The sequence below is a fragment of the Ahaetulla prasina genome, chromosome 6, assembly GCF_028640845.1.
Source record: "Ahaetulla prasina isolate Xishuangbanna chromosome 6, ASM2864084v1, whole genome shotgun sequence".
Lineage (NCBI taxonomy): Eukaryota > Metazoa > Chordata > Lepidosauria > Squamata > Colubridae > Ahaetulla > Ahaetulla prasina.
Window position 1 is genome coordinate 74,937,422 of NC_080544.1, and position 288,358 is coordinate 75,225,779.

Below are 288,358 nucleotides of genomic sequence, written 5' to 3' on the forward strand. Positions count from 1 at the left end.
TTGGATACAAAGACACACACAAGAGGAGAAATGGATGGAGTTTCATTTACCCTGGAAATGACTGCATAAATGAATAGATCCAGCATTTATCCTGAGCTCTATATGCAAATAATTCAACTGAAGATTAATTGATCTTCATCTTTTTCCTGATATTTTATTTTTGCCTTTTATATCTTCAATATAGTTGCCTCCATTCCAATTTTTTTGGTTGGTCTAGTTCAATAATACATACACAGGGCAAGAACAAAATAAGATTTACCTTATTACTTTGATAAATATATCAACTTTGTAATATGTATTAGAATTTACTTAAGTATCTATGTGTTTCTGATGAAATAAATGAAGAAATATTGTTTGCATTGACTATTTGCAGAAGATTGATCTGGTGTAAGAAAGACTACAGGGGTTAATATAACCTCCGTGCTGGAGGATATCAGCTTTTTTCCATCATATTATGCTTTTTAATTTCCCATAATAACCTGTGTTAATAGAAAACTGGACAAAGCACATTTGGATAAAACAAACTAAAGTAATTCTTATTTTCTTAAGCTATTATTCTGAGCATTAGTTCATAAGAACATTAGTTCAGAATATTATTACGCTTTGTTTTGTTTTGTTTACATTGCATGTACATTCCATATAGAAAACAATTATTTTGTAGAATAACACTAATGATAGGGAGCCTGTCATCAAATTAAATTAACATATAGATGCAGAATAGAACTGGATCCACCTCAAAAAGCTTTAGATGCAGTGCACAGAGACTTATAAATGTTTGTGAGCCCAACTTTCAATTTTGAACTTTTTTATATGATGAAAGAAAAACACTATTAAATACATGACACAGAAAATAATCACATTTATTATATTTTAAGTTTATTTAGATGTAAATGAAATCAGTATCACTTATTATTAAAATGCCACATTTTTTCAAAAGAAAACTTTAGGATAAGGGTGTTATCAAGAAATCTGATTCATATTAATATTTATGGACTAGTTCATTAACAATACTTTTTTTTTTTGCTGTACTACAATACTTCTTACTGCAGGTAAGAATTATATGGGTCTGTTTTTGAATTACAGGGGACAAAATCCTTTAACATAAGCAATTAAGGCACTATTTAAATGTATATGGAACATATATGGTGCTTTGGAAAACAATAAATCATGTAACTTGTGAATCTATAATCTAAAATTATTTAATTTCCTGCTCTTCTATATCTGCTATCAAAGCAAAGTACATAAGAACAAACAGTTATCAATCAACAAAAAGAACATGAAGAAATGGTTTGAACAAGAGAATTCAAGTAATTAAATGATAAAAGTAAAACAGCATTTATTTTCAGAAGACTACAAAAGAGTACAAGCCCAATGTATTTTCTTCTTTCTTATCAGTTTAGATGCAAAACAACATTTTATCTGTATTACCTAATTGTCTTTTCAGAAATTCATAAGAATGGAAAAAAATCTGTTGCTTGTTATAGATGCTCTATAGTATATATCATTTTTCTGATGAAGCCTCCAGATATGAGAAAAAATGAACAACGGATGTTTGAACTCCATTGCACATTTCCTCTCATGCATCTAAAAATATGTGCCAGAAATCAGTATGGTTGTTTCATTACGTATGTTGGAGGCAGGGGAAACAAGAGATTCTACCGTAATTCTTTTATATCCAAGATTAAGAGATTAATTTTTAAAAGAGAAGGTGCTAGTAAAGAATATGTTCTTTGTGGACTACAAAATTACCCATATGGAGTTTTGCCTTATTGTCAATAAAACCGCAAACCAGCTTTAGGCTTTAAACTGATGCAGATTTGATGCAAGAACCATTATTAGGAATGTCAAAATTGGAATCAAAAGGAAATAGCAGTGGATAGAGTCTGTGTGATCCAGAGGAATAGTGGTGGAAGGAAAAATAATTACTTTAATTATTATAAGATAAAAAGACAAGTACGTCTTAGAAACTCAAAATCAATCGTAATTTACAGACACTTAAAAAAGATTCTATTAAAGAGTAAACTTTAGATTTTATCACAATTGTAGTCTAGCTACAATTCAAAAGGACTTGGTTTGAATTTTCTATTCTGAAATAGTTGGAACAAATCACAGTTACCTGATTGCACAAATACTGAAAGCAGAAATATTAATAAATTGCATCCTGATTGCTTCTAGATATATTCCAAAATTTTATAAGAATGTGCAAAAGAGAGGCAGTCCTAATAAAAAAATTAAGGAATATGTATTGATGAAGTTTGAAGTTCAGAGGATATGATGTTAAACATCATTAACATAACATGTTAAAAACAAGAAAAAGGCAAGGAAACAATTGGCCCATTGCTGGGACAAAGTGGCAAGAAGGTGACAAGCAACAGGGAGAAAGCAGATCTACTTAACTCATATTTTGCATCTGTCTTTACACAAAAGGAAAAAACAATCCAACCTATCAAAAACAGCACCACAAAAAACAGATTAGGAACACAAGTTAAAATAGGGAAGAAAATGGTAAGTGAACACCTGTCTACCTAGATGAGTTCAAATCACCAGGACGGATGGATTACACCCCAAGGTTCTGAAGGAACTGGTAGACGAAATCTCAGAACCACTGAACTATATAATATATAAACTATATAATAACTATATAAAAACTATATAATATATAAATTATATTATATATAAACTATATAATAACTATATAATCTCAGAACCAAAAACTGTCTACTATTGACCTCACCCCATTCCTGAGAGTACTATAAGGGGCGTGCATAAGAGCACAATGGTGCCTACCGTTCCTGCCCTATTGTTCCCTTCATTATATCAAATTAATATAGTTGATGCATATTTTTTACTTATATATTTTCTTCAAGACATGTTGTTTTATCTATGACAATTGTTTGTGTATACTGTTGTGACAAAAAAGAAATATCTTTCAAAGATCCTGGAGCACAGAGGTGCTGCCAGAGGACTGGAAAAGAGCTGATGTAGTTCCCATCTTCAAAAAAGGGGGAAAAAAACAGATCCAGGAAACTACAGACCTATCAGCCTGACCTCAATACTGGGGAAGATTCTGGAAAAGATAATCAAGCAAGGAATCCCCGAACACCTAGAAGCAAACAAAGTAATAACCAAAAGCCAACATGGGTTTGTCAAAAACAGATCATGCCAGACTAATCTTATTGCATTCTTTGACAAAGTGACAAAATTAGTAGACCAGAGGAATGCTGTCGATATAATTTACTTGGACTTCAGTAAAGCATTTGATAAAGTAGACCATAACCTACACTAGATAAAGCAGCTTTAACCAAAAACTGTCTACTATTGATCTCACCTCATTCCTAAGAGGACTATAAGGGGTGTGCATAAGAGCACAAAAGTGCCTACCGTTCCTGTCCTATTGTTTCCTTTCATTATATCACATTAATATAGTTATTGCATACTTTTGCTCATATTTATGCTTATATGATATATTGTTGTTTTATGTTGATGCTTGTGTATACTGTTGTGACAAAATAAAATAAATAAATAAAAAAGTAGAAAAATGTGGGTTAGACAGCACCACCACCAGATGGATTCGTAACTGGCTGACCAACCGCACTCAACGTGTAGTCCTCAATGGAACTACATAGACATGGAGGGAAGTATGCAGTGGAGTACCCCAAGGCTCTGTTTTAGGCCCAGTACTCTTCAACATCTTCATCAATGACTTGGACAAGGGAATAGATGGGGACTCATCAAATTTGCAGATGACACCAAGCTGGCAGGAATAGCTAACACTCCAGAAGATAGGCTCAAGTTACAGAAGGATCTTGACAGACTTGAACATTGGGCACTATCTGACAAAATGAAATTCAACAATGAAAAAAGTAAGGTTCTACATTTAGGCAAAAAAAACAAAATGCACAGGTACCGGATATGTGGTACCTTGCTCAATAGTAGTACCTGTGAGAGGGATCTTGGAATCCTAGTGGACAACCATTTAGATATTAGCTAGCAGTGTCCAGCAGCTGCTAAAAAAGCCAACACAGTTCTGGGCTGCATAAACAGAGGGATAGAATCAAGATCACGTGAAGTGTTAGTGCCACTTTATAATGCCTTGGTAAGGCCACACTTGGAATACTGCATTCAGTTTTGGTTGCCGCGATGTAAAAAAAGATGTTGAGACTCTAGAAAGAGTGCAGAGAAGAGCAACAAAGATGATTAGGGGACTGGAGGCTAGAACATATGAAGAACGGTAGCAGGAACTGGGTATGTCACCACATGTTTACTGGACCCGTGTCCCTCCTGGTTGGTGCTGGCCGCACAGGATGTGACACGAGGCTGGCTCCAGGGGTTTACAAATGCTTCTTTGTTGGAGGGGGTCTTTCCGCCCACCTTGAAAGAGGCGGTGGTGAGGCCTCTCCTCAAGAAGCCTTCCCTGGACCCAGCTGCGTTAGGTAATTATCGTCCGGTCTCCAACCTTCGCTTCATGGTGAAGGTTGTAGAGAGTGGGGTGGCATGTCAGCTGCCTCAGTACCTGGAGGAAACCGTCTATCTAGACCCGTTCCAGTCCGGCTTCCGGCCCGGTTACAGCACTGAGACGGCTTTGGTTGCGTTGGTGGATGATCTCTGGAGGGACAGGGACAGGGGTTATTCCTCTGCCTTGGTCCTATTAGACCTCTCAGCGGCTTTTGATACCATCGACCATGGTATCCTGCTGCACCGGTTGGAGGGATTGGGAGTGGGAGGCACCGTTTATCGGTGGTTCTCCTCCTATCTCTCCGATCGGTCGCAGACGGTGTTGACGGGGGGGGGCAGAGGTCGGCCCCGAGACGCCTCACTTGTGGGGTGCCTCAGGGGTTGATTCTCTCGCCCCTCTTGTTCAACATCTATATGAAGCCGCTGGGTGAGATCATCAGTGGTTTCGGTGTGAGGTACCAGCTGTACGCTGACGACACCCAGCTGTACTTTTCCACACCGGACCACCCCAATGAAGCTATCGAGGTGTTGTCCCGGTGTCTGGAGGCCGTACGGGTCTGGATGGGGAGAAACAGGCTCAAGCTCAATCCCTCCAAGACGGAGTGGCTGTGGATGCCGACATCCCGGTACAGTCAGCTGCAGCTGCGGCTGACTGTTGGGGGCGAGTCATTGGCCCCAATGGAGAGGGTGCGCAATTTGGGCATTCTCCTGGATGGACGGCTGTCGTTTGAAGACCATTTGACGGCCGTCTCCAGGAGACGGCCGTCAAATGCCTCAGGGGTCGATTCTCTCGCCCCTCTTGTTCAACATCTATATGAAGCCGCTGGGTGAGATCATCAGTGGTTTCGGTGTGAGGTACCAGCTGTACGCTGACGACACCCAGCTGTACTTTTCCACACCGGACCACCCCAATGAAGCTATCGAGGTGTTGTCCCGGTGTCTGGAGGCCGTACGGGTCTGGATGGGAAGAAACAGGCTCAAGCTCAATCCCTCCAAGACGGAGTGGCTGTGGATGCCGGCATCCCGGTACAGTCAGCTGCAGCTGCGGCTGACTGTTGGGGGCGAGTCATTGGCCCCAATGGAGAGGGTGCGCAATTTGGGCATTCTCCTGGATGGACGGCTGTCGTTTGAAGACCATTTGACGGCCGTCTCCAGGAGACGGCCGTCAAATGCCTCAGGGGTCGATTCTCTCGCCCCTCTTGTTCAACATCTATATGAAGCCGCTGGGTGAGATCATCAGTGGTTTCGGTGTGAGGTACCAGCTGTACGCTGACGACACCCAGCTGTACTTTTCCACACCGGACCACCCCAATGAAGCTATCGAGGTGTTGTCCCGGTGTCTGGAGGCCGTACGGGTCTGGATGGGAAGAAACAGGCTCAAGCTCAATCCCTCCAAGACGGAGTGGCTGTGGATGCCGGCATCCCGGTACAGTCAGCTGCAGCTGCGGCTGACTGTTGGGGGCGAGTCATTGGCCCCAATGGAGAGGGTGCGCAATTTGGGCATTCTCCTGGATGGACGGCTGTCGTTTGAAGACCATTTGACGGCCGTCTCCAGGAGAGCTTTTTACCAGGTCCGCCTGGTCAGCCAGTTGCGCCCCTTTCTAGACCGGGATGCCTTGTGCACGGTCACTCATGCTCTCGTGACATCTCGGCTGGACTACTGCAATGCTCTCTACATGGGGCTCCCCTTGAGGAGCACCCGGAGACTCCAGGTAGTTCAGAACGCAGCTGCGCGAGTGATAGAGGGAGCCCCTTGTGGCTCCCATGTAACACCTCTCCTGCGCAGACTGCACTGGCTGCCTGTGGTTTTCCGGGTGCGCTTCAAGGTTTTGGTAATGATCTTCAAAGCGCTCCATGGCATAGGGCCGGGTTACTTATGGGACCGTCTGCTGCCACCAAATGCCTCCCATCGACCTGTGCGGTCTCACAGAGAGGGACTCCTCAGGGTGCCGTCGGCCAGGCAGTGCCGACTGGCGACGCCCAGGGGAAGGGCCTTTTCTGTGGGGGCTCCCACCCTCTGGAACGAGCTTCCCCCAGGACTTCGTCAACTTCCTGACCTTCGGACCTTCCGCCGCGATCTTAAGACACATCTATTCATTTGCGCAGGACTGGACTAGGGTTTTAAATTTAAATTTTTAAATGACTAAATTTTAGCTTTGGTTTTAAATTGGGTTTTACTATTTATATTTTATTTTAAATATTTGGCCTTTATAATAAGTTTTTTAGTTGAATGTTTTATTTTGTATATTTGTGTGTTTTTTATATGGCTGTACACCGCCCTGAGTCCTTAAGGAGATAGGGCGGTATAAAAATACGAATAAATAAAAAAAAATACGAATAAATAAATGTCTAGTTTAATAAAAAGAAGGACTAGTGAAGACATGATAGCAGTGTTCCAATATCTCAGGGGTTGCCACAAAGAAGAGGGAGTCGGGCTGTTCTCCAAAGCACCTGAGGGTAGAACAAGAAACAATGGGTGGAAACTGATCAAGGAAAGAAGCAGCTTAGAACTAAGGAGAAATTTCCTGACAGTTAGAACAATTAATAAGTGGAATGACTTGCCTGCAGAAGTTGTGAATGCTCCAATACTGGAAATTTTTAAGAAACTATTGGATAACCATCTGTCTGAGATGATGTAGGGTTTCCTGCCTGGGCAGGGGGTTGGACTAGAAGGCCTCCAAGGTCCCTTCCAATTCTGTTGTTGTTGTTGTTGTTGTTGTTGTTGTTGTTGTTGTTGTTGTTATAATTATTATATGAATACAATTCATAATTATAAAAATAACAAAGATATACTATGATTTCTTTTGGAAACTCATTTCTTTACCACTATCACTTCTCCCTCTCTTCTTTTTCTATTCTCCTCATTTAAAGGCTGATGAAAGGAAACACTGGTGTTAATCAATACTATAGTTACAAAAGAAATATCTAAGACAAGTGACTCTGATTTTTATTGAGGAAATCCTGAAATCCCACAGATATTGTCCAAAGGAAATCCATTTGTGGATATAAAAAAAATTGGTACTATGTCTTCTTTTCAATTGCTGTTGTTGGTTTTCTTTTTTAAAATACTAATATAATAAAAGAAAATTATAAAATCATAATAATCATTTCATAATTACTAGTTTGGATATTATTTAGGAAAAATCCAGCAGAAATTACATAAAGATGGGTTGTTAAAATCTATAAAACTACAGTTATCTAGCCCGGTGAAATATAACTGAAATATCTTCCTACATGTAATGAAATAATTTTAATTGTGGTTTGTCACATAGCCAGATATTCAGACTGGATTTGGGATTTTTGACTACCGATTGAGTCCTTTTCAGGGACCTGGGATAGGTAGATGTTCATGTTTGATGGTGTTAGAGATAACATTGTAGGATGTAAGCTGGTCTGAGTAAAAAAAACGGTGTTCAAATGGTACTTCAGTTGTTTTGGGATTTCACCCAAGGTACCGATTACTGTTGATGCTACCTTTGTTTATTTTTTCCGTAGTTGTTCCAATCCTATTTGCAAGTTTTTGTAGCTTGTTATCTTCTCCAGTTCTTTTTTTTCTTGTCTGCTGTCTATAGGCATTGCTACATCCACCAACCAAACATTTCTGTCTTTGTTATCAACAATTTTTAAGTCTGGGGTGTTGTGCAGCAAGTGCCTGTTTCAATTCTAAATGTTTCCCAAGGGGACTTTAGTTTCTTCATTTTCTATTTTGTGACCCCACCAGTTTTTGCAGACAAATGGTATTTCTTGCAGATCTTCCAGTGCACCTATTGTTATTACTTTGTCATGCAATTGTTTGTAGTGTGTGATTTTACAGCAGCTAACTAGTGGTCACTGTTTCTTCAGCTTCTTTGCAGAGATGTTACGATATAAAAAAGGAAACTGAGACTCCTGAAAGAGTCCAGAGAAGAGCAATAAGGATAATTAGGAGGCTGAAGCTAAAACGTATGAAGAATGGTTGCTGAAGTTGGCTTTGTCTAGTGAGAAGAAGCACTAAGGATGACATGATCACAGTTTTCCAATATTTGAGGGGCTGCCAGAAAGAAGAGGGGATCCTCCTAAACACCAGAAGGCAAGACAAGAAGCAATGGATGGAAACTAATCAAGGAGAGAAGCAACCTAGAAATTTCCTAACAAAACAATTAATCAGTGGAATTATTTGCTTCCAGAAGTTGTGGGTGTGCCAACACTTAAGGTTTTTAAGAAGAGATTGGACAACCATTTGTTAGAAATGATAGGGTTTCTACTTAAGTAGGTGATTGAACTAGAAGAGCCCCCAAGGTCCCTTCCTATTCTGTTATTCTGTCTGCTGCTATTCTCTGGATTCTGGACTTGTCTGCATTTTAAAGGCTTAGTCCTCCCTAAAGAAACAATATCTTTTTCTGAATTTTTCTAACTATGCAAATCCAGGAAAATACTTATTGGCATTATGAAGGTTTTACAAAGGAGGAAGCAGCAGGTTAAGGTGATCATAGTGGTCCCTCTTTATAGTTGAATGAATATATTTCTAGAACTGCAGGACTATCTTACAAGACAAGAAATGGCAGTTTGTTTCAGGAGTAGAGACAGATACATTAAGCACATAATCCCACACTTTGAAGCACCTTTCCTGCTTTGAACCTGAATAATTGCATATCTCTATGCAAACTCTTTGTTCTTTGCCTCCTGATACAAAAAGACTAATTCAGATGTCAACAAAGAACCAATATTACAATTCACTATTACAGATCAATATAATTTTTTTTTCTTTCCAAAATTGTTTTCATTCTTCTATAAAACAAAATTCTTGACTTCTGAAAATTCAAATAGTGGGAATATAACCAAAACGTATATATGTATCTTTAGCATAATGAATTTTCCAGAGTCATATTGCAATTTTATCTCAAAGGTAACAGTTGGATAAGATCAAAAGACATGAATTAATACACCATCTCCTGAATTGTATCTCCAAAAACAAGATGACTGTAAACAACCCTTATTAAGTATTCTTTAAGATATTCTATCTACGCAAAGCAAGTCATCGTTTTAATCTCATTTTAACATCTTAGGAAATGAAATTTCATATTGTTTATAGTGACCTGCCATCAGCTTCTCAGGACAGGACGGTCAAGTTTATTATTCCAGAATTTGTAAAAATAACTAAATCACTTTCATCAATTTATAATAAAAAAGGATTATTGGCTTAGGAGGTACAGTTACCCTCCCCTGTGGAACTTCAGAAGCAATAGTAGCATCTGGACTAAATAAACTAAATACCAAATGTTTTAGTTGAATAAATTGCCAAGAAGCACTATGTAAATCAAATATATTTTTCAATTTTACATAAGTTTTAAAAATGCTTTTTCAAAACCAATTTAATAAGAGGCCCAATTCACCTTCTATGTGTGTGTGTGAGAAAGAGAGAGCAAGAGAGAAAGGAGGCTGGGGAGTGCAGATGCTATTTTTTAAAATTGTGAATATCTCATAGTGGTCAAAAAGTAAAAATATATCCAATGTTGTCCACATTGGTTTTTCAGCATTGAAATGTATTCCAGCACAAACAGGGATCCCAAGAGCTGCCAAAAATTTTATGACCTCAAGGTGAGACCAAAGAACAGCTGAATTCTGAACTTTCTTATTTGCTTGTGGAAATGTATTCCTTCTGACAAATGTTTCCCACAGAATAAACCATTTAATTTTCATAATTTCTGCTGCCATCATCATCCTATTCATAATATTCTGGAAGATTGTCATAGGTTTTCTCACAAAATGATTGCAATGAGATAATTACATGTCACAAAGCATCTGTGCGATGTTCTCTCTGACCTAATCATGCTTTCTTCCTGCCATTCCAGCTGTTATTTTCCATTTTTGTGTGTGTAAATAGCCTTAATTCCAAAGAAAGCATTGGTCTGCAACCACTTATTGTTTTTAATTTTTAAGAAGCTTATAGAAGAAAAAAATGTGGAAAGTCAATTTGGATAAGAATTCCAAAAGATTCCAAGAGAATTAATTATGTATTTATTGATCACAAATATTGAGTACAAACAGATGTTTACCAAAAACAATATGATTTCCATCAATGAATACTTGTTTACAATCACCTGAACATATTTCTAATGTAGACTGGAATATAGTTTATAGATAGACATGGTCTCCTAGATTTCTCATTTATGGTATCTTTGTGCCATTACTTTTATCTACTTTACTAAAAATGATTAGAAGCAATATGCTTTAGGTTTCCATCTTCTTTAATTTACTTTTTTAAAAGAGCTACATTTACATATTCATAGAAATCTTTTGGCACTGGCTGTAAACAATGAATTATGTTCAGGACTGAAGCCAGAAATAAGATATGTCAGAGGTCTATTACCCATTCAATCGAGAATCAGTAAATTGCCCATGGGCATTGCCTTAAATGGGAAAGGGTAAAATAACTGAAACTGAGGCCCCAAATGTATCTGGAACTCAATCATATTGTTGATTTAGAATATACCAAGCATTTTTTGTAGTTGTCAGACTTAATTTAGCTTTTGCTGACATGAATGGACTGGCTTAAGATTTCAAGATAACAAAGGTTTTCTTTTCCCCAAATTTTTCACCTGCGTGCAGCAAGTAGTGTGATTTTTAGGATAACTAGCATAAACATTTGGATTTCTGTTAAACTGTACTACTATAAAGCTGATCCCTGGGCTGAAGGATCTTGTTTTTAGGCTTTAAGAGCTAATCCAGATCTAAGATAAGACCTTATGTGTTGATAATGTCATTGTTCTAGTCCAACAGAAAATGTTCCAACAAATGCTTTTATTTTGCATATCGTATTCTGCCTTTTTAACTCAGTAGATCACCTGGGCTGGGTTGAGACCCAGGAGACATATTACTCTAAGTTACTTCATGGACTTTGGCCTAATATCATTATTTTTTTAGTTGTATGTGACATAGACATTGTAGGATTCTGTGTCTTGTTAGACAATATTAGTTCTTTAGAAAAATGAGAGAAAGAGAGAGAGGGGGGGGGAGAGGGAGAGGGAGAGGGAGATATTCTGAAAATTGCTAGATGGACTAGATCGTCTGAAACTTTAATTTTCTAATTTTGAGCTACATTTATTTCTACAAAGAGGTATTTTCATTTTTTCTGTGTGACACATACTTGTACAAAATAGAATCTTGTTTAAAATCATGGGATGTCGCACAATTTCACTTTATATTTTATTATATAATAATAATAATTATATTTAATAGTTTTTGGGGAAACTGAGATAGGTATAAGAAGAGGCAACAATACAATAAGTAGGCTAATGTCATACAAGTGGGTATAATTTTCGTTTTTTCCTTTCTTTATTTCTAAAACATTTGAATGGGTTTATTTTTTAAAAAAAATAGCCTATTTCACAAGAAAGAAAAGTGCTGGAAGCCATAGTGCAAAATTTGTTAGTAAGAAGTAGAAGAATTCTAATTGGTAATAATTAAAAAGACTTGCAAAACTCTAAAACAGGGCTTAAAAAGATATCAAGTCCTAGTAGTAAGGTTGTCCACTTCTGTAATCTGTAGCTTCCAAATACCTTGAAATAATGGAATGTATTTTTAATGTTCTAATACTTACCAATTTTTTTTTATTTTGTCACAGCAGTATACACAAGCATTAATATAAAACAACAACACATCATATAAGCATATATATAAGCAAAAGTATGCAATAACTATATTAATTTGATATAATGAAAGAAAACAATAGGACAGGAACGGTTGGCACTTTTGTGCTCTTATGCACGCCCCTTATAGTCCTCTTAGGAATGGGGTCAATAGTAGACAGTTTTTGGTTAAAGTTTTTGGGATTTTGAGAAGAGATCACAGAGTCAGGTAGTGTGTTCCAAGCATTAACAACTCTGTTACAAAAGTCATATTTTCTGCAATCAAGATTGAAGCGGTTAACATTGTTTAAATCTGTTGTTTGCTCTTGTATTATTGTGATTGAAGCTGAAGTAGTCTTCAACAGGAAGGACATTACAATAGATGATTCTGTGTGTTAAACACAGGTCTTGTCGGAGTCAGCGGAGTTCTAAGTTTTCTAAACCCAGGATTTCAAGTCTGGTGGTATAAGGTATTTTGTTGTTTTCAGAGGAGCGGAGAACTCTTCTTGTAAAATATTTCTGGACGCGTTCAATTGTATTAATGTCAGAGATGTGGTATGGGTTCCAGACAGGTGAGCTGTATTCAAGAATAGGTCTAGCAAACGTTTTGTATGCTCTGGTTAGTAGTGTAGAGTTTTTGGAAAAGAAGCTACGCAAAATTAGGTTTACAACTCTTAGAGCCTTTTTTTGCTATGTAGTTGCAGTGGGCTTTGGCACTTAGATCATTTGATATGAAACTCCAAGGTCTTTAACATGGTGGGGGTCATCTGTAAGGTAATGTCCATCCAGCTTGTACTTAGTGTTTGGGTTCTTTTTTCCAATATGTAAGACTGAGCATTTGCTGGTTGAGATTTGGAGTTGCCAAGTATGGCAACTTTTGTGTATAATACAAATTGTGTATAATACAAATTGTGTATGTTCAAGCTGTTTTGGAAATTATGTCCATCATATTTTTAATTATCAGTTACATGGCAGGACAGTAACAGAATAGCATAATAATGCATGATTACCAATGATCTTATATTCCTATGTGTATAAGATGACATTGCCTTTTGTTACTGCAAATTCTGATGTTTGATTTTTCTTGCTTGAACAAGAAATCTTAATGAATTAAAGATTAATAGATTCTAATATATGTCTTAAATGATATTAGATTATGTTTTTTACTTAAAATGTTCAGAAGACTAAAATGCATATAAAGATTGACTGTATGTTCAATTCCATTAATCCACGTATAACTTTTTAAAAAGTAAAATATATATGACCACCAGCAGGACTAGACTTTAGGTTACTAAAGTTAATGGGCTGCCTATGGACCATGATCTTCACAGAATTATTGTTATTAGCACATGGCATTGCTATATTAGCCAGGAGACCACATCGTTAATGCAGAGTAGAAGTGTGGTTTCTAATTTACTAACTCTGTTGTGAGACATGCTCACACATTTCCAATTTGTCACAGGGGGACAAAGCTAGCTTCACACCAAAAAGACGAATGGCTTTTCCTGCAATGTCATTCAGGCATCACAACTGGGAAGGTTCAGAGCCAGCAGGAATCTGACTACCTGTACGAAGAACCAGCTTGTCTTCCCACCAAAGTGGCACCTATTTATCTACTCGCATAGAACATGCTTGAACATAGAAACTGCTAGAAGGGCAGAAAGTGATGGGAGCACACCTTTCCACGCAGTGCTAGAACTTGAACCATTAGAGCAAAGACCATCTCCAGCATCATTAAGCCACTACCATCACAGAAGGAAGTGGAAGATGAAAATCTGTCAATGAAACAGGATGAATATATATGATTTCTTGTTGATTCTTGACAGTAAACAACAATAATATATATAGAAGTGGAGGATAAATAGGATAACCACTTCCTTTTCTCTAAAAAGATAGGAAAGAAAAAAAACAAATAACCAGACCAAGCGTCAAGTTGGCCTTTCTTCAGTCTCATCTTTTTAGAGGAGGCAATTTAACAATTTTCCCAGACTTGTAATGATATAATATGGAATGGTTTGTTCCTCAATTATCTTTATATATTATTATTTATTATTATTTATTATATATATTATAATATTATTATTCTCAATATTCTTTATAATTATAATTATAATTATAATTCTTTATAATTATAATTAGAACTGCAGAAAAAAATAATTGCTACCAACCTGCCTTCCATTGAGGACCTGTATACTGCATGAATCAAGAAGAGGGCCGTGAAAATTTTCTCCTCTGCCTAGACTTTCAGACCGCCGCTCACCACCACAGGGAGACGGAACCAATGCGTTGGTTCCGTCCCAGGTGCCTGATGGACCCCGAGAGGTTCCTGACGGAGCTTGGGCCGTTCCCTGAGGATCTTGCCCACGGCACGACCGAAAAACTAGTTGCGGCCTGGGAACAGGCCGTGGCTGGGGCTTTGGACCGTGTCGTGCCTTTGCGGCCTCTGACCCAGCGCAGATCTCAATTGGCTCCTTGGTTCTCTGAGGAGCTGAGAGAGATGAAACGCCGGAGAAGACGCCTAGAGAGTATCTGGAGGTCAAGTTTTCCGAGGGGGATCGGACACTAGTTAGGTCTTTCTCGAAGACCTACCTAGTGGCACTGAGGGACGCGAAATGTTCCTACGTTTCCACCCTCATTGCGTCGGCAGATAACCGCCCGGCTGCCCTGTTTTGGGTGACTCGCTCTCTCCTACATCAGGAGGGGCGGGATGACCCCTTGCAGGGATGTGCCGAGGAGTTTAGTGGTTATCTATACGATAAAATCGCTCAGCTCCGGGATAGTTTGGACCAAAATTGTGATGATCCAGGTGAGATGACGGAGACGTGTCTTGTCGATGTTGTTTGGGATGAGTTTGATTCTGTGGCTCTCGAGGATGTGGAAAGGCTACTGAGGAGGTTACATGCCACCACATATTTACTGGACCCGTGTCCCTCCTGGCTGGTGCTGGCCACTCAGGAGGTGACATGAGGCTGGCTCCGGGGAATTATAAATGCTTCATTGTTGGAAGGGGTTTTCCCCACCGCCTTGAAAGAGGCGGTGGTGAGACCCCTCCTCAAGAAGCCTTCCCTGGACCCAGCTATTTTGGGAAATTATCGTCCAGTCTCCAACCTTCGCTTTGTGGCGAAGGTTATAGAGAGTGTGGTGGCATGGCAGCTTCCCCAGTACCTGGATGAAGCTGTCTGTCTAGACCCGTTCCAGTCCGGCTTCCAGTCCGGATATAGTACGGAGACAGCTTTGGTCGCGTTGGTGGATGACCTCTGGAGGGCCAGGATAGGGGTTGTTCCTCTGCCCTGGTCCTGTTAGATCTCTCAGCGGCTTTTGATACCATCAACCATTGTATCCTGCTGCACCGGTTGGAGAGTTTGGGAGTGGTAGCAACGTTTATCGGTGGTTCTCCTCCTATCTCTCTGACCGTTCGCAGACAGTGTTGGCAGGAGGGCAGAGATCGACCGCAAGGCGCCTTACTTGTGGGGTGCCTCAGGGGTCGATTCTCTTGCCTCTCCTGTTCAACATCTATATGAAGCCGTTGGGCGAGGTCATCAGTGGCTTTGGGATGAGTTACCAGCTGTACGCTGACGACACTCAGCTGTACTTTTCCACTCCGGGCCACTCCAACGAAGCTGTCGAAGTGCTATCCCGGTGCCTGGAAGCCTTACAGGTGTGGATGGGGAGAAACAGACTCAAGCTCAATCCCTCCAAGATGGAGTGGCTGTGGATGCCGGCACCCCGGTACAGTTAGCTGCAACCGCAGCTGACTGTTGGGGGCGAGTCATTGGCCCCAACAGAAAGGGTGCGCAACTTGGGCATTCTCCTGGATGGATGGCTGTCATTTGAAGACCATTTGGCGGCCATCTCCAGGAGAGCTTTTTACCAGGTCCGCCTGGTCAGCCAGTTGCGCCCCTTCCTTGACCGGGATGCCTTATGCACGGTCACTCACGCTCGTCACTTCTCGCCTGGATTATTGCAATGGGGCTACCCTTGAAGTGCACTCGGAGGCTTCAGTTAGTTCAGAATGCAGCTGCGTGGGTGATCGAGGGAGCCACACATTGCTCCCGTATAACACCGCTCCTGCGCAGTCTGCACTGGACTACCTGTGGTCTTTCGGGTGTGCTTCAAGGTGTTGGTTGCTACCTTTAAAGCGCTCCATGGCTTAGGGCCCGGGTACTTACGGGACCGCCTGCTGTTACCTTATGCCTCCCACCGACCCATACGCTCACACAGAGAGGGTCTTCTCAGGGTGCCGTCCGCCAAGCAATGTCGGCTGGCGGCCTCCAGGGGAAGGGCCTTCTCTGTTGGAGCACCTACCCTCTGGAACGAACTTCCCCCTGGTTTGCGTCAATTACCTGACCTTCGGACCTTTCGCCGTGAATTGAAAACGCACTTGTTTATCCAAGCAGGACTGGCTTAATTTTTTAAACCTTTGAATTTTAATAATTTTAATTGGGGTATTTTATGAATTTTATGGGTCAAATTTGACGGTTTTAAATTTTCGGCCATTTATAGAATATGTTATTTTAATTTTTGTTTTAATTTGTATATTGTACTGTTTTTTAATCTGGCTGTACACCGCCCTGAGTCCTTCGGGAGAAGGGCGGTATAAAAATCTAAATAATAAATAATAAATAAATAAATAAAATATTTGCAGATCCCTCGCATCCTGGACATAAACTGTTTCAACTCCTACCCTCAAAATGACGCTATAGAGCACTGCACACCAGAACAACTAGATACAAGAACAGTTTTTTCCCGAAGGCCATCACTCTGCTAAACAAATAATTCCATCAACACTGTCAGCCTATTTACTGAATCTGCACTACTATTAATCGTCTCATAGTTCCCATCACCAATCTCTTTCCACTTATGACTCTATGACTATAACTTGTTGCTGGCAATCCTTATGATTTATATTGATATATTGACCATCAATTGTGTTGTAAATGTTGTACCTTGATGAACGTATCTTTTCTTTTATGTACACTGAGAACATATGCACCAAGACAAATTCCTTGTGTGTCCAATCACACTTGGCCAATAAAATTCTATTCTATTCTATTCTATAATTGGGCCATTCCTTTTATGTGGAAATACTCAGCTGAGCTAACTCTCACCTGCAAACTAAGGTGGTGAAAGAGTTTATCATTTCTTAATTAATTAATTGAATTAGGACAATGTTTATTCAGACAAACTGTTTAATAAAATATTCTAGAGGGAAACACATATAATAATGAGAAATATATATTTGTAAATAACCAAGTTAAAGCTTACTATATTTAATATCATGAATCACAAGTGAGATTTGTACAGCAACTACTTTATTATTTTCAAATGCAAACTTTTGCATTTAGTTTGCTATTTTACAATTTTACAAACTAGGTATAAAAGATCATAAATAAATGACATAAGTTATGTGTACCTAACATTGATGGAGAGGGAAAAATTACAAATTAAAATAAAATAGAAAATCTATATTTCTATCTGAGATATTGTTCAAATCTGCAAACCCAAGCAATGCACTGTTAAGATTTCTTTTTCCCCCAGTATGAACTAAAGTATCATATGCCTCATACATTCTAATTTTTTTAAAACAGTCCTTGCATATTCCAACATATTTGCAGTGATACAAAAAATAAATGCACTCTCTTTTTTTTTTTTACTTCTTAATCTGTCTAATTAATATTCAGGATGCTTTCTTTCTGGTTATGAAAATGCATGTAAAAGAAAAATACTGCTTTGAAGTTCTGGTTACTGGCTAAAACCAGTTTTTTTGTTTTATACATAATATATTTATATATTTAATACACAAATCCATCACAAATTTAATACAGCAAGAAACCTGGACGAACATTAACCAGTGAGGTTGTAAGCAGATATTTCCTTAATGTATAGAGGTTTGCTGTGTTAAAATAGTCTTGTTGATGTCTCTTCTGTAACCAGGAAGAAATGAAGGCCAGTTCTATACAGTATTCTGGCTTTTACTGGGCAATGTGTATTGTTTAGTATATTTGATTGCAATTGTGTCCTGGCTTTGCAGTCCATGCAGCTCATGGCTCCTTAATAGTGTTTCATGCCTCTTTATTGCCAACAGCACAAGTACCTGAGCCCCAAAAATTGGTTTTAGACTTTGCATCCATGAATACAACAAAAATGGGAGAGAGGGTAGAGAGAACTGTAGGGATGGAAGGAGAAAAGGCAAAGATGTTTTGATAAAAAATCCCAAAAACGCTAGAAAATTTTAATGCAAAATTTACACATTCTTTTATTTTATTTTTTCTCGCTCAGTAATGTCGGTTTGACTATTCTGTTTCAACTTGCTGTAATGCACTGTATTTCAGCAGAGAAAACTATTCTGCAACCAGAAAACAGATCAAATACGTCAATGGCTGAGCTCAAAATATGGAATGGCAGTATAGTCTCCAGGTTGTCTCCATCCACCTGCTTCCAATATATATATATTCTCCATGGTCTGTCAACCTTTCTAGGGAGTACCAATTATTACTTTGACAAAGATTATTGTAGCAATGCAGAGAAAATACCCTGGTCACTTTTTTTCAAATTTTAAATGTGTTTTGATCATTTAAAATGTTTTCATATTATTCAGCTAGGTGGAAGGGAAATGAATCATTTGCTCCACAGTCAATTTATAAGCCCAGAAATTCTTGCAAATGGCACATGGGATAATTCATTTCTGTGAATGGATAAGGATTGCATATTTCTGTTCGTGTTCAACAAGTCTTTTCAATACTGTTTTTCCAGGAAAAGAAAAATAGTTCAGTTCAAAGCAACCTGCTGATGGGTGAAGACTTATAGTCTCTATCTACTTTTACCTTAAGGTATCACTGATTCAATAACAAACAGCCTTGGCAAGACTAATGTTTATCAATGCTGTTCTTTAGTCATTATGCAACTCATGATGGATCACTCCACAACCAAAGTGAAAGTGTCCCTGCTCTAGGCTAGAGAACTAATTTTTAAGGTTAGTGTGGCAGCTACATAATATATGTATAGATACAGAACTGGAACATTCAGGAGTATGTGTGTTTTCTCCCTACTGTTGCATAGCTCACCTACTGGCCCGGTAACTCAACAGCCCAGCCACAAACTGTCAAATTATCTTGAGATGCTATCTGCATATTCACAGGTGGCCCTGTGCAACAGGCAACAAACTTATTACATGTGCATGCATGCACGCACGTGCACACACACACACACACACACACACTCACACATTAAAGTCATACATATCCTCACACAATCTTGGAAGAAATAAGTTACTTTCCATTCTATTAAAAATATTGACATTTTAGCATTGGCACACTTTCCATAAAGTATGGACTATCATATGCAGTTTCAGCTTTTGTTAACCAAGTTCTGCACAGGGGTACATTGCCCTGGTGTCCTTATGGCTCTGACACTGACATTTGGAGAGACATGGCAACAACATGCAAGGGGGGAAAAAGACACAGCATGTAGGGGTGTGTGTATGTATGTATGTGTGTTTGTGTATGCGTGGTGCATGTGTATATATGTCTGTAGGGCTTTTATACAGTACATTCCTTGAGTGGAAATAAAAGAATTTTATCTGGATCTTATATTTGCTTTTTGTGGCTGACAAAACCTTTTCGAAAGGAAGAAATCCAAAGAGATACTCTTCAGGAAGTAAAAGCTGCTTATTCGCGGTCCATTTTCTCTACAGTCAGTGCTGAATAAACTGAGACAATTGAAGGTGCTTGTCTCTAGTCTGTTATTTTCCAGGGTTAAGATGATCACCAGAAAGGCCTGATTCCAAGAAAGCAGGGTCCATTTTGCCTATCAAAAGGAACAAACAAATTCCAAGTCAGAATGTGATATCTCCAATATTTTTAATATCAAAAGGAGAAATACAATGCATCTTTTAAGTTTATCATAGAAATACCCTACACTCGCTATTTTTCTATCTTCCAAATAGTTTTTCCTAAAACACAAGTTACAATAAATGTATGATTTCAGACACTGAAAACATTGAATGCTTTCAAATGGAAAAATTGAAAAATTATCTAATTAAAGGAAAACATAATGATCTTGGAAATAGTGCATTTTGATGTAGGAAAGTTTTATTAGAAAAAGAAGTAAAACCTTTAGTAGAAGCTGGACTCAGAGATTGAGCTAATGTTACCCAGACAGTCTTCAACTTATGACCAGTTGTTTTATGACTGTTCAAAGTTTTATGGCCATGGAACAGATGCCTTATGGCCATAAAATTCCCCCAGCTGCACTGCTGCCCTTCCAGTCACATGACTGCATGTTGAGGAGGCAGCTTCACAACTAGTCATGGTGTTCCAGGGTTATGTCATTACAATTCATGATGTTGTTCCAGAAAAAAAAATGATACAAATGACTGGGTTCACTTAACAAGAGCATAATTTGCTTAATGACTGCAGCATTAACTTAATGACCACCATGAAAAAGGCCAGAAAATTACTTCTGGTCACATGGGTGCCTTGACTTACAACTAAATTTCTGGTCTTAATTATGGTCATAAGCTGAGGACTACCTGTATAAATTGGATCCTGTCCTGTTTCATTAACAGAAATGTCTTCTAAATTCTCAACTGATGACATGAATACAATTAGAATCAGGACAGCAAGTTAATTAGACCAATAAGAAAATTTATATACATATCTTTTTTTCAAATAACATTTCAATAAGTTGTAATACATATATTCACAAATATTCACAAAGCATATTAAACAAGAAGTTTCAGGAATAAGTAAACTTAGGTGGATCATGTTCAAGCAATTTAAACACAGATTCTGAACATGGATATCAATACATGCCTAACACTGGAATCAAATTAATTACATAATAGGAAATAAAAGATCAAGATGTGCAATCCAATGTCATCCAGCACAGTTTCAAATGCAGACTTGGAACAAACAGTATACAGTATTTATTTGGTAGAATCCATGCACATTAGGATATCTATGCACAAACGATATGAAATATATAATTTGACTTTTTTAAAATTCATATTTGCTGATGATGTCTTGACACATTTGTCATCATTTGTCCCCTTGTCCCTCCCGACAAGTACCCTTGCACAACTATGGGTTACATTTAGAAAATTAAATAGATGTAAAATATATGGGTTAAACTTAAAAGTTAGAGCAATATTTGATATAGAAAATATGGAGTCAGTATGTAAGATTAATGTAAAGATTATAGTCAGACACTCACATGAAAGAAAGTATGGAAAGAGATAAAAGTTATTGTGAAAACCAAAAAGGAAAAATATTCCTAAAATGTGGAAAAAGCTCCACCTAATACATGGCTTCTTAGACAATGATAGCTATGGGTAAAAAAGCTTTCTGGACAATGAAAGCTCTGGGTTAAAAAAAAAACCCGTTGAATTCCTGTGGCATTTTTGGACATGAGGAGTGGAAATCACGCCGAATTCCTTCATTGGAGGGTCCCATAAGGGGCTAAAGTTACCCTGTAGGGATGACAAAGAGTAGAAGGGTGCCCTGCAGGTTGCAGAGAATGGCAGCTCTCCCGCTTGACCAGAGCTAATTTCCTTTAATCTGATGATGAAGAGGAGAGGCAGCCATTATGGCTACCATTAAACTGAGGCAGCTGAAGAAACAAAGAGTGATGCTGGAGCGGCGTGGATGAACAGTGATTGGAACCAGGTGAGGTGATTCTTCTTTTTTTAACCTAAAACCTACCCTTAAAAAAATAAATTCTGGAAAGTTTGTTTAAGCAGTGAACAATTACAGAGACAAAATCACAGACCCCAAAGAAAAGATTCTAAGAGGAGACTGCAAAACTTTTAAAAATCTTTAATTTTTATTGGCAATAAGGCATCTTAAAATGCTGGAATTACTTGTCTGAATTTTGATTATTTGCTTGAATAAATATCAATGGAACCTGTCAGATTTTGTGCAATGTTGAAAGTTAAGCTGAAGGTGCCAGCTACTAGTGAATGGAATAGACATTATACTCCTAAAACCCTGGGGAAAATACTGATAAGACAGAGGAGAAAGTGGAAATAAATAACACCTGAAGGACTGCCATGCTGTCTACTGCTCTATACTTATCTATTTCATGACTACTGGAACTGTAATGGTGAGAAAATGGAACATTTAAATAAAGTGACTTTCAAATATTAGAAATTATGATTGAACTTATAGAGTGAACTAAAGGAGACATTTGGAAATCTTCCTGGATTACCTAAAAAGAACTAATTGACTAACTGTAGGGCATAAAGAATTATAATTACTGTATTTCCTGAGAAGCAATGTCAGGATTGAGTAAATGGTTTCCAGATCGACTTTCTAAGGTCAAAAATAATTGAGACTCTGGGGTGGTGATAGGCCATTAACAGACTATGGAGCTATATTTGGTCTTATCAAAAGAAGACAAGATGTTTCAGCAGGGGGAAATAAGTGGGTTGCAAAAAGAAATGGTGTTCGTGTTTTGAAGCATTTATGATATGATAAGGAATCACAAGGAGATAAAGGATCTAATGAATATCATAGATGGGAAGTGTTCAACAAAATGTTCAACAAAGGATAATGAACAATGATAAAAAAATCCCAGGAAACAGAGGAGATAATAGAAATATCAGGAGAAACGATAGAACAGACAAATCAACAAATAAAACAAGATAAGGAGGGGCAATAAAGACTTATGAAACAATTCAGCGAAAATACATATTAAGAGACCAAAAATAGTACTGGATAAACAGAAAGTTATTCTTGAAAAGAAGATAGAGACTTGGGCAGACCCTCTTGAGGCTTGTTAGCAAAATATAGTAGAGATGGAAGAAATACTTAGGTTAAACAGAGATAAAGGGAGGAGTTTGGGAGGCAAGTCAAAAAACGAATAAGACTTGAAATATTAAAACGGGAAAGAGATGATGGATTGAGGAAATGTTTTTGTAACACAAGATTGGCTTTACTAGGAGCTAGAACAGAGGCAGAAACAAGAAATAGGGGGAATCTTATTATACATATTTTATATAATATATTAAGTAATAACTAGATGTAAAGATTAGATGTTGAAAGATGGTGACACTATGTATGTTTTAATGATATTGTTATTGTCATTAGAAGGGCTGACTAAAATGCTGAATAATTAAATAATGAAGGCCTATATTTTAACACAAATATGTATAATATAATTATGATTACATAAGTATGATTTAAGTAACAAATTATTAATACTACCTTTACAACTTGTATCCAAATGAATGATACCTAGATGCCTCACTATTCATGTATTGATATTGATGCATATTCAAAAAAAAATTTACAAAAAAAAGTTGATGACTTCCAGTATCAAGAAAGGATAAAGAAAACTATCTAAAATGAATGAGATACATTTAAGAGTAACAGATAAATCAAAACAAAAAGCTACTATACAAAGAAATAATGAATAAATAGAGTGGTCAGAATAAAAATGAAAGATGCAAATTCTCTCCAGAACTGTTTTATCTAAAATACTAAATAAGAGACTGAAAGGTTTGGAGTAGGTGATGGCAGAAATTAAAGTAAGAGACTGAAGTCTTAACAACTTGAGATGTGCTCCTAAAAACACTTTGTCAATTTAAAGTGAAGACTTAGAAAAGGTCATTATTGAAAATAAAACCTGGTAAATGAAAAATCTGAGTTATGTCAAAGACAAATATGTTGTTTTCTTTTCTATATTTCTTATGCTAAGAAAGACCAAGTTAGTGTTGATTAGTATTAGCTACTGAGCTTATAAATGATAGCAAAGTATTGACAGTAACAATACCAAATATTAAAGTATATCATCATGATAATTTACTTTATTTACAAAATGTGACATCATTTGCATAGTTTCAAATCATTATAGAAAATTGGCCCACTGTATGCAAAAGCCATTGCTTCCAGTTCTGCTATATCAAAGTTTTTCTCTCTTGGGCTTATGGATAGATAAAGATGAAGATGGTTTTGGAGAAATAGAGAGATCATGAAGGATAAGGTGATTTCTTTGACAACAAAGACCAAAATAGTTAAAGCAGTGGTTTTCCACTGGTAACACACGGCTCTGAAAAGAAGACAAATGGAGACAAAAGAGACACACACCTTCAGATTATGGATTGGAGATGACAACTAAAGTTTTGAAGAACAAATCAATGAATTCCTGACCAAATAAGACTTACTTTTCTACTAAGAAATGAATAGGGACATTATGTTAGATGGTGAGATACAAGAATGAAGAATAGGGACATTATGTTAGATGGTGAGATACAAGAATGAAGAATACTATGCTTGACAATAAAATAGAACAAGTAAGATGGTGGAATGTAGAAAAGAGACTACAGAAATTTTCGCTGAAACAGCTACTAAGCTGAAACAACAAATGTTTGTCCATACAGTCACCAGAAGTAGAACAAGTTGATTAAATTGATGGCCCTTGAGATACGATATTCTTCTTCTAGATCTCTATCTTGTCTCATATGGCATGCAAAAAGCCATTTTGAGCTAGTGAATCTATATAGTGTTATGAGAGAGAGAGAGAGAGAGAGAGAGAGAGAGAGAGAGAGAGAGAGAGAGAGAGAGAGAGAGAGCATGAAAGGAAGGTTTTATTAAGCTGTCACACTGTATTTTGACAGTATGCAAATTTAGCATCTATTCCCAACAACTTGATTTCAAAAACTCATTTAGGGGAAAAACTTGTGGTTAAAATCAACAGCTTGTTGTTACAACTGACAAGAATTGATGACAGTGATGTTGGAAATATGGCAGGTTTTACTTGCATAATTCACTAAATCCTCTGTCTTCCAAATAAATCTGGTGATTTCTAGCAGATCAAATTCCATTGTCATTTATAGCTTATTGTGAAACTATTGTCACAAATAGTAGAACTGTAGATCAGAGGGCAACCAAAATTTAATTTATTGAAAGTGATGTTGCTATTGTGAAAATAATAAGTTTAGTTGAAATGGTCTCCAAAGGAGATTTTTGCTTCATGATATTTGTTTTACCTCCACCAATTTATGTGGCTGTACATCCTCTGTTACAAATTACCTCATAATCTAAATTTATAGATGCAATTTCTACGCATGCTTATCTGGGAAAATGTCTCATTGAGCACTATAAGACCACAAGACATATATGTACATTTGTATTTTGTATATACAGCAGATGTGACACATGTATGTATATATTATTTTGTTTGTTTGTTTTTTCAGATTTGGGACTGCTTAACTCCAGAACAACTCAGGGTAGCAAAATAAATTAAAACAAAATAAAATGCCATCAAGATAAAGAAGACAACTGACTGGAAGAGAGAACGAAAGTATGAAACAGCAAAAAGAAAAAAAAAAAAGAAAATCAAAGGGCTTCAACCAGTCTAACTCAATAATTGCCTGGGGAAATAGCTATGTCTTTTGCAGTTTGCAGAAAATTAAAGTATGGAAGCACCATGAATCTCTGGGGAGAAAATCATTCCACAGTGCTGGAGCCATCACTGAGAAGCCATGCTTCTTAGGTTCCTTGGGATAACGGATTCATATTTTCATTCTTATCTAGGTAGCTTACAAAACCCAAAACCAATAAAAACTTTAAAAAACATAATATAACATAGATCACCTGGACTAAAACAAACATTACAATAAAAAGAAACCACAAGAGGAAGTCTCTAAACATATTCCCTTTTCTGGAATTCCAGGAGACCTGGAGCATGCCCATTCTGACTGACCCCACCAGATAGGTAAACACAAATAGAAACAAGTCACTCCTCAAGTAACCAGGTCCTGTGTTATGAAGGCTTTTATATGTTGAGGGGTCTTCGGTGCTCTATGAGCTTGCTTGTTTTCTTGCAAAGTTTTCATTACCAAAACTAGGTTACATCATCAGTGCTAGGTTTTATAAGTGATAAGCAACATTTTGAACTGCATCCAGAAACCAACTTGCAAACAGCACAGCTTATGAAGCAGTGGAGACATGTTCTCATATTTCATTGTTCATGCCATTATACTCTAGCAATGTAGCTCCATGTAGAACGTATTACAATAATTCAGTCAGGAGAGACCAAGGCATGAGTGTCTATCTGAAGGGTCAGATAGCTTTAATCATCCAGGAGATAGTGGGATCTAACAGGTGGCCAAGCTTACAGATTGGAGGATCTTATCCACTTCCTCAAGAGCTACAAACTCACTACAGACAATTGAACAAGCCATATGTCGGCCACATCATCTGGACCTGTCAAGTTGGTGTTCCACTCCAAATAATTCCAAGTGAGAAACAGCTAAATTATAGACAAACTTGGACTATTTAATACTTTCTCAGCTCCCAGTAATGTTAATATAAAGTTATCAACACTTTTTAATATTCATTTATCACATTCTTTTATATGCAAGTACTGAATTTTAAAATTTGAATTTATGATTTTTCTAGATTATTTTGGCACTGATAGCCCCAGGACATACTCCTCATTATTTGGTTCTACAATTCTGCAATAAATCATTTAAGATAAATTGACTGTATTGGTTAATTTAAAAAAGGAAAATTAATCATTTAAATGCTTTGCAGGTAGTCATTGTCTTAAGACTGGTTGTTTAACAACTTTTTGGAAATATGATAGTGTCAATTTATGATAGCTTTGGAAAGGGTGGCATATGGCCTAGAGCACTTCCAGCCTTTGTGCAGTGTTGCACTGCCCCACTAGTAGTCATGTGAATACATTTCGGGTGCTTGGCCACTGGCTCACTGTTATTACCAGCTGCATCATCTTGTGGTCACCTAACCATGATTTTCAACATTTTCTGCTGCTTTCCAGCATTATTTGCCAATGTATGTTTAGGATATGGATTCAAACTTATAACCATGTGATTCACTTTAGAAACATTCTAAAAATGTTTAACTTATACTTGATCAAGACAACTAAAATAGAAAAATATAGTTTTAGAGGATTGTGAGTATGTATGTGGACACGCACGCACACATAAACACACACATGCAAACAGCTCCAAATTTAAAGATTTGGATATGTATTTTACAATCTGTTTTTCCCCTGTAAATCTTTTACTTTACAGATGCTTAAGTTTCCATGTGAATCATCCCATGCTTTTTAACAAACAAATAAGCATAAAAGTGAGAATTCCAAGACTCAGTTTGCACAGTGACAATCATTACAAATATGTCAACAAATTATTAAGCGAAAATGGAGCCAGTTGGTGATATCACAATCTCCTATTAAGCACAGAAAAAAAGTATAATAAACATCCTTTATGATTTCCACTTCATAAATGCACTGTTTTATTATCATTAATGAAAATTGAAACAACAAGTAGTAGAATACTTCCACTAACCTTTTCAGTATTGCACTGTCAGTGGCCTCTTGAAGGATGGTTAGATGCAGATTTGGAAATCCATCATTAAGAACGGCTGACTAGTAAGATGATTTCTAGAACCATGACAGATATACTCAGTATAATGCAACAGCAACCAACATTTTTCTCTTGATAAAAGAAAATAAATAAATCCAGTAATCCATGAAGGTTGCTCCCTGTCTTAGATTGCAAGTGGATAAATCTTGAGAGGCACTGATCATCCAAATATTTTTCTTTAAGCTTTCTGTAGAGTACCATGGATGCCTAGAATATGCCAACATTTCCTGGTTCAGAAGATTCTTTGTTCCAGTAAAAGATGAAGGGAAAAAATGGTTTATCCACAGATCAAACACAATAATTGTAATCCCATGGCTGCTGGGGAGAACAACAGTATTTCCTTTGTTTAAGCACAGTATCTGGCAGGAAACACAGCTTCAGAACTTGAATGGATGTTTTATAGATACAAGTATATTACATAATGCTGATCCACATATAAGTATATTCCAGGAAACAATTTGTTCCAGGCTTGTTCTCAAATGACGACCTGTCATTATTGTAGGTTCCCTCCTTGCAACACTATTAGCAATCTTTATATATCAAACAGTGCTGCAAATCATTATTATTGTTATTTCAATGGCAAGGAGAAGAAGTAAAAAAGTGCAGTTCTTCAATTAAAGTGCATGGATGAGGTAAACTAATTTCAAGAGTTTAGAGTTTATTCAGTACTGTCTCAAACTGGAACCATTCTGCCGTGCATTTGTTGCATTTGGGTCCTCATTGCTTGGACGCTGTTCAAAATCTTATTCTGGTGTGCAATGGCAGTAATTCCGATTCTTGCCAGGTCACTACATGAATTTAAAAAAAAAGGAATGAGCCAAGAAATAAGATCTTTATGCCAAATATTTATCTATCATTATCAACAACAAATAAATAATAATAATAATGAAAATCAAGGTGAATTTATATACATTCTTAATTAAATGTCCTAATGTGTTGTATTTTGTCTGTTTTATTAAGGTCTATTATAACATAAAATAGAATGAAAATAAAAACCAAGGAAAAAAAGGGGGGGAATGCAGGTTTTTTAAAAAATTGTGGTTAACTTCCAACCTAATTACCTATAATTTCCAGCATGGTAAAATGTTAATATAGCTTAAACTTTTTACATTACCTATATAAAAAAACAGAAGCACTATCCCAATGGAATGTCTGAGTGCACTACAGAAAGTATTTTCAAATTATAACCATTTCAATATTCCGCTATTAAAGGCATACCAACATTCTAATGACTGATTAAATTTAATCTGATTAAATACAGTTTTACACTTTTTTTGTTAATACTGCTGAGTACTTACTCCTGGTTCATATGCACCACAGCCTCTAAGGTAGTATAGCTGGCAGCTGTGAAGTTATCCTTATATCGCTCCATTTTAATAGCCTGAAGCCAATCACCAACAGAAACTACACTTGAGAATTCAGGAGAACTTGGATCCAGCAAAGCAGTATTAGGCCTAGGACCAAATACAAACACATTGTTTTAATTAACAAGGAAAGCATCTAGGTTTTAAAACTTTTCAGTTATTTTGTATAATTAGTGGTACAAGATTTATGCATATTTTCTGGGGGGAATGGTTTTATTTTGGCTTGATGGAGAAGATTTTAATTTGTGAACAGTTGGAAGTATACACAATTCTTATTTTAAAAGCAATATTTAACACATTAAAAATAAATAGAAACTGATCCAGTTTCAAAGCTTTAAGAGGTTTTGATGCCTAATGGAGAACAGACACCCCCAATTCAGGGGTACAGAGAACAGCAGGCACTCTGCTAGAGAGAAGTTCCCTGAGGAAGGGCTCCAGCACAAGTCCAAAAGCTCAGAAGACAAAACTTCCGACCAAGATTGGATCCTGCAAAAAAACTTCATTAATAATACAAATGAGGTTCTAAGGATGATGGTGAATTGTGAATGAATTAAGTCCTCTCCCAGATAGCCCATATTAACCATAAAAAAAAAACACTTCACCACACACACAAATGTTGATTTTATACATATGAAACATCAGTGATGAAAAATAGAATAGAATAGAATAGAATTTCTAGTATGATTGGACACACAAGGAATTTGTCTTGGTGCATATGCTCTCAGTGTACATAAAAGAAAAGATACGTTCATCAAGGTACAACATCTACAACACAATTGATGGTCAATATATCAGTATAAATCATAAGGATTGCCAGCAACAAGTTATAGTCATACAGTCATAAGTGGAAAGATATTGGTGATGGGAACTATGAGACGATTAATACTAGTGCAGATTCAGTAAATAGTCTGACAGTGTTGATGGAATTATTTGTTTAGCAGAGTGATGGCCTTCGGGAAAAAACTGTTCTTGTGTCTAGTTGTTCTGGTGTGCAGTGCTCTATAGCGTCGTTTTGAGGGTAGGAGTTGAAACAGTTTATGTCCAGGATGCGAGGGATTTGTAAATATTTTCACGGCCCTCTTCTTGATTCGTGCAGTATACAGGTCCTCAATGGAAGGCAGGTTGGTAGCAATTATTTTTTCTGCAGTTCTAATTATCCTCTGAAGTCTGTGTTTTTCTTGTTGGGTTGCAGAACCAAACCAGACAGTTATAGAGGTGCAAATGACAGACTCAATAATTCCTCTGTAGAACTGAATCAGCAGCTCCTTGGGCAGTTTGAGCTTACTGAGTTGGCGCAGAAAGAACATTCTTTGTTGTCCTTTTTTAATGATGTTTTTGATGTTAGCTGTCCATTTTAGATCTTACGATATGGTAGAACCTAGAAATTTGAAGGTTTCTACTGTTGATACTGTGTTGTCAAGTATTGTGAGAAGTGGAAGTATGGAAGGGTTTCTCCTAAAGTCTACCACCATTTCTACGGTTTTGAGTGTGTTCAGTTCCAGATTGTTTTGGTTGCACCACAAGGCTAGTCGTATGAAATATGGCCTTTCATACAATCTGGAAGTGCAGAACTTAGAAAAAGCTTCCAGTAGGCCTCTTCCTGCCCATATATTTAAATCTTTCCATACAAAGCAGGTACAGCAAAGAATTAATCTATTTTAATCAATTTCTGACTAATATATATATGCACCATGCTAGCACTGAGCACTCATGGCTTCAATTTTTGCGTTATCAAATGCAACTTCTACTTTTTAACGTCAGGTAACTTTTTACAAAATATTTTAATTTGAAAAGACCATATAGTAATGGAAACTTTTACATCTTGTGTACCATTTTTAAATAAACCACAACAAATATTTATTATTATTAAAATAAATGAACGTTTAGTGCTTTTATTTGTTTCAAGCATGGATAATCAAAGATTGCAAGCATCTTGTATGAGAAAAATATTTCTTTTAATCTTTAACTTTGCCAATTCTTTTCTATAGCCTTAAAAGAACACTTCTTTGGTAATCTGCATTGTTCAAAGCTATACCTAAATATACACACCCATTCTTTTCAGGATATTTGATGCTGCTGCTAAAAGGAACTTCATAACAATAAGCATTCAAGATCATATTCTACATGACAGGAAAAGCTAAAATAATCTAAGATATATGCTTATCAGAAAATTGGAATCAAACATTGCTGGTAGAGATTAAACACCTGATAATATACAGGCCTTCCTTCTTAAATAATTAAATAGTGGCAGGTGAATATGCTTGCCATAGTACAGGTGCAGTTAGAACAAACTAGAAGAAACAAGAAGATAGCTACTTTTCTGAATGTAAAATGAGAATGATTTTTTTTTAAAAAAAACCTTTTCCTTAAACTTGTGAGCATTTAAATTTAATATTGTTCATCCCTCTACTCATTTAATGCACCTCATTGAACTAATTTAGGGGTGTGGAGTTTCCCTTGAGATAAAGATAAGTCACCTTCTGGAATATTTTCTTTTATTATCACTTTTTCTTTCTGGCTAGTCATGACATCTTGTTCCATGAGACACATGATTGCTTATGCTGTTTAAGGGGAATTCTCTGTCCCTTGTAATAAGAGGTATTAAAAATAATTAAAAATTTGCAAAGCATGAAAACATGTATTAAATTTCTATTAATCTTAGCTGAATGGAATTATTTATTCCCATGGCCGTGGCAATATTAATTTAATTAGAGTTACATAAAAAGTTGTATCACTATTACTTACATTAAAAACATGATATGAAAAATTGGAGATTTCCACCAAAATATTATATTAGCTATGGGTTGGGTCCAAAGTATCTAATATACAAATGGTGGTTTATGTTCTGAGGTGCTTCTAGGATAGGACTGTAAAATTTTGAAAATTTTAGGTGACACTAAAGAAAAAACGCTATGTCTTTCCTGCCATCTGATGGTTATCCAGATTGTGGTAGCCCAATTATGGTAGCCTATTTAGAGAAGGGAAAATAATTACATGTTTCAATCTAATTCTGAATTATACTGAGTCAGATCTCTATTTTAGCTGGGTATAGTCCACTCCTGTGATAGTCAACCTGGTCCCTACCGCCCACTAGTGGGCGTTCCAGCTTTCATGGTGGGCGGTAGGGGTTTTGTCCGATACTGAAGCACTTTCCTTTTTTTAATTTAATTGACTTTTTTTAAAAAAATTCATAGCATTATTTTTAAAAATTTCATTAGGTTTTCATAAAATTCCCCATGACAATTTAAATTTCTGAAAATATGCTATTAGCATCGCCTGTGCATAAGTTTAGTTCACGTTACATAAGTGAAACTAAATGACGCTATAGTGCGACCGCAAACAAAAGAGCCTCATCCCAGAATAGCTTGTGCATCTCCCCCCACACCACCCAGCTGTAACAGACAAGCAGAGCTGGTAGCCGCCGCCCCCAAACCCAATCCATGATGTGCAAGAGGCATGCGCAGATGACGATACATGGCGCATTACTGTGGAACTGGTGAACAGTTAGAAAATTTTACTACTAACAGAGATACAAAAGTGGACAATAGGTATAAAAAGGTTGACTACCCCTGGTCTACTCTATTCAGAATACTACTCATGATTTGAAATTAATGTTTTTCCCAGCCTTACTTGAAGAGCTATGCATAGGTTTGAGCTTGGAACAGCTGCATGAAAGAAGATCTCATGCTCTGCTATCAAAGTAAAAGTACGATTCATGAGTTGGGAACTGGAGGAGGTAGGGATTGTAGGGTTGGGAAAGCCTTCTGCCAACTTCCTTCTGTGAAATTCAACTTCATGTATGTTTCTAACACAAACCCCAACTTACAATGATACATGAATAGAGCAAATTGCAAATTATCCCAGCTGCATCCAAGGGAGCCTACTACTTTTTTTTGCTTGGCAGAAAGAAAAGGTCACCTATTCAAATTGCTCCATTAAAAAGTATTTAAATGAAAAATTAACAGCAGAATTCTAAATTTTAGTCTTCTAGAGTTATCAATTTTCATAGAAAAGCCTTCTCAGACAAGCCAGTTGCCCCCAATTTGGTTCCCATCAGATATGTTTGTGTGTAAGTTTCATTACCAGCAAGCCAGTTCAACCAAAAACTATGTTGGCTGAGGATGAGTTTGTAGTATTACATATCAGACTACTTGATGTTAGAAAAAGGTAAACAAATGCTTTTAATTGTAAGAATTGTCACCAATGACCATTTCTACTGATGGTTTTGGCTGGCTTCTTTTCACCCACTGCTTTGGACTCTTTTACATGACCTTCCCTTCAGCAGGGGTAAAATGTACTTAACTTCATTACCGGATTGGGAATGTGAGTGCGCGCATGCTCACAAGCGCCCCTTCTATGCATGCACAGAGGGTCAAAAACAGGACATGATGATGTCCCAGTGGGTGGGCGGAACCTCCTGCCGCTGGCCCTACTGCCTCACGTGACCCAGATAGATCCAGCCACATTTCACCACTGCCCTTCAGGCAAGTTGTTTAAGGTAACTGTGACTTTCATCTGGGATGTGTGAATAACTATGCATTCCATTCTGCTTTCTGTATTTTCCATTCCACTGAAAGTATTACAGATTATTCTGTGCATGCACGTTTGTGTTGGCTGCAACCAGGAACCTTTCTATACAGAGAATACACCCATCTATTAGATACTTTCTGGAATAATAATTTTTTTAAAAGTTCAGCTGGGCAAAGCAGCTACTTAGATTTACCTTGACATAATGATTAGAATGACTAGCACATATGTGCGAGGGGAACCTCTACCTTTATCTTTTAATGATTAGATTCCTGCCAGGACCTTGTATCCATGAAAGAACCATCGGAACAGGATCATAATTAAAATGCACATACAAAAGTTATTTTAGTACTGTGGAGATGTAAATGGTAAATATATAGAGTAAGGTTATTTTGGTAAGTATATCTACTATTAAGTATATCTTCTATTTTATAGTGGTAAAATATAAGTAGCCTAGTCAGAACTATGAAACATAATTCAGTTTAGCACAACTGTTGAGCTGAATTACAGTTGGCTGTCACTACCAATACTTTCCTTCATCTATTGCTGTTAGAAAAAAATACAACTGACCTGGAGTTTTCTGAGCCTGTCCTCTTCAAGCTATTGGGATTGCGGATGAGTTTGTCTAACATGTTGACAATCTGTCCAAATTTAGGTCTGTCACTACGTTCTTTCTGCCAGCAATCCAGCATCAACTGATGTAGAGCGATGGGGCAGTCCATTGGGGGCGGAAGCCGATAGCCTTCTTCAATGGCTTTAATAACCTAAGAAACATAGGATAACAATATTTTAGGAGACATTTTAATACAGAGAAGATAAAACAGAGCAAGTTTCATTCAGTTTTGGTATCAATCAAAAAATATCTTTATACTGTATAAAAAACCCCTCAATACATTTTTTATTTAGCCACTTGTAGTGTTAAAATAATGGAGAGTAATGTCATATGAAATGTACAGATACTAAACATAGGCCAAATACACACCTTAAAATTGCAATTAGAGGAAAAAGCATTAGATAATGGTATTATGCCAGAATACTTTTAAAAAGTTGTTTGATTGTAATAGAGATTTAACTGTTGTGTTCCATGCTGCCCAGAGTTACATATTTATAAAATGGGTGGCTATATAAATTTGGCAAGTAAGACAAATATTGTTTCAACTACCAAAAGGTAAAATAAAGGACATGTGTAACTACATTCTAGTTACCTTGGTATTGTTATTGGGGAAAATATCTATTAAACAATCTATTTGTGAAAATGTATACATCTTGATAGTATACCATACATCTTGATAGGATCTACCTATTAAGAATTCATATATGACTATTATTTCTGATTGTTATGGGGGAGGTTAGGATTTGATGAGAATTGCAGGAGTTAACTGAGTTTGGAGGGAAAATATTTAGCATATGCTTGTTTTATTTTTAACTATACCTTGTGTTTGTTCCGGGAAGTTGGGGGAGGGGAGGGGTTTTGAAGGGAGGAGAGGGGAAAGAGGGGAGGGGAAGGAAGCTTTTTGTAAAACTTTTTCAATAAAAAAAAGAAGTCATATATGACTTAATATGATCTAAACATGGCCATAACCATGAAAAAGAGGTGAACATAATTTAACTGGACTTGCATAAAATTCTAGTAAACAAAATAGTACAATGAGAATAAACTATACGACTATTAGGTCCAGAGATGACTGAAGCATTCTACTCAAGCGCTATTTGTACACCAAGGCAGGATGTCAAATGATGTATTTAGGACTCCGTTCTAGCCCCAATATCATTCAACATATTTATAAATGTCTTGGTAAAACTTAGAAAATATGATTGTCTGATTTATCATCCAATTTGTGGATGATATAAAAATTGGGGACCAGCATCAGGGTTCAGGAGGATATTGACAAGTTAGAATAATGAAAGTAACAAGATGATTTTCTGCAAGAAACAAATATAATATTTCATTTAGGCAAGAAAAATCAAAGAAATGATTGTAAGATGGGCAAGACCATACTGGACAGAATTACAGCATCAAGATCAAAAGAAGCCATTGTTCTTCTCTATTCAGTTATGGTTAGAATATAAAGAGAATAAGTGGTCCAATCATTTTAGGAAGGAGATTGATGAATGGAAGCATTTCTAGAGGTCAGTGTCCAAGATGATACGGGACTAGGAAAAAAAGTTATGAAACTCATTGGAATCATTTTTTATGTTTACCCCAGAAAGAATGTGCAATGCATGACAGCTATATTCAAATATCCGAAGGGCAGACATGTAGAATAGGGGGCAGAAGCACTCTAGAGGACAAAACATTAAACAATGGACTTAACTTACAAGGAAATTCATTATTTCTGGGTATCAGAAATAATTTCCAAATAGTCAGACTTTTCAACAATAGAACAATCCTGATGAAATGTGGACTTTTATTTGCTAAAATGTTGTATTAGAGGCTGGTGGCCATCTGCTTAGGATACCATAATTGAGAATTTGATGAGATACTCTCCAAAGTTTTTTTTTTAATCATCCTCATATTCTATGATTCTATCCTGTCATATAATTTTTCTTCTAAGTCTCTCCCGCCCCTTCGCCAAAAAGGCAATGGAAATGTATTTTATAGCTATTATAATTTTTCTGTATTAAACGTTTTGTTGCTCCAGGGATCATTGATCTTCTGGCTGCCAGTGAAACCCAGAAGAGATCAGCATATAACCATATAATTCCAGGAACCAGACTATAGTTCAGCTGTTGTATAATGGTTTGCATCAGTCTCACTGTTATTAACACCTGGCTCTTTTTAACTCACCCAAATCTGTATGTCATGAAGTGCAGGAGTGGTGTAATTGCTCACTACCCTGTACCCCAAAAGGCCAGCTGCAAATTATCCTATTGTGGAGTGTGTAATGTTATATGTGTGCAGTGATGAATTATGGCAATATGATCCATATTGGGATATGGATTGGGAGCGGGAGGCACCGTTTATCGGTGGTCCTCCTCCTACCTCTCTGACCAGTCGCAGACGGTGTTGACAGGGGGGCAGAGGTCGACCGCGAGGCACCTTACTTGTGGGTGCCGCAGGGGTCGATTCTCTCGCCTCTCCTGTTCAACATCTATATGAAGCCATTGGGTGAGATCATCAGTGGCTTCGGGGTGAGATATCAGCAGTACGCTGATGACACTCAGCTGTACTTTTCCACCCCGGGCCACCCCAACGAAGCTGTCAAAGTGCTGTCCCGGTGTTTGAAGGCCGTACAGGTCTGGATGGGGAGGAACAGGCTCAAGCTCAATCCCTCCAAGACGGAGGGGCTGTGGATGCCGGCACCCCAATATAGTCAGCTGCAGCCGCAGCTGGCTGTTGGGGGCGAGTTATTGGCCCCAAGGGAAAGGGTGCGCAACTTGGGTGTTCTCCTGGATGCACGGCTGTCATTTGAAGATCATCTGACGGCCGTCTCCAGGAGAGCTTTTCACCAGGTTCGCCTGGTTCGCCAGTTGCGCCCCTTCCTTGATCGGGATGCCTTATGCACGGTCACTCATGCTCTCGTTACCTCTCGCCTGGATTATTGCAATGCTCTCTACATGGGGCTCCCCTTGAGATGCACTCGGAGGCTTCAGTTGGTCCAGAACGCAGCTGCGTGGGTGATAGAGGGAGTTCCACGTAACTCCCATGTAACACCTCTCCTGCGCAGACTGCACTGGCTACCTGTTGCCTTCCGGGTGCATTTCAAGGTTTTGGTTACCACCTTTAAAGCGCTCCATGGCTAGGGACCTGGGTACCTACAGGACCGCCTGCTGTTACCTCATGCCTCCCACCGTCCCGTACGCTCTCACAGAGAGGGACTTCTCAGGGTGCCGTCAGCCAAACAATGTCGGCTGGCGGCCCCCAGGGGAAGATCCTTCTCTGTGGGGGCTCCTACTCTTTGGGATGGACTTCCCCTGGATTCGTCAAATACCTGACCTTGGACCTTTCGCGAATTGAAAACATATTTGTTTATTCGCGCGGGGCTAGCTTAAACGTTTTTAAACTGTTTAGCTTTTAAATTTTAAATTCTATTTATATTTTAAATTGGGGTTTTTTAGATTTTAATTATTTTAATTTTTCGGCCAATTGTGTAATAAGTGTCTTAATTCAATTTTTAATATTGTATATTGTGTATGTTTTTAGCCTGGCTGTACACTGCCCTGAGTCCTTCGGGAGAAGGGCGGTCTAGAAATTCAATAAACAAACAAACAAATAAATAAATAAATCTCAAACCAGTTTGCATAAAAATCACATAAATTCTTCCATACATGCATCTCATTATCATATTTGCCTATTTGGCAAAGCTACTGAGAATAAACTCATGCATAATCGAGACCCAGTTTCCAACTGCTGGGCATGCCTAGTTCACAATACTTCATGCCATCACAGCTGGCACTAATGGGCACTCTTGCTGGCAATCTTTACAGACTCAAGAAAGATTAATTGGCCACACACATTGATTCACACAACCATACAATTTGTTTCACATGAAGAGTAGTTCAGGCACCATGGCTAGCAATGTTGATTCATACTTCTACATGGCCACTAAACATTAAGAGAAACAGAGAAGAATGTTGTCTTCCAGGTTTCTAGAAACTCCACCCTATTCACGAAAATAAAATTAATAATTTCCCAAGTCTTATTTACATTCAAACAGAAAGAAAAAAGATGGATATTCTCTCATCCCCACTGTCACTAGTAAGCATTTTTTCCATCTAAGTGACAATTTGAATGCTGTGAGGATTTTTTAAATCTTTTTTTAATTCAATTTTTATTATGGTCATGGACCAGCACACAAAAATTTTATAATTTATTAAAATAAAACAAAACCATACAGAACTAAACACCAGGCATAATAATATATTACACTTTAGGGCGAAATCAATGGGTGACCAAAATTTGCCTAATTTTACAGACAAAACTTAGCTATATTAAGGGAAACTGAATCCTACTGATCCAACAATAGTTAACAATAGTAGTTTTTCATAGAAATGATCAGAGTTTCCACATATTTAATCAGATAAGTTTATAAGTCTGTGAGTCATAGACTTACAGGGGGCAATACAACAGGACATGAGCTGTGGTTTCGATGGCCCCTTGTCCAAAGGGACACAATTCTGGTAAAAGGCATCAGAACCGCGCTACTGTTCAATTAATCTTGACATTCTTTTAATTGGACAATATGAACAAAAGGGCAGCACTAAATCTATTTTTATTGTTGATAATTTGATAAGAATTTGTGTTATAAAATGCCTCTGATACATTTTTTCCACATTAAATGTTAGTGACTTTGTTTATTCTGAGTTAAAAGCACAGGATCATCTTGTTCCAATACTGTCTACTCTGAATAGGCCTACTTTCTTAATTCTGCTACTTAAAATCCCTTATCTTCAAAGTATGTGCATGATCTTATACAGTTGTTTTATATTTTATATTACTAAGATAAAATGTGTCCCTTTCTATAGTTCACTTTTGAAGGGTTTTAAAAAGTCATCTGACTAATGTGATAAAACACATTTGTAAACATCAGCAACTTTTAACTTCTATTAATGGGCGAACATCTTAAAATTAATGTACTTCCAATTGATGACCAAAGGGTTCTCTGTTTTATATCTCAGGAGTCAAGGAAGCAAGAAATGTTGAGCTGTTTATAAATCAATCTGATAATGCTTATTTTGTATATCAGTGTTTTCTTCCTTTTAAGATTGTTCTGTCATATTGCAGTTGCATTCAGTCTCATTTAGAAAAACAGTAATTTTATTAACTCCCACTTGGAATGAAGTATTCCAGATGATAAAAAGAACTTACAAAATGTACAAAGGGTCATTGACTAAAGCTCGTTTATTAATATACTACAAGGAGATATCTTCTGTTGTTATTCCTCAAACTTTTCACACAATAAATAATAATAAAAGCATCAATAAAATTGTCAGCTCAAAATAGTTTCAAAATATCAACGGAAAACCTGCTTTATAGATATAATAAAATATTTTCAAATGAAAAAAGTAATACAGAATCAGTATCAGCAATTTCGTCTCCACAGTTTGAAATGCTTTATAAATGGAAACATTTATTTTTTGAAGCAATGCATTCCTCCATTCTTATGGTAAAATTAAAATATGTAAATTGAGTATTTAACTGCCTATATGTGGAGGTCTGTATAATATGTTGCAAAATCTCAAGCAGCCAGATATTTCAAATTTTCTCACTTATTTCTCTGTCTTGTCAACATTTCTCCTTCCTGCACATTTGCTGTAAGGTGTGAGATATTTTTTAAAGGGTAGATGTATGGATGATTCCCTTCCTGACCAACAACAAAGAAGCAAAGCTCATGAGCAATCCTTTCAATCATTCCCTTGATATTTTGCAATTCTCTAATCAATTTCACAAACTTTGGAAAATTTTCTGGAAGTTAAGCACTTCCAGTTAATTTAACTTTTTTTCTGCTTTGGGTAATTTGTAAGAAACTTCTGTTGGTGGTATCCCACAAATAAAAATGGAAATGAATTAGGGTCATAGTCTTTTGATTGCCTTCATCCAATCCAAATTCAATCTTTACAGCAATTATTCTGATATGGATAGCCTTTCATGGCATGAGTCCAGGTTTCTTGCGGGAATATCTCATCCCGCTGAAATTGGCCCATCCCATTGTGCTGGCAGAGGAGTCAACCCGATTATTCTGGTCATTGGGGTCCAGAAGGATGGCCTTCTCTGCTGTTGCACCTGCCCTCTGGAACATCTTACCCTTCAGTATAAGGTTGGCTTCCTGACCTTCAACAGGAGCTTAAAAATCTGGTTCTTCTAGCTAGCTCAGGGCTCCAATGGCAGAACACTGCAGTAGGGTAGAGTGAAGGTGGCTGATTGATTAACAACAGATTCCACCCTCAACCCTATCCTGCCTTTGCTCCCCCCATCTTTAATTCTACCACAGCATTTGGACTGATTTAACTTCATGTTTTTAGAATATTTATATTTATTTTTCATGATTGTAAGTTGCCCAGAGTTACCTTGTGATAAGATGGGTAGCCAATAAATTTTATAAGTGAATGAATGAATGAATGAATGAATAGCAACTATCTGATCAAATATATCTTAGCAAAATTGTATTTATCCCAACATAAAATATGCTCCATTAACTTCAACTATAGACTGGTAAAAAAAACAATCTAGTGCTGTTTCTGGGATCCTAGAAGATTGCCCTATGGGCCACTTAAACTAAAAAAGAAAAATGTCCAAGTGATGTAACATGCTATCAACATCTCAACAGTTCCTAGTCTCTTACAGGACTTCTGGCACCTTTTTTTCCCATTTAGATCTATGCTAATCCCACCTTTCTAATTTTTCATAAACTGCTAAAACCTGGTTCTCTCTCTCTCTCCTTGAAAATAAAATATCACATTACACTGAATAAAATGATTGTGCTATAGTATCACTCATGTTCAATTCCAACTCCAATTTATCACAAAAAGTAGTTCCCATGAAGGTGACAGACACTTACATCTTGATTGGACATATCCCAATAAGGCCTCTCTCCATATGACATCACTTCCCACATGACAATTCCATAGCTCCAGACATCACTAGCCGATGTAAATTTACGATACGCAATTGCTTCTGGTGCAGTCCATCTGATAGGAATCTTACCACCCTACAAATGAATCAACAGAAGCATTTATACAACCGCAAATACTTAAGGTTTGTTTATTCATTTATACATGATTACAATTATATATAATGTTCATAATTACTTATATAAAGAAACAGGACATTAATGAAAAGATAACATTCCCTGTCTCCCCACAACTCCTCCAAAAGACATACTTTTTCTGTAAGCAAAGAAATTTGGAAGCAAGCAGACTTAAGCATGAAAAATTCAATCTCTTCATCAGAAAGAGAAGAAATAGTTTTCTCATCTTTGTTCTTACCTCAAATGGTATTTTAAGTATGAGTTAAGTATATAGGTGAGGAAGATAATATAGGTAGCTGTCAACTTATGATCACAACTGAGCCCAAAATGTCTGTTGCTAAATGAGACATTTGCTAAATTAATTTTGTCCCATTTTTCGACTTTTCTTGCCCCAGTTGTTAAGTGAATCACTGCAGTGGTTAAATTAATGACATGGTTGTTAAGTGAATCTTGCTTCCCCACTTTGCTTGTCAGATGGTCACAAAAGATAATCACATGATCCCAGGACATTGCAACCCTCATAAATTTGAATCAGTTGCTGAGTTTCTGAATTTTGATCACATGACATGGGGATACCGCAACAGAAAAATGGTGAAAAGTCACTTTTTTAGTGACACTATAACTTCAAACGGCTATCAGATCAGATGTTGTAAGTTGAGGACTACCTGCAAACATTTCAGTGGTTGGAGTGGGTTTTCAAGGGTCCTGGTAAGGAAAGGGAAGCCTAAAAGCTTATATTGGGCTTTTAATTATGATCAGGCCTTGCAGATTATAAGGCATATATTTGTTATTTAAACGACACAAACAGTTTTGTTTGCTCCTTTTAAGGAAAATTGTGATTTTATAGAATTCTACTTTTATACTGAGCTCTCTTTTTTATTTATGAAGAGAAGCAAAGATCAAGTGTTGCTGGCAGGGAATCAAAATCATAAAATGGTCTTATGCATTATATTGCAGTAGGGTTTGGGTTTTTGTTTTATTGTTTTGTTATTAGTATTGGTATTATATTACACCATGTATATATATTGTATATGTCTTTGTGTGGGTGTGTACACAAACAAAAATGTATTGATTTCTCTGCTTACAGCTACATTAACACACTGTGTGGTCCAGGCTCTCTGAACCTCAGTTATTTTCTTTCAGACATTTCATTACGAAACTAGGTAATATCACCAGAGCTAGAGTGTTAGTTGTTATCTAGTTTGATAATGAAAGGGCTTCAAGAAAAGCTCAGGGAGGATCAAGGATCCCACAGTTCAACCCTGAGCTACAAATATTCTTCTTTTATGTGTACATTAATTTGCTAAACTCACAAAATACAGTTTCATAAGATTAGCATTTTGTTCCTATCATTTAGATGGTTGCTAGCAGGAGCTCTGGTACTGTAATCTTTCTGGTCTTCTGTTCCTGCCAGGCTTGTTTTATATGAACTTGACTGAGAGACACATTTATCAAGCAACTCAATGGCCTGTTCACAGTCAACAAATCAATTCATGAATACCACTTTGGAATACTTCAGAACATGTATACTGTTCTGAAACCGAATAAAACATGTTGTCATTACAAGTCTAATGCGTGCCTTCTTATCACCAAATGTGGCAAGAATAATGGCTGAAAACAGTACCATTCTTATTACTTGCTTTAGCTTCTCTAGATTAAACATGACCATAAATAATTAAATAACATAAATTTTATTTGCTTAAAAAAAAAGACAGAATCATTTTTCTTTTTTAAAACCTCATCTGGTACAATCCAGGACATGTATTTTTATGAGTAGCATATTTTTATAATATTTTTCATTAAAATTTACAAATGCAAAAAGAAGAATATAAAAAATTAAAAGTAAAAAAAAATTAAAAAACTATTTCTTTTTTCTCCAAATAAGAACTTATGACATTATCAACTTATGACAGAAAATTTATGACATTCTCTGATATTTTAATAGCAATTTTACATTCCATAACTCATCTCTTATCAATGGATAAATTACACAATTTCATCATTCACTCTGAATCAGCAAAAGTCCATTAAGAGCTATAGGAATAACATATATACATGAACACACAAACACACACATGCACACACAATACATACATATATTAATCTTAATGAAATAAGTCTATTTATATTGTTTCTTAAATCTACTTTTAAAAGCTTGATCTTTAATCCGTCAAAATAATGTCCCATGGATATTCTCAATCATCTAGTCATGGTTGTCTCAAAGGTACACCTTTATTTTTTCTCAAAAGGCAACTGGACTTTCTTAGTTTTGGTTTTGGTTTTCCTTTGAAAACCTTTGCTTTTCATCCAAGAAACCCAAGAAAGTCCAGTTGCTTTTTGAGAGAAAAATAAAAAAGCACCATTTGGACATTGTCCCACAAGTTAATTTCTTATCATTTTCTCTTTGTCTCCTGTCAGAAACTCCTTCATTAGGAGTTTAAAATATCTCTGAATCCACAATAAGAAAGCTACCTAAGTCATTCTTCTGATTCATTATTTGTTTGTTCCCTTTTATTATTGTTTTATTATTATTAAAAGTTTAGTCAGTTTCATTTGTAAATCCAGGGTAGCATCATTTTGCATATCATTCTTGTAGGCTGGCATTTTTAGATCCGGTTTCAGATCCACATACAAATTAGCTCAATCTCTATTTTGTGCAGTAAAGTCTGTTTCTTTTCTGTAACCTCTTTTAAATCCAGTATTATAGTAGCAGATAAAGAGAACATTCTGAGCAGATTGTTCTCAAATATCCTTGAGTCTTTCATGATGAAATAATATTGCTCCATATATTTATATAAAATCTACAACAAGATTTCTTACAATTATTTTCAAAATTCTCTGATCTATTTTTGTAAAATTTTATAAACAACTCAATATTCTTTCACGTCCATATGGCCTCTGTTTATAACTTTCCAAAATCAACTAGCCACCCTTTTGCTGTTTATTCAAAAATAAGTTAAAAAATTAAATTATTTTTTATTTTTATTCTTTTACTGTCCTTATCTGTAAAAAATGTATTTAATCAAAGATAAAAGGAAATTCAGTTGTTATAATGTAAATTGGCCTTCTGAAGATTCTTAACATCCAAAAAATCATTAACATGCAACATGCTAAGGTGGTTAAGAAAGGAGTTATATGAACCTAGTATCCATTTAAAAGCATTGAACCATGGTTTAAGTGAGATGTCATTCTCCCAGCTTCCAGAGCTCTAAAACAGTCTTACAGTCTCTTAATGGGAAACTTCTGTATGGAGCATTGGGAGTAACCCAGCCCTTTCCTTATCTATAGAGGAATTCTGAGGAGCCAGTGAATTCACCTTTTCTGTCATGGCATCAGGTCTGTCCTCCACAGAGCTGACTCTGTCATTACTTCCCCATAAATTTGATTTTTATGATTAACACATTAAGTTGTATTATGACTGTTGTCAAAACCAAACCAAGTTTGTTTTATCTAACTTGCTTATAAATCCTGGGATGATTTTCATGATGCCTTATATATCTTGATGAAGGTATCTTTTCTTTTATGTACACTAAGAGCATATGCACCAAGACAAATTCCTTGTGTGTCCAATCACGCTTGGCCAATAAAAAATTCTATTCTATTCTATTCTATTCTATTCTATTCTATTCTATTCTATTCTATTCTATTCTATTCTATTCCTTGCCTTTTAAACAATAAGGAATTATGGCTATATGGGACTGTTATAATCAACACATGAAAAACTGGGATAATGGCCCAAAGCCAATTAAACCGCGGTCTATATTTATCACAAAGCAAGATACAATTGACAAAGAAACTCAGGTCACTATCTAATTTTAATCACAAACTCAAGAATTAAGCCACATGTTAAAATGATATGGGAAGTAAAATACAATGGTATTTCCTGTGCCTGCCACACAAGCAGATTAGAAGAAAACCATTGAAACACTATAAGAACTGAGGGTGAGGTCCTGGCTTAGCTTCTATCCCAAGAAAGTGATGGAAAACATGATTAAACTAGATTTACTGTATTTAAAGAAATTGTAAAAAAATACCTTGCTATCAGAAAGGTGACATTCTGTCTTACCAACCTTTAACATCACTTGCAATTTAAGAACATATGAACACAAGAAGATCTTTACTGGATCAGGTCAAGAGCATATCTAGTCCAATAATCTGTCAAGCACATCAGACAATGAATGGTGCATGAAGGGGATAATTCTCTTCCAGTGCTGCTCCTTAGCAATCTGTTTTTTTTTTAATTCTATAGTAGTTGAGACAAAAAGCCCCCCAATTTTCTAAGCTCTAAGAATGTGTTGTGTCCCTTTTAAAATAATCAAAATTGGTGACCATTTTATCTGATATTACAACTTTAACTATTTGTTGCAATGGCCCTGATTTTCCTCACATTTTTCTTCAGTTAATAAATGAGAGGGAAAAAATTGCTCTCTATATTTCCAAGCTATGTATGATTTTATAAATGTATAAATCATACATAAATGTATTTATGTATAATTTTATAAATCTATAAAAATTAGAGAGCCAGTTTGATCTAATGCTTAAGGCACCAAGTTAGAAACCAGATGACTGTGAATTCTAGTCCCGCTTTAAAGCATGAAAACCAACTGGGTGACTTTGGGCCAATCACTGTCTCTCAGCATAACCCAGGCCATTCCACAGGTTTGGCTGCAGAGAAGAAAGGGGTATTAGGTTCATTGGCTAGCTTGAACTATGTATAAAAATAATTTTAAAAAGGATATAAATTTAAAATATCCTTCCAGAACATTTTTGGAACATAGAAAACTTGTCACATTATGCTGTTACATAGTATTACTTTAATTACTTTAACTAGTCACCATACCAGTTCTTCTAGCCCATAGCCAGGTATTCTGCCTGCATCCTTCTCTCTCCTCTTTTGGTAAATGGGCAGATGTTTACACAAAGCATAGGATTACAGCAACCAATCCCTTTTATTTTTAGAAAATGTTCACAGGGTCTAGAATAATCCTTTAAAGTCTTTTTTTTTTGTTTAATTCACTTAAAATACATGTTATTGTGCTTGGGTATATTTATGTCTAAGTGGTATTTCATTTTAGTATCACCTGTACCAACTCCTGGAATTGAAAACATTCAATGACTGGTGATTGGAACTTCAGTGTTGGCAGCTGCTCATCAAAATGATGAGAAAGACACAAGCACATGAGCTGATTTCTTGCACTCATGGTATTTGATACTTTGGATGGTAGCCAAGTTATAGCTTTCTTTTTCATTTATTATGGTAATTAAAAAAATACTTTTTATCCCTACAACCCATATGGTTAGCTTGGCTTGTATCAGTGGCATTAAAAAAACCCTATAACAATTTGAAATTAATTGTGGTTACTCAACTGTGGTACTTATCCAAACTGTCCTGAATGGTGATATCAAAACAAGACAATGTACTGTGATGCAAATTATATATATATATTGCTGTTCCATTGGAAGGGAAAACACTTCACTATATTTGCATTGCTGAATTGCAAGGAAATTTTCAATCATTTTCTCCTGACCTTCTGTTTGAACACAGCTCTCTAGAAATCTGTCTTGGCTCAAAACGTCACTGCCCTTGTTAGTGGGAAATTACAGGGCTGGACAGCATTAAAATACTCAGAAGGCAGATTGCAATTTTCTCTCCCCTCCCCAGTCTTTTTAATGAACTGCATGTTCATTATAGGGGAAGTCTGAAAATTAAACAGCACAAACTAGATTTTTCTAACAATCTCTGTACTTGGAAAAACAGATGGAGAACTGCTGGCATTTAAAAGCAAAACATCTAACAAAATTATACTTCTTCATGATAAACCTTGCACCACCTTTTATCCTAATGTGTATAAGCTTCAAGGATGTTTATGATCACTAGGATACTGCTGTATAAGCTCTGATTTTTGCCTCATTAGACTTTTTATGCAGTCAACAAAAACTCATGAAGCCACTAAAGTGAGTATTGTTCCACCAGTTGTAAACATACTCATGTTTATGAAAATGTCACTGATTTCCATAAATAAGCAAACAGCACATGAAAACACAAGTTTTTTTTTCTTGACTTACTTACTATAGTTTGAATGCTGCTCAGCTCCAAATGGCTCTGGGCCACTTATATCAAGCAACACAACAATAAAACCAGTAAAATAGAAATATATTCAAAATAATATCAATCACTTCTTAATCATAAAATATGATAATTAAAATCATATAAACTACCAAAACCTATTTAACAGAAGCAGGTCATCTTCATTGTCTCTCAATATTTTCATTAAAGCTGTATTTTCTTCAAGATCCAAAAAACGAGGGATATTATATAAATATTGACCAGGAAAGGAGATTTACAGGTGTCTTTTCAACACATGACTTTAGATAATATCATATATTTTGCAAATATTCATCTAGTATCTTTATTGAGTTAGAAGACATATACAATAGATAGGCAGACAGACAGACAGACAGAGATGGGCAGACAGATTTTGACTTACCCTAGTCGTATAGGCTGCTTCAGGATCATCTTCTAGAACCCGGGACATACCAAAATCAGAAACTTTACAGACCAAGTTGCTGTTAACTAGTATATTTCGAGCAGCTAAATCTCGATGAACATAGCTCATGTCAGACAAATACTTCATTCCAGAACCAATTCCTCGGAGCATTCCTACCAACTGGATTACAGTAAATCTGCCATCATTCTTCTGAAGGGAAGGAATAAGGAAGATAAATAAAAAGAACATATTTGTGATCAATTCTCTTTCCAACTTTTGGGATTTTCCCTGAACCCACCATCAGCATTATTTTTTAAAAGTGAATAAAGACGAGTCTTTATGAGAAGTTGTGCTAATGTCTATACTGACTAAGTAAATTCAAGCAGACATTAGATAACAAATTGATTCTCCCTTAGCTCCCCTAAGCTACTTGAAGGAAAACATAAATATATCATACTAAACATGCTGACTTTGTTGATAACTCACTTAAAAAGTGAGATAATAAGGGTGAACAATTTCTAAAAATCCAGCAGCAAGTATTCAAACTTTACTGGTGAGAAAAGTAATATATTCTACATTTGAGGATTGTATTCCTCCTTGGGACCAAGACCTCCTGTTGCTCAGTTCTTAAGGGGTGATGCATCTTTTAAAAACTCTCATACTGTACTACATTACTTTCTTTCTTGCCATTGAACCCTATAATTAACTGGCAAAATATAATCCTGTGCTTTTTGCACTAGCTTCCTGGGATATGTGGAATGTTCCCATTTTAATTAACCAACAACAACGTGAGACTTTTAATAAGCATTTTAATCAAACCTGCTTCTGAGTAAACATGGATTATTTAGAGCTTATTTTATGGTTCACTTACCCTCCCAGCAAAAGAAATAGGGAAAAATGCCCTAATAAGCATCTCCAAACATAATTCTATTTCATCTTGAAACCCCAATAGATAAACAAAGATATTAAAGTGTTTCTCTCTTTAGGTTTTATTACATGCCAAGTACCTACCCTGAGAAAGGCATCCAAAGAACCATTCTCCATGTACTCTGTTATAATCATGACAGGTTTACCTAAAAGTTAGAGATAAAAAAAAAACAGAGTTCATAGATGCAGACAATTGGGTCAATGGATAGCCTTTTTTTTAAACTTTAAAAAAAAAATACGGAACAACTTCCAACCTATAGAATGAGCCAGAAAACAAATAATGTAAAAGTGTTAGTGAGTTTCAGCCAGAAAATTAGCACTTAAGCTAACTCACTGACAAGGTCTTTAACTACAGTACACATCATAATCTCCAGAGAGTATAAGAATCCATAATTGCTCACTAAAGAGAAATGGAGATGCAGTAATAGACCAAATAGGCCTATTTGCACTTGGAGTAATGTAAAGATAATTGCATCATTTGCTAGACAATTTGTATGTCTGTAGGCATTTGGCTGAAAAAAAAAAATCAAAGTTATGGTTTGAAAGATACAGCCTGTCAACTGTAAGCAAAGATCCAGGTGTGGCATTCAAGACTAATTTTCTATCTCTTTATTTAATTTATGATTTATTTTTAATATTTTAATCTTGCTTCATTCATTTGTTCTATCCTGAAAAGGCATGGCAAATTAGTCATCAGACTCTACTCAAGAAAAGACCAAATTTAATACAAAGCTGAAAACTAACATTGGGTTGTCCATAAGGGATGCCATGCTAACCATTATGTTTTGAATCCATTATTAACATAACAACAGAGTTGGAAGGGACCTTGGAGGCCTTCTAGTCCAACCCCCTGCCCAGGCAGGAAACCCTACACCATCTCAGTCAGATGGTTATCCAACTCCAGCCATTGGTGTATTTATTCATAGTCTATATAAACACTATTTAATTCTTAAAGTGTCTTTTATGCATATTCAGATTTTTTAGAATCATTTGAGGATCCAATTGTGCATACCTATTTTTTTTATAGGTCCATGCTTCTTTGTAGATAGACTTTCTGAAATTAAATGCATTGACCCAGGAGGTACACAAGTATGTTTTACTTTTTAAGACTAAATTTGATTTTAATATTCATGAATAGATCACAAAATGGGATATAATTCAGAGGAAGGAAGGGAGAGAGGGAGGGAGGGAGGGAGGGAAGAGGGAGGGAGGCGAACCCCGGTAGGATCTGCTGAAACATTTGTCTGAAAAAATTGGTACTGAAAAACATTTTCATACTGAAAAACTGCTATAATTATTTCTAGATTAGCATATATTTCACCCAGTATGTTATCTCAGCATGTTGCAATTCTACTATGGTTTCTCTTTAGAAATATTTTTATTAGAAAACAATATATTATAGAACATTAATAAGCTGAAGCTTTTTTATCATTTTCATTTTTAGTGAGGGACACCTGCCTTAATTCCAGTTTCTTTGACATGTGAACATTCACAGCCCTTCACACTTCAGCCATTGCCAAAACGTTCTATTCCTTGATCTTGTTCGAAATTTGTTTATAAGAAACGTTTTTGTATGAATTACAAATCAGGCATCTATGACCCTTAACTATCTTATTTGCACAAGCAATGACTTCTTTTTCACCCCATATGCAGAAATCAAAGACAGGCACATTAGTATGAATTTAGACATTCTGACTAGGAATTCAATTATTTAAAGACAAAGGCTAAGCAAAGTCATTTGTCTTTATGTGTGAACATTCACCTCTCCTCACATTCATCATTGAAAATTGAATCTATTTAGTGCCAGTCTAGGTATATCCGTGACACAGGCTCTTTGCAATATGTCTAAAGTCACCTAACAAATATATTTAAAGGAATTTTAATTAATTTTCTTCAATTAAAAAACATCTTATAAACTTAAAGAAGCATCATTACTTTTCATATGAATATATTAATTAATGGCTCTATTATACCTAAACAGAGGGTAGCTAATACAAGAATAAGGCTGGAGACAAGGATGACATTAAAATATTGCCCAATTATGTTGAGCTTTAATTTCTGCTTCAACATATGATATAACCTGGACATGGGTGGTCTAAAGGAACCCATATTCCTGGTACAGTTTGGTTTCTAGTCTGGCAGTAATTAACTGTCTAATGCAAAATTTGATGAACAACATTCTGAAATTTCAGAACAAGTATGCTCAAAACATAGCTGTCATAGGAGATTTATATATTCACAAAATAGCTACCACATTGGTCATAGCTAATCACATATTTTTCTTTCAAAAGGCAAACATTTCATTGAAACCTCTGTAATGCTTCAGTAACAAATTTCAAATTTGTTTGAATACAAATTTGATACTGATACAAAAAACATAGTAGGCATCAAAGCTAAAGTAGGTATCAAGGGAGGTATTTGAAAGCTCATTTGTGCCTCATAGTATTTTGTTACCTGCTGTATTAAACATGATGATAATCTACTAGTCCTAGATAACCATATAATATCCTTGTAGAATCTCATTTATTTTATTTATTTATTTTGTCACAACATCATATAAAAAGATTATATAGTATATAAACATATATATGAGTAAATGTTAGGAGGTATAAGCATATATATATATATATATAGGAAGAAGAAAAGAAAAACAATAGGACAGGAACGGTAGGCACGTTTGTGCGCTTATGCACGCCCCTTATGGTCCTCTTAGGAATGGGGTGAGGTCAATAGTAGAAAGTTTTTGGTTAAAGCTTTTAGGATTATGGGAAGAGACCACAGAGTCAGGTAAAGTATTCCAAGCACTGATGATTCTGTTACAGAAGTCATATTTTCTGCAATCTAGATTAAAGCGGTTAACATTAAGTTTAAATCTATTGGTTGCCCTTGTATTATTGCAATTAAAGCTGAAGTAGTCTTTGACAGGAAGGACATTACAATAGATGATTCTGTGAGTTAAACTTAGGTCTTGTCGAAGGCGACAGAGTTCCAAGTTTTCTAAGCCTAGGATTTCAAGTCTGGTGGGATAAGGTATTTTGTTGTTTTCAGAGGAATGGAGAACTCTTCTTGTAAAATATTTCTGGACACGTTCAATTGTATTGATGTCAGAGATGTGGTGAGGGTTCCAAACAGGTGAGCTGTATTCTAGAATTGGTCTAGCAAATGTTTTATATGCTCTGGTTAGTAGTGTGGTGTTTTTGGAAAAGAAGCTACGCAAAATTAGGTTTACAACTCTTAGAGCTTTTTTTGCTATGTAGTTGCAGTGGGCTTTGGCACTTAGATCATTTGACATGAAAACTCCAAGGTCTTTAACGGGATGGGGGTCGTCTGTAAGGTAATGTCCATCTAGTATGTACTTAGTTTTGAGTTCTTTTTCCTATATGTAAGACTGAGCATTTGCTGGTTGAAATTTGGTGCTGCCAATTTTTAGACCAAGCGGTTAGATGGTCAAGGTCGTTTTGAATGATAGAAGTGTTGTCTGTGGTGTTAAATAGTTTGACATCGTCAGCAAAGAGAACACAATTACTTGAGATATGGTCACAAAGATCATTAATGTATAGTATAAAGAGTGTTGGTCCAAGGGCGCTGCCTTGAGGAACGCCACTCTTGACAGGAACAGGATTTGATAAAGCATTGCCAATTTTGACCACTTGTTGTCTGTTAGACAGAAAAGCAGATATCCATTTGTGGAGGGGTCCTGAGATGCCATAGGATGTTAGTTTTAGGAGAAGTTTATCGTGTACTACTGAGTCAAAAGCTTTGCAGAAGTCTATGTAGATTGCATCTATTGATTTGCCTTGATCTAGATTTGAAGTCCATATGTTTTTGCAGTGGAGAAGTTGTAAGTTACATGATAACTTTTTCCTGAAACCAAATTGTTTGTTGGAGAGTAGGTTGTTAGTTTCTAAGTGTGAGGTAATGGATTGGTTGATGATAGATTCCATGACTTTGCAGGTGACGCAGCAAAGGGAGATCGGTCTGTAGTTTTCGACTAAGCTGGGGTCTCCTTTTTTGAAGATGGGGATGACTGTGGCTAGTGACCAAAGTTTGGGAAGAGAACTGGTAGTGAAAGCTTTATCAAAGATAATACTTAGGGGTTCAGCTATATTAATGGAAAGTTTTTTTAAGAAATATGCACATAGTCCATCGGGTCCAATAGAAAGCGATGGTTTTAAGTTGTGAAGAGCTTTACCAACGTTGTCTTCTGTGAAATCTATATGAGTTAAATCATCATAGCCATTGCTGGTTCGTTTGTGGAATGTTATCGGAGTTAACAAAAACTAAGCCAAAAAAAATGTTGAAGAAGTTTGCTTTGACTGTTTCATCATTGCATTCTTTGTTGTTAGAATCTTTTAGTGGTGGGATGGATCTTGAGTCTTTAAGTTTATTGTTGACAAAATTATAAAAGGCACGATTGGAATTTGTGCGTAGAAGGTTCTCTTCTTGCTTGGTGTGGTAATTTGTGCATTCAGTTTTTATTTGGTTGCATATGTTTCTGTAGCGGTTTTTGAAATTTGTAACATAGCCTTTTTTGTTTCTTTTCAGAGGATTTTTTTGATTGAAGCTTTTTTATTGATATGGATAGTTTGTTTTTCTTGGACATGGTAGTCATTCGTGGTACATATAATTTAATGACTCTATTGATTTCAAATAGGAAGACTCTATAGTGGTCATCAGCGGTTATGCAGGTTGCAAACAGATTTTGCCAGTTCAGAAATGAAAGATCATTGTTTATAAGGTCGTAATTGGCTTTTTTGAAGTTGTAGTTGGGAGTTCTGTTGTTATGATGATTTAAGTATGGACGTATATTGAGACGAAAATCAATCATGCAGGGGTCACTGTTTGAAAAAGGTTCTTTAATTTGTAGTCCATATATTGAGTTTGGATTGTTGCAGAAGATGAGGTCAAGGCAGTTGTTGAGTCTTGTATTGTTAGTTACAAGTTGTTCAAGACCTAGGTTTGTAACAGCGTTGTATAGTGTAGTATGGATTGGGTCAGTTGAACATTCATTAGTTGTCCAGTTAATGAGAGGAAGATTTAGGTCACCCAGGAAGATGAGAGGTTATGGGCAAGAGGTAGCCCATAGAGCAATGGAGAAATGGAGCCTGGTCTGCAGGCTTATGGTAAATATGGAACACTAGGTATAGCCAGAAGTTCTAGCTATACCATTTTGTTTTATAGGGTAGGAGGTGGGAAAGGGAAGAGAATTATGTTAAACTCAATACAAAAGTTATTGTTTATTTCCACTATAAACCAGGAAAATTGTTGATTGGCAGAATACTACTAAAATTCAGCAGCATGTTTCTTGGAGTCAACTCCCAATCCGAGAGAAGAAGTTTGAAATTGAAATTTAAAATTTCAATTTACCACTAATGATGCATCTATACTATCTTGTTCCTTCTCCTATCATTTAATTCCCACAAACATCAAAGACATTCAACAATCTATATATTATGTTATAATTTCAGGATTCATAAATGCACTATATATCAACCAACTCCTAATAATTCTATAGAGAAAATTGATATGAGTCTGTTTACTAAAACCTGGATATGTTTATAAAGGCTTACGCACTAAGAAACCAGGCTTCAAAATTCACTTGTTTTGGCCTACAACCTTCTGTTAGAAATTTTAAATCATTTTAATGCAGTGACAAGTATATTATGCAAATACTATCTAGTCATTTATAACTGTTACAGCTGTAACAGCTTGGAGGTTAAAAGCCTCAGTGGGGTTTCAGTATAAAGATTCCCCTGTTGATTGCCTGGTTTATTAAGGTGATATAAAAATCACTACAGCAAACATGCTGTGGACCAAGCAGAAATGTCTTCTTTAATGAAAAATAATTATTTAAAATTATTTAAATTGTTTATATCTTAATTGAAAATACTGTAGAAACTAAGAATCTGTTTCTCACAAACACCAGGAATTTGCTATGAAGAAATTTAAGAACTTATTCAAAATGCTGAAACTGTAAGCAATCTATCACTATATGTTTTTAAGTACATTTGAAACGTTTGAAGTAGGCAGACTTTATACAGAAGAATCAGCAAAGATATAAAGTAAAGATGATTTCAAAGACAATATCTTCAAAAATGTACTTACATATCTTGCTTAGAAAGCATAAATATTACAGCCTTAGAATCAGAAAATAAAAAGGGACCATTTTGGTCACGTACTTCCTGCTGAAGTCCAATCTAAAGAAAATTTCCAAAATTATAATTTTGGGGGCAGTCTAATACTCAATGTTGGAGGAATTTTAGAGTTTTGAAATCTTTCTCTTCATCATTATTGTTTACAGAATTATATTGATTTGCTGATGGAACTTTCTGCCTTTAAAACGTATCGGAAGGAGAAGAGAAGGTGATTCCATTGGCTGAATAGGAAATCCTGAGTTAAATTCAGAATTTACCTTGGTAACAGCAAGGAAACAACAACAAAAATTCTTCTTTAAGCTGTAGGCACATTTTTAATTGTTTTCCTTCCACTGATAATATACCATGCCACATCCAATCTATTTCTGACTAATCACCTAATTCTCAAGATTGGTTCTTGAGGGGATAAGATACTTAGAGATGACTACATTGTTTGTATTTCTCTATTTTCATTTTTTTTGTTGTTGAAATAAATTTAATTCAGTTGTGATCTTCACAATACTTTTATTTATTTATTTTAGCTTCATAGCCTATTTTAGCCTATGAAGGCAAGCTTCATAGATGCACTTTAATTCTGGCCCGAAAATTAGGATCGTAGGTTTGTACCTCATTTTTCCTGAGACCAGACTTCATTGATAAACTGAATGTTAACTGCCTTAAAAGCAAGAAATCAAGTGTTGTCTAATATGGGAAAAATGCATAAATGAAAGAAATCATCAAATGCATACATAATATGTCTCATGTTAAGGGAAAAGATTATTTTGTTTTGAGAAGTTTTTTGTCTTCACAGCAGAGTCTAAAATCTTTTTGAAAGTTTTCAACATTGCACTATGCTTCAACTTTTATTAAACACAAATACATACATACATATATACATACATACATACATACATTATTACTTTACTTTATTGTTATTGCACCTCGTACAATGAAATTAAATGCCATCTTCAGTGAAAAATAAAACACAAACACACATCCTTCACATTCTATCCAATTGAATTGAAAATCCCCGATATTGCATTAATATTGCACGATAGATGATACATATATACATACATACACATACAGAGAGGGGGAGAGATTATTTTCCTTCCTTCAGTACTACCAATTATGAGGAATATCACTTCCTCATAATTTTTAAAAATAATGGTTAATCGTTCACAATTTCTAAATCAAACAATCCTTCTACCATTTTACTCCTGTTCTTTTAAAAGTTGTGGTATTATGTTCCTTGTTAAATTATGCATAAGTTGCTTCAAGATAAGGTATCAGCTGCAATGATAAAACCATTTACTGCTGACAAGAAGATTAATGACTAGTCCTGCACTGATTTCGTATTATTAGCACTCAGTGGATCTATTCCATCTGTCATTTTACAGAAGGAAATGGGAGGGGGAGGGGGAAGGAACCTCTGCACTGATTTTATTTCATAGCAACTTTCAGTTTGCCCTGCTTAAGACATGGCTTAATTCATATTAGTGACAGATGATGGCCAACATACATTTAGTGACTACTCCTTCCAAGTGGATAATGTTGGGGTGATCAAATTGTCCCATTATGCTGGCCTCACTCAAAAAGTCCCTCCTTTGTTTGTCTGTGTAGCCAGCTTTCAGAGTTTTGATAGCCACACAGATCTCTCTCTTCCCTGGAACCTTGAGACGGCCACTGCAAACTTCACCAAATTCACCTGCAGAAAAAGAAGCACAATCAAAAGGAATCTGCCGAGACATATCCATTTTTTTAATGCAATTAAGACCTGACTACATTCCTTCCATTATGCACAGAGAAGCTTTTGTCTGGCTTAGGCTGCATGCAGTCCCAAAGTCCCTTTGCACTTCCAATTGTGCAGTTCCTGTAGATTTTACTTAGCATCATTTAAAAACATGGAGTACCATAAAAAATGGAAAATTTAATATCCAGTTGTATTTTTGACCTAGAACTACATATATTTACATCACTGTTATGTTTATTGCATTCTTTTTTCCTCCCCAAAAATTAAGAGCAATCTGTGGGCACACAAAGATTCTTCACCAAATGAGGATAATGTATAGTTTGGTTTATGGTATACCAACTTCGCTTTGATTTATTCTATTATTTGCTCATTTTCTTTATTTGGAAAAAAAATACTATAGAAGTTATATTCTATAATTTGTAAAAACAGAAATATGATGAACTTGTTCTAGTCATCTAAATTCATGTGTCAAAAACTTAAAAACTGGGTCTCCTCACAGACACTGTAAACTATTTTATTCAAATGTTTTTGAAAATTGCCTGAAGACTGACAATATAAAGATGGAACAGAATGTTTAAATTAAATAAAATAAAATAAACCAACAATTCAACACCCTAGTAAGTCTTCCACCATTATAAATTCAGTGCTAATATGATGTCTTGAGCTTACCGACACCTATGACTTTTTCAATCTTTATGCATGAGGCATCAATTTCTTTGGCAAATTCCCGCACAGCTTGATTGGGATCCTCATAGGTAAAGGGATCTACATAGGTTCTGACACCTAGAATGCAAATATGATTTTCTGAAAACTTAAGAATTATTATACAAGATAGATATATAGATAGGGAAGGAACATTGCTGCATGTCCACAGAGGATTATAAAAACTATGTAAAGAAAATATGCTCAAAAAACCTCATGAATACATTACACAGATAGATGGAATATATTAAAGTCAGATCCTATAACAAAGACTATACATTTGTGGGAGATGGCAAAATGTTTTCCTGAGTTCCAACAATAACTTTGAGTTTTCAGTAGCTAACATCAAGATTAGCAATGAATATGCACATCCTTAAATTTTCTGATTCTTCTGCCCATGTGGAAAGGACTCCAATGGGATTTAAAGAAAAGAATAATTCCTATAAGTTCTACATCTTAGAAATAATTTCATCTATTGATCATTTAAAAATCATATACCGTATATACTCGAGTATAAGCCGAGTTTTTCAGCACGTTTTTTGTGCTGAAAAACATCCCCTCGGCTTATACTCGAGTATATACGGCTTATACTCGAGGTTTTTTTTTTCACATTATACGGATGGTGCAAACTTGGCGGGCTTTTGCATTAGCGGGAAGCCCTGCCGGTGCAGTGAGAGGGCGGGCGGGGAGCCGCCAGCCTTCTCGGCTGAGGAGGAGGTTCCCCTGACCGGTAGCTGCCTCATTTCCCTCCCTCGGCTTATACTCGAGTCCCCAGTTTACCCCAGTTTTTTGGGGTAAAATTGGGGACCTCGGCTTATACTCGGATCGGCTTATATTCAAGTATATACGGTATATAAAAAGAAAAATTTTGCAGTAGCATGGGAAAAATAAAAGGTGAAGGATGACTTTCTATGTTCAAATACTATGCTAAATCATATTTGCTTAATTATATTTTGACAATCTTAAATGTCCTGAATTAACCTAATTCACTAGGCCATTAATAATAATAATAATAATAATAATAATAATAATAATAATAATAATAATAATAATAATAATAATAATAATAATAATAATAATTTAATTTGTATACCGCCCTTCTCCCGAAGGACTCAGGGCGGTTAACAGCCAAATAAAACAACAATCAAGACACGTACTATACAAATTAAAAGCAATAGCTAAAAAACTTATTTAAATTTGGCCCAACTATTAAAATACATTTCAAAACCCTAAAACACTAATAAAAATTAAAAGCCCATAAAATCAGCTAAAATTTTAAAATTTTAGGCCAGTCCTGTGCAAGAAAATAAATATGTCTTAAGTTCGCAGAGAAAGGTCCGGAGGTCCGGAAGCTGTCGAAGTCCTAGGGGAAGTTTGTTCCATAGGGTGGGAGCCCCCACAGAGAAGGCCTTTCCCCTGGGGGCCGTCAGCCGGCATTGCTTGGCCGATGGCACCCTAAGGAGTCCCTCTCTGTGAGAGCGCACGGGTCGGTGGGAGGCACACGGTGGCAGTAGGCAGTCCCATAAGTAACCCGGTCCTAAGCCATGGAGCGCTTTAAAGGTGGTAACCAACACCTTTAAATCATGATATAATATTTTTAATAGCTTGGGGTAAACAGTATGTTACAAAACAAGCCACATTATATCTGAAGGATGCAATGTGTAATTCCAGTTTATATATTCCAAGATTCAATTTTTTCTCAAATGAAATAGCAAGACTTATATACCACTTCACAGTGCTGTACAGCCCTCTCTAAGTGGTTTACGGAGTCAGCATATTGTCTCCAACAATTTGGGTCTTCATTTTACCGACCTCAGAAGGATGGAAGGCTGAGTCAACCTTGAGCCTGGTGAGATTTGAACTGCCACATTGCAGGCAGCCTGCAGGCAGCAGAAGTAGTCTGCAGTACTGCATTATAACCACTGCGCCACTGCAGCTCTTATACTTTACTTCTTTTAAGTATCATCTGAATACTATGTAACAGGGTGCAACTTTGATAGAGATCTGCATGCATGTACATTTTCTGCAGCAATTATAAGGTTACCCGTAATAGAAATACAAATACACAGTTTGAGTGAAAAAAGCTCCAAGTAAGGAAAACCAAGCAATAGAACTTGCAAAAAAAAGGTTTTTTTTGCTCCATATAGACTAACTTTAAGAATGCATGCAACAGAAGAAAATCAATCACTACTAATTTTTACCTTGATTTAAATGTTTCTCTTCATCTGCTTCTTGCTTAGCTTTACTGTATTTACTCCTTCTGTAGAAATGGGAGGGAAAGCATTAGAGATTAAAAGAATTATCTGATTAGAGAAATATCATGCAGAGAGATTTCTGAATTCCTGGGTCATTTTACAGTATATGCCAAAATTTATTCTGTCAATTATCACAGGTTTGGGATAATTTAAGGCCTACCTAAAGTAGACATTGCTATATAGTTTGCATTGTACTATTATTATCTACATCTATAGATACATATAATCAATGGATATTTGGAGAAAATGTTTTGCACCAGTACTTTGCTATAAAACAATATACTTCTGTGATCAGACTCATTTGTTTTGATTTCTGCTAATCAAAGAGTATGGTGGTACATCACACCTGCGAGCTGCATTTGTTGCCAGCTGGCTTATAAATATTATTCAAGGTGCTAATTATCACATATAAAATCCTTTGTGGCATAGTGCCTAGTTACTTAAGAACTGCTTATCTCCATATTCTACACATCCAACAAGCTATGGCAGACTGGACGCAGTTCAGGTCCTCTCAATTAAACAATGTCAAGTGTGCCTTTTTTGTTGCAACACTTGCCCTCTGTAATAGTACTGCTCCATAAGATGTTGGAAAACTGCTTATTCTCCCACACCATGAAATAGGATGGTGGTGACCCTTCTAATATTTGGTTTTGCTTGGCATACTTTTTAAGACAAATGAGCGGCGTGGTGGCCTGGTGGTGAAGATCCTCGCCTTCCACTTGGAAGGTTGAGAGTTCAATCCTAGGTAGCGGCAGATGTTTCCTAGGGTGCAAAGAAAAAATATCTGCTGCAAACTCTGCATGGAGTCAGGAAGGGCATCCGGACAGTAAATGCTCAGTTCCATCCAGTCATCCCCAATTCTACCCTGAATTAAGGATTATAGGGTCATAAAAGAAAGGGTTTGGGGTTTTTTACTTTTTAAGAGAAATCTTTGTTCTTTTACTTTATTATTCTGGCTTTTATCTATGTAATGTATCCAGAGTCACTGAGGGAAGCAGGATTTCCTAGCATTTTTTTTAAAAAAATTGTAAATAAGTATAGGGAAAGGCTGGAATTAATTATTACAGCCATAAAATTTGCAAATAGAAAAGCTGTTTTTGGCTGATATTTGGACAGTGTTTCAATGGCAACTACTAACATGTACTTGATTAAGCTTTTTATACTTTGCATAATGAAGCCTCAAGACTATTCATATTATTGTAATATGTGGTGTATCTTTAATCTTCAACTAAGATTAAACAATAAACAAAAACAGCAAAGACATAGAAATGTAACAGAATGTTTAAGGAAGGGATTTTCACACAGTTAGAAAGAAATAACCATGTGACCCTAACATACATCTCCATAAATTCCTAGGATCTCAGGATTCAATTCAGGAAATGTTCTTTAAATACAAGTCTCATTAGATATAATTCAAAACATTCTTATTCTGACATCATGGTGTTTTAGTCTTTTTCTTCTTTTTGCTCTTCTGGGAGCTATTAATATTTTCCCGCATCAGGGCATCCATAGTTATCCTAAGTAATAGTTTAGAATATACTGGATAAATCTGCAGACAACAATGAAAGTAACAATCACTTGTAGCCAATTATGATATTCTTTCAAAAGTGTTAAGCCAGCTAGTCAGCCATGGGACCTTGGAATTCCAGGACTTGCAATCTTCACACATTTCAAAGATATCAAAATGGATGAAGTTGATTAAACTACCGTATTTTAATTATAACTAAACAGATATTTTCAAAATAAAATACTAAAAAGATGCCACAGGAAGACACAAAGTAATACCAAATTTGACGTCTCTAAAAGTGACATTAACAAAAATCATTCATTAGGCTCTGAGGCTTTGGACTCCTGCATCATAACCATGCCAAATGTTCACCAGTACATGACATATTAAATATTATATCAACATTTCAGTCAGAATATTGACACAAACACATAGATTTCGGTTCAAATATGGGTGAGAAAAGTTTACCATGCAAACATATATAGCTTTATTATATATTTAATCATAGTAAACAAGCTGCTGACCCTATAATGATTGGAATAAATGTTTTTTATGCATTTATGAATGATACATTGTTCAGAGGAAATAAACCTCAAATACTTTTTATCTTCAATTAACAAGAACATCTAAAAAAACAAAACTCTAAAGAAGGGGGCAGGTAAAAGAAGGCAGGGACTACTTTTCAGTCTGTTAATTAAACCCTATTAAGGTCTAATAGAGGCTTCCTAACCCACTCTTTACTTAAATTCTATCTTTATCACCTGTTGAGCTTTTACCCAGAATTGGAGATTACTGGAGCTTTTTGTTTTGAAAAGATTCTTTCTTCTTTCTTTCTTTCTTTCTTTCTTTCTTTCTTTCTTTCTTTCTTTCTTTCTCCCTCCCTTTTACTTGTTTAATCATCAGGAGGGTCTGGAAAATGCTTAGGATGCCTGAGGAATGCTGGACACAAACTGACATTGGTAGACAGCTTACCTGAATGACAGCAAAGGAGGCTTTTGTCATATTCAGTTCTATAATTATAGGGATTTGGGTGACAGTGGTTAAATGGAAGGCGGGGTTCAGGAAGGGAATACAAGCACTGTGAAAAAACCCTAGGGGTCAGAGATCCAGGCAAGTCTACAGGTGGGATTTAGAGATAAAGAAAAGGTGGGTCTTAAAGCTGGCAGGCACAATACAGCACATGACAAAAAGTAAGTGCCAAGGGTATTAGCAGGTATTGTAGAGAAGCAGCATGTGATCCACATTCTTCTTTCCTAGTCAATGCATCAGTTTGCAATGTCAGCATTCACAAAGCAAATTGGAAACACAAAGACCAACAAAAAACTTTAAAAAGCTTGGATACTCTTGAATTAGAAGAGTGTGACCATACAGGTTTCCCCAAATTATCACTACAAGGCAACGGAACTCTTAGTTACTGAATCCTAAATTATTTAATTTAGTAATTATAATAAACAGCCTTCAGCAATACATCACTTAATAAGATAAAATAAAACACATGAAACTATTCCATTTCTTTTTTTAAAGCAAAACAATGAAAACCTCTTACTGAGCAGTCTTCCATTTCTTTTCTTTTAACCAGCTACCTTTTATTTACTTACTGAATAAGTAAACAATACTTATAAGTATTGTTCACTGAATAAGTGACAATACTTATATTGTCCCTGCCCTTCCAGGGACAATATAATACTGGTATAAGCCTTGGAATATAATATAAACATATAATAAAACCCCCAAACATATTACAAACCAAAAAATAGTGCAAACAAAAAACCTTATATCTAAATAAAATCAAATACAGAAGACAATCAATACAATTGATTCTGAAATTAACGAAACATAAATAAAATGCATGGTTTGAAATAGTTTGCTTTGGTGGAAACTGTTGACATCTTCTATTGTTTCTACTGAATCGCCATATATCATACCCTTTGACAAACAGCTAGTTCATTTTTCCTGCATAATATGTGACATTAGCACTGGTATCATGTCAGAAATGCAAAGCTTTACTGAAGAAACCTTGTAAGAGTGGGTACCTTTACATAAAAACACAACAGCTTTGCTCCATCAGATCAATGATGCATTTGAGAGAGCTAAATAAACAAAGAAGGTGATAGCCCACTGTGGATTCCCAGATGCTGGAAATTAAAGCATGATATCCAGTATTCAGGCAATATATGTATTCAGGCATTGATGGTTTTAATCCTATTATTTTCTAAAATCTCATTTTACAAATACCTAAATTTAAGGTCAGCACAATTTATTGTGGAAATAAATTCTATAATTTAAGTACAATAATTTAAGTGTGAATCTATTATACACAATTTTTCAAACCTACATGACATAGAGGTCCAGAATGTGCAAATATGAAGTAGGTAAACATTGATTACATCAGTGGTAAAATTCATTTTTTTTAACTACCGGTTCTGTGGGCTTGGCTGGGTGGGCATGGTGTGCCTTGGTGGGTGTGGCTTGGTGGGTGTGGCAGGGGAAGGATACTGCAAAATCTCCATTCCCACCCCACTCCTGGGGGAAGGATATTGCAAAATCTCCATTCCCACCCCACTCTGGGGCCAGCCAGAGGTGGTATTTGTCGGTTCTCCGAACTACTCAAAATTTCTGCTACCGGTTTTCCGAACTGCTCAAAATTTCCACTACCAGTTTTCCAAAACCTGTCAGTACCTGCTGCATTTCAGCCACAGATTACATACAGCAATCATCATCATCAACAACAACAATAACCTGTTTGTATAACACATAAGTATAATATAATTATAAACTAGTTCAACGACTAGCCTTGTGGTGCAACCAAAACAATCTGGAACTGAACACACTCAAAACCGTAGAAATGGTGGTAGACTTTAGGAAAAACCCTTCCATACTTCCACCTCTCACAATACTTGACAACACAGTATCAACAGTAGAAACCTTCAAATTTCTGGGTTCTATCATATCGCAAGATCTCAAATGGACAGCTAACATCAAAAACATCATTAAAAAAGGACAACAAAGAATGTTCTTTCTGCGCCAACTCAGTAAGCTCAAACTGCCCAAGGAGCTGCTGATCCAATTCTACAGAGGAATTATTGAGTCTGTCATTTGCACCTCTATAACTGTCTGGTTCGGTTCTGCAACCCAACAAGAAAAACACAGACTTCAGAGGATAATTAGAACTGCAGAAAAAATAATTGCTACCAACCTGCCTTCCATTGAGGACCTGTATACTGCACGAATCAAGAAGAGGGCCGTGAAAATATTTGCAGATCCCTCGCATCCTGGACATAAACTGTTTCAACTCCTACCCTCAAAACGACGCTATAGAGCACTGCACACCAGAACAACTAGACACAAGAACAGTTTTTTCCCGAAGGCCATCACTCTGCTAAACAAATAATTCCCTCAACACTGTCAGACTATTTACTGAATCTGCACTACTATTAATCGTTTCATAGTTCCCATCACCAATCTCTTTCCACTTATGACTGTATGACTATAACTTGTTGCTGGCAATCCTTATGATTTATATTGATATATTGATCATCAATTGTGTTGTAAATGTTGTACCTTGATGAATGTATCTTTTCTTTTATGTACACTGAGAGCATATGCACCAAGACAAATTCCTTGTGTGTCCAATCACACTTGGCCAATAAAAATTCTATTCTATTCTATTCTATTCTATTCTATTCTATTCTATTCTATTCTATTCTATTCTATTCTATTCTATTCTATATATAAAGTAACAAATAAGTAAGCTATTTATAAACTCTGAATACTTCATGTTTCAAAAGAGTTGACTTCTAGGTAATTTCTTCCTCCTGCAAATTATCAACACTTTCAAATATGGTATCACTGACAACCTATTAGGTGATGAATTCCATATGGCTAGCATATACAGAACCATATGGATCAAATCAAGCACATTTTGTGTCCAGAGTTGTCTACTGATGTCTTTGGAAAGCCATGAGCAGCACAAAAGTGTATCAACACACTTCAGTTCCTGGAACTTACAGACATGTTGTATTTGATAACTATCATGATCAATACTCATAAGTTCAGTTAAAAAAATGTTTTCTCTCACATTGTGTGTATTTATGCATGTAAGAAGACTGTAAGCAATTTAGCTTACAAGTACATTTGTATTAAAGCAACAAGAGAGTATAATGTATTAAATTTAGCTTCAGGAAATAATTGTTTTTGCTTCAACACAAAATGTGAAAGTCTTATGTAGAAACTCATTTGTCTTTAATAGTTTTTAACAGTGCTCGGCACAACTTTAAACATCTGTTACATACCATGATATTTGTGTTTCAGTTTCAGAGCCACATACGTCAATTTAATAGCCATTTGCATCTTGTATAATAAACTCACAAGCAGTTGGGCCAAGCATCCAAGCTTTTTATAAACCACTTATTTGTTTTTGTCAAATAAGGCAAAAAGTATACGTATCAAATCAGTTATCTGGTTTCAGCTTTATGCTGATATCAAAGAGAATCAATAGGAGGGCAAAGGGCTGACATTTCATTTTCTAAGAAGTGATCCAGTAAAGTCCAATTACTAGAGTATGTTTATCTGACTTCAGAGGTGGTAATTTAAATAAAATAAAAATGAAGAAGTGGGATAGGAATTATCTTAGAGAAACTCAACAGGGACAATTCTCTAAGGTGCTGACTTGTAATTAGAAATCCAAAGCATCTAAGTTTCAATCCTGTCTTAAATAATAAGGCAATCAATAAAAGCAAGGGAGAATTCAAGTCACCAGGCTCAGCAATACTGTTTTCTGTTGGAATAGCTTTTAATAAAGCTATCTCTCTGTGATGTATTTTCATAAATTATTTTTCTCTTATCAGCATGGAAGCTGGGGAAACAGCTAAACGCCTACTGAAATCTATTACAGTGATGACTAGTTCTCAGTTTTTATAACTGCATGGATTATATAACTGCTTTTGTTTTTTTTAAAAAAAAACGAATAGGAAGTATATAAGAATACATTATAAAGTATATGATCTTATTCACATAATCATGGAATATATCATCCAGTTTGGCTTCTTATTTTCAACTGAGTTTATAAGAAGACTAGAAGCAAATTATGACACTAAAAAGGGTTTTTAGTATCTTAGTGTTCCAATAGAAAATATTCAGAAATAAAGCTTGAGTCACAGAGCATATGGACCAGGAAATGCTATGTTAACTAGATCTGGATATTGACCTTTCTCAATACAGTATGAATAATATAGCCTTCTGTTTTATTTACTAACTCTGGGGCAACATTTTTTCCTTCCCAAGAAAAGAGATAACTGGTGCCAAGCACTAAAACTTAAAATTTGTCATCTTGAGCCAGAGTACTTTTATGGTCATTAGAATTGTAATACAATCCTAGGAATCCTTCAATAGCAAGGAGTCAAACATTCAATCTAGGAAAGTATTATATATGCATACTCTATTACTATTATTATTTTGAAGGATGGGGGAAGTGATGGATTTATCAATCCTTTTCATTGAAATGAAATAGGACATCTGTTGGAATTAATATCCTCTAATGAACAATGGAACATATGGGGCAGTGGAACAAGCTGCTATTGGAAATTACTTCTGCAGTATAGCATAGTAATCTTTAGGGGTATGCAAAATGTTTTGAATTTGGACCATTTCAAATTTAAAACAATTCATCTTGACTTCAAAATGTCCTACTTCAAAGAGAAACAGCTGTTTCAAGTGTGAAATAGGCTGTTTCCCTTAGAAGTGTTCTGAATTTGAAACATAATGTTTTACTTTCCTGAACATAGATGTTTCCTTCTTGAAACATTTTCACAATGGTTCAGAGCAGCCTATTCTGCATTGGAAAATAGTAGTTTTGCACTCGTAGCAGGGTGTTTCCAATTTAAACCAGAATGAATTTCAAGCACTCTGCACACCTCCAATTTTTATTTCTACAGTTTATGCATCATATATCACAGTTCTAAAACCTCAATTTTTTTTTTCTGTTCAGTGGACTACTGGGAAAAGGGCAGGAAAATCTTGCCAGAGGTAGAATAGCTTCGTAAGCACTTTTAAAACAAGGGCAAGAGCCACATAAAATTCAATAATAGGCTATCCAACCTTGTTTTAATCCTATCTAAATTCATATTTGATATCCATACATTAAATAACATAATATCAGCAGATTGGCACCAGGCTGTGAATTATTTGAAGTACCTTTACATTTTATTGGATTTTTTTAATATTTATGATTAATTTTTGCATGGATTCTTACAAACTACCAAATAATAGATTCACACATTTCTGTTCAGCCATGGAATGGGAAAAAAAGGAAGAAAAAAATAAAATCTGGTAATTTGAGAAATCACTTTGAGTATAATCTGAATAAAATGATATATACAGTAGATTGTCTAAATGATTCATTCTAATTCCTTGGTGCTAAAAGAATAAATGGTATACATTTCCTTATTAATATAACATACTATATTATTACTATTACAGTACTTGCCTTCATTTGGGAAGACAAGTGCAGAAAAAGAAACATATAATCAAATATATTCCCCGTATTTCCCTATAAAACAATTATCAATAATTATTTTTAAAAAATAATTTTAAAAAGAAAACCATGGAAGTTAGAATCAGCCATTGTTTGCCCCATTGTTTACAATCTTAAAAATTGTGAGATTCCCTCACTTTAGTAGATGTTCAATAGTATTAAAGAATCACATAAGGCTATATAGGTGTTTTTTTTTCCTTTTAGTATCAGGATTTCATTTTCTTGGAACTAAGATGAATGGGTTAAATGCTGGCAGTGGAGACTCTAAAGCAGTGATGGCTAACCTTTTCCAGACCGAGTGCCCAAAGCGTGAGCGAGCCCAAGCTCCCAAAATGTAATGTGCCCGCACCCCCTGCATGTGCCCCGCATGCACCCTACCCCTGCATAACCCTGCCCCCACGCATGTGCATGCACACACCATCCTTGCAGATGCCCCCCTCCCGTGCATGCACAGCAGAGACCCAAAGACCAGCTGGCTGGTGGGAGATGCATGTGCGGCAAAGCTGAACTGAGGAAACGGATTGTGTGCCATCAGAGAGGGCGCTGCGTGCCACCTCTGGCACAAGTGCCATAGGTTCACCATCACATCTTTAAAGCAACAGAAGCACTTTTTTTGTATACATCCAACTTTATTCTTTAAAAAACATAGAAAATTGACTGTGGTCCATCAAGTCTTCCCTTTGAGTTTTGGGGTTTTTTTTAATTTATGTGTTTATTTTTATTTTACTTTTTATTAATTAATCTTTGTTCTTCTACCTGTCTTCTTACTGCTTCCCTACCTCATTCTCTAACTTGCCTCCAGCCAGATTGCCTGGTAAGAAACAGATACATCTTTCCGGAGGTGGTTTTCTACTTTCCTCATCATTCTATTAACTTTCTTCTGTGCCATTTTTTTTGAAATTGTACTCCACATTTAGAGAAGACTTTGCCCCCAAAGTCCACTGCGTAACCCTGTTCTTTCTGTATCTATCTTTCTCTGTCCCTACAAATTTTCCATCAGTAGTTGAAACTAAACCAAGAGAATGATGAGGTCTTTCTTATTGCAAAAGAAAAAGAAACTACTTGTCTGCCAGCCCTAAACCCCTTTCACTTACTGATGGTAGTGAGTTCCAAATATACTGTGAATGTTTCAAAGAAATAATTGTTTATTTATCTAATATTTTCCTTTCTTGCTTTGCCCAAGAAGAAAGCAAGATAATTTATGCTCTGGGGAAAAAAAACCTTTTACCTGTGAAAGTATGAGTAAAAGCTTTCTTTCCCAGGACTTTTAATTTAACCTGGCTGGTATACCCACTATGGAATATATAATGGTCTTCTACTGTGTTCCTCACTGCTAACAACAGCTGATGCGGCCAAATGCAGAAGTGATTAAAAAATTTTTTTTAAAGGCATTCTTTTTTCCGGGTATAAGCTCAAATACAGGAGCTTGTTTCATTCCATCTCCCCAAACCCCTCCTCTGGTCTGGCACTCTTAGCACAGAACTCATCAACCCAGAATATCACATTCATTAAATTCTACATCAAATTACAGCCTCTCTTCAGATCTCATGTTGCTGGCTTGCATCTTAAAACCTCCCACCACCACCCCCATAGCTAGAATTGGTTTTGCACCCGAACAGCAAATAATTCTAGAACAATTACCATTATGTTACATGCTGTTACAGAACTGATGCTGAGAAGATCAAAGCAACAGGAGAAGTCTTGTGATGCAAATGCCATGTTTATGATGCTAATCGAAGAATTTAGCTTTGTTTCAAGGAGGCAAAAAGCTCCCACATGAAATAAAAGGGGAAAGAAGGGGAACTTAAACCCTTACCTCCTACTGATGACAAAGGCAGCAATGAGAATGACCACGAGGACAACACTGCCAGCCACTGAGACCAGAAGGACAGTGGGATTGGTGCCTTCCCCAATGATGGGAGAAGGAACTAGAAAAAAAGAACACCAATATTTGTTAAGATTCTGCAGTTATGTCACAGATAGGAATAGCACAGGATCAGACCGAAGTATATACAGTTTATGTGAAGATGAAGACAATTCATCATTGTCAGACTTTGTCCAGAATTATTCTGTCATTATTCTTTCAGTAGAGATATTCATTTGTAATTCTTTTCCAGGAAAGCTCTACTTAGTAAAAGACATTATGCTCCATAATGAATTTTGGGGAAACTCTTCAGTTTTTCCCTTCACTTTTACTCTTGAGAATATAAAGGCTGATTTAGTGTCTGTTGAGCTGTTTCCCTTTTTATTTAATTTAAAATGGACCAGATGCTTATTCCTTGACTGTGAGCAAGAGGAAGACTCAAACAGAACAAGATGTTTTCCACTGTCTTTAGTGACATAGAGCACTTCACATTCTCACATGCTCTGCTTGAGGGTTGTTAGCACTGAACAGCACAACCTGAAATGATTAAAAATTTTCCATGCAATGAACATTAAACATCTAATCTCTCCTGTTATTTCAAGAAACAACTATGTTTTTTTAACATTTGTCGAACAGACACACACATGCACAATATTGAAATTTCATTTCTCAAATGAATCAAAGAAGAGAAAAGAATAGCTAGATCTAAAACAGTCCCTCATGATATTGAACAAAGTTTTCCTCTTTGGCCAAGAAAGGCAGTAGAATGGCAGTTGGACTTGGTTGTCTGATTGTTGGACAATGAACTGGAATAGGAAGGAAGTGAAGATCCAAAGCTGTTAGCTACTGGCTCATCTAGGATGATTACTTCAGGGCAAAATGTTCTCTAGGATTCCATATATTCTCATTCCTAAATGTGTTATACACCAGAGAAACCCCAAGGTATATTGAGGCCTGAAGTCAAGAACAAGTTGACACCCTCATCTATCCAACATGTGTGCAAGTTAACTGGACTGACAATTCATAAATGACTCATTATTATTGTTTTAGGGAGCAGTACATGTGCACAGTATACCAAAAGACAGGAATGTTCAAAAGTTCTGTGTCAAACAAGTACAGAAGTATTTAGGGGGGAAACCCCAATTCTTACATTAATATATTATTGTCTATGGGGCCTGACTTTTAGTATACTTTGCAAATCTACCATTAGTCAATAAATTGAGTAGCAAAACTAATATATGTTTTCTCATTAAAATATTAATGACAGTTTGCCTGTAATGTAAAGATAACAATGAATGTAAGAGAGATTATGCTGTTATTTTATTTCTTCTCTTTTGCTTCTGGCATTCTAAATCTATGAACTCAAGTTTATACTTGTATTTGGAAGTCTCAAATACTGAAAACTTCCAAACACAAATGACTCAACATAATCCAAGGACCTACTTCTCTTTTCACAAAAAAGTAGATATGAGGATGTTGAAATTAAAGACCTATATTTCCATTTCTGGTAATGTTAGTAACATGCTTCTTTTTCTCTCTCTTTTTTCATCGCTGGAAAAGGTTTGTTGAATATGATGTAGACAGAGTAAAGGAGACAACATCCTTGCATTTCAGGTGCGCACAAAAGATCATGCTTCCAATTGGACTCTTGGTAAAAGCAATAAAAACAACAAAAACACATGAACACAGCATCTTTTTGTTTTCTTAGTCAAAGCTTGGTAATGAATTCCCAACCACCACCAACAAATCATTCATATTCAACTCAAGTGCATACAATATGCTTTTGAAATAGTGACAAGGGAAAACGCCTCTATTACCCCAGTGAGAGATCTATTGTTATTACCTGTGTTGGTTGTGAATTCAAACGGTCCACTGAAGTCTCCATATCCAGCTGCTGTCCTTGCTCGCACATGAAAGACATATGAAGTCAAAGGATTCAAGCCCTTGATATCAGTATTTCTGGTTGCTGTTTTCACAATGCGATAGCTACGCTCGTTTTGGTCCTAGCAAAGAGACAGAAAAATAAAAAGGAGGAGGGAAGTGACTAAGGATGTCCCCTGAAGGTCTTGGATCTTTGTATTTTACTTATTAGGAAATATAGTCAAATTTAGATAACGAATGTGACTTTTCTTTTACTGTTTCTATTATTAGCCTTAATGACATGAGTGTTATGGATTTTTATATTTTGTCAGAAGATTTTTCCTGCCTGAAAAAGCAAAGAGGATATCTATAATTGAAGCTCTGCTGAGAAAAAAGGCAAGAAATAATTTTTTGGTAAAACAACAAAGAAGTTGTCATCCTCCTCCTGATGAACTAACGATGTTTTATTTCTAGTAGTCTTTTCACACATTATCCCTTTTTCTTTGCAATTTAGAACTATAAGTCCTAAAATAACTGAAGGGATGGCTGCCAATCTTCTCCAACTTTATTCTACTTTTCTGCCTGGCAAATACCTCAAGAAAAAAAAATACTGTAATTTTGTTCCAGGGAAAATCTTCAAGTCATTTTTGATACAATTAGGAAAAGAAATAAAGAGATTATATTAAAAAAAATGAAAGAGAGAAACAAAAGGAAAAAGTAATTGTTCATTTTGCAGACAACCTTGAGAGGAAATAGATCTTTTTATAGTTCTGAAATGGAGGAGCAACAAATTATATTATAGAAATAACAATTCTGCGCAATTTAGAAGAGGTGAAGAATGTAATTTTCTTTTCCTTGTTTCCTATTAAAATTTATTAAACCCCCACTATCATTCTGGGAAAAAGCTATCAGCTCATACACAGTTCATTATTATTACTGTGTTATATACTTCATTATTACACATCTGTCTCTGTTGTAAGGCTAATGTTGCACTGTTTCTCTGTTCTATTGATTTTCATTACAAATAGTCTTATTAGGATCAGACAGTTCCTAGAAAAAGAAAAAATGCCAACACTATTACCCAGTAAAGAAAAAAGATATGCAAGTTGTTATTCAGTTCAACTCCATAAATATAAGGTAAGGTAAAGGTTCCCCTCGCACATACGTGCTAGTCGTTGCCGATTCTAGGGGGCAGTGCTCATCTCCGTTTCAAAGCTGAAGAGCCAGCGCTGTCCAAAGATGTCTCCGTGGTCATGTGGCCGGCATGACTTAACACCAAAGGCGCACGGAACGCTGTTACCTTCCCACCAAAGTTGGTCCCTATTTTTTCTACTTGCATTTTTACGTGCTTTCGAAACTGCTAGGTTGGCAGAAGCTGGGACAAGTAACGGGAGCCATATCCATAGATATACAAACTATCAAAACGGGTATGATTATAAACTATTTTTTTCTTAATAAAGTCCTTTTATGTGGTGATAACTGTGTGCTTATTTGGCTCAGGAATCAAACATTATGGTGAAATGGGATTTATCCATAATAAATAATGATACCTTTTCATAGTATTTGACTTCATATTCCAAGATGACTCCATTTGGCCTATCAGGTTCCAGCCAAGCCAATGCCACACTGTGTCTTGTTATTTCCTTAGCTTGGATCAAAGCAATTTGAGAAGGAGCTGCCAATAAAGAGAGATTGGGAAATGTCAGGCAATGTTGTCAGAAGAAGTCCAAGTATTAAATGATGTTGGAATATTTGTATTTTTTTAGCACACACATATATCTTGAACATATCAAATAATTCAACTCAGAACAGCTTTAGGCATATTGGCATGACCAGCAGATTATTAACATAATATTTCTGCATTAAATTATATTTTAAACCCCTGAGTTTTGATGTCTCCTCCTTTTTTGTTATGTCGATTTTATGGCTTTATGCCAATTCTGTTTTAATATAAGTATTTTAATGAAGTCTTTCAAACTATTCTGGCAAGGGAAAATAATGAAATATTGTTGAGTGACATCAGCAGTACAGTTTAATTGATTAATTATATCTGCTGATTACACCAGGAGACTGAAACTAGCAAAAGCATCTATGCTGTGATGAAGGATTAAGTGATATCAAACACACAATAAGATAATAGGTTGGTGAGATGGAGTTTATTTCCTCTAAATCAAGTATTATTTCAAATCATCTTTTTTTCCAGTGATTTCTGGATGTCCTTTTCACTGTTGCTCTATCTTCTGCCTAGAGAAATGGAGGAAATAACAGGAAAAACTAATGCCAAGAAAAACATTAGACCCTATAACTGACACTTGTGCATCCTCATGGAAGAGCAAATAGATAAGTAACATGTCATGAATTATGATATCATCATACAAATGGTGAAGATTATATATTTTTAATCATGATACATCTGATGCAGATTACATAATGTGTCATGCCACAAATGATGGCATTGTGGCTTTTACTCACAACAATTTTATATGACCTAAATGTTTCCCTTCCCTCAGATTAACTAGCCAGGTCTTCTAAATTTTTGCTGGGGCCCTTCTCACACTTTCTGCCATTGTCAGGCTAGTGGAATAATCAGAAATATGAAGAAAATGATATTATAGAATCCTTGTCTCCTTTTTGCCTAGACAAAAGGTTATGAAGTCAGTTTTCTCTTAAAAACGAATTTTTAAGCAACAATAAAACTGTATCCAATGTAGCGAAACAAGCTATTTTACTTGCTGTTTGAATTGGTTATATTGATTATATATCTTATGTGGCACTTGGGACAGAGATCATGGAGACAATATGGAGGTAGTCCAAGTACCATAAATTTGAAATGGTTTTAGAATCAAGAGGTATAGAAAACCTGTCTGTTATTAATCAAAAAGCTTTCCACATTATACATATACATTTTATTTTTATTTTTTTAGATTATTTCTGGTTTTATTCTAGCCTAATAAATAGAAGTACCAATTATAATGACCAACATTTCAAACACAGAACTAAAAGCCATTCGCATGTAACATCTATTATTTCCTTCATTCCCCACCCTAATACCATAAGCTGTCTGCTCTTCTGAGCATAAGAGCCAGTTTACTTCCAATTCAGCTGTGGATCAGCAGGAAACATACTCAATACATTTACCGGTATATTTAAAGTTAGCTTTCCAGAATTAGAACAGTGGATCTGTTTTCCACTGGCAAGGACTCTGCTTCCCAGTTCTTATGCTGTCCCATTTCCCTGCTAAGAAACAAAGCTGTTGTACTTCATACTAGCATGTTAAGGTGTCTTTCATTTGTCAGACAAGACAATGACTTGTTTCCAACAAACCAACAAAATGACAAACCTGGACATGGGTAAAGAGTAAGATGCTAGTCATTTCTTGTCCTTGCCTTTTGCTCAGCTGCATTTTCTCATGCAATATTATTAATACTTCAGGAATAGCAATGCTGAGGGCAATTGCAGTTTTAAAATGTGTCAATGGCTTGGCACTAGAAACAGGGACCATGTGGAAGTGTCCAAGACAATTTATTTCACCTTGACGTTTTTTTGTCTCATTTTCATCCCTTTTCCAAAAGACAATAGATTTCTTAACAATTTAACCAGTATTATAAAATTGATTAAATTCTAAGCTTTCTTTTAAATTATATATTTAAATGCAATACGGAATACTAAGATAAAACAAACAATGGAGTAAATAAGAAAGAAATGTATCAATAGAAGCTTCTGAAGGTCTCCTTTATGGTATCATTGGTGCCTGAACTTCAGATGTTTAAAAGGCCAGGGGACAATGCTGTTTCCCTTAACTATGACAGAAACAGATTCGTAGTCCTACTGGACGAATGGGCTTTCAGAAGATTTATGATTCAAGCTGCCCGGTCCTTATTTTTCTGTTACTGTGTGGTCATGTCTCTAGCCAGCTGTTATCAAGTCCTGCCACAACTGACACAGCTTTGATACAAATGGTGGTGGTCTCCAGGGAAGAACAGATATTTTTTTTTATCTTATCAGCAAAAGCTGTGCTGTAAACCCAGAGATTAGTCAGCTTTCCAAATTGAATATATTTCTTCCTTTGTCCCTAAAAAAACACCTAGAAATATGCAGGTGCTTATTTTTGAAACAAACAAAACAAAACAAAACCAGCAATCAACAACCATCTGAACATTTATTAAAACCTTTCAATAGAAATTATAATATAAATACCCCATAAAATGGGAAAGAAAGAAAGAAAGAAAGAAAGAAAGAAAGAAAGAAAGAAAGAAAGAGAAAAATATATAAATATAATTACATTTGTCTCTTATTTTATGCTATTCTATATAATTTGTAAATCTCAAGGAACACTTTAAATATATGTCACAAGGAATAACAATAAAAATTGGACATGTAAACTTCAGAATTACTTGACATATCAGACAGACCTGATGGGAGAAAAACTAAGCAGCAGGCACTCTGTCAGGAAGACTGTTTTCTGATCTACATTTTGACAGTTTGGCATCTCTGTTAAAAATTATTCTGGAGCTTTGCTTCTGCATCCTTCAGCACATCTGCCAATCTGTCTGTTTGTTCCTTACCCTGTAACTTATGTGCATGAAAATATACTGAGTGACAGAAACAGGAGTGGCAGGATCCATTAAAATGGATTACATCAAGTTATTTACATGAAGTAACCAGTACCAACAAATAGAATTACACTAATCTGATAACCCAATTGTGACCCTGATACAAGGACAAACTTTTTTTGCAGTGTTTTTGAATTTATTTACAAATATCAACACTCAATGAAGTAAATCTACCATCCTCTTCAAACAAGAAGCGATTAGTGACACTCCAGCCATAAAATCACATTTTCCAGTTAATCAGTATCTCTTGAAGACCAGTTGTATTACTCTTTCATATAGAATCATTCAACGACTGATCCCAATCTCTGAGTGAATTTCAGTTTTCTTTCCCTCATCTCCATATAGTCACAGATATTTTAGTACGATGACTGTGAAGTGATATCCCAAAATATTTGGGCTGAAAGAGTTTTCTCCTGGTATGATTCAGTATATTGCAACTGCAGCCAATGTGATTTTACAATTATTGGAATTATGGGTTACTAAACACACACAAAAAATGCCAGGATGTGGAAGACTTATCCAAAGGTTCATTTCTGCAGTAAAAGTACTGTGCTGTTCATAAGCAAACACTGACCACAAAAACTCACTCTGCTTATTTAAACTTGTAATGTCCTCCCAGACAAAAAAATAAACCAGGTGTTCATTTCATTCTTTAATTTTTGTCTCACTTTCAAATATTTTAGCCCATCTTTTCTGAGGAGCACTTGGCCCAAACCTCTAGCTACCATCTACTACTACTACTACTAATAATAATAATATTTTAATTTGTATACCGCCCTTCTCCCGAAGGACTCAGGGCGGTGAACAGGCAGATAAAATATAAATACACACAATAATTAAAAACATCCCTTAAAAAACTAATTTAAATGCCCAAAATGTTAAAAAAACGTACTCCCCCGTAAAATCACAAAATTTTAAAAACCCATCCAATAAAAATAAAAATCAGGCTAGTCCAGCCATACGAAATAAATAAGTTTTAAGTTCGCGGCGAAAGGTCCTAAGGTCAGGTAATTGTCGAAGTCCGAGGGGAAGTTCGTTCCACAGGGTCGGAGCTCCCACAGAGAAGGCCCTCCCCCTGGGGGCCGTCAGTCGACACTGTTTGGCTGACGGCACCCTGAGGAGTCCCTCTCTGTGGGAGCGTACCGGACGATGGGAGATAGAAGCCGGCAGTAGACGGTCCTGTAGATAGCCCGGTCCTAAGCCATGGAGCGCTTTAAAGGTGGTAACCAATACCTTGAAGCGCACCCGGAAAACAACAGGTAGCCAGTGCAGTCTGCGCAGGACTAAAAGTCTACTAAAAGTCACTTTAGAAGTATATCTTTTATGTGCAACTGAAATATTTCAATTTAGTCTTCTTTTCCTTAGTCTTTCTATATTAGTAAAAAATAAAAATATGAAGTGCTGTAAAATGTCAGGCACTGATAGTACTACGAGCTGTGGTGGCGCAGTGGTTAGAGTGCAGTACTGCAGGCTACTTCTGCTGACTGCCGGCTGACTGCAATTTGGCAGTTCAAATCTCACCAGGCTCAAGGTTGACTTAACCTTCCATCCTTCTGAGGTGGGTAAAATGAGGACCCAAATTGCTGGGAGCAATATGCTGACTCTATAACCATTTAGACAGGGCTGTAAAGTTTATATATAAGTCTAAATGCTATTGCTATTGCAATACCACTTTTAGTAGCATATCCTACATGTCTGCACTTGCACCTGCCCACACTCATGTCATGCTGATTGCCTCTGCTGTGTTGAAGTGCTTATCTGTGTATCACAGTACCACCTTGCTCAGTTGCACTAGTGCCATGCCATACTGTACATAATGCTTCTTTCATGCCCTTACCCATCTGACAACCTGCTTGTGAGGAACCTAAAAAAAAACTTGTCCTGATCTGAATTTCCTACAAGTCCACACTGACTTTGCTTGCTGGAAACCAGCAGGAAGCAAGCTGTGATCATATGACATCCTTGCTTAATGATTACAATCCTCACTTAATGATGGCAATGGGGACTGTGGGGATTGCCATTTTGATACTGTAAGATACCAGAAACAGTTTTACAGCAGAAGAGGTCTGTCATTCAATCTATCAATCTCTGGCAAAAGGATTCGGTATCAGGTATGAGGAATATTCCCTTCTGATGGTTAAACCACATATAACTTTAAAATGAAAAAAATAAATAAAAATAGAACAGAAAACAGAAACATCTTTTTGTTTTAATTTAAAGACACCATATCACCATGGAAGAAACCAGTATGCTCTTTTACTTTTTTGAATTACACTTTTCCTAGCCTGAAAAACTGTCTAGAATACCATCTATCCTCTTACCATTGTGATTATAGCTCAGAAAGCTTTTAAGATAGAAGAAGGTTTGATTGTTCCTATCCCAGCTAGAAAATCTTTCATGACGGGAGTGGTCTTCATGCCTAATGGAAAAAACATAAAATGCTAAACCAGCTCTTCCTTCCTTCCATGAACTTTTATCGGAGGTCTACAGATCTGAAAAAGACCGCATGTTAATTTCTCTAATGCGTCTTCTTTTCCTCTATATGAAAAGGAAGGCCACTAAAGATGTGGGAATTACAATTCTTTTTCAAGTTTCTCCAGTCTTAGTAAGACCAGTCCCTGATCTTCTGAAGAGTTTTTGGTGGCTTTATTCAACAAATAAGTTAGGTTCTTTAGACGACTGTGATGTAAATTTTAAAAGGAAACCTGCCTAAAATTCCAATGGGAATTAATTTTCCTAACCATAAATTTAGAGGGACAGATGCTTGTGAATTCCAACTGCATCCAGTATTGATGGGTGTTATCAATACAGTGATGACAGAGGTAAGCATAAATTACAATGAAAATATTATATCATATGACAGCAGTAACTATTACACTATTTATGCTGTACACCACAATGCATATTAATGGAGAAATGAAGAAAGGTTTGAAATGATGGCTTGCTTTCCTTCATCATTTAAAATGTAACCAGGAAAATGAACAGTTAGCTAAGATTATATATTTTTATGGATGTATTATTGCATGTAGAGACAATATTTTATCCAGCATATTATTCTCACAGAAGATGTTCTATTTGGTGAACGTAGTTCAATTATATATGAAAGAAATTGGCAAAATATTAAGTTTAACTTTCAGCAAGTCCTCAGGAATTCATATCCTCTTTTCTACACTCTCAAATATCTTTCTCTACTGCATGATGTGAATTGAGCAATTTTAGTTTGTTTTGTTCTTCAACCCCCATCATTAAATACCCTGCTTGTGTCTCTCTTATTTCAGTTCTTTGCTTGCAAAAATAGAAAGAAAGAGAGGGGGGAAACAGAGGGAGAAGGAGGGAGTGAGGGAGAAAGAGAGAGGGGGAACAATTAAGCTGCATAAAAACACATTTTGGCCTATAACTGCTAAATTAATAAAACTCCAGTCTTTACCAACAAAAAGAGATCAGATGACTTTTTAAAAATGAATCCGGCTATGGGGCCGGATAGCTCAAGCTGGTAATAGCCTGTTATTAAGAACACCGAAGCCTGCAATTATTGCAGGTTCGAGCCCGGCCCAAGGTTGACTCAGCCTTCCATCCTTTATAAGGTAGGTAAAATGAGGACCCAGATTGTTGGGGGGGGCAATAAGTTGACTTTGTAAAAATATACAAATAGAATGAGACTATTGCCTTATACACTGTAAGCCGCCCTGAGTCTTCGGAGAAGGGCGGGGTATAAATGTAAACAAAAAAAAAAAAATCTATCAGAGTAGAAAAAAAGAGCAAATTAACCAAATGATGAGTAAAACCTGTTTGTTTAAATATATATATATTATTATCATGATGTTGTTGAGTAACAATGCACAGGAACCTTTTTTTTTTACCCAAGATATCTTTTTAGGAACACATGGGATATTTATGCATCTTTTTTACACAGTCCTATAGGATATCTGGCTAATTAATGCTGCCCAATTATGGACAGATACATTCAGTAAAATGTTTATTTTCATACACATTCATTAGGTGATGTATCCAGAAATTTATATATAACTATAAAGCAAAAAAGTCCAGGTTACAGGACCTCTACTACACTATACGTTGTGGGGTGCACAATTTCATATCAGTTTTGACTACTAGAGTGGTGATTACAAGGACTTGTGTCCATGTAGCTTTTCATGGAAACACTTTTCAGAAATGATTTGCCACTGTCTTCTTCTTAGGCCAAAGTCACACAGTTGGCTTCATGCCTAAGGCAGGACTTGAATTCACATTTTGTGGTTTCCAGCTCAGTGCCTTTAACCACCACACCAAACTGGCTCTCATCTACTTTGCATACAACATTATATTCAAATATTTTATTTTACTTAATGCCTAGTTATGGCTTCAGTTTTAAGAGGTACTCAATCCCACTTGATGCTTTCAACAAATTGCCAAGGATCAAAATTAAGTGCTTGAAAGTATAATAATACTATTATTTACCCTATGAGAGAGATGCTGAAAACCTTCTTTATTAATGATTGTTTTAAAACCATCTAAACATTATAAAAGGATAAATACTCCCTTCTGGGATGCTTAAGGAAATGAGATTAATTCATTCATATTAGTGCAACATTCTGGTATGTGAAATGAAACAAACAAAATATTAAAAAGTTATGATATTTGTGTAGTTACTTACCAAGCACATCTAATTTATATTTAAAGTAACCAAAATATCTTCACAATACCCAAGGCATATCACAACTTTTGAGCACCCCTAATGTTTGGAAATTGAAAGATGAAAAATTTGACATGTCCTAAATTGTGTATATGTGTTACAAACACTATATTAATTTCTTTGAAAAACACTGCTGTACAATATGGTGGTGTTTCTTTCATAGTCAGAAAATCTCCATAATGCAGAGAGAACTCTTCTTGATTAAAATTACCAGATCTATTTAAATAGAGATGTGGGTAAGTACTTATCATGTGAACAAACTTTCTGGAAAGTAACCAAATATGATGTTAGATGGTTCAAATTTTCCTTCTCCCATTTCTCCCCCACCCCTTAATTTAATTGGCTTACCTTGAGATCAAGAATAAATAAAATAGCTCCTGTCCTCAGATTTTCAATTTTGAATCACACAATGAAAAAAGAAAATATGAAAGCAAGTGAACCAAGATGCTACTTTACATAAATTATTAAGCCTTATTATGAGCAGTTTAAATGGATTTGGGGAAGTGGCGAAATCTTAGATTTGTATTGACACAGAAGATTCTATTCCCTAGACTAGCTCTGTATTCCTAGCGACGGAATTCGGGCCTATTAGTTTGGGTTAGTAAAATTGCTTATTTCAAGAATAGAGGAATAAAGGTGGGAAAAAGAGAGATGACAGAGAAGAATGATGTGGAGCAATCTGTGTTGCTTTGTACTCCCTGAAGGAAATATACATTAAACATAAAATAGATATGAATGGCTTTTCCAAATATGTTAGAGGCTGGTATTATCAACATGATACGGAAGATCTGTTCTTGGCATATTCTGATGAGAAGTGTCATGTCTCAGATTAATGGCAACATTCCAGCAAGTGTTTCTAACCAATGGCTCATTTTTCCATCATGGCTGTCATCACAGTGCATAGGCCAATAGCTATATGGATAGGAAATGCAGTGGAAAGAATGGTCTAGAGCGATAGTTTCATGTGCAAATACTGTGCTCATGGGAACATCACACAGAATTTCAGATCCTAGATAAGAACATTCATACCAGTTTCCTATGCAGTATACAGCAATAATTGGCCAAATTACACATGTTATGATATGCATGTCTGATTTTGTCAATTTTAGCTTAATAGTGATAGCTGAGGAGAACCTCAAAGGATACCAGCTCTGGCTGAGAAGGCATTATACCTGACTGTGTTCCTTATCCAAACCTATGATCCACTGAAACAGGTGGAAGATGCTGATCTCACAGGAATGTGCATGATGTGGATAACATATGCTATTTATGTAATTTTACCACCTCATCACAGGGCAAGCAGCAGCTTTAGTTCTTGTTATTGGTTTGTAAATCTGTAATTTGTTTCCCAGAAATAAGCAAAGGAAGATACGTACCAAAGAACAAAACCAATTGGAGTCAAAAGGTTAAACACATTGTGTCCAAGTACTGCTGCAATTACAGTCTTCGCAAACTTTGGTTCTAAAGTGCCAACTTATAATGTACTATTTTTCTTATAACAGACAGAATGTCTAATGAATAGAAAGAACTACTTGAGAAATTCTGTAATTTCAGACATTACACACCAAGCTTTGGTTCTATAAAGTTCAACTATATTAAACTCTAAAACATTGTTATTAGGATAGTGCAGTACTTCAGACTTGATCCCAAAAACCTGTTTTAGAGTATGTTAGGGATGAACATACTTACATTTAGGGATGTTAGGGATGAATGTAGCATCTTTCTGCAACTCCTGAAAGCAGCTGCTTTGAAGAGGTGTAGACAGATAGTACATTTGTAGTGCTTTATGCTCCAAAGATGTGCCAAATTAATGAGATACGAAGCTCATTTCAAGGCATGCTGTTTTTTATGTAAATCTCTTTGAGTTAACCGCTTCCAAACAGTTGATATATAAGGTCTTCACCACCTCAGAAAATAGATCTTGCATAATTTTAGAATTATAAGGACCACAGATGTTACATCCCCACTATAAAACTGTGAAGCAAGGAAGGATAAGACAGGGATCCTGTGGTGCAAATGAAGTGAGACATCTGTTTAGTCTGAGGACTAGTCTGCTTGCTTGTTTGCTATGAAAGACAGTTGGCACATTCTTAGAAAGATAACAATTGTTGCCAACAGAAACATGATAGGAAGCAATGTGTATGTTTCCTGTATGTATGAATGCCAGTTTTAAACAAACAAGAAAACAAGCCTCTTTATAAAATGCATAAAAAGCTGTCAAAACACTACAGCTGCTTTAGAAATAAAACAAAATAAAGAAACATTTCCAAATTCTTGAATGACAGAACTTCAGATGACATGGGTGAATGAGGTTAACCTTGTGAAATATTTGAAGAAATGCTCTGAGCGATTTATTCAATTCGGAATCAGTCCATAGGGAAGCCATAGGAACCTAAAATTTGAGGTAGTATTTGTTGTACTAAGTTTGGTATCAATACATCAATGACAATTACTACAGTTAACATTAGTACAAAAATGTAACATTAATTGCAAATAGCACTTAACAATAGCACTTAAACTTATATACTGCTTCACAGTGCTTTACAGCCCTCACTAAGTGGTTTACAGAGTCAGCATATTGCCCCCAACAATCTGGCTCCTCATTTTACTAACCTCAGAAGAGTGGAAGGCTGAGTCAACTTGAGCCTGGTGAGATTCAAACTGCCAAATTGCAATCAGCTGGCAGTCAACAGAATTAGCCTGAAATACTGCATTAACCACTGCGCCACCACGGCTCAGGCTATAAAGAATTTTTAAAAGTGGATGGCTATGTAAGCAGTGGAATGATGACACTGAACCAAGATGGATTTCAGAGTGATGATATTTATCAGATTGCCAGAAGGTTCCTGCATAATTACAAGCTTCTAAGGGATTCTCAAAGACTGGAAAATACCTTCAGACCTTTCAAAGGCAATTCTTCCATCTTTCCTGCTTCCATCTTTCCTGCTTAGAAAAGTAGTGTTTTCTGACTTGAGATGACAAAAGTGCTGTCTTCCTTATCCACGTGCTTCATGTCATTGTAGGCAAATGCCTCCAGTCCAATTTAATACTAATCCCCTTTCTGGTTGCTACCTTGCATGCCATTTTGCACTGAACTGCTGGGCTACCTGCTTCCTTTTGGAAGAACCTTGACAGGTGTATTTTTTTAAAAAAAAACAAATTCATGGTATAATTATCAAAGGCTGGGTTTCTCTATTTCCCAACCACCACCCACTCTCACTGTTTAACTGGTTTAACCAATGCAATGGTAAAAATGCTTCTTCTTTTCTTACAAATTTCCTGGTGAAATTGTGAAACAATGGATTTTTCCACTTCACTTTTTAATAGATTAAATAAAGGGTAAAACTGTCCCTCCCTCCCTCCCTCTCTTTTCTCCTTCCTTTTTTCTCACTATAGGAAGGTGTCCCTTGGGCTATTCTCCTTGAGTAGCTCAAATGACACTAAAATAACAATGCTGATAATGTGGGTTTTCTCTTTTTTCTTTTTGATCAATACATCAGTGTTTGCAACAGATAGGAAGATGCTAAGGATGAGTGCCAATGAATGGTGTGTATGTGTCGGTGTGTCTGTGGGGCACATATCAGTAGGAACTGACTGATTACTACTTTCCTGCTTGGGATGGAAGTCTATAGTAAATACAATTTGAGTAAAACATAAAGACAAATGTTATATACATTTTTTTAAATCAATGATAAAATATCAAATACAAAATATGAAATAATATTGCCGTTTTGTCAAAATTCAGAAGATTAAGAATTTAATCATCTCAAAAAATGCAATATGGCCACACTAATACAATTTGCGCTGTTGTTTTCCCCCTTGAAATTTATTCCTTGCCTGGGTACAAATAGTAGGACTTATGTCAGAGATTACAACACACTGTAGACGGTGAGGATATAACACCACTGTCAATGGCAATCTCACTGCTTCTATTTAAAGTAAAGTCTATTCTATTAGTCTTTAAAATATCAGAAAGTATTGTGTGCCCAATGAACATGTCAGCTCTTGCTTTTAAGCCAGTGTTGCTTTCAGGCTATCCAAATTTGGAGTCATATATTATTCTATCTCCATTAAACACAGAGAGCGGCTGAAGCAGGTTCACACCTCCAATTTACAGTTAAATTGAATGACTGCTGAATTTTTAAAATTTTATTAGCTCTGCAGACCATTAAACTGCATTTCTCCCAGATGGATCTGCTGCCAAGACCTAGGAGACAAAGATTAGACACTCTCTGTGAGTATAATACAGTCTGTTGATACAGCTTGGATGGAATAGAAGGGAAACTAAATTTTTGCTATTTGCTATTCCTTTTGCTGTATATTTAAAAAAAAAACTGATATAAAGAGGTGAGGTTGAAAACAAAGAGCCAGAATTTGCATATTCATATATTATCCATTATACAGAACTATGATAAAAATTGTTTGTGAAGGAAGTAAAGTGAATCATGGAATGGCACATAACACAAGCCACCATACAATTTATAAGCTGGTTGCTGTGTCAAACTGCAAAAATGATCTCAGAAAACTGAAAGCTGTGCAACGAGCACCTACAAGTTTACTGTTTGATATTTCTACCCCAATGGTGAGGAAATATCATCACCTTAGGCATTGTTGAACAATTCTCACTGAGCCAAGATATGCATAACTGTGATTATAATTCCATCACCTCTGGGAAAATACAGGTTCTCTCTTTCTGCTCTGCATTGTGTGAATAATTGTCTGTAGCCTTCTGATAATGTATTTAGGAACAGATAAATCTGAAAACCAAATTTGGTGTTACCTCACCTCTTTGTCATGAAGGTTGACATCATCCAGAAATAAATTTTGCCCTGTTTTTGGGGATTGAGCTGTTTTGAATATCTATTTCTCATTTTTCCAAGAATGGCTGAATAAGGGTTCTGATTTAATCATCAGCTTAGTACAAGCATTACATTGCTCAAGGCTGATCATCAATCCATAAATAGGGATATGGAAGGCTCATTGACCTAGAATTCAAATACCTAATATTTTCTGTTAAATGCCAAAAGCACTGTAAAATCAAACAACAATAACAAAAACAATGCAAAATTCATAATATTCAATTGTAATTGTTCATAATTGAAAATTACAGAAAATACACCTTCATAAACCAGATTCAAACCATTCAGAAGGTCCTAATGGTGAAAGAAATGAGGAGAAAAACAGTAAGTTCCATAATAATGAAACTTTTTTTAAAAGGTCACTAGTTTAGCCTCTGAACCTATCTTTCTGAATCCAGGAAAACTTATAGAATATGTGATTCTTTAAAATCAGACAAAAAGCAGCCCGAGTGAGACAGAGAATGTCTTATTTGATTATGTTAAAAGTATATAGTCTTTATACATAATGGTTACAAAGACTTTTCATTGTACAAAATAATCTTCCATATATGACAGACTGAAGTAAGTATGTTTGACAATAATCCTATTCCTAGCACATATGCATTAGAAATTCCTAAATTTTCATCTTAACATATTTGTATGTGAGTTAAAAGGGATGCTGTGGCTCAGTGGCTAAGACACTGAGCTTGTTGATTGAAAAGTCGGCAGTTCAGCGGTTCGAATCCCTAGTGCCACGTAACAGGGTGAGCTCCCGTTACTTGTCCCAACTTCTGCCAACCTAGCAGTTCGAAAGCACATAAAAATTGCAAATAGAAAAATAGGGACCAACTTTGGTGGGAAGGTAACAGGATTCCGCGTGCCTTTGACATTTAGTCATGCTGGCCACATGAACACGGAAACATCTTTGGACAGTGCTGGCTCTTCGGCTTTGGGACAGAGATGAGCCTCGCCCCATAGAGTTGGGAACGACTAGCACATATGTGCGAAGGGAACATTTACCTTTATGTGAGGTGAAGGAATTTATATATTTATGCAAACATGACCTCTATTTCAGAAGATCTGTCTTGTTTTTGGTCTGTCTGTACACTTTTATATCTTATCAGCTTCCCATCTATGTTCTTTATTGCTGAAAGAACTGATGTAATAATTCCTGAAATTAAGCAGGGATGATTCCAGTCAAAGACTGAGGACAGATCATAACAAAACTTTTATATTCTGTATTTCCTGATACAAGTGGAATAATGTTGCTATGAAATCTACATTCTGCCTTCCATTGAGGACCTGTATACTGCACGAATCAAGAAGAGGGCCGTGAAAATATTTACAGATCCCTCGCATCCTGGACATAAACTGTTTCAACTCCTACCCTCAAAACGACGCTATAGAGCACTGCCCACCAGAACAACTAGACACAAGAACAGTTTTTTCCCGAAGGCCATCACTCTGCTAAACAAATAATTCTATCAACACTGTCAAACTATTTACTGAATCTGCACTACTATTAATCTTCTCATAGTTCCCATCACCAATCTCTTTACATTTATGACTGTATGACTATGACTATGACTATTCTATTCTATTCTATTTTATTCTATTCTATTCTATTCTATTCTATAACTTGTTGCTGGCAATCCTTATGATTTATATTGATATATTGACCATCAATTGTGTTGTAAATGTTGTACCTTGATGAACGTATCTTTTCTTTTATGTACACTGAGAGCATATGCACCAAGACAAATTCCTTGTGTGTCCAATCACACTTGGCCAATAAAAAATTCTATTCTATCTATTCTATTCTATTCTTGAATAAACTAAGTCCTTTCTATTAGTTATTCTTGCAAATTTACTTAATCTTAGAACCAGAGCCAGTTTGATGTAGTGGTTAAGGCATAAGGGTAAAACTGTGATACCATGAATTCTAGTCCCATCTTAGGCACAAATGTGGCTGTGTGACCTTCGGGCACTTACTCTTTGCCCTAGGAAAGAGGCAAAATCTTGCCAAGAAAACTGCAGGAACTTGTCCAGGCCATCTCCAAGGATTGAACACAATTGAATGGGAGGTAAAATGAATCTTGAACTAGAGAGAATGAAGGTTAGAATGGTTTTGGTCAGGTTTTTCAGTTGTTAAACCTAATGTTTATAAGTAAACTGATTTTTCTTCGCATATTTGTATCTATCTGTTGCCTGCTTCATTATATACACTGAGGCTATTTTTTTTTCTATTATTCCAGACTTTACTTCCAAATTTAGTGTTACAGCTTTCCATAATTTGTATGACATCTTTTTTGGTATGGTGTCGACAAGATATTGCAAATCATTGTGGAAATGTTGCAATTCAATTTCCTCTGCATCTGTGGATATAGCATAGGCCTGGATCATCATCATAATGATAAGCTTGTGTTGAATTCATATTGCACCATTTTGTCATTTATGAGGTTTTATCTGTGACATCCTTTTATTAATAAGAATTCTGAATTTCTTCTATGATTTGCTTGTCTGCAGTGGAAGGTCTGAAGGTCCTTTAAAAGTGTACTAATTTGCAGAATGTAAATGTTTAGTCTTGATATTTCAGTTTGGACAGTATCAAGTTTGCTTTCATTCATAGTTCTGACATCCCTTATGCCAATTCTATGAAGATCTTTGCAGCATCAAAATATCTTTTTGTCTTTGGGTCAGTGGTGAAATTCAGCCGGATCTATCTGGATCACATGATCTGGTAGTGGTGGCAGGAGGCTTTGCCCACCCAACTGGACGTCATCACGTACCATTTTTGACCCTCTGCGCATGCGCAAAAGGCTCTGCACATGCATGGAGGAGACAAACATGCTCACATTTGCAATCCAGTAGCAAAGGTAAGTGAATTTCACCCCTGCTCTGGATGCATTAGTAGCAGTACATCCTTTCAGCTTTTATCCAGCCACATTGTAAACATATGAATATGTATTAGTTTCACATGATGCATAAGCCCCTTAACTACTATAAGGCAGTGTTTCATTGAGGGGTTCAATATAAATAAGAAAGCAGATTCAGGGGCACAGAATATGTCAGAAGGCAGAATGGCAAGATTCTTTCAAGTCCTTTCGAGCTATCAAAAAATGCTACATATTGATACTAGTTATGGTGATAAACAGTGTGAATTAAACATAAGATTTGACCTGGTTTTTAGAAGGAAGAAAGAAAGTTGATCTCAAATGTACCAAGAACTAAGAAGACACTCAGAAAAAAAACAACCAAGGAAAATGTCCCATATAAGATAAATTGAGTTTTTAAACATGGTATTAACAGTTCCTTTGAAAAAAATATAGTTGTTTCCAAACGTTAAAAGGTTTAAAAGGGCTTTGTTCATCCTTACAATAAAATATACCAGCTACATGTTTATGTGCCTCTTAAAGTTGTTTTGATTTACAAGGCTGCCATCATTCTGTTTTGTAACAGAAATGTCCACAATTTTTATTTTATTTTTTTGTAATGCTTAGAGGAAGCTGGTGACATGTGAAAGAAGCAAAGTAAGTGAGCAATTTATAGTACCGGGAAAAGATCAGTATGTATTTGACTCAAAACATGTGAGACAATGCCTACCCTGTGGAGCTCTGCAGTTTACTGCATTTGCTACTCCTCACTCTTAACAAATGCTTTCTGGTTGAAGGGAAAATCACATGTCTCCTACTGCCACTGAAGCTATATCTCTTTGAGCCCATTCCATTCCTAAGACAACTTCTCTCTTCAATGCTGTTTACATAATTGCAGTATTTCAAACTTCTAACACAGCACTGCAGCAAAAAAGAAAAGGCATTCTTAATGCTGAAAACATGCCCAACAGAGCAACTGTAAAATATTGCAGATAATTCATTGAGCATGTTAAGTGACAAAAGATTCTCCTTACTCACTCCTGATTACTCTAACTGATGAGAATGAGCGGCAATTCAGAATGCACAAATGTTTCTATGTTCTCATTTGGCATCTTGAAATGCAAGGGATTTGAAATGTGGCTATCCATTTTAACTGCTGAGCCAGAAATGAAAAATTTCTTCAGCCTCAGCCACAATGTGTAAATACAAGAGATTACAACCAATTGCGAAGCGGTTACTGTAATATGCAGGAATGTTGCAATCCACAAAAAGTTAATTTCAACCTAGATCCATTGAAATTAATGGAAATACAAATTTCAGTACCATTATTGTTTTCAGTAGAAAATAATTTTCTCCTATCCCAGTGCATATTCAGGGGTGTATCAGGGGTGAAATGCTCACGGTTCGGACCGGATTGCCTTATCCAGTAGCAATGGTGGCGGGTGGTTCAGAGAATTGGTAGCAAAAATCCTTGCCTCCCCTCCCGTCCCAGCTGAGCCACACGATCATCAGAGGTTTTTTTTTTTACTTTTAAAAGCATTTTACTTCCACCAAAAAATGTTTTTAAAAGTAAAAAAAAAGCCTCTGATGATTGTGCGACTCAGTTGGGATTGTCAGAACCCTTTAAAAGCATTTTTTCTTTGGCCGAAGGGGTTGTAACAAAAAAAGCTTTTGAAAGGCTCTTCTGGCGATCCCAGCTGAGTTGCCTGATCATCAGAACTTTTTAAAAGATGTTTTCTACAAGCTCTTCAATTGAAGAGGTTGTAGAAAAAATGTTTTTAAAAGGTTCTGGTGATCAGGCAACTCAACTAAATTGTCAGAATCCTTTAAAAGCTTTTTTTCTTCTGGCGATCCCAGCTGAATTGCCTGATCATCACAGGCTTTTAAAAGCATTTTACTTCCACCAAAAAATGTTTTTAAAAGTAAAAAAAAAGCCTCTGATGATTGTGCGACTCAGTTGGGATTGTCAGAACCCTTTAAAAGCATTTTTTCTTTGGCCGAAGGGGTTGTAACAAAAAAAGCTTTTGAAAGGCTCTTCTGGCGATCCCAGCTGAGTTGCCTGATCATCAGAACTTTTTAAAAGATGTTTTCTACAAGCTCTTCAATTGAAGAGGTTGTAGAAAAAATGTTTTTAAAAGGTTCTGGTGATCAGGCAACTCAGCTGGAATTGTCAGAATCCTTTAAAAGCTTTTTTTCTTCTGGCGATCCCAGCTGAATTGCCTGATCATCACAGGCTTTTAAAAGCATTTTTTACAACATTTTCAGCTGAAGAGGTTGTAGAAAAAATGCTTTTAAAAGTAAAAAAAAGTTGGCAACGCCCACCCAGTCACATTACCCCCCACCAAGCCACGCTCACAGAACCGGTAGTAGCAAATTTTACATTTCACCCCTGGTGTGTATGTATGTGTACACATACAAACAAATTACCAAAACTCTTGTTTCTCAAACCTTCAATTGAGCCAAATATTGCATCACAGGACAAAATGTTTTGAATGAAAGTTTCTCAAATGGCCTAATGTACAGAAGGCTGGGATACATTACTCTTGAGGGAGTGAAATTTGGTGAATTTTTTGCCACTTCAGTGCTCCTGTACTACTGATGTTTAGCACTGCTACTTCCTTGTCCTGAATGGGGAACTTTCAACAGATCTTCAAGATGAAGATCTGTAGACCAGAGGAATGCTGTCGATATAATTTACTTGGACTTCAGTAAAGCATTTGATAAAGTAGACCATAACCTACTACTAGATAAAGTAGAAAAATTTGGGTTAGACAGCACCACCACCAGATGGATTCGTAACTGGCTGACCAACTGCACTCAACGTGTAGTCCTCAACGGAACGACATCCACATGGAGGAAAGTATGCAGTGGAGTACCCCAAGGCTCTGTTTTAGGCCCAGTACTCTTCAACATCTTCATCAATGACTTGGACAAGGGGATAGATGGGGAACTCATCAAATTTGCAGATGACACCAAGCTGGCAGGAATAGCCAACACTCCAGAAGATAGGCTCAAGCTACAGAAAGGTCTTGACAGACTTGAACATTGGGCGCTATCTAACAAAATGAAATTCAACAGTGAAAAAAGTAAGGTTCTACATTTAGGCAAAAAAACCAAAATGAACCGGTACCTTATATGTGGTACCTTGCTCAATAGTAGTACCTGTGAGAGGGATCTTGGAGTCCTAGTGGATAACCATTTAGATATGAGCCAGCAATGTGCAGCAGCTGCTAAAAAAGCCAACACAGTTCTGGGCTGCATAAACAGAGGGATAGAATCAAGATCATGTGAAGTGTTAGTGCCACTTTATAATGCCTTGGTAAGGCCACACTTGGAATATTGCATCCAGTTTTGGTCGCCACGATGTAAAAAAGATGTCTAGAAAGAGTCCAGAGAAGAGCAGCAAAGATGATTAGGGGACTGGAGACTAAAACACATGAAGAACGGTTGCAGGAACTCGGTATGCCTAGTTTAATAAAAAGAAGGACTAGGGGAGACACGATAGCTGTGTTCCAATATCTCAGGGGTTGCCACAAAGAAGAGGGAGTCGGGCTGTTCTCCAAAGCACCTAAGGGTAGAACAAGAAGCAATGGGTGGAAACTGATCAAAGAAAGAAGCAACTTAGAAATAAGGAGAAATTTCCTGACAGTTAGAACAATTAATAAGTGGAACGACTTGCCTGCAGAAGTTGTGAATGCTCCAACACTGGAAATTTTTAAGAAAATGTTGGATAACCATCTGACTGAGATGGTGTAGGGTTTCCTGCCTGGGCAGGGGGTTGGACTAGAAGGCCTCCAAGGTCCCTTCCAACTCTGTTGTTATATATTACATTAAATATTATATATATTATATTATATATATATATTATGATCAGATTGAATGGAATGAGTTTATTTATGCCCGATTACATTGATGCCATGACTTAAAGGACTCTAAAGGTAATAACTAGCACTCTGAATTAATTTTGGAAGTTGCCGCTTATGATAAAATGGGAAACCAATGGTTGTTGATTCAAAATCCACCTATCATCTTAGTTCTTGATGGTGCTTTCTATTAAAAATCAAACGAAATTTGGGGATGTGCCTGGAAGATCAGAAGTTCTGGCAGGAAGAATAGTTAGAAGCCAAACCCAGGAAAATGTCAGTTATGGTTAATGTATGAGTTTCAGCCTTTTTAAAATGAGAAGCACTGACAACAATTACTGAAGTTTTCATCACCTCAGTGACTCAATTATTTACTAGAAAGATTATGATGTGTGCAAGCTAGGGAGACGTTATAGTGCTATTTGAGAGATTTAGATTTGCAAAATGTGGTAATTTTGCTGATTCTCCAAAAACCCAGGCATTATTTACCATGCTGTACAATAAAGTTTCCATTGGAAGGGGAAGAGCAACACCTATCTTCCTTCTGGCTGACAGATTCTGAAAGAAATAAGTTATTGGTCCCATCAGCCCCTAAAGTCTACAAGCCCAAGTGCAGTTTCTGCACCCACCCATTTGATCTAACAGCTAACCTTTAACCATTCATTATAGAAAAGAGAAGTCTGGACTAACATTCTCATCTATGGGTATAATCAGGTCAACTTCCTTCCCGGCTCCTTGAACCGTGAGTCAGTGGAGCAATGCAGGGACTTAGAAACAGGGTATATTTATTTGTACTACACTGCATGGCATTTTAATTAGTAACTCTGTAGATTTAAAATCTCTGAATGGACACACAGGGACAGTTGTGTAGCATAGCTTTTGTGCTTTCCTGCTTGGAAAAAAAAACCCAATTGAGGACACCAGCAGGGGTTTAATAGAAGCTTTGATAAAAGTTCTCTGAATCCTTTTATTGTTGCTCAACTGCAGACTGGACCCTGGTGTCTTTCAGGCTGTGCTCAGGAGATAACAATTAATTTCACTCAGTTGGGGGAGTTGGCTGGAAAAGATGGTGGCCTCTATGGATATGTGGATATAGAGAAAAAACAAACTATAATTGCTGCTAAGAAACTAAGAATATGTCTGTATCGGTTAAATATACTGTATGTAGGTTCTTCTTAGAAAACATTTTATAGATGAGAAATGATAAGTAAATGTAAATAGTTAATGTACTATAATGTACTACAATTTTTCAAGCGGATTGCAAAATAAAATCAAAAAAAGATTCAATAATGGAATAATATACTTGTCAATGATTATTTTACCAAAATTATCAGAAAGGGTTAAGGTAGATAAAAAAATTATGGTTTTGAACAATACAATACTGAGTTTCAAATACAGCAATGTACAAATGATGAATATCTTATTGCTAAAATGTATACAATTTCGTTGAGATATAAGAAGAACAAGTGAAAGAATGTATGGTAAAATGGGCTAAAATTTGGGCTACAATATACAAATGGGAAAATATGAGGATAAAAGGACTGAAATTTACATTACGTTCTTACCTTAAAGAGAAATTTTATTAAAATATTGGTATTTTCCACCAGTGAAATTGTCTACAATTACTTTAAGGGACTCTTTATCATGCATGTGCAAGTAGTCCCTGACTTATGACATAATTAGGACTGGAATTTTCATCGTAAATCATAGCAGGCGTAAGTCAAGTCAGGCCCAATTTTGAAACAATTTTATGGTGGTCATGCAGCGAATCACTGCTGTCATTAACTGAATCACACCATGCTTAAGTGAATCTGGCTTTTCCAATGGGCATTTTTTACTGGAAATTAGCCAAACGGTTTGCAAACCATGACCACATGAATGCAGGATGTGGCAACCAGTCATAAATGCACCTGAAATTTGATCATGTGACGATGAAGGAGGTGCAACAATTATAACTGTGAGTGTAGGTCATAAGTCACTTTTTCAAGACTGTCATAACTCTGAACCATCACTAAATAAATAGCCATACATCATGAATTAAGCTATATGGGTCAGTAAACCTTTGGATAAAAATGAAAACGCTAATTTAAAAATATCTTAAAGAGCAACATACTATTGAAACCAGGAATTTTTCTTTTGGAATTAATGAAAAGATAGGTAAGAACTTTGTTTTTATATACCACAAATGCAGCAGGTTTACTTAAAAGTAGAAAAGTTCAACTCTACCCACATTAGAAGAATGGTTGTGAAAATGTTGAAACTTGCAGACATGGCTAAATAGATTTCCTTGATTAGACAAAGACATTATCTCCTGACTTGAAACTACTTATAGACTTTTTGCATAAAATATTTGCATTTATGACTAGTGATTTTGATGATTATTAAAAAAATGTATAAAAGAAAAAAGTAAGCTTTTTTGTAATCATAGAAAATTTTGTAATTATACTTATATATCTGTAATGGAAATTGGAAGCTTTTTTCTATTTCATTTTTTCTTTCTCCACTTTTGTCTTTTTCTTCTTTGTTTTCTTCTGTATTAGTTGGAGTTAGTTTTTATGTTCTCTTTTACACTTAATAAAACTTACATAAAAATGAACATATCTGACCTTGTGTACCCCGCATGGAATTATAATGGACAAGGAGAAAGAGAGAGAGGAGTTCAAAACATACAATGGACTGAGTCAAACAATTATGGAGAGTCATGTTATGGATTTCTTAAAAAGTTTTAAAATATAAATTGCTATAAATTGTTCTAACCACCAGGCCTTTTTTCAATAATAGAGACAGTACTTGTTTGTAAAATAATATTAACAGCAGAGTGATAAATAAACTTCATTTCCCACAGAAAATAGTCAAGACTATATTATAACAGGACAAAATCTGTATTTAAATATTGTAATAATCTCTTTGTACTGCAAAGTAGTTTCATTTGCCCAAAGTTGTTCATTGACCTCTAAAGTTGTTGATTTACTGAAGGTGGTAAAAAGCTTTTCTCTGCTTGCTGATTTAGATTTTACTCTCCTTTTGAATACAAATTCATGGAAATGGGTGGTACAAATGCTTTGCCAAGAAGCAGCCAGTTGTTTATATTATTTTTTTCAGTAAAAAGCATAACCGCTTTAAAATAATAAATTTAACCCCTCCCAATAATAGATTTCCCGTTTTTTGTTTTGTTTTGTGTTGGATGCATGTATGTACATTCCAAGTAGCACGTCCATTGCACATGAATAAAGCTGGTTGCCAACGGGAAGGAAAAGAGCACATATTTCCTACCACATTACACATTTTCAAGGACATAATTAAATGACCATGGAAGGAATTTTCAGTTGATCAGCACTATTTATCTTTCAGAGATCTTTACCCAAGCACATGCAATAGACAAAATTTAGTTAACCATTTGGTTCAATAGCATTTAAGCAATTCAAGGCTCTTCTATTCTCTGAACTTTTACTATATTTAGCTTCCCAATATTACACATTTTTTATTTCCTTTTAAAAATGCTGCATAGACAATTATAGGTCATAAAGACATTAAAGAAAAGTTAAATTATAAAGTAAACTATAGTCTAATAGTTGCTGTATGTTTGCTATGTAGAACTTAATGCACTTAAAATACTGGAGGTTATAGTGCCATGGTGGCAAACATATGGCACACGTGTCACAGCTGGCATGCAGAGCCCTTTCTGCAGGGACACATGAACTATCATCTAGCTCAGCTCCACCGTGCACGTTGTTGGCACACAACAAGAAAAAGGTTTGCCATCACTCTTATAGTGGGTTTCAAGTCACAGATACTGTATAACTTCAATTTTAACTACATTATACCTTCAGGAAAAAAAATCTATACTGGTCAGTTGTCACCCAGGTCAATAAGGACCATGTCAGATGTTAGTGTTCCTGGTCATCTGTGAACAAGTGACAACAGGCTGCAGGAACTGTGGCTGGACAACCAGAGCCTAAGTGACAACAGGCCTCAGGAACTATGGCTGGACAACCAGAGCCTAAGTGACAACAGGCCTCAGGAACTATGGCTGGACAACCAGAGCCTAATCCTGCAGTTTACTGGAAGAAGAACAAAACAAAAGTATTTATTTATTTATTTATTTAATTTCTATACCACCCTTCTCCCGAAGGACTCAGGGCAGTTTACAGCCAGAATAAAACAACATAAACAAAAATTACAACATTTTAAAAATCTAATTTTAATTTGGCCAAAATAAGTTAAAACTGTCATAAACCCCTAATAAAACCCCCACATTAAAATTGCGTTAGGCCAGCCCCGCACGATAGAACAAAAAGGTCTTAAGCTCGTGTTTGAAGGTCCGGAGGTCAGGGAGTTGACGCAACCCCGAGGCAACTCATTCCAAAGGGCAGAAGCCCCCACAGAGAAGGCCCTCCCCCTGGGGGCCGCCAGTCGACATTGTTTGACTGACGGCACCCTGAGGAAGCCCTCCCTATGGGAGCGCACAGGTCGGTGGGAGGCTATTGGTGGCAGGAGGCGGTCCCGTAGATAACCCGGTCCTATGCCAAGGAGCGCTTTAAAGGTGATAACCAACACCTGGAATTGCACCCGGAAGACCACCAGCAACCAGTGCAGCTTGCACAGGAGAGGTGTTACATGGGAGCATCATGTTGCTCCCTCTATTACCCGTGTATACTGTAAATCACACCATTATGGTCTATTATTTTAAATCAGAACCAACTAAGTAAGGATACTTCAAACAAATATTTGTAATGATTCACTAAAACATCTGTAAAAAATATCATGTACCAGTAATAAAAATTTCATAGAGACATAAAGTTGAAAAGATAGTTGAAATCAAACAGGTTAAAACATTGTGGAATTTCTAAATGCAAACTGATAAAACTCCTGGTCATAGTACACCAGATTAAACTGTGGATAAAAAAAGAAAACGTGCATAACTGTGGCAATATCAGAAAATGATGGAATAAAGTATTGGAGATCATAAATATCAAAATCTGATAATCAAAACTGAAAGATTATTGCAAAACACAACTATGTAATCCACTGGTTATCAGCACATGGAGTGTCGTAGCAAAACATCTTGGATAGCACTTAGAAAATCTCCACATTGACAAAATTTCCATCTGTCAATTACAAAAGGCCACAATGCTTGGATCAGCACATATGCTACAATGATACATTACAACATATACTGCCCTTGGAAAGAAGTCAATATGTATGAAGGCCAATACTAACTAAAAAAATTGGTAGCTGTGATTTCAAATTGTTGTCTATGTAATAATAATAACAGCCAGACCCCTTGACCCTAAAATGAAAATGAGTTAAGAAATTCCTGAATTTTCATCCAGGTTAACCTCATCTTCCAGCAATATAAGGAAGAAGAGAATTAACACTTCCTCAATTTTCACCACCACCTGCTATAGAAAATACTATACTCTCATTAAATGGATCCCTTTGGTAAGCAGAACAATGTCTTCATTACAATATCAATAAGATTGTATATCATCAGTCCTTGGGTGTGTTGGCTTTAAATATTTCTCTGATTTTAAATAACTTGTCTCTCCTCATCTCCCATTCCCATAATTTTAATCAGCCAGAATGAAGAGGCTAAACAACATTTCCAAGATACAGTCATGAATTGAAAGAATTCTAAAATCCCAGGAATTTATGACATTGTTCACTCTAATTTCTCCTTTCCCAAATCAAGTGAGAATGACAGGGAGAAAGAGTTATTGTATTAAAGACACAGCTTGGATTCACACACTTCATTTAGTCATAATGTGTTGTTTGGTTTGGGCCTGATATCAGTGAACCCATTCACTGTAGTTGGTGAAAAAATACTTATGGATTAGTGCAATGTGTGACCTCATCCTTTGTGGTTTATTCATCTAACAATGGTTTAAAAACCATGTCTCAGCATGCATGCTATGTATGTGAATGAAGCATGCAATATAATGCAATATAATGCATAAATAAAGCAAAGTCAGATTTCCTGGATTTTTGTTTTGTTTCAAAGTATCATATTTAAAATTTTCCATTAATACATCTTTTTTGCCAAGTAAATGTGTTTTTGTTCTTCTTGGAACAAGACACCATACACGGACATTCTTATCAAGCAAGACAAAAGCCAACTGGCAGATGGAAGCTCACAAGTACAGGAAATAGAATTCCCAAAGGACTTAGCTTTAGTCTTTTCAGTTAAGTCCCACCAAAAATAAGAATGACCTTGGCTCTTCCAACATTGAGAACTCTACATAATACTCATTAATCGACTTGATTTCCTGTTACTGATTTCCTTACACTTGCTAAACCAAACATTCACTCAAGAAAGCCAAAAGAAACAAGCATGCACTAGCTCTTCTAACGAATAAATAAAACATAAGGTTATTGACATTTAAACATTATATTTTACTTTCTTTTAAAAAACCGTATCTACCTCATTTACAAAATAAATGGATAAAAATAGAAATCATTGATGGAAACAGGTTGGAAAAAAATAAATTATATACTAATTTAAATAAGCAGATATTTAATCAGGCTCAAATAGCAACTGGCATATTCTGAGTTATTTCACAACGTAGAAAAAAATATATTTTATTTTTAAGCACAAAAATTGTATGTTCTTTTACAGCTACCTATTTAAATTGTCCACCTGCATTTCACTGAGAGAAGGAGATAGGAATATATGTGTAGATATTTGTTTAGGAAACAGTTGAAAATAAAGAAGATGGTTAATAGAAAGGTAAACACCCTTAGCATACTGTAGTTAGCTTGGAAGATTTTCTCTTAGTACCTGAATTCAAATTAAAGGCCATCTGATGCCTTTGATGCTGGTGCAATTTCCATCATTGCCACTGAAAGCAGCACAGACTCATGGTATAACATAGGAGCCTCTGTGGCTCAGGCTGCTAATGCAGTCTGTTATTAACAGCAGCTGCCTGCAATTATTGCAGGTTCTAGTCCCACCAGGTCCAAGGTTGACTCAGCCTTCCATCCTTTATAAGGTAGGTAAAATGAGGACCCAGATTGTTGGGCGCAATAAGTTGACTTTGTATATAAATATACAAATAGAATGAAGACTATTGCTAACATAGTGTAAGCTGCCCTGAGTCTTCGGAGAAGGGCGGGATATAAATGTAAATAAATAAATAAATAATAGTCATAGATCCTCATTTGATTTATATATATTCTACTGTACAGCTCAAATAAAAGTGGCAAAACACATAGAACCTTTTGTCCATTTCCTGGGTGTGATGTGCAGGGGGATGCAATGCACATGATATTCTAACCAATATTTGAAGGGAAGCAGGGATTTCTGAAAATATATATATATATACCAAAATACTAATAAAGAATCTGTTCTTTTTATAGAATTTTCCTGTGTTTGTGAGCTACATGGAAGTAATAATCACCCTAGCTTGTTTTGATTATTCAGAATATATATGAAAACCTATAAGAACAACACCTTCTTTTGATCCTCCCTCTTTTACATTCAACATTGTGCTTTAATTATGACAAATAAGCAAAGTGTAATTCTACTTCTCTTTGTTTACAAGATCCTTCAATGTTTACTATTGCACTGCTTCCAGAAGTTTGATGCTACTGAAATAAAATGAAATAAATATGTAGCTAGTAGAAATATGTGTTCATTTTATATTTCTGAGGCATTATAGATCATATCTGGCATGACAGAAAATTGAAGCAAAAGTTAAAATGCATGTTTACAGAACAAGAACAATTTTCTTATGCAGGTATATACTGGGAGGTGGATAAGAAAACTATAAGAAAATAATCTACAAATCTCAAGTACTCTAAAATAAAGATTTGCAACAGGCAGGCTGAGAGCTAGATATGTTGGAAAAAAACAAAGTGGGGTGAGTGGAATCATCTAGAATTGAATATCTTCATACAAAAGATCCTTCTCTGACTAAAGCTGCAATTTTAAAATATTTTAGCTAAGTGCTGTGAGATAAAAAGTCTGTTTATTTATTTATAGACCTTTCCCTTTTAACCAATATTTCCGCAATCCACTTCAATAGTGTGACTAGCTTTAAAAATACTAAAGTTAACCTAACCAGATAAAAAAATGACAAAAAAGACTTATATATCTGTTTAAAAATTCAAACTTCAGAAGAACACAGACTGCCAACAAAACAAGAGATAAGACTAGAATTTCCTGAAAATTCCTAATGTTCATCTGCATGTTACAACTGATTCCCCATTGAAACCAATCTTTTAATGTAATACATATGGGAATTGTTTGCCATTGTTGCATTGTGTTTTACAATGTCTTACCCAAAAACTTTACAAGTTTATCACTATCATAGGGAGGACAAAAAACTGTATACTTAACTAACCCACTGAACTGAAAGAACTTTAAAAATCTTCAGATTAGAAAATCTAATCAGAACTAATAAATCAAAAGCATACAGTCTTGCTACTCAAAGTACTAGTAGAAGCAATTCCATTCAACATGTATATATCACAGATTCCATTAGTTTATCTGTTAGATAATAAGTTTACTGTAACAAGATCGCGATTGAAACACTAGTATAATCTATTTGAACTATTTTCCACAATTATACGCTGTATAAACATCAGTTCCTACAGAATATCAGATATTTTTAATAAAAACTTATCAAGCTGAATTAACAGCAAGCTATTATTTTAAATCTCAATTGTCAAACAAAGATGCAGTCTTACTGAGATAGAATTTTATAAATGTAGAAACACAAATCATTAAAATAGCAACATATTCATATGTCCACTTTAAGCACAAAATGGTATTTATATATTGTTATTTAAGCCTGCACTGCTTCAAACTTTTTTTTAAAAAATATTCTGAAGCAAACATACAGTCTCTTACACATTGTAGAAATAGGAATATTTCTGTCAGGTCAAGATCATTTAAGGCAATCTTGAAAGTCCTAACATGCCTCTGAGGCAGGAAGGGAGGAAACATAAGGGTTCATTATAGAAGGAATCTCTTAAAGCATACTTTTTGCATTTCACAATTAAAGAGCAATCTGGAAGGCCAAATATAGTGTTTAAAGTTCACCAAGTTGAAAAATAAAATAGAAAATATTCATGATTACCAATCTATATCTTTGTCACTATAGTACTATATTTTCATTTACAGTGGAAACAAACACTGTGATAACTATACGCAAAATGCAATTTTTTTATATGAGCCCACACTACCTGTTACTTTTAACCAGAGTATAACAGAAAGTACATTTTTTCTAAAATGAATTGAATTGGAAGGCTTTGGAAGCAAAAAAGTCTTTAAAATAGCTACATATTTTTTGGCAGTGGGGCACGGAAAACACCAAGAGATTTCAGAAACTATAGAAAACTAAACAAAAACAAGCAAAATCTCCCCACAAGGAAAAATGTAGGGAGAAGGACTTTTCTAATCCATTGAGGTAGAATTCCAAACTTTCACATTTCTATCAGATGGCAGGAAAAATTATGAAACCAACTTGGGGTCTGATTTTAGCAGAAACATGTTTTGCTATAGTAGCGTATTATTCTGTTTCCAACCCTACAAATATTAATAAAAATATTATTAGTAAAGTATGCAATTGCCTAGGAAATACTTATATGGTTGGGCTTTGCTTTATTAAAACTAAATAGTATTACAAATTGTATAATTACCATGTTGGTCCAAATAAAAGGTCAGATCTTTTATCTATAATTACTGACAACTTGCCAAGATTTGAGTATACGCTAAAACTAATTTATCTGTATAGTTTACTCCTTGGAACTTTCTTTACTTATCTTCCATATAAAAAGAAGCAAATTTATGGCTGAAGGCTGAAGAGTTCAGCCTAAGAAAGAGTAGGATACATTTCAGTAAAAGGTAATGTTTCCTATGTCATATGATTCCTCATATCCTCACAGATTAGTATACATAGTCAAGTAGATACTGCTAAAGACACACAATGACTGTGAATATATTTCTCAATTTTAGCATTGTGTTAAAGTATACCATAGAGCGTCTTTTCCTTCTCTTTGTTATAATCTGTTGAAAAGATTGCTAAGTGATTGTTGAAAAAAATCAAAAACTGTTCTAACTGGGGGATGCAGATAATTTGCACTGGAGGGGATATTATTTTCTTACACTATTTATAGATACTGGTGTTCTGATCCAGATCTGATTCACAGCAAAAGCTTGCCTTTTCCCTGCATCCCTCAGCATATAACATGTATCTTCCTAACTCTCTTGATATTTAAAGATTCTGTCAGTAGAACAAATTAAGTAAGAAGAATACATCCTTGAAAGCAAACCATCAAACTGCATTTGCAGCACTCTCTTACGTTCTAAAAATAGGTATTCCAATGGCAGAGGCCAACTTGGGATTCAAACTGCCTTCTGCTTATTTGGTACTTTTGTGACTGGCCATGCCCACAGTTTCAGTCATTTGGTGATTAGATGACTCTTCTAGGGTAAGAATTCCAATACCAAACCCAACATATACTGTTAAAATTTCAAACGTGCCTCTTCCCTCCAAAATTGTTACTACTTCCAATGAGTCCCACAGGTACTTTTTCAAAAGGCAACTGGACTTTCTTTGTTTTTCCTTAAAGACATTTTGCTTCTCATTTCTTCTTGAATGAGAAGCAAAATGTCTTGAAGGAAAAACAAAGTCCAGTTGCTTCTTGAAAAAAGTACTGTTGGGACAACAATTACCTGGATGTCTGACAATCTGAAGAGACAGCTCCAATGAGTGGGAAAATGAAAGTAGAATAAAATGTTTACCTGCTTGGTTAGTGGTCACAGTGACAGACACAGCTTGGTCTTGGCTTGGATTTTGCTTGGATACTCCATTCACTGCCCAGATTTCAAAAGTATAGTTAGTATGTGCCAAAAGGTCTGTAATGGAAACCCTTGTGGACTTCAAACCATTCTGCTGAGGGCTGAAGTGAACGCCACTCCCACAGGATCGGCAGCGGTTCAGATCACTAGCTCCACATCTCTTACACACCACATTGTAAGAGACATCTTCACGGCCACCTTTGTTCTGAGGGGAACTCCATTCCAAATTCACTGATGTCTCATTGACATTGGAAATCAAGTTCTCGGGAGCAGATGGAGGGCCTGCAAAAGAAAAGCATCCTTTTTTAAATTACCTAAATAAAATTTTAAAAAATTGGAAGCCTCTTTAGAGAAATATCCACACAGGATTATGTAACTTCAAGAGCTACAATTAGGACTTTGAACATTGTTCCATATACTAATCTCCATAAAGAGATACACACAGGATAAATAATAATAATAATAACAGAGTTGGAAGGGTCCTTGGAGGTCTTCTAGTCCAACCCCCTGCCCAGGCAGGAAATCCTACACCATTTCAGACAAATGGTTATCCAACATTTTCTTAAAAATTTCCAGTGTTGGAGCATTCACAACTTCTGCAGGCAAGTTAATTGTTCTAACTGTCAGGAAATTTCTCCTTAGTTCTAAGTTGCTTCTCTCCTTGATCAGTTTCCACCCATTGCTTCTTGTTCTACCCTCAAGTGCTTTGGAGAACAGCCCGACTCCCTCTTCTTTGTGGCAACCCCTGAGATATTGGAACACTGCTATCATGTCTCCCCTAGTCCTTCTTTTTATTAAACTAGACATAACCAGTTCCTGCAACCGTTCTTCATATGTTTTAGCTTCCAGTCCCCTAATCATCTTTGTTGCTCTTCTCTGCACTCTTTCTACTAGAGTCTCAGCATCTTTTTTACATCGTGGTGACCAAAACTGGATGCAATATTCCAAGTGTGGCATTATACCAAGGCATTATAAAGTGGTATTAACACTTCAAGTGATCTTGATTCTATCCCTCTGTTTATGCAGCCCAGAACTGTGTTGGCTTTTTTGGCAGCTGCTGCACACTGTTGGCTCATATCTAAATGGTTGTCCACTAGGACTCCAAGATTCCTCTCACAATTACTACTATTGAGCAAGGTACCACATATACGGTACCTGTGCATTTTATTTTTTTGTCCTAAATGTAGAACCTTACTTTTTTCACTGTTGAATTTCATTTTGCTAGATAGCATCCAATATTCTAGTCTGTCAAGATCTTTCTGTAACTGGAACCTATCTTCTGGAGTGTTAACTATTCCTGCCAGCTTGTTGTCATCTGCAAATTTGATGAGTTCTATCCCCTTGTCCAAGTCATTGATGAAGATGTTGAAGAGTACTGGGCCTAAAACAGAGCCTTGGGGTACTCCACTGCATACTTCCTCCATGTGGATGTAGTTCCATTAAGAACTACACGTTGAGTGTGGTTGGTCAGCCAGTTACGAATCCATCTGGTGGTGGTGCTGTCTAACCCACATTTTTCTACTTTATCTAGTAGTAGGTTACGGTCTACTTTATCAAATGCTTTACTGGTCTACTTTATCAAATGCTTTAAATACTATATTTAATTTCAGTTCATTTAAATACTTGTAAATTGTTACTTGAAGTGTCTCTATGTTTTCATAATTCTGCTTTCTCTCATATTAAGAATTACAGTTGAGGGGCTTTCAAAGAACCCAGCAGAATGTATGCAGCCTGGAAGCCTCATGATATACTTCTCTGACTCGCACTAAAGTTTCCTAATACGATTTGATTGCTTATTTGTACCCTATGACTATCATTAAGTCTTGTACCTTATGATTCTTGATGAATGTATCTTTTCTTTTATGTACACTGAGAGCATATTCACCAAGACAAATTCCTTGTGTGTCCAATCATACTTGGCCAATAAAAAGTTCTATTCTATTCTATTCTATTCTATTCTATTCTATTCTATTCTATTCTATTCTATTCTATTCTATTCTAAAGCTTCATACATAATGCATTGCAAAAAGTAATTCTAGTACTTTTCTTCCTTGTGTTTCAGTCAGAATCTATCTTCAAATAAAAACTGCTCCTGTACAGCTATATCCCTAGTTCTAAACAGATTTCCATTTTTAAATATCTGGCTGTACAGAAAAATGTATTAGCAAATGGCCAACATACCATGTCCTGTGCAGTCCTAAAAAAAAAAAAAAAAAAGCCCACCAGCTACATTATCAGTCATTCATTTGAATGATTTGGGGTATAAGAATGAGATGTCATACAATTTTCTGCTATCCACTAACTCTAAAAATAGATTATCACTGCCTACATGCATATATTCAACTTCTTAGTCTGGAAGAAAACAGAACACAGCAGCCAATTTCTGAATGTGTGTGTTGTTGAACTAAGGCCCAAAGCAAGATCATTAAACCCTTAATATGAGGAGCAAGTGTCTTGGCCCTTGTTTTGATCACCTTCCAAATCCTGGTTTTTACTAGACACTGAACATCAAACATAAAAAATTATTCTAATCTCCTATCCACACATGTTTTATTCCCCTTCCTAACTAGCATCTCTATATTAATTCATTAAGGTTTTGTTTTGGTTTTGTTTTGTTGTTTGTGGCAGGGTTAGGGGCCATAGAAGGGCACCGGAGCATCAGGAGACTTAATATATTGGGGGCGAGTTAGTGGCCCCAAAGGAGGTGGTTCGCAACTTGGGCGTCCTCCTGGATGGACGGCTGTCTTTTGATGAACACCTGGCGGCTGTCGCCAGGAGGGCCTTTTACCAAGTTCGCTTGGTTCGCCAGTTGCGTCCCTTCCTTGACCGGGATGCCTTATGCACGGTCACTCACGCTCTGGTTACGTCTAGGCTGGATTATTGCAATGCTCTCTACATGGGGCTGCCCTTGAGGTGCACCCGGAGGCTGCAGTTAGTCCAGAATGCGGCTGCGCGAGTAGTAACGGGAGCTGCTCGTGGCTCCCACGTGACATCGCTGCTCCGTAGCTTGCACTGGCTTCCTGTGGTCTTTCGGGTGCGCTTCAAGATTTTGGTAACTATCTTTAAAGCGCTCCATGGCTTAGGACCCGGGTACTTACGAGACCGCCTGCTGTTACCCTTTGCCTCCCACCGACCCGTACGCTCTCACAGAGGGTCTCTCAGGTGCCATCCGCCAAACAGTGTCGGCTGGCGGCCCCCAGGAGTAGGGCCTTCTCTGTGGGGGCAGTGACGCTCTGGAACGAACTTCCCCCTGGCCTGCGTCAAGTGCCTGATCTTCGGACCTTCCGTCGTGAGCTCAAAACATATTTATTTATTAAAGCGGGACTGGCATAATTAGTGTTGAATTTTAATTGGGTATTCTTAATATTTTTAAATTTTTAAATCTAAATTTTAATAATCAGCCTTTAAAATTTGCTCTTTTTAAATGTTGTTTTAAATTGTATATATTTTGTTTTTATTCTGGCTGTACACCGCCCTGAGTCCTTCGGGAGAAGGGCGGTAGAAAAAAATTTAATAAAATAAAATAAAATAAAATAAATATCCAGGTAATGTCTATATGACTTCAAAGAGTCTGATATTACAGGTATGTCTAAGCTTGCATTTTCTACAAACCACACACATGCATAACTAGGTTCTAATTTAATATACTAAAGCACTAGATAGGTGAAGTTGGCCTTTGGAAAGATGTAGAAGAATATCTGTACCTGAAATACACACATGTGAATGACAGAAGACATTGTCAATGGGGAAAGGTGAGCACGCTGTGGGGGAATATGTGTGAAAGTATATAAAAGTATAGAAAGCCTAAAGAAAAATATTGTAGGAGTGAGAAATATATACAAATATAGATGAGATAACAATAGTACGGTTTTGAAAAAGCATAACACTGTGCATCTATGTGCGCATTAATGAAAGGAGATTGTTCTCCCTATAATGGGAATTATGTAAATTGTCTTCAACATTCAATTCTTAGGCATATTTGCTGTCAGAAATGCTACATCTTGAGCTCCTTGAGAAAAAAATGACATATACATCAGATTAATAAATTCTTTCTTGATGACTTGCAAGGGTAAAGTCTACTTAGAATACAGAGATGCCAGATAACAAATTGTTGCTTATACTCGATGATTTCTATCTCCCAATTTCAGAATTGGTACCTGTTACATCAATTACAACAGCTTTAGGGTTTAATAACACAGCATTAGTCAGGTTCATTGAGATACTCTTGAGGGGGCTTAGGTCAATTATATGTATGAAAATGTGCTGCTGTGAAGCAAGTACACCAATCAATAGTTTGTGCATGGGACAGAGAAGAGTGAAGCACCAACAGAGAAGCAGTCAAGCACAAAACAGAGAAAACTGAGGCTTGCAATATGCTTGTGTACTTCCATACGGGTAGTGTGGAATGGGAATTAGCAAATTCAACCCTTTTTGGTGTTAATTAAAGGAAAAAGAAGGGTAACAAACACCCTTTTTGGAATAGCCAGCAAACTATGTTTAAGTAACAGAAGAAAAATTCCAAAATTCAGTATCCCTCCTGGCCAAACAAAAGAAATGAAGTGAGGGCTATTTCTGGTTCTTATCACAACTCATGCTTATTACACTAAATCCTGGATCTCAAACACAGTATGAGATCTGAAGGCTAAAATGTGTTCACTATTTTCTTTGGTGCTCACTGACTATTTGACTTAGCATTTTTTTAAAGTATTATTTCAATTTTTAAAAATGGAAAACTAGCATACTATGAAGCAGAGTACCAACCTCAAGCATAACCTAGTTTTCCATTAACGTCATTGGTGATGGAATACACAGGTGCCGGAAGCTTTTGGAAGATAAAACAATAGGTAGCTGAGGCTTAAAGTTTTATTTGCCTTCTGGCAAATAGGCGTTTCTTCCATTGCTGCACCTACCATGGCAATTGTTCTGGGAAAGTACCAATATGTTCCTAAAATTCCAAATATGTCCACTAAACCAAAACACTTGCGGATCTCTTTATTAACACACCGACTTTTCATAGTTATGAACCTGGATGCTGGTTTATGGTTTTAATATTTTTAATATGATTTTATATTTTTAAACTCTTGATAGGGAGCCACTCAGAATTGGTATAAGATGGGCAGCTATATAAATGTTATACATACATACGTGTATTTGCACACATACAAACATACATACATAAATGTATTGTTGTGGGTGCTCTCTTCATTTTAATAGAATCTGTATAGCCCTTGTGCCCTTGTGGCATTAAAATAAACCACAGTCCTCCTTAAAATCCACTTTTGTAATCTTGCAGCATTGTTCACACAGACAAACTCGAACGGCTAAAAAAAAAACTTGAGAGCACAGCTGTGGGATTTCTTTCTCTCCTACTCTCTCAGAGGACAGAAACAAGGAAATGTGGCACATTGCCAATGAGTGCAATATCTTTTTGAAGGAAATAGGTCTACCTGAAAAAGAAATACTTCCCGCTTCACATATTGTCAAACCACCACCTTTATTGAGAAAATCTGCAATAAAGATCCCAGTAGGCTTTTACAATTGACAAACCAAACAAGCCTGTCCTTTTGTTGACATAAATCTTTTCTGACACACATTGCTCTTTAAGAAACAAAACAATAACATCTTCAAAAACATCAGTGAACAGACACTGTATAGAAAGGCCTCTGAGCAATTACTATGACTAAGACTTTAATAGTGTCTGCCCAGACTACATTTTCATGAATAATCTGCTGAGCAAGTTACTCTGAATAAATTCTTTGGGTGTGATCAGATGCTATCCTCAATTAAAGCTTTTTAAACTTGACCAGATGGAAAGGTTGTTCTATAAGGGGTGTAATCGCCTTTTCAGGGCAGTTTTCTACTGAGCTGAGTGATGACAAAACTGATGACTATTTTAATCCCTCAGCATCTCAGTTTTGAGGTAGTCTGTAGACTTTGAAAGACAAAGTAATGGTGAACTAAAATTTCATTCCTTTTTTTTTTTTTTTGAAGAACCTTCCCAAAGGGGTGAGTTCTTTTGTTTTGATACACAGGTAGGTCTTGATTACAGCTGATAATGAATCTCGTTAAATGGTTGAGAATTTGCACAAATTCCTTGTGTGTCCAATCACACTTGGACAATAAAAATTCTGTTCTATTCTGTTCTGTTCTGTTCTATTCTATTCTTAATAAATCTGCCCTTGAAGATTGCTTAGAAGCTGTAGGTAATGCAGGAAGTGGTAACAAGATTGTTACCTAAACCATTTCTCAATTATTTTTTTATGTGGTTTTAGCTTCTTTAATTTTTTTATAATGCATTATAATCTGCTGTGAATTCTTCTAGGTAGAGCTCATAAATATTTAAAATAAATAAATCAAGGTGACAAAGGACAAGCTGGAGGATAAGCCCATATCCAAAACATACCTACTATGTCCCATATTCTTCTCTATTTCTTCAAAATAGCCCTTTTTTTGAGATTTTCTTTCGCCTTCCTTTTCTCCATTTTCACACAATTAGTGTCTAAAAGCCTAACAGCAACTACACATGCAATAGCTTCGTGTTCATATAGTCTCTCAATAAGTGAACTTTGACTTGTATTAAACATGACCTGGTATCAGTTTATCTAACCTGAATATTGCACTATTCAGACTTGCATTAATAACAACCTGTCTGTTTGGTCCCTACATTACCAAGCCCATAGTCAGGTTTCTGGTTTATGAAATCTATAATCTCCTTCCTAAGAAAGATTTCCTAAACTGAATATTGCCAGCCTTCAGTGCAGGTGAAAAAAACCTTCAAAAAAATTCTTACACCTTTTTGCAGGCATTTTCTTTGTCAGTTTTTTTATATATTTTTTATTCTATTCATTTCATGTATACTTGATATACAATATGAATAATGTACACAGACGCAGACACAAAGATAAAACAGATGAACAAAAGCACAGGATCAGCTGAAGAGAAAGATGTAAGTTTTTGCAGACAATGGACTACTCCCACAGTTAAAGTGTTAAAGTGTTGCAGAAACCCACATAACAATGAGCATAATGGGAAGACGTAAACTAGTTACTTCATCCACTATTTTCTTTTCAACAGGTATCTTAACCACAAGAAAATACATTGGAAACCAGTGAATACAAGTGAATTATGGTTCTGCTATGTTGCAGGGCTTTGGTAGAAGAGAAAGCAGCCACATCATACTGTATAAGAATAAGATGAAAGTGACAGAAGTTTATTGTTGTTTTTCTGGTTTCTGCAAACATAACCCTTTCCCTCAGTTTCCTGTACTCTGTCCATGCTAGTCAACAATATTCTTAAATTTTAGAAGTATTTCAGGGACCCAGGCTGGCAAAGAGGAAATCATCCTTCAATCACATATTTTTTTATTTCCTGGATTTACCTACTGTACTTGTTCAGAACAAGAGGACTATTTTAGTTGCAGAAATAAAAGTATCACATTTATTATAGTCTGTAAAAATCTAAGGAAGCCACTTTGGTGTAGTGATTAAGGCACCAGGACAGAAAACAAGAGACCGTGAGTTCTAATTCCACCTTGAATACAAAGCGAATTATGTGACCTTGGACCAGTCACTCTCAACCACAGCAAGGAGACATTGGCAAGCCACCAATGAAATCCTACCAAGAAACTACAGTCATTTCTCCAGGTAGTTGCCAGGAATCAACATCAAGGGTATCCCTCCAAAAAAAATCTATGAACATATTATCTAAATTAAGGCACTTTTGTAAGGATTCCCTTCTCCTTCTCTTGATTTTGCATTTTAAAACTGGACTAGTAGTATTAAGAGATGGTTCCTTAAAAAAAGCAAAGTAATTATGGTATCACAATTCTTCTTACTTGCCTCTCAACTTGAGTTACATCAGTATTCCAGATTCCCCTATATCCATCTAAGAGTTCAACAGAGAAAGCTATTGTTTGGTGGAATCTGCAATTATATATTTTTTAACCTCGAATAAGTGACATCATGCTCTACTTCAAGGATATTTTGCAGCTTCTTTTATTCAGCTGACTTTAGTAAGATTGTTACTGATGATAAAGATTGTTCTGTTATCTCCCATATCTGCAAACTATTTGCTTGAAGGGGGAAAAGACAGAAGTAAAAAGAGAAATAAATAAATAAAGCTATTAGTTTGATCTATATTTCTTATTAGAAATTTAATTCTGAAGATGCTAGGCATTAAATAATTGCCCTCCTTTGTGAGTCATATCCTATTACAGTATACTTTAAACGTAAGCAAAATTAAAAGAAGTTGATTGTGCTAAAGCTCCAGCTGGCAGCTCAAAATGTTTTTTCAGCCTAGGCCTTATGACAGAGAAAACTTAAATTGATTAATAGAAATAAAGATGAACTAACAAGAAAAACTGCCCAGTATCATTATTGTAGCACAGCAGGGGCAATGAGAGATCCGATTTACAATACTGCTATGACAGTGACTAGATGATAAATCAGCATTTGAATCTTTTATTTATTGTGGACTATTATAATATACTCTACATGAGGCTGCCTTTGAAGAGTTTCTGGAAGCTTCAGCTGCTGTAAAATGTGGTTGCATAGGCAGATACGTGTGTCCCTAGAAGACAAATATTACATCTCTGCTCCAAGAGCTGCATTGGTTACCAGTTTGTTTTCAGGTCCGATTCAAAGTCTTGGTTTTGACCTTTCGAGCCCTGCATGATATGAAGCCAGTTAACTGAGGGTCTTCCTCTTCCTCATTATATCTTCCTGTTCCTTCATGTAGGAGAAGTATGCTGCAGATTCAGTAGTAGGTTCCATTTACCTTCGCTACCGGTTCGGAATTGGGAGCACGTGTACGCTCGCTCACTTTGCTTGCATGCAGCGCTTCTGCTCATGGGCAGAACATCCGTGATGATGTCTGGGTGGGTGCGGCGGAGCCTCCTGCCACCAACACTACCAGTTCACCTGAACCGGGGCAAACCGGCAGAAACCCACCGCTGTGCGGATTCTACCTGCCAAAGAATTCCATCTGATAGAAACTAGGAAGCAAGCTTTTCTACAGTGACCTCTATCCTCTGGAATATCAATGCCTGATGGGGTAGGGAATGGAAAAGATAAATTTATTTGAAAAGAGATTGAACTGGCCCAAAATTAGAACTTCTGTATGAATACCGGTAGTCCTCACTCGATGACAGTGATTGGAACTTAAATGTTCATCACTGAACCACACCGTTTTAAAACACACTATCATATAATGTGCCACTTAGGACTCAGTGCCAATTCCAACACTTTCAGTTGCTCTCACTAAGCAAACTACCACTGGTCATTAAATAAGGATATCACATGGTCATTATTTACAACCTTCTGCTTGTTCCCCTATGGCAATCGTGTTATCATGGGATGCTGTGACTGACTTAAATTGGAGAATGCATGAAAATTACCATTAGTCTAGCATTGTTGTAAATTCAAATGGTCACTAGATAAGTAATTGTTAAGTGAGGCCCAGCTGTTGTTCACTATGTCTGCTTATTTTTTTTTACTTTTATTATATTGTATTCCAATCTCTTGGAATACAATATAATAAAATATGTCTGCTCCTTTTTTACTTATATTATATTGTATTCCATCTTCCCTACCTCATCACCCAGCCATGCTTTCATAATTGATTTATTGATTTCTTAGACTAATTGATTAAGACTTCCCACAGCATTTCGACTTTGTGCTACAAGAAAGCCCACCTCCACTTGCAGGATAAATGGGAACTATGGACTCTTCCTTCCATGGCTTCATTCATCACATATTTTCTAAGCTGCCAAGAATGTATCAATACTGTCTTAAGGTTGAGAGCTTAAAGCCCTTCAGATCAGCACTTCAATGTTAATCTCTTTCCCTCTTTTCTGTCTTGAAAGACAGGTTATAAGCCACAGCAAACACTGTGGCTATTGCAAGTTTGACTTTGAAAGAAAGGGAAAAAAAGAGCTATAATCCAAGAGCTATATTTGTAGCAGTTATTTTTTCTCCTTGGTCACTTAATATTGGGAGTGAATTTTCCCATTAAAGATCACTCTTACTTTACAGCTGTTTGTTCATTTTTGAACACTGCCCTTATATGTTTTTACAAGGGGCACAACTGGATACACTAAGTACAGAAGTCACTAAAAATATCAACCATTAAGTTCTTTCTATACTTTCTAGGGTATGTGCAAACCATCAGTATTGTAATTCAAAGAAATGATCAATCTACAAAGCCAATTTGATCAGATGCTGAAAGTCTCACTCTAACCCAAGGCCTAGGAAAAAGACAGGTTTTCAATGTTACTTTAAAGATGGGGATGGAAGGCCATATTGATCACTGATACAGAAGGCCTACTTCCTGCATCCCCTCAGGTGACACTGTGTAATCAACAAGACTTGACAAACGGGCACTGTGCCCATAAAGGATGTGTAGAAACTATAAGATCCAGGCAATCTCTCCACAGCTAGGCCTTATGTCATGAAGGGGTTTAGGAGGTGCTCCTTAAATTGCATCCAGAAGCAAATGGTTGGTCCAATCTAATAAATGATGATTAAAGAAACAATCATCATAAACTGATCTAGCATTTAGAAGCAGCAACGAGACAACGAGAGTTCAATTTTAAGTGTAAATTCTCAAATAGCCAAAACATTACATCCATATGAAAGATATAGAAGTTGAAAGTTTAAGAAAAAATAGAAAAGTCTGCAGAAGTATAAATCCAAGGCAAAAATATCTTTGATGGTGTTTTTGCTTTTTCTATTTAAGAAGACTGGATATTACCAGTAGAAGCAGAATGTTGATTATTATAGAAAATCAACAGAAAAGCTGAGAAAACAAGACAATAAGTGTGAATAGGAATTTGTACAAAGAAAGACTCTATTCAAAATCTATGCAGGGTTATGCAGGATTAATTTGGTTGATATTTGGACGGGGATGACCAAGAATGATATATTAATAAGTCAGTCAGTCCTGGAGGCCATCTTTTTCTTTGGATCTTCAGGGCTGCCACAGTTAGTGCTATGGAAAACTGGGAGGGGGAATTGCATAGAGCCATGGAGATATTTAGCCATAATAACATTCCTTTCTCTGAGAATCAAGGACATTTGGCCCTGCACCTAGAGTGACCTGACTGGGAGGCATCTCCAGTTGGGACAGTGCAACGATTGGACTTTGTGATGGACATGTGGCTGAAGGGGAAGGGACTTTTTTTGGGTGGGGAAAACTTGGAAGCTTTCAGATTTGGGTTTTCCAGATGTGCCAATATGACATCTCTAATAAAATGGAACTTTGAGGAATTTCTGGCCTCGGAGTCTTCTTTCATTGGGGGTGTTACTTGGAACCCTGACAAATAAACCATTTCTGTATTGTAGCCAAGAAAATTATATAGACAAGCTCATGATGTCACCAGTAAGTTTTAATTTTTTGAAGGAAATTTTTCTTATTGTCCACTTGACCTACAAAAGAGCTGTAGCCTTTACTCCCTAAACACTCAGATCTCTGTAAAATAAAACAATGATCAAAGCCTTGCAAGAGCTTGTTGCACATGAAATCTTGTGAATTTTATTGGTTGGTTGGTGGGAGGGAGGGAGTACCAACATTATCACCAGAGATTATGCAATAGCAACCACAGGTAGAAAAAATTTACATAAAATCAGGCTTACAAAAAAGTTGACTAGAAGAGCTTCCAAAGGGGGGGGGGGATTCAAATCCTGCTCAGACTTTAAAACCATACTATTCTATCTAATTTACTTTGTCTACTAATAGTGAATTAAATTACAGATAAACCCACTATAAGCATTGGTTTGTATGTTTAAAATTAATGGAAACGAGGAAAATCACAGGAAGCTACATAAAAGAAAAGACAGTCAATATCCTTTCAAGGTTCTTCGTGTAATAAGCTTGTTTACGTATGGTTTTTGTGTGCTTACCAGTGACCTTAACATTGCGTAAGTAGGATCTGAAATTGGATGTAAAAGGTGTGTTAAATAAAATGAAGGTGGATCTTTTGCAAAAATTAAAGAAAAATATCCCATTTGTTTTTCATATGCACAATGAAAATTCCTATTTGCACGTAATATTTAGACTTCTGTCTAGAGCCCTTGACCTTGGAAACAAGGTAAGGGCCATTCATTTTCACAACAGTCGCTCAAGCACTCGTGGAATCCATGCTGAGCTTCACTGTAGATTGCCCATCATTTCATTATGTTTCATTATGCTGATAACTGTCAGAAAGCATTAGAAGCAGAGGTTTTGAGTAATAGGACTGAAATGGTAATTTAAAAACAATATCCTTTCTAGGGGATATAAACAGTGAACTACATTTAGCTATAAAAAGGCAAAACAACTTAAATTATACCGTCAGTTTATAGGCGGCCCTTTTCAATTCCATAGCAATCTGAAGCGAACATAGAGGTTTTAGAAAGAGACACTAATTTTCTACAGCTTTTGAAAATGTGGAGTCTTTAACCTAAGTTCCCTTTTGCAAAGGATTTTACAGGGAGATTATTTTATAATGTCAATCAATTGCTCTTTGTTTGGATAGCCCAAGAGACCAAATTATTCACTATCATTTACAAAGACAGATTTACATTAGGTTTCAGGATAGGTAGAAATATTAATTATCTTGACCTCATTGAGATTAATATGTTTGATTAAATAAATATCTCTCCTATATGCTAACATAACTTAAAGATAGATACCACACATAAATAGAAAGAAATAATATTTGGGTGAATTTTTAAAATTGCTGGTATACTCTGGATTGTTTAATACCATGGTATTGTTTTATACATCATTCTGAGTTGATTTTAACCGTCCCATTTTATTTTTATCTGATTTTTATTTTATTATTGTTGAAGTTATTCCTTGATTTAGAAATTACCAGAATAAAATTTCATGAAAAATAAATTAAACAAAATAACTCCTCAAGATAAATGAAAATATCATTTTAAAATTGATTTAAATTGTATCCATTCTCATTTAGAAAAATATTACATTTTCTAGAAATGGGTAATTTCCAAAACAAATGAAAGACAAATCCTTGGAGTAAAGCAAAATATGTAAAATTACATACACATTGTTCTTCAATGTCATATTTTATCAACTGATTGCCCTTAAATTTATTTCTCTATGCTCCTGGCAATCAGCATTCTATTCTGACAATTTTGAGCAGTTAATCAGGGCTAGAATAAGAACTGGCCGGTCATTCCAGTTTTATCTATCAACATATACATTTCAGCTATCCGTCTGCTGAATTAGTATCTGTAAGCTTGGAGATATTTTGTTCCTATCACTTTTGGGTAGGCTTCTTATGAGCTGTTCAAGCCTTGTTCATATCTTAGTGTACAAGTAATGTGAATATATACCACAACGCTGTAAGTATGTAAATCAGAATGCCAGGCTCAAATAGAGGCTATTGCCTATATTGTAGCCTATATGCCTACAATATAGTGTTTTCAATAAGGATGGATTCATTCGGCAAAAGATCTGAAGCCAGTGTGTATCATCCCACAATTTATGCCTAGAAGAGGGCATGTGATTAGAATTGCAAGAAGAGACCACTTCCAAACTAACCCTTATAACTAACCAACCCACAGGTTAGGGGTCCGTGAGTCCCATTTATTTAGTGGATCCTGAGGTAAATGGAGAGTAATATCCCCAGCAAAATTGATGGCATACGGTCACTCTGCACACTGCACACTGAAGACACCTCCTCCATAACTATGCAAACTTCACCGCAAACACTCCCTTTGCCTCCTCCTCTTTCATCACTGATCTCCATTGAGGATTTGCAGTGCTCCATTTTTATGATCTATGAAGCTCTCAAGTGCACTCTTCACCAGCAGGAGCTTGCAAATTTAATCAGTCTTAAACCGCCCACCATATGCTGCCAAACTAGCAGCTCTGGCATTCACTTTCTGTCTTTCACTTAGGTCAAGCCATAAACATAAAAACTGTGCAACTGATTTAAAAAAGAATATTCTGTGATTATAAGATTCAAAACTTTAAAAAGAGGCAGTTGCTTAAGCTATAGCATGGCAATGCTAGTGATTTGTATTGTGTGCACATTGCATTTATTAGCCAATTCATAAAATTACACTTTTAATTTTTTAATTTATCTTAGGAAATTATACAAAAAGGGCAGTACTAAAAAGAATTCTAGTTTCTTTCCTGCTACTATGTAATTAATTAAAGTGCACGTCTTCTGATTTGGAAAATTAAGATGTAGAAGCAAGGTAGCTTTTTCCATGGTTAAAGCAACTGTTACATATGGTGCAACGGTAGAAACATGGGAATAGCAAGAATCTAAAATAAATAATTAACGATACAAACATCTTCCTCCCCTCTGCAAAACTGAGGGGAGAGTAATTTTCTACACATTCCAGGTGTTTTTCTCCAAATTACCCAATATTACTTTTTTTACCTAGCTTAATAGTGAACGGAAACCTGATTTTACAAGCCAATGGAGCAGAGTGTATGTTTTTGCTAGAAGAATGGGTCTTAGATTCTATGTTTTATTTCTTCATTAGGGGGCCGTCACACTGAGTGATTACTAAATGCAAGGCTGAATGAGACTGCTGGAGTAAAAGACAGCATAATGAACAAAGAAGGTTCTTGATTATTATAGCTGTCAGCACACAAGAATTGGGTTTATCACCTGGTTTAACCAACTGGTAAGAAAAACTAAGATAAATGTGAAAGACCCTCTGCTGTTTGTGTCTTTTCCATTTCTCCTGGTTAAACAAGTTAAGTGAACTAAGCAGTTGTTGTTGTTTTTTGAATCAAGTATAGCCACCATCCCACCGAGAACACTGATATAATTTTGAATAGCCACTCTTGCTATTCAAATTTTGTGTCTCTTGTTTTGACAGAAACCAACTCCTACCTAAACATTTTACTCTGTGGGATGTCTTTATTTCTTTATAAAATGATATTACTAGTAAACAAAGTTCATATTCATAGTCCTTTAGAGTCAATACAATTTAATGGTTGTGGCAGTGGAGTGTGTGAAAGATAGTGTGTGTGCATGTGTGTGTTTGAGTTCTAGTGACCCTCAACCATGGAATTTACTGAGTCACTTTGGAACAGTCCATCTTTTTCCACCTTACCACACAGTATTTGGAGTGACAGTGGAGTAGACACATATCAAAAATGCTATTACTATTCACTAACAGTCAAAGTATCACCAGTCTGAATCCTGAAACATGAAAAGAATACCTTTTCTATAAGTTGCCTAGCTTCTGCTTTCTTTCAGGAACTTTCCCAAATCTAATAACATGTATCTGTTTTGACCTCAAAATATATACTTTATAAATTTGAAAATATGATAAAAAATAAATATATACACAAAACAGTTCAAAATATTTCAAATTAGAATCATTTTACTTTTACTCCCCATATGATTATTCTTGGGTTTAGATATGCTTGAATGCATTGTTTAGTGGACAGTTATTCCTCATGGAATTTTATTATCACACAAACAATGGTTCTGAAAAGTTCTGGCTTGTATGAAGAAATATCCTGGATAATTCTTCCCAACATAACTGGTTGAACTCTTTCCTGGCCTATTTAATGAAGTATAAATCATATGTAACTTTCCAGGAAATACTGAAAGTTTAAATCACATGATTATTGATGAAGGGTGTTAGGAATTGTAGAATTTCATCTTAATTTCATCATTCATGTTAATAATATGAATTGGGCTCTCTGGCTGATTGTTCCCAAACAAGTCAGATTGGTAATCAAGGAGGGAAAAACCTACATTTTAGGAACAAATATTTAGCTGCTCATGTGGTTTGTTTTGCCTTTTTTTTCTGGAAGAAGCCAGGAGGGAACATTTAAGTGTGGTGCCAGGATATTCTTTTTGGAGTGTTGGATGACTGGATGGCTTTTTAATCAAAGCTGCTATATGTTATCTTTACTTGATACTGTGGATCATTTTGCAGGTAAAGAAACTACTTGGATATGACCCTGTTGTCTTCCTAGAAATGATTGATATTGCTTTCTCCCAGATTGTTTTTCAGTGGCCTCCTTTGGCCATTGTAGTCCTGGGATTTTTTGAGTCTTCCATCCAAGTACTAATCAGGACTAAACCTGCTTAGTCCTGTTTTGGGATCAACCAAAATCTGCTAGAGGCTGCAACTACTATTTCCATTCAAAAGGGACTGGCTAAAAGAAATAATTTGCTTTGGACAAAACTTACAACTTGTCTCCAAAATAAATATTTTCCTGAAGATCCAATACATGGGCAGCAACTAAAGTTGTTATTGCTTTGCCTATCCACATCCTGCTCTTTTCTTTTCTTGATGGTCTTCCAGCTTAAATGTTTTGTCTTGTCTATTGAGAAGAGGGGAGGGAAGAGGAGGGGAAAGGAGAGGAGGGGAGGGGAGGGGAGGGGAGGGGAGAGAGAGCATGCCATAGCTGACTTCTAGAAAATCAATTTAAACCTGTAGTTTACTTATCAAAACATTGGGATATATTCAGCTTTTTTTAACAACTGGCAAAATATATCTATCTTCAACTGCATTTTTAATAAGCTCTCTTATACAACCAGGCCATTATTCACTTAAGCTTCAATTTATCCTTTCTTCAACTTCCAGCCCCTCAAATTCTTCCAACATCTAACCACATTTCAGTGGGTTTGGAAGTATCTCCTTTTTATTGTGGCAAGACAATTAAATACAGACTAGCTCCTGGCATGTTTAAATGACATGCTTTTTAGAATTTGGCTATTCTCAGCACTGTGAATTGATAATTATGTGGCCAGGGAACTAAACAAAAGAACACTAATGTTTCCTGATAGCTAGGAATTTTAATCCAATCTTTGGAATAGAAATCAGATTTTAAAAAGATGACACACAGACAGCAAGGGAGCACATTTGCAATTTGGAGCAGGTTTTGTTGTTTAAATTGAAAGAAAATGAGTTAGGAAAAAGAAAGAAATAACAGTTTAAATATGGCATTATCTAAAACTGAAGTAAAGCTTAAAGAAGGTAAAAAATGTAAATCTTTGAAAAACAAATGTAGAATCAGAAAACATCATTTGGTCATATTTACATAGTTCACTGTGAAAGAAGAAACCTGAAGAAAATTTGAAGATAAATCAATGATTTCTATAGTAAAACCAGCTTTCACCAACATAGTTATTCTTCAAAATGGGTAGGGCTACGTTTTCCAGAACATCTCTTTTATTAAGATTTAAGATTTCAACTTTGCTAATAACAACCATGAGGTATCAAAATTGATCTGAAACCTCAGCTACAGAATAGCCAGTTAGTTTTGATTAATAAAAACTGAGACATGTTATAAAGTTTTTCAGGTAGAAGCTGAAAATCTGAAGGATTGGCTATCCTGAAATTGAAACAGACATGAAAATGCAAAGCTATATACAGATTTTCAGCAAACAGAAAGGTTCCAAAGAAAGATATAGCAACAAATTGTGTAGCAATGGGGTACATTGGTTTGGAAGACAGAATTTCAATTCCATTCTGTTGTCCTTTTTTTATAAATGAAGATAAGAATCAGGATAGAAGGCAAAAAGATTCTAATTAAACATTATCAACATGTTACATTTAAGAAAGTGCCAACGTCATTGTATATTCAACTACTAAAATGTTTGCCAGCCACATTCCTATATACCATATAGATAAACAAATCACAATCAATCAGTATATAAACATAAATGTACCTTTGATTGATTTTTTAAAATCTGCTCAATTAACCAAATTAAGTAGCATCAAATAATAATTTTGTATTCTTAAATCATTATATGTCTAACATTATTTCAACCAAATAACTCAAGAAGTCTTACAGATTTGCTCAAACATCCTTGTAACCATTACTGCCAAACTATTTTTTTTTAAAAAAAACAACAACAGTGAGAGTCAACAGTATCAACCGTAATTGTGAAAAATTCAAATAGTTCGTCCTTTCTTTAGGACCTTGTAGGTATACAATAAGGCTACAATTTTGATTTTAGAAAACTGACATTGAAACAGAAATGAAAGGAAAAAATAATTTTTAAAAGTCAGTTTTTAAAATTGATTTAAAGGCAGCTGTAACTTTGCAGACAGCAAGGCAATTTTTAAATATGATCACTGTTAGCAGTTGTATTAAAGCTAATACTTGCAAACTGAAAAATTCCAGGCAATCATAAGACGGTGGTATAAAGAAAAAGAAAAGTTTTTAATATCTCTTAGTAGTTGTCTGGATTTCTGTAATGAAAAAAAAAATGAACTAAGGAAGGGGGATATCTACTCAGACAAAGTAGAAAAATGAAATAATGAGGTGAAAGAGGCTATGCATAAGAGAAAAAATGTATATTAGAAAATAATTGCTACAAAAGATTAAATGAAAGACTATGTGTGGAAGAAAATGTTCTTTATAAACTTAACAGTTAACTTATAAGTGATAAAGAAACAGCAAGACAGTGGCGAAACATTAAAAAATGGATTTTAATGGAAACAAAGTTGTTTGAAAGTGAATTAAGAAAGTTAAATAAGAAGCTTCCAGGAGAGTGAACGGAAGTTAAAATAACAATAATAATTTTAAAAATACATTTTGATCAAAACTAAAAGGCAAAATAAGCCCTATGAATGTTAGTGTGAAGAACTAAAGCTTGATAAAAATTGAAAAAAAATGCTGTTTTTTCTAAATAAAGAAAAAGGTAAAACTGAATGCACAAAATTCTGATTAATGTGTATGAGAAGTGGCAATAAGCAGAGGTTGGGAAATAAGTGTGTATTTATACACCTCAGGGAGGTGTGCTGAATAGTTTTTGCTCTTTAGCAGATTACTTAGAGATATATAAATGTGAAAAAGTTCATAGTATGTTTGTTCATTTAGGGAAGGATGTGATAAGGCATGAATTATGGGGTAATTTGAGCAATTATGGGATTTAAGGTTGATTGCTGAATGTAATGAGAGGAATACATAATCAAAATAAAGAATTCATAAGAATAGATAAATGCTTAGTGAATGGTTCAGCACTGAGCAGTGAATAAGACAGAATGGGTGATGTCCATTCACAGCTTACTGAGTTTACAGATAAATACATAAGGAGTCTTTGTGGTGAATTTAAATATATCTTGGTGGGGTAGTTGGTTTGTATGATGATACAAACTGGCTGAAAATGGAATGGCTTGCAGTGAAAATAGAATGTACAACACAGCAAGCATGCATGAGAAAATTAATGTATGAAAGACCAAGGTAGTTGAGTTTGGGAGAGAAAATAGAGGAAAAGATTGCAAAGGATACATATATAGGAAAAAGGTAACACAAGTAATGAGTGGAGAAATTTTAAGATGTGTAATAGGCAGTATAAAGATAGATAGTAGCTTGTGATCGCTTCTGAAGACTGAATATTGAACAAATGAAAATGGTCTTCTGTAAGAACATGTTTCTGCCCACTTTGTTATAAGGATGGTGAGTTCAGTATGTCATAAAAAAAAGTTGAATGCAGTGGGAATGGAACACTTAAGAAGCAGAGAGTAAAAGAAAAAGAAACAGAATGAAAAATATATGGGCCCTCAATGAATGTAGCTTGGATACAAAAATGAAAAAAAGTATATTGATTTGAGAATGGCCTTATAAAGGGAATAGAGCAGAGAAATCGAAGCCACATGTATGAAGGAAAAATAAATGAGTTGAGTCAAAGAGGAAGAAGAAAACTGACAAATATTTGTTGGTTGAAATTTATGTGATTCTGAAAGAGAGGTAAGAAGTTTAAAGATGAAAAGACAGTGTATGAATCAATAAATGGATGTGATGGAACCAAGTATGTATTGCAAAGATAGAGTGACATGTGAAAAATATATCTGATGTTGAGTCTTTTCCTTATATTCTATCTTTATTCCATGCCTTAAAACATGTGTTTAACTTCCTTGACTATTTCCTATTCTTTTTCAGCATTTTACAAAGTGTTGATTGCTCCAATAAGTAAGCATGACAGATCTGTCTTCCTGTATATAGTAACTACACAGAATATAAGCTGAGTCAGTTTCTTCCCTTCTGGAGGGCCTCACTTGCTTCCCAAGGAGTATTGTAGCTATCCTAAACCTCGAGACAGGGATTAGTCAGAGTAGAAAAACCACATTTTGGAGCAATTGTTGTAATTTGACCTGTAACTTTTACTTTTACAAATTTACATTTCCCTACTCTATTCTCTACAGCAACAAGGAATGTGACAGTATATAGAACTAAGAGTACATCAATGTAAGACATGGAGGGGAACAGGTAAAAACACATAAACAAACAAAAAAGAAGCCCAGCTGGTCAGGATTGAATTGCGTAACATAAACTTGTTTGGATTTGTCCCTTGAGCTCTGCTTAGATAATATTCAGGATATTCAGAGTTAAATAGAATCCAAGAATATGGATTAATAAAGCTAATACAGTTTAATTTGTTCTAATTAAACATCAATCTTGCTTTGACCTTTGTACTGATCTACTAGTACTAAGAAGTACCTCATCCAATTTCCATTTTGGGAAGTATCAGAGTAATTAAATTGACTGTTTTATGAAAGAAGCAGCTGAATTTTCCCATACAAACACATGAGCTGGATTTTGTTATACAGAACTGCAGCATCAGTGCTCTTGCTCATAAATTGAGTAGTCCAAGGACAATGAAATCATTGCCCTTGTGACATGAACATGCTCCAAGTTCCACTTCTCTGCTCTTGCTTGCTACTAGCATTCTTGACAAATTAAGATGTAATCTTCTATCTTGCAACTCAGCATGTATCCTCAAAGTTTGCTCTACTCCCTGAGATTTTAAAGGGAGGAAGGCAATCAGGCAGGCAGACATGCATATGTGTATCAAGTTTAATTCATTCTAGCAGAGATACTGAACTTGGTGTGAACAGACCTTTTATGGCTGTGAAGAAGAAAGAAAGGAGGGGAAGGGTACACTTTAGGAGTGGGAACTTCTGTTACTACAGATATTAGTGAAGAATTTTCAGAGAGTTAGCTAACACAACATGATAGGAGTACCAAAGGATTCAGCCATTTCTAGAGAGCTAATTTCTTTGCCATTGATCTAGAAAGAAAAGGAACTTTATATACAGAAGCACCTATTAATCTTTTCAACAACAAAAAAACTATTCTAGAAAATATTTATGATTTTACAGCTCTTGATATACAAAGCTTAATTATTTATTCATTTAGCATTTTTGAAGTGGCTCAAAACAAGGCAGAAAATCTTGCATCCTTCTATGCCAAATGCAAGGTGCAGCTTACGACATATAAAACTCGATATGGATTAGGGTCTTCCTAATTGAAAAAACTTTCATTAGTAACTACCTGTAACCTACAGATAGTAGATAAGGGCTTTTTATCTATACCACCAATGAAGTATGTCGATTTTTTGAAGCCTCTGACCAGAAGAAGACAACAATGGTATCTGCAGTTTACAATATTGTCACCAATAAGATGACTCAACCCAATCACAGCATCATAAAACTTCTGCCACCGCATACTTGCATCCAGCTGTCTCACACAACTATGTAATTTGCATCATTTGCATGATATGATTGCCATACACTTGTCATTATCTTCCCGCCTTATCTCTTCTGTGGACACCACCAGTGAGCAAGAAACTAAACCACATTTAGCACCTAAGTCATCTTTTTATGGCCCTTAAAACACCTTAAAACAAAACTCTTAAAAATTGATGTACAGTTCTTGGTGATTTTGAAATGGAAAGCAGATGAAAACTATAGTCTAGCCTGGGTGTTGGCAACCCACAGCACTGGAGCCACATGCAGCTCTTTGGGCCCCTTGCTGTGGCTCCCTGCCAAACCAGATCCCACCAGTGGCTGGCACTGCCCTTTGTCCTCCCAGTCACTCCTTGCCTGAGAAAGGCAAGATGGAGGCAGATGGAGGCAGATGGCAACTCACTCCATATTCCAGAGCGAGAGAAAAGCAGACCTGTGCTTGCCTCTTCTTCTGGCCCTTGTTGGTGCTGCATGCACCTCAGTCACTCAGGGAGACACAGGTGTCAGCCCTTAAAGTGATCTTTCTATCTTTGAGCCTTCAGGCTTCAGGCTTGCCACAAATTCTACTGTGGGAAAATGGGAGGGGGACTGTATAGAGTGAAGAAGATATGTAGTCAAAATAAAATTCTTCCTAGACAGTCAAGGCCGTTGTGCCCTGGGGAAGTATCTTCTGTTCTGGAAGATACCTGATTGGTTTGTGTGGTGGACATGTGGGTGAATGGCAAGGACTTGAACTTTATTTTGGGTAAGGAAAACCCAGAAGCCTTCAGATTTGGGTTTTCCCAGATGTGCCAATATGACATCTCTTAATAAAAATTAGCTTTGAGGAAACTCAAGCCTCGGAGTTAGATTACTTTGGAGGTATTACTTGGAACCCTGACAGCATGACTTTCTCTCTGCCCAAGACACATGGCCCGTCCATGGCTGATGCTGGTGCTCTCGCTGCCTCCATGGCCTGCTTGCTGCTGTTGTAGCGCCTTGCACAGCACACTTAAATTTAGTGCACTTCACAATGGGGGAGATGGTGTCCCCTGCTCCTTCTGGACCCCATTACGAAACAGAGCATTGGTCCCCCAGGGAGACACGTGGCTTGCTCTCTGCCCCAAGACACTGGCCTGGCCCGGCTGCAGCCGATGCTTCATGTTGTAATGGGCTCCAGGAGAAACAGGGAACGCCATCTCCCCCATTGTGAAGCACAGTAAATTTAAGTGTGCTGCGCAAGGTGTTGCAAGACCAGCAAGCAGGCCATGGAGGCAGCGAGAGCACCTTCATCAGACACAGGCAGGCCAGGCCAGTTTCTCAGGGCAGAGAGAAAGTCATGCATCACCCCGAGCAACCGAGATGCATGCAGCACCAACAAGGGCCAGAAGAAGAGGCAAGTATAGGGCCGCATTGCTCCTGGAATATGGAGCGAGTATCCATCTGCCACTGTCACCCTTACCTTCTCAGGCAAGGAGTGACTGGGAGGGGAGGGCAAGGGGCGGGGCCAGCCAGTGGTGCAGGGGAATGAAGAGCTTCATATATCTGGGAACCTGAAATGACTCTTGATTTAAATCATATGTTAAAAGCACCGAAAGAAGAAGAAAGAATATCAGCAAAAACAAAAACAAAACAAAACCAAAGAAACCAACCCTCGCCTCTTTTTGGAAATGGTTCAAGAAGGAACACACACACACACACATACACACACACATGGGGGGGAGGGAGAAAGAGAGAGAGAGAGAGAGATACCCATTTCCCACAGAAAAGAAAACCCTGGGAAGCCACAAAACCTGAGTAGGTGTGATTGGGGGTCATGTGACTGGGGGGGAGTGAGTGACATCAGGTTGGCCACACCCAGCCAGGTTTTGTGGCTCCCGGGATTTTCTTTTCTGTGGGAAATGAGTCCAAATGGCTCTTTCAGTGTTTAAGGTTGCAGCCCCCTGGACTCTAGCCACTAGAATCAAAAGGATACTTTGCAAACTGCATACTATGATTCCTGATCCAGTGTGAAAAAAAATCATTTACCAGAACTACCCTGAAAGGGTCTTCTCAGGGTGCCGTCCGCCAAACAATTTCAGCTGGCGGCCCCCAGGAGCAGGGCCTTCTCTGTTGGAGCTCCTACACTCTGGAACAAACTTCCCCCTGGCCTACGCCAAGTGCCTGATCTTCGGACCTTTCGCTGTGAGCTAAAAACACACTTATTTATTCAAGCGGGACTGGCTTAATAGTTTTATTAAATTTTTAATTGGGGTTTTATTATTATAAATAATAAATTTATTAAAAATAAATAAATTTAATAAATAATAAATAATTAAAAATAATTAATAATAAATAATAAATAATTAAATTTAATAAATAATAAATAATTATTATTATCGGGCTCTGCGCATGCGCAAGATGGCGCAGCGCTGAAGATTCGGCTCTGGCGTGGAGAGGCCCCTCCGATGCTGGCGATGCCTCGGCCGCCCGTTTAGCTGCTTGCTGTCCCCGGCCCGGTAGATCTTATCTCTGGCAGTCATGGGAGAGGTCTTCGGACTTTTTCACATACATGGCTGCTGAGAACGAGGCCGGATAGGCAAGCGGTGGACCTGGGCGGCCATGTTTTAGGCTCGGAGGTGGGGCGATGAGTCGGCGTTTTTCTTCGGCCATTTCTCGGCCGATTCTTTTAGCCGGCTGGTCTCTAGTCTCTGGCTCATTTCCCGGCCCGTCTTCTGATTATAGATTCCGGACTTTTCGGGTTCTTGCCTCTGCAACTTGGGCCTATGGCCCCCTGGACGATCTGGATGATAGCGGAGGTATTACATCTACCCTTATTATTGCCATCTGCCTCGTTGCCATGGCTTTTTGGCTTTTGGGCTTTCTCCCTGCTGCCGGACTGTGGACTTGGCAGCCTTCACATCCTCCAGCCTCTCGGAGAGGTTCAGCCTTTTATATGGGCTTCGCCTCTTGGAGGGAGAGGTCTGGAGAGACCTGGCCTCTGGAATGGTTAGGATTTATTCCTGGCCATGTTTGGAGGTGGTTGTTGGAGGACTGCGGGGAGATGATGGAGGCATCCCGGAGTTGTTCCCCTGTAACCAGTCTGTGACTGTGATAACATCACCCATGCCTCTCCTCGGCCTTTTGGGATTTCTATGGCCATTTTTGGTCCTATTAGGACTTTTTGGGGGAGATAAGGGATTTATTTGGGGACAGAGGAAGACGGAGGAAGACGTGGCCAGCGACCGGAGTGCCATCTCCCCTCACCCCCTGTTCCAGGATGTTTGGACTATGCACCGGACAGATTATCATCTAGACTGTCATTCAGTGTCAATTGGTGTTCCATTCTTTGTTTGTCCCCATTCTGGACTAGTACCATCTGTTATCATCTTGCCATTCGGAGATGGAGCCTCTATACTGCCGATTTCTATCCTCAGCTGCTACGCATTATACTTCTTGTGAACTCTTGCGCCTGCGAGGTGCCCCCGCCTCACAGGAATGGCCCTCCTCACTATCGAGGGCCGGCCTCCATGACGGGTCTTGGGACCCACAGAAGTGGCATGCGAAAAAGAAGAGCTTGTGGGGTTTTTTAGAGAGGGAATTTTTAAGGGGTGGGAGGGTAAGGGCGGGTAATGGGGGTAACCCGTCGGGTGGGGGGCCAGTTCCTGCACATGCTCACGGCGGTTCTTCTTTATTAGGTTCGGAGGTTATGGGGGAGGAGTGTGTTCCTATTTGTGAGGGTGGTTCTATTGACACGGTAAGTGGGAGAGGCAGGTATGGCGGAAGCGAGGGGTCATATCGATTTCTGGGAGCGCGTGCTCGATGTCTGAAAGCGATCATGCGCTCCGACCCCTTGGACTTCTCCCGTTCCCCGGATGGTCAGGATCCTCAGAGCTTGGGCCTTCGGTTGATGTTGTGCAATGCTCGGTCCGTGGTGAACAAAGCCCCCCTCATTTGTGATCTTATACAGGGGGGCTCCGCGAACCTTATGGGCATCATGGAGACCTGGTTGGGCACTGAAGGGGGGGTGCCCCTTGGGGAAATGTGCCCACCAGGTTTCCGAGCATTCCATCAACCGAGGGATCAAGGTAGGGGTGGTGGGGTGGCGGTTGTTATAAAAGAAAGTCTGGAGCCGAGAGAGACCACTGTTCCTCAGATTGCCGGTTGTGAATCCCTCCTTGTGAAGTGGGGCCATAGGGGTCAGTTGGGCCTGTTAGTCACGTACCTGGCTCCTTGCTGCGTGACGACAGCCCTGCCCGAGTTGTTGGAGGTGGTTGCCGGGGTGGCGGTTGAGACCCCTAGACTTATGGTCATGGGGGACTTTAACCTGCCTTCTTCCGGCACATCATCAGCATCGGTTCGGGAGTTCATGGCCTCCATGACGGCCATGGACCTGACTCAAGTAGTGGATGGCCCCACCCACATTGGGGGAGGCACACTGGATTTGATTTTTATCTCTGGTCAGTGGATGAGTGATCTGGTTTTAGGAGACGTAGTCATTGAACCATTGTCATGGTCAGATCACTCTCTCCTTCGTCTAGATTTTCAGACCGCCATCCAACACCGCAGGGAGACGGGACCAATATGGTGGTTCCGTCCCAGGCGCCTGATGGACCCGGAGAGGGTCCTGACGGAGCTTGGGCCATTCCCTGAGGATCTTGCCCATGGCACGGCTGAAGAACTAGTCGCGGCTTGGGAACGAGCCGCGGTCGGGGCTTTAGACCGTGTCATGCCTTTGCGGCCTCTGACCCGGCGCAGGTCTCAACCAGCTCCTTGGTTCTCTGAGGAGCTGAGGGAGATGAAACGCCGGAGAAGACGCCTAGAGAGTGTTTGGAGATCCAGCCGTTCGGAGGCTGATCGGACACTAGTTAGATCCTATAGTAGGACCTACCTAGTGGCACTGAGGGAAGCGAGGCGTTGCTACACCTCCTCCCTCATTGCGTCGGCAGATAACCGCCCAGCCGCCCTGTTTCGGGTGACCCGTTCCCTCCTTCACCAGGGAGAGCGGGATGACCCGTTGCAGGGACGTGCTGAGGAGTTTAACGGTTATCTATACGATAAAATCATTCAGCTTCGGGACGGTCTGGATCAAAATTGCGGCGATTCAGATGGGGCATCTGAGGGCGGTCTTGTTGACATTGTTTGGGATGAGTTTGACCCTGTGGCTCCCGAGGACATGGACAAGTTGTTGGGTAGATTGAATGCCACCACGTGTTTACTGGACCCGTGCCCCTCCTGGCTGGTACTGGCCACTCAGGAGGTGACACGAGGCTGGCTCCAGGCGATTATGAGCGCTTCATTGTTGGAGGGAGTCTTTCCAGCCGCCTTGAAAGAGGCGGTGGTGAGGCCCCTCCTCAAGAAGCCTTCCCTGGACCCGGCTGTTTTAGGTAATTACCGTCCGGTCTCCAACCTTCACTTTACGGCGAAGGTTTTAGAGAGTATGGTGGCACATCAGTTTCCCCTTCACCTGGATGAAACTGTCTATCTAGACCCGTTCCAATCCGGTTTCCGGCCCGGTTACAGCACTGAGACGGCTTTGGTCACGTTGGTGGATGATCTCTGGAGGGCCAGGGATAGGGGTTGTTCCTCTGCCCTGGTCCTATTAGACCTCTCAGCGGCTTTTGATACCATCGACCATGGTATCCTGCTACGCCGGTTGGAGGGATTGGGAGTGGGAGGCACCGTTTATCGGTGGTTCTCCTCCTATCTCTCCAATCGGTCGCAGACGGTGTTGACAGGGGGGCAGAGGTCGGCCCCGAGGCGCCTCACTTGTGGGGTGCCTCAGGGGTCGATTCTCTCGCCCCTTCTGTTCAACATCTATATGAAGCCGTTGGGTGAGATCATCAGTGGCTTCGGTGTGAGGTACCAGCTGTACGCTGATGACACCCAGCTGTACTTTTCCACACCGGGCCACCCCAATGAAGCTATCGAAGTGCTGTCCCGGTATTTGGAAGCCGTACGGGTCTGGATGGGGAGAAACAGGCTCAAGCTCAATCCCTCCAAGACAGAGTGGCTGTGGATGCCGGCATCCCGGTACAGTCAGCTGAGTCCACGGCTGACTGTTGGGGGCGAGTCATTGGCCCCGATGGAGAGGGTGAGCAACTTGGGCGTCCTCCTGGATGAACGGCTGTCTTTTGAAGATCATTTGATGGCTGTCTCCAGGAGAGCTTTTTACCAGGTTCGCCTGGTTCGCCAGTTGCGCCCCTTTCTAGACCGGGATGCCCTATGCACGGTCACTCACGCCCTCGTGACGTCTCGTCTGGATTACTGCAATGCTCTCTACATGGGGCTCCCCTTGAGGGGCATCCGGAGGCTTCCGTTAGTTCAGAATGCGGCTGCGCGGGTGATAGAGGGAGCCCCTCGTGGCTCCCATGTGACACCTCTCCTGCGCAGACTGCACTGGCTGCCTGTGGCCTTCCGGGTGCGCTTCAAGGTTCTGGTAACCACCTTTAAAGCGCTCCATGGCATAGGGCCGGGTTATTTACGGGACCGCCTGCTGCGACCAAATACCTCTCACCGACCCGTGCGCTCTCACAGAGAGGGTCTCCTCAGGGTGCCGTCAGCTAGGCAGTGCCGTCTGGCGACACCCAGGGGAAGGGCCTTCTCTGTGGGGGCTCCCACCCTCTGGAACGAACTCCCCCCAGGACTTCGTCAACTTCCGGACCTCCGAACCTTCCGCCGCAAGCTTAAAACACATCTATTTATTTGTGCAGGACTGGAGTAGATTTTAAATTTTATATTGGTTTTAATGGGTTTTATTATTTATATGGTTTTTTAAAAAATTGGGCCACATAGAATAAGCTTTTTAACTGTTATTTTATTCTGTATTTATATGTATTTTTATTTGCCTGTGAACCGCCCTGAGTCCCTAGGGAGATAGGGCGGTATATAAATATGATAAATAAATAAATAAATAAATAAATAAATAAATAATAAATAAATAAATAAATAAATAAATAAATAAATAAATAAATAAATAAATAAATAAATTATTTTAGGGTTTTTAAATTTTAAATTTTTATATGTCGGCCATTTTGTAATATGCTTTGTTTTAAATTTTTTGTTTTAATTCTATATATATTGGTTTTTTATCTTTTGGCTGTACCCCGCCCTGAGTCCTTCGAGAAAAGGGCGGTATAAAAATCTAATAAAATAAATAAAAATAAATAAATAAATAAATTTGCTTATTAAAAACATTTATTCTTCACTAACCCTCTTCAGAATTTTAGCCGGGCTCATAGCAAATAATCATTATCTTTTTAATTCTAGAAAGAGGTTAACAATAATGAGCTGGATTTCCTGATAACCCTAAATTATTTTAGGCTTGTGGCACATTCAAAGATAGCCACCAAATTTTAATTCTTAATATGCTAAGAAATTAACATAATTATGACATAAGAATAATTAGCCTATTTGCTATCCTAATTTATTCTATTGGTTCAGTCTCTTACTTCTAGCTTCACCTGTTTTGGGAGTAGTCTTTGGGATGTAATTCATATAGCTCTTGTTCAGGTACCCCTGCCCTACAGGCAGCAACTTTACTGTGTAAAAGTAACTGAGTGAATCAGCTCTTATGTTAAAACAGTGTGTTAACTTTACCCATTAGACAGATTAAGCAGCCAGACAAAAACCAATTTAGAGCTACTACAAATCAACTTTTACACGATTGTTTTTTTTCAAGTATCTCCCCACCACCACCATTTTCTGTTTCAAGTAAGATCTGCAAGCCTACAATTGCTCCTTATTATGCAGCCTTGAGGCACTCGTACAGTACAGGTACTGGAGTCATAAAAAAAAAGTGGAGGGAAATGCTGGAGTTCTTGTTCTCACCGTTGACCTACATATTGTAATTTAATTGCAAACTTCATTTTCTGATGTGTGCAAGAGAGAGAGAACCTGGTGCTGACATGCTGTGTTGACTCGTTTAAAAGGGAATTGTTACTGAACGTTCCTGTCACTAACAAGACATCATTCATAGGAAGATGTTCGTCTCTGGGGAGTGTTCCATGTATAAATTATTGAAACAGCAGGAAAAAAAAAAGAGGAAATTTAATAAATGAAGGCATCTGACTTACGAGTACAGGGCATGGAGGCAGCATCATTTTCTGCTCGGAAAAAGCCTGGATCACAGGTGCAAGAAGTAGAACCTTCCCAGATGGAGAAACTGTGAAGTGGGCATTTGGCACAGGCAACATCTGTTGAAAAGGCTTTGTGGTATCCAATCTTGCATGCTTAGAGAGAGGAAAGGGGAAAAGAAAGATTAGTTGGATAATAAATGGTTCTTTTATTTATTCATATGAGGATCCATGGACATTTTCAAAAGGAAATGAATAATTACCGCTCAACCAGCCAAGTAATGAACTAGTTATCATGTTCTTGATTGCAAGCTGCTCAACTGGGAGATACAATTTTAAATCCAATGAAAGCCTTTTTAACAAGCAAGCTTACAATTACACCTATAATCTTATATGTGTAGAAATCTCTTTTCATTCCTTGCATAGAATGAAGAAAATGTTTTGAATAGTGGCCCACAAATGTGTATTTGAAGCAATTAATTAAGCAGAAATTAAAGATAGAAAAGTGTTCAACACTAAAAGCCATTCAAAACAGAGAAAACTACCAGGGCAGTTTTTATAGATGGCAAAGACCAAAAGAATAGTGGCTGTTTGCCAATCTTTATAGCTCACTTTAATGTTTCTAACTTTACAATCTGGTCCAGGTATCAATGACCTTTTTCAATCAAAGGCATTTCTTGAATTTTGACTAAAAGTGATAGGCATGACTAGGAAATGGCCGTCGTGAAAGAGTTGTCATGCACAAAACAATGAGTAAGTCAGTCACTCACACACTGATATAGAATAGAATAACAGAGTTGTAAGGTACCTTGGAGGTTTTCTAGTCCAACCCCCTGCCTAGGCAGGAAACCATAGACCAGTGAAATCAAAAAAATTTACTACCAGTTCTGTGGGCGTGGCTTGGTGGGTGTGGTGGGCATGGCTTGGTGGGCATGGCAGGGGAAGGATACTGAAGGATTTCCATTCCCACCTCACTCCTGAGGGAAGAATATTGCAAAATCTTCATTCCCACCCCATGCTGGGGCCAGCCAGAGGTGGCATTTGCCGGTTCTCTGAATTACTCAAAATTTCTGCTACCGGTTCTCCAGAACCTGTCAGAATTTCACCCCTGCCCAACACCACTTCAGACAAATAGTTATCCCATATCTTCTTTAAAACTTCCAATGTTGGAGCATTCACAACTTCTGGAGGCAAGTTGTTCCACTGATTAATTGTTCTAACTGTAAGGAAATTTCTCCTTAATTCTAAGCTCTTCTCTCCTGATTAATTTCTACACATTGCTTCTTGTCCTGCCCTCAGGTGCTTTGGAGAATAGCTTGACTCACTCTCCTTTATGGCAGCCCCAGAGATATTGGAACACTGCTATCATGTAACCTCTAGTCCTTCTTTTCATTAAACTAGATATACCCCAGTTCCTGCAATCGTTCTTCATATGTTTTTGCCTTCAGACCCCTAATCATCTTTGTTGCTCTTCTCTGCACTCTTTTTAGAGTCTCCACATATTTTTACATCGTGGAGTCCAAAACTGGAAGCAGTATTCCAAGTGTGGCCTTACCAAGGCATTATAAAGTCATATTAACACTTCATGTGATCTTGATTCTAACCCTCTGTTTATGCAGCCTAGAACTGTGTTGGCTTTTTGGCAGCTGCTGCACACTGCTGGCTCATATCTAAATGGCTGTCTACTAGGACTCCAAGATCCCTCTCATAGTTACTACTATTGAGCAAGATACCACATAAACTGTACATTTGCATTTTGTTTTTCTTGCCTAAATGTAGAACCTTACTTTTTTCACCATTGAATTTCATTTTGTTAGATACTGCCCAATGTTCAAGTCTGTCAAGATCCTTCTGTATCTTAAGCCTATCTTCTGGAATGTTAGCTATTCCTGCCAGCTTGTCTGATGAGTTCCCCATCTATCCCTTCAACCAAATCATAGATGAAGATGTTGAAGAGTTCTGGACCTAAAACAGAGCCTTGGGGTACTATACTTGTACCAGGGGTGAAATCTAAAAATTTTCCCTACTGGTTCTGTGGGCATGGCTTAATTGATGGGTGTGGCTTGGTAGTCAGATGACTGGGTGGGCGTGGCCAATAACAATAAATAATAAAAATAATAAACAATGTATACAAAATAATAAAAGGTACCAAAAACCAACTTTCACATTTTATACAGACACAACACAACACAACTGATTCACACACAATGTAAAAGCAGCTGCACTTCACCCAAAATGGCCCCTACAACAAGTAGGAATCTCACACAGCCACAAAAAGCTCAAAAACTAACTTTTACACTTTACACACACAACACAACACAACACAACAGACTCACACACACACACACACACACAAAATGCCAGATACAGCTTTGTGAGATTTTGTGTGTTTGTGTAGTTAGAGTGAAACATACAGAAACCCACCAAATCTCAGAAAGTTGCACAAATATTTTATTTGATTATTTTATTTTAGTTATATTTTTTAGATCCGGGGTCTCCAACCTTAGTAACTTTAAGCTTTGTGAACTTCAATTCCCAGAGTTCCTCAGCTAGCAAAGCAAGCAGATTGAGGAAGCACTGAAGAATGGATTGCAGGCAGGCAGATTCAGTTGCTAGCTAATGCAACTGATATAAAGCATGGCTTTGCCAGCCCGAAAGGAGTAGTAATCAGGTAAGTGCCTCATTGCAGCCCAGAACCTTTTAAGAGGAGTTTTTTTACAAGCTCTTCAGCTGAAGAACTTATAGAAAACATGTTTTTTAAGGTTCTGGTGATGAAGAATTCAGCGGAGAGGAGCCTTTTAAAACCTTTTTTTTCACAACCTCTTCAGCCGAAGAGGTTGTTTAAAAAAAGAGTTTCAAGCATTCTGATGATCTCATCTGAGCCTCAGGATCATCAAAGGCTTTTTTTTTACTTTTAAAGGCATGTTTTTGGCTGAAGAAAAAATGCTTTTAAAAGTTTTTAAAAAACCCTCTGATGATGGCTTGACTCAGCAGGGGAAAGGAGCGGGGCTAGGGATTTTTGCTACCGGTTCTCCAAATCACCCACCACCATCACTACCGGATCGGGTGAGCCGGTCCAAACGGGAGCATTTCACCCCTGACTTGTACTGTACTGAGAGTACATACTTCCCTCCATGTAGATGGAGTTCCATTGAGGACTACACATTGAGCGCAGTTGTTCTGCACTCAAGTTACAAATCCATCTGGTGGTGATGCTGTCTAACCCACATTTTTCTACTTTATCTAGTAGTAGGTTATGGTCTACTTTATCAAATGTCTTACTGAAGTCCAAGTAAATTATATTGACAGTGTTCCTCTGGTCCACTGATTTTGTTACCTTTTTAATATAAAGTAATTAGCCTCCCAAGATGGAGCCTTAGTGAGCTCAAAGGTATTCCTGAAAATCAACATGAAGCACTAGAGGCTACTACTTTGTTCTGAAACATGCCCATTACCCATTATTTCCAGTCGTTTTTTTAAAAAAACCTCAGATCATCAGCCACATAGAGTCATTATATGGGATAGACAGCCATATAAGTCATATAATAAATAAGTCAATGTCAGACTTCAAAGGAGGTATCTGGAGTCACACCAGTGCCCTAATGCACCAATGTTGCGTCTCCTGACTTAACTTGTCTTTAATCAATTGTGCTTCTGTAACAATCAATATATACTTTTAGTTTTCCTCCTAGCAGTTTCTCATCTTGCCATATATTCATTTGATTGTTTTACATTAAGTAAATTTCACTACCCAGGGAAACTTTAAATTCCTCTCTAGGGATTTGATTCCAAAATTTTCTCAGCATTCACTTGCAACATTTATAAAGGACCAAGTCACTTCAACTTTATTAACAAACCCATTTATGGAATCTCTTTAAGGAGTCTAACTTTACAAAGTTTGGTGCAACATCCATAAAAATTAATATATTGTATTCGTTTACTTTGATTTTTATTGGGCTAAAGCAGGGATGAAATGCTCCCAGTTTGGACCGGATCAGGCGATGGGGGTAGGTAGTTCAGAGAACTGGTAGCAAAAATATCTCCCCCCCCCCATGCCCATGCCCACCCAATCGCCCGATCCCCACTTGCCTGGCAGCTTCCTGCTTCTTTCGGTCTCACTCACTATTCCAGCCTTGCTTTGGCTGCTGCAATCAATTGCATCAGCTAGTAACTGAATCTGCCTGCCTGCAATCCATCTCATCGGTGAGCAACTCAATCTGCCTGCCTTTTCCCTTGAATTGGGTATGTAAGGGGGGGAGCTTTAAAAAAAATAGTTAATTGGGGTTTTTTTTAGGAGTTTTATTTTTTTTTAGACATAGCAACTTAAAGTTAAGGAAGTTTTAAAGCTAAGGAAGTTTTAAATTTAGCTGCTTTTATCTAAAAATATAAATAAAATAAAATAATAAAATAAAATATTTGTGCAGCTTTCTGAGATTTGGTGTGTTTCTGTAATGTTTTACTCTAACTACACAAACACACAAAATCTCACAAACCTGTATGTGCCATTGTGTGTGTGTGTGTGTGTGTCAGTTGTGTTGTATTGTGTTGTGGGCATGTAAAGCGTGAAAGTTGGTTTTGGGTTTTTTTGTGGCTGTGTGAGGTTCCTGCTTATTGCAGGGGCCATTTTGGGTGAGGTGCAGCTGCTTTTACATTGTGTGTGAGTCAGTTGTCTGGTATTGTGTGTGTATAAAGTGTGAAAGTTGGTTTTTGGTACCTCTTATTGTTCTGTGTACTTTGTTTATTATTTTTATTATTGATTGTTATTGACCACGCCCACCCAGTCACCTGACCACCAAGCCATGCCCACCAATTAAGCCATGCCCACAGAACTAGTAGGGAAAATTTTTAGATTTCTCCCCTGGGCTTGAGGAACTTATAAAACAATTCTAGAGACTTAAGATTTCTTCTTGCTTTAATTATTACGTAATTACCTCTGGTGGCTCAACGGACTACGTCTGTCTGTTATTAACACAGCTGCTTGCAATTACTGCAAGTTCAAGTCCCACCAGGCCCAAGGTTGATTCAGCCTTCCATCCTTTATAAGGTAGGTAAAATGAGGACCCAGATTGTTGGGGGCAATTAAGTTGACTTTGTATATAATATACAAATGGATGAAGACTATTGCTTAACACATTGTAAGCCGCCCTGAGTCTTCGGAGAAGGGCGGGATATAAATTCAAATTTTAAAAAAATTACAGTAAATAGGGTTCAAATTGCATGTGAATTTTGGCTGTTTCTAATAGAAGGTTTTATTTTATATACCAAGAAGGGATTTTTTAGCTGAAAGCTAAAAATCATTGGACTAAAATGCATATATTAACTCAAAAAAATTTAAAGGTTAATGTACAGTTCAAACTAGAGATATTTAATGGGAAAAGTATGGAAAATTACAGAGTATTTTGTTCTTATATGTGATAATGGCAGCAAGATTTCTATATGCCCAACAGTGGAATGATTTGACAATACCTAGAATGGAATGATATCAATTTGAAGCTTAACTGTTCTGATTAGTCAAAAGACATTGGCAAAATTTAATATCAATTTAAAGCTTCTTTTGGACTTTTTGCATAAAGTAGAAAAAATGAAATAATCATATTGATTTGGATATTAAAATATTTATAGATTATTCAAAAACGGATGTTACATTGTAATTGTAGAGCAAGTTGAATTCAAGTTTTATTTATACCTTCTGTAAAGAAAGTCATTATTTGTGTGCATTTTTATTTCTGTTTTATATTTTATTGCACTTCTATGTGCCATTTTTCAATATATTTTAACTTCTATTCTCTCTTGACTATTAGTTTTCCATTATTTTTTTATTTTAAAAAACTTAATAAAGTTATTTTTTAAGTAACGCTTTTTGTGGATTTGGGCTAACGTTTAACATTTGCAGAAGCTAATATTGTCAGTATTCTTATCCAAGTACCCAGAAAAAAATAAAATGTCTCCTGTTGAACATGAATTGTTTCCAATAGCGGGCAACTAAATGTATCTGAGAAATGCACATATAAGTCAAAAGAAAGTTACATACAGAATCAAAATGGCTAATATTATGGACATAACCAATAGAAAACATAAGACATAGTCTAAAAAAACGTAAGATGCAGACGTAAGATGTAGAAAATGCTATCCATCATGGAACATGAAACGTAAGATGCAGACGTAAGATGTAGAAAATGCTATACATCATGGACGTAAGATGTAGAAAATGCTATCCATCAAATTCATATCAAATCCACCTGACCACAGTGACTACAGTATTTTTATGTGCCCAATGATTCTCTCGGAAAACAAAATTTATTGCTGTACTTTTTCCCCAGAAATATTATATTATTATATATTTTTACAGAACTGATTTTTCCAAAGTTTTAAGTAGTGCAGCTGTTATTGCTTTTTTTTACAGAAATATGTAACTGAAGTTACAGCATATATTAAAATTCTAGTAGTCATATATTCAGACCAAAAATGTATTTTATACATTTGAACATTGTGGTTTTGAAGTCTGCAGCATGACATTTCCATATAGGCAGTCTGATTCTCAAATTAAACAAAATGACAGAAACCAAAGAAGAAATCTGGAAGGAAAATAATTTAAGGATGGAAACACTAGCAATCTGAGCCCCATTTACTAACTTCTTGCTCTTTCCTCAAAACAACTTCCTTGCACTTAATATGCTTGAAAAGATCTGAAGAAAAGTAGTGCAAGGAATGTATCCATTTTCACATACGAACTGAAATGTGCTTTTTTCTGCTTCTCTCATACTATGATACATGCAGATCATATTAATCCAAAAAAGAAAAATGGAACAAAGCCATTTTTTAACAGAATGTACATTTTACCAAACGTAGGTTTTTCATGCACATTATAGACTAATTTAAGCAGAAACACATTGAAGCTCATCTGTGACAAGAGCCCTTAAGTCACTTTGGAGCTTTGCCTGCTGTATTTTCAGTCCAAGTGTTTTGAAAGGGCTGGGTCCAGCATTATTCTTTTCTGGCTCAAGAGAACTCACATACCTATTCTTTGGAAAGCATTTGCTTTTTCCTATATATTAATCCCAGTTCATTAATTTTTTAGAACCCAAGAAAACTCTCTGAAACACTCTCTCTCTCTCCCCCTCCTTTCCACCCCCCCCCTCTCTCATGCAGCAGTTTCATTTCAGCTGTAGAAAATCACAAAACCAAATGCACAATATCTTCATTTTCTTTATTCATGAATCCCAGTTCTTGGCATCTTACTCTGTTTGCTAATCCACTACATTAATTCAACATTTCTTTACATCTTAACAGACTTTTATGCCACAATTTAATCTTATTCTTTGAAAGGTCCCCCTCCTTCTCTTTTTCTGACATAGAAAAACAGCTAAGTCCTTTCAAATGAAACAAACTTAAGTTATTATACAGTATTTTTGCATGTTAACAAAGTGAAGAAGAAAAAAGCAAAGCTGCATAGATCCCAATTTCCTGAAATCTTTATTGAACATTCAAGACAATTCTCATTCTTTTCCTTTTCTTGGGAGGATTTTCTGGAGAAGACAGTGTGTGAATGGCTCACAGAAAGATGTATTCTTATACGGATCGCAAAAGATGCCATTGTAAAAAGATTAGGTCACATGAGCAATGCAAACTTTGAATTCAATTCCCTTAGCTTTGCCTTAATTAGTTCTTTCTGTTTGAAAGACACAGAAAAAGGGGCCAAGGGGAAACAATTTTTTATTCAGATCACACACTGACATGACAAGGTTATTGTGGAAATATAATTGTCTTCAGGATTTCATAATGGAGTACTGAATCAGAGAAAAACAAAACCCTAACACCTGGGCAGACTCCCTGATCTTTTCCAGCATATAATTTTATTACAGAGAGATCTTTTTTCCAATAAAACAATTAATGCACTTTACTCTAGGCTACACCGTAGGGCAGTTGTTGGAATTCTATTGCCTCTTGGGGCAGACACACATCAGCATAATGGCTTCAGTTCAAATATAGTTATACACAGATTGATGCTGTGTGACAATATGGGTCTCTTGAGCCAATGAAGAATATGGGAAGCATATAAGAATATACTTTCCCAGTGACTCTAAGAAAGTAAGCTATGGCATTTGAACAATAGACATTGGGATATATCATCACACCGGGATTAAACAGTCATAAAAACAATGGTACACAATTAAAGCAAAGTAATTAAAAAACAAATGTTATAGAGAATTTGTAGCTGGAGAAGGCTAGCATTAAATATGTCATTTTTTAAAGAGATCTCAAATATACCAGCATTTAAAAGATGCCTTTCACTATGAGATGATTGGAACTGATATGTTATAAAGGAAAATGTATTTATATGAAGATATAGAGGTACTGTACATATTTTGTGTGAGCTCTAGTGTCTGTTTCATAAAAATGACATAAAGGTTTAAATGTCTGTATCTTTGTTTTGAAAATGCCATGCACAATATGCATAACTGTCAAAAAAAATACAGCATTTGTAAATGAGAAAAAAATTAAAAGTATCAAGTAACCTACTTGCTCTCAATTGTCTGAATACAAAAATGACAACAGCATTATTATTATTATCATTTCAATGACCAAAACATCTTTGGCACTGTGTTGCTGAATTTTAGTTTAATCATCTTTTTTTTTACAAGATCAATAATACCTATTTTTTCTCTTTTGACAGATTTTCAAATTATAACCAACTCACATCTGCCACCCCCAAGCAGACAGATTCTTCTTATTCAGGGGATTTGGGGCGGGAGGGTTGTCTTAACAAATTTACTGGGTGTTAATTATACAACTCACTTATTTGTTTTGCTGTACATGACCTCCCTCTGCAAATATACAACATTTTTGAATCCAAAAACTCATCAGGGGTTTTTCTGACAAGGCATTTTAGGCCAGGCTCTTTTGACCCAAAAGCCACTAATCTCTACCTCAAACAAAATTACAGGATTTTATTTCACTATCCTTCATTCTCATCTTGAATTCCATGTCTTTTATTTCCTAATTCACTGGTAGCATATACCTAATTTGGAAAAATATTTTAACTTAATTTAAACTCTTGTCATGATTTTTAACAGGGCAACTCTCATGCCTCATTCCCAACCTATTCTGCCTGGCTGTGCACCCTCTGCAACCCTCGTGGCATCTCTACCACATATACACAACTCTTCCCAACCCACATAACACCTTTCATTTGCAATCACCTATCATTCCTGAATCACAACTCTGCACACCCTTTCTGTTGAAGGAAGGAAGGAAGGAAGGAAGGAAGGAAGGAAGGAAGGAAGGAAGGATCTCAACAGACAGTCAGAAGTTGCTCCTGCTTCCATTATTTTGTTTTTGTTTTGCTTTTTTTGCCTACCAGTAGTCATTCTGTTTTTCTCTTTAGGTAAGGAAATATCTCTGAAACATTGATGCAATAGGACACAGGTTGTCTAGTGAATTAATAAGTCTTGTAAAAATTACATTTTTCTGGTTCCAGTTAATTTTTCAGTGCAATGCCTTAAGGGCCATATAGCTCCTTAATAGCCAAAAGGGAAGAAATAAAATGAGGTCTTTCTTTGAGTTATTATTTGTGACCTATAGAATTCAGTTCAGTGTATTAAGTAGTCAAGTAAAAAACAGCTGCCTTTATTTAGCAGTTCTTGTTGGTATGTATTTTATAGTCTTTGCCTCAGAATCCCAATAAATTACAACGTATTTAATAACATCTAGCAGTAGTAGTAGTAACTATTTTACTACTAAATCTATATATAGAGGAAAAAACAATTTCTACACATTCTAGTAATTCTTCTGCTTTGCTAAGGAAATTTGATTTAAACTTGATATATATCTTTTGTGGGAATAAATCCACTGAAAACAATACTGCTTAATTAAGGAATATTGTGTCATAAATGTTCATTTTGAACCATAGGGAGGGAAGGAAGGAAAGAAGAAAGGAAGGGAATGGGGAAGAAGCAGGGAAATAAATTTCCTTCGTTCGTTTGCTCTTTCCTTCCCTCCCTAGAATTCCTGTCAGCCAAAATAACAAAACATGCATTATGATGTCACATACAAACATTTTCTTCTCCTACTGCTTTTTGTACATTTTCTTCTCCTACTGCTTCATTGCAATTTTAAGTAAAAATTCCTCCACTATATTCTAAAAAGGCAGAAAACTGTTTCTTCTGCGCAAGCAAATAATTTGTCAAAAGTAGGGAATGGGTTTTGTCAGCACACTACTGCTGAGGCATAAGACTATATGACTTAGTTGGGTTCAATCTCAAATTGGTTGACTTGGGGTCACCTTCAGTTTAAATCCTGGGATTTCTTACATAATTCAGCCATTCAGGTACAGCCAGTTCCATTTGATCTATGAAAGGTGGCACCTTTTTAATAGTCAAAAATGTTTTCTTTTCTTTATTTCTCATGACACCACGAAATATCTCTTTTGTTCTTATGGTTTCGGCTTTTAAATTATCTGTCAGTCACAAGAGGTGGTTCAGATTCTGTTGAAATATGTCATGACTGCGTTTAGTAGTGTGCTATGTGATTTCACCACTATCAGAAAAGAAAGGACTCCCAAATCTTTGTTAAGTCCGCAGAAATGAAGTGACACAATCACCCCTGGCAGAAGAAAACCTCTGTTTCTGACTAGGATAGCATTGGTAACCCATGGCCCACAAATTCAATGTGAATACTGAAAGCCTTTCAAACTATGTACACATTCTTCTGCCTGCTACTAATGTATCTCTCCTTAGGCTCTGGCCACCACTGCAATTTGCAATGTGATTACTCTTACCATAATCACTGCTATATTATATGTGGTTGCCATGCTCTACTTATGGCATTTAGTAGAGCAGGCCTGGGACAGGAGAATATTATTCCTTTTTCTGTAATTCTATTTTTTGTTTCTTCCTTCACCAGCAGTAAATTCTGCAGAGATCCCCTACCTTACCTCTTTCTGTCTCACCCATATGTTAGAGAAGAAGAAAGAAAGAGAAACTATAGTAGCCAAACAAGCATGGATCTCCATTTTTCACAAAAATGAAAGTAGCACAAGTATAAAGATTAGAACATTTATGATGAGAAGATCGCTATGAATCAATACTGAAGGGGTAGGCACTGAAAGTCACACATACTACAAAACTGCTCAGCAATATGTTCCTTAGCAAAGAGGAGAAAAGTAAGATTTTGCATACGTAATATTAAAGGATGCTAAAAGTTATGCTAATTATACTTAGGATCTACTTCAAATGCACTGACCTTCTACTATTGCTCCAACTTCCCTTTTTTTCCATCCAATTGGTAACATTTAATACTGGTGTCAGCAGCAAGTGATGCTGAGCGAAGAATAATATCTGTACTAGCTTTCCTATTTCAGACTGCTCAAGCTGCTGCTATGCTTATTATAGGCTTCATCTGACTTGGGAAATTTAATTGCTTTTGCAGAAAGCTGTTAAGATTCAGGAAATGAGTCAGCTAGCAAATTTCAGAAAGCTAACCATTAAAAAAAATCTCAGGGCATCATTTCTCACTTGATTCAAGCAACTAGGGGCAATCTATGATGACATTGTTAAATTGGCACTTTTAAAAACTAGATCAGTGAAGCTTTTCCAGTGACATAGAAAAAAAAAAAGCCAGAGTTTATATTTGATAAATATTACACTGAGTGGTGAGCTGGAACAGGTCATTATGTATAAAGGAGAACAGGAAGATTTTCCTTATCTTTTACATGAAACACAAATATGTATAAGGGATTCAATGGCAATTTAAAAATATGAACATACAATAAGAATAATTTTGGGAGTGTCTAGAAAACCCAGTCAGTCAAGAATGTCGATATGGTTAGCTAGATAAAATAAGCTCGATTTCTTTTATATATATATAATATTAAAGACACTTATAAAGGGTTATACATATGCATAGTTGAAAAATTTTTCTCCATTTGGATGCACATTTTCCAAATATGTTTTATATTCATTCTGAGTATAATATATAACAGATATTTTAATGGAGTCTACTCAAGTCGCTGATCCAGACTGTTTTAAGTCCTTGTTTAATTTGTTCTGAAACATTCTTTTCCATGGTTAATATTGCCTGATTACTCTGGAATACTCTTCCTGGAAACATTTATCTGGCACCATCATTACTAACTTTTAAGTACAAGCAACTTTTAAATATTATACAAGTTTCCTAATAATGTTTTATTATTAGAGGATTTATTGATATTATATGTTGGTGTGTTTTTAAACTGTGAAACTAACAAAACTTTTTGAAGACAGTTTAAAGTAAGGGAAATGGACAAATAAAATGTTCTCCTATCTAAATTGCATCCTCCAGTCCAGTAGTGGGAATCAACAAAAATTTACTACCGGTTCTGTGGGTATGGCTTGGTGAGCATGGCAGGGGAAGGATACTGCAAAATCTTGAACCAAAAAACATTTACTATCAGTTCTGTGGGTATGGCTTGGTGAGCATGGCAGGGAAAGGATACTGCAAAATCTCTATTCCCACCCCACTCCAGGGGAATGATACTGAAAAATCCCCATTTCCTCCCCATATCCTCCTGGGGGAAGGATATTGCAAATTCTTCATTCCCACCCCACTCTGGGGCCAGCCAGAGGTAGTATTTGCCGGTTCTCCGAACTACTCAAAATTTCCGCTACCAGTTTTCCAGAACCTGACAGAACCTGCTGAATAGCACCCTTGCTCCAATCCCTTATAATTGTTTCCCTGATTCATATTTCCTATGGATTTTCAACTGAATTATAGTTCAAACTACAAAACGGAGGGAAGAAGAATGGCAATTTGGAACAAATTTCCCACCTTCTAATAAATATTAAAATAACTTGTAACAAAACATTGACATATACCAGAACGTTTGTTCCAATGGTACAAATAGATGCCACCAAGCACATAAAAATGAAGTAAAGAACATGTAAATAACTCTATTTCTAGATACATTCTAGATGAGGACCCAGATTGTTGGGGGGGAAATAAGTTGACTTTGTATATAAATATACAAATAGAATGAGACTATTGCCTTACACAATGTAAGCCGCCCTGAGTCTTCGGAGAAGGGCGGGATATAAATGTAAAACAAAAAAAATTCATAGTGGGAAGTATAGTAATGAGCAAAGGTCCAGCAGCCAGAGCCAATAAGATCAGAATTTAGTGGGGATTAGAAAGTAGCCAATTGGGCAGACTTTACAATCTCTTTTTTCTTAAACTTACTAATTGTCTGAATCCTTACATGAACAAATCCTAATCCTTGCTTATAAGCTTCCTTACTCAAATCAGTGAGAGGGTAAAGCAGGGAGGAAACACTAAAAGCTACTGCAGATCAAGGAGCACAGGAAAATGTTTTATATCAAGGCAGACCATTGGTCCAAGCTGACGCTCATGTTGGCAATGGCTCAAAAGAGTTCAGATAGGAATCTTTGCCAGCAAAACATGGAAATGCCAGAGATAGAATCTGGAGCTGTTTGCAGTATGTTCTCACATTGCTCAAAAGCAAAACTGGGCTAAACATATCAAAACAAGGTAATGCATGCAAAGCACCCTGAACATCTGAAAACAGCATGTAAGAACAAAGCTTTGTTGTTGTTGTTATTTCCATCTCCCCATGTGGTAAATGCAAAGGACTTTGAGCTATCTGAAACTATTTTATCACAATTCTACCTTATAACTACTTCGTACAAATTAGTGACATGGAGAAACTGTGTTATGAAAGAACTGCTTGTGGGAATAACTATACTGCACATACTTTTGGGATTCTATAGTAATGCTGTTGTGGTAAAAAAAGAGAGAGAAATGAGAAGAAGATGCACTACAATCAGTTACCAAGCATGAAATAGTTTCCATCTCTTATTACAATCTACTTGTCACTAGAGTTATTCCCTTGATATATAGCTGTTGAACAAAGGCTACAGGTGCCTTTGACTCCTGAAAATTTTGAGTTCAACCTTACTTTTACTCTAATCTTAATGTAATAAAGGAGGAAATACCGTTTGTGCTGGAAATAACTATGGTGACTACATTTAATAAATGTATTGTACCTAAGGTAGGAGTAGGGGATGGGTGCTATCGGTTGCTAATACAACTTGTAGTGGCTTCATGCAACATGACCAAGAGACAGGGATACTGGGAGCTTCAGTCTAGAAATATCCTACACACCAAATGGTGGCACAAATTTACTATTGGGTGTTTTAGCACTGCTCTGCAAATTAGGGAAACAAGTTGTCTGCCTCAGCAGGATTTTTATTCCAAAATATCTGAGCAGGTACTTATACAAAACAAAATCTTCTTCTAGGCCTCTTTTCCTGCAAGACTGTGGCTTATATGGTTTCATTTCTTAAGCATTTCACATATAAAAATTATAGAAAGTCACAAAACTGAAGATGAGCAGGGGAAAGCCTGCTATAGCTATTTCAACTTGGATAGTACATTGAATTATCTTTTATAGCAACTAATAGGTTAAAAAGGATAAATATTTCATCTATAGATGAACCTAAGATTTGAAAACAAAATCCAATCTAACAGCTTTTGTGTTTCTCCTTTCGTCTTCCTCCTCCTCATTTCTAAAGAAACAAATGATCACAAATTCTAGTAGGTCAATTCCCCAGCCTTTTCAAGTGTGGCTGATTAAAAGCACCACCCTATGGCAGTTTATTTATTATTTATATATTCAATTTATATTCTGGCTTTCTATTCAAGCAAGTATTCAGGGTAGATTTTATTCAGACTAGTTTAATCTCAAATAGACTGGCACATAATTATATCTTTAGGATTTATGGTGGCATTTGCACAATTATTGATGATCTCATCAAAATTATACCATGAAGTTATTGTATTTAAAATGGTCTCACAGACCAGCAACTATCAATTAGCCATGGTTTGGCACATGAATAGTAACCATGATTAGAAACAGTATGGGTTCTTTTTTGTTGATTTTTTCTTTTTTAAATATCTTTAAGTCACTGATAACTTCTAGAGACCACATCAGGGGTGGGTTCCAAATTCCGTTACTACCAGTTTGCTTGAGTGCGCACATGCGTGCGGTGCTTCTGCGCATGTGCAGAAGCATCTGGGCAGGTAGGCGGAGCTGCTGCTACCGGTTCACCGATCTGGTGTGAACCAGTAGCAACCCACCACTGAATCACATGGACAGGTTCCTGCAGTTTTCTTGGCAATCCCGCTAAAATGGGTTGCCATTACCTCTTTCCTAGGACTGAGAAAGAATAGCCCAATCTCTAGCCCAATATTTTAACCACTACACCAAAGTAGATTTGGCAAATACATTTATAAATTGGAAATACTAAAGCCTGGGCCCAAATTGGAAATAAAAGATGGCTTGGCACTGCCCATCCTGGCATATTCCTAGGCCATGTTATGTTTTCCAAAGCTTCTGTTATGAGAAGCTTGCTATTATGGGAAAGAGAGATTGTAAGAGATATTTCAAAACAAATGTGTCTATAACCTTTCCCAACCATGCCTTTTTATCTCAGAGGATTGAGTAATGACAAAAGTTTATGCCAGGAACCTCCAGAAATCAAAGCCCCAAGTCTTGGTTGCTGGAGTACTTAAGAATGTCAATGCCTTGAGAAAATTGAGACCATGTTCTTTAGGTTTCAGCTATATAAAAGCTTCTATGGATGGAGAGTAATAGATTACCTATCTCTTTCAGAGGCTGCAACTTTTAACCGAGGTGTGCATTTACTCTTCTCTTCACTAAAATCTGTCTCTTGCAGTCATAATCTCCTTACAGTTCAGCAAGGACATCAGTCAACAGCCACAGGATTTATTTGTTGACAGAGTATATCTGATATGGAAATTAGAAGCAGTGACACTAGGGATATTGTTTAACAAAGTGGCTTTCACAAACAATATGCTGTTAGAATGCTCTAAGGTCTTACAACTACTTGCAGCCCTTTATAACCTCTGAATTTGGTCCCGTATCTTAATGATAAGATTAAAGCTATCAGTATACAGTCTCAATGTCATAACTTTTATCTAGTTTCAATAAAAGGTATTAAGGTTTAATTTTACTGCCATGATTAACACAGTGCTCTTGGTGACATCCCAATGGTGCTTAAAAAGGCTTAGCGGAGTGAAGCTTTATTGTATCGGCAAGAGGGTAACTTTATACTGGCAAAATTAGCCTTTTGTGTGCAGAAAAAGATCTTGCAGAATATGTATCTGCTTTGCCACTGATGACAAACAAATGTGGAGGAAAAATCAGCAGTTATATACAGTAGATCTGCCCTCTACCACACCTCAACCAACCAGAGACAGGTTTGTTTCCACTGCTTGTTAATTCGTATAAAGTTCAGGTTATATTCAACGCAAAATAATTCAACTTTCCGGATTTACTTTTGATGACTATAACATATCATCATGCAGCCACTGCACCAACTTCATTTTGATCATTAAATGTGACATAAACAATTACAGTTGAATAATTATAGACATCTAGAGGATAGTGTCTTGCAACCAACTTATCATTTTAGTTAGCATAGTGTGTCACATTCATAACCTTGTAATCTGTTCAGATATTTTACATGCATTTTCTATTTTATTTTGGAAGGTGGTGAAAAATGCAGAAATACTCATCCCAATAACCCTTAAGGAAATAAATCATAAACTTCAACATTGTAACCAATTAACAGTAAAACATACACAGTGCTTAGAGAATTAATTACATTAGGTGGGTGGGTTCCATATCTATTCTATAGCAGTGGCTTTTGAAACGTAGAAGCATGGCAGATTGATAAGGCCAGAATTAAATTTGTTACACTAGTGCCTGTACTTTAATCATCAGATAAATGAAAATTTATTCACTGTAATTTGAAAAATATATAAAAAATGATATATTGTTAAAGACAGAGCTTAACATTTGAAGAGCAACTTTTATGTAAAGAGGGGTAATTAATATTTTTATAACAATTGTGCACCCTGGCTCTTGGTTTACAAGTAGTCCTCACTTAAACATCAGTTGTTCAGTGACCATTCAAAATTATGACAGATCCCTTCCACATGGTATTTATAACCCCTTCCAGAGTTTCATCAGTGTTACTCTACCCTGACATCACAGGGTGGCATTTTGGGTGTTTGGAAACTAATTCATTTTTATGGTTAATTGCAAACATTCCATGATCACATGCAATCACAGGTCACGATTTATGACATGTTTTGCTGGAAACTAGACTTGTTGGCTATTTTCAAGCAAAAAATATACATAAGAATACATGTCCTGTGACTCACTTAACGACCATGGCATTTACTTTATGACTGTGGTGTTTGCATAATACTGGTACAAAAAAGGTTATAAAATTTTTAAATTGATCATATGGGGGCTTCAACTTATAATGGAAATTTCGGGCTCCATTAAGGTTATAAGTCAAGAACTAACTGTAATGAGAAGTCTTCCTGTAGATAATTTTGTGAATTAATTGCCTGATTGAGTGTTTTTCAGTTGGTTAAACTCTTAAGTTTTATCAAAAACTCTTGCTGCATGACAACAGCCCTGCCTGAGCTGCTGGAGGTGCTTCCCGGGGTGGTGGTGGAGACCCCCAGACTTATGGTCATGGGGGACTTCAACTTGCCATCGACCGGCTTGTCATCGACGACGGCTAGGGAGTTCATGGCCTCCATGACGGCCTTGGACCTGACTCAAGTAGTTGATGGCCCTACTCACATTGGGGGAAGCACACTGGATCCGATTTTTATCTCTGGACAGTGGTTGAATGATCTGGATTTAGGAGATCTAGTCACCGAGCCTTTGTCATGGTCAGATCATTCTCTCCTTCGTCTGGACTTTCGGACCGCCACCCAACACCGCAGGGAGATGGGACCAATACGTTGGTTCCGTCCCAGGTGCCTGATGGACCCGGAGAGGTTCCTGACGGAGCTTGGGCCATTCCCTGAGGATCTGGCCCATGGCACGGCGGATGAACTAGTCGCGGCCTGGGAATTGGCCGCGGCTGGGGCTCTAGACCGTGCCGTGCCTTTGCGGCCTCTAACCCAGCGTAGGTCTCAACCAGCTCCTTGGTTCTCTGAGGAGCTGAGGGAGATGAAACGCCGGAGAAGACGCCTAGAGAGTGCCTGGAGATCTAGCCATTCGGGAGCTGACTGGACACTAGTTAGGTCATATAGTAGGACCTACCTAGTGGCATTGAGGGAAGGGAAGCGGTTATACGTCTCCTCCCTCATTGCATCGGCAGATAACCGCCCAGCCGCCCTGTTTCAGGTGACCCGCTCTTTCCTTCAACAGGAGGAGCGGGAGGATCCCTTACAAGGGCGAGCCGAGGAGTTTAGTGGTTATCTATACGATAAAATCGTTCAGCTTCAGAATGGGTTGGATCAAGATTGGGTAGATCCAGGTGAGAGGTCGGAGACGAGTCTTGTTGAGACTGTTTGGGATGAATTTGACCCTGTGACTCCTGAGGACATGGACAGGTTGTTGGGGAGGTTGAATGCCACCACATGTTTACTGGACCCGTGCCCCTCCTGGTTGGTGCTGGCCACACAGGAGGTGACACGAGGCTGGCTCCGAGGGATTACTAATGCTTCTTTGTTGGGAGGGGTTTTCCCTGCCGCCTTGAAAGCGGCGGTGGTGAGACCCCTCCTCAAGAAGCCTTCCCTGGACCCAGCTGTTTTAGGTAATTACCGTCCGGTCTCCAACCTTCGCTTTGTGGCGAAGGTTGTAGAGAGTGTGGTGGCACATCAACTACCCCAATACCTGGATGAAACTGTCTATCTAGACCCGTTCCAGTCCGGCTTCCGGCCCGGGTACAGTACAGAGACGGCTTTGGTCGCATTGGTTGATGATCTCTGGAGGGACAGGGACAGGGGTTACTCCTCAGCCCTGGTCCTATTAGACCTCTCAGCGGCTTTTGATACCATCAACCATGGTATCCTGCTGCACCGGTTGGGGAGTTTGGGAGTGGGAGGCAAGGTTTATCAGTGGTTCTCCTCCTACCTCTCTGACCGGTCGCAGACGGTGTTGGCAGGGGGGCAGAGATCGACCACAAGACACCTCATGTGTGGGGTGCTGCAGGGGTTGATTCTCTCACCTCTCCTGTTCAACATCTATATGAAGCTGCTGGGTGAGATCATCAGTGGTTTTGGGGTGAGATACCAACTGTACGCTGACGATACGCAGCTGTACTTTTCCACCCCAGGCCACCCCAACGAAACGGTCGAATTGCTGTCCCGATGTCTGGAAGCCGTACGGATCTGGATGGGGAGAAACAGGCTCAAGCTCAATCCCTCCAAGACGGAGTGGCTGTGGATGCTGGCACCCTGGTACAGTCAGCAGTCAGCCGCGGCTGACTGTTGGGGTTGAGTCATTGGCCCCGATGGAAAGGGTGCGCAACTTGGGCGTTCTCCTGGATGGGCGGTTGTCTTTTGAAGATCACTTGACAACCATCTCCAGGAGAGCTTTTTATCAGGTCCGCCTGTTTCGCCAGTTGCGCCCCTTCCTTGACCGTGATGCCCTATGCATGGTCACTCATGCTCTGGTTACCTCTCGCTTGGATTACTGCAATGCTCTCTACATGGTGCTCCCCTTGAAGAACACCCAGAGGCTCCAGTTAGTTCAGAATGCAGCTGCACGGGTGATAGAGGGAGCCGGTCGTGGCTCCCATGTAACACCACTCCTGCGCAGACTGCATTGGCTACCTGTGGTCTTTCGGGTGCACTTCAAGGTTTTGGTTACTACCTTCAAAGCGCTCCATGGCTTAGGACCGGGTTACTTACGGGACCGCCTACTGTTACCAATTGCCTCCCACCGACCCGTGAGCTCTCACAGAGAGGGACTCCTCAGGGTGCCGTCCGCCAAACAATGTCGGCTGGCGGCCCCCAGGGGAAGGGCCTTCTCTGTGGGGGCTCCCACCCTCTGGAATGAACTTCCCCCAGGACTCCGTCAACTTCCCGACCTTCGGACCTTTCGCCGTGAGTTGAAGACTTACTTATTTATTCACGCAGGACTGGCATAGAAATTTTTAGCAGTTTTTTAATATTTTGTTGTAAATTATTTGGGGTTTTATGGTTTTAAATAGTTTTAATTTGGCCTGATATGTAATAAGATTTTTAATAATTGTTTTTATTATGTATATTATTATTGTTTTTATTTTGGCTGTGAACCGCGCTGAGTCCTTCGGGAAAAGGGCGGTATAAAAATCTAAATAAACTAAACTAAACTAAACTAGTTACATTTGCTACTTTAGTATACGCTCATCTTCTCTTTACTTTTGTTGGGAATAATATTAGCATCTAGAATACCTGGTACTACACTGAGAAGGAAAACAGGCTAACTTAACCATGGGTGGATTCTACTTACCTTTACTACCAGTTTGTAACAGGAGCATGCATCTGCGCATGCACAGAAGCCCCTTGATGTCGGAGCAGGTGGGCAGAACTACTACTACTGGTTCTATAGAACCGGACAAAACCGGGAGCAACCCACTACTGAACTTAACTGTATACCCCAAATTCTCAGCTTAAGGATCAACCTATAAAAATATGCATAGCAATTGAAGTGAGCCACAACAAATGAGCAGCACAATCAAGAGAATCTTTCTGCCAATCATGAAAAAGCTATAAAGAGAGGAAAAACAATACAAATGGAATGACTCCCTCCTTCACTAGCATTTGGGCTGCTCCAAAGAACAAGAAGCATGTCAAAACATATGAATCTCCATTTAGCACTAGCCAAAAGAATAGATATGTGCTAGGATTTCATTCTGAAAACCTCATATTGCCACATATGGATATTTGTTTTTTAGTGGTACAATAACAATAACAAAATCAGTCTTGTTTCATCAAGTGCAAGTGATAACACAACGAAAGTTCACTTGGGTGGGGGATAGATGTTTTGAACTGACAAGATATATAGTTCAGTGTTATCCCACCTATCTTGTTTGTGACTGTTTAGTTCAACAATTTGAAATATATGAGTCAGCTGAATGAGAACTCCAAGAAATTATACCAACATTTCTCCGTTCTCTTCATTTTCTGCAAAGGTATAAACATTTTGATTTTGAAACTATGGTATCAACATATCTCAAATAAATTTAGACACAGGCTTATACTTAAGCTTAGACAAACAAGCACTTGCATACAGAGATTATTTTATTAAAATAATGCTGTGTAATATTAATCCCATGTTCACTTTTATGTGTGCAAAAATAGATTATATTTGTAATTATGAATTCAACCTTAATAAAGAGTCCATGACTGTAATCCCCAAAGCAGCAATTCCATTTTCATTCATAGTCTTCAGAAGAAGGATTTTGAAGTTACATTAATTCAGGATCGGTGCTGTGGTGTTTTAATTTGTGAGCTGACTTGTATTTATGAAAATCTCACATGTTTATAGTCCTAAAAAAACTCAAGTCCATGCTCTGTTTCAAACCTTGCAAAATTCCATTTCAAACCTCCTAAAATATGTTTTTCTGATCAGGTATATAGAGCACAATTACTTCATAAAATATATACTTTTTCTTGCTTGAATCCATTAAAGAAGAATCCAAATGGAAAGAAAAACCTGAAATTGGTGAGTCCAGATGTTCAGGAATGGATTGATTCAGAGAAACTGCTAATATGTCTTGTCAGATCGACTGAGTCGAAAAACTGGAGTCGATGGAGGCATATGGAGGCATGGCCATCAAGATTATGACTCAGTCTCCAGGCAGATCCACTGTATCAACCCATTCCTGGCCCATTCCACAGCCTATTGGGAGAATATATACTTTTCCTTGTTTGAATCCATGAATTAAAATAGCATTTTATATAAACAAACATAAACCAATTCTACCTATTAAGTTGCAATGTAAAAAATAGCAAAAAGAATAAAAATAGAATTGAAATGACTTACTTATGATACGTCTGATATTGAAAGCTTCTCTAAGTAGTTCACATTTCTACAAGTTTGCAACCAAATAGTGGTTTAAGTATATTTGTACATTGTCAATAGAAACAGAATCTTCAAGACTGTTTGTTTGATGGAGATAAATCATATATATTGAAGCGTATTTCATAATGGGAAGTTTATCTCTGCTTTTGCTAATGCGCTCCCCATGAATCCTCTTTTGCCATGAGTTAGTCATGTACAGCAGTACCACTCCATTCACCTTTGTTAATATAAAGTGAGGCTTGGCTGTGCAAATATTTAATGACATCATTCTGCTAAATGTGCTCTGTTCTCCATTAATACATGATTACCTGGATGTTTGCTTTAAAGCTTCACCAGAGAATAATACTTGAGAGGTCTCAGTGTGATAAGCAAATTCTGGCTGTAAATGAAATTAGTCCCTTTTGGTTCCCAGTTACTTTAAGTCCAAGAGAGAGAACAAAGAAGGGCATTCATGAATAAAAGCAGTTTGGTTGCACTTTCCTATAGAACACAAACCAACTACCTCCCCCCAAACAAAATAAAAAATATATAAAAAGAATCTTGTGACATGACTGTGGCTCAGTATATTTCCACTGCAGGTAGGACAAAGTGAGATCCCAACCTATCATGCATATGTCATTTTAGAATTATTTTTAATCTGACAAACAAGCAGAAATAGATACTCTTCCATCCTTCTATCCATCATGTACAAAGTGTTAAAAAGGCTTAAGTATATACCAACCGTTCTGAAAAACAGAAACATTTCCCAGGAATTGCTTTTGAGTGCAGCCTACATAAACCTTAATAGCAATTTGTTGATTAACAGGATAATAAACAGAAAGAACTCAAATTCTACTTCAGAATTAACTTTCGCATACTTCAATTGCAAGTTCTATCAACATTTGCAATTCAGAGAACTCTAGAATCCATGATTGTTTTCTAGTATGTGCTATCCATAAAGATGGAATTATTTTCAGAGGATCAATTAAGTAACCTCTTGGCTGGAAAAAAAATACATTTTTTCTTAATATGGTGGACAGGAAAATAACATAAAGGTTACTTTATTAACATCTCCCCAAGTTGGTTGCTGTTGTTTTCCTCTTGTTCTAATATCCTCCTTCTCCTCCTTCTACCATTACCACTATTACTGCCAGGACTGTTACTATTTTTTTGCAGCAAATGTATAGAAATGTAACTACAGTCACAATCAGAGGCTCTGACAGTTGGATATAAGTGACAATTAGCAAGGTGTGTCTGAATGTTTAGGTTATGAGAAATGGTGATGCATTTGCAATATTTGCCTTGTGTGGGTTGTGCATTACAGAGTAGAAGGCAAAGAGGGAGAGGAAATATGTTAATGTAAACTAATTAAAATAAACAGATATAAACATATATAACAAGCCTTTCAGTCTCAGCAGGTAATAAATGAGAAAGCTTGCAGGAAACAGTTCTTTGTGAAGAAACATATCAAGATTAACAACCAACAAATGTGGCCCTCATGTGATGGAATCTGGCTGTAGTCACTGAAGTAGGTCACATCTCTTTGTATAAATTTAAATATCTTTGATTGCTTTTCTTTAATTAGAAAATCTATTGGAAGACCTCTAACAATTTTGGTTAGTTAAGAAATTGGATGTGGGGAGAATGGAGTCAAAGCCATTATTCTGCTGAAATTCGCAGTAAGACCATAGTCAACAGGGACTTTAAACAAACAAAAGAGAACACTGAAATTCTATTATAGAGTTCTGTACCTGTATTTCATAATGAGGAAAATATAACACAAACACCAGCATATCTCACTAGCATTCACTTCACTCAGCCATTCTGTCAATAGTAAAAAGCTGTTTTGTTTTGTTTTTCTGAGGCCAGGGATTTTCCATTAATGCAATCTGATTTGCAGCCCTCTCTTTTAGAAAGTGAAGGTGAACATGAGATTGAGGAGAAGGGCTGTCAGTAAAGCTGATAAGGAAGTCTGAATGAAACTCCTCAAGCAGAGCAAGGCAGATGAATAGCTACAAATGGGAAAGCTGAACAAGAAATGGTTAGTGTTTTATTGCTTCAGCGCACATGGAAGAATTCAGAAATGCAGATAGGTGCACATGTGCATATGTGGTGCATGATTCTGTTTCTGTAATGTAAGGTAAAGATTATAAAATATGACAAAACAAAGTAAACGTTAGGCCCTATGAAAAAATGCATGCGTAGAAACATCTTTATTCAACCAGAACTGCACTGCATTTTTAATTTTTAAAATGGAAAAATCAGCTATTTCTTGGTTGTTTTTCATATTTAACCAAAATGTAATTTGACAAATACATAATATCTACTTGACCTAAAACAGTGCATTTTTTTCCTCATATAGAAACCAATATTGTCCAACATGGATATGAGTGTCTATAAACAGAGCGGTCAGTAAATGAAATGCTTGTGATGATATAAACTTATTAATTCTATTACTTATTCACTTATCTCAGACATAAAGAGTATAATTGTAAGTATGTAATTACAGAATTTTTTTTGTCTATCAGGACTATGTATGTAAGTATGTAATTTAGCAAAATTAGCAAAAATTTAATTTAATTAAAAACAAAACTGCAGCAACAATGGCAATACAATTGTAAGTCTGCACAATTATGTGTACACACATAAAAAACACACAAACACACACACATTCCTAAATATATGTCTATGTGTGTATTTGTGTGTGTTTGCCATATATACCGCATTACTTTTTCATAATTAAAGTGAAATACATTAAGAGGAAACAAAAAGGGAACATTCTGATAATATTATGATTTATTGTGGATGCCAGGCGAGGCAACTGTATACTTCTGGATTGTGTATGATTATTCTAGCATTTGGTATCTTACACTGATTTTGAGAGTTTAAAATAAACAATAGAATTTTCCATTATTTTGAAGGAATAAATAAAAATTATGATATATATCCTGAAATATATGTTATCATAGTTAATAAATACAGCCTCCCAAAATTCACTCCTCCCCCACAAAGCGTTCTTATCTTAATGTATAATATAATACCCCCATAATTGTCTACCCTAACTTACTATATACAGATGTTTGGGTGATTTAGTATCCCATTCATTTTCTGACCTATCATATAGATTCATGGATAAATGTTTTTCAACCCAGCAATTTTAATATGGCTGAACCAACTCCCAGAATCCCTTAGTCAGCAGATAGCTAGGGATTTCTAGGAGTCAAAGTCCACTCATCTTAAATTTACAGAGGTTGAGAAACAAATTAAACCATATAGTGTCTCTCAGTGAAGTCTGAAATACCTGAGTGACAATGAACACAGTCCTTTTTCCTCTTTTCCTGAAAGCCAAAAGGACCTGGAGTTCAGTTTCTAAAATACAACCCTAATGTCATGTGTATTTTCCACAACAACATTTCAAATGGCTGAAGCTAAGGAAGAAGTGCCATTCAAATATGTGGTATCTAGGATTATGAAAAAAAAATAAAAGGATTAACCTAGTGGTATATAAACATTTTCAGGTATTATTTTGCTTATAGGATGACCAAAGATAATGCCTGATTTATTTTTAATTGTATTTTGAGTTAATACAATTATTTGCCATAAGAATGTACTTCTGTCATATTCAAACTTGTAATTTGAAAGGGCTGTACCATAGGTTTTTGTGGGACATTCAGCCTTACAGCAACCCTGATTTTAACATTATAAGCGCCATCCTTGCCCTTAGTTCCCATGTACCCTCCATACTGTGAGTTATCATGTGATCTATACCATTCTGAAGGAAACCTGATGGGTTTATACCCGTTCCATCTGACAGCTTTGGATTCCTTAGTATTCTTGCTTCTTTAAAAAGAGTGGTGCTGCCTTGTTCTTTCTAATCATAAGTCATTTGGGAAAGACTGACCCAGGTATATTTTGACAGTCTCTTCATATGTTTTGTATTCATAGTACTAAATGCCTAAAAAAACTGAACAGCCCAATTTGTGATCCTAAAACAACCACAAACCAATTTTAAATCAAACCAAAAAAATAATCTTATTCATTAAACTTAAAAACATATATTGAAGGATCTGTATAAATAGCAATTAATCAACTCATTTAATTATTATATTTGTTTCAGCTATATATATGCTGCTAAATCCACATAAAAATAATCTATTTAAAAATTTAGCTTTGCCACTAAGATTCTGAATAAAATTCTATTACAAAAGTTACCTAAATAGAAATAAATAGAAATGCATGTGCAGTTTTTAATAAGAAAAAAAATTAAAAACCCATTTTAATGAGTGGGCTCAGAAACGAAGTCTTTAGTCTACAAATAAAAGGTATTAGTAGTGAACTTGAGAAATTGTGGAGTGTATTAACTGGGAAATACCTCTTAGGTCTTTTGAAATGCAAATCACTGATTGATCCTTCACAAACTCAAGCAATGTGTGTTCTTTCAAGAAGGAGGGTTTCACAGAGTGAAGAAAACAATTCAGTGTATTTGAGAGGTGAATTTCAAATACCATTCGGTTGTCACAGTGAGAGCTGAATGGTGCTCTTGAAAGATGAAACAAACTGATGGATTGAGATTTAACAATCTACTCGATGCCCCAAATGCCTTAAGCAGTTTCAGATCAGTTTTAACTTTCGAGGTAGGCATGCACTACAGAAATTAACTAGATACTTTGTCAGTATCAATCACCAGTCTTGTCTGTCTTCTCTTGTGGGAATAAAGCAGCAGCTTGTCCTAAAACTTTCACCAAGGGATAAACTTAGTTCAGCCTTTCTATAGAATATTAATTTGAGGTACATATTCTTCTAAAGTAAGATGCTGTTTTCCTAAATCCCCAAATGATAAATCTGATTTGAGTAGGTACAGGCTTAGGATGCAAAGTTCTTTGTGGCAGGGAGCAATTTGCATTTTTATTAATCCAATTAGGATTTTATGCTGCCAAATAATAAAGTAGGAGAGATGAAAATCCTTCCCCTCCTCTTCTGAATGAGTCAAAGGTAGCAAATCAGAGCAAACGTTCTGTTTAACTCTTTTAAAACAAATGAGTTTTTCTCCTTTAGCCTATATATTTAAAACATGCACTTTCATTCTACCATACATATATATTCATTTTATTCTACACTATATTTAATGTATTTTTTATGCAAAATTGCAATGATCATACTCTCTTCAATCAGCTTCTCCTTACAAATCTATAAGAGAAAAAAATGGTACTTGCAAATCCATATATATTTTTCCAGAGATTAAACATCAGTAAGATCTGCTTCTCAGTGGATAAATCCATTGATCTACTGCCTGGTTATTGAGTCACTTCAGAAGATGTAGGATATCTCACAGCTCTAATGTAAGTGAATGGATGCATTCTTTAATGCACAGAAGGTACTTCTGTGTTCCATGTGACCTTCAGGAATCTATGATAAGAATTATAACAATCTGATGGCTTTGTTTCTACAATGAGATGCTGATATTTCAAAAAGAGTATGGAGGCCCTTTTCCTAACTTTTGCTGTAATTCATTCAATATTCCTAACAGTTGGTTTAGTATATTTTTAAAGATCCCCAAAGTTGTATGGGCTTAAAATATTAGTGGAAAGGAAAAGAATTCAGCAAACAAACATAGAAGATGTAATTGTGCAGTTGATATTATTTTCTGAGATTGTACGTAGTGTTTTAAGAAAAGGATGTGAACCAGAATAGACTTTAGCAAAGGCTTTACAAACGAAGTGAGCTTTGATAATGGATTACATGGATGAGAAGAAGAAAATGAACACGTGGTTGCAGAACATTTCTAGATATGGAATAAAACTGATAGAAATTGGCTGTCAATGTTCTCTTCAGAACAGTAATAATGCTAATAAGAATGTGGGTGATGAAAACCAAAAAGTCTGGAAAGTCTGCAGAAGAGTTTTCAGAGTTTTGTCATCCAAAACTAGGAATGCACGTCCCTTATTTCCTCTACACCAAACACTGTAAATCTTAAATGTAAATTGATAAATGCAAGAAGTATTGTAAACAAATTACCTGAATTTCTACTCTTGCTAAATAATGGTACTTTTGACATTATATTTGTATGTGAAACATGGCTGAACTCATCCTTCCCTGATTCCATTATTTCAGAGAAAGAGTATCATGTTTTTCAATCAGATCGTGAAAACTGCAGGAGGTGGAGTAGTTATCTATTACAAAAAGTCGCTGAATCTAAAAAATATTCAAGTTGAACATAAACTCACTCTTCCTGGAACTATTGTATGTGAACTGTCCCATAACATCACACTTCCCTTCCTACTATGCTACAGAGCCCCTGACTACGACATCGCACATGCGAACATGTTAACCACACTATTAACATGGAACACATCTTGCCCTTATCCCCTTATCTTCCTGGGTGACCTAAATCTACCTCTTATTAACTGGATAACAAACAAACGTACAAATGAACCCATCCATACTACCCTGTACAATGCTGTTACAAATTTAGGTCTTGAAAAACTAGTAACTAACAATACAAGACTCAACAACTGCCTTGACCTCATCTTCTGCAACAGCGCAAACTCAATTTATGGACTACAAATAAAAGAACCCTTTTCCAACAGCAACCACAGCATGATAGACTTTTGTCTCAATATACGCCCTTAAAAAACCTTCATAATAATGGTATCCCAAACTACAATTTCAAAAAAGCCAACTATGACCTTATAAACAACGACCTCTCATCTCTTGACTGGCAAAATCTATTCTCAACCTGTATCACTGCAGAAGACCACTATAGAGTTTTCCTACTTGAAGTCAATAGAGTCATTAATCTTTACATACCACAAACCACCACCAAAATCAGAAAAAACAAACTACCCATATCAATAAAAAAGCTGCAATCCAAAAAAAAATCCCTCTGGAGAAGAAACAAAAAGGGCTATGTAGCAAATTTCAAAAACCGCTACAGAAATATATGCAACCAAATGCACCAATTATCACACCAAGCAAGAAGAAGACCTTCTGCGCACAAATTTCAATCGTGCTTTTTATAATTTTGTGAACAACAAACTTAAAGACTCGAGATCCATCCCACCACTAAAAGAATCTAACGGCAAAGAATATAATGATGAAACAGTTAAAGAAAACCTCTTTAACACATTCTTTGGCTCAGTGTTTGTTAACAGCAATGGCTTATACCCAACATTCCCCAATTGGGTCCGGCTGAGGAATTTGGAAGTTATCTGCACGATAAAATCGCTCAGATCCGGGATGGGTTGGACACAGATTGGGTAGATCCGGACGGGATGACACGAGTACGTCTTGAGAACATTGTTTGGGCTGAGTTTGACCCTGTGACTCCCGATGACATGGACAGGATACTGGGGAGGTTGAATGCCACCACATGTTTATTGGACCCGTGTCCCTCCTGGTTGGTACTGGCCACTCAGGAGGTTACACGAGGCTGGCTCCAGGGAATTATCAGCGCTTCTCTGAGGGAGGGAGTCTTCCTAGCCGCCTTGAAAGAGGCAGTTGTGAGGCCCCTCCTTAAGAAGCCTTCCCTGGACCCAGCTATTTTGGCTAATTATCATCCAGTCTCCAATCTTCCCTTTCTGGCGAAGGCTTGGCAACTCCCCCAGTACCTGGAGGAAACTGTTTATCTAGACCCGTGCCAGTCCGGCTTCAGGCCTGGGTACAGCACAGAGGCGGCTTTGGTCGCGTTGGTTGATGATCTCTGGAGGGCACGGGACAGGGATTGTTCCTCTGTTCTTGTCCTGTTAGATCTATCAGCGACGTTCGATACCATCGACCATGGTATCTTGCTGCAGTGGTTGGAGGGCTTGGGGGTGGGAGGCACCGTTTTACGGTGGTTCTCCTCCTACCTCTCCGACCACTCACAGATGGTGTTGATAGGGGGGCAGAGATCGAACCCTAGGCAACTCTCTTGTGGGGTGCCGCAGGGGTCAAATCTCTCATCCCTCTTGTTCAACATCTATATGAAGCCGCTGGGAGAGATCATCCGTGGTTTCGGGGTGAGCTGTCAGCTGTATGCTGACGATACTCAATTGTACATCTCCACCCCGAACCACCCCAACGAAGCCGTCGATGTGATGACTCGGTGTCTTGAGGCTGTTCGGGTCTGGATGGGGATGAACAGGCTCCGACTCAACCCATCCAAGATGGAGTGGCTGTGGATGCCGGCGTTCCGGCACAGTCAGCTTACCCCATTGCTGACTGTGGGGGGCGAATCGTTAGCCCCCAGGGAATCGGTGCGCAATTTAGGTGTTCTCCTGGATGCACGGCTGTCTTTAGAAGACCATTTGACAGCTGTCGCCAGGGGAGCTTTTCATCAGGTTCGCCTGATTCGCCAATTGCGCCTTTCCTGGACCGGGACGCGTTATGCATGGTCACTCATGCCCTCGTCACTTCCCGTCTGGATTACTGCAATGCTCTCTACATGGGACTCCCCTTGAGGAGCACCCGGAGGCTCCAACTGGTGCAGAATGCAGCCGCGCGGGGGATTGAGGGAGCTCCTCGCAGCTCCCATGTAACACTTCTCCTGTGCAGGCTGCATTGGTTGCCGGTGGTCTTCCGGGTGCGCTTCAAGGTGTTGGTTATCACCTTTAAAGCACTCCATGGCATTGGACCGGGATATTCACGGGACCACCTGCTGCCGACAGTTATCTCCCACTGTCTGGTACGTCCAGTGCGCGCCCACAGGGAGGGTCTTCTTAAGGTGCCGTCGGCTAATCAATGTCAGCTGGCGGCCCCCAGAGAAAGGGCGTTCTCTGTGGTGGCCCCGGCTCTATGGAATGAGCTGCCAGTGGGACTCCGTCTCCTCCCTGATCTCCGGACCTTTAAACGCGAGCTCAAGACTTTCTTTTTTCACCAAGCGAGGCTGGCCTGATTGATTTTAGTATGGGGGTTTTAGTGGGTTTTAATAGGGTTTTACTAAGGTTTTAGTTTTGATAAATTTTAGCTAATATTTTAAGTATATAGCGATTGAATCAGTTTTTTAAATTTGATATTGCATTTTAATTTATTATGATTCTTGTCGTTTTATTGGCTGTACACCGCCCTGAGTTTTCGGAGAAGGGCGGTATAAAAATATGAATAAATTAATTAATTAATTAATTGTACAATGAGTACAACGACCTAACACATATAGATTTCACAGAAGATAATGTTGGAAAAGCTCTTTGCAAACTAAAACCATCCCTATCTATTGGACCTGATGGATTATGTGCATCCCTATCTATTGGACCTGATGGATTATGTGCACTTCTTAAAAAAGCTTTCCACTAATATAGCAGAACCCTTAAGTATAATCTTTGAAAAAGCTTTCATGACCAGTTCCCTTCCCAAACTTTGGTCACTAGCCACGGTCATCCCTGTCTTCAAAAAAGGCGACCCCAGCCTAGTTGAAAATTACAGACCAATCTCTCTATGCTGTGTCACCTGCAAAGTAATGGAATCTATCATCAACCAATCCATTACCCTCCACCTAGAAACAAACAACCTACTCTCTAATAAACAATTTGGTTTCAGAAAAAAATTATCATGTAACTTACAACTTCTCCACTGCAAAAACATATGGACTACTAATCTTGATCAGGGCAAAGCAATAGATGCAATCTACATAGACTTCTGTAAAGCTTTTGACTCAGTAGTACATGATAAACTTCTCCAAAAACTAAAATCCCACGGTATCTCAGGACCCCTCCACAATTGGATAACAACTTTCCTGTGAAACAGACAACAAGTGGTCAAAATTGGCAATGCTATATCAAATCCTGTTCCTGTCAAAAGTGGCGTTCCCCAAGGCAGCGTTCTTGGACCAACACTCTTCATATTATACATTAATGATCTCTGTGACTAAATTACAAATAATTGTTTTCTCTTTGCTGACGATGTCAAACTATTTAACACCACCAACAATACAGCTACTCTCCAAAAAGACCTTGACTTTGTATCTGAATGGTCTAAAACTTGGCAACTCCAAATCTCTACCAGCAAATGTTCAGTCTTACATATTGGAAAAAAGAACCTAAACACTAAGTACAAGCTTGATGGACATTACCTTACAGATGACCCCCACCCTGTTAAAGACCTTGGAGTTTTCATATCAAATGATCTAAGTGCCAAAGTCCACTGCAACTACATCGCAAAAAAAGCTTTAAGAGTTGTAAACCTAATCTTGCATAGCTTCTTTTCCAAAAACACTACACTACTAATCAGAGCATATAAAACATTTGCTAGACCAATTGTTAAATACAGCTCGACTGTCTGGAACCCATACCACATTTCTGACATCAATACAATTGAAGGTGTCCAGAAATATTTTACAAGAAGAGTTCTCCACTCCTCTGAATACAACAAAATACCTTATGCCACCAGACTTGAAATCCTGGGTTTAAAAAATTTAGAACTACGCCGTCTTCGACATGATCTGAGTTTAACTCATAGAATCATCTATTACAATGTCCTTCCTGTTGAAGACTACTTCAGCTTCAATTGCAACAATACACGAGCACACAATAGATTTAAGCTTAATGTGAACCGCTCCAATCTTGATTGCAGAAAATATGACTTCAGTAACAGAGTTGTTAATGCTTGGAATACACTACCTGACTCTGTGGTCTTTTCCCAAAATCCCCAAAGCTTCAACCAAAAACTGTCTACTATTGTCCTCACCCCATTCCTAAGAGGTCTGTAAGGGGCGTGCATAAGAGCATAAGAGTGCCTTTCGTTCCTATCCTATTGTTTCCTATTGTTTCCTTTTGTTATATCTAATAGTACTTATATACGCTTATATATTGTATAGTTATTTCATGCTTACGCTTATATATACTGTGTGACAAAATAAATAAATAAATAAAATAAATAAAGAGAGACAACAGGAAAGAACTAGAGAAAAAAAATCACAAAATATGAAGATCTGCAAATAGAAGTAAAAAAATTTGGAAAAGGAAAGAAAGGTAGTAGCACTCCTAATAGGTGTCTTGAGTGCAATACTAAAACATCTGGAGAGAACTCTTTGAACATCATAAGCATTGTCAAAAATCATCATGCCAATTGCAAAAGGCAGCTTTACTTGGAACAGCTTGCATCCTGTGATTCTACCTTTAAAACCATTGAACATCATCTGCCTATTTCAGGTCCTTAGGAAGGAGTCGATAAGTGGACAAAAATGCCAAATCTAGTATAACCGTCTGGCTGACTGTGGAACCAATCATAACAATAGCTCCCTATTGCTGTAACTTTATTTATGGAAATGACAAAATGACAAAATCAATAACTACATAGATATTAGGGTAAGATATGCACTTCTGCTTTCTCACAATTCTATATTTTGTCTTCATTAAAAATTTTGCTGGAAAATTAAAAATACATGACTAAAGAAGGTAATGACAAACTTCTTCCATATTGTTGCCAAGAAGATATATAGATCCACATGGTCACTAAGAGTTAGCCCTGGCTCAAATGAGTTTTTTGTCATTATTTTTGTCATTAATTTGACAAAGCTCTCTGTTGTGGATGCTGCATGCTGTTGTCCTAAAGAGATCATCACTATCATTAACAGTAGTTATCCCAAGCCTTTCTAAAAATTTTGGATACTCAATTTGCTATAGTAAAGACAAAAATAAAAATGTAGTATGATAAATGTTTCATTGATGTTAGCCAGAATCAGAGTGTTACCACTTAGGGAACCATACCCAGCGCCTTCATGATAAACAGTTTTATGCCAATATGTTTATATCAGTTTCTGCAGGATTTAGCAATAAATGCTAAATCTTTGTGTTATTAGGATTAGCTGCCAAGTTTTGCATATGCAAACTTTTATATTTACTTAAATTAATGAAGCTGCTCTACATAGTATATATTATATTCACATCCAAAAAGAATTTGTAAGCTCTTGCTAGGACAGAAACTTTGTGTATTTATCAGAGGTCTTATGTTCAAAAAATTAACTACTAGATATAGATGTAACTACTGATGTTTAATTGCTTGCTGGGACATCTTGGGACATTAACTGCTAAGTGCCAAAAGCAAAGATATAACTTCTTGGAGTCTGTGAACATGCAATGCAGCATAAGAAGATAATATAGAAGTCTGCTTCTGGCCATGCAGCATTATTAGTGGACTGAAAAACCAATCACAGTTACTTTACAAGATAGCAAAGATTCAATTCCTGATTTATTTTGTTCTAAGATTATACTGTAAACAAAAAACATTCTGTTTTTCACCATGGAATCAACCTTGCAAGCTTTTAACTGCTGTCAAATTTTCTTATATCCATATGATTTTGAATCTAGCTTCTCTTTGATTAATGCAAATTGTAATATGGTATCTTCTATAAGAGTTTAAATAATCATTACAGTTTTTAGCAATATTTTTTCAAGATACTCTTCATCTTTACAATGATAGATTTATAGGTAAAATTATGTACCGTACCATCAATAATAGTAGTAGTAACAGTAAGGAAAAGGTTCCCCCGTATATATGTGCTAATCGTTTCCGGCTCTAGGTACGGTGCTTATCCGTTTCTAAGATTAGAAGAGCCAGCGCTGTCCAAAGATGTCTCCATGGTCATGAGGTCAGCATGACTAAATGCTGAAAGTGCATGGAACGCTGTTACCTTCCCACAAAAGGTGGTCCCTATTTTTCTACTTGCATTTTTTACATGCTTTCGAACTGCTAGGTTGGCAGAAGCTGGGACAAGTAATGGGAGCTCACCCCGTTCTGCGGCACTAGGGATTCAAACCGCTGAACTGCCAACCTTTCGATCGGCAATCTTAGCCACTGAACCACCATGTCCCTGTAGCAACAGTAGTACTAGTAATAATGTGTTCTCCAAAATAATAATAATAAAAATTCCAGATTACAATACATGTAAGAAGCTAACTAGATAGGAGTCTCATGGCACAAATGATTAAAATATCCTTGGAATTTCAAAGAATAGAAGAGTTTATGCTGGCAAAGGGAATGAGAATTATATGTTGAATTAGTGTTTTGATCCTTTTACGAATACCAGAGTGTATTCGGGTTCAATTATAGCGTTTAAATTTATGACATCTCCATTATTATAGCAATCTAGTGACTAATTTTTACAGAAAATGTGCATTGACATTGGCATTGGCAATAAAAAGTTTACAAATTCATCAAAACATATTTTGGCACATTTCATGTGGTCCTTTATATGTACTCAATTCATTTGACTGCAGCTTTATTAAACATAAGCAGCTCACTCTTGGAAGGATAGAAACGTTTGCTGCTAAATATTATCTTCAATATGTAGCTATGCATTTTGTATATATGTGAGTGTGTATGCATGCATGTACTATGTGTGTGTCGCTGTTTTTGAAACTGAATTCTCATATAAAATATCAGGGTTTCTCAGAAACATAACTGTACTAAAATTAAGGCTTAACATAATATTGCAGGCTTTTATTTTCCGTAAGAGTTCCAGTTTATAGAGGATAACAAAATTAAACGTTCCTTTTTTAATCTATCTGACCTCTACATCTGTAAACAAAAGCAGGGCTAGCATATAACAATTGATTAAAGCAGAGAGAAAAAATAACTCAATACATTCAGACACTGTTTATATTAGCCATACTTTTTTTTTCACTTAATTGCTTGCTTGGTTAAGAGTCATTCAACAGAAGAAAGCTTTGTATATCAGATTAAAGATCTTCTTAGACCAGCATCACATTTCCAAGAATGGTTGCTTAAATATCTTTACTACTTTAGAGTAGTTAAAACAATGGTCAGTAATATACAACCATGAAAGCTGAAGACTGAGCAGTAATAAAAATGCATGTTAATTATGAAGCTGTCATTCAGGGGTGTCAAACTCGCATCTGCACGGCATCATCATATGATGTATTGTGACTTTTTCCCCCTTTGCTAAACTGAGCATGGGCGTGGCCAGTGCATGATACATCTGGCCTACAGGCCGCAAGTTTGACAGCCCTGCTGCAGATGAAGCTGTACTAATGGTACCATGGACTTCAAGAAGAACCAATCAGTATATACTGAACAGAATAAAAGATTTTACCTTTCTTGAGGCTACAATCAGCAAGCAGAATCTCACAAATTTTATGATTATAATTAGAAAATTTGTGGGGAAAATGTAGGGGAAAAGACAAAAGATACAATGGTTAATTGGAATAAAAAAGACATCCAAATGTCATTCAACTTTGTATTTACATGCAAACATTCCCTAGTATAGAGGGACGCGGTAGTTCAGTGGCTAAGACACTGCGCTTGTCAATCAAAAGGTCAGCAGTTCAGCGGTTCGAATCCCGAGTGCTGTGGAACAGGGTGAGCTCCCATTACTTGTCCCAGCTTCTGCCAACCTAGCAGTTCGAAAGCACGTAAAAAATGCAAGTAGAAAAATAGGGACCACCTTTTGTGGGAAGGTAACAGCGTTCCATGCGCCTTTGGCATTTAGTCATGCCGACTACATGAGCACGGAGACATCTTCAGACAGCGCTGGCTCTTCGGCTTTGAAACAGAGATGAGCACCACCCCCTAGAGTCAGGAATGACTAGCATATGTGTGTGAGGGGAACCTTTACCTTTATTTTTATTCTCTAGTATATTCTGTACACTAACTCCTACAAAATATGCATTCATCTGACAAAAGATTCCATGGTATGTAATAGGACTTGTTTCTGAACAGATGTGTTTAGGACTATGGCATAAATAATTTTCTTCTCTTTTTGTTTTGCTGCAAAAGGACTGACCCAATATATTTTCAGTAGTATTAAAGCTGCAATTCTTTTTTTAATTGAAGAATTAAAGGAATTTACTATCATATGGTTTAAGAAAATATCATAACCTCTAATTAAAGCACCTTTCTCTCTGAAATCCATTCTATTTGAAAATGTCTTCAGTATCTGTCCGTGACAGGGAGTCTGCCACTCCCATTGTTACTTCATACATGCAAAGGTATTTTTCTCCTTTTCTAAGCCCTTGGCTTCTTTTTTACCTCTGCTGGAATTCCACCTGATTACAATAATATTTAATCCTGTAGGCCTTCTGGGATCCAAGATGCGGAAATGAGATTTTCCAAAGAACATTACAGATTATCAACTGTTTTATAACCTTCATAAAACCATTAATGCCTTTCACAGCATAGGAAAGAATTGCAACTAATGGTTTATTTTAAGTTTACAATTAGCTGCTTGCCTGATCACCTATGGTGAACAAGAATTATCTGCTAGTGACCAGGCAAGACCCTGTACTCGCTTTGAACTTTAAGAAGCTATTTAGGCTTTGGGCTTGAAAGAAACAAAGCCATGTACAATTTGTGAAACAAAGCACCCTGTTTAAAAGCTTTGTAGATTATATCTCAGCCATTTTTCTCACTGAATATCACATGCATTTGTGATTGATGGCTTTAAGGAAGAAGCCGATTAGTAGGCAGCTAATATTAGAAAAAATAGCAACCATCTTTCTTTTCCTCTTCTATGCCTTAATATTTTTTTCTTTGATAAACATACCATACAGACATGAAAACCCAAAACTACATATCTTAGATAACACAGTAAACAATTATTTTAGCAGCTAGTAATGTGATGCAACATGTGTATTAGTCCAATGTACAAATTTTAACTATGCTCAGGAAACAAAAATGTCTATCTCCTTCTTAAATAAGAAACCATTTCAGTTTCTTCCAGATTAATTAACAAAGACCCCATCCTACTATTATTTAACAGTCTGACATCTTCCAAGTGGCTAGGTTAACATGAAAATTTACTTACATGCTATTTTGAGCCATGTATCTAAAAATATAGATGGTGTAATTTGTACATATTTTATCAGCTTTTCAAGCTGCACATAAATTTAGAGCGGTATTGAGAAATAGTCAACATAGCAGATCAACTACCCAGAAAAGATCTGATGAGCATTACTGATTACATAAACATTTTGTCATCAGTATGTCATAATTCAGAAAGAAGTGTTAAAAACAGACACAACAGTATCTGAAATTGCACATGAATAAACTTAAATTTTTATTTTTTTCAGTGAAGGATTTGCATGTATAAGAAAATTATATAAATCCTACTAATATATTATGCTCCTGGAAAAGTAATAAAAAAATTGGTTTATTAGAGAAGCTATAGCAAGTACATAAACCTTCACAACTGATCCATTTGTTTTAAGAATGTGATAATGCAATGCTAGGGACATCTACCCAGGAGTCAAACTCTTGGGGGAAGGAGGTGGCTAATGGGAGCTGTTTTTGACAGGTCTTATATGAGCACCGGTGCCTTAATCTTGAGAGGTCTGAATGCTGAACTGGAATAAAGGATTTCATGTTCTCATATGAATATGGAATTAGCTCAATAGATAATTCTTACCCTGTTAATATTTCTTAAAGATATATATTTGCAAAGTTGTTAAAGGGACATTAGAAATTCTGATGTCCAAAGATTCAGAATGGTAATCCTGTATCTTCTTGAGCATGTTATTAACCAGTAGTTGTCTTTCAATACTGCCATTAAAGTTTTACAGGAAAGACTATCCCAATTTGGAACTTTCTTTATGGTTATGTCTACAGCATCCAATTTTTTATAACCACTTTGTAGGGTTCTGAATTTGGTACACACAGGAATTTGGCACACATGGGAATTGGGTACACACAGGAATTTGATATATGCAGGAAATTCTGGCCAAAATAATTATAATCACATAAATATGAACATTCTCTGGAACCCCATAATAATATCATCCTGATAATAGTTTAATTGCTAGTTGAATTGTTAGCTGAAGTGGCACTAGTGAGTCTCTAATTATTGGAGAAGTTGTTATTTGGATGCATAATCAAATCATAAATTCTCTGAAAGAATGCCTTTATATTAAGTATACGATATAATAAAGCCAGTCTGATGTAGTAGTTAAGATATCAGGTTAAAAACTGGGTGACCATGAGTTCTAATCCCAACTTAAGTGTAAAGTTAGCTGGGTGACTTTAGGCTAGTTACTTTCCCTCAGCCTTAGGAAGGAGGCCATGGCAATCCACTTCTGAAAATCCTTGTTAAGAAAACTGCAGGGCCTGTTTAAGCAATCTCTGAAAATTTGACCCAACTGCATTGAAGAAAAATAATAGTTGGAAATGACTGAAATTAAATTTAAAATTCCTTCTGGAGTGCAACTTTACAAATCCAAATTATATTCTTCAATTACTAGTTTTTTCATGTTACATTATTTATTTTGCGGATTAAATTGTATTGCCTATTTCTATTTGTATGGGTACGACTTATTAAATACATTAACGTTTAGCCCACTCATATAACATTCCTAATCAGTTTCTTAAGTTAAGGTTTCTGGCCAAGACCATAGCTGATGAGCAATCAGTAGAAAGCAACCTGTTTAAAATAATTACTGACCGGAACCTGATGGTTTTCAGTGAACTGGGTTTTTTAGCTCTTATTCTATCTCCCTTTATAGTATTTCATCTTACTATATGGCAAAGCTCTTTCAAATAAATCCTACCTTTTAACTGTTATGAAATAAATATAGTTATTCCTGAACCCACAACAATCCTACTTGTATTCTATTTACATTCTATTTTATTTATTCTATTTATATTCTATCTACTTGTATTCTATTTCTATTTATTTCTACAGAAAAGGTGATAAAATGCTGTACAATCAGGCCAGAAATGCACTAACAAGGGAGATCAGAGCAGCAAAAAGAAGCTACTCCGAAAAGCTAAAGAATCAGTTTTCAGCAAATGAACCAGCAAACATGTGGAAAACTCTTAAAAATATCACCGGCTATGGCAAACCTCCTTCCCAGGCTGAAGGTAATCAACAACTGGCAGATGACCTGAATGAGTTTTACTGCAGGTTTGAAAGGAAACTACAGCCACCTATCTCCACAACCCCCATCTCAGACACACCAACAACAGCCAAGCCTCCTACAACTGACCCCATTTCATTGGGTTCACAACCCCTAGTGATCACAGAAAAAGAAGTGCAGAACCTATTTCACAGACAAAAGCCAGGAAAAGCTCCAGGCCCAGACAAGATAACTCCTTCTTGCTTAAAAGTCTGTGCTGACCAATTGGCCCCCATCTTCACCCATATTTTCAATAAATCACTAGAGATGTGTTATGTTCCTTCTTGCTTCAAACGCTCTACCATCATCCCAGTGCCGAAGAAGCCCACCATCAAGGAACTGAATGACTACAGACCAGTTGCTCTAACATCTGTAGTCATGAAAACCTTTGAAAGGCTAGTGCTTTCCTACTTGAAAACCATCACGGATCCGCTGTTAGACCCCTTCCAATTTGCATACCGAGCAAATAGATCAACAGATGATGCTGTTAATATGGCTCTGCACTACATCCTACAGCATCTTGAGTCTCCAAAGACCTATGCAAGGGTCCTTTTTGTAGACTTTAGTTCAGCATTCAATACCATCATTCCAGACATTCTTCTAACTAAGCTAAACCAGCTACAGGTACCGGAACAGACTTGTAAGTGGATCACAAGCTTCCTAACAAACAGGAAGCAGCAGGTGAAGCTAAGCAAGATCACATCAAATACCTGTACAATTAGCACAGGGGCCCCCCAAGGCTGTGTGCTCTCCCCACTTCTCTTCTCTCTGTATACCAAAGACTGCATCTCCAATGATCCATCTGTTAAGCTACTGAAGTTTGCAGATGACACAACAGTGATTGGTCTCATTCGAGACAATGACGAATCGGCATATAGATGAGAGGTCGAACGACTAGCCTTGTGGTGCAATCAAAACAATCTGGAACTGAACACACTCAAAACCATAGAAATGGTGGTAGACTTTAGGAGAAACCCTTCCATACTTCCATCTCTCACAATACTAGACAACACAGTATCAACAGTAGAAACCTTCAAATTTCTAGGTTCTATTATATCGCAAGATCTAAAATGGACAGCTAACATCAAAAACATCATTAAAAAAGGACAGCAAAGAATGTTCTTTCTGCGCCAACTCAGTAAGCTCAAACTGCCCAAGGAGCTGCTGATCCAATTCTACAGAGGAATTATTGAGTCTGTCATTTGCACCTCTATAACTGTCTGGTTCAGTTCTGCAACCCAACAAGAAAAACACAGACTTCAGAGGATAATTAGAACTGCAGAAACCTGCCTTCCATTGAGGACCTGTATACTGCACGAATCAAGAAGAGGGCCATGAAAATATTTACAGACCCCTCGCATCCTGGACATAAACTGTTTCAACTCCTACCCTCAAAACGACGCTATAGAGCACTGCACACCAACAACTAGACACAAGAACAGTTTTTTCCCAAAGGCCATCACTCTGCTAAACAAATAATTCCATCAACACTGTCAAACTATTTACTGAATCTGCACTACTATTAATCTTCTCATAGATCCCATCACCAATCTCTTTCCATTTATGACTGTATTACTATAACTTGTTGCTGGCAATCCTTATGATTTATATTGATATATTGACAATCAATTGTGTTGTAAATGTTGTACCTTGATGAACGTATCTTTTCTTTTATGTACACTGAGAGCATATGCACCAAGACAAATTTCTTGTGTGTCCAATCACACTTGGCCAATAAAAATTCTATTCTATTCTATTCTATTCTATTTAAAGACGTATTTCTTTAAACATAGAGATTAAGACTTTAACAACTACCTTCCCTGACTGATTACAGCTCATCTTCTAACTGCCAGCTCCAGATAGATTTCTATAAGGCTGTCAAACTTATGAAAATATGATATCTTTCTTAGAAATTTTGAAGACAGTTTTATTTATTTTGGTTTACCCCAAAGTTTTGTACGTTTAATTGATGTGTTTTAACCAAGTCATAAATCATAAGTTATTCCTTAATAGTATACCCTCTCCTAGGTTCACTTTAAGTTGGGATATATACCAAGGATGTCCTCTTTATCTCTTCATTTGAACTGAGCTTGAAAACATAATCAGAAATTCTGAAGACATCAATTGAACTTTTATGGAGAAAGAGCAGATGTTACAACTCTATGCAGAGGACATGTTATGTTTTAGAGTTAGATCAGAAATGTCCACTCTGAACCTTATATTTTATTCATATAAGATTTTGGTATCCTGTTTGGTTGGTCTATAAATTGACATCAATCAGACTTGATGCCACTGAGTCATAACAATAATTTTAGTATGTAGAAGAACTAGGTTATGAACTGTGGTTAGATTCCCTTGTTTATCTTCACACAATAATTCTGAAGAAATTCTCTAAGTGAATTTTTACTTAAGCATATATTTTAAGAACTACAGATAGAATCCTTTGAGTATGTAAGATAAATCTGATGGATTCAAAATATTTTTTGATAGGCCATCCAATATTCATTCTATCATTAGAATATATATAAATTATATGAATATGTAACTCTTTAACCAGTGGTGGGATTCAAATAATTTAACAACCAGTTCTCTGCCCTAATGACTGGCTGGATGGGCGTGGCCAAGGTGGGGTGGCCATGGTGTGACAGGCAGCACTCAGCCTCCTGCACCCTGCTGGGAGCAAAAACAGACCATGGGGGGGCACCGCCCCTCCCATGCCCCATTTTAGGGCCTCCCTGCAGCCCCCTGCAGGCCTCCCTGCAGCCCCCTGGGAGCAAAAATGGGCTGCAGGGGACTGTGCAGCACTCACACAAACCACACCCCGTTTTGGGCCTAGTAGGCATATCTGCACTTACCTTGGAGCCAAAACGGGGCACGTGGGAACTTCTGGAAGGGGCAGGAACAAGAGGGGCAGGGCCAGCCAGCAATTTAACAACCAGTTCGGCCAAAGTGGTGTGAACCGGTTGAATCCCACCACTGTCTTTAACTATTTCATTTTCTTCACAAGAACATCCTATGCTTATATAATATAACAACAGAGTTGGAAGGGACCTTGGAGGCCTTCTAGTCCAACCCCCTGCCCAGGCAGGAAACCCTACACCATCTCAGACAGATGGTTATCCAACATTTTCTTTAACATTTCCAGTGTTGGAGCATTCACAACTTCTGCAGGCAAGTTGTTCCACTTATTGATTGTTCTAACTGTCAGGAAATTTCTCCTTAGTTCTAAGTTGCTTCTCTCCTTGATTAGTTTTCACCCATTGCTTCTTGTTCTACCCTCAGGTGCTTTGGAGAACAGCCCGACTCCCTCTTCTTTGTGGCAACCCCTGAGATATTGGAACATTGCTATCATGTCTCCCCTAGTCCTTCTTTTCATTAAACTAGACATACCCAGTTCCTGCAACCGTTCTTCATATGTTTTAGTCTCCAGTCCCCTAATGATCTTTGTTGCTCTTCTTTGCACTCTTTCTAGAGTCTCAATATCATTTTTACATTGTGGTGACCAAAACTGAATGCAGTATTCCAAGTGTGGCCTTACCGAGGCATTATAAAGTGGCACTAACACTTCACGTGATCTTGATTCTATCCCTCTGTTTATGCAGCCCAGAACTGTGTTGGCTTTTTTAGCAGCTGCTGTACACTACTGGCTCATATCGAAATGGTTATCCACTAGGACTCCAAGATCTCTCTCACAGTACTACTATTGAGCAAGGTACCACATATATGGTACCTGTGCATTTTGGGGGGTTTTTTGCCTAAATGTAGAACCTTACTTTTTTCACTGTTGAATTTCATTTTGTTAGATAGCTCCCAATGTTCAAGTCAGTCAAGATCTTTCTGTAACTTGAGCCTATCTTCTGGAGAGTTGGCTATTCCTGCCAGCTTGGTGTCATCTGCAAATTTGATGAGTTCCCCATCTATCCCCTCATCCAAGTCATTTATGAAGATATTGAAGAGTACTGGGCCTAAAACAGAGCCTTGGGGTACTCCACTGCATATTTCCCTCCATGTGGATGTACTTCCATTGAGGACTACACGTTGAAGGCGGTTGGTCAGCCAGTTACGAATCTATCTGGTGGTGGTGCTGTCTAAACCACATTTTTCTACTTTATCTAGTAGTAGGTTATGGTCTACTTTATCAAATGCTTTACTGAAGTCCAAGTAAATTATATCGACAGCATTCCTCTGGTCTACTAATTTTGTCACTTTGTCAAAGAATGCAATAAGATTAGTCTGGCATGATCTGTTTTTGACAAAACCATGTTGACTTTTGGTTATTACTTTGTTTGCTTCTAGGTGTTCGATGATTTGTTGCTTGATTATCTTTTCCAGAATCTTCCCCGGTATTGAGGTCAGGCTGATAGGTCTGTAGTTTCCTGGATCTGGGTTTTTTTTTTTTCCTTTTTTGAAGATGGGAACTACATCAGCTCTTTTCCAGTCCTCTGGCAGCTCCCCTGTGTTCCAGGATCTTTGAAAGATATAGTTCAGTGGTTCTGAGATCACATCTGCCAGTTCCTTCAGAACCTTGGGGTGTAATCCATCTGGTCCTGGTGATTTGAACTCATCTAGGGTAGACAAGTGTTCACTTACCATTTTCTTCCCTATTTTAACTTGTGTTTCTAATATGTTTTGTTATGTCCTGCACTGGCAGTGGTGGCCCCTAGTGGTGGTGATGGTTTCTTGTTCTGTTCTGATTGGCTCCCGCTTTGACAGCTGAGCGAACCAAAGTGTGAATTTCTCCTCAGAGCTATTCAGATCCCTGTCCTACAGAGCAAACCATGGCATCGCCTCAGAACTTTGTGCCTTTTAACCCAGCGACCAAATCGTGGGAGGCGTTTGTAGCCCATTTTGAATGCTTTTTTATTGCCAATGAGTATACAAACCTATCTAGTGAAAGGAAGCGTGCTTATTTCCTGGGTTTCTGTGGGGCAGAAATGTTCGAGGCAGCCATGACATTGATGGCCCCCCAGTCAATTCATGCAGGGACTTGGGATGACTTCATGGCTAAACTAAAAAGACATTACGCCCCAGCACCCTCCAGAATTGCCCGGCGGCAACTGTTTTACCATAGGGATCAGGCTGAGGGGGAATCGATAAACCAGTATGTAGCCGCTTTACGGAAAGTGGCGCGCCATTGCAAATTTGATGATCTGGATGATTACCTTTTGGACCGGCTCGTCAGCAGTGTCCGGGATGAATGCCTCAAGCGGCGTCTCATCGCTAAGCAGGACCTCACATTACAGATGGCATTAGATGAGGCATGTGCCTCAGAGCTGGCCACCCTCTCATTAGCTGATATGCCTCGAGGGCAGAGCCCGCAGATAGTGAAAGGAGCAACAATTCATTTCAGTGAAGCTGATCCACTATATGAGGAGGAGGAGGAGGAAGACGCTGTCCATCGCCTTAAAGAGGTTAAGAAACCAAATACTCATGCGGGAGATAGCGTCCCTCTGACTGGCTGTTTTGGGTGTGGGGGAAATCATGTGCGAGCCGCCTGTAATTTCAAAGACGCAATTTACCGCCGTTGCAGCTGACGGGGCCATATTGCCCGGGTTTGCCGATCGGTCCAGCCTGAGAGGGTTCCACAAAAGGGTCCGTCAGCCGGCCCTTCTCTTGGAAGACGACCTCACCTGAGATCCAGGAGGCCGCAGGATGACTGCTATGCCATTTTCCGTGATGAGGTGGGAGGAACAGGGGTCAGGTGGTGATCTGAGGAACCGGTCCAGCAGAAAATCCGAATTTCCATCCTGATCGAAGGGCGGCCATGCCTGATGGAAGTTGATACCGGATCTGCAACTTCCATTGTCTCCTGGAGCACGATAAAGCATCTGGTGCCTACTATCGCTAAGAAGCATCTGAAACCTTGTGCGCTGTTATTAAAAGACTATCAGGGATGGCCAATTCCCATTGTGGGTAGTGGGAAATTCAGGGTACAATTCAAGAAATTTGTAGGCCGCCTATCACTGGTAGTTGTAGATGGCTCATTGCCTAGTCTTCTGGGGCTTAATTGGTTCGAAGCCCTGGGTTTGACGATTCAGGGTATTAACTCGATTGGAGCTAGTCAGCTGGATACACTGGTCAGGGAATTTCCCACTGTGTTCGATGGCCAGTTGGGAAAATATACCGGAATGCCTGTTTCATTTAACTTAGACCCTAGGGTGGTGCCGCGCAGATTAAAACCTTGCCGGGTGCCATTTGCCCTGAAGCCTAGGGTGGATGCAGAATTGGACAAACTCATTGCCCAGGGCGTTTTAGAACCAGTAGATTATGCCCAATGGGAGACCCCCATTGTGACTCCCATTAAGGCGGATGGTTCAATCCGCATCTGCGCAGACTATAGGGCAACCATTAATCGAGCATTACAAGCCCATGCATATCCAGTGCCAGTGGTGCAGCATCTGCTACACTCCTTGGGGCAAGGATCCATCTTCGCGAGGCTTGACTTAGCACAATTGCCTGTGGATGAGTTCACAGCAGCAGCACAGACAATTGTCACTCACCAAGGGGCGTTCAAGTGCCGCCGCCTCCAATTTGGCGTCAGTGTGGCCCCGGGGTTGTTCCAATGCCTCATGGAATGCCTACTCCACGGAATACCTGGGGTAGTGCCGTATTTCGACGACGTGTTGGTTTCGGCACCAAGCACTCCGGAACTGATGTCCAGACTACGCCAGGTGCTAGTTAAGTTTAGGGATGTGGGGCTCAAAGTTAAGAAAAGCAAGTGTGTAGTTGCTGTGCCCCAGGTAGAATTCCTAGGGTTCCTAGTGGATAGGTCGGGTTTACACCCCACTACGGCCAAGACCAAGGCAATCCTTGATGCGCCGACACCCCGCAGCAAGTCAGAGTTACAGGCATTCCTGGGGCTCTTAAACTTTTATGCAATCTTTCTGCCACACAAGTCTTCAGTTGCAGAGCCTCTCCACCGCCTGTTGGATAGCAGGTCCCCTTGGGTTTGGAGTGCGAATGCTGCTGCTGCTTTCCAGGCTGTCAAGCAACTCTTGGTGTCTAATGCAGTTCTTACACAGTTCAACGAAAACCTGCCACTTGTCCTCTCCTGCGATGCGTCTCAATATGGGGTCGGTGCTGTGTTGAGTCATTGGCTGCCCAACGGGTCAGAAGCCCCGATTGCATTCTTTTCTTGAACCTTGGCCACCGCGGAACGCAACTACTCGCAGTTGGATAAAGAAGCATTGGCGTTGGTTGCAGGGGTCAAGTGGTTCCATGACTATCTCTACGGTCGCCCATTTGAACTTGTTACCGATCACAAGCCGTTGTTGGGGCTTTTGGCCGGGGACAGACAGACTCCGCAAGTACTATCACCAAGAATGACCAGATGGTCGGTGTTCCTGGCGGCTTATTCCTATTCCCTGGTCTATAGGCCTGGGAAACATTTGGGCCATTATGACGCACTGAGCCGTTGCCCATTGATAACCAAGGTGGAAGACCCGGCTCTAGCGGCCCATGTTTTTCTGATTGACAGTTCCTCCTTTCCCATTACTGCTTGTGACATTGCTAGAATATCTGGCTCGGACAGAGTCATCTCAAAAGTTCTTGATTGGGTTCTCCGTGGATGGCCCCAGGGTCCTGTCAGCCCTGAACTGCAGCCTTACAAGCGAAGGCAGCACGAGCTCTCTACCCAACGGGGTTGCCTCCTCTGGGGGCATGGGTTGTAGTTCCACCCCCCCTCCAACAGTCCATTCTAGGGACACTTCACTGGGGTCACCCGGGCATTGTTAGGATGAAGGCCCTGGGTAGGAGCTACCTGTGGTGGCCAGGACTAGATAGAGACATAGAGGCCTGTGTGTCGGCCTGTCACCGGTGTCAGGAGACAAGACCGCTGCCGCCTAAGTCTCCCCCTAGAAAGTGGGAGGAGCCTAGGGGCCGTACCAGGGGCAAGTATTCTTAGTGGTTGTCGATGCTTTCTCGAAGTGGGTGGAAATCGCACTAATGCATTCCACCACTTTAGAAGCCGTCATTAGGACTTTGCGACAGTTGTTTGTAACCCATGGGTTGCCCGACCTTGTGGTCTCGGACAACGGGCCACAGCTAATGTCCGCCCAGTTTGAGTCGTTCTTAGCGGGCCTAGGAATACGCCATGCTCTCATTTCCCCGTTTCCCAGTAATGGCTGGGCAGAACGAGCAGTCCGGTCAGTGAAAGAGGCATTGGCCAGGTCGGGCCCAGGGGGCTGGCAGAAGAGGTTGGATGAGTACCTCCTGGGGCAGCATTCCACGCCGTGCCCACTTACGAATAAGAGCCCGGCAGAGTTACTCATGGGCAGGCGTTTGAGGACCACACTTGATAGATTGCACCCCCAATACTCACCTAATCAGCCATTGGACACCATGGGGGCAAACAGGAGATTTGATTTGGGGGAGGCGGTGTACGCCCGGAATTACAGCGGCCACCCCCTATGGTTCCCAGGAAAGATCGTGGGAATCACCGGCCCATGCTCATACAGGGTCGAGTTGGGTGAGGGTAGAGAGTGGCGCAGACATTGTGACCAGCTCAGGGCCCGCGTCAGGTCGGGGACTGGCAGCTGCCAGAGTGGGGCACTCAGGAAGAGCCAGGAGGTAGCCCAACCCAATCATCCCGGGCAGAGGAGCTAAGCTCCAAGGGAATAAGACGCCCAGCCCCTGTACCTGATAACCGAGAGAAAGCCCTGTCTGCTCTGCCAGTGGAAGGGCTAGGGGTCCCCGGGCCAGAGAAGTCCCCCACAGAAGAGGCTCAGGAGTTGGGCCAGCCAGTGACCATGGCTACAATGGAGCCACGAAAGTCCAGCCGAATCAAGCAGCGCCCAGCGTATCTCCAGGATTACGATTGCGCAAGCTAGGGGGAAAGAAGTGTTATGTCCTGCACCAGCAGTGGCGGCCCCTAGTGGTGAGATGGTTTCTTGTTCTGTTCTGATTGGCTCCGCTTTGACAGCCAAGTATAAAAGGGCTGTCAAAGCGGGCGCGCTGTTCTTGGTTGTTGCTGGTCTCTGTGAGTTAAAAATAAACATTGTGTGTGAACATATGTGGAGCCTCAATTATTACGGAACCCACAGAATATAATATGTTTCTTGTGGTACTGTTTTTGATAGGTTGGATTGTTTTTTTTCCTTTTGTGTAAAGACAGATGCAAAATATGAGTTAAGTAGATCTGCTTTCTCCCTGTTGCTTGTCATCTTCTTGCCACTTTCTCCCAGCAATGGGCCAATTGTTTCCTTGACTTTTTTCTTGTTTTTAACATGTTGGAAGAAGCTTTTTTTGTTATTTTTTACTTTTGTCGCTAGCCTTTGTTCATTGTGAGCCTTAGCTTTCCTCACTTCATCTTTACAGGCTAGGGCTATTTGCTGATATTCTGCCTTAGCTTTTTGCCCCTCTTTCCACTTTTTATATTTGTCCTTTTGGTCTTTCAATTTGTCAGATAGTTCTTTATGCATCCATGCTGGTTTCTTTTGCTTATTTTACACAGTATAATTATTTGTTGGAAATAATGAATAATACTTTCCAACCTTTCAGGGTTATAATTAGATATTTTTCTATTTTTACTTAGAGGCAAGAATAAGGATTTATTCAATTCTTGAGTGCAAATTTGCACATAGATGTTATGATTTGACTCCACTGATATTCTGAAAAGTCTCAGAATCATTACTGGGAGCTTTAAGAATTATCTTTCAGAAATATTATAAATAATCTGTAGATCTCTAAATTATACAACAGTCAAGATAACTGATACTGTTGCTTCCAAGTACCTTTTCTCTCCTGCAAACCAAATTAATTGATTCAATTATTGTAAGAAGAATAAATATACAAAATGGAACCTGAAACACAAATGGAGAAATTTTCAGCGTGGATCAATATGTGCTTGGGATGAAGCACATCTCAAAATACATTTAATGGCTCATTGAAAAGTGTTAAATCTCTATATCATTATGTGCAAACAAAATGACTGTATTATATGATTCTATACTTTTCAAATGGTAAGGAGGAATTGGTTGGAGCCAGAACAAATTTTAATTCATTTTGATCTCTTTATATCATTCACTGCAGCCAGCAGGATCCATTTTAATTTTAATTATTCTGCTGGATCCTTTTTAGCTTGTAGATCTTCAGGATTTGAAGATATTTGAAGTTATATGAACTGGCCATGCACTTCCTTTAGTCTGACCTGTCCCCATTAAATTAATGAATTAGGTCATGTATCTATGGTCCATGATGACTGTCTCTTATCAATTTTAAAACTGTTTTCCTAAAGAAAAGAGTTATAAGAACTTTAAGGGAGATATTCTTTCTTGACAGTAAGCCTGGATAATTCTGGAGAAGGTGTAATACTTTTGTAGCCTCAGATGAATCCAAGTTATACTGATTACATGATCTGATTTCAATTATATTTGTGGCCAGAATATGAAATTTAAATTTATATATTTATATTTATTTATTTTATAGGCTGTCCATCTTATCTCAGGATAATTCTATTTTTGGACAAATCTGTGCTGGACACTAGAATGCCTCAGTACACACCTACTAATTCTCCTGGAAATATTATCAGCTTTCAAGGTCACAGATCATGATATGCTTTTAAACTGCCATGTTTGTCTCAGTGGTCTTTTTTGCTGGATTGTAGTAGAACAGAAAGTTGAGTTTGGTGTAATGGGAACCATCATGTCTTATCATGAGAAGGCTTGCTAAAGGATCTCACTTTTGCATAAAGTAAGAAGAGAGTAGGCGATACTGAACATGTTCATGAAATTTTGGGGGGAGATCATTGGAAATTTGGAGTTAAACTACAAGAAACAATAAGTTCCCTTGAATGGTACTAAAAGGAAACCAGCTGAATTTAAATCAAAACAAAAGAGAGCTGCTATTGATAAATAACAAACTGGAGTTTAGGACTGTGATTCAGCCTGTTTTGAATAGGGTTCTTTCCCAGATTTTTCCTTACATATCAACTGTCTCTGGATTTGCATATACTGTATAACTGTGTGAAGGAATACTTTCACTCAGTCTAGTGCACTTGCTACAACTCTTCCTAAGCCAATCAGATTTGGTACTGGTTATCTATAACTTGATTATATTATACTTTAAGTATGCAATGTGCTTTCTGTGAGGCTAAGTGTCTAGAAGTTATATGTAGTACATATGGCAGGAAGGTTGTAACACTGAAGATCATATCATCCTTCTATTGAAAGACCTACATTAGTTGTAAATTGCTTGCAAGTTATAGGGTTTTTAAAGCCCTAGATGGCTCAACATTTAACTATCCAAGCTTTGCCTCTCTCATTACACACCTGACCATTAGCATTTGAAAAACAGAGCCTACTATTATGAGAAAATTGTCATGTTGTTGTTGGCTTTAAAAATGTCAAGAGGCTATAGGCTGTGTTCATCTATGGAAAAATCTACTTTCTAACATATTCTTCTTACTTTATGCAAAAGTGAGATCTTTAGCAAGCCTTCTCATGATAACCATTAACTATGAACTATGATATACTCCAAAGCCAAATGGGGTTTACTCTCACTTGTAATTCTTTAATAGTTATAACCTGCCTTGAATGATGAAAGAAACAGAAATATATGCTATAAATTTTATTATTATTGTTATTTAACATTAAAATATGCTATATAATACAATACTAACATAGTAATGACATTAATATTGGTATATTAGTACAGCAATAAATAATCAGCTGGTCTGATTGCTGTGTATTTATAATTAATAGATCACTATAAGTTATAAGTTCCTTTAGCTGCCAAAATATTGCAATGGGATATAAGCGAATAACTATTGACTTATTTCATATCTGTAAGCTGAATTGGATTTTAAAAGTAAGAAACCTGTATCTTTCTCTACTTTATTTCCCTCTCATCAGGACTAGATTTCTTTTTCATCCCACATTATTACAACCAGGTGGACATATGTTTATTTCTGTGAAAAACTATTTAATTGTAGCAGAAATAAGACAAGTAAGGATATATTTCTGAAGAAAAAATACTTCCACTTCAGGTAAATTACATCCAAATATAACTATCAGTCAAACAGATTTCCCAATTAAAATACCACAATAGTTGGGGAATAAAAGGTCCCTGCCAGCTGAGGAATACTATTCATCCTCAATATATTTATGCAAAGAATCCCAATTCTGTTACTTAATGTTAGCTATGCTTGACAGATGGGAATGTAAAAACAGCAAATCTAAGTAACCTGTATCTTTCTCTACTTTATTGTCTACAGCCAATGCAGCACTCAAGGTCAGAATTCTCTAAAAACAAACTTGTGCCATATTAATAATCAGAAAATGAAAATTATTTTGTCAGGGAACTTTCACAGAATCACAAAACTCTTCCATAAGTTCACCATTATACTATGAAATCCTCCATGTTCTTAAAGGTGTAATGCAGTAAATTCACATTTTATTTATTTATTTATCCAATGCATATGGCCACCAATCTCAACAAGCATCTCCGGGCAGCAAATAAAGTTAAAATGAAATAAAACAGTTATAAGCATTGATGATGCTTTATTTCTTATTCCATTAAAGCTTGCCTTTTCTCTGGAAATGAAAAGTAATATACATATGGGGAGGGGGAGAACTGCCTAATTTTATCCCCACAGCAATAATCATGTGAAATAAATAGACTAAGATGGACTAACTGGCCCTAAGCCACCTAGTGAAAACTATAATACAACACAGACTCTTGATGTTACTTGTCACTTGATCTAAGTGGTCCTATCAAAACCACATTTTATAAAAATGTGGAAAAAAGCAGTATTAATGAAAACAATTAGGAAACTCTAGCTGTTCTCAATTAACAAGACTTCTCTAACAGTACTGCAGAACTGCAGTTAATTTATCCATCCTGCTGTCTGAACATTTTATAAAATGACTGGGGGTGGGGAGAGGTTATATCTACATGCCTGTAAGAGAAGCTCAGAGAAATCTCTTACATACTCATGCTAAATGTTACAAAATTGAGTGCTCCAACATCTAAGAAGTTCATTCAACTTCTGCCCTTGTATTGATCTCCGGTGTCTCCCTACACTTGCCTTCTAATCCTCTCCATAATTACATGAACTGCCTAAACCTGTGGATTCTCCTGAATTCATTTGCAAATGACTATACTTGAGTCTGAGAAGTGGATCAGGCAACCTCAGGTTGACCAAGATGTATTCCTGTTATTCATGCTTTCTCTGCAGACACTTCTAATGCTGGGCAATATTCTCTTGCCTTGGAGAGATGGGAAGTGGAAAGGAAGACAAGGTATTGATCTACTTCCTTTAACATGCTAATTTCCCTGTGATGGTGTCAATCACCAAAAGGATGGCACTTCAAAGGGAACGGTTTCTAAAGGGAAACATCTTCTTCAGCTGCAGACAAAAAGCCACTCAGAGACAGAAAAACAAATAACTACAATGTGTAACCTAGACTAAGAATTTTTTTTGAAGGGAACAGCAAATCATTTCAACACCGTGACATGAAAATACAGCCATTAGAAACTGAGTTCCATAGGAAACCAACATAATTTAAACAAGTCAAAATCCATTGGTCATGCTGATGACTATCTACTAAAACTGATATAAGGCTTTTCTATTTAAGATGGTATTCAGCAACTGAAGTTACTCTGGGAATTGCATTATTATATTTTCTGGGAAAGATATACTTTGTTATGGGTATAGATAGATATACTTTGTTTTAACTTGTTTTCATTCACTTCAAACCTGGTAGTCTAGTAAAAGAACTATATTTTTTTACTTTGTTGGGTGATATGGAAAAACATTCACATGCTTAGAAGAAATATAAATAAATAAATAAAATATACATCTTTTGGCTGTTTCACTCATTCTTTTTGCTCCCCGTCCCCATGAAAAAACATTAATCTGGGAGATAACAATGGAAGCAAGTAAACTTCCTACAAAAACACCAACATATTTCCTAAAAGTTCTGATTGTGAAATATATGAAACCAATTGTTCAAACCATTCAGATCTTAGTCACAACATTAAGAGCATGCTAAACAAAGGCTCCGCACCCAACAACTTTATGTGGAACACCACCATGATGACTATATTTGGATAGAGAAAAGATAAAGGAAAAAAGCATTGCACTGACAAGAAAAAAGATAAAGGAAAATACATTTATTGCAAAATTTAATTGCTTTGTAATTTATCTCAGATCTTGAAAGTATAATATTCAGGAAGATGTTAGGGTACAGATTGCATAGCCCTGATCCTTTTTAAAAGAAAAGGAGAGGTAAAAATTTAAATAGGATATGCATTATTCTAAAATATTTCTATTTTTCACAGACATATGGCTAATTTCTAATGCTGCCTGCTGAAAGAAAAATGGATCAAGCAAAAGGAGAGCTCCTTTTTCAAGGAGATACGATCCAGAATCAAAGAAGACTCAAGTAGGCAGATGTAAATCTTAAAGTAAGCATATTTATTCTGAAAAGATACCACTACTTCTTCAGCATGGACTTCATGCTGATCAAGCATCAATCCTGTCTATATTTACCTGCTGTCAATATTGTGGGACGAAATCAGTGTTCTGTTTAACCTCTGACCTGCCAGAGCTGAAACAAACAAAAAACGGATCTGGAGCCATGGGAGAGCACAGCCAACTGGCAAACAGCAGGGAACCAATTGTTAAAGTGACATTTGGCTCTGGCACAGGCAGCCTCTTTGGGGCAAACTGTTATTCTCTCAAACAAGGCATGAAGAGATAACACCATAAAATATGAACAAAATGGAACTTGTTTCCTTGCCACTAAATTGTTAGCTTTATGGGACTTCATGCTGAACAGTATGAAAAAAAAATCCAATTTGCTTTGAAGCGCATTAGTCTGTCTAACATCCTAATTATTGTTTACATTGCCATTTGACTTCTATTAAGAATTGAATAATTACCTAGCAGTTCATAGTTTAAAAATACAAGCAAACAGGATTATCTGGATAATTAAGACACCGTACTGCAGCTTTGAATCAGTGCTGTGTAAAGCATCTTTCTCATAATGTAAGTTATTATTAATGGACATTTCAAAATGCTGCTGAAGTTTAAGCATATGGTAAGATGTGGCTTACAGTAATTTAAACAATGGTATTTACAATAGATCCAGATTTAAGCACAGAAAAGCTTCATTTCTTCCATTTTCCATTTCCTCAAATTTCTTCATCTAAGCAGTAGCCTTTGAGCAGATTTTTCACTTACATGTCCACTTTTCATTTTTTTTAATCCTGAAATATGATAGTTTATTGATTTAATGGAACAATTGTGGGAAGGAATGTAGATTATTTCCAATTATCTATTAAAACAGAGGGTACCTCATTCATCCTAACATAATTCTGCAAATTACTCAAATAGTATCATTTGTGTGATTTTACATCATTCAGCGATCATATCATTAAGCAAATGATGAAAACAACATAATTCCTTCATTACCAAAATGATGTCAAACTTATTTGTGTGTTTATTTACAGAGTTTATGGACTGTTCCATTTCCAGCTGACATTAAGTGGTAAACAATTTTCTCTACATAACTCAAGTTAAAAACAGCATAAACATGCTCTCTCCCTAGGACCTATCTAAAATACCAGGTGTTTGAACACTTTCTGAATACCAAATGGGCAGGGACAATTCAAACATTGGGAGAATACTATTCCACAAAGGGAGAACCAATAAAAAGGGCAAAAAAATTCAACAAAAATGTTGTCTTCTGCACCTGAAATCGATTGCACTTAAGTTCACTTAATCAAAGATTCATTGGAATAATCTCATTTTAAACATGATAATGATTCATTATTCTCTTATTTTTCGTCATAACAATAAGCTTATTAAAGAAACAGGATTGTGGCACAATAACTGGCAAAACCATCCAGTGATCTTCTAAAACTAACAGTGGAGTGGAACTTGGATCCCCCTTTAAAGTTCAAAAAATATTCCTAAGCAGTCTGTATTCTACAAAAGGTGGCTGCAATACTGTGCCATCCAATAGGCTGAGACATTTCCTTTTTCATAGTTTATCACTCAGTCACTATGATTAATGTAATACAGTACTGATTACTCTCTTTGAGAAAATGGATTAAAGCTCTACATTTTAGTTGGCTGAGAAATGCAATAAAAATGCTCATGGAGAATCAGTTTGGTCTAATAAAGGTAGAAAGTTAGAAAGTAAGAGACTGTGGGTTCAGATCCCGCCTTTGCTATGAAACCAGCTGGGTGATCTCTCATCCCAACTCACCTCACAAGAGGTTGTTGTGGAGAATGAAGGAGAATGAAAGAGCATTAGTTATGTACACTACCTTGAGTTATTTGTAAAAATAATAAAGACGAAATATGGATAAACAAACAAATAAATTAATTAATGAAATCTAGAACTGGTGCTTAATAAAACTGCATATATTCACACAAACTTTCATTCTAATAACATTTTTAAAAAGCTTCCATTTATAATTCATCTATAACAGGGTTGTCCAACCTTCGCAACTTTAAGACTTGTGGACTTCAACTCCCAGAATTCCTCAGCCAGCTTTGCTTTGAAGTCCACAAGTCTTAAAGTTGCCAAGTTTGGACACCACTGATCTATAAAAACCACAGTATATGGGACAGCAGACCTGTCATTCAGTTCAGGAAAAGCATTTTTCTGTACAAGACAATTCCAGAAAGAAATCACACAAACAATATATTTTATTTTACTTTATTATTTCTACTTTATTATTCTTTTGCAGAGAAAGAATTACCTTTACAAACTGCTTCACCACATACAGTCATCATGTCCATAATATACACAAAACTCATAATTAATTCATGCCAAAGAGAAGTTGGTAATTATTAGTTCTTGAAACTAGAAAAGGTTTCAAATACAACTAGAAGTTCAATATGAAGCAAGAAGTAGCACTGATTACTTCAAGTGGGCAGAATATAATGTCAACTGGTGACATTAAAACAAAACTATACTGGTAAAGCAAAAAGATAAGGACATCTTTTGCTCCCTAGTTTTAAACTCCTCCAGTTCCCTCCTGCCATGTCAGATTGCAATTCCTATAATTTCAATGAGGGAATTAGAGGATGGAATAGATCCAAAGAGCATCAAATTAGGAAGAAAAGATAAAGTTTAAACAAATTCTACACCAAGCTGTGGAAATACTCTTTAGTATAATGCCATAATAATTGGAGCCAGTTTGGTCTAGTGCAGGAGTCGGCAACCTTAAACTCTCAAAAAGCCACTTGGACCCATTTCCTACAGAAAAAAAACAAACAAACCAGGAGCCACAAAACTTGGGTGAGCATGGCCAACTCGATGTCACTCCCTCCCACCCAGTCACATGACCCCATAGCCATATCTACCTAGGCACAAAACCATTCTCTATGTCTCTCTCTCCCTCCTCCCCTCTTTCTGTATTGCTGTGTCTGTCCCTCTCCCTATCTTCCCCTCTCCCCCCCCCATGTCTCTCTCCCTCTGTATGTCTCTCTCTCCCTCTCTTCCACTCTCTCACCTCCTTTCTGTGTATCACTCTGTATGTGTATCTCTATGTCTCTCTCACACCCCCTCTCTATGTATTACTCTGTGTGTGTGTGTGTGTGTGTGTGTGTGTGTGTGTGTGTGTGTGTGTCCCCCTCCCTTCAGGCGACGATCCTCCTCCCCCCCTTCTCTCATAACTCCCTGGCTGGGAGCAAAGCGCAGCAAAGGTGCATGCGGGGTGGGCAGCAGCTCTCTTAAGAAGGGTCTGAACAGGACACGGCTCCTCTTCTGCACTAATGCTCTGGCCATCACCTTGCCATGTCATCGCCCATCCCCAGCAGCTCATCGGCCGAGCGCAGAGGGAAAGAGAGAGAACACACCTGTGTCTTTCCTGACGGAGTAACTTTAACTCTGTTGAGGCAATTGAAAAGTTCATGTGGATGTGTAATAGTTGCATATTAGGCAGTCATATGAATTGGCAAAGCAATATGTTACTCTCTCTCTTATACAACATAAATAGTAATTTGGGATTTCTATTGCCATTTCAAAGTGAGGAGTTTCCATTCCTGTCCCATCACTGGTTGGTCCCACCCCTCTTATTTCTTGTTTTGGACTCCAGCCCAAAGTGGCAGGAAGTGAAGGCTGCCTTACGTGCAAATGTGGCATGAAGGCAGGTACAAGGCAGCTTTGCTCCTGCACTCTCCGGCGACCCTCTTCCCCCTCCTCTCTCAGAACACCTGTGCCAGCTGTGGCTGAGCCAGGAGCATGCGCATGCATGAGGAGATTGTCCTTAAGTGAGCCGCTGCCTGCCCCGTGTGCCTTTCCTGAGCTTTGGTGCTTGCTTGAGGGTCTCCCCATGCATTCATGCACATGCTCCTGGCTCAGCCACAGCTGGCCAGGGGGTTACGAGAGAAGGAGGAAGGAGGAAAGTGCAGGAGTTAAGCTGTCCTGTACTTGCCTTCATGTCACATTTGCGCATAAAGCAGCCTTCACTTCCTGCCACTTCGGGCTGGAGTCCAAAAAAAAAAAATGAGGAGCAGGGCCAACCAGTGGTGGGACAGGGAGCCACGGCAGAGGGCCCAAAGAGCTGCTTGTGACTCTGGAGCCCAGGTTGCTGACCGCTGGTCTAGTGGATAAGCGTATTAGGCTAGAAAGTAGGAAACCATGAGTTCAAGTCCTGCTTAGTCATGAGAGCCAGCTATGTGACCTTGAGCCAGTTCCTCTCTCTCAGTCCAACTCACCTCACAGGGTTGTTGGAGGGAAATAGGAGGAGGATGGTCTTTTGGATATGTTCAGTGCCTTGTATTTGTAAAAATAATAAAGGCAGGATACAAACAAATAAAACAAATAATAAATCCTAGGCCGGCAGGCTCCACATTCCCAATGTGGATGGTGACAGTGTTGATGATACATAAAGAAAAGATAGGAACCACTGCAGCACAAGATAACAAGAATTGTAATGAAGGGAAACTTGGCTCAGTGAGCTCTTTCGTAGACTGAGAATATGATCCTGGAATTCTCAATCCAACAATTTAACTATTATTATAGAAGCTATTTCAGGGCTATGATAGTCAATGGATTAACAGAAGAGTTTGAACAAAGGATGTTTAGTAAGATCATTGAAATAAATTTCCACTCCAAACTTTCATCCAGCAGATTCTTTTTTACAGATATGAAGACCAAAGGAATCTTGCAATTTTTTTTGTCAAAACATGAGTCTAAGTATCACTACAAGGGAGTATTAGCTGTTATGGCAATCCACTGGAATGTGGTGGCCAAAACTCTCAAAATTCTCAGGCTGCAAGTAAATAGGCAGGAAAATCATGTTCAGAATAATTTGTAACACTGAGGTTAAAACTGCAGGCCAGCCAATCTCCTTCATTCCATCCTACTTCACAAGATTATTGTTAGAATAAAATTAGGAGAGATGCCCTGAAGTCTCTGAGAAAACCAGATAGAAATACAGAAAAATAAACAAAAAATAATGGAAGAGGCAAAAATAGAAAGAATTTAAAATTATAATATATTCATTTATTTATTGGCCCATTTCACCAATAAAGTGAGCCTTTTTGTAAGTTTGGGCAACTTACAAAATAGTAAAAAGGTAAATATTTTATATATATATATATATATATATATATATATATATATATATATATATATATATATATATATATATATATATATATATATATATATATATATATATATATATATATATATATTTTCTGAGGTGTTTATATAGGTCTTTGGTTATTGGGTTATCTCCTGTGTAAAATTGGAAGTGTCTTGGCGGCGTTTGACAAAGTCTTATTCATCATCTTCAGGCTTCAGCGCTCTGGGAGCAATTGCTCCCAAAAGCACGAAGCTGAAGCCTGAAGATGACGAATGAGACTTCACGAAACGCCGCCAAGACACTTCCACCTTACACAGGAGATAACCATATAATATAATATAAAATAATAATATAATATAATATAATATAATATAATATAATATAATATAATATAATATAATATAATATAATATAATATAATATAATATAATATAATATAATATAATATAATATAATATAATATAATATAATATAATATAATAAGGCTTAAATAAGAACTAAAACCAAAGTGATAGATAGCAAGGGGGTGAAATCTTCTCTCTTACCAACACACTTCCAGCAAGCAGCATTAAACAGGGATCCAAGCCAGCCAGCAAAACCTGGAAGGGAAGGTGTAGGTCTCATCTCCGGTGGAATGTTCCTCAGAATGGAGGCCACAGTGGAAGAGGTTCTTCTTCTAGACCCCACTAGTTGAAAGTCCATGACAGACAGAGTACATAGCATACCCTTTCTGCTGGAACACATGGGAAAGGCCAATCCAACTGGGGCCAGACAACTTCTCAGATACTCTGGCCTCATTCCATAAAGGGCTTTAAAGGTAATAATCAACATAACAGCAAACTAGCAACTAATGTAGCTCATGAAACAGTATTGTTATATGGACCACCCTTCCTGACCTGTCTGCACCATTGCATTCTGTATTAGCTGTAGCTTTTGAATACTCTTCAGGTGTATCCTCATGTAGTGTGCATTGCAATAGTCCAACTGAGAGGTGACCAGGGCATGAGTGACTGTATGTGAGGACTCACGATCCATATAAGGGCACAACTTGCACAAAGGCTCAACATGACTGCCACCTGCTCTTTGAGCCAGAATTGCGAGTCTAGGAGAATCCCCAAGTTGTGCATAGGAGCTGTCCAGGGTAGTGCAACACCATCCAGAACTAAAGACGATAAACATCCACATCCTGAAGTTCTCCCTAACCACAGCCACATTATCATACCAGGGTTCAATCGAAGGTTGTTTATCTCCACCCAGACCCCTACAGCTTTCAGTCACTGTGAAAGGGCAGCTATTAAGGAAGGCAACAAAATGTACTCAGCAGGAGGTTAGGAAGAATATGTCTTATAAAAAGGAAACTACCTTATATAAGCTCACAGATTGCCTTTCACCTGTTAAATAACTCTAACTAGTCTTCATTACAGGAGAAATAAAAGGAGAAATATGTATAGACACTTATGAAATATGTATAGACACATGATATAATGTCAGCCTTCACAGGTAAAGTAGGCAGGAAACATGACTAAGCTGAGCTAATTCTACTGTATTATAAGGCTACATTTAAAGAATATTACAAACCTGAAGGTACAAACTTCCTGCCACCACTTTTAACTGCCCAACCAATTAGAGTGGATCCTTCCCCGGTTCCTTCCCCTGATCTGAACCTGCTGGGGGCTCTTTCCTTCTATTGTTTGATCATTTGATAAACATCTCTTCCCTTTATCCTTCAAGGTCATTCTCAATGACCATTACACATATTAAGTCAAATCGAATACAAACTACCTTTGTCACTGTTTTTCATTTTGACTGCTTTCTTGTTTATTTCTGCAAATGTCTCAAAAAATCTATGGTCCCAGAAATTCTGAACAGGTGATTTATTCATTTTTAGTTTTACGGATGCAATCTTTTTACTTATAAACTGTTCTGAAAATTGTGTTAATTGTATGAAAATTTAAAATGGAATATATAAGCATATGGGTAGGAAAGAGAAGCCAGGAGGTGTATGATGTTATCCATTATCACCCTTACTCCATCTTTTAATTCCTTGGAAGAAAAATGTCTCACTATTTCCATTCAATCTCTGAAATGAACCAACTCCTTCTGCATGTTTCTTTGTTGTTCTAAACCTCTGCTTAATTATGCCACATGGCCTGACACTCTGCAGTTTACTGCTCTGTGAAATTAACTTTGAATTAAACACTAATTGCACATCAAAATGCTTTGTTTGCATATTCGCAGGATGGGGAATCAATACTTTACTGTTATTTTATAGAAGACATCTAGAATGGATTTTGGTCATGGTGTCATACTGTTGATATATATGACACAAAATGAAAACAGTCAATCTTTTTCCTTTTTTTTTTAGTGAAACATGTATGCATAGCATTGTTGTGTAATCAATAATGAATTGTCAATTGATGTGTTCCATGAAAGCTTGCTTGTTGCAGCCTACAGCAAGATTCGATCATGCTATAGCAAGCAAAGGATTGTAAGATGAACAGAGGACAAGGGACAGAGATAATAATTATCTGAAATATTGTAGCTATGTTTTTCTTTTATTTTTTTCTTAAACAATCATACAGATTTTTCTTTTACAAGCCACATAAAATTTTAATTGAGTTGATTCATATTAAATTTATGTCTGCTAAAGTCAGCACAACAGAAAACCGTCTTTTCTGAGGACTCAGCACATCACAATATCATATTAATTGTGCAATAATAAATCAGGATCTTATCACCTTTCCCACCCCCTTTAACCCAGATTGCTACTTTAATTTTCCAACCTTGGAAACTCAGGGGAAAGATCCCACCTAAAGTGCAAATGCTTCACTTCATAACCCAGCCATTCTATACAGTATATTGTTAGCACTTTTCCCTCACAAAGAGGTCCCAGACCTATTTTACATATATGTGGTGACAATCAAAGCACACTCTTACAGCTGAAGGCCTGAGCTGCAAAGAGAAATACTGTGCAAATATCACATCCCTATCTCTTAAACAAAGAACCTTAAATCCAAATGGAGTTCATTTGCATGAAATCCAAGACTTCAGCATCTACATAATAGACAGAAGGAGCTTCTCCTTCACTCTTTCCAAAGGAAGCGCTTATCTCCTTTGTGAAAGTGGGAAATGGGTGGGCTATTTTGCATGAGGATGTATACAAGATATGTAAATGAGGGATCTGCTGCATGCGGAAAGCAAACTGGCCAGACAGCTGACAATCCTCCATTCACAGGGGAAACTTCTCTGGCTTCCAATGGGAGTAATGAGAATGGAACAAACATGTTTGCTTCCCAGGGTGGGAGAAGCTGATCCTGAATATTCATAAAGTGACCATTTAGTCATGGAAGTGTTAATTATTTCCAGCTCATGAAGCTATGTGACCTCACCTGCTCCCAGAAAGTATATCAAAAGAAGGAAATAATCAGATGGAATGAGAGCAGAATTTGATCCCACAAGTTAAAAGTCAACCAAGGAAAGGATAAAAGACAGAGGGATTCAAAAGACATAAGAGATGGCTTGAAATCTTCCTTTCTCACATATTCTTGAAGCTACAATAAAGATCTGAGATCAGTGGACCATGCTATTAAACACAGATAAATAACCCAGCAATTGCCAGGGTGTATTTCTCAAAATCTTACCAAGCTTACAAATTAGAATGAATATGTTTCTTTTATAAGCAAACTATAAATATTTCACATTTAATTCATACAAACCTGATAAGGCTAGCCACAATTTGCTACACATATTAAATGAGGAAAGAAAATAAACTGCAATTATTTCTGTGGTGAACATGAGGGAAGAAGGGGAAAATTGAACAAATGAACTATATTATGTATGTCACAATTTATTTATAATTAATTAGTTTGCAAATGTTAAAAACCATGACTTTCCTCGCTACACAAGCCTACTCAGTATCTGACACTATTTTACAATACAATCTTATTGTTAATTCAGTAAGAAGCCTTACTATTTTTTTTTTTAAAAAAACGAAAATACATTCAAAGGCTCTGAATATTGAAAATATCTAATTTATAAATGAAAATTTACTTTTTTCTGGATAAATCCAGAAATTGATCTGTAAAGTTGTATCATTTAAGATCATGGATGTCAAAAGAAAACAAAACCCAGATTCCTACAACACTAAAGCTGTGAGATTACATTTATGATTGCTTAAATGCAAACATAATAGGGGTTCATATTTTAAAAATGTAATGAAAAAAGAAAATAAACTATAGTAATAATAACAAAATTCACTCTACAGTTATATCATTTGAACCTATTTAAAATCATAAAAAGTGCAATTATATGATTCAAGTAATTGAATCTTAAATATCCCATAATTAAAGACAAGAGTAGCAAAGATGTCTCAAAGCCATATCTTAAGACTTATAAGATTTTTTTTATAATAAGCTTATATATAAAATTAAGAATGTATTTAACACTGTAAGATACTAAATTATTGGAATGTTTATATATATCATAATAAATGTACTTAGATTTTTATGGTGAAAAATTATTAAATAAAAGTGCTACTTTTAGATTCACACAGAGCATGACAACAATTTCAAAAAATTAGCATTTTCCTACATGTTTAATATATTTATTGCCTTTCCTATGTTTTCTTGCTTTTCTTTATTTTAATAAGGAAATTAGTTCAGTGTGTATACTGATTTCTTCTTAGTCTGTATAACAAAATAATTTAAATGTCACTGATAAATTCTAGTAAAGGAAATATCATCCATAGGCTGAATTTTATCTTAAAACAGTAATTATCTTCACCTTGCAATAGACTTCGAAGCTAAGGCAATTTCAATATTTCCCATTCATATATTTTTTTCTCCCAAAAGTCTTGGAAATCAAGTGCACTTTTCTCTTTTCTTCAATTTGAAACAAGAAATTCAGCCAACACAAAAGGGTTGTAAAAATAAATGTAATGTGTAAAACAGTATGTATAAAAATATTTGAGTAAATGGTCTTATATTGTGGAGAAAAATGAGTAACAAAAGACTTTCATTTCAGGGAATATTATTCAAGGTCAAAAGGCTGAATGAACTTGGACCTATTTGGGGCCAAAATGCAGATATCATCAAGTAAATATAAACTGTATTTTCCATTTAAGTGTTCTTTGTTTTCATTATGTAAATTAACATGTATATATAAGAAGAAATGTAGCTTAGTCTCCAATGTTCTAATTTTTTCAATAGATCACTATTATTATAGAATCAAATAATAGGAGCACCTTCTGTCTTATCATATGTCCATCAAACCTTTGTTTAGGTTTTAAAATCTTAATCAATCTTAACTCTGATTTAAGGATCACAGGAGGAAGATGGATGAGGAAATGAATGACCTATGACCTTCTCTTGCATTTATATTGCCAAGTTTCAACACTGAAAAACAGTTTGGGTAAACAGTTAACAAATATTGTAGACCTGATAGGTTTATCTTCTCTTATGTTTTTCTTCCAATTTCACAATGACACATCTCTATGAAGTGAGAATGTGAGAATGTTTAATTCCTAATCACCTATTTTGTGGCATACTTACAAGAAAATATTCTGGATTCGGAATCAATGCTGTTATTCAAAATTACTAAACTTTGGAGTTCAGGAAATGTGTATATAAACTGGCACATATCATGGAAATTGGGGAATTAAATTGTGTTGTTTATTGGGTTACATTCATTTCAGGAAACTTTAATGAACTAATATTAATATGGAAGATACTCAAAGCAGAAAAACAGAGTTGGATTTGATATTTGGGGATTGAGGATAGCCCTATGAAGTATGCATGCAATTTTTTTTTTTTTTTAAAGATAATGAGTTGATGTTTTTACTAGGTTGTTTTCCCATTTTTGAAGGTTTTTATAAGAAAGTACTTTTTTTTTCCTCCCCAAACTTCCAAAAACAAGGCTTCCTTGTCAGCTGATTAAATAATAAAGTGTGGATTACTGACTAAGGAGTGTTTTAGTTTTGCATCAATCAGGGTGAGTCAATATTGCCTCAACACTCCCTTTGGGGAAAACTAATAGCCAATATTCTAATTTTATCATCTGTTTCCCCATAATCAAACTCTATAAAAATTAAATTCCAAGAAACGCAGAACCTAGTAAAACCAGAAATATGTCTCTACACATTAATTTTCTGATAATGTGATCACTTCAAATATGATATCTGTGTGTTGGCAACAATTTATTTGTATCAGGCATCCAAACATTTTGAATGATCCTGTCCTTTTCCAGAGAGACAGAATTACTTGCTTTTGTGATGATGTCCTATCATTATACTAGCCACATTTCAGTTCTCATTCATAATTATAGTATCAAGAAGTTATGCTCAGTTCTTCTTCAATAAGCATATAAATATCTGATTAATACATGATAGCAAAGGAAAACGTTTAGAAAAACAGTTTATTTCAATCAATAACTAATTTTAAATTGCCTATAAATGATCATATGAACCTATTTTAGATACGTGGGATGAAACTGCTATGGTATATTAATTTCACAAAATAAAATAGTGCGATGTTTGTTTTATTCATTAATTTAAAAAGGAGGTTTTTTAGCAAAATGCAATTAAAATACATCAAACACAGTACCCTAAATCTTACTACTTTAAAAATAAATGAAGCTATTATTTTGGGGGAGGGGATTCATTAGAGACTGATCTTGAACAGGTGGCTCACAGGGGCAATCAAGTCCATAATCAGCTATAGTCTACTTATAAAATCATAATAATGTATAACTAAAAATCAAGAGAATCATAAAGAAGATTTAAAGCTCTTTTTCTTTCCTTTCCTTTAAAATAAGCTGCCTTTTATATGAAGGTTAATCCCTAATTCTGTGGAGGATAGGAAAAGGAGGGAGAAACAGATGACTTCTTGCATTTCTGACTAGCCTCCTAGCAAGTTCTTTTGTAAGTGAAACAATGGAGACTTTTTGAGAAATAAAAATATTTCACAAAAGCAGCCATGTCATCCATTCAAGGATTATTTAGTGGAAGAATTCTCAAGTGAGACAATAAAGAGTTATTTTGAAACACAGACTAAGAAGAATTTTAAAACCAAAGCTTTATTTTCTATTATAAAAGTAAAAAAAAACATTTCTAGCCTTATTATTATTATTATTATTATTATTTTTATTATTATTATTATTATTATTATTATTACTACTACTACTACTACTACTACTACTACTACTACTACTACTACTATTCCCTTGACATGATTCTTGTTACTACTACTACTACTACTATTCCCTTGACATGATTCTTGTTAGATTTAATTTTTCAAATGAGAAAAAGAAGCACTTTCTCTTAAATGAAATAACATGAATGGATGACAAACATTTAAATGTGAGTGGCAAGATGCAACCCAGTTCTAATCTACCCTCTGATGGCTGTATTTTTTGCCTTCTGCATCTTATGGTAGCGTCTTTGTTCTTTCAGAATGATGCATCCTTTAGTGTTGCCTCCTGGAACTACTGAATTTCTTCATTAGACCACGCTGTCCCACTGCATTCCCACAGGGATTGCTAATTATTGGTTTTCTTCAATTTACTCTCCTTTCTGATTCAATTACATACACCATCCTTTAATGAACAGTACAACGCAACAAGGCCTACCTTGGCATTCTCCATTATGCTCTTCATACCCGGCATTGCACAGGCAGTTGCCAATGGGTACCAGCCATTCACCATCTGCCCCACAGTACATTTTTGGCACATCCTTCTCTTCTGAGTTGTTCACACATGAACCACGAACCTCGACCAAAGAAGATGTATCAGCTCCTGTGATTGTGTCTGGAAACTGAGCCAGATTACGGACTGTCAGGGGACATTTCTTGGAGCCAGGAATTGAGTTTGAATCCAGCCCCACTGAAAGTCATCACAGCAACCAGATTGGAGCAGACCTTTCCAAACCTGACTGACCAACAAGCATGCCACCCAAAAGATATGAAAGAAAGGACCCTGAGATGTACAAGTAAAGACTAAAGACTCTTTTCAATTCCCAGAAGACAACTGGAAAGACTATGGGGAGGTGGAAATTCATTGTAAGGTTTTCTGTCTTGTCTCATTTACATTGTAATCAGTCTAAAGTACTCATGTAAGGATTGTATTTGAGTGGCTACCACAGCAAGTTCTGAACACCTTAGATTTCTGTCTAATGGTAGGAAATTTGTCCAGCATGTTTGTATTGTTTGTATTGCCTGAATTGTAAAGGTAGCTGCATACACAGGCACACACAGAGACACACCATTCAGAATTAGACTGAAACTATTCCTTCACTTACCTCCACACAAGACTTTTAGGTTGATTTTGCTCTGTGGCACTAAAAGCCCAAGGAGTCAGATCTCCTGCTAATTCCATGGGGAGGCATCCCCTCAGGCAATTCCTCTCTTGAAGAGATAGCAGAAAGTGATATCCAAAACCCAAGCCCTGACTATGACTCACAAATGATGCTGCCCAGTTGCCCAGTAAAGCAAGATATGTTGCACTGGTGGTCTCATGAGTAGAAGTCCCAGGGCTCATTGTGTAATTTATTTTGTTAAGAAAGGAAAAAGCCTGGATTGCACACTGATTAACCTCAATTTGGACTGGGGAAAAAAATCTTGGATAGACTAAAGTAAGAGCTAGGGCAGGTTCAGTAACCAACCCTTGGAAATGGGCAGCCTGTAATTTAAAGGAAAACCATGGCTGTGAAAATTTTGGGATGTGTGCTTGCTTGACCTGACTGGAAGCTCACAGAAAGTGATATCTAACAGCTGAAATTAATTGGCATAGAAAATTGGATACTGTAAAATCCTTACCAGAACTTTTCCCCTGGCTGCTAGACCTTCATGGTTGAAAGCTTTTGGGAGCCACTGAAGGAATCTTTTTTTCTGTTGTCTCTATCAATGGCTTCCTTTGCATCAGGAAAATTAAAAGCACCCACTGATTTGATCAATTTTAATTTTTGCCAAGAGCATGTTTCAAAACTCACGTTTTGAAAAAGAAAAAAAAAAGTAGGGATTGTAGGAATTTAGCACCCACCCCCCTCCTAGAAGAATGAAATATTCTAGGAAATATTTTAAAAAGCAGAATATTATACCTTCCTGGATGAGAAAAGGAGAAACATGCTCTTGGAAAGCGGCCCCCTCCTTTGTTAATAGCCCCAGAAAGACAAAAGACATCTTATCTACAACACAGAAGACCTTCAGCTCCAGGGTGATGGGATTAAGACATGGTCCTCAGGACATGATAGGATTAGCCTCTACCCATCTCACCACATGGCACCTGGGAAGATTACATCAGCCAGCAAGGCTCAGGCAAGCTTGAGAGACAACCTACCAGGCTAGCTAAGACCCCCACCCCCTGGGAGTCTGACAACCAATCAGGATACTCTTCCTGTGCCCCAGAAAGTTCAAAGCTCAGAAAAAGCATAAAACCAAGGAGCACACAGGATCTCACCCCTTTTCTGTTCAGGATCTCAAGCCATGTGATCCTGACCACCATTAAACCATCTTTCCAAGCAGCCTCCATGTTTCCAGTGTCTTTGTCCCCACTTGGAACTGAACCCAGATGGATATTTCTTCCAACAATCCATAGGCTGAATTTTATCTTAAAACAGTAATTATCTTCACCTTGCAATAGACTTCGAAGCTAAGGCAATTTCAATATTTCCCATTCATATATTTTTTTCTCCCAAAAGTCTTGGAAATCAAGTGCACTTTTCTCTTTTCTTCAATTTGAAACAAGAAATTCAGCCAACACAAAAGGGTTGTAAAAATAAATGTAATGTGTAAAACAGTATGTATAAAAATATTTGAGTAAATGGTCTTATATTGTGGAGAAAAATGAGTAACAAAAGACTTTCATTTCAGGGAATATTATTCAAGGTCAAAAGGCTGAATGAACTTGGACCTATTTGGGGCCAAAATGCAGATATCATCAAGTAAATATAAACTGTATTTTCCATTTAAGTGTTCTTTGTTTTCATTATGTAAATTAACATGTATATATAAGAAGAAATGTAGCTTAGTCTCCAATGTTCTAATTTTTCAATAGATCACTATTATTATAGAATCAAATAATAGGAGCACCTTCTGTCTTATCATATGTCCATCAAACCTTTGTTTAGGTTTTAAAATCTTAATCAATCTTAACTCTGATTTAAGGATCACAGGAGGAAGATGGATGAGGAAATGAATGACCTATGACCTTCTCTTGCATTTATATTGCCAAGTTTCAACACTGAAAACAGTTTGGGTAAACAGTTAACAAATATTGTAGACCTGATAGGTTTATCTTCTCTTATGTTTTTCTTCCAATTTCACAATGACACATCTCTATGAAGTGAGAATGTGAGAATGTTTAATTCCTAATCACCTATTTTGTGGCATACTTACAAGAAAATATTCTGGATTCGGAATCAATGCTGTTATTCAAAATTACTAAACTTTGGAGTTCAGGAAATGTGTATATAAACTGGCACATATCATGGAAATTGGGGAATTAAATTGTGTTGTTTATTGGGTTACATTCATTTCAGGAAACTTTAATGAACTAATATTAATATGGAAGATACTCAAAGCAGAAAAACAGAGTTGGATTTGATATTTGGGGATTGAGGATAGCCCTATGAAGTATGCATGCAATTTTTTTTTTTTTTTAAAGATAATGAGTTGATGTTTTTACTAGGTTGTTTTCCCATTTTTGAAGGTTTTATAAGAAAGTACTTTTTTTTTCCTCCCCAAACTTCCAAAAACAAGGCTTCCTTGTCAGCTGATTAAATAATAAAGTGTGGATTACTGACTAAGGAGTGTTTTAGTTTTGCATCAATCAGGGTGAGTCAATATTGCCTCAACACTCCCTTTGGGGAAAACTAATAGCCAATATTCTAATTTTATCATCTGTTTCCCCATAATCAAACTCTATAAAAATTAAATTCCAAGAAACGCAGAACCTAGTAAAACCAGAAATATGTCTCTACACATTAATTTTCTGATAATGTGATCACTTCAAATATGATATCTGTGTGTTGGCAACAATTTATTTGTATCAGGCATCCAAACATTTTGAATGATCCTGTCCTTTTCCAGAGAGACAGAATTACTTGCTTTTGTGATGATGTCCTATCATTATACTAGCCACATTTCAGTTCTCATTCATAATTATAGTATCAAGAAGTTATGCTCAGTTCTTCTTCAATAAGCATATAAATATCTGATTAATACATGATAGCAAAGGAAAACGTTTAGAAAAACAGTTTATTTCAATCAATAACTAATTTTAAATTGCCTATAAATGATCATATGAACCTATTTTAGATACGTGGGATGAAACTGCTATGGTATATTAATTTCACAAAATAAAATAGTGCGATGTTTGTTTTATTCATTAATTTAAAAAGGAGGTTTTTTAGCAAAATGCAATTAAAATACATCAAACACAGTACCCTAAATCTTACTACTTTAAAAATAAATGAAGCTATTATTTTGGGGAGGATTCATTAGAGACTGATCTTGAACAGGTGGCTCACAGGGGCAATCAAGTCCATAATCAGCTATAGTCTACTTATAAAATCATAATAATGTATAACTAAAAATCAAGAGAATCATAAAGAAGATTTAAAGCTCTTTTTCTTTCCTTTCCTTTAAAATAAGCTGCCTTTTATATGAAGGTTAATCCCTAATTCTGTGGAGGATAGGAAAAGGAGGGAGAAACAGATGACTTCTTGCATTTCTGACTAGCCTCCTAGCAAGTTCTTTTGTAAGTGAAACAATGGAGACTTTTTGAGAAATAAAAATATTTCACAAAAGCAGCCATGTCATCCATTCAAGGATTATTTAGTGGAAGAATTCTCAAGTGAGACAATAAAGAGTTATTTTGAAACACAGACTAAGAAGAATTTTAAAACCAAAGCTTTATTTTCTATTATAAAAGTAAAAAAAAACATTTCTAGCCTTATTATTATTATTATTATTATTATTATTATTATTATTATTATTATTATTATTATTATTATTATTATTACTACTACTACTACTACTACTACTACTACTACTACTACTACTATTCCCTTGACATGATTCTTGTTACTACTACTACTACTACTATTCCCTTGACATGATTCTTGTTAGATTTAATTTTTCAAATGAGAAAAAGAAGCACTTTCTCTTAAATGAAATAACATGAATGGATGACAAACATTTAAATGTGAGTGGCAAGATGCAACCCAGTTCTAATCTACCCTCTGATGGCTGTATTTTTTGCCTTCTGCATCTTATGGTAGCGTCTTTGTTCTTTCAGAATGATGCATCCTTTAGTGTTGCCTCCTGGAACTACTGAATTTCTTCATTAGACCACGCTGTCCCACTGCATTCCCACAGGGATTGCTAATTATTGGTTTTCTTCAATTTACTCTCCTTTCTGATTCAATTACATACACCATCCTTTAATGAACAGTACAACGCAACAAGGCCTACCTTGGCATTCTCCATTATGCTCTTCATACCCGGCATTGCACAGGCAGTTGCCAATGGGTACCAGCCATTCACCATCTGCCCCACAGTACATTTTTGGCACATCCTTCTCTTCTGAGTTGTTCACACATGAACCACGAACCTCGACCAAAGAAGATGTATCAGCTCCTGTGATTGTGTCTGGAAACTGAGCCAGATTACGGACTGTCAGGGGACATTTCTTGTAGAAGACACGAACGGACACCAGGGCTATGCAAGCACCTACATCCTGGAATGCCAGATAAAATCCCTTCTTGCTCAATGGACCCACATCACGTATCTCTGTGTTTAATTTCATAATCCTGTCGCCAATGTCTACCTGAGTAAAACTCTCATCAGCAGCAATGGTGTCAATCTTACCAAACTGGCTTTCTCGAATAAAACGCTCCTTGTCGTTGCTTGATTCGTAATAGTACAGGTTAAAAGTCTCCTTGCAAGTTCCCATAACACCTGGCAGGCTGTTGCAGTCTCTTAGTGTGAACTTGATTTCAATATAAACCCTTTGAGCCCCTTCACGTGGAATCCAATCAGTCCGTAACCAGTTGTTCTGACTTGGTTCCATTACATTGCAGACTTGATAAGTGCGGATTGGTGTATTTTTCTCATCCATAATGCTGACTTCCTCCCACTGTGAAGAATAACAGATAGACATATATAAAATCATTTAAAACATACAATCAAACCTTCACCAGAAAAAAATTGTTTCTATTGTACTACTGGTTTCATTGGTTTTTATACAACAGCTATTAATGCTAATTACCAAGGATGTGTCATATATCTATATTAACCAAAGCAATATTCAACAGGAAATTAGCTTTTAAACATTGCATAGTTTAAGGTGGTAGGGTAGTAGAATTTTACAGTTTATTAGAAAGTCAATGGTCAATCTGCCAACATCCATTCTATTTGTCATTATTTGTATAGCATGATTTGAAAGATTCAGACTGCTAATAAGAGCTGTAGTAAAATAAAGGGTATCAACTGAACAGATATTCTGTTTGTATAGGCAGAAAACTAAGAGAAGATAAGGAACTTGACCATAGGTATCCATCCATCAATCAGAAAAAGAGTAGAAATAAGAACTGATCACTTCTAATCATTCTAATTATTCTGATATTATGTTATTCACATTCACATACCAAGTTACAGACTATAATAAAATGCATAACACAAAACTTACTAAAATAATATCACTAGAATCCCAAATAACAATTAAATATAACCAACAGCAAGAAGAAAAATCTCCACCTGTCATATCTAAATCAGTATTCAGTGTGAAGCTAAAGGATTCCTGGTGTGTCAGAATAGTGTGATCAATACATACATCCACACAATTTACCCTATATATGTTGTGTGAGAAAGATAAAATGTATGGGTGTCTTCAAAGAGATTTGCATATATTATCTTTGTCAGAAAAGCATCATAGCCAAGTAACGGAACACAACAGGTGTCAGGTTCAATTACCACTATCTCTGAGTAATCCTGGGAAAGAAATTTGTTTGAAATTCTGGAAGACTTCTGCCACTCAATGTGCAGATCTCAGATTATTAAATATATGGAAATGTTACTGAATAATGGAACAATAGTTTTAATCCACAACAAAGATTAAGAGTCAGTTCTTTGGATTATACTGCATATTCACATTATAATAAAATAAGTAGCTTCAATGCTAAAAAGCTTTAATTTTTGTTCTGTGCACATGTTGGTTTATTTCAAAATGATCTATCTTAAGACAGACAGACAGCTTTCAAGCCAAGACAGTCTGTGTTCCTGAAGAACTTAAATAGGAATAAGGACACCACAGTTATGTCCCTGGTGACTGTAATACTTAAATCTTTCTCTTTAACATTTGGGTAGTTAGTAAATAAATACATCTACACAAACTTGTGCACTCAACCACACAAAAAATGATTCTGAAAAGTGAATATGATTTTATTTTGTTTGCAGTGGTTCAATAAGACTGAGACAAAAGAATAGTATCAGTCAAAAAAGAGCTTTCGAAATGTGATTATATTAGTCATAGGATACAGAAAAGTACTTCTGTGTCTGTTTATTTATTTATTTATTTATTTATTTACTTGCAAAAGAAAAAATAAACTGGTTTTGGTTTTGCTGAATTCAGGATCAATGACAGAGGAAAACATGCTTTCCTCCCCTCACTTATAAAAATTTAACTAAATCCAATCCTTTTCAATGAAGCACATGAAACCAAAACAATAGAATAGCATTATAAAATAGCTTTCAGAGGCTTTATCAGCAAGCAAAATAAATACACTTGTATCAGGGGATGTTATAAGATATAAGCTACTCTTCACTGTATTGTGTTCATAATCATTAAAGTTCATAACCATTAAAGTGCTCTTGAGTTTAAATACAATGCTGGATAGCTGCTTTATAGAGCTGTGGCAGCTAACCCCCAGAGTCAAGATGATAATATTATAGTTATTGTCTAGGGATACTTGAAAATTCAAGAAAAGGGAGAGGGGAGGGAGACTATCCACCATGTCAAACTGTGTCACGGATAATAGGGGAAACTGGAAAGCCATCTATCAATGTAAAATGCTAGCACACAAAGTGAGCAACAAAGTTCTTTAATTTACAGCTGCCATGAAATGAGCATTGTGTTACAATTCTGCCCTTTCTGATGCAATACCCTATACTATGGGAGAGGGCAGGGACAAAAAAGGAGAAGGAATAAAAATGGTCAATGGGATTTCCTTTTGCATGTTTACACAAAAGACAAAGTCAAATTATAAGGCTGGTCCAAAGCCTATTGAATTCTGTGAAAAGAACACAGACCCTTTAATGCAAAATTCCTCATAGGATTTGGTCAAAACTTCTTCCCTTCCTCGATAGAACTGTGTTTTTTCATTTCATATTTATATTATATAGTAAAGAGCCAAACATAATAAAACTGTACATTTCCAGATGAAATAAATTATTGTTTGATAAAGTGTGTGGTCAAAGATTAACTTTGTCCTCCTTTTCAGTTTTGTCAGACAGACTTCCTATGTTTTAATAATCCAGGATAAAGCATTCCAGACCAATAGTTTCTTTTAACTCAAATTTTAAAAATAAACCATTAATTAAACGTATAGGCTAATACATTTGTTCCTCAAGGTCTGCCATGGACTCAGCAATAGACATATTCATTTGTGTAAAGTGACCTATTTTTACCTCCAATCTCTCTTACTAATGTATAAAATAATTCACATTTCAGAAATAACCACTTCTTAAATGGTAACATGGGATTCTGCATAATACAGAAATCTGCATAAAATATAAGGAGGAAGCAGAGTTTATCTTTAAACAATATGTTGGGGTATTTTTGAAAAAAATATTTTTTAAAAAAACTGTCCAATACTCTAAATTGTAGTACAGAATTGTAGAATTGTAGCCCTGTAATATAGGAAAACATTGAATATTTTTCCAGCTTTCCTACAGGCAGATTTGAAAGCCGAATAGGTCCCTTTAAGCTTTTTCTTTTTATCACTATCATGTATAAGCTTTAATTCAATGTCAGATATTATCACAAAAACACTTCTCCCCATTTGTTTTTAGGAAAAAAAATATACACTTATTATTATTAATATAGAATAACTATTTTCTTCAGTGTCTTTAGATTGCTGAAGTTATTTTCATTCAAAATTAAAATATTTAAAGCTATCAAAGAAATACTCCCTATACTGAAAGACAGACTAATTTATTAACTTTTCCAGGGTACGAGACTGACTGGAATCCTGTCTCTTACTGTGATAAAGCTATACCTTTCCCATTGGCAAAAGATGAGGGCAATTGGCTGCAATCAGCAGTGAATATATGCTGTCTACACCCAGTAGCTTGCCAATCATTTCCTGTTGCGTGAAGAAAAGGAGGAGGGGTTCCAGGAACAGCAGAGGCAGACCACAACTTGACTGCAGTCAAGTTCAGGCATAGCAACAATAGGGACAGGACAATTGACTATTTTCCCATCAAAGGGCTGTTTCAAAGCTTATGCATAATGCATCTCTAAATAGATAACCTCACATTCCTTCCTTTCATAGAGATAGTTACATGCAAGCACACAGACACAAATGTCAAGGAATATTAAAGAATAATTTATTTTAGTAACAAGAACTGCATCTGTGGTTATTATGTAGTTGATGGTGTTTGAAAGTTTCTGATTTACCTTCAATTGGTATGAATAGTTTGCCTTTATACAATTAGGAGGAGATGTCTGTTTAATTTTAAAGAGCTCTGTGGTCACTGGGAATATCATGCATCTTGTTTTATTCCTGAAACTGTTCTCCTTATTAGCCTGCTTATGTAGCAAAAAGAAAGTTATATTTCATTATTTAATAAAATGTCTGATCCTATGATATGTAAAATATTAATGGTTAAATATTAATATTAAGTAAGAAATACTCTTGAGTTTCTTGGAACTATCATATCAAACCACATGCTATTTATTTATTTATTTATTATATTGCATATAACTAAGCTATGATTCAAGTTTCTCTCTGTATCCATATCTACAAATCTCTTAATTATTTCATTCGCTAATAGATAACCAAACTCCTGTTCTGCTTGTACAATGCTCTTATCATTGTGCACAAAAAATAGGTATTTTGACAAAGAAAAAGAATATTTACAGCTAAATATTAGCATTTTTAAAAGGAATATTGAACATTCACCTTTCTATTGATAGGAGATAAATTTATGGAATGATTGTGACTTCACACTTCAGAATATTTTCCAATATCGGCAATGAAAATTGAATGAGTTTGTTTAAAGATAACTTTATTAAAATATCAAAATAATTTTTCTGCTTACTTCAAATGTAAAATGGAATAAAATTGTAGGATTTGCACATCATTTAAGAACAGTATTTATATAAATTATGAATATAAGTTATTACTGTTATAAAATTATAAGAAGAGATATGGATTTCCCCGTGATCAAAATAAAAATAATAATAATAATTCATTTATTTTAAAATTTGGTATTTATAACTTTTGAAGGAATATTTTACATTTGTGTTAGAATTCACAAATACGTATTTGGTTCCCTAAATAGAATTGACTTAAAAAATTTACTGACTTGGCTCCTCCTCCTGATTCTAAAATTGTTGTTGCTTTTCTTTTTATAAGGCTCTTTCATGACAGGGAATCCCAGATTTATACAAGGAAATAATACAGTATAATATACAGTATAATACTAACAAGTATTATACATATCTTAAAGGCCACAGAAATAAAATTGAACTTTTCACAATTAGCGAAAAAAAGTATCATCAAGTATCATTAGAAATTTATTAATCAGTTTCAATTTTTATTGATTAGAGAAAATATTCTGAACTTACCCCTCCCTCTAAGGGACTCGCTATCCAGCCAAGTTCACCTTGAACTGATTTGGAATCCAATAAGGTAACTGCAAAAGAAAAGCATACATCAAATCCCAAGTACTCAAATTCAGACTATGTTTCAAAAAGCATCATGAAATGATCTACACAAGAAAAGAAAGATGCTACCCAACCAAAAAAATAAGTATCTTCTCAATGGTAATATAAACAGGAACTTTTATTCTTATTTAGAATATTTATTTTAAAACATACATAGAAAAACACATTCTGTGGATTTGATAATGATAATAATAAGAAGAAGTGACAGGTGAGTAAAAATGCCAACTCCCGTCTAAACATCTGGCTGACTGTGCAACCAATCATCATCAACATAATAATAATACCCCAGTGAAATACTGTCTTGATGTGGTTTTTAAAATTATTAACAACATCTGCCTAACTGAAGGCCATGGGAAGGACTTAATAGGTGGAGAAAAATATCAAATCCAGTCTAAACAGCTGACTGTGTGACCAGCCAATAAGAGGAAGAACACAGAACTGAAGCATTTTAATTTTTTTCATTGAAAATAATCCCTTAAAAAGAAAGAGAGAGAGACTTAAGCTATTTATAACTAAAGCTAAGTCTACTTCAAATCCAGTGTGATACCTAGTGACTTCGTGGACACATCCATGTCATTTGCTTGGAAATAATATAAAATGATATATCTTTTAATATATTTTTTTACTTCACAGTCTAATTTACAGATCTAAAATTACTTAGTATTCTCCTATCCAAGTCCTGTTCAAGTATACCCTGCTAATTCCAAAGGCCATTTTTCATAGATTTTAATTCTAATCCACTTTGAATTTCCAAATGCACAAATCCCAGCAATTATTACAACATCCTCTAGGAGAAATCAATACAGGTATTACAATTTTTACACTGCAGCCCACATAAATAAGATGCCAAGCGTGTTTACACTATCCTACCAAGATACAGGTTGATTCTGTGGATGGGGTGTGACTTGCATTTAGGACCTCTTAATTCATGTCTGAAAGGTCATCTTCAAAAAGGATTAACACTTGCACCCAAATTGAATTGGTTTGGATTTAAAAAAAAACAAACACACTAAGATTAAAATGTTCTGGGATATTCTCAATCTTTGAATGTTGTGTGCAATATGTGTTTAATCAGAAAGCAAGTGCAATATTGCTCACTGAGATTTCCTTTCACATCAATGTATAAAGAAAGCACCTACTCATAATTCATCTTTATTACATGACTCCCTGAGACATTGTTACATGATAGATGGACCTTCCAAGAAGAAATAAAATGTTAATTTCACTAACTTTATAACAAGACTTGTTTACATCATTTTGCATTTCTCTCTATGAATTGTACATCTCATAGGAAAATGTCAGTGAACCGAGAAACAGCGTCAATAGATAACTTAATCTACTGTCACTATAAACAAGGAATGCAACATATTGTGTTGGTCGTGCCATCTTCTGGGTATTTAATGCCACTTGCAGGAACAGCAGAATGATTTTTAAAGTGTTGCTACATATAAGGCAGCAGCGAAAAGTGGATTATGTTGTATAAGAAACATTTCCAGCACTGTATGGAGAGGGGAGGGGGGGGAATGTGTCTTATAGGAAACAAAGAGAGTGAACCAAAATCTGAACAGCTTCAGCACTGCATTCTTTGTACCTCTAGAGGCTCCTGTTAAAAATGGAGCAAGAGTTGGGGGTGTGTTAAGAGTGAAAAATGGCTCCCCAGTGCAGATAACTTAAAAGATGCTGAGACGGACTAAATGAAATCTCAGCTGCTCAGCATTCACCCCACCCCATAAGTCTACAAAAACCACAGGTTCCGTATAAATCATACAAGAGGCTTTAAGGCAACGTTTAAAACAGGACCTATGGGTTATCCTATTTCAACAGCGCATTGTTCTACTTAAGCCTGTTTGTGATTCGGAGACAGACGATCTTTCCTTTCTTTTATTTTCTTTTCTCTTTTCTTTTCTCTTTTCTTTCAAAGAGCTGGTTGATAGCGAAGATGCTAGAAACCAAAGCAGAAGGGAGCTCGAAAATTGCGGAGTGACGGGGGAAATCATCGGCAATTTATTCTGCAAAATCCTTAGCTTTCTCGCTTTTAAGTTTGAGCAACTCACTGACGCTATTTGTCTTACGCGCCAAGTGATTTCCCAGGCATCTCATATCATAAACCACGTTCAAGCTGAAGTTACAGGTATCTGACTCCCAGCGGCCGAAGCCGGAGTGAAATAAATAAGGAGATCTCATAGGGAGGGAGAAAGTGCGGGAACGCGCATAGCTACACGCGCGCACCTCCCTCCCACCCACTTTCCTGTCAAGCAGGTTCATGTCACCTCGTAGCGCGTTAAGTCACCTCGACGCGCGCAGTCGACTGAAGCCCGCGCTGCCGCGCGTGTTTGTGTGTGGGGATGCGCGTCCACGGTTATGTAAGATTTAGACTGGGGAGAAGAAGAAGAAGGGGGGAAAAAAACAAATCCAAACCCTGAATGGTTCTTTCTTTTTGCTTTAGCGCTGCTAAAGAGGTTAAATCAGTAAGAAAATAGCCCCACGGCCGCAGCAAAGAAGGTGCTGAAAGGAAGAAGGCGGGCAGACGGAGAAGCCCAGTCCCGTTTCGGAAAAAGGCTGCTTTGAACTTAAGGCGCCGGTCTGCTAAGAATAAATTAAACGCCTAACCAAATCCACGGAACTCGCTTGCCTTGGCTGTTTAGCGAAGGCGGCTTTTTTTTTTTTCTTCTCAGGGAGCAAAAAGGTCTAAAGCGGCGCGTTTGCACCAGACTGACTGGCTGAAAACAGCTCGCCTAGAAAATCCAGGTCAAGCTCCCACGCGGGTTTCCTCCGCTGCCGCCGCGCGCAAAGCTGTCACGTCTGCGGCAAATTCGGCTGCGGAAGGCGACGATCCCAAGCCGACCGGCCGGTCACAAAGCTGCTGATCCCCAAACAAGACTCTCCAAACTTTCGCCCTCTCTCTGGAGCGTCCAGGGGACGGAGAGGAGCAAAGGCGAAGGGCGGGCGAGCGGGGGTGAGGAGGGGGTGGCAAAGCTTCTGAAAGAGCCCATAGCTCTCCGCTGGCTCTCCGCCACCAGCCTAAGTTTGCCGCGAGCTACCCGCGCGGCTGTCCGTCCTTTCTTTTGCAGGCGAGAGGTCGAACTTTAGGTGGTTTGCCTGTTCCAAGTTTTGCCCAGTGTTTTGGTCCGCAGGAGTGGGTGCTGAAAGACAGGAAGAGCCCCTCGCGCCGACCCAGATCCCCTGCCCCATCCAAGCCCCACGAGCAAGAGGGGAAAGTCTTGGCTCGGCCCGGGACCCTTTTTTCTCTCACTCACCTTCATTGGCCGGATATATCCGAGAACCGGTGACACCCTCGCAAATCCCAAAGAGAAGCGAAAAGACGGTGAAATATACAATCCCAGCCATGGTTTTTTGGTGCTAGCGCTGCTCTAGACTCCTCTATCCCAGTGGAATAAATGCTTAAATTGGGAGTGCAGCAGGCTGTAGACATTGCCAAAGGGGCGGGGGAGGAATCGTGATGCCTCGCCGTCCATCAACGCCATTCGCCTGTCAGAAGAGCTGCTTGAGAGAAAAGCCCACCCAGTCACGCCTTCTTCCCAAAACCACGCCCTCCATGCTCCAAGAGGCCCTCCTTCTCCTGGCTCTTCTCGTATTCAGAGCTTCCTCGAAAGGTGCAGAAGTGACTGGGGGATGGTCTGCGTCTTTTTGTTGTTTTTCTCCTTCCTCAAGTAGGCATCGAAGGTGGTACTTTCTTGCTGCCTCCAAGCTTGGCTCAACCAACGCTCTTTTCTCGTATTCTCATGTCCTCTTACCTACGAGCAGACTGCACTGAACTCATTTAGGTTTCCTTCTAAGAGGATGCCTCTCGCGGATTTTTTTCTTATTCTCCCCTGAAATTCCTGGACTAACGAAGGATATCCTGAATTTAAATGTCCAGCAGGGAAGCGATAGAGGTTTCTTTTGACAGAACTGAAACTGCTTCCTCTCCCCCCACCCCCCGAATTAGGGGGAAAAAATCTTCATAAAAAATAACAAAACGCGAGCTTATTAAATTGAGGTTTACTGTAGTTATGCCTTTATTTTTATTTTTCCTTGAATGGCGTACATTACAGATTGCAGGATAATTTCGCGAGAAACGCCTGCATTGTGCGCGAACGTTTCACCAGAATTGAAGCTGACTAGTCTGTGTTCTAGTTTTCAGGGAAAAGGCTTGATAAAAAAGATGCTTCAGGAAATAAGAGGAATGAGAATTTAGGGGGAAAGGAATGAGAAGGATTTCATGCCTTTAGATTTTTAAGGAGCTTCCTGTCTGGTCCAGCCATATTTAACCGCTTTTAAAGGTGGCCGTTCGTAAGAAACATCCACTACCCACCCGTGTTTTTTCTCGCCTAATCCAACTGAAATAAATAAGGCATTCACCGCGATTTAGAAGGTCCTCCCCCAAATCAGGGGAGAACTTTTCGTAAATAGGACAATGGCAACAAGAAAAAAGCCGCTTTTCGAAAATATCCTTTTTTGTGTGTTTGATTGTGTCTCGGGCAGGAAAATGAGAAACGGCGACCTGATCCTTTACGACAAAACTCCCCATCCGGGCAGCTCCACTCGGAGGGCATTCCTCCGAGATCACCAAATCCGTCGGCTAGCTTACTTTTTTTAATATATATAAGTCGGACGGCGAGCAATTTCCTTCCACTAGGGACGCCTAGTTCTTAGAAAGCAACTACTTTATGGCTCGGTCCCCGAGGTCTTTTACGCGCACCAGCAGCTTTCATTCCAAGTAAGAGCGCACGTGGCCGGCAAAGATCAACGTTGCAAGCACCCTGGTCTCTTTCAAGAACATCTTTATTCGCTGGCTTGTTGTCCTCGAGCACATAGGGAAGTGGACTTTCATTTTCTCGGTTGTGCATTTAAGGGATGGACCCATAAACCCAAAAAGGCGGAGGTGGGGGGGAAGAGAGGGAAGGATTCTCAAAGCCTTTCCATTCCCATGTTGCGTGATTCCTCCGTAAACCAACAGCGCCACCACGTGGGTTGCGGCTGAGCGAAGAAGAGGCCTGTGAAGTTGGCAATATGGCAGAATATGATGACCCTGAGTCTTCTCCCCCTTTCTTGTAACCTAAATTGAATATGTTTCAATGTTGCCAAAATTAAATCAAGATATATTTGTGAAAACATTAAAAAGGTAACTACGGATTTAGGCTGTGACACAAAACGTGCAAAATCTGAATTAATTAGCTCAATTACAAAGCACTGTATAAACTTTCACATTCCGACAAACTCTTAACCTGACAAGATGATTAAAATACAGGGAAGGAAGAGGGGGGGAAAAGTGGTGGGTGTTAGAGGCTTACAACTGAAGGTTACATTCTTAAGAAAAATGCAAATTGAGGATGGTGATAAATTGCTCCATGAAGTTTCCCAAGCTTTGTTAGTAAGAGGAAACGTGCAAATAATTGCTGGACCCGCATTAAAATCTAACTGATTTATGCCTCTACTGTCTTAAAGCTCTGTTCTCTTCTATTTAACAAATTCAGCTGGACTTACTTTGATAGAAGACTTATGATACATTGAAAATCAAAGTAGAACTAAGACAAAAAGGAATCCAAGTTAATCATCACAATTCAAGGTTTAAAATTTAAGTCAGAAAAGAATCCATTAGACTTTTTCCATCAGCAGTTCCCAGAGAAGCTCTTATCATATTTGTGAAATCTGATATCCACTGTTCCAAATTATTTTTTGTTTTGTTTCTGTTTATCTAATGTGAGTTTCTATGATTAGAAGTGGAAGATCCAGAAATAAAGCAGATTTGCCTTGTGGTCTTTTTACATTCCCAGCAAGAAACAAACAAGCCAATTGGTTGTATAAAATCCTTTATTAAAAGAATTAAGTTGATTTGGCTGATGGCAATTGACAGAGGTGTGGTTGAAAAACAACCCTGATATGAAAATGTAGGACAAATTAGTGATGACTTGACTCTGTAATTGCTATTATTATATTTAGTAACATCTGCCATACATACATACATGTTTACATTTGCCAGTCCTCTGCAGCTTATTTTAAATCACACTTGCATTTTCTCTGCATGTCTTCACTATCTACAGATCTCATACATTTCCAGTATGGTATGTGAATCTGTTGCTTTCAGAGAAACCAGCCAATTATTCTTCAGTGTCCCAACTGAATGTAAACTACTACCTAATCAATGCTCATTTTTCTGTTTGAAACCGCCCACCAGACCCTCCAGTGAGTTAAAAGCAGCCTTTTTTTTTCCCACAAAAGAGACACAAATGTTTCTAGAGCATTACTAAACAAAATGATCCATTCCTATTTTCCATGAGCTTGTGTAAAATTTTCTGATAATTTGTAAAACACTCCTTCTATTGTCAATTATCAATTGCAAAACATTCTATTCTCCTCATTTCTCCTAATTGCTGTATATGTTTCTCCACAAGCACTATGAACTCTTAGCTGGCCAGATAATGTGGGCTGAAGTTAAATACCCAGATTCACTTCCCATTATTTTAGGAGAGTTTAACAAAGCCAACTTAAGGAAAGAGCTACCAAAATATTTTCAGCATGTAATTAATACAATAGAACGAGTCCAGTGATATTTCACAAGAAGAATCCTCCACTCCTCCGTTCACAACAAAACACCTTATGCCACCAGACTCGAAATTTTGGGCTTAGACAACTTAGAACTTCGCCGTCTTCGGTCTGATTTAAGCATAGTACATAAAATCATCTGCTACAATGTCCTACCAGCCAATGAATACCTCAGCTTCAACCAAAACAATACGAGAGCACACAATAGATACAAACTCATGGTAAACCGATCCAAACTAGACTGCAGAAAATACAACTTCAGTAACAGAGTTGTCAATGCCTGGAATGCACTACCTGACTCTGTGGTTTCTTCCCCAAATCTCCAAAACTTTAATCTTAGACTGTCTACTGTAGACCTCACCCCATTCCCAAGAGGGGCATGCATATGTGCACCAGCAGGCCTACCATCCCTGTCCTAATGTTTTCTTTTATTCATGTTTACACTTGTATTTGTCATAAAATACGTGCTTGACAAAATAAATATTTATTTATTTATTTTATTTATTCGTATTTTTATACCGCCCTTCTCCGAAGACTCAGGGCGGTGTACAGCCAATAAAACGACAAAAATCCCAACAAGTTTAAAATACACTATCAAATTTAAAAAACTGATTCAATCGCTGTAACTTAAAATATTAGCTAAAATTTATCAAAACTAAAACTTTGGTAAAAACCCTATTAAAACCCACTAAAACCCCCATACTAAAATCAATCAGGCCAGCCCCGTTTGGTGAAAAAAGAAAGTCTTGAGCTCGCACTTAAAGGTCCTGAGATCAGGGAGGAGATGGAGTCCCACTGGCAGCTCATTCCATAAAGTCGGGGCCCCCACAGAGAACGCCCTTTCCCTGGGGCCCGCCAGCCGACATTGACTAGCCGACGGCATCCTAAGAAGACCCTCCCTGTGGGCGCGCACTGGACGTATAGGACAATGGGAGGTAACTGTCGGCAGCAGGCGGTCCCGTAAATATCCCGGTCCAATGCCATGGAGTGCTTTAAAGGTGATAACTCTTTATAATTCACATAAAATGTGAATTGTCTCACGAGAGGCAAGAATACTTTAGACCATTGCTACACAACATTAAAAGATGCTTTTCGGTCTTTACGATTCTATTCCAGAGGAATGTTCCATCAGCACGGTAAGTGGGAGGGGCAGATATGGCGGAAGCGAGGGGCCGTATCATGTTCAGGGGGCGCACACTCACTGTTTAAGAGCGATTGCGCGCTTCGGCCCCTCAGACTTTTCTCGCTCCCCGAGAAGCCAGTATCCCCAGGGCCTGGACCTTCGGCTGATGTTGTGCAATGCATGGTCCGTGGCTAACAAAGCCCCCCTAATATGTGATCTTATACAGGGGGGGTCCGCGGACCTTATGGGCATTACGGAAACCTGGCTGGGCACGGGGGGGGTGCCCTTTGTTGAAATGTGCCCACTGGGTTTCCGAGCATTCCATCAGCCGAGGGCCCAGGGTAGGGGTGGGGGGGTGGCGGTTGTTATTAAGGAGAGTCTGGAACCAAGGGAGACCACTGTTCCTCAGATTACCGGTTGTGAATCCCTCTTTGTAAAGTGGGGCCATAGGGGTCAGATGGGCTTGTTGGTTGCGTACCTGGCTCCTTGCTGCATGACAACAGCCCTGCCCGAGCTGTTGGAGGTGCTTGCCGGGGTGGCGGTTGAGACCCCCAGACTTATGGTCATGGGGGACTTTAACTTGCCATCGACCGACATGTCATCGACAACAGCTCGGGAGTTCATGGCTTCCATGACAGCCTTGGACCTGACGCAAGTAGTTGATGGCTCTACTCACATTGGGGGAGGCACGCTGGATTTGATTTTCATCTCTGGACAGTGGTTGAATGATCTGGATTTGCGAGATCTAGTTAACAAGCCTTTGTCATGGTCAGATCATTCTCTCCTTCGTCTGGACTTTCGGACCGCCACTCAACACCGCAGGGAGACGGGACCAATACGTTGGTTCCGTCCCAGGCGCCTGATGGACCCGGAGAGGTTCCTGACGGAGCTTGGGCCATTCCCTGAGGATCTGGCCCACGGCACGGCTGAAGAACTGGTCGCGGCTTGGGAACTGGCCGCAGCTGGGGCTCTAGACCATGTTGTGCCTTTGCAGCCTCTGACCCGACGTAGGTCTCAACCAGCTCCCTGGTTCTCCGAGGAGCTGAGGGAGAGAAACGCCGGAGAAGATGCCTAGAGAGTTCCTGAAGATCCAGTCGTTCCGAGGCTGATCGGACACTAGTTAGGTCATATAGTCGGACCTACCTAGTGGCATTGAGGGAAGCGAGATGTTTCTATGTCTCCTCCCTCATTGCGTCGGCAGATAACCACCCGGCCGCCCTGTTTAGGGTGACTCGCTCTCTCCTTCAACAGGAGGTGCAGGATGACCGAATACAGGGACGTGCCGAGGAGTTTAGTGGTTATCTATACGATAAAATCGTTCAGCTTCGGGACAGATTGGATCAAAATTGGGTAGATCCAGACGAGAGGTTTGAGACACGTCTTGTTGAGATTGTTTGGGATGAGTTTGACCCTATGACTCCTGAGGACATGGACAGGTTGCTGGGGAGGTTGAATGCCACCACATGTTTGCTGGACCCGTGCCCCTCCTGGTTGGTGCTGGCCACGCAGGAGGTGACACGAGGCTGGCTCCGGGGGATTACAAATGCTTCTTTGCGGGAGGGTGTCTTTCCTGCTGCCTTGAAAGAGGCGGTGGTGAGACCCCTCCTCAAGACCCAGCTGCTTTAGTAAATTATCGTCCGGTCTCCAACCTTCGCTTCACAGCGAAGGTTGTAGAGAGTGCGGTAGCATGTCAATTACCCCAGTACCTGGATGAAACTGTCTATCTAGACCCGTTCCAGTCCGGCTTTCAACCCGGTTACAGTACAGAGATGGCTTTGGTCGTGTTGGTGGATGATCTCTGGAGGGCCAGGGATAAGGGTTACTCATCTGCCCTGGTCCTATTAGACCTCTCAGCGGCTTTTGATACCATCGACCATGGTATCTTGCTGCGCCGGCTAGGGAGTTTAGGAGTGGGAGGCACCGTTTATCGGTGGTTCTCCTCCTATCTCTCTGGCCGGACGCAGACGGTGTTGGCAGGTGGGCAGAGATCGACCCCGAGGCGCCTCATGTGTGGGGTGCCGCAGGGGTCGATTCTCTCGCCTCTCCTGTTCAACATCTATATGAAGCCGCTGGGTGAGTTCATCAGTGGCTTTGGGGTGAGGTACCAACTGTACGCTGATGATACGCAGCTGTACTTTTCCACCCCAGGCCATCCCGTCAAAGTCCTGTCCCGGTGTCTGGAAGCCGTACGGGTCTGGATGGGGAGAAACAGGTTCAAGCTCAATCCCTCCAAGACGGAGTGGCTGTGGATGCCGGCACCCCGGTACAGTCAGCTGCAGCCGCGATTGACTGTTGGGGGCGAGTCATTAGCCCCAATGGGAAGGGTGCGCAACTTGGGCATTCTCCTGGTTGGACGGTTGTCTTTTGAAGATCACTTGACGACCGTCTCCAGGAGAGCTTTTCATCAGGTTCGCCTGATTCGCCAGTTGCGCCCCTTCCTGAACCGGGATGCCCTATGCACGGTCACTCATGCTCTTGTTACCTCTCGCCTGGACTACTGCAATGCTCTCTACATGGGGCTCCCCTTGAAGAGCATCCGGAGGCTCCAGTTGGTTCAGAATGCAGCTGCGCGGGTGATAGAGGGAGCCGCTCGCGGCTCCCATGTGACACCACTCCTGCGCAGGCTGCACTGGCTATCTGTGGGCTTTAGGGTGCACTTCAAGGTGCTGGTTACTACCTTTAAAGCGCTCCATGGCTTAGGGCTGGGTTATCTGCAGGACCGCCTACTGTTACCGATTGCCTCCCACCGACCCGTGTGCTCTCACAGAGAGGGACTCCTCAGGCTGCCGTCCGCCAAACAATGTCGGCTAGCGGCCCCCAGGGGAAGGGCCTTCTCTGTTGGGGCTCCTACCCTCTGGAATGAACTTCCCACAGGACTTCACCAACTTCCTGACCTTCGAACCTTTCGCCACAAGCTGAAAACGTATTTGTTCATTCGTGCAGGACTGGCATAGGATTTTAGATTTTATAGTTTTAATTTTGATGGGTTTTATTGTTTTAAATTTATCTTAATTAGAGCTAAATTGCATAAGTTTTTTAAATAGTATTTTATCTTGTATTTATATTGTTGCTTGTTTTTATCTGGCTGTAAACCGCCCTGAGTCCCTTGGGAGAAGGGTGGTATAAAAATCTAAATAAATAAATAAGCAATTGTGAGGCACTCTGATCATTGTATGATTCACCTTGTACCTGCTTACAGAAAAAGACATAAAATCATGAAACCAACAATTAAATCAGTGAGAACTTGGACTGAGGAGGCAAAGCTAAAGACCCCTCACATCCTGGGCATAAATTGTTTCAACTTCTACCTTCAAAATGACGCTACAGGGCTTTGCACACCAGAACAACTAGACACAAGGATAGTTTTTTCCCAAATACCATCACTCTGCTAAACAACTAATTTCCACAACACTGTCAAATTAGAATTTAGAATTTAGAATAGAATTTATTGGCCAAGTGTGGTTGGACACACAAGGAATTTGTCTTGGTGCATATGCTCTTAGTGTACATAAAAGAAAAGATACCTTCATCAAGGTACAACATTTAACATTTACAACACAAATGATGGTCATAGGGTATAATTCAGTGGTGGGATTCAACCAGTTCGCACCTATTCGGGAGAACCGGTTGTTAACTTTCTAAGCAGTTCAGAGAATCAGTTGTTGGAATAAGTCTTATTTTGTTTTTTCCCCACTTTACAGGACTAATCCTGTAAGGAACTGAAACATTCTGGTGTTGTTTCTAGCCTAATCTTTATCGCCTTGCTAACAGAAACTGCCTCTCTGGTTAACCCTTATTACATTGTAACAGCTAAGGCGAAGCGCCCATCGACGTGAGTGACGTTGAGTTGGCCACACCCACACAGTCACATGACCACCAAGCCACGCCTACCCAGCAGGTCATTAAGGCAGAGAACCGGTTGTTATATTATTTGAATCCCACCACTGGTATAATTTAACACTTAATGATAAGCAACAAAAGTTACAGTCATACAGTGATAAGTGGAAAGAGATTGGTGATGGGAACAATGAGAAGATTAATAGTAGTGCAGATTTAGTAAATAGTTTGACAGTGTTGAAAGAATTATTTGTTTAGCAGAGTGATGGCCTTTGGGAAAAAACTGTTCTTGTGTCTAGTTGTTCTGGTGTGCAATGCTCTATAACGACGTTTTGAGGGTAGGAGTTGAAACAGTTTATGTCCAGGATGTGAGGGATCTGTAAATATTTTCTCAGCCCTCTTCTTGATTCGTGCAGTATACAGGTCCTCAATGGAAGGCAGGTTGGTAGCAATTATTTTTTCTGCAGTTCTAATTATCCTCTGAAGTCTGTGTCTTTCTTGTTGGGTTGCAGAACCAAACCAGACAATTATAGAGGTACAAATGACAGACTCAATAATTCCTCTGTAGAACTGGATCATCAGCTCCTTGGGCAGTTTGAGCTTTCTGAGTTGGCACAGAAAGTACATTCTTTGTTGCCCTTTTTTGATGATGTTTTTTATGTTAGCTGTCCATTTTAGATCTTGCGATAAGATAGAACCTAGAAATTTGAAGGTTTCTACTGTTGATACTGTGTTGTCTAGTATTGCGAGGGGTGGAAGTATGGGAGGGTTTCTCCTAAACTTACCACCATTTCTACGGTTTTGAGTGTGTTCAGTTCCAGATTGTTTCGGTTGCACACAAGGCTAGTCGTTCGACCTCTCATCTATATGCGGATTATTTATTTATTTAAATATTTACTAAGATCATATTACTCTTATCCTTCTCATCCTTCCTAGTACCTATTTCTTCCCACTTATGACTGTAACCATATTGCTTTTATCTTTATAATTTATATTGTTTTCTTTGTTTCCTAGTATGATTTTATTGCTTATTTGTAACCTATGACTATCACTAAGTGTTGTATCTTATGATTCTTGATTTGTGTTTTATTTTTCTTTATGTACACTGAGAGTATATGCAAAGACAAATTCCTTGTGTGTCCACCTCTCACATCCTGGACATAAACTGTTTCAACTCCTACCCTCAAAACAACACTAAAGAACACTGCACACCAGAACAACTAGTTCAGAACAACAAAAACAGTTTTTTCTCGAACGTCATCACAAATAATTCCCTCAACACTATCAAACTATTTACTAAATCTGCACTACTATTAATCGTCTCATTGTTCCCATTACCCAACTCCTTCCCTCCTTATGACTGTAACTTTGTTGCTTGTATCCTTACAGTTTATACTGTAATTGATTGTTTCCTGATTGTTTATTTGTAGACTATGACTATCATTAAGTGTTGTAAGTGTTGCACCTTGATGAAGGTATCTTTTATGTATGAGAGCATATGCACCAAGACAAATTCCTTGTGTGTCCAATCACACTTGGCCAATAAAAAATTCTATTCTATTCTATTCTATTCTATTCTATTCTATTCTATTCTGTTCTATTTATTCTATCACACTTGACCAAAAAAGAATTCTATTCTATTCTATAATAGGCTACAATGAAGAATGTTTGCAAAAATGGATGGTGTTTTAAACTACAGTATTAAATGGAGAAGCCTTAAAAGTTTTCTGTTTATCATGGTGATGGATCTGCATTGCAAATCACAACACAGTGAAAGTGGGATTCTAGAAAATCCTGTGAAATATAGCATCCCAGCACTTCATGTGACTGTAGCATGGCACACGGTGGAACTGAAAGCTTTTTTTTTTTTGGCCAATAATAAAGAACACAAGGGCAAGGGAAATTTTGATCACACAAGCACAAAGATGCTGCAATTATTGCAAGGGCAAGAATCAGTTTTAAGTCACGTTTTTTTCAGCACTGTCGTAACTTGAACAGTCATTACATGAATGGTTGTTAAATCGACTACCTGGAGATAGTACTAATTTGTTTCACTTGTTTTTTTAAAATGTGAATAATGGTTTCTAAGGTTTTGGGACTGGCACTTTTAGAAACTTGCTTCATATCCATACTGTCTTGTAATTGATTGTAGTTGGTGGAGGGGGGAATGTTTAAGAACCAGCTGAGGGAGGATCAGCATCTACAATGCTCACAGTGTTGCCAAAGTGGTAAAGAAACTGAGCACATAAGGGTGATGTGAGGCATGCTTCCTTTGTACAGATCTATATCAGAAATTATTTTAGCTGACATATTCCTGCAGTTGAACTGTTATTCATCTTCCCCCATGTTGCCAGGCAGAAAATAGGATCTATTGAAATTAACTGATCACACACTTTTCATTATAAAATGACCTCCTCCAAAATGATACAATATAGTAAAAATAATAAAAGTACAACCCTTGCAAAGAACATAAAGTAAATAGTGAAAATCGGGAGGAAGAGAACAAGAAATAAAACAGCAGAAATTTAATTCAAAGCCTGAACAAACAAGTAGATCTTTACTTGGTGCCAAACACTTACAAGAAAGATACATGTGTGATTTCAATTCTACATTTAAGGCATGTTTTTCCCCCCAAGAATGTCCTCTCTAGAATTGATGCACAGTAAATCTCTGGCCCTGAATCTTAATCACAGAGCAGATACATAATGGCAGCTGTGATCATGCTGATTTATAACTTCGTGGCCTGGAAAACACAGTGCAAAATTATGAGCTGTGTGCAAATATGCACATATCATTGCTGCATGCACAAGTAGTACAGGAAAGATAAGTCAAATACAGCCCCCTCATGTGTTTTTCTCCCTATATTTTTCCTTTTCATGTTGCTAGGAGGAAGATGGTTCATTTTGCAATATTCCTGCAAGGGAATGATACTATTCAAAATTGAGAGGAAGTGTAAAAGCAACACAGAGCCAGAACAAATGCTGCTCCCTGAGTGACTATGTACAAAACTAGGTCAACAGCTTGTCTGACTGTCAGGAAGGAACCCCAATTATTAATAAAATAAAGCAGAGTGATGGAGAGACAAAAGAAATTATTTTAAATTTTGGCTTTATTATTTTTAAAATAACTGCAGTATATTTTAATTGTACTAGTTTGGGAGTCCATTTTGCATTTGTTTTTGTTTTGTTTTTTCTTTCTGCAATTAGTCCCCATGAAAAGTAGGTTTATAGGAATATCAGCAGCAACCATCAAATAAAATCAGGGCAATCTTTCCCCTAAGGCTTGCTTTGGCAAACCATTATTCTAAGGATAAGTTTTAATTAACGTCTGCAATCTTTAGGTAAGATTTTATGACCGAAGATACGGTTAGATTTAAGCATAATTGATCCTTGCAATATTTTGGGTAGTTGATCCCTGCATAACAATTACATCTTCTCTGTTCTGTGATAAGTGCACGGGTGGTGGCTTGCTAAAACCAGAAACAGTTTGTAACAATAGAGAGATCCAATCAATTTTGATGATTCTAATGATGATTTACATGCCAAGATTTGCACCACTGCCTGTATAGCTATTGTCTTAGCTATAGATCAGTCCTGGCAACCTAACTGTTCTATTGACTTAATTTGTTTTTCCTTTTACCTATGCCATTAATTACTTCAAAAATGTGAGTTCCTTAATTTAAAGATGGGAAGCCTGGAACAAAAACACATTTCTCTGTGCTAAATATGGAGCAGGACAGCTAAGGGCTTTCTTTTTCTTTTTCTTTTTTCCTTGCCATCCTTGATGTATAAGTCGTTCGTCCTAGATGCCCTCTGAAAGCATCTTTGAAGCACCTTAATGTTATTCCTTGGCTCCAAAAGGCCTTTTACTATCTCTTTTGGAATGCACATGATTGCACCAAATGGTGGGTATTTTCTGAAATGCTCTAAAGCTCCTAGCTTTTTTCTTCCTGCTCAAAATTGCTCACATGAAATGAATGTAAAACAAAGAAGTGAGGTAGTTTCAGAACACTATGTTTGATCAATGAACATGTTGAGCGCTTGCTTTTTTGTGGCATGCAAATGAAATCATTATTTTTTCTGCTCTGTGGGTAGAAAGTTCTGCTGTAACATGACTTTCCTTTTTAAATGGATAACACCCCAAATATTAGCAGCCTTTAAGGCCTCTGCTTTAAAGGAAATATACCTCAGTTATTTTGTTTGCGGAGGTGTTGATTATTTTAATTAAGGTCCTGCAAGGGATTATCCACAAAGCTGAATGTCTGAAAATACTCACTGGAGAAAATGAGCAGGGTTTGTTTTTGTTTTTTATGGCTGGTCAATGGTGTTCATATGGTGTTCAAGTATCATGGGATAGCATCCAAGGCACACAAATAAAGATTTTTGTGCCTTATTTTAATATGAGTGTACACTGAGAAGTTTATTTATTTAGCATATGGCATGACGTATATGAACTTGTAATATATATTAACATTTAACCTATATTAGTAAACACAATAAAAATATATATGTTAAAAAGATCTATGTTCAGTATTAATGTCTAGGCCATTTAACCATTGAAACAGAGCATTGTTTATATTTTAAAAAATCAGATACTGGACTGGTAGTTGCCCTCAGTTTACAGCCAGTCACAATGTGATCTACATTTTGACAAGGGGCCTCACAGTCACACTAAGGGGAGGATGCTATGTCGCATTTATGCAGAGATTCCCAGCAGATGCCCTGTGAGGCATTGATAAATACTTTCATGGCTTCTTTGATTTGATATGTATGAGAAAAGCACTGTAATTCATAGCCTGCCAAGATTAAAATTGCTGAATTGAATCTACAATTTTTAATAGAAAAAGCTTTGTATACTTATGATGTTGGCAGAGGTGAAAAAATAAGAACTAGTTAATGTAATTTCTAAATGTGCTTGTTTAGAAATAAACCCATGTGCATTTTCTCCATGTGCAGTACACTATAGCTAAGAAGTTATTCCAATTGTTCAGTGAAAATTATTCCCAATAAATATGTACAGACTTGCACCTTATTGAACATACTGGGCTCCTTTATACAAGATATTTATAATGTTAAGTTATAAAACATTAAATACACAAGGAAATCTCTTAGTGGAGTGCTTAAACTAGAAATTAGGAAATTTGAGATGGGCAGCATAGAAATTTAATAAACAAAAGTTAAAAACTGCTAAAACAATTTAAAATCTTCAATAAAAAAATTAAAGATTAAAAAACCACAGATGATGGAGTAGCCTGATGGTTTTCTAATTTTAAAATTTTTAGAAGTTTTTAACTTTTATTATATTGTAAGTTGCCCAGAATCACTGAATCAGTGAGATTGACAGCATAGAAATTAATTAAATAAATAAGTGAACAAATAAATAAATTTCTTTTCTATTTTGCTGACTTCAGATACTGCAACATCCACTATCCAGACTTTTTTTGTCTTTCCTAATCAACAATTGTGGTTCATTGCAGTCAGCTAGATGTTTAAACTGGATTTGGCATTTTTATCCACTAATCGAGGGGACACGGTGGCTCAGTGGCTAAGACACCGAGCTTGTCAATTGAAAGGTCGGCAGTTCAGTTGTTTGAATCCCTAGTGCTGCGTAACAGGGTGAGCTCCTGTTACTTGTCCCAGCTTCTGCCAACCTAGCAGTTTGAAAGCACATTAAAAATGCAAGAAGAAAAATAGGGACTACCTTTGGTGGGAAGGTAACAGTGTTCCGTGTGTCTTTTAGTCATGCCAGCTACATGATTATAGAATAGAATTTTATAGAATAGAATTTTATTGGCCAAGTGTGATTGGACACACAAGGAATTTGTCTTGGTGCATATGCTCTCAGTGTACATAAAAGAAAAGATACGTTCATCAAGGTACAACATTTACAACACAATTGATGATCAATATATCAATATAAATCATAAGGATTGCATATGGAGACGTCTTCGGACAGTGCTGACTCTTCAGCTTTGAAACGGATATGAGCACTGCCCCCTAGAGTTGGGAATGACTAGCACTTATGTGCGAGGGGAACCTTTACCTTACCTTTACCCACTAATCGAGTCCTTTCCAAGGATCTAGGATAGGCAGATGTGGAAGTTTGATGTTATTATTCTTACTATTATTTGCTTACAAAAATGTGAACAACTGGAAGTTCTTTAGTTGGTATTGGCCTTCATAGGTTCGAGTTATTCTCAAGAACCTAGGATGCTGTAATGTAGCAGTATAGTATATGTCCAAATCCAAGTAGTATGGTCTTCCACAATTGACAGATGAAAATGTTTTCAGTGTACAGATTTTCTAAATCCCATCCAAGTTTTTTTGGTGTGGCACCCAGTGTGTCAATAACCCCTGGGGTCACCATGTCTGGTTTATGCCCTAATCTTTCAATATCAATTTTCCGATCTTTGTGATTTTTTTCTGATTCTTTGTCTTCTGTTCTACTCTTCCCTGCTATTGCCCCATCAATTAGCCACACTTTCTTCTTTTCCACCAGAGTTATATCTGGTGTTAGTTTATATTTGTCTTGATGTGGTGGGAAGTTTTATTCTTGGGGATGGAAGTTATTTTTATTTTTGCTTTCTTGTACTTTTCATTTTATTTTTAGTTTGTTTTATCTTTTATTGCTATGATTAAAACTTTTTAAAAAAAATATTACTGAAGAAAAGAGAAATACCTTATAACTCATGTTCAAAGTACAGGCAGCAGCTGTGTCCTGGGAAGGAGACCTTTGTACAACTTTGTCTTGTGCGCCTTCAGCCTGTTCCTGGATTTGTTCCTTGCTCACTTACTGCATGGTTGCCTCCCAAATGGATTATTGTAATGCATTGTACATGGGGCTGCCCTTGAAGAACATCTGAAAGCTACAGCTAAAGATTGCCACACAGGCAGTTTTGTACACTCTCTGCTCAGAGCACATTGCACCTCTGCTCAATGAGCTGAAATGGATAAATTTAAGGTCCTGGTAATGACCTATAAAACCCTACACGTCATTAACCTAGTTATTTGAGGGGCGTATCTTCTCAATTGTATCTACCCATCCCATTAGATCCAGCCAAAGAGCATGTCCCAGCTCTTCTCTGTTAAGAGTGTCATCCCATAGGATCCCAGAATACATCCTTTTCTGTCATGGGGCCCACCCTTTGAAACATCATGCCTCAGAAAGATCCTACTGGCCTTTCATAAGGCTCTGAATACAATATTTGGCATGGAAATCTGATAGTGATGTAAAGAATAAATGGCCATATTAAATATTGCTGAATATTTGGCCCACTGATCATGTTTTATAATCTTCAATTGTTTTTAACATGATTTTTGAAGGGTTTTTCAGTGTTTTTATCTTGTGTTTTGTTTACTGTTTTCAGTTCTGTTTTAACTGCTATAAGCTAACCAGAATTGTATATTTGAGATGGGCGGCTATATATATAATTGAAGCAAACGATCAATCAAAAATATGAAATATTGATTGCATCTTATTAAGTATTATTAGTATGAATGTGTATTTATAGTATAAGTAGTTGTCAATTTACAACCGTTCATTTACTGACCATTCAAAGTTACAACAGCACTGAAAAAAGTTATTTATGATCATTTTCACACTTAATGATAATTACAGTATCTCTGTCATCATGGGATCAAAATTCAGGCACTTGGCAACTGACCATATTTATGACAGTTGTAGTGTCCTGAGGTCATGTGATCCCATTTACAATTTTCTGACAAGCAACATTAATGGGCAAGCCAGATTCACTTAACCACCATGTTACTAATTTAGCAACTGCAGTGATTCACTTAACAAATGTGGCAAGAAAGGTTGTAAATTGTGGCAAAACTCACTTAACAACTGTCCCAGCAACAGAAATTTTGGAGCTCAATTATGGTTGTATGTCAAGGACTATCTATATTCCAAGGACTTAAAATAGAATTAAATTTTTACTTTATTGGATTCTGTATCAGTTGCCTGTTATAAATAATCTTAGATGTACTTTGCTGGATATGGACATGAGTTTCTCCTTCTTGTACTAGCAATCATTTAACAATAATATTGTATCTTTGCACATACATCTGTATTTGTCATATAAATAGTACATTAGATTAAAAGAACTGAAAATGCAAAAAAGGGGAAAAGAAAAGTATCTTTAATTGTCTTAAATATATACAAGATTGTTGGCTTAATGGTAGAAGAATTTATTTGGTCTATTTCTTACTTAAAGTTATATGCTATCTATATTACTTACAATTGTAATTTTCAGTTTCAGATTCAGTTCTACAGAGGAATTATTGAGTCTGTCATTTGCACCTCTATAACTGTCTGGTTCAGTTCTGCAACCCAACAAGAAAAACACAGACTTCAGAGGATAATTAGAACTGCAGAAAAAATAATTGCTACCAACCTGCCTTCCATTGAGGACCTGTATACTGCACGAATCAAGAAGAGGGCAGTGAAAATATTTACAGACCCCTCGATCCTGGACATAAACTGTTTCAACTCCTACCCTCAAAACGACGCTATAGAGCACTGCACACCAGAACAACTAGACACAAGAACAGTTTTTTCCCGAAGGCCATCACTCTGCTAAACAAATAATTCCATCAACACTGTCAAACTATTTACTGAATCTGCACTACTATTAATCTGCTCATAGATTCCATCACCAATATCTTTCCATTTATGACTGTATGACTATAACTTGTTGCTGGCAATCCTTATGATTTATATTGATATATTGACCATCAATTGTGTTGTAAATGTTGTACTTTGATGAACGTATCTTTTCTTTTATGTACACTGAGAGCATATGCACCAAGACAAATTCCTTGTGTGTCCAATCACACTTGGCCAATAAAAATTCTATTCTATTCTATTCTATTCTATTCTATTCTATTCTATTCTATTTTCAAATTTACTTTGGATTATCCTATGGACATTTTATTGCAGATTACTGATTACAAGCCTTCCAAGTCCATGAATATGAAAAAGTAAAAGAGTTTAATTAAAATAAATAAGAAAATACTAGAATAATACATAGTTTATAAAATTTTGATTTTGCAACAAATCCATTTTAACATAAAAAATTCTTGAAAAGGCTATATATTTAGAAGACAGGAAAGGGTTTGCATTAGTCAGAGTTCAATTTACCCACTTTGAAAAAAAGTAGTGTAAGCTGGTTAAAATGATGAAATAATAATAAAATAGGTGAGTGTGGAATGTTGTAGGTATACCAGACAGTTGAAATGGGAGGAAAGGCATTGGAAGAATATCTGAAGGACAGGGAAGAACATGCATTGATCCTAGTATACCATGAAACTTAACTGAGTATTGGTGAGACCAAAATGGACCACAAAAAATACTAAATGAAGAACAGAAAACAAACATAGCAAGTCAAAGTGTTACAAAGCCAGTACTTAAAATAGCAGGCAAAGCAGATAACAAGAAGACCTGGCAATAGCTAAAAGCAGGAAATTTGAAGAAAGAGAGACAGAGGCTAATTCTGCCTACACAAGATTAAGCCTTAAGAACAAATGCATACAATGCAAGAATTGAGAAGAAAGCAATAGAATGCAAATGCCTCCTCTGCACAGAAACTGAAGAAACAGTGGGCCACCTGGTTAGCGGTTGCAAGAAGATCACACACACTAAATACAAACAACAGCATGAAAAAATAGCAACAATGGTACACTGAAATACAAGAAATACCATTTGCCTGCATGCAAGAACTGACAAAATCATGAAATAGACAAGTTAATAGAAAATGAAGAAGCTAAAATGCTCTGGGACTTTAGAATTTGAACAGACAAGCATCTGCCACATAACACCCCAGACGTAACAATTGTTGATAAGAAAGACAAAGAAGTCTGGGGAGTGGATGTTGTAGTGCCTGGAGACAGAAGAATAGAAGAGAAAGAACTGCAGAAAATCATAAAATGCCAAGATTTGCAAATAGAAATAGAATGACTGTGGCAAAGAAAACAAAGATAGTAGTAGTAATGAGTGTCTCAGGTGCAATCCTAAAACCTCAGAAGCATTGCTTGAGCACCATAAGAATTGACAAATCACCATCAGTTAATTGCAAAAAAGCAGCTTTATTAAGAACAACCTACGTCTTGTGATGATACTTTGAACAATGTCAAACACAATGTCTACCTATCCCAAGTCCTTGGGAAGGATTCAATAGATTCAATTTGGCAAAATGCCAAATCCAGTCTAAATATCTGGCTGACTTTGTGACCAAGTACAATTAATAATATATTTATAGCAAACTCAGTTCTTATTGTTTAATTCACCATCACAGTCAGTCTTGCCATGTGTTTGTGCTTAACAGGAATGGCTAATGTGCATTACTTCTCTGCTCTTATTACATCTGCAGAGAGCTGGCCAACAGTCCTGTTTCAGGTGACCTGATCCCTTCTGGGTAAGGAGACCCCAAGGGAAACCTTTCAGGATCACTATGAAGAATATTCTCAGCATCTGTCAGACACTATTGTTTGAGTTCACTCGAATAACTAGACTGAGCATACCCTAGGAAGTCAGTGAGGTACATCTGGGTTCAGTTATGGACAGGTTGATTTTGAATAAGTGGATAGGATCCTTGGGACTGGGTTTTGGATCCATGCCTCTCCTAGCTGGTCAAGTCCTACTGGGAAAGTCATGTAGTTAGGTTCAAGTGGTTGATACAACTTTGAAGAAGTGTAGTGGGCCCATTTTTTAGGAGCTCATTCTTGGATGTGACCTTCTTGGATAATTTATCTGGAAAAGGAAGATTGTTGAGAGGATGGTTAATTTGCTCACATAGTATTGGGCACCTTTTGGTTTGCCCATGTCACAACATTGCTGTGCAAGGTGCATTAACTTTCAGTTGTTTTCTAATTTCAATTTAGAATGTTGGTTATTAACTTTAAACTACTACCTAGCACCAGGCTAGGTTAATTTCAGGGTAATTAAAGGTATCTTCCCATTCTTCTTGATAGGATAGAGTGGGAATATTCTAAGACCCATCCCTTAAATGTTGCCATCTGGTGGGACTAGGAAGTGTGCTTTTCACCATCCCTATATCTTTTAGCTTTCTTTGTATATTAATAATAAGTTTTTTTTTAATTATAGGAACATTGTTTATTTAACTAACAAAGAGCATGGTGTAGTCAACGCTTCACACACTGAAGTCCTCCAGATATGCTAATTTAACATTCTCATACTGTCTAATTAGCATGTTCAGGACTCTGGTATTCTAACATATCTGGAAAAATATTTGTGCAAAAATATTACTTTGCAGCAAATTGTGTTAATTTTAGAGGGATGCATTTATAGATAAATAAACATAGAGTACCCTATATAGTGATTTAACTTTGATCAGACTTGCTTTAAAGGGTGTGATTTTTTTTAAAAGAAACCAAATTTAGTTATCGCACTGAAATCAATCAGACTTTAAGCTGGAGCCTAGGTTAAGTGATTATTTACACTGGCTTATAATTTTAAAAGAAAAGCTTATCGGTAAGCTTGGATGTGAAGCTCAATCAAATCAGTACTCAGGCCCATTTTATTTAGTCTTTTCAACCCTGTATTTTCCCATGTCTACCTACACACATTGCTCCATCTTCCCAAAGCTTTTTGCTGTCAGTCTAACAACAGCTTAGTAACAGCTATTGTGAGTTCTTGGGCCTCCAGAGGCCTTGCGCTACATTTAGATGAGGGCAAGAAGGAAACACACAATTTTCCTTTAGTATTCAGCCCCACAGGGCAAAGGAAGGGATAATTTCAGCTTCTTCAGAAACTGCTTTCTCAGAAAAATGTGAGTTCTCTTACAAAACTCCAGTCATAAATAGCTATTTTGAAAGTGATTTTTTTTAAAAAAAACACCACATCATATTTGGAATTCCATAATCATGTTTATTTTGCATCAAGAAACAATCTACAACAGAGCACTTTAAGCATAAAAAGCTAGCACGGAATAACTACTCCTAATCCAAAGATCTTCAAGATGCTAGGCTTTCCTTACTTGCATTTCAATTTACTAATAAATTAGTTGCAGCTTCCACTTGGAAGCAATTCAAGAATAATTTTGGTTTCTTTCTTTCTCTTTCTTTTCTCTTTTTTATTGCAAAGAAATACTTTTTTCAATGTCTTTGTCAAGAGTTCCATTGGCATAATAGCACTGCCAAGAAAAGAGGCATGCTTCAAGATGTCAAGGAAATTAATGACTGCAAAAATGAAATCACCATGCAAAGGTAGCATGAAGACAAAACTGATAAAAGAATTAAGCTACATACTATCATTTAGAATAAACATCTTAGCTTTTAAAATTGTATAAATCATTTCCACTCAGCCTTTTATCCAAAGGCTTGACTATATGATGTAATAATGGCATTGAGATGGGAAACTTTAAAAAAAATCTTACACAAATCACAAAAAAGAGAACTATGATTACAGGAAAGGTGCTGTAGAAAACAACAGTCTGTTTAGATAGATGTGGTCTGATCTATTATGAGTCTACTTATACTGTGATGGTTTCCTTATGTTTTCTGTTACTATTTTTCAAACTGAAATCTTCCTAGCTTTTTTTTTTTTTTTTTTTTTTGTTTACATTTATACCCCGCCCTTCTCCGAAGACTCAGGGCGGCTTACAATGTATAGGGCAATAGTCTCATTCTATTTGTATATATTTACAAAGTCAACTTATTGCCCCCCCAACAATCTGGGTCCTCATTTTACCTACCTTATAAAGGATGGAAGGCTGAGTCAACCTTGGGCCGGGCTCGAACCTGCAGTAATTGCAGGCTTTGTGTTCTTAATAACAGGCCTTACCAGGCAGAGCTAAACCGGCCCTAAACAGGCCTTACCAGGCAGAGCTAAACCAGCTTCTGGAAGTTTTTAAAAGTAGGTGCTTTCACCTAAGCTCTGATTCCCACGACAGATGCTATGTGGCATTCAAAGTTGTAACTACTGAAAAATATGAATTAAACTGTTATACATAATTTACACAATCTGGAGAAATGCACCTTCTTCTTTGCAACCTTGAAATCAAGAAATAAACAGGATGCATATGTCTTCTTAATTTCCTATTGGTATAATTAAGTCCTTTTGTGATTTAAAAAATCTTACACAAATCACAAAAAAGAGAACTATGATTACAGGAAAGGTGCTGTAGAAAACAACAGTCTGTTTAGATAGATGTGGTCTGATCTACTTATACTGTGATGGTTTCCTTATGTTTTCTGTTACTATTTTTCAAACTGAAATCTTCCTAGCTTTTTTTTTTTTTTTTTTTTTGTTTACATTTATACCCCGCCCTTCTCCGAAGACTCAGGGCGGCTTACAATGTATAGGGCAATAGTCTCATTCTATTTGTATATATTTACAAAGTCAACTTATTGCCCCCCCAACAATCTGGGTCCTCATTTTACCTACCTTATAAAGGATGGAAGGCTGAGTCAACCTTGGGCCGGGCTCGAACCTGCAGTAATTGCAGGCTTTGTGTTCTTAATAACAGGCCTTACCAGGCAGAGCTAAACCGGCCCTAAACAGGCCTTACCAGGCAGAGCTAAACCAGCTTCTGGAAGTTTTTAAAAGTAGGTGCTTTCACCTAAGCTCTGATTCCCACGACAGATGCTATGTGGCATTCAAAGTTGTAACTACTGAAAAATATGAATTAAACTGTTATACATAATTTACACAATCTGGAGAAATGCACCTTCTTCTTTGCAACCTTGAAATCAAGAAATAAACAGGATGCATATGTCTTCTTAATTTCCTATTGGTATAATTAAGTCCTTTTGTGATTTAAAAAAAAGAGTTTTGTTTGTTTGTTTGAGTCATTGATATAAACATTTAGAGTACTGATATATAATGAGTGAGTTTAGGTTCCATTCTTAGTTCTGAAACCCAGTACCTCTTGCTCTGCAACATGCAAATTGGACAATTTGAGTTTTTCTTGAGAAAAAAAATCCTTCATGGCATTATTGTCCTTCTGCAGATTTTTAATTACGAAATATAGAGTAAGCATATTATATGAGCAATACCATGAAATAACTTTTTTCAATGAAGTAATCAAGTAAATTGGCTTAGTGAAATATAAAAGTGGGGAAACATCTTGGATACAAGAAGAAGGGTGACATGCAACTACTTGAATTTCAAAATGAACACATAAATATTAATACATAGTCATGAATTCATTTTATTACTTGAAAAGAAAAATATAGCAACCAAAAATATCTCTGTTGACAGCAGTTTTGTTCTGATGACTAAGTATCAAAAGAAGGCTATATTTATTCATTTTTATTACATTTTTCTGATTTGATCCTGAAGTCCCAGAACAATTAAAGTAAAACTTATAAACATTCTTTTAAACTTTTCTTCAATTCCATTTTTAATTTTGTTTTTAATGATGAGTTTTAATATATTTCTATGGTTTTATTTGTAAAACGCCCAGAGTCACATAGGTAGACTGTACAGAAATTTTACAAATAAATAACAACATCTACCAAAGATGTGAGAAGTAGGAGGGGGGAATGAAAAGTTCCTTATTTAAGAAGTCCCTAAGAGTTTAGGAACCCATTTCCTGTTTGTACTTTCAATTTTCACTTTTTCCATAGCACAGAAGAGACACATTATGTAAATCAATATTCCGTGATTATTGTACATATCCAGTCAGTTCTCATTGTACACAGCATATTTCCAGGAAAAAAAATACAAAGAAAAAGCAACTTCTGCAGATATGTGTGGCATTTTTGTTGTGAAAAGAAAGAGTAAAAAGTGCTGTTCATCTCATATATTTTCCAAAGTAGGTATTCTTGAACTCTTCCCCTTAATGGACCAGCTATTTTATGTCTAGATGTTTTTATTAAAAGCATGAACATAAATCTAGTAGAACACAAATCTGTTCTACAAAGTGGGAAATAAAAAACAATCAGATTTGCACCAAACCACACATCTCAAAACCAAATTGGAGTTCAGCTCTTTCTGGACAGGCAGGGAAACTGTCCATCAGTGGGATGGGCAATATATCAACAGAATCTTATCACCTCTGCCTAAACATCTGAAATAGTCCAGCTTTGATTCCATTCTCTCTACATTCTTTTGCTTCTAAACTGTTGTTTTTAGGATACATATTAACTTTGGTATGGATTAGATTCTATAATTTCTCTATTTTGATGGATAAAGTTATGATCTCTTCAATGGGCTCTATTGCAAATTTCAGATCATGCTCCTGTGACTCGAACTTTGAAAATTAATAACTATAAATCAACTAATTCCAGATGGTACTTGAATCCCTCTCTCCTTAGAGACGGTCCTCATTTTTCTTATGTCTTTCTTTTTAATTTTTTTTGAATATATTAAGAGAGAAATTTGTTCCTTGTCTGAAATTAATCAGGGTTCAACTAATACTTTAACTCTCTGGGACACATTTAAAGCATTCATTAGGGAATCCATTATTGCTTTTGCATGAGCAAAAAAGAGACTTAGGGACTCTAATTTTATACTGTTGGAACAGATGGTTAAAGACTCACTTTTGTTATATGCCAGAAACCCCACAGACGAATCATACCAAGCTTTTACAACAGCAGAGTTAAAATTGGGGACTCCACATTCAGAACAATTTGAAATGTATTAGCCAAAAATATTGAGAATTGTAGAAAAAGCTGAAAAGTTATAGCTGAAACAACAATGAAACTTTATATATGGAGTTCAGATTAATCCTGCACAGTTACTTAACAAAACACAATCTATTAATCAATAATTTTATTATTTTTAGCTACATAATATCAGCTAGAGACTTCTGTGACAGAACAGTGAATTGTTAATTTCCTAGAACATATGGAAATGGGATAGATTGTTCTAAATATAAACCTAACCTGGCATAAACATTGATATCACAGGAGATAGACATTGCAATCAATGAAATTGATTTTCAGTTGATTATAGAAGTTATTAGTCAGCCTATTGGCACCTGTATTGTTGGAGGTCTATACAGGCTTTCCTTGACTTCCAACAATTCATTTAGTGACTATTCAAAGTTACAGTGGTACTGAAAAAATTGAATAATGTCCATTTTTCACACTTTTGACCATTGCAATATCTCCAGGGTCACATGATCAAAATTCAGATGCTTCGTCGCTGTTTCATAGTTATAACAGTTGCAGTATCCCAGGGTCATGTGATCCCATTTGCCAACTTCTGACAAGCAAAGTAAATAGGGAAACCAGATTCACTTAACCACCATGTTACTAACTTAACAACTGCAGTGATTCATGTAATAACTGTGCAAGAAAGGTTGTAAAATGGGGCAAAATTCACTTTTTTGCACTCAATTGTGGTTGTAAATCGACTGTAAAACAATCTGTAATCAGTCATTTAATATCTCTATATTTCCTTCATCATTCTATGATGATTAAATTACAGTAATATTCAAGCCTGAGAAATATCTGACAAGTTGTGGAAATCATAGACTAGTATCTTTCCTTAATGTGAATGATACAATAAGAACAATACAGATTGTTTTTGCTTAGTGGCTGTAATTGGAACCAGCAACTCTGTCAAGTGTGATCACAATGGACTTGTGTTACTCCCCTGTTTGATCATTAATTGCAGATCAATGTGACTGTAGTTTGCAATTTTACTGCTGTCTTCTTCATTGACTATCCTTGTTGGAAGCCAGTTATGAAGTCATCACATGGTCATGGGATACTGTCACAGTCCTAAGTATCACCTGTTGCAAAGCCAATCACATAATCCTGAGGAGGCTGCAACAGTTGTAACTGTGAGGACTAGTTGTAAAGTTGCTTTTCAGCACCATTGTATCTTCAAACATTCAGTAACCATAGCAATTTTTAAGTGACAACACAGAAGCTAATACCATATATAATAGAGAACTGAGTTGCGCAAGTGGCAGGTGAGTGCATGAAGTTTTATTTGTGCATGTGTGGGAACTAGGTTGCACTCATGAAACCATTCCTTCCTCCCACCACTGCTGCTGCCACCACTGCTGTTGCCAGTTCATGGAGCAAGAGAGTTTCGGCACCTCTGATAATACTGCTATCTCAATCTGGATTTATTAAAAATGGACTGTTATCCTATAGTATTTGTTTGGTGACTGACATGATGGATTTAATTGTAGTGTCAGCGTTCCAGAAAACCCCACTGCAGGAAAGACTCCGAAACCAACATTTTTCAAAATTCTTTTACTAGCATAGGTAAACTGGCACAGTTGGATGAAAACCAAAACTGGGAATTCCGGTTCGTCCCTCAGTAATACAAATCCCAAAATCTCCACCCTCATGACGCCTCTGCCAGTCATATGCTCCAATCCTCAACTGTCCCATGTTGAAACATCACTCCAGCCACTCCTTCTCCAGATGCGAACCCAGTCTGACCTTGACCGGCAGGAAAAATATGTTGTTATGTCTAATCATCCCTTTCACTACCACCCTCCTCCCCTGCTTTCCCACAGAGGAGAATTGTGGCAGCGTATGGAAGCCTTCAGCTTAGTATGGCTTCCAAAGCTGACATGTAGATCTGCTGGAATCTTCTGTAATTCTGAAAAGGCTTTGGTATAAAGTAGACTGAATTTAAGAATTGTGTTTTAAGTAGATATGGGTTTCCCTTAGTTTTTGCTTTCATTTTGTATATTCATCCTGTAAAGTTATGTTTGTCAACCCATTAAATTAAAGTGGTGCTTAGGTTTATGAGCTTTTGCAGTCTTTTGAATTTTCAGTATTTTTACATCAATATAATGTAAAATATGATCTGTTCGCTGCACAAATCCTAAAATTAGACAAAGAGAACCCAATTAAACAAATGAGTCAAAACATTATACTTGCTCATTTAGGTTATTGATATGTAAATAGTTATATTTTTATTTTGAATCCCATGATAAATTGACATTATGCTATAACTCATATTTGGTGAGGAAATTTTTCTATTGATATCCTTGGGCTAAAAAAAGGATTCATACTTTAAACCTGTTGTTTTTCTTATGATTTATTAAAGGCTTTGATAAATTGTGTTTTGATTAATCTCCAATCAATAATTGATAATATTTAAAACTTAGAATCTCAGATAAACAGAATGACCCAGATGCTTTAACAGCCCCAGAGACACCTATAATTCTAGTTTCTTTCAATGATGGTGCATTGACCCAATAATTCAATTTTATAAGATATTAACATGTAGACTGAAGATTAGTAGTGATTTATTTTTATTATTTTTTATTCCACCTTTATTTTTATCATAATCTTCAAAGCAGAAAAAATATCTAATGCTGCTTCTTCCTCCTATTTTCTCCAGTTATGTATTAGAACTGTGAAAGGGTTCATTTCTATTGATATCCTTGAGCTAAAAAAAGGATTCATAATTTAAGCCAGTTGTTTTTCTAATGACTGCATTAAAGGTTTTAATAAATTGTATCATGATACATCTCCAATGTATAATTGATAATATATGTTTGTTTGTTTGTATGTATGTATGTAAAATATATATTTTCTATTGTCTTTGTTCTATAATCCAATAGTTTTTCCATAACTATTGCTATACGATACAAAACTGTATAGAATATATTATTCTCTCACAAAGTTTTCTTTTGCAATGTACTCTTCAGTCTTAAATCTCTGTGGAATTTTTCTGTTTTTCTTCTTTGTTACTGGCCAGCGTAGAGGGAACTTGCAGCTTTCCACATTGTGCTTTTTATAATTAGACTTTTCCTTGCTGTGCCTCTATACAACTTTTCCTCTGAGCCGTTCATTCTCTTTGAACGAAAAACACCTTATTTTATTGGTCTGCTTTACTCTGTTTGTTGGTGCTGCAAAGCTTCCAAAACACACATGTCCTCCCTCACCAGTTTCAAGGTTACAGCTTTATTGGCAACATTGCCATTCTGATGCTGGGGTGAAAGCTCAGACAGGAGAAAAAGAAGGCAGCACAGGTGCCTGCAATTTTTATGAGCAGTCTGTTCTTTCTAAATAAACACATGAATATAATTACCCATCATTTTTACTTTCGATCAAAGCTTATAGGCTGTTCTGATGGCATAGAAAAACATACTTGGAGGTAAAAATGATGTTTAGATCAGGGGTCTCCAACCTTGGCAACTTTAAGCCTGGAGGACCAACTCCCAGAATGCCCCAGCCAGCTTTGCTTTAGTTTGGTTTAGATGATATTTGTGCTCTATGACAGTGTTTCTCAAACATTAAACCCATAATTTTTTAAAAAAATAAATTCACTTTGCAGACCTTCCCTTGAAAGTGGTTTGGATATTCCCAAGGATCTCCAGATCACAACTGGAGAACCACTGGTTTACACTATGGCACTTTCCATTTTTTTCTTTAAAAAAATCGCAATTTATTTTTCAAAGCCAAGCGGGATAAGGACCGCAGCAGGTGCAAAGGGTCGTGTCTGTGGGACTACTCAAGCTATGATATCACAAAATTTTCTCTTTAAATGGGGAAAAAAACTGTGTTTCCATTTGTTCATAAGCATAGATTCTTACGCATACCTAAAATGGTTCTCCAGGCTTAAGTGTTACCTGAATGAAATTTATACCTTTATCACAGGGTGCGATGTGTTTGAAATGTATATTTAGTATTTCAAAAGTCTTCATGTTTGAATGGTGTCACATCACACAGTTATATAAGTACACATATCTGAATCATCAACATTTTCTACAATTGCCTGGTTAATGTTGGTATCTTTTAGAAGAGTTTTATGAAAGAGAGTATAAAACTATATAGGTCTGTGCTCCAATAGTTCATATAAAGTATCAATAACGAAAGTTCTTAATGGCTAACAAATTTTGAAGACCTAATAATGTCGTTCTTATATCCTAGGTTATGTCAAAATAACCCTAACAGGTTAACTTTGTGATTTAACAAGACTGTTAGTTTTACACAGCACACTCAATATCTTTACATCCCTTAATCTTCTGATCTTGGTGTTCTTTTTAAACTTTGTATTGGAAACAGGTACTTTGGGAGCCAGAATGGTGTAATGGTTAAGCAGCTGGACTTGAAACAGGCTCTGATTCCCTCCCCCTTAGTGAGCTGGGTAATCTAAAAGTCCCTTTTAGCCCTAAACAGCACAATTTTGTGAATAGTTGGCTGAGAAATAAAACTCCTTGTTGCATATTCATTGAAAGAAACAAACATGAAGCCAAGCAGGATAAAGGCTAGAAACAATAGCAACACTAGAAACATGCACTTTATAGAGGTCAAGGCAGAAGGATCAACAAATATTACTTTCTGCTGAAGTATAATATTGGTCCATCAAGCTGGAATTTTTAATATTGGCTGGCAATGCTTAAAGAATTTCATCATCTAACTGTGCATGCAATTGCTGCGATTCAAGGAAGATGATCTGACTGATTTATTCTTAATGATGAATGTTGTAGAAATGCTTATGATGAAAACACCCTCACTTCTTGTAAGTGGCCTCAATCCAACAACAACTGTCTAGAGGCAACAACAGTACTTGACATAGATCTGCTGTTGCTTGAGAAGCAAGCTGCTCTTAGGAATGGAAAATTCTTTGTCCTCCCAGTTATACACTGCATGTTGCTCGTGCATTGGATCAATATGGGATACTCTTTCCTTGGCCCATATCTAACTATTAAAAGCTATTACCATTCTAATAAAATCCCATCTGCTTTGCCTCATCCTGCTATACCAAAGGTCTCTGATAATGGCAATTGCCTTTAGCACTGGATATGAAGAGGCTTTTCAGAAATGGAATTATAACAAAAGTCTTTTGTATCGTTTGGTTATATCCTGATTGCCTTGCCCATCTTAAGCAGCTAACAACTTTTGGGCTATTCAAATGTTAATGTAGTAAAGATGCCAAACTCTCTCCATACCATCAGCTCATGATAGTGTCTATGAAAAAAAAACTTTTCAACAAATTGCTTTTTTGGCAAACTCATTTAAAAACCAAAATGACAGATGTGAGAGCTGTGGAGCTTTAATTTGTGTTTACTCTATGTGTTTGGAGACAAAAATTCTCTGGAAATGATTTATGCAATGATAGCTCAAATCGAACTACATCCAAGCCAAGTCTCAGTATGAAATACTGAACATTTCTTTCAGTCTAAAGGCATCCACATCCTAATTTCTTTTTTATTATCTCAATTAAGCTATTTTGACAAGACTGTCCCAAGAGTAAGATTCTTTTGTGATCATGTGGATGAAATCATTCTAACTACCTATTAATTCATATGCATACAGAGTATTAAAAAAATTTGAAAACGCAAGCAAACAAATAATATACAGAATTATGAGGGTTAGAAAATAAGGCAATGAAATAAACTTATGCCTGTTATCTATATGCACAAATATAAATATAAATAGATATAACTATATAAATTCATTTGCACAGATATAAATATAAAGCTGCCTAGAGTAACTCCATAGTGAAATAAGCAACAAATAAATTTAACAAATAAGATAGGATAACCTTTATTGTCACAATAACAATTAAATATTGAAGCTCAGTGAAGACATACATGAAACTATAGTATATCATGAAATTATATTATAAAAATATATTTCATTAAAATAGCAGTTGTGGCTGCTGATGTAGTCAGGAATGGGATCTGTGGGCATGTAGACTCAAGAATTTTAATATGGTTGTATAGCTATATATTTTGTTTTTGAAAAGGTAAGTGGGCCATGTAGAGAATAATATTTCACAGATTATATGTCAAAACTCAGAAGTTTGGCAATATAGGCTAAGGTCCTAATTTAATGACCTACAAGTATGTACATATACATGTACAAACAGAGATGTATCTCTAGGCAAGACATCAAATTGTTGTATTACAGTAGTTGTCTTCTATCATTCTGCAAATGTTGTATAGTCTCTTGTCTGGATAAGATCATTTTTGCACAACTAAAATGTTTCCCAATTGGGTAAAATTCCTTCAAGGTACTTTTCAATAGAAAAAGCAAATCAGTTTTTATAGAAACAGTAAAATAACTATAATCATTTGTATGACATCTCCAACAAAGCACTCTGGAAATGAACTTTAAAGTAATTTGTCCATCCCACAGATTTATAGCCTAAATAGAAAATAGATATAGGATGGAAGTAATAAAGGACAATTTCTCCCACCTAAGTTTGTCACTGATTGAGTAGTTTCAAGAATTCAGGAACAAATCAAAAGAAAATTAATACAATTATGGGGGAAATAGTGTTTTTGTATGGTCAATATACTCAGTAAAAGGTATTCAGACTTATTACCGATAATATATTTCTAAGACTCTTTGACTCAGAATTTTCTAAAGCAAAATCTGGGTTTAAGGAAGACTGTGAACTATTACTCAAGTTTTCAGCATATTTTCAGCTTTTTCTGTAACTTGAATTCTTTTCCTTAGGTCTGAGCTGTGTTAGATTAGGGACAAGATGTCAATGAAACAGTATTTGAAATCAGGACTAACTACATGGCCTGTGTGAATTAAGTCTGGTACAATTCAAATTGACAATATGATTTAGACTGTTGAGTCAAAGTAATTCTAATCATTGATTTGAGTTGGAAAACCTGTCCAATTTGATTTAATAGTCCAAATAGATTTGTATGAATTCATATATTAAAAACACATTCTCATGTATCTAAACTGGCTGTATCAAATCTCATTTGTTGTGTCCAATTCAGTATGCTAATTCAGACTACATCATTGTTTTTATTCAAAAACCCAATCCGATTTAGAGATCCAATCAAATTGCCTTTGAATTACTTTTCTAAATCAAATATTCCGACACTAATTGCCTGTTCTTGCCTTGTTCAGCAGAGAAATTAACATGATTTGATCCATGTACATTGGACTTCATAGTTTTAAAGACAGCAATGGCCCATAAAATATACTGTATGGGAAGGGTTGGTGCACACTCAGGTCAGGCTAAAATCTGGTAAGATCTACTGAGAGGTGCAGAACTTAGTTCAGACTTTATATTGCAAAGACGAGGAAGAGCAAGAGTTTATAAAGAGTTTATAAAGCCAAAAGATACAGAAGATAATTCTGACAAAGTTCAATTGCCATTTCATAAAATGTTGGAATATGTTCAGAGAAAAGAGCTGGTTGAAAAGGAATATAGAAACCAAATTCTATTAGGGTCGTTAAAAGCAAAGCAAAGCAAAGCAAAACAAAACAAAAACCGCAAGCAGATGTTTAATCTATAAAATAAAATAAAATTCATGAGAGACATGTCAGCATCGATATCTAAAAGACTGCCACACAGAAGTTGGAACTCTTTGTTCTTTGTTGCTACAAAAAGTCAGAAATAGAATTAATATGTGGATATTGCAAGAGCTGAAATTTTAACTAAATTTAAGAAATGTCCTAAAATTACAAAGTGTTCAGTAGTGAAACAGACTGTCATGTAAGTATTAGACGCTCCTTGTTGGAGAAAATAAACAAATTTTGAATGGCCATCTGTCAGGTATGTTGTAATTGCCTTCTGCTTTACAGATTCTGAATTGAGCAGGAAATTTGGGTAGATACTTCCCAAGGTCTCTTTTAACTTCATGATTATTATCAATGTGTTTTCACCTTGATTATTGTGAGAAATTAAAAATTAGCTAGAACATAATTTCATTTCCCCTCTAACTTAATACGATTATAACTCCAAATATAATTTTCTACATTTCTATAGGAAATCTTCACAGCTGAAGAAGTTAAGATTTACTAAGTTTCTGAAGACTTTTGGTTGAAATCAGGAACAAGGCTCTTGTTTTAAAAACAGCCAAATATTTCTAACCCTGATTTTTGTAGCAAATTTTGATATTTTTTTCCCACTGAAAATTCTTTGTATCACTAAAGGAAAACCAAGACAACACTTTCATCTAACAGCTAAAAGGTCAACCAAAACAAGCAATATTGGTGGCAGCAATGGAAGAGGGGAATAGAATACTGCTAAATTAAAGCACTAGAACAGAAATTTCTAAAGCTTGTGTTTGGTCATATCAGAAGAAAATGGACATGTATGCTTATGAAGTTAAATTTGGCAAATGTGAGCTGCTTTTATAGATTAGAAATCAAGGCTTTTTATAACTTATGAATTCAAAAGGATTTTGTTGTAGATAAATGTGCAGAGCATTGCATTGCACTCTTAAACATGCTGAATATCCTCTTCTCTAGTCAATTTTTGATAGTTTGACAAGCTAAAGGATAATGTAGAAGTAGCAATTTACATATAGTTATTTTATTGTGAAGATTGAAAGGCTTGTCATTCACGCTGTCTATACTTAACTTTAAGATGGAGGCATTGTTCAAACTTGGAATATCAAAACTGATTTAAAAACCTTTTTAGATGAATTATTATTGTTGCCTTAGCATAGAATGACTCATGAGGACTTACAGCTTTCTTGTCATAAACTAAAAAAACTCAATTTAAAATATAAATTGGTTAATCTGATAATTCAGTAGTGTTTTATAGTTCATTTTATTTGAAAATTAAAAATTTCTAATGTCCTGCAAATCACTTTGACTTTAATATATCTTACTCCTAAGTAAACATTTACTTTTTCTCTGTAAGTCCATTTTAATTCTTTTTGTTTCTCTTAATTCAAGTCAGATATTTAAAAACAGTGCTCTTATCTAACATAAACCTTATGCTAACTAATTTTTTCAATAGACCTTTAAGAATATTGATATGATTTTATTACTCTTTTTGAAAAACAGCCTAATTGAGTGTGTGTCGATACATAAAGAGAGAGAGAGAAAGAGAGCCAGACAAATATAAGCATACTTGATTCTTTCCCATTGATTAATAAATCTTTTGTTTTTCAATTACCATTCTTGTTATTTAATTTTGTTATTAAATGTCCAGAAAAAATGATTTATAGTCAAGAAGCTGAGCTCTCATTTGAAAATGAAATGCTGTGATTTAAAAAATCAGCCATAAATCAGGTAATCATCAAGTGGGCTTGGAGACTTCTTATACTCTTGGTTAGCTTATATTGCCCCAAGGTCATTAAGCAATCAAAATAGTGCTAACTTAATTATGAGATAGAGCAACATCTGGCAAATTCAGCACCCAGCTCAAGATCTATTGTCCCACAGAGTCAAAAGATGAATGCATCGTGAGTGTATGTTAGGGTGCGCAATCATAAAGACCGCATTAGCGAGCACTGATCACTATGGCAGTCTTCATCCAATGAAATTATTGCCTTTCCAATACTCAGGACAGAAGGCAAAAAAGTGCTGATGCCAATGACACATCCTGCAGGCAATGGCTGACACCAAGGCCGTGGGCTGTTGTGTGTTGTGATTTATGTCAGTGGTTTGATGGATGACTTTTAGATAATTCCCATTCTATAATATCTTTGAGAAATTCCCCTCTTCCTCAAACATCTTTTTTGTTCATCTCTAGGCTGCAGATGGCATCAACCCACACACTCTATTGTGTGTAGCCCAAAGGAAACATCACCATTCTTTCAGATGGTTGAGATTTTAGAATCCAATTAAAGCTTGAAAATTTGACTTTGGGCACTTTAACCTCTGCCATTTGGTTCCTTTTTCAGTTTCCATTGGTTCTACTATTACTATTCAATAATGCCTTTAAAAATCCATGAACGAGAAAAACCGAGGAAAGAGGAATGAAAAAGGAATAACACTGCATTCTGTTGAGATTATTAATGAACATGGTATGTGTACAATTCAGGCCTTCGTTTCAAACATAAGCATACTTCTTGGAAGTTTCAGTCTTGAAACTAAGGACCGGTGTCAGACTTTTCTCTGTATTTTAATTAATTTAAACTTGCCTTTATCCTTTTATCTGAATGTCAATTTATTTTTGGTAGTGTTCTGCAAAAGCTAGATGTAGAAAGTAATCTCTAAATTTCAAGATTCATCTTGCCATTGTCATAATTTTGATTATACAAAAGTTAAGTATAGTTACTAAATGAAAGGCTAAACTTGAATATTCTATTCACTTACAGGCATTTTTTTATCCCTAATAAGTTATTAATTTTCTTTAAAAAATTCCTTGTTATAGAGCTCTGTTTTTCTTTTTCTATATGATGGAAACATTATTGTGTTTTTCTGTCATACAAATTCAGCAGACATGACTCCTTTCTTCCATTATCATCTTTTGCATTTTTGCTGATATCCTTCTGGTAATTGTACTTCAGAAAGTGTGATGATAATTTTTTGGAATATTACTTCCAATCTAGAGTTAAGACAGCTGGCAAAATCTTTTGCAACATTCAACGTTTCAGATTGCCTGCAGGATTGACTTCAACAAGTTCATCCAAATTATTGTCACTGCTTCTATTAGCTCTCTGAAAACCTAAACAACCCCTTTCATATGCGGTTTGTTTTATTTATTTATTTTTGGTTTGGGATCTAAAATTGAAAGATTGCCTGTCCTTTCCAATTTCACTCAGTGAATATTCTGGGAAAACATTATTCTTCCCAAACATTTTTGTCATAATTCAATACATTAAGAACCTTAATAGCACCCTAGCAAAGAGGAAATATGCAGTCGTCTATATTCATGCAGCTCATAAGTAAAGTTAAACTATTATTTGAAACAGATATTTAAAATTAGATGAGCAGAAAAATCTTTTCGTCTATCCATTTTGATTCCATTTCATAAAACTGATTTGGTACAAAAATTATTTCAATGAAGAAAGAATTTTCTATTACATTCTCATGGGAACAGTGTGGTTTTCTTGAAATATTTATGAGGTGAGAATCAGTGTTTACAATATAATAATCATCTCTCCATTGGTCTGCAGTCTCCCTGGCTTTCCATACTCCAATTAAATCACAAGGGAAAAATTCCCCAGCTGGGCTTTTTCAGTAGTGATATTAGGGCTAATACTAGTAGAAGATTGTACTCTTGGGAAATTGTTGGATAATTTCACTGCTTTTTAAGGGAAAAAAATGGAAAAATCACTCATCTGATTTCACTGCCTACACTTTAGGTGCAAAATATGGAATGCTATTTATGTCTAACTCTGACCATGTATATCTGGCTTTGGGCCTGGATATGGATATAATGAGGGAATGAGTATATGTATAGAAAAGTGTTATTAGCCAACTTAAATGTAGAATCATTCAAAATATTTTCTTTTCTATATAAAATATGCCTTTCCTAAATAAAGGCATCGGAAAATGTATGTCATCATATTTCCCATAAAGACAAAAAGTAGCAAACCCTGGCAAAACTGAAAATCTGTCAGGATTTTGAATAGAACTGTTGTATCAGTTTTCTGAGGCTTCACAATTACTGCTATTGCTGTTTTTTAAACACATCAGCTTAATTTTATATATACTATATCTGCAGTGTTGAGACTATAAGAAGTGTCTGATTTCATAATTATACAGGCTTGAGCTTGCAGTTCAAAGTTCATAGTCAGAAACCAGACTTTTAAATTATTGTTTTTTATTTATTTATTTTCAGGTTAACTTACTCTCTTCCTGTCTGCCAATGAGGAGTACGCATAGCCACAGATTTGATGTTACTAAGATATTAGGAAAATACTAACCATTCTGAAAAATATATGGCAAGTGAATTTGTCTATTTTTTAAAATCAACCTCCATTGGTACTCTATTTTTAATGTAGCTGTTGCTTTAATACTGCTGAACAAAGCTCTGCAGCATATATAACTTTATGAGGTAGTCTGAAAAAAACTAAGCTGTTTTGAATATCTAAGATAAAAAGAGCACATTGTCAATAGTACATATGCTGTGATTTATAATTTATAAAGTTTTGTTTATAGAGGATTTTTGTTGTTGCTGTTTTTCATGGTTTTAGGTCCACAGCAATGAGGAATGGATGAATTTTCATCCTTAATTTCATATAAAAATATTATATTCATATTTCCGAAATTTATAGGAAATGCAGAATCACCTTGCAGGCCCAAATTTGGACTTTTCAGAATTTTTGATACAATTCAAATTTAAAAAGCTACCCTCTGCCCCCCAAATATTCATAAAATGGATAGACAAGGGAAAAATGCCTACAAAAATGCAAATATTCAAAGAGGGAATCCTAACATGCATAGATACTTTTTGTCTTTTTTTTTCTTAGTCAGAGGCAAACAAACGTCAGTAACATGGAAAAATGAACAAAACCAGAATTGGCAGATATACTCATCTCTACCACAAACAGGAATCTACTCTTTGTTTCACCTCCATCTTACCTTGCCTTAACTCTTCCTCTACCTGAGTTATTGTAATAGAGAACAAAAACCATTAAGAGCTTTGTGGTTAGTCTTCAGGGTGCCACAATATTCTTTTGTTTTTACTGCAGACTAACATGTTAATTCTCTGAATCACAGATTGGGATAGATTTATGTAACATTTTTCCATCCAGAAAAATGCAATTCAGAACTCCATTTAGTATCTTGTAAGTCTTAAATTATGCTTCTTTTTCATTTTCATTCCTGCTCATTTATCTGTTGCCTTTGTTTGTTTAATTTCCTGTGTAGAATTATTTTGAATGTAAGCTTTCTATAGCCCAGAGACCAGCTCTGTCTGTTCGGTGTTGATTGTAAAGTCGGTACATTTCTTCCCAAACCACAGAATAATTCTTATCAGGATATTTTATGTAAGTAGGTCAAAAGAAAACAAAGGCTGTTCTTAGTTTTGTATACAGATAACTTTTCCAGAGGAACTTTATATGTAAACATTTATGCTCACAAATAGGATTGGTTGGTTGGCTAGTTTATGTGCCTTATAATGGAAGCAAAATATATGTCCTGTTGCAAAGCCTTATACTACTTTATTTTATTTTGATTTTGTCTTTAGGGAACTAGGAGTTTGAGGTAAATTAACTATGACAATGAACATGTTACCAGCATATAACAATCTCTTGTCACATTTCCTCTCCTTTCCGCTCTCTCCTGAAATGTATGTGGAGGCAACTAAAATCAGCCTTGCTAACTGTGTGACCAGAATGTTGATATGTGAGCCAGAATCAGAAGACAGCAATGGCAAAACTTTTCCATACTGCTACTAAGAAATAGATACGCATATGTGCATGAAATCACTGGGGTCAAACTCAATTAAAAAGAGGCCTTTCCTCAGCAATAACAAAATACAGGTTTGCTTTATCTATCACGTAATACTTCTGAATGATATTATTGTTGTTGTTCATTATAGCCACCACTCCAAAAGATATGATAGATGGAAATATGGATGGATGAATACTAGTGTTGGGCATGCTTTGAGAAAAATCTTTGGAACACATGGGATTGATCATTGTTGATTAAAAATGTCTCCATGCAACATAAAAAAGTAGTGGTGAAAATTGTTTTGTGTGTTATTCAGTGGTGGGTTGCTCCCTGTTCTGTCTTGTTCTATAGAACTGGTAGTAAAACTGGAAGGAGGCTCCACCCACCCACCCCGATATCATCAAGGGGCTTTTGCGTAAGTGCAGAAGTGCACACGTGTGCTCCCGTTGTGAACCAGTAGCAAAGGTAAGTAGAACCCACTCCTGGTATTATTGTATAAAAGGAGTCCCTGTGGATTTTACTCTGCTAGTTGTTGTCGATTATAGGGGGCATCTCGATTTCAATACCATTGAGCAAGTGCAGTCCAAAGACAGTGATGTGGCCAGCATGACATCATGGAGTGCTGTTATCTTTGTACCAAAATGATACTTATTTATCTACTTGCATTTGCATGCTTTCGAACTGCTAGGTTGGCAGGAGCTAGGGTAAGGATGGGAGCTCACCCCATTGCACGGCACTTAGGTCTTGAATACTGGCTACCAGCTTTCCAGCCAACAACCTTAGCATCTTAACCATTGAGCCACTGTTCCACCCAATATTATTGTATGTATGTGTGTGTATATGTACTGTATGTAGGTTTGTATGTTTTGTTTGTTTGTCAAATTTATATGGCTACCCATCTCACATAAAGTGAATCTGGATTCTGTACAATAAAGCCTATTAAAACTTACTACAAAACCAATTTAACATAACATAACATAACAACAGAGTTGGAAGGGACCTTGGAGGCCTTCTAGTCCAACCCCCTGCCTAGGCAGGAACCCTACACCATCTCAGTCAGATGGTTATCCAACATTTTCTTAAAAATTTCCAGTGTTGGAGCATTCACAACTTCTGCAGGCAAGTCATTCCACTTATTAATTGTTCTAACTGTCAGGAAATTTCTCCTTAGTTCTAAGTTGCTTCTTTCTTTGATCAGTTTCCACCCACTGCTTCTTGTTCTACCCTCAGGTGCTTTGGAGAACAGCCCGACTACCTCTTCTTTGTGGCAACCCCTGAGATATTGGAACACAGCTATCATGTCTCCCCTAGTCCTTCTTTTTATTAAACTACACATACCCAGTTCCTGCAACCATTCTTCATATGTTTTATTTGAATTTGAAACTATTAAATGGTAAACATAGATGAAAACAAGACCACAAGCAAGACAACTCCATGGTAATACAGCCAGCATGGAGGCTATCAGTTACCAGGCTCTTTCTCTCCAGTCTTGTTGAAAAAGCTTATTTTTAAGGGCTTTCCAGAAGTCAATAAGGGTTGAGCTTACCTTGAGAGAGATGATGTTCCAGAGGGCAGGTGCCATTGCAGAAAAAGTTTGCTTCCCAGATCCCATCAGATGGAACTCTTTCATAGATAGGACCTATAGCATGCTTCTTCTGATGGACCTGATGGAATGGGTAGATATAATCAGAAACAGACAGTCTCTCAGATAATCTGATGTTTTATAGGGTTTAAAGTTCAAAATCAGCACCCGAATGGGATCTGGAAGCAAACTGATAACTGGTGCAGTTCAGAAACCAGAGATGTAATGTGTCCTTATAGGGGCACACATAATTGCCCAAACTGCTGCATAGCCATTACATATAAACACAGATTTCCAGATGCATAATAGGGACAAACTATCGTAATTTATCTTTTTATGTAACATTTATAAATGTGAACTATAAATAAAGTAGCCCCATCATGAACATTGTATCTCATTCTCCTACCAAGCATCTATATGGCATTTGTCTTCTCCAAAATAATGTAAGCAGTTATGTAAAAAGAGACCAATGGTCTCCTAATTTCCTTTATGTCCTTGGCAGAATAACAAGTAGTACAGGAACAGAAGGTGCTTTTCAGTGTTTTTATCTACTTAGAGAAACTGATCCACAAAAGAAGAAAATACGATATTCCATGCTATTTCAATGGTTTATCCATCCATCCCTCTCTCTCTCTCTCTCTCTCTCTCTCTCTCTCTCTCTCTCCCTCTCCCTCTCCCTCCCTCTCTCTCTCTCTCTTTCTCTGTCTCTCTCTGTCTCTCTCTCCCCCTCTCTCTCTCTCTCATGTTGTGGATTTTCAAATCCGTCTTGACTCCTGGCAAATGCCCAGACAAGTTCATGTAGTTTATTGGTAACATTATTGCCTTCTTTCTGAGAGAGATTGGCTAGTCCAAAGACTGCTGATTTCTAGCTTGGTACTTTAGCAACTACAGCAAACAGGCTCTCTCGGATTTTGTTATGCCTATATTAGTCTAACCCTTCAAACTTGGCTTGACTGAAGATTGTTTTATAATGCTAAAAATACAGTATTTCTGATTTTCTCTTCTGCTGCCCAACTGATTTCAGTTTTGTTCTTTTTACGACCTACCTAAGATATATTGTTGGACAGCATTGAAATTTTTTTTTTATTTATTTATTTATTTATTTATTTATTTATTTATTTATTTATTTATTTATTTATTTATTTTGTCACAACAGTATATATAAGTATAAGCATGAAGTAACTATATAATATATAAGCATATATATGAGTGTAAGTATGCAATATCTATATTAATTGGATATAATGAAAGGAAACAGTAGGACAGGAATGGTAGGCACATTTGTGCTCTTATGCACGCCCCTTAAAGACCTCTTAGGAATGGGGTGAGGTCAACAGTAGACAGTTTTTGGTTAAAGGTTTGGGGATTTTGAGTAGATACCACAGAGTCTGGTAGTTTATTCCAGGCATTAATAACTCTGTTACTGAAGTCATATTTTCTGCAATCAAGATTGAAGCGGTTAACATTAAGTTTAAATCTATTGTTTGCTCGTGTATTGTTGTGATTGAAGCTGAAGTAATCCTCAACAGGAAGGACTTTGCAATAGATGATTCTATGAGTTAAACACAGGTCCTGTCGAAGGTGGCGGAGTTCTGAGTTTTCTAAACCCAAGATTTCAAGTCTGGTGGTTTAAGGTATTTTGTTATATTCAGAGTAGTGGAGAACTCTTCTTGTAAAATATTTCTGGACACGTTCAATTGTATTGATGTCTGAAATGTGGTATGGGTTCCAGACAGGCAAGCTGTATTCAAGTATTGGTCTAGCAAATGTTTTATAAGCTCTAGTTAGTAGTGTAGTGTTTCTGGAGAAGAAGCTACATAAGATTAGGTTAACAATTCTTAATGCCTTTTTTGCGATGTAGTTGCAGTGGGTTTTGGCACTTAGGTCATTGCATATGAAGACTCCAAGATCTTTGACTGGGTGTGGGTCATCTGTAAGGTAATGTCCGTCGAGTTTATATTTAGTGTTTGGATTCTTTTTTCCAATGTGTAAGACAAAGCATTTGCTGGTTGAGATTTGGAGTTGCCAGGCTTTAGACCATTCTGACACAAAGTCAAGGTCTTTTTGAAGAGTAGCTGTATTATTGTTAGTGTTAAATAGTTTGACATCGTGAGCGAAGAGAACACAATTACTTTTAATATGGTCACAGAGATCATTAATGTATAATATGAAGAGTGTTGGTCCAAGAACACTGCCTTGGGGAACGCTGCTATTGACGGAACAGGATTTGATAGGGCACTGCCTATTTTGACCGCTTGTTGTCTGTTTGACAGGAATGCTGTTATCCAATTGTGAAGAGGTCCAGAGATGCTGTAGGATTTTAGTTTTAGGAGAAGTTTGTCATGTACCACTGAGTCAAAAGCTTTACAGAAGTCTATGTAAATGGCATCTATTGTTTTGCCTTGATCAAGATTTGTAGTCCATATGTTTTTGCAGTGAAGAAGTTGTAAGTTACGTGATAATTTTTTTCTAAATAATAATAATAGTATAATAATAACAAATAATAATAATAATAACAACAGAGTTGGAAGGGACCTTGGAGGCCTTCTAGTCCAACCCCCCGCCCAGGCAGGAAACCCTACACCACTTCAGACAGATGGTTATCCAACATTTTCTTAAAAATTTCCAGTGTTGGAGCATTCACAACTTCTGCAGGCAACTCGTTCCACTTATTAATTGTTCTAACTGTCAGGAAATTTCTCCTTAGTTCTAAGTTGCTTCTTTCCTTGATCAGTTTCCACCCATTGCTTCTTGTTCTACCCTCAGGTGCTTTGGAGAACAGCCCGACTTCCTCTTCTTTGTGGCAACCCGTGAGATATTGGAACATTGCTATCATGTCTCCCCTAGTCCTTCTTTTTATTAAACTAGACATACCCAGTTTCTGCAACCATTCTTCATATGTTTTAGCCTCCAGTCCCCTAATCATCTTTGTTGCTCTTCTCTGCACTCTTTCTAGAGTCTCACCATCTTTTTTACATCGCGGTGACCAAAACTGAATGCAATATTCCAAGTACGGCCTTACCAGGGCATTATAAAGTGGCACAAACACTTCACGTGATCTTGATTCTATCCTTCTGTTTATGCAACTCAGAACTGTGTTGGCTTTTTTAGCAGCTGCTGCACACTGCTGGCTCATATCTAAATGGTTTCCACTAGGACTCCAAGATCCCTCTCACAGGTACTACTGTTGAGCAAGGTGCCTAACTTTGGCAAAAATTTATATAAAACACCTTTGAAACTGCTTGGCAAAAAAGTACACCTCTACTCCTAAAAGCAAAACTCTGAGCCCTCCTGGGATAGTTTTACTAGCTTCACTGGACTCTGGCAGCAAGCTATAGTGCCCCTGTACACAGAATGGGACAACTTCAGTTTCAACCACAACAATACACGAGCACACAATACAAACTTAAAGTGAACCACTCCAAACTCGATTGCAGAAAATATGACTTCAGTAACAGAGTTGTTAATGCCTGGAATGCACTACCAGACTCTGTGGTCTCAACCCAAAATCCCCAAAACTTGAACCTAAGACCGATGTTAACCTCACCCCATTCCTAAGAGGTCTGTAGGGGGCGTGCATAAGAGCACCAGCGTGCCTACCATCCCTGTCCTAATGTTCCCTTTAATTGTATTCATTTTATGTATTCAATTCATGCTTACACTTATATATATTATTTAATATATACTCGCCTAAATAAATAAATAAATAAATAAACTCACCAAGGCCAACTTACATGGCCACTTCACTGCTGAAAAACTCACCATGACCAACTCGCCATGGAACAACTCACTGAGGGACAATTTAACAATTGTATTGAATTATTTAAAATAAATAAAAGATTATTTTAATTTTTTTCATGCACATTTCATTTTGTCCCTCCTTTTGCATCCTTTTGTTAATGATTCTATTCCACCATTTCTTTGATATTAGTGTAACTCTTGTCCTGTAGAGAATTGTCCTGTGGCGAGTTGCCCATGGTGAGGTGGTCGTAGTGAAGTGGCTGTGTAAATTGGCCACAGTGAATTGTCATAGACACCCCACCCCTGTACAGTCCATGAAGAATCCTTGTCCAGCTGCTGCAACTCTGCCAGAACCTCAGTATAATCCAAAGTGTTCTGATGAGGCAAATAGAGTAATTGTCGTGTCCCACTCCTCTGCTGATGGCCGGGTCAGGGAAATCTGAATCAGGCTTGCCTCTGCAGCTCTGCCCAAAGTCCTAGCAAAGTCCTCAGAGCAGGCAGGAGACCAGAAAGTGACTTCAGCAAGATAAGTTTGACTTTGCCTGACTCAGAGACTGCCAGAAAGCAGATCCTTTATATAGGCCATGGGGTGTGGCTCCATGACTCAGCACTCATTAAGGCCTGCCCCTCCCTTCCTTCTGTTGCCTCCGCCTATCCAGTCTTCTGATGCGAGGGTCACTCCAATCAGCAGCTGTTGGAAATAAACTTTCCTCAGGCTCACATGCTGTGGAGGAGGGGGAGGGGTCTAGCTGCTCCGTTTGCCTGGGCATGGAGCCAGGGCTGGGGCCAGGGGGTGCTCCCTCCTGTGCAGCCTGCTTGGGCATGGAGCCAGGGCTGGGACCGGGAGGTGCCCCCTCCCCTTCAGCTTGTCTGGGCATGGAGCCAGGACTGGGGCCGGGAGGCATACATTCCTCCGTGTTCGGGAGCAGATAAGAAGGCCCCGGCTGCTGTGAGATCAGGCAAGACACAACAGTAATCTACACAGCACATGAAATAAATCATAGCTACCTGATACCTAGTAACAGGGTTCCGTGCACCTTTGGCATTTAGTCATGCTGGCCACATGACCACAGAGACGTTACTTCAGACAGCACTGGCTCTTTGGCTTTGAAATAGAGATGAGCACTGCCCCCTAGAGTCAGGAACAACTAGCACATATGTGCTAGTTGCCTTTACCTGATACAAGCCTATTATTCCATGGGTCCTGCAATACTCTTTTGTCCCGCTGATAAGGACCATTTCTACCTTCTCATTTTGATGAATACTGGCATAAGCATCCTGCAAATGGTAAAAAATACTTCAGCTTTGATCTCTGATATTCATCCAGTGCTAATAGGACCAACTCTCCCTTATGTTCCCAAAGCACAACGGGATTCAAGTGTAGTTTACTGTTATAAGGATATAGGGATTTTTTGATGGTATAGAAATTTTCGTGTTTAGAGTTATCCATAAAAGGTACCAAACTAAAATACAATACAGTTTGCTATAGGGCAATGTTTATAAACCTTGGCAACTTTAAAATGCATGGACTTCAGCTTCCAGAATTCTGGGAATTGAAGTCCACACATCTTAAAGCTGCCAACTTTGAGGAAAAAATGGCTAAAGGGGAATTAAATGCTTCACTTTTTTACCTCAAAGAGTGATTAAAAAATGGTTAATCATTTAAAGTAGAAAATATTTTTAAAATAGGATTACAAAGACAATATTCACAAGAATATCTCCCTTGCCTTCCCTTTTACTGCAGCAGTTACTAAAAATGGTTCTAAATGCAGGAAAATGGTTCTGATGGAATTCAGCTAAGCGTTCTTTGTTACTGAGCAGCAAGTGTTGTACAAGCCTATTCAACTTTTCATTCTTGCATATATTAAACCTTTTGAAGTTATACTCTGCAGTAATGTAGAGGTCTTATCAGATTTACAAGCATATTTGGCTAAGTATGTGTTGGAGAGTATAATTTATTTGAAACCTCCATTACAGCTGCATTCTTCTCACTATGATTATTCAGTAAAAATACAGTCATATTTTAGTTGTTAGGAATAAAGCCACGACAGAAAGCATGTGAAAGCTAAATGATTGCCTCTGAAATAATATTTCTTACCAGCAGCATGATTAGTTTATTTATTTTATAAACCATTGTGCTCGTTTTCAGTTCTAACATGTAGTTTATGTAACAATTAAATAAAACACTATGCAATCAGGGAGAAAGATTCATTTAGTTACTTAGTTCATCAACTGTTTATACCAAATAGCCACAATACTTGTGTTTAGACTGAGAAGTTTTCAAAACTAAAAACATGACATATGTCAATGATCTTTCTTTTCTTTCTTCTTCTCTTCTTGGTATGAGAGCACCACACTTTATTTTAAGCAGTGTCTTACCACTATATGTACATATTCAAGATGCTGGTTATAATAAGGACCTACTTGACATGGGGCCCAGTTCTTTGAGGAGTTGCATGTCTCCTGGGGTTTCTGCACAGCCAGTAAGAACAGACAGTTGGCTGAGCTGTGGGTCCCCTCAATCATTGTCAATTTCAGGCCTGAGGAAGTAGTTTAACATTGAGCAGGGAATAAGATAAAGAATATTTGATGTCTCCTTAATTATTTAATATATTCATGATAAAAATATAAGGACTATTTATGGTAATGTAGAAACATGATGGTTGGCTATTGTGACTAGAGAGATTCCATGGTTTTGACTGGGAACCTAATTTATTACAATGAAAGTTAGTTGATATCTTTCAGGTATAAATGCACTGCTCAGCATTACATGATCTTCTGACATCAAAGGGCAATATGGTATAGATAAAGAACTATGAAACTTTTATTTACCCAGTTTGCTTATCATTTTTCCTGCTGATTATCTAAGACAAAGCTAACCTGAGGTAGCTTCATTCTGCCTTTCTCCCTAGGCAGCCTTGCACAAAACACAAGTTTCTGGAATCTCTAAGGTAGTTAGGTTGTTTTTGCTGGGTTGTTTATTTCTTATTCTTGCATGATTGTAGTTAAGGTAAATGTTCATTATTCACCACAGCATAACATGACGTGTCATCAAGTAATGAAGTCCTACTTTCACAAACAATCATGACAACTTACATGACAGCAATCCATGGTTTATGACATATATTTTATCTCTTTCATTCAGTTAATCTACACATTCATTTTCCTATATGCATTCATAGATATCATTCTACAAGCTCAGACCACATTCAATCAGATCTCTAATATCATTCGCCCTACTTTTAGTCACAGGAAATCAAGATGTCTATTTAAAAAAAGCCAATTCATGTCGTTTACTATTTAGTAGTACAATTCAAATCACACTCTTCCACAGACCTTAATCATCACCAGATAGGCCAGTATATATTTACTTCTGCTGCACATCATAGTTTTGAAATATCAAGGCTTTCATTTAATGCCTTTCTATAAGAGAGCAAAGTTGTAAACTAAAATACCAGGTTAATTTTATATGTGCCACATACTAATAGTAAGAACATAATTGGTCAGTATTGGCAATTTTAGCAACCCAGTTTTACCAAAGCAAGATCACAATATTTTACACAAATAGGATCTCTACTGGAGATATTTGCAATATCATTCCTACCTCCACCAATTAGAGGAATATGCAATGAACTGACATGTGATCTATAGAGTTTGATGATGTTCTGGTGAATTTGAAGTGGGAAATAGCCAATTTTTTGTAATCTGATCTGTATGGAATAGATAGATAGATAGATAGATAGATAGATAGATAGATAGATAGATAGATAGATAGATAGATAGATAGATAGATAGATAGATAGATAGATAGATTGACAGACAGACACACACACACACATACACACACACACACTTTCCTTCCCATATCTCTCTCTAGTGATATAAAACACAGAGGATAAATTCTTAAAGCCTTATTTTGAATTCTTCTGTGAGTAAGAGTTGTCTGAAAATAGCAGCATTTAAAGTACATGTATTTTATTCTGCATCCCTGCTGAAGTGATTAAAATGTTCAACGTGCAGTCAACAGCCCCTTATTCCCTGGCAGCTGTCATAGCCACTGAATACAAGTATAAAAGACCAAGAAAGCTTTCTTGCTTCACCTCTTATGTAGTGCCAAAAAAGCAAGCCCTCCATTTTGTACAAGCATTTGTTATCTTATTTTTCAGCTTTTATTCCTTCTGCACCCAGCTCAGATGAAATTCTTAATGCCAGGTGCATATCCCTGCTCTTTATTATCTTCATCTCATGGCTTTTTTTTCATGATGATTAGAAAATTTAGCTTTATTAAATCTTCAGGAAAAATAAGAGTTCCCAGACTTTCAAATCTGGGTGTAGCATCAAAATTGCTCAAAGGTTTTGAATAGGAAGCAGCGTGGCTTCAATACATTGGTATAGCACCAACAGTGAAAATCAGTCAGTTTCTGCTACATACAAGAGAGCAATTACTCCTTGTGGTTTACATTTTTCTTACTCAGCCAATCCTAAATTAAATCTACTCATCCTGCTTATTGTATTTAAAAACACAGAGGTATATGGTAGAATTCATCACTAATTGATCTTATTGCAAATTAATATGTTCAGAATAATTGTTTGAGAGCTATCTTCTTTATACTTCTGAACACGTCTTATGTACGTCTTATATAATAGCTTATTCTTAGTATTTCTTATTAGGAACATTACTTCAACCAGAATCAGCTCTTTATTAATGCAAAAGTTAGTATAGTCTGAATTCCCCAAATCATACCTAACACAGCTTCTTTTCAACACAGAATTATCCATTGCTGTTTTCAAAAGGGCTCAGTGGCTCAGGGCTAGGATGTTGAGCTTGTCAATCGAAAGATTGGCAGCTCAGCAGTTCGAATCCCTAGTGCTGCCGTGTAACGGGGTGAGCTCCAGTTACTTGTCCCAGCTTCTGCCAACCTAGCAGTTTCGAAAGCATGTAAAAATGCAAGTAGAAAAAATAAGGACCACTTTTGGTGGGAAGGTTACAGCGTTCCGTGCGCCTTTGGCATTTAGTCACGCCGGCCACATGACCACGGAGACATCTTCGGACAGTGCTGGCTCTTCGGCTTTGAAATGGAGATGAGCACTGCCCCCTAGAGTCAGCAACGACTAGCACGTATGTGTGAGGGGAACCTTTACCTTTACCTTATTTTCATGTAAGAATGCTTTTGCATGTGTAAAATCTGTCCTGATTTTTTTTCATCCAATATCTTTTTTCTACATTTATCCACTTGAAGACAACACAGAGCTGATAGCAGAGCCATGAAAGCAATAGAATTCCCATGTGGCACCAGTACTCTGTAAACAGCCCTGATCAAACTGCTGCTTTTCACCATGAATTCTGGTATTCAATAAGGCCTTTGTAATATAGGGCCAGCTTGTCTGAGGGACAATCTATTTACCATAGTTTCTGCCTGTCTGGTATGCTTCAGGTCCCATCAAACAATATTGATTGAGACTATCAATATTCAATACTCAGTCCTGGGAATTAGGTAGCATGGTGTTTCTATCATGGTATCCACCTTTTACAGTAACAATCCCCTTAAATAACGGGAATCCCCTTAAATAATGGGAATAATGCTTGTGGTATTAAATTTATGATTATTCTCCTATACAGCAAATTGGAATAGAGATCAAGATTGAGATAGATACGTATATGAATATATCTGGAAAAACATCCAGGATTTTAGTTGTGACCTATTTTTAATCTTCAGTTAAGTAGCAGTTTTACTATGATGACAGGGAGGCAGCTTATAGCTTCTGAGCCTTGATGGTAAGCACAATTTTATTTCAGAAAGGGGGGGGGGAAGAGTAAAAAATAAATAAAATTAGAAATTGTACTTATGTACATTAAGTAATAGATATCAAATTTAATTTTAAGATATGAAACTGTTCTAGATAGCAAAGCACTTCCCTACAACTTAGTTAACCATTTTTCCAATATGGGAGTTAAATAACTTTTCTGATAAAAAGTATAAATGTTCTTAAAGCAGTTAGCATGTAGAAGCTAATTCAGTATAATTGAGAAAATATGTCAATAAAATTTTCATTTCAGTCATAGACCAGCAAGAAAATATTGCAGGCTGAAATGGGAATTGAACTTTTAAAATTAATTTCATTCTGATATGAATCACTTTCCAGAACTGTTGTCCTTTACAACTTTGCATATCAGACATAAAGGAATGATCCAAACTGCTTATTACATTTTAAACTATTTTTAGAAAATGAATCAGTCACTTCCACATTTGGCTAGGAAAGCAAATGTGTATAGGCATCATTTGTATAAGGGTTTAGGCAAAACAGGATGAATTTGTCTTTAAATGAAGCAAAGCTATGTGTACCAGAGGACTGTGATAAAGTTCAATCCAACTTTCCCTAACTAAGAACTGAATATGCAGATATGTGTTGATTAGTGGATTATGAGGGTTAAATAGTAAGGGGAAATCATTTAAAAGAGAAAGCTATTTAAGGAACCACTGTAATTTCAGTACAGTTTGGGTGAAAAATAAATTCTATGAGCAGAATAGCCATTCTCCTATTCAAAGCTTTAACGAAAATATCTTAGAACACAATTCAGAGTCAAAATAATATATGTGGCTTTGTATAATGAAAATTGAATACGCTGAAAGTAAATATGCAAATCCACATCTGTTTCGTAATTACAACTCTGATTTTAAATGGATGCTCTTGGATGATATTAAGACCTATATTTTGACCTGAAATGTTTTGGATAGTATTTGGTTGAAGTCTTATTGATTTTGGCTTTGGTTTTGCATTTTTATCATGCTCATTTTATTCTTGTATTTTTATTTTATTTTTTCTAGTATATTTATTTTTATTTTAGGTCTATTGAATTTATTTTTCAAGTATCTTATACACTATTTACCCATATTGATTTTCATTGTCATGAAATAGTCAACTATGAGCTTTTCAAAAAGCTGAAATGTTCCTGTTATGTATTCATGTTTGTATTTGAGCGGGAAATCAGCACGTTGCTGATTGGACGAAGCCTCCAGCAGAACTGTATAAAAGGAGAGGTTTTTCCCCCAGCCTGTTGCTGGGTTCACCCTATATTAAAGAGCTGTTGTCACTACCCTGGTCTCCAGCCTCGTTACTTCCAGAACTTAACATTGGCGACGAAGGTGGGATATCGAGGCTGAGGAGAACCAGAACCGAGCTGAAGCACGATAGACCCGAACCCAGCAATCCCAGGGCAGAAAAGCGGAGATGGCCAGTTACACTCCGCCCGCACTGTTTGACCCGGCTAAAGAGAAATGGGGAACGTATATGACCCGTTTCGAAAGCTTTCTAGAAGCCAACGAACTGCACGGAATTCCGGATAACCGAAAGAGGGCTTATTTCCTAAGCCACTGCGGTCCGGAGGTCATCGACATCGCGGAAGCCCTGGCAGAGCCAACGCCGTTGCAGTCGGTGTCGTGGCCAACTTTACAGACTTTACTAAGAAACCGCCGCTGCGCCGTCCAAATCGTGCGGCGGTTTGAATTCGGAGGCGAAGGCAGATGGAGGCGAATCCATGGCGACTACATGGCGCCCTAAGAAGAGCGTCCAAGGACTGCGGATACCGTGACCTAGACGAGGTGCTCCTCGAGCAACCCACCCGAGGGGTCAAAGACATCCGATTGCGGCGACGGCTGCTGGCAAAGAGCAACCTCACGCTAGCCAACGCTCTGGACGAAGCCAGAGCACATGAAATGTCCTCCCAAGCGGCAGAGACACTGCAGAAGCCGGTCCCACAAAAGGCGAGCGCGAAGGCAGCTCCGGTGCACCAGGGGGGGGGTCAGACCGAATCCGGCGGTGAAGACGAGGAAGGGTCTGCCGCACCGAGAAACGCGACAAAGGGGACCGAGACGAATGCGGAAGCTGCGGTCAACACCAGCGCCAGCGCTGCAAGTTTAAAGACGCGACATGTCGGCGGTGTGGGAAGAAAGGGCACCTAGCTCAAGTTTGTCGAGCGGCCCAACCTTCCCGCCGAAAATTCAAATCGGCCAATCAGGGCGCGGAATCGGCAAGGCGGCCCGCGATTGGCTCAAACAAAAAAGGCGCGGATTCCAACCAAACAACGGTGGTCATAGGCCGCGCCTCGACCAAAGTGGAGAAGAAGATCTTCACCAAGCCAAAAATAGAGGGAGTACGGTGCCGGCTTGAAGTAGACACGGGATCAGCGATCACCATCATGTCCTGGGACACTTTGGCGAAGTCGCTGCCGTCCGTCGCGAAGCGCCACCTGCAAGCACAACGGCTACGAGTGCACGACTACCAGGGGAATCGCATCCCTGTTCGAGGGACCACCTCCGTCCGAGTCGAGTACGGTCCACATAAAAAGACCCTGCCCATCACGATCGTCGAAGGAACTCTGCCCAGTCTGTTGGGACTAGACTGGTTTCGTGCCCTGGGCATGGGAGTGACTGGCATCTACCGAAGTGACTGTAACCTGAAAGACATTCTCTTTAACGAGTTCGAAGATGTCTTCAAGGACTGCCTGGGCAAGTACAAGGGGACCCCTATTTCCTTCAACTTAGACCCTCAGGTAGCCCCATTAGGCTTAAGGCGAGAGAGTCCTTTGCCCTAAAACCAAAAATCGATAAGGAGCTGGATAAGCTCATTAATCAGGGGATTTTGGTGCCAGTCGACCACGCAAAGTGGGAGACGCCAATCGTCACCCCCATAAAACCGGACGGGTCAATTAGAATTTGCGCTGACTACAAGGCGACGCTTAACAAAGCCTTACAGAAAAGCGCTTACCCGGTTCCAGTGGTGCAGCACTTATTGCACTCTTTGGGGCAAGGGCAAGTCTTTGCAAAGTTAGACTTGGCCCAAGCCTACCAACAATTGCCAGTAGACGCCCGCACAGCCGAAGCCCAAACGATTGTGACGCACAGGGGGGCCTTCAAGTGCACCCGATTGCAATTTGGAGTCAGTGTGGCACCAGGGCTGTTCCAAAACCTGATGGAACGACTACTGCAGGGGCTCCCAGGGTAGTTCCTACTGATGATGTCCTAATTTCAGGGAAAACATGGAGGAATTGGGGAGCGGTTAAGAAAGGTCTTGAGCATTTTCCGGACAGCCGGATTAAAAGTCAAGACAAACAAATGTCAGATCGGGGTCGAATCCGTCGATTTCTTGGGCTACCGGATAGACAAGAAAGGAATTCACCCTACTGAAAGCAAGGTTAAGGCAATTAGGAAGGCTCCAGCGCCCAAAAACAAAGCAGAGCTGCAGGCATTCCTGGGATTGGTTAATTTTTACGCGGTCTTTTTAAAGAACAAAGCAACCGTCGCGGAACCGCTGCATAGGCTCTTAGGAAAAAATACTGTTTGGTCTTGGGGAAAGTCAGAAAATAGGGCTTTTGAAGCAGTAAAGAACCTGCTCTCAAGTGATAGCCTGCTCATCCAATATCACGACTCATTACCCCTAGTGCTGGTTTGCGATGCCTCCCCTTATGGGGTGGGGGCTGTACTCAGCCATAGACTTCCAAACGGCACAGAAGCCCCCATAGCGTTCTACTCTAGAACGATGTCCTCCCCAGAGAGGAACTACAGCCAATTAGACAAAGAAGCACTAGCCATTGTGTCAGGGGTCAAAAAATTCCACGAGTATGTCTTTGGGCGGAATTTTGAAATCGTGACTGACCACAGACCGCTACTAGGGATACTGGCTGGCGACCGCCCAACGCCTGTGGCACTTTCGCCACGCTTGACCCGTTGGACTATATTCTTAGCCGCTTACTCCTACAAGCTGCAGCACCGACCAGGAAAAGAAGTGGGGCATGCAGACGCGTTAAGCCGATGCCCACTACCAGGGGCGACCGAAGACCCCACTCCGGGGACGCCCATCCTACTTATTGACTCGTTGGACTCTGGCCCAGTCACATCTAAGGAAGTGGCTCGGGCATCATACCGGGACATTGTGTTAAGGACTGTACTCGGTTGGGTACAGAGAGGGTGGCCCGCTGCGCCGGGCGAACGGTTCAAAGAATTTGTTAAAAAACGAGATGAGCTCTCGGCTCAAGGGGGGTGCCTGTTATGGGGTGATCGTGTAATAATTCCTGAGAAGCTAAGGGGAAAGGTATTGGACCTCCTCCACGAGGGTCACCCAGGGATCGTAAGGATGAAGGGGTTAGCTAGAAGCTATGTATGGTGGCCACTCATGGACGCAGAGATTGCTGAGAGGGTAGGGAAATGCCAAGCTTGCCAAGAGTCCAGACCTCTACCCCCAACGGCCCCAGTCAGAGAATGGGAAAAGCCCCAAGGGCCCTGGTCAAGAATCCACATTGACTTTGCTGGCCCTTTCCACGGCCAAACATTCCTAGTGGTTGTGGATGCATTTTCTAAATGGTTGGAGATCATAATCATGAAATCCACTACGGCCGAAGCAGTAATCGCAACTCTGCGCCACCTATTCGCAACTCACGGGTTGCCGGACACTCTGGTGTCCGACAATGGGCCCCAATTCACGGCAGCCCAGTTTGAAGAATACCTGGCAGAGGAAGGCATCCGACATGCCCTCTCTGCGCCTTTCCACCCTGCGTCGAATGGCCTTGCAGAGCGTTCCGTCCGGAGCGCTAAGGAGGCATTGTCCAGGCTCAAGCCAGGTGACTGGCAAACAAAAATAGACTTTTTCCTAGCCGTCCAGCACAGAACCCCAAGCACGGCCACCGGGAAAAGCCCAGCCGAATTGCTAATGGGACGGAAACTCCGGTGCCCACTTGACCGCTTGAACCCCCATTACACACCAGAGGGTTACAAGGGAAAACTAGAAAAGACAAGGGAAATGAGCATAGGCGACCGGGTGTGGGCCGAAACTATGGGGACGGCCCTAGTTGGTTCGCAGGACAAATAATAAAGATAACCGGCCCAAAATCGTACGTGGTAGAGCTACCCGACAACCGAGTGTGGAGGCGCCACATAGATCAGTTAAGAAAACGGATAACTGACCAAACCGAACCAAATGAAACAAATCATGACCAATACCAATTTGAATCCACAGCTGACAATGACCCGGGGGAGGCGCAAGACTTAGCTGAGGTCCCAGAGTTCCAGCGACGCCATCAGGTCCCCGAGGGAAGCAGCAGGGAAAGTTCCAAAATTAATCCAAGGCCGGTTGGCCAAGAAAAAGAGTCGGCCAATAATCCGGAGCCCGTTGGCCCAGAGAAAGAGCTGGGAGGAGAAAACAGCCCCTCCGACCAGCTCAAAACACCACCCAGAACTGAACCGCGCAGGTCAGAAAGAACTAGGAGACGCCCAGGTTATTTGCGTGACTACGTCGAAAAATAACATGTAAATAAATATGTAAATAGAGGCAAAGTGTTTTCTGGGAGGGGAGGAGTGTTATGTATTCATGTTTGTATTTGAGCGGGAAATCAGCACGTTGCTGATTGGACGAAGCCTCCAGCAGAACTGTATAAAAGGAGAGGTTTTTCCCCCAGCCTGTTGCTGGGTTCACCCTATATTAAAGAGCTGTTGTCACTACCCTGGTCTCCAGCCTCGTTACTTCCAGAACCTAACAGTTCCTTCCAGAAAGATTTTCTTTATAGAAAATGCCACACACATGGACACACATGCACACTCATCCACTCCCCCATGCCTCACATACGGACACATAGTCTCTAATTTACAGAGCATATTTGTTCAAAGGAATCCTTAGTCACTTCTGAGAACAAAAGAAGGACCAGTTGTATAGAGTTTGTTAATACAAAAATATGGCTAGTGTATAGTACTATCTGTAAAAAGATCTGACTAAAAAGTATGTTCTCAGACTGAGAAAGAAGACATGGATTGAGGTGGGGGTGGGAAGAGCTAATTAGACCAGAAGCAACCGTGAACAAACATATTAGCAGAATCAATACCTGGAACTGATCAGCTATTTCTTTAATTGTGCCAGCCGGAGAGTAGTGATTGCTTGGCAGAACATAATTACCCATTTCAGTTATGCACGAGCAGAAATATTTTCTGTATCCCCCTCGTCCCTTTTTTCCCAATCTTTTTGATTTATGCTTCTCTATCCAAACTATTCCCATCTTTTTAAATTAGTAATTAAGTGTATACTCTTTGAGAAAAGGCTACTTTCAAAAAAATGAAGTATGAAATGATATTGTACAAATCTAAATTTTGAAGATTAAGTGGTATTGTGACCTAATCAGAAAGTGAGCCACTAAGAAATCTGCCTGTTCTCATTTTAAGGGACAGAATTTATTTAGATGCAAAGCAGCAGTGTGAAAAAACAGAACTATTCTCATTCATGTTGTGGTGAACTAATTTGTAAAACTGTGATCTAGCTATAGACTTAAATAGCTACATCTGATAGTATGTCACTAGCTTCATAACAGAAGACTTAAAGGTAGCGATGATAATAGATATTTGTATGTATTGTAGTTAAATAATTATATGAGAAAGTAATATGTGACTGATATTTGTATTTGCAACAGCTTTCCAATGAAAGATTATACAATGCAAGAAATTTGTAGGCCACAAATATAGCTATTTCAAAAGAATCCAGTTATAATATAGCTTGTATAGGATTAACTATGTAATACCCCTTTGTCATTAAAGTAATGGCCAAAGGTGTCTTCTTCAGGTTAGCACCTCTTTAACTACACCTATTTAACTACACCTCTTTAACTACACCTATTATCAATGGTTCAGGGTTTTCTAAAAAGGTTAGAGGGCATGCCCAAAATTGTCTCATACTTAATGGCCATACAGTAATAGCTACTTTTTTAGTGGAGAAAGAATACATAGACTTGGCAAAGACCCCAGATTGCATGGAACAGAAATACTCTTCTTTAAAATATTTTGTGGTAAATCTCACATGTGTGTATATTATTTTAGTTTCTCACTATAGGGTTGCAATTTGATCCATGTTGCCTCTTTTATTAACTAGCCTAGAATAAAATATTATTATTTAAGATGATTGTGGGAATTATGACACAGGAGTGTCAAACTCAATTTCATTGAAGGCCGCATCAGGGTTGTGTTACTCATGTTGGGGTCGCCTGTGGTGGCCTAAGCACTCACCAGAGAAAATGGACTCCCAAGTTCTGTTTTCGGCTGTGACGGCCTCCTGCAACTCTCTGCCAGTGAAAACAGAACTCGGGAAGGCTGCTTATGGCTCTTGTGAGCTCCATTTTTGGCTGCGATGGCCTAGTGCAACTCTCTGATAGCAAAAATGGAGCTCAAGAAGGCCACACACTTTCGCTGGCAGAGGCACCATGGGCCAGTCCTTTGCTGTTTCCAGGGCAGCCCTGCAGACCATATCTATGCACCCCATAGGCCGGATCTGGCCCCCACATCCCCAGGCCTTGAGTTTCCACTCCTGCTCTAGGAGTAATACATGATAATTTCACTGAAATCAAGAAAATAGTCTATTTATTTATTTATTTATTCATATTTTTATACTGCCCTTCTCCGAAGACTCAGGGCGGTGTACAGCCAATAAAATGACAAAAAAAACCCAACAAATTTAAAATACACTATCAAATTTAAAAAACTGATTCAATTGCTGTAACTTAAAATATTAGCTAAAATTTATCAAAACTAAAACCTTGGTAAAACCCTATTAAAACCCACTAAAACCCCCATACTAAAATCAATCAAGCCAGCCCCACTTGGTGAAAAAAGAAAGTCTTGAGCTCGCGTTTAAAGGTCCAGAGATCAGGGAGGAGACGGAGTCCCACCGGCAGCTCATTCCATAAAGCCGGGGCCCCCATAGAGAACGCCCTTCCCCTGGGGGCTGCCAGCCGACATTGACTAGCCGACGGCACCCTAAGAAGACCCTCCCTGTGGGCGCGCACTGGACGTATCGGACAATGGGAGGTAACTGTCGGCAGCAGGTGGTCCCATAAATATCCCGGTCCAATGCCATGGAGCGCTTTAAAGGTGATAACCAACACCTTGAAGCGCACCCGGAAGACCACCGGCAACCAATGCAGCCTGCGCAGGAGAGGTGTTACATGGGAGCTCCCTCAATCCTCCGCATTCTGCACCAGTTGGAGCCTCCAGATGCTCCTCAAGGGGAGCCCCATGTAGAGAGCATTGCAGTAATCCAGATGGGAAGTGACGAGGGCATGAGTGACCATGCATAACGAGTCCCGGTCCAGGAAAGGGCGCAATTGGCAAATCAGGCGAACCTGATGAAAAGCTCCCCTGGCGACGGCTGTCAAGTGGTCTTCTAAAGACAGCCGTGCATCCAGGAGAACGCCTAAATTGCGCACCGATTCCCTGGGGGCTAACGATTCGCCCCCCACAGTCAGCGATGGAGTAAGCTGACTGTGCCGGGATGCCGGCATCCACAGCCACTCCGTCTTGGATGGGTTGAGTCGGAGCCTGTTCGTCCCCATCCAGACCCGAACGGCTTCAAGACACTGAGTCATCACATCAAGACACTGAGTCATCACATAGAACAGTTCTCATGACAAGATTACTAATATGATTTGAGTATTTCATTTTTTGTCTCTCAAATTTATACCATTTTTAAAGAGCAGAAAGTTGGAAGCAGATTTGACAACTTTTTAATGTGTATGACCATTTGAACTCTCAAAATGCTTGCATTGGGGAGGGAAATGATATATAGAAATTTGTGGACTTATTTATGAATTAGAAAAAGCTTTTGCATGAAAGAAATGCATTAATGTTAACAACCTTCATTTTTTATATTGGCGCAGAATAGCATTGGACCATATGGAAATGATTTTTGGCTTTAGAATAAACCTTTCCATTTTTTAACAAGACTCTATCTTCTTTTTTTCAGACTTAATTATTTTGAGAAAAAGTTATTGAGGGACTGAAGAAGCTTCTTGGATGAGAAGTGAATATCTTCAAGGAAAAAGTCCAGTTGCGTTTTGAAAAAGCACCTTTGGGATAACTATGACCTGGATGACTGAGAATCTCCATAGACATTGAAGAACAATAAGATATTTTAATATAAATTTCAGATATATAAGATAGTAAATTGTGTTGCAAGAATAGTTAATCCCTTTCTAATATATATAATTTTAAAGAGTAGAAAGGCATATCACATAACTAATGTTCAATCATCATGATCAGATATTCTGAGAAGTTACACAGCTAAAGTAGAGAAGAGATTTAATATATTTAATTCTATGCACATATGAGTCCAACGTTTCCGTTAAACATGCACAATTGGCAACTATGTATGGACAATTCAGCACAAACCAGGGGAAAAATAATTGTATGTAGTATCCTACAAACTTTCTATCTAGGCATAAATAAGTATTTAGCCATCAGCATGTAGTGGTGCTGGAAATCTACAATGATTACCCATTGCATAAAAATGCTACCTAGCATTCTGAAGTTAAAATGATTTAATATTTTTTTAAGAAATATAGCACATATTTTTCTTCAGATTGCAGTAAGCATGGGTTACAATATTATAAAGGTTTCTAGTGATGGATCTATACTTTTTCCAAGCACATTCTAAAAAGCATACTTTTGTGAAAGATATTTGTAGCAGAGAACTTGGGAGATTTGTGCCAAGGGTACCCTCTACTGGTAATTTGGTCATTACCTATGGAAGCAAAGTTCCAGTAGTTAAGCATAAATTGACTTCAATTTGTTTGACAGTTGTTACAATCTTTTTTTATCCAGAAGTCAGACAGAAAGGATTTAAAAAACAATATGAATTTATACAAAGATATATGAAATAGTAAATCCAGTCTTCAGTAATACTCCTTCATGCTTCAAGAAGATAGAGAATGAGTGAGCTCTTTTCTATAAATGTCTATATATTTTTCCTGACAGGCTACATTTTTTTTATATACAAAACATTCCATCATGCATTCCCCCATAGTTCATCGCCAACCCAACTCTTGGTAAATTGCTTATAATTCTCAGAATGCATTACCATTTGATTACATTGGTTGAAGCATAAAACTATTGCACTCTAAAATAGAAACTTGGAGAACACCAAGTTGATTAGCTATGATAGTACATTATCAAGGATTTTTCTGTATCGTACGTGCACATTAAAATGCTATACAATCAAGTTGATATATAATTTAATTGTAGCATCTTTATAAAACACAACATTGATTTTCCCCACAAACATTTATTTCATGTGGCACCAAATGACATAAAAGATCAAGGAGTCAATTTCTAAAAGTATACTGTAACTTAAAATAGAAAAGCATGTTATTTTGCTTTAACACTTCTAGGAAGTTGCCATTTTTACTTTGCAAAGACCATTTCATACATTCTAAAGCATGCTATGTTTTTCTTTTCTGCTGCTCCTCCTCCTCCTCTCCTCCTCATTCTTCCTCCTCTCAAAGAGTTAATTATATCCTAAATGGGAAATTGGATTTAATGTGGACAGGTTTAGTTATTTCAATAGTTTTAATAATCAAGGAAGTAAGGGAACTACAGTACTTTTTTACCACTTAACCTATATTTTGTGGAACTGAATAAGATGAAATATCTTCAGTGGTTATACACATATACAAAGTTTTAGTCATATTATCATTAGATTTTTATATTTGTAAAATTTAATAGTTTTAGCTTACATTTCTTAAATATAATCTTGTATCATTGATATTCTAACAAATTGTTTAATTGATTTTTTTTCTTTACTATGTCAAATATCTGATCTGTGCTGTAAGCCTCTAAATGGCCATTACATGCAGCAAAAATATAAAGCACTAAATTTCCTATTCCCAGATTGGTCACTTGTATCTTTGCATATGGCATTTATTGTCCCTGACTACAGTAACAGTCTGAACAGAGTAGAGGGAGGGAGGGACGGAGGAGGGAAGGAAGGAAGGATTGTTCAATAAAGGTGATGTCAGAAATTATTTGTTTCCTTGGAAAGTGTTTTTCTTTTTATACTATATAATATAACCAGTTGAGTGGAACAATGACCATGAGTTAATCAGTTAGTTGTCTAATGGTTGAATCAGTACATTGACTATCATTCAATATGCCTATAAAATAATATAAAAATTTAAGTAATAAGAAATGTACTTTGATTAGTTTACAGCTTTCATGCCTGAGTGCCTTATAAAAATGTTTTACTTAAAAGAAAAGACAACATGCAGAGAGCTAAAAAAAAATATCTTGCCATTTCAATTTAAAAGTAGGGAAAGACGATGTATGTATTTACAAAGAATACGCTGTATCACTACAGCATTCTACATGGGCTGAAATTTAGTTCCCATAATTCCAAGATAGCATATTAGATTTAAATCTAATAAATCTGGAAAAGATCACAATGGAAACATGATATAACTGCATCTGCTGCAACAAAGCTCCTAAATGAGTATAGTTGGCTGGGGAATTCTGGGAGTTGAAGTCCGCACATTTTAACATTGCCAAGTTTTGAAAATACAAATAGTCTTGGATAACAAGTAGCAAAGAATAGTCTGGAGACAATCTGAATTTTATTATTTGAGACAATCACGCTATTGTCAGAAGTAGTAGTGCTAGAAATAGTAGCAATAGTAGTAATAGAGTTAGAAGTAGTAGTACTGTTGTTTTAGTCTTTTTGCATACAGTGAAGTTGACAAAGAGGTTCTTTTTAAAATTATATGTGAAGTATTTTTGTAGGGTAGAAGCAGTTTAAGTAACATGTAAGAAAATTTCCTTAAATAAAGTTTATCTCAGCTTAGCAGGTTTTCATTTTTTAAGTTAATATGTGTTAGATTGCAGCATATTTTTACTCCAAATTCATGCTAATGTTTGTACTTTCTCTCTATTTAAAAAAAAATTAAGTAACTTGTGCAAAATTGCAGTGCTGCACTCCATACACAATCCCCCATCCATCTCTGTAATGGGCATTAATCTGCTTCTAAGAAAAAAGAGTAATGTTGAAGTGAAAGGTATCTCCAGTAAAAATTACATATATAAACCTAAGAGAGTTGAAAAATTGAACAAATTTCTCCACTGGACCCTAATATATTTGTTCTATGATTCTTGTTACAAGAGAGCTTTCTTAAATTACTAGTGATTTTAAATTCTTTGTGACAAGTTATTTAATTTATCTCAGTTAAATAAGAAAATTGAAAAAAGTTAAAGGGAAACATTCTAGTTTCATATTATATTTGTTTAAAACTCTGTCCTTGATACCTTCATCAGTATTTATCAGAAAGTAAGCATTTTAAGGCCTCCCTTCCTTTTCAAGACAGGAATTAAATATAACCTTTTTTCCCACATCAAACCATGGAACCGAAAGGTTTTAATGTATAGTTAAAGAAAATCTGTGATTCAAAATTCTGAAGCGAGGAATTGTTGGTTTTACATGTGCTGCTAAATTACAACTCCAAGCATTCCTACTCAGTCATGCCTGTAGTGAAGAGTTGAAATCCAACATCTTGAAATCTTAATGCTGTGCACCTGAAGCTCTCACATACTGTTTTCTCCAAGCATTAAAAAAAAATATTCTTTGGCAATAATTACATAGACTAAAATGAAAAGAGCCCAATTTTAAAAATGTATACAGTCCTATAGCAAATAATTAACAAATATGGTTAAGCACACATTTGATCTGAATTCAGGTTTGTGAAAAACTTTATAGCATCAGATTAAGGACCCATTTAGACAAGCACTCTGTGCCCTGGCAGCCAACCAAATCTATTTGGAAAAGTCAGAAACCACAGCACCCACAGAAAGCAAAGACATAAGATGGCAAACATGGCAGCAGAATCTAAGCTCTACCCATTGGTAGATATGTAAATGCTCCAGAAGTGTTCATAGGACTTAAATCACACTGAAGCAACAACTGCCTCTTTTCAAATTCCCTTCTTCCCCCCAAGGTAATTCAAAATCTTTAACAGGAAGGGAATAGTTGCCTTTCATTTTTGTTCCCCAGTAGCCAGAATCACAGCAGACAAACTGTGATTCCATATTTTCCTTTCACTGACATCTTCACCTCCAATTAACAATGATAGAAAATTCAAGTATTCATTAAGGACAAAGAAAAATAATAGGATTAGCAAGATGTAAGAATTGTTCAAATGAGCTGTTATTATTATATACACATTTTTAAAAATTAGACTTAAGGTTGGTTGCAGAGTGCTACACAGGTGCTATCCTTTGTAGTTTCAATTTTCCCTTGTTTCCCTAGACGATCTGAAGTGGAAATATAACTACATCCAGTCCAAATTTGTTGACAGAAGTCTGTGTTCAGGAACAGTATTTTTCCAAGGTTCTGAATCCCTTGGAGATTGGTGACCATATTCAGTTCGATGAGATTTTCCCTACAGACTTTGCAGAGAAGTCACCAATACAGAAAGGAAGCCTACAATTGCCTTCTGTGCTTACATAATGTGATGTCTACTTAACAACCTTTGGCCAGTATCATTGGACGAGGACACTTAAATGGAAATCAAGGCCTTATTCAGAAATTACATTGTACCTGTTAAAAAAAAAGCATAGTGGTGCATTGGTCCTGCCTACATCATTTTCAGTCATTACTGGCTGTACTCCAGATATTTTTGCATGATGAAGGTAGGATAAATTGATTTATGGACATTTGGTTGAACAATAACCAGGAATATTTCCCCCATTCATTTTGTTTTTGTTTAAAGGAACTTTGAAACTGATTCTTCAAATATATTGTACATTTTAAAAACTCCATGTATAATAAACAAATCTTATAATAATTATAGTCTGTTTATATTTTATATGCTTATATAATGTTTTACCTGGACTTCTGCCTCAAATCATTCAGAACCCTAATAGTGCTTGTTATTTTAAATGAATGATGATGCGATGATTACTGGGCAATAAATTCATACTTAGCATCTATTATTAGAGTGAGTCCATCTTGTGCCAGAAGTATTTTGGAAATGTCTAATATTAATGAATAAACATTGTTCAGACTCAGCCAAAAATTCTAAATAACTTTGACAATCATTCCATAATAACATTTTAGTTCATAATAAATTAGCCATTTTACTAACTGGTTCCATTGGCTCAAGTAAATAAAGTAGATTGAAGTGATATCTGTGCCCTTGATATATTCATTTAGTTGATTGAAGGAAATATAGGTAAAGGTAAAGGTTTCCCTCACACATATGTTCTAGTTTTTCCCAAATCTAGGGGATGGTTCTCATCTCCATTTCAAAGCAGAAGAGCCAGTGCTGTCCGAAGACGTTTCCATGGTCATGTGGCTGGCATGACTAAATCCCAAAGGCACACGGAACACTGTGTGGTGGTCCCTATTTTTCTACCTGCATTTTTTATGTGCTTTTGAACTGCTAGGTTTGCAGAAGCTGGGACAAGTAATGGGAGCTCACTTTGTTATGCAGCACTAGGGATTCGAACTGCTGAACTGCCAACCTTTTGATCGACAAGCTCAGCATCTTAGCCACTGAGCCACCGTGTCCCTTGAAGGAAATATAAAACATGCCAGAAAAGGCTGTTGGAAGCTAAGCGTGCCACTGGCAAGACTTCACATAACAATAAGCAATACAAGCTGTCTTAGGTCTGCTAAAAGCAGTTTTGCTTGTAGCTAGAGTGAAATAACCATATCCCATGGAATTATTCTTTTTGATTATTCAAAAGCAAGCCTATCCTTCATTCTTGTTGGATAGAGGAAAATGAGCACCTGTATATATTGCTTCAAACTTCATCTGGGGTTGTCTGCCTGCAGTTAAAGTGTTCTTGGTTAGAATATGGCAAAATTGGATCCCAGTAACTACAGTTGGATTAATACACAAACTATACTCCACATTTATAGTACACATGAAATTGCAAGCATACAGCATAATATAGAATGGCCAGGAAGGAAGATGATTTCTTGCAATAGCAGGGCTTTGCTACTAGAGTTGATCAATCAAGCTAATCAGCCAAGATCCATCTCATAGATTAGATTCAAAGGCAATTCAATCAAATCCTTTAGTCAAATTACTTTTGAACCTTAGAACTTTTGATGGCTTTGAGTAGATTCAGTGATTTAGGAGATATGTCTTTAAAAAGTCATTGCAGAAAATTGAATCAAACCTATCAGATTTGATTTTTTAAAAATTGATACATTTAACAAAATCAACAGGTTTTTTAAAAAATAGATATAAACTGTTGAATTGGATCAATTCAACAATCTGAATCCAAACTGAGTGCCATGCCCTCATTACTTATCCATAAAGTCTTATAACACGTAGCTAAATCTCATGAGCTATGACCAATGAAAGAAGAAATAACTTTTAAAACCCAAATTGTGAAACCTTCAATATACATGAAAATATTGGAAAACTTTTACAGAAATTGGAAGTAATATAAGATTTGTATCATAATGGCATTATTTCTAAATTATACATTTTAAAAGTCCAATATCTGAATTCTTTTCACAGTAGCGCTCTTTTGTTCTTGCTTTCATTTGTGCAATGCTGTTAACTAGTGATCTTCAACATTTGACAATGGGCCTCTCATTGGGCTGGTTTTTTTCTACAGTTGTCTAAGTGCCTCCTTTTTTTACTCTTACCTTTGGCTCAGTCACACCTACTTTGAAAGCTAAATTGCTTATATTTCACTTAATGACTATTTTGCCAAACTACGTCCTTGAATACATATTTACATGCAGCTCTCAGTACCATAAATACATCAGTAGTGGACACTCAGCTGACACCACTTTAAGAGTAGCCTTGTTTTAGTCCCACTCTTATTGCATGCCAATAAAGGAGAGGTAAACTTAAACCCCTTCTAGTAAAATCCAATGCCTTTGAAGATTATTTATATTATATTAAAAAGTTCTTAGTGTAATTTGATTTGAATATATATGCCACTTAAAAATCAAGATTAATTGGCAGATGGAAATACTTTACTTACTTGACATTGCTTTGATTCTGTTTATGCTGATTATAATGGTCCCAATTATTGTCATAACTTTATTGCCCATTAAATTACTAACTTAGTAAAAGCTTTTTCTCTCTGTAATGATCATTTAATGCAAATTTTAGATATCAATAATTGGAAAGAGCTTCAGTTAAAAATCACCTTGCTTTTAAGACAAAAGGGGAGGGGAATATGTTGTGCAACTACAAGGCAGTTGGATGGGATGGTTTGGGAGCTGCTGTGGTGATTCTGAAAAACAGCATTTCTATTTTGTATAGAAAGAGAAAAGGGAGGTTGGACAAGCTAAGATTTAAAGGAGAGGAATAATGAAAAAAATGCTTCTTAACTAAGGATATTGCTATAATAGGCTTGTAATTTCCATGAAAGCCTTTTTTTTTTTGCCAAACTTCAACTCCTGCTTTGACTAAATTCCAAGTAAGCCCTCTTCAATTTAAATATTATATTGATCAAAATATTGTTATATATCTACTTAGAGTAATTCATTTGTGTGCATATATTTTTTATTAAAACACACATTTGTTAAATTCCTTTAATAGATTCCTCTTTAGATATTAATGGTACAAATTACTAGAAAAATTAATAGAGTATGTATTCAAAGTAAGGTTTCCTTTGCTTAGTGAGATTAAATTACAAGAGCATATGCTTAGAATAGCATATTTAGATTTTTTTTAAATGAAAATCAAATCTGCCCAGATTTCAAATACCAGTATTGGATCCAGGTTTGGTTTGGTTTTTTTATGGTAGCCTGCAGTAATGGATTGCTGGTCATAGGATAAATTAATAAATAATAAAATTGGTTCATAATACTTCATTACAAACTAATGCATGTAAAAAATATTCTCCATTTCAACAATATGACATTTAATGTGGAGAAAAGCAAGGGTTTTACACCTAGGCAGGAAAAACCAAAGGTACAAATACAGATTAGGTGAAACCTGGCTCAATAGCAGTAACTGTGCAAAGGATCTTGGAATCCTAGTGGACAATCACTTAAACATGAATCAGGAGTGTGTGGCAGCAGCCAAAAAAGCAAATAGATTACAATCCTTGGTTTATAAACAGAGGCATAGAATCAAAATCACGTGAAGTATTAGTACCGCTTTATAAATAGTTAATATGACCACACCTGGAATACTGCCTACAGTTTTGGTCACCAAATTAAAAAGAGATGTTGAAACTGGGAAAAGTGTTAAGAAGATCAACTAAGATGATTAAAGTCCTGGAGACAAAAACATATGAAGAATGGTTGCAGGAATTGGAAATGGCTAGGCTAGAGAAAAAAATGATGAGGGGTGACATGATAGCAGTATTCCAGTATTTGGGGGTCGCCACAAAGAAGAAGGAGTTAACTTATTTTCCAAAGCACCTGAAGGCAAGACAAGAAACAATGGATGCAAACTAATCAAGGAGAGAAGCAATCTGGAATTAAGGATAAACTTAACAGTGAGAACAATTAACCAATGGAATGGCTTGCCTTCAGAAGTTGTAGGTGCTTCATCATTGGAGGTTTTTAAGAAAAGACTGGACAGCCACCTGTCTAAAATGGTATAGGATCTCTTGCTTGAGCAGGGGATTGGACTAGAAGACCTCCAAGGTTCCTTCCAGTTCTATTCTGATTGATTGACTTTAATCACAAGCTTTATACTTGATGTTATCAGCTGCTAATGAGAAATGATGAAAAATTCAGTCCAATCTTAAAATTACCAGAATGTATGTAATTCTTGACTTAGAAGATCCTTTAGTTGATTCAGCAAACCCTTCTTAGGTTTCAGGGAATTTCTTTATAGATATCCCCCAGCCTTATTCCAGTTTTTGCCATTTTAATTCCAATTTGGCAATGTAGCAATTAGATTTAAGAAAAAGCATAGCTTTTCAAATACAGTCTAAGCCCCTCCTGCCTTCCTAAAAAGCTCACAGCATTCATTTTTAAAAGCATTTATTCTTTCAACCACTTCAACATTTGCTGATAAACCTTCCATTTTCACAGCCTGACTGAGACCATGAAAGCACAGAGGCAAGTTTGGCTTTGCTCTCATAAATTTTCCTTATTGTCCAGCATTGCATTCCCTTTTTCACAGAAAAAGGGTGTAAAGAAAAGCAAAAGTAGAATGAACTAAGAATGGTGAAAATTGTGAGCAATAACAAAAAAGGCTTCTTTCATGATCAAAATAAACCTAAGAGAAAAAAAAATGGAACATTAGCTGCTCAGTGAAGATGGAAAAATGCAAGACCTAAGACCTCACATAGATAAGGCAAAACTATCCATCTCTTTTTATATTCTCTCTCTGTGTGTGTCTGTCTCTTTGTGTGTGTCTCTCTCTCTGTCTGTCTCTCTCTGTATATATGTGTGTGTGTATATATATATATATACTCATGCACGCAATAAAAAAGTACGAGTTCCACAAGGAAATTGTCAAAATAAAATAAAGGAAAAGGATTAAAGCTGGAGACTAATTTTAAAAACATAAGAGAATATTTACTTGAGTTCAAGGCCAAATAAATTATATCTTAAAGTACTGAAGAAATTGCATTCTACTTTGATTGAAAAGAAGATGTTTTTTAGAAATTTGAAAAAGAGCTAAAAAAATACTAACGTTGTCCCTCCTTCAAATAGGGTTATAAGAATTATCTATATGTACCGATATGAAGCTGATGTAAAGAAGGAGTATATGTTTTAAACATAACATAACATAACAACAGAGTTGGAAGGGACCTTGGAGGCCTTCTAGTCCAACCCCCTGCCCAGGCAGGAAACCCTACACCATCTCAGTCAGATGGTTATCCAACATTTTCTTAAAAATTTCCAGTGTTGGAGCATTCACAACTTCTGCAGGCAACTCGTTCCACTTATTAATTGTTCTAACTGTCAGGAAATTTTTTTATGTTAGTGTTTGTTATGTCTTGTTGTTTTAAAAAATAAAAAGTATTTAAAAAAGAAGGAGGATCTATAGAACTATAGTCCAGTACATAAACACTAAATACAGCATGTTATAAATAATCTTGAAGGTTCGTCCTCCATATATGTGCCTGCTTGAAGAACATTTTATCTCTGAGCCTTGAATGGCCTGAACCCTTTGAAAACTCAATTGTTCCAGAAAACCATGGAGTAGGGTATACTATAATGATCTACTCCCCAGTAGTTTATTCCAACTTGATTTGTTTTTTTGACTTGATATCATCCCCAATGAGTGGCAGGTACTGTCATTGTTACATTTTATTGTTTCTATGACAGTTTTAATTCTAACATATTGACAGCATGCAAATATTTAATGAAATATATAATGCTCTAACTAGTTAAATATGTTAAACTAATAGTTAAGTTAAAGTCCCTTCCAGCTCTGCTATTCTGTTATTCCTGATAGGTTCAATAGCAATACAGAGGTGCCTTAAAATTTCTATTCAAAAAATTATCAGTGATTCCAATCAAACTGAGTGATGCAGTGCCTGAGTGCCATGGGATTCAGTTCATGACATTAAATTCAATGTTTTAATGATCTGGATGAAGAAGTTGAAAGAATGTTGATCGTATCTGCAGATTTGCCAAAATTGGGAGAGATAATTAATAACCTGAATACGTGTTGGACTCAATTTTATATTGCATACTGTAAATAGCAAGTAGATAACCTGAAATATAATTTCCAAATTACTTCATAATTAGGAAATAATAATTCCATAGTGCCACCTTGAATACTGTGCCCAGTTAAGAAACAGGACATTACATATTCAAAGAAATCAGGGCAGTTAAATAGTCAAGGTAATAGGAACTAATTTCTATTGATTGAAAGAACAGAATATATATACTGTGAGAAAAAGACTTCAAATCCTACTGAAGACATATCACACAAAGAACCACAAAGACCTGAGTATAGGACATGAAATAATAGATTTAAATTACAGAAGAGCAGTTCCAACTTAATATTTGAAAAATATTCCTAACTATTGTATAAGAACAGTTTAGCATCAGACCATTTCCAATAGAAGCTACATCATCATATTTGGGGTAGGCTTTAATTTAGATTCCTACACTGAGCAGGACGTGGTGTTTTTTTTAATTTATTTATTTATTTACATTTATATCCCGCCCTTGGACGGGTTGGACGATGATCTGAACATCCCTTTCAGCTCTGCTTTGTTAATTTATGTTGCATATTATTTAAACTTCACTTATGAAATTGCTTTCCTATTTCCATAATTAAATGATTTTATTTTTAAAAAATCAAGCATGAAACATTCAATTAAAAATGAGACTGTGAAGTAATCACATATAATTTCTATCTTATGCATGTTTAGACGGTAGCATCATAGTAATCAGATTTAGATGTCTCTTCATTTTTTTTTAATTATTTGACAGCTCTTTTTTGTAGTGTTATTCCTAATGCAGCATGTACACTTTATACTAACTCAGGTTTCTGAAACTGTAGTATATTTTCAGATTCACTATGCTGTTGCTAAGGCAAAATAATTAGGATTTATTAATTATTTAATTACACAGAATCTCTAAGGATGTTGCTGTTGATTTTAAGCCATTCCTGTTGGGATATTTCACTAGAAGATAAAGAAAAACCCGTCTTGTCCATATTGATATCAAATCAAAACTTTACCACATAAGCAAAGTGTGGCAGAGGAAAGAAGACAAATTTGAACATGTCCTTTAGATCTTTTGCTACCTACACCTTTCATAGGATTATCCAGGTCTTGGCCTGGAATCTTGGTTATGAGCTAGGGATCACCATAAGCTTCTCTGAAGCAGTAATTGCCAGCATTGGAGTGTTGAATAGCAAAGGAAAACAGTTGGTGAGATCCACCATATTATAACACATTAATGCATAGATATAGTACATAGGATCCCTAAAGGGTTATTTAATTCTTTGCTAGAGGAACATGGAAATCTGACCCACAACAAATGCTTTGAAAAGCAGGATCAACATTAAACTCTTTTGGGATCTGAAAAATCAGTTGAAGCAGAATTGTTGTGAGGGAAGAAATTGCAAGGTTGAACAGATTGCTTTTTTAAAAAAATTAGGCCTATGTGTGAAATACACACGTCTATCTTTTCAGAATTCACCCTATGATTATGTTCACTTGTCACTGAAAGAACATACAGATTACTATCTGGAGTTATCACAAATGTCATTAGCACTCTTCTCTGATAAAATTCTAAATAGCAATACTGCAACCTCAAAGCTTTAAGCATCTATCACAGACCTAATCCACATTTTGCTCTTATATACTTGTTTGTTGGATTATTTATTTATTATGTGTGTGCATATGTTAAAGTTTGCTACATATCATTTTCCTTTATTAAAGGTTAAAATTCTTTCATTATTATAAGTACACTAAATTAATGTTCAGTGATAAGAACAAATGCATAAATCTAAATATGCAGTAGCATTGTATTTATTTATTTATAAAATTTATAGGCTACCCATCTTACCTCAAGGTAACTCTGAGAGTCAGTATTAAGTGAATTTACTTTTTTCTTAAATGAAATAATTTATTCCTACTTAAAAATCAAGAGGAAATATTGAATAGGTATTATGTATGTGCGATTATATATTTTTAAAAATAACAGGTCATGTAATGACAATCTACATAGCAAATCTTGAAGACCTCCGAATATATAGCTTGATTGTTTTTTTTACTGTCAAACTAAAACTCAGCCAAGCTCCAAATTACCAGAAATCTAAGAAAACCACTTTCTATCCCACAATTTTGAGGTGAAAATAATAACTGATAAGATGATATTAATGATGATGCTTTCCATTCAGTCATGTCTGTCCAATTCTGTGGACCAGGTTTCTCTGAATCTTCCAATGTTGCACTGATGATATTAACTTAAAATATTTTACTCCTATAGTAACTTACCTGAAATGAAAGCAGTTATACCATAGCCAAATAGTAAAGTGCTTGTTCTAATCTAGTTTCACTGGCTCTGTTACAAAGAAATGAGAATTTTTGTAACATTTTCTGTATCTTTATTTACTCTTTTACTATTTCCTAAGCATCTTCAGCACCTGAGCCATCTTTTATAAAGCATAGTAAGTATGTTTCATTATGTTTTATAACTGCAGCCAGCTTTCCTCCATGTTGCATATTTAAAACATAGTTTGGCTTTACAAAAGCCAAACTATGTATATATCATATATATATCATGTTTATGGCCACCAAATGGAAAATTCTGATGCGGAATCAGTTTTAGCTGCCTTGTTAACTTCTCACACTCTTTTAAGGCATTGAACCATCGCCTGTACTCTGGGAAACAAAAAGCTGTGCTACAATGTAATGTGTGTATAATGTTTTTTCATTTCCTTCTCCCCTCTCCTCCCTACATTTTCATCCTTCTAATAAGACAGTCAGTGAATGTATACATGTATGTTTTATTACTAGATGAATCCAATTTTCGATTACACACACACACACACACAGAGAGAGAGAGAGAGAGAGAGAGAGAGAGAGAGAGACAGAGAGACAGAGAGACAGAGAGACAGAGGAAAGGCAAACTACAAGAGGTTGGGTAAATGTCAAATTGAATGGTGATCAAGATTAGTAATCATAAGTAAAATAAAATTGTTAAATAATTTATGAACATAGCTTAATTTCTTCTTTCTTTACCAGTTCCAGGATCTAAGGGAAAAAACAGAATGTTGTTAAATATATATATATAAAAGAACAAATGCTGGCAAAGGGAGGAGATGAATGATCCGGTGAACCTCTACAAATTCAGAGGCTAATATATCATATTTGTTGTATCTGGCAGTTCTAATGTTATAAGTGTTAGTTTGTTCCGAAAAGCAATTTGGACTCAGGCTTATAATATGGCAACAGGAGGGGAAAAATAGAGGTTTTAGAAAGGAGTGCTTCAGTAAAAGAGAATTGCCTTTGGGTTTTCTGCCCTATTGATGAGTTGAAGTGGGATTCCTACTGATCTTTGAGGTGACAGAAAAGTACAGTCATGAAATTTGCAGATCCCTATCTTGCTTCTGTAACTTCTATTTTAAATTAGCACAGTCATATGAGTTCCCTCCAAGGTAGGTCTGACTTAAATCTCTTGTATTCAAGGAGTGGAGATGTAATGAAAGCAACCTCAAGAAACACAACTGTAAAAAAATATTGTCCCTGTGTGTTTATGTCATGGTTAGATGCACATGAGGAAAGACCCTTAAGAAAACAAATGGCAACTTTAAAGGAGGAAACTAAAGAAAGGTGTTACGTGTCAAGATTGCCCAGCCTAGATAGAAGAACACCACAAATTTGCTACTACTCACCACACATAGTTCAGCTTTGTAGTTTAGCAAGTCTAGCTTAGAATATGTACTTAGAATATGTAGCAAGTCTAGCTTAGAATATGTTAAAATGAAATCAGGCAAATTATTGACCACTTCCACTTATGCAAAAGTACAAATGGTTCTTAAAGTCTCAGGCACAAACAACGAGATCCACTTATGGATAGACCCAAGCAGATATTTTATTATTCATTACCAATATTACAAGAATCTCACCAGATAATCACATTCCCTTGAGAAAGGAAAAGATATAAGGGTTTGACTTCAGACATTTTTTTGTCCAAACTGACTCTAAGCTGGACTGTCTTTTTACTGTTCCTAGCCCAACCCTCTCCCAATCAGCAGGTGGTTTCACCACAGAGTTGTTCAAACCAGGGGTGGGTTTCAAAACCCCTCACTACTGGTTCATTCATGGGTGCATTCGCATTTGTGCATGCACACAATGCTTCTGTGCATGCGCAGAATTGTCCAGCCGCCACCCACCCGCTGCCCAGCCACCGCCCACCCGCCACCCACCCGCCACCCACCCTCCCATTCTGTGCATGCACAGAATTGTCCACCTGCCGCCCACCCGCTGCCGCTACCGGTTTGCATGATGCAGGGTGAACCAGTAGCAAACCACCGCTAGTTCAAACCCATTGCTTTTTCCTGTCACCTATGTCATTAAGTAACTGATTCCTTCCATGATGCTTGAAAGCCTTAACTTCTAAAGCCAGATGCTTTCATAGTTTTTATCTTTGACTTTTATCTTTTTTCTTTCTTGGTAGGACTCAGATTTTTTTGCTACTGTGTGAGGCACTGTTCCGTGTGTGTGTGTGTGTGTGTGTGTGTGTGTGTGTGTGTGTGTGTGTGTGTGTGTTATCTTCAAGTCAGTGGCAACTGGTGATTGCTTGCAGCTTTCTTGGCAAGATTTCTGAAGTGATTTGGCCTTGCCTTCTTCCTGGGACTGAGAGAGAGTAACTGGCCCAAGGTCAGCCAGGTGACTTGATGTCTAAGGCAGAACTAGAACTTACAGTCTTCTGGTTTTTGGCCTAATGTCTTAACCACTACTCCAAAGTGGCTCTTCTCCATAACTTTTGCCAGTATCTAAATTAATTGCATGATGATTTGCACACATATTACAGTGTAGATAACTGTATAGTAGTACTAACTTCCTAATCACAGTGATCTTAACAGGGTAAGAGATCAAATATAAATTTGGCTCTTTTTGAGACTGTACTTTCCTATATTATAGATGAATTATTAATATACCGTTTAGCCTTCTCTCAGTTGGATTTTAGTCTGCTCAGTCTTCCTCAATCTAACTAGCATCTCTAGGAGGCATAGCCAATAGTAAACAATATTGAGGCTACTACACTGAAACTCAACAATAGGTATATAAAGCAACTTAGGTTCACTTTGATGATACAGCTATACTATGGGAACAACATGAGTTGCTTTACTATAGAAAAGCAGCAATTTAGTTTGTTTCAACAAAGCAAATCCAGATGCCCTTGAACCACTTTGAGTCAGTGCTGTGGGAACTTCATTTTCCCTAGCCAAAGTGTTTCCAGGTGAAGTGGCTGCATAACTATAAGGTGCAAGGAAGGCGCTCAACCTGCAAGATTTTCAAGCTGCCTTGTGTTTTGTGAAAGGACAGAGAAGGTCTTTCTTCCCTGGTGCTAGATAAAGATTTTCCAGGCTTGGCAGCATTGGCAAATGCTTCAGGATTTCCTGCTGCTTCTGCAATATCCCATTTGTTTCATTTGACCAACATGGAAACACATCAGCAGTACATGAGAGAGCAATCCAAGCTGGCAAACTTCAGTGTGTACTTCAGGCAATCCCAAAGCATTTGCAAAAGCTGCCTAATCTAGAAAAGTTCAGCTAAAATTGGGACCCTAGAGTCCTTTCTAGACTTCTCTTTCAATGTAACCTCTGTGGAGGGAAAAAAGGCCAACAGATATTATCAATATTGTTATCAATATTGAAAAGGACCCCTTCGCTTTGCAGAGCGGCTTCAAGTGGGTATTTTGTTCAAGTCCACTTCCCACAGCCCTGTTCAGCAACATCTGTGATGTCAAAACTTCACTACGTCTTTCTAGAAAAAAGGGTTTTACACTGACATGTAAACTACTTTTGATCTTAAGTGAAATTCCTGGTAACTTCAGTCTGTTCCTTTATGGGAATAATTGTATTTGTAGTCTGGCCTTCAAATGAACAATTAGAATAAGGCAGCTGGATAGAATACTATAACTGGTTTTTCCTCCAGCTGCAATAAGGTACAGCTCTGCAATTTAAATATGTACATTTCCTTACTTAAGCATGTTACATGAGATTACATGTCTTGTAATTACAAGAAATTACATGTCTTGTAATTTCATAAATGTGACTGTATATAAACACAAGAGGAATCTAATTTAGTTCAAAGGGGGTAAAAGAGAGAGAGAGAAAATGTTCCCCTAAAACAGAGAAAACCAGCTTCCAGATAACAGACTTGTTTTCACAGACAACTAGATTATTGCTGCCACTGCTGTAGAAAGGAAATCCAGGAAATGTATTACCCTGCCCAGAAATAGGAATGGTTTAAAGAACCGAGATTTGGATATATATTTGTTTGCAAAGAGATAAGAAAAGTAAATAAGCTACTCCATTCTCCTGCCAATAAAAACAGAAGTGAAACCTATTTCTCTTCTTAACTTCTTTTTCAGCCTATATCAGCTAATGACAACTAGAGCTATCTCTATTACTAAGTCTCATGGTAGCTTTTTCCCCATTTTTCACCTTAGGCGTGTATACGGTTAATCAACACTGAATGTGAGAAATGCCAGCATCTTATCTTTATGTGCATCTTATAGAGTTACATTTCCCCATGAAAATGCTGCATGCCTCAAAGCCAATGAGTTTGATCTAGAATCAATTGTATTTAGTACTGAGCAGATGCAATCACATATATACTCCTAGCTCTGGTCACAAATCTCCCCATCTTTGCTTTGATGATTACAGCAAGGATGAAGCAATGCTCCGCTTTCCATGTAGCTGTCCTTCCTGCATCCATTTTACTGTCCCACTGTATGTTCAACTGTACAATTAAGCTGCTAAGTATGCAGTGATCAAGGGAATGCCAAATACAGGCCCTGCTGGGAAGGCAAGGAACGTTTAGAAAGAGTTACTTAGAGCAACCAATGTGAGTTTATTGGCAAGCTTGGCAATTATTTTTAAAGTGATAATTCCCCTGAATTTTTATGTATAAGAACAAGACTGGAAATACATCTTCAGCACTGATTTGGTTTGTTTGTTTGTTTGTTGCAATTCTATTTTTCCAGAGGAAGAGGCTTATAATTTATTTATATACTACCATAGCTAAATATAGATCTGAAACTGGTTCTTCCTAGTCCTAATCCAGCACCTAATACTTACATTATTTTTCTAAAATGTAATTATTTCATATTAAAAACAATTCAATATAGTATTTATAAGGGTTATATAAAGCTTGGAAAATTAGTTCAAACCGTTAATTTGATTGTTATGCTTTGTCTGATGCTTTCCTTGGACCATTACTACATAATTGGTACCATGTTACTAAATTCAGAAGAAATCTGCCAATGTAACATTACTTAGCTACAAAAATGACACATCTTTTTCTACTTCCAATTTCTAAATATGACAACTGCCTCACTGTTTTTTTTCATGTGCATTGCATTTTACGAGAGTTTGATCCTGGCAGCCTTAAAGGTAACTGCAATAAGTTTACTAAGTGTGCATTCTGTAAGTTTGTTCTTTTCTGTTTATACTCTATATGACCTTTTATCCTATCCAAAAAGTAATTCTTATCTGGAAAAGTATACAGAATTTATGAGATGTCTTTTTATTAAAAAAAATTTCTCAACAGTATTTATTCCAAAATGTTCTACCATACTGTCCTCTAGCTATTGCATGAAGATTGATAGGGATATTCTCAGACAGAAAAAGGGGAATGTAGAAGAATAAGCAGCAGCAAAAATTCTATCTGAGATGTATGTGTGCATGTGTATCAGTTGTGTTGATTGTGTGTATGTGTGTGAGAGAGACAGTATTAAGAATCAGGATG

General features: G+C 37.2%; 2 protein-coding genes and 1 long non-coding RNA gene across 3 annotated transcripts; 1 reads left to right on the plus strand and 2 right to left on the minus strand.

The window, feature by feature from the left end:
- Positions 1-17,274: 17,274 nt before the first annotated feature.
- On the minus strand, positions 17,275-199,317 carry EPHA4 (EPH receptor A4). The gene is made up of 16 exons (XM_058188074.1): positions 199,100-199,317; positions 132,233-132,388; positions 102,682-103,020; positions 72,608-72,732; positions 71,041-71,200; positions 69,150-69,261; positions 59,241-59,299; positions 57,007-57,120; positions 56,107-56,292; positions 48,535-48,596; positions 47,524-47,733; positions 40,847-40,996; positions 33,918-34,111; positions 28,755-28,910; positions 27,379-28,244; positions 17,275-19,868 (listed from the first exon to the last, which is right to left on the minus strand). The coding sequence occupies exons 1-15, from the start codon at positions 199,188-199,190 to the stop codon at positions 28,130-28,132; spliced, it is 2,229 nt and encodes a 742-aa protein (XP_058044057.1). The 5' UTR covers positions 199,191-199,317; the 3' UTR covers positions 17,275-19,868; positions 27,379-28,129.
- Positions 155,557-186,602, plus strand: LOC131200811 (uncharacterized). The gene is made up of 3 exons (XR_009155706.1): positions 155,557-155,634; positions 156,469-156,514; positions 186,206-186,602. It is a non-coding gene; the product is annotated as an uncharacterized LOC131200811 (long non-coding RNA).
- A 3,653-nt stretch (positions 199,318-202,970) lies between the features above and the next one.
- Positions 202,971-212,804, minus strand: LOC131200810 (ephrin type-A receptor 4-like). Its single transcript, XM_058188075.1, has 3 exons — positions 212,674-212,804; positions 209,318-209,385; positions 202,971-204,604 (listed from the first exon to the last, which is right to left on the minus strand). The coding sequence occupies exons 1-3, from the start codon at positions 212,762-212,764 to the stop codon at positions 203,894-203,896; spliced, it is 870 nt and encodes a 289-aa protein (XP_058044058.1). The 5' UTR covers positions 212,765-212,804; the 3' UTR covers positions 202,971-203,893.
- Positions 212,805-288,358: the final 75,554 nt, after the last annotated feature.

Excerpts from the sequence above, each read along its gene's own strand:
- EPHA4 (XM_058188074.1), bottom strand. The coding sequence starts at position 199,190 with ATGTACTGTGGGGCAGATGGTGAATGGCTGGTACCCATTGGCAACTGC. Across the intron at positions 71,201-72,607 it reads AAGTCAAATACTATGAAAAG|GACCAAAACGAGCGTAGCTA; the intron begins GTATCATTATTT and ends TCTCTTTGCTAG. Across the intron at positions 48,597-56,106 it reads GGAAGGAGTAGTCACTAAAT|GTAAACCTGTCATGATTATA; the intron begins GTATGTTGGCCA and ends TCTAACTTTTAG.
- LOC131200810 (XM_058188075.1), bottom strand. The coding sequence starts at position 212,764 with ATGGCTGGGATTGTATATTTCACCGTCTTTTCGCTTCTCTTTGGGATT. Across the intron at positions 209,386-212,673 it reads GATATATCCGGCCAATGAAG|TTACCTTATTGGATTCCAAA; the intron begins GTGAGTGAGAGA and ends TTTCTTTTGCAG. Across the intron at positions 204,605-209,317 it reads CGAGTCCCTTAGAGGGAGGG|TGGGAGGAAGTCAGCATTAT; the intron begins GTAAGTTCAGAA and ends TATTCTTCACAG.